Source organism: Pseudorca crassidens, chromosome 8, assembly GCF_039906515.1.
Source record: "Pseudorca crassidens isolate mPseCra1 chromosome 8, mPseCra1.hap1, whole genome shotgun sequence".
NCBI classification, from domain to species: domain Eukaryota; kingdom Metazoa; phylum Chordata; class Mammalia; order Artiodactyla; family Delphinidae; genus Pseudorca; species Pseudorca crassidens.
Window position 1 is genome coordinate 32,072,251 of NC_090303.1, and position 247,867 is coordinate 32,320,117.

At 41.5% G+C, this 247,867-nt stretch overlaps 3 protein-coding genes and 2 non-coding genes across 10 annotated transcripts; 2 read left to right on the plus strand and 3 right to left on the minus strand.

Moving 5' to 3' along the window:
• The first annotated feature begins 4,017 nt into the window (after window positions 1-4,017).
• Window positions 4,018-143,158, plus strand: IGF2BP3 (insulin like growth factor 2 mRNA binding protein 3). The gene is made up of 15 exons (XM_067746152.1): window positions 4,018-4,666; window positions 6,037-6,097; window positions 43,600-43,648; window positions 105,158-105,209; window positions 105,292-105,355; window positions 114,994-115,275; window positions 119,516-119,650; window positions 120,945-121,067; window positions 123,161-123,296; window positions 124,822-124,947; window positions 133,776-133,892; window positions 136,992-137,066; window positions 139,599-139,730; window positions 140,445-140,558; window positions 140,850-143,158. The coding sequence occupies exons 1-15, from the start codon at window positions 4,492-4,494 to the stop codon at window positions 140,946-140,948; spliced, it is 1,740 nt and encodes a 579-aa protein (XP_067602253.1). The 5' UTR covers window positions 4,018-4,491; the 3' UTR covers window positions 140,949-143,158.
• LOC137229619 (U6 spliceosomal RNA) lies at window positions 64,662-64,769 on the minus strand. The gene has a single exon (XR_010945775.1). It is a non-coding gene; the product is annotated as a U6 spliceosomal RNA (small nuclear RNA).
• On the minus strand, window positions 133,188-163,867 carry MALSU1 (mitochondrial assembly of ribosomal large subunit 1). 6 transcript variants are annotated; one of them, XR_010945432.1, is made up of 8 exons: window positions 163,569-163,867; window positions 161,612-161,790; window positions 147,638-147,719; window positions 146,103-146,294; window positions 144,383-144,464; window positions 143,568-143,639; window positions 143,069-143,128; window positions 133,188-137,144 (listed from the first exon to the last, which is right to left on the minus strand). XR_010945432.1 is itself a non-coding variant. In XM_067746153.1 (5 exons), exons 1-4 carry the CDS (start codon window positions 163,822-163,824, stop codon window positions 146,107-146,109), a joined length of 705 nt encoding a protein of 234 aa, XP_067602254.1. In that variant the 5' UTR covers window positions 163,825-163,867; the 3' UTR covers window positions 133,188-143,128; window positions 146,103-146,106. The 6 variants fall into 6 exon arrangements, 1 of the variants encoding a protein (XP_067602254.1); XR_010945433.1 differs by lacking the exon at window positions 144,383-144,464; XR_010945434.1 differs by having other exon boundaries at window positions 133,188-133,430; window positions 143,568-144,464.
• Window positions 163,868-178,665: 14,798 nt separating this feature from the next.
• On the plus strand, window positions 178,666-178,738 carry TRNAE-CUC (transfer RNA glutamic acid (anticodon CUC)). Its single transcript has one exon. It is a non-coding gene; the product is annotated as a tRNA-Glu (tRNA).
• A 7,634-nt stretch (window positions 178,739-186,372) lies between these two features.
• Window positions 186,373-215,059, minus strand: GPNMB (glycoprotein nmb). Its single transcript, XM_067746154.1, has 11 exons — window positions 214,798-215,059; window positions 207,185-207,337; window positions 205,130-205,273; window positions 202,988-203,137; window positions 200,124-200,282; window positions 199,469-199,780; window positions 195,209-195,316; window positions 193,880-193,982; window positions 191,688-191,902; window positions 187,997-188,093; window positions 186,373-187,553 (listed from the first exon to the last, which is right to left on the minus strand). Exons 1-11 carry the CDS (start codon window positions 214,865-214,867, stop codon window positions 187,403-187,405), a joined length of 1,662 nt encoding a protein of 553 aa, XP_067602255.1. The 5' UTR covers window positions 214,868-215,059; the 3' UTR covers window positions 186,373-187,402.
• Window positions 215,060-247,867: the final 32,808 nt, after the last annotated feature.

The following is a 247,867-nucleotide window of genomic DNA, read 5'->3' on the forward strand; positions in this document are numbered from 1 at the left end:
GATGGAAATCCAAGGGCTGCTCCATGGCCAATGAATGGGAACTAGCAAACGGCTCCGGCGGAGGTAGCCGACGGTGATAGGTTCCCTCCGTCCACCAATCGGGTGAGAGAAGCCCTCCCGCCCCCTCCCCAGCCAGGGGCGGCGTCTCTCTCCAAGCTGGTTGCTCAGACTCGGGCTCAGCTAGTCGGCCCCACAGAGCGCGAAGCCCCGCCCCGGAGCCGCGTTCGCGCGCCCAGTGCACCCGTCTCACCGCCCCGCCCCGCCCCGGGCATAGGCGGAGGGTTCAGGGAGCTCTCCTTGCGGTCTTTCTCCGTGGGTACCGAGCATCCCCCAGCTCCAGGGAGCCCCTGGCACACTAGAAACAGGCCGGAAGTGCGGCAGGGTCGCCAGACTCGCTGCCTGGTCCGCCCCGGCCGGCAGGGGAAGGACGAGCTCAGGTGGGGTAGTGCCGCGAGGGGGACGAGAGAGGCTCCCCTGCCCGGGCCCCCACGTCTAACCCTCCACGCGGCTCCGCGCGGAGGGACAGACCCCGAGGCGGAGCCAGCAGGCGCCTGTCCCGCGGCAGGGCTAGGGCGGACGGGTGGTCTAGGGCCTCTGAGGCGAGCAGCGGCCGACGAAGGATCCCGCCCTCTTTCTCCCGGCAGAGCCAGGGGAAAAAGGAAACATCTCCTAGGGCACCATTTTTTATTTTAAACAAAAATAACTGAAGGCATATTCTGAAGAGAGGGCAGAGCCAGGTTACCACTTATCACGCATCTGGTTTTAACAGATCAGAGTCCAGGAGAGCTGTTCGAAGGAGCAAGAGAATGTTAAAAAATACCTCCTATGAGGCCCAGGCGACGCGGCGGGCATTGCGTGCCCACCCGCGTTAAGGACTTCGGCTCTGGGCTGGTCTCAGAGGAAGCCAGGAGTTAGGGGTAGCAACAAGAGGAAGCCAGGAGTTAGGGGTAGCAACAAGAATGCCCCTTCTCCCTCCTCTACCTGATAAGCCGTCGCTTATAACCTGTGGATACAGGAGGGGTAACCGACCTTCTAAGCATGTTTTTTCTCCTTTAATATTACACTGACCTTTAAGAAACATTTTTATTGCCTTCAGGTCAGGAGATCAGGAGGAGGTGCAGCTGTCCAAAGAGTAAACAGGCTACAGTTGGAAAGACTCAACCGCATCAGAGCACATACAATGGGTGGGAGTCCTTCGTGGAGTTAACATTAATTAGGAGCTGCAGTTGCTTCAGGAAGAACTTGGAGTAGCCCATACACACGGTTAATTTCATGTGTGAGACTCATTCAGACTGGAGGTTACATCAACCTTATATTCATTCTTGAAAATCCGCCGAAGATATTTTTACACTTGAAATGCCAGTAAAAAAACCCAATTACCCATGCTCTTTTTACTCAGCCATTGATCATATACTTATCCCTCAAATGCTAGGAAAATTCGAAGTGGAATGGACTGTATTTACCTCCCTTTTTGATGTCTGAGCTTATATAACTCGTGTATGTTTTTAAGGTCCTAGACGGAGTATCCAGTTTGTTATAATAATACACAGATTAAATTCACAAGAGCCCCAGGAACATATTCATCAAAACAGCACACACTTGTTTTAAATTCCAGCTGTTAGATTTGTTTGATAGTGACAGACAGGCACGGACTAGTATTTATGGAAAATAAACATTTTACCCCCTGCTTTAGAAGTATTTTCTTAGGTCTCAGTTTTAATAAGAGCAAGTACAGTCAAGAATCCAGAAGGCAACATTCAATTGATTTTTGAAAGCAAGTTGAACATATAAAATTGTTCTTATGAAAAATTACTAAAACTTAAATGGTCAACAGACTATAAAATTTAGAGAAAAGCAAATATTACTAAATGAATGAAAAGCATATTTCTCCAAATAGCTTTTGATCACATGCAACAGGTAAATGAAAAATAAATTCATAATTTGATATTTACATTTTGAATACCACAGAAGTCATAAAGAATACATATATTTTTTCCCTTTTTTTAGAACGAAGGTTCTCTTTTCAAAAACATGAAAAGGAAAAATAAGTAAGCTCTTTTTAAAAGTTAAATCTAACCAGAAACTTAAAATTTCACCACCAAAACGTTCTTTGAAGACATAGCTCATAACGCAGTTCAAAACATGATCACACAAGAACATGTTTGCCCCCTCCGTATCGTAAAGTAAAAACATTTCACTAAATTAAATGTGAATGAAAATATTGTGAAAGTGAGTTTACGTTTAAAAAGTTGGATTTGCTTGGCAGGAAAAGAAAAACCTGTTAGAAAGAAACAGTTGCATTTAAAATGGATGATCTGACACCTTCCGGTTTCTTAACACAAAATTATGTTCCCTTTAAAAGAAAAAATGTAAATGCTCTTTATACCATGCAATAATTCCCACATATTTAAAAAATAATCCGCCATTCATCTTTCAATTGGAAATCATACACCTTTAAATGCCATATACGGATTGGACCAAAAGAAATGAACTATATCAACTGTCATAATTACTGAAGATGATTCAGTGTAAACAGTATTTTCTCTACTACTCAATGCATTTTTCTAATAATAAGTATTAAGTCATTAAAGATTCTGGCTTATATTTCCATCCTATATATAATTGCAATCACTTTTTAAAAATAAGCATTCTTTTCCATGGAATACCTGTTAAAAATAAACCTCAAGTATCCTGGTGCACATGAAGCCTTTGAGTGGAGTACACAATCATGAAACACTTGGAGATTTCCAGAAGAACCCCAGCACTCATTTCCGTATTCCTCGTCTCCAGTCCTCATTTTGTCGGCCCAGTAAGGCTCCACCGGGCCCAGACCCTCCCCCCCACACCCACCATTGTACTCGTTACACACAGGGGAAATTATGAATGGTTCTCATGGCCAAATGCGGGCAGAAAAGAAGCAGAAAGAGACTCGAGCAATTTTTCGAGTGCAAATACCACCTAGGGGTAACGCAGAGCGGTCTTCCTGTTTTAAGAGTCCCAAGTTCTCCAACTAAAATTCTTTAAATAAAAGTACCAGCCTACCCCACTCCTCCTCCTCCTCTGGAAACTACAGGAAGAAATGGTTTCCGTTTAAATACCGACTTTTCCCACTCTGAATTCTCGGCTCCGGCCTCCGAGGCCCGGGACGCCCCCATCCCCACGCCAGAAACCTCGGCCCCTGCGCTCCCCTCCCCCACCGGTGGCCAAGCCCGCCCCCGGCCTCATTGATCCCCGAGCCTTTTCTGAATCGCGCAACCAATGGCAAACGCGAAGCCCAAAGCCACCGCGAGCGCAGGCGGAGGCGGAGGAGGTGTCGCCCAGACACCCGCCCAGGACGCCGCGGGCTCCCATCCCCCATCCCCCTGGCTCGGGGCCGCCCCACTTCCCCGGTGCCCGCGACTGTAAAGGGTGCACAGGGTGGGGCGCGTCTGCCCGCCTCTCCCGCCCGCACCCACCCACCCAGACACCCCCTTATTGCGTTTCCGTCCCTGCCAGCCCTGGGAAGGTGCTCGCGGCTTTGCCGAGGTTACACTTGTGTCATCAAAGCCACAAGGCGAGTTCGGAATGGGGACTCTTTGGCTTTGTTAATTACCTCTTTTTAAAAATCGAACATTGAAAACTCCGGTAAATAGAGCTGAGGAATTGCCTAGTTAGCACCCCGACTCCTATCTCATTTAAAAAAAAAAAAAAATCAATATTTCTCCCCTCCCCCTCCCCCTCCGGATCCGCCCCGACCAGATAACGCTTTCTAAACTCCGTGGTGACAATCTGCTCCCCCGGCCGCGCTCCCCTCCATGCCTCGGCTGCGGCTCCTTTAGCATTTTCCGCCCCTCTTCCTCCTCGCCTTCTCACGGTCCCTCGCCCAATCTCGTTTCCCCTCCCCCTCTTCCTGCTAGCTCTTTTTTTCCTGCGAAGCCCACTCTAATTGAGGCGCTGGGATTCCTCACGTGAGACGTTGATTTGTAGTTTGAACACGTGGCTCATTCAAAAAGCCGGACACTCGGAGCGGATTTTTTCCGCCTCCTGCGCCTTCCTCCCTCCACCCCTTCTCCCCTCCCCCCTGCCAGTCACCCTTCTGGGTTTTTTATGGGGAGGCGGCGCCTGCCCTCACGTAGTGTGATATTTTCACAGTCCGCTGGCCGATGCCAGAGGGGTTGGGGAGTAAGAGACAAAAAGTAGTTTCCCCCCTCCCTCCTCTCCTCCTTTTTCTCGCTAATCCCGCCTCCTCCTCCGAGTTAGGAAGACTCGTTGATGCGTTTGGGTTGTAGCAAGGCTTTTTCTTTTCTTCTTTTTTTTTAATACCTAGAAAAGGAAAAACAGAAACCCTCGGATCTGATTTTTCGCTCCTCGTTCTTGTCCTTGGTTCTTAGTGTGTCTGTATTTTAACGGCGAGAAGAGAAGGGGAACAAAACCCGCCGGATCCATCCATCGCTGTGGGTGGTTTTAATTTTTCGTTTTTCTCTTAATTTTTTTAAACAACCGCTCTTCACAATGAACAAACTGTATATCGGAAACCTCAGCGAGAACGCCGTCCCCTCGGACCTGGAAAGTATCTTCAAGGACGCCAAGATCCCGGTGTCGGGACCCTTCCTGGTGAAGACAGGCTACGCGTTTGTGGACTGTCCGGACGAGAGCTGGGCCCTCAAGGCCATCGAAGCGCTTTCAGGTGGGCCCCGGCCGGGCTCCGCCGGGACGCCTGCCCAGCTCCGCGCCTCTTGCCCGGGCCTGCCGGGGTCGGGCCGCGGCTGACACGGGGTTGTCCACACAGGGCCCCGGCCTGGGCGGGCGGGGGAGAGGGGACGAGGCCCGGGCGCCTGCACGCGTGGGTCGGGGCCCTTCTCCCAGCCCGGGCGCCTACCCGGCCCCCGCGGCTCCCCTCCCCCGCCGGGCTTTGAGGGCTGAGAGCGAACGCGCTGTCAAGAAAGCCCCGGCGCGGGCTCGGAGGGGAGGCGTGGGGGACTGTGTGGCGCCTGGGAGCGGGGCTGGAAGGGGGGGTGTGCTCGCTCCGCGCCCCGCCCGGGCCCAGGCGCGTGCTCCAGGCTCCGGCCCGCCGGGCCTTGCTTGGGGACCGAGAGCGAACGCCTGTTTCTCGCTCCTTCCTTCCTCTCCCTGCCGGTTATTTGTGGTGTTGGTTCGCTGCCTCCCCTTCCGCCCCAGACCCCGGCCGCGGGAGAACTCAAAGTGGCCTTGACCCGGCTGCCGAACGAGGCCGCGGGTGGTGCCTAGCACGGGCGGCCCCGCGCTTCCCCTCAACCTTGCGGGAGGCGGGCGAGGGCGACCCGGGTTATTTGCTCGACCTTCCCGCGTACAACGAGCTAGAGGGGCAGGTGGGCGCGGGCGACCACGGGTCGCCTCGGAGCGAGTCCCGCTGTGGCGCCGGGCTGCCAGGCTTCGGGCCGCGGCCTCCGGGACTGGTGGGGAGCGCTCGGCGAGGGCGGGGGGCCGTGCGTGGCGGGGAGGCGCGCAGGGGTGGGACGCCCGGGGGAAGGCTGTGTTCAGGTCCCACTCCGAGCCACATGGCTTTCGGGGTGGCGGGTGCTGCGCCGTCCCTCGCGCGCTGTGCAGTCTGTGCTGAGCTGCGCCTCTGGACGTTCGTTCTTGCCGCTCCTGCCTTGCGGTCCTCGAGCCTTTCCCGCCGCTCACTGCCAGTTCCCGGCGGGCCTGGGCTTGAACCCGGGAGAAGGGCCTGGGCGCCCCCTCCTGAAGAAAGCCCACGTAGCCCCTTCCCCCGAGCTTGTCTTCTGGAGTCTCTGGGGAAGCGGACGGGGTTGGGGGGGGCGGGTAGAGTGTTCCCGAAGTAGTGGGTCAGCCAGTTGATCCCCCTTCCCACCCATCTGTAAGTTACACACACGCAGCCTCCAGGGGCTCAGCTTCCCACGCGCGGAGCCGGTTTCTCTCTCGGCTTTGAGCCACGTCCGGGTGTCTTTCGGGGTCTCAGGAGGCCACTCGTGTCGCTGCTTAGGCTGTGCGGGTCCTTCGGGCCCAGAGAGCCGCTAAACCGGGCCAACTGCTCCTCCACCTCTTGTGTGTCCGCAGGTAAAGTGGAACTGCACGGGAAACTCATAGAAGTTGAGCACTCGGTCCCCAAAAGGCAAAGGTGAGCTTACTTATTATGTTCTCATTGATTCTGTTCTCAACCATTGGGAGGAGAGACTCAACACAGCTGAAAACAACTTTTCCTTTTACTGTTATTGGGTTGCTGTATGACTTGGCGTTTCTCGTCTTTTGCCCTAAAGTTTCTGGCAGGTGTGTGTGTGTGTGAGTGTGAACGTGTGTTGGTACTGCTGTGAAGGAATAGACGACTTGTCTGTGGCCCCTGCCAGTGGATTATTGTTACTGGTAATAAAGTCGCTTAAGGAAGCTCTCACAGCTACATGTTCTCCGGCAGAGTAGGTCAAGTTGCTGCAACAGGAAATCAAAGTCTCAAAGGGCAGTTTCTGGGCATCTGTGGGAATTAGGAGGCAATGGGTGACCGCTCCAGCCCGCCGCCCCCCACCTGAAAGTGCAGGATAGGCGGAAGCAGCTGCAGACACGCGCGGGTGTGGCGTGCCTTTCCTTCTCTGTCCCGAGTTGGCGGCGACGAGTCTGAGAGGCCTGGGAGGCCGTCCGCACATCTGAGAGGAGAAGAATTTGCCTTTACCCTGGTAGCTCGCCCGCCGGGATTGGAACACGTGAGTGAACGCCTGGGCTTCTCCTGCCCAGAAGCGCCTTTCAGTCACTGCAAGTAAGACAGCTTTCTGCAAACCCGCCTTTGTCTCCAGGCCTTCCCCCCACTCCCCCCCAACGCCCCCATTTAAAAAATACTTTTGCTTACAGATAAGCACCAAGAGATGGAGAAGGCTGAAGATTTTTGCTACTTAAACAAGGGGGATTGCACTTTTCGGAAAGCATATGTAGTGTGCCAATTTACAGAATGTTTGGAGACTGTGTTTTAATCTCTTAAGTATTTTGGAGAAATGGCTCCCTTCTCCAGAGCAGGCCAGATCCCGGCTCTGTAGCTCTGACTTGAAAGGCTCTGCTTCCTCCCGGTGGTGCTGGTGTTGGCTTATGCGTTGCTGGGCTTTGCAAGGTGGGGTTAGTTTCTTCCTTTCCCCCTCCCATCCCCCACTCCCAACCTGGGCCAAGTAGTAAGCTGGAAGTTAATTTAAACTAGGGCAGCCAGAGTGTCTGGTTAGATATTGGTGAGGGTGTGTACGCTGGAGGGCGGAAAGGGTTTGCTGTGCATTTCCCTGGTGCTTGGCTGGGAGAGATGGCTACCTAACAGGTCATCCTATGCCTATTTTTATTTTTTTAATTTATTTTTAAATTATTTTACTTTATTTTAAAGAGAGTTTCTTTTTTAGTTTCTTTTTAAAATTAATTAATTAATTTTTTGGCTGTGTTGGGTCTTCGCTGCTGCATGCAGGCTTTCGCTGGTTGTGGCGAGCGGGCTTCTCATTGCGGTGGCTTTTCTTGGTGCGGAGCACAGGCTCTAGGTGCACGGGCTTCAGTAGTTGTGGCACGTGGGCTTCGGTAGTTGTGGCTCGCGGGCTCTAGAGCGCAGGCTCAGTAGTTGTGGAGCGCAGGCTTAGTTGCTCCACGGCATGTGGGATCTTCCCGGACCAGGGATCGAACCCGTGTCCCCTGCATTGGCAGGCGGATTCCTAATCACTGTGCCACCAGGGAAGTCCCTATGCCTATATATTTTTTTAATTTATTTATTTTTGGCTGCGTTGGGTCTGTTGCTGCGTGCGGGCTTTCTCTAGTTGCGGCGAGCGGGGGCTACTCTTCGTTGTGGTGCGCGGGCTTCTCCTTGCGGTGGCTTCTTTTGTTGCGGAGCATGAGCTCTAGGCGTGCGGGCTTCAGTAGTTGCAACACGCAGGCTCAGTAGTTGTGGCGCATGGGCTTAGTTGCTCCGCGGCATGTGGTATCTTCCTAGACCAGGGCTCGAACCCGTGTCTGCTGCCTTGGCAGCCGGATTCTTAACCGCTGCACCACCAGGGAAACCCCCTATGCCTATTTTTAGATTGAGCTCTCTTCCAGGTAAAGCACTTTTACAAATTGTGTTTTTGTTTGCCAGCCTGTTTGGATTTTTGTGGATTTCTCTTCATGTACTTAATTTTCATCAGGATAGTTGGAAAGGGATTTGGCGTGGCCAGATTTAGTTCTAGTTGGGAATTTTGGTAGGGGTCAAGTTATTTTATATAGCAGAATGGAGTTCTCTTTTAAAAGCTTCTAAAACAATAGAACGTGTACTGAAAACTATCTAAATTGATCTCAGTTTAATAAACAATTGAAAAATTGCGGGAGAAGTCATAGCTCCTTAAAAAAAGGTTAAAGGCATAGTCTGAATTGTTTACCTACTGGAAAAAAATGTAAGCACATTCTTCAAATTCTAATTGGTTTCATGTTTAGCCACTGTATCTTAATTTTCTTCAGATGTTGAATAAGAAATAGGCAGATGGTTGTGTTGAAGGACAGGCATTTTAACATTTGAGAGTTTCTAAATTTAAACATTAAGTGTCTTGACCTGTGTGTAAATGCAATAACTTTGCTTTACTCTCCTGATTTTCCTTCTCCAGGCTGGTGTGAATTTGTCCCCCATGTGTAGGGAATTAAAAACATTGTCTGGTTAATAGACTGCCTGTTTTATTCTTAAAGGCTTTTGCCCAACCTAAAAACATACTTAGTTTACTTGTTACTTTATGGCAAACAGGAGTTGCTGCTTAGGAAATCACATAAAGTAAAATGTTACCAGTGGCAGAAAGTATTTATCAATGGAAACTTCTTCAGTTTATTAACAATGTAGATTAAATTTTGTAGCTGATTTGCATTAGCATTAAAATGCTGAGGATTTTGAATGTTATTGTCTTACTAGCAAAGTAAATAGGAGTGAGTACATTGGAGACAATTTTTTTTTTTTTAACTGATTTAGAGAGCAATCAAGTAAGTCCTTTGCTTGTACAGAAATGGCTAAAAACAACAATAGAGCTTGCTTTCTCTGCCAGGGGATTTAAAAAAAAAAATTTTAATTTTAATTTCACTTATTTATTTTTGGCTGTGTTGGGTCTTCGTTACTGCATGCGGGCTTCTCTTCATTGCGGTGTGCGGGCTTCTCATTGCGGTGGCTTCTCTTGTTGTGGAGCATGGGCTCTAAGGCATGTGGGCTCAGTAGTTGTGGCTCGCGGGCTCTAGAGCGCAGGCTCAGTAGTTGTGGCACACGGGCTTAGTTGCTCCGCGGCACGTGGGATCTTCCTGGATCAGGGATCGAACCTGTGTCCCCTGCGTTGGCAGGCAGATTCTTATCCATTGCGCTACTGGGGAAGCCCTGCCCAGGGAGATTTGCCGGAAATCTATGTCACAATTTTGTTCTAACTGAACCTTGGAACTGTGTTGTAGTTTTCCTTATCTGGACTGTTCCACTGTCTGAATAGGCTTTGGGAGAGGGCAGAGAAGGCACCTTCGTGATCCACGTGCCCAGCACCTATAGGAGGGTCAAGAGGTGGTACTGGTGACAGTGAATTGAATGCCGCGGACCAGCCCTTGCCAGTGAGCCTGCTGGACTTCTGGGTGGAGTTCTTTGTGCTTAGCAGTCATTGCATTCCATCCCATCATCATGTGGGCACCTGAGGCAGGCATACCCACATATGCAGCAGTGACCTTTATACCTGCTGTGCAAGGCATGTTGGGAGCCCGGTGCAGAAGAATGCTTATGGCAGCACTCTGAGATGGATCAATGGGCTTGCAGCAGCTAAACAGGGGAGCAGGCCCAGGGGGTGATTTGATGCGTGGTAGGATGGCCCAACTCTGACGGGGAGCAAAGCTGGGTGGGACCATTTCAGGAAGGGGCATTGTTGAGTTTGGTTCAGACCAAGCCTAGCTGCTGATTACCCAAGTCACAAGGGAATGTGGAAGGAATGTTGCTTTTCTGCATTCAGATACCCCCCAGTTGGGGAAGATTATAGCAGTGCTTCACAGAGTTTGAGGTCCCGTGCATCCAGAATGAAGAGAAGATTGCACTGAGTACCAGTGATAGTGTTGTACTTTTTGTTCCAGATATAAAAGATACAGCACATGAAGACTTGGCTTCACTCTGGAGGTATAAGCTTTAAAAAAAAAAATTCCCTCCCTCCTTGGGGGTGAGGGTGGGTGTGAAAATTGTTTTGACTTTGGAAGACGGTGGCTGACTTTGGTTGGAAGAGTCACTGGTATCTTGGGGAACCTTGGTGTGCCCCTATATGATTTTGTAAATAGCGCCGATTTCCTTTTTGTTATGTTGTGGGCTTTGGGCATGGGAGAGGTAACAGGAAAGTTGCTGACGCTGGGGAACTGAGCGGATGGTGGTTTAATTCGTTTTCCATTACTTTTTTAAATTATGAGAATTTGTGTATTTTCCAGCTTTTTCTAGCTTAAACTTCCTCATGATTTAGCTCTTGGCCTTGATTAGAATTGTACGTAGCCAAAACATATTTGAATGAAAGAGAAAAAATAGTGGGATATCATAGTTAATATTTTTCCAGGAAGGATCCGTTAAAACAGACTGTGGTGCCTAAGCTCAAATGTCTTTGTTTCTTGCTTCCTTAAAATTAAAAAAAAAAAAAAAAAAGGAAATAAAATGAACAGCTTATTTCCGTATTAGAATCTTATGTTTAGCATATAAATGGGGTAGAGCATGTATAAAAATTACTGTGGTTTTAAATATATCTTACTTTAAATGGCCATTTAAAAGCTAGTGCTGCCTTTTAAAAGCTGTTAAGTATAGAATAGGATGGTGCCATGACTAGCCATGTGCCCATTAGCCAGGGCATAAGACCCTGTTGTCTCAGGACGGTAAAAGCTGTTACTAATGCTAAATATTTTAACAGGTATGCCCTTGGTTTATCAGTGGTGGTACAGGTGAATCTTGTGAATTAGGGAAATTTCTCAAACATGCATAGCCCTGAGATTCTGAATGTTAGGAAACTTTCACGGCTGGTAAAGAATCATAGGCAAGGTTATCTTTGCAGTGCTCGGTTTAAGATCAGTAATGCATGACTGCTTAAGTGGTTGTAGCCAATGAGATTTTTCTTGATTTCACGTTGTTTTCTCAGTACAGTTTGAGAAAGTTTTCTCACTTTTCTTTCTCACTTTATTAGAATTTAAAAAAAATGTTGATAAGTAGCTTCTGTGTGGCTGTCCATGATAACAAGGAAGACGTTATGAAAACGTGACATGTGCCTGGAGCCAGTGGGAACTGAGAATCTTGGCTTCTGTTTCTGGTTTCCTTTTGATTTGTGTGATGACTTACATTCTCTGTTCACGCCAAATGCCATTATAATAAACTAACAGGAGGCATATTTTGTTCTGAGTTTTGCATTCTGCTTGAAATAAATGAGTTACCAGCTAAGGTTTAAAAATATATTTTGGAATTGCAGAGAGCTGGGCTTTTCCCTGTAAGGAACTTGACTTGTATTTCTTTTCTGTAGTATGGTAGTTCAGTTGCTTTTGCACGTGTACCTCTTTTGGGCAGTCAGCAAGAGGGACATGATCTTTGCCGTAATTTGAAATGCTTTTGTGAGCCACACTATTGTAGTTCATGTGTTGTTATAGGTCTGGGATTTTGTATTAAAGTGAAGCTGTTGAGCCACCTTGATATATATTTTGAAGCAACTCCATTTTAATAGTCTTTAGCAGCATTCAGACAGCAACTTTTCTAGCAGTAACTAATTTTGAAAAGTGAATTATCCATTCAGGAACGCTGGTGGTTGGTTTCGTCTGGGAGGAAGGAGAGAGTCTGTGCTATTCTTAGCTGAGTTTCCTTTATCAACTGTTGACTCTGATTCAAGCTTCTAGAGTCATAAGACAGGAGGTGGCAGTGTGGGAGCAGTGACCAAGGGATAGGATTGGCATTTTTATTTTTAAAAATTTTTATTGAGTTATAATTTACATACCATACAATTCACTTGCTTTACTTGTGCAATTCAGTGATTTTTGGTATATTTACAGAGTTGTGTAACAGTCACCACAGGCATAGAAGTTTTTGTTGTTGTTTGTTTGGTTTTTGTTTTTGTTTTTTTTTTTGGCCACATGGCATGTGGGATCTTAGTTCCCCGACCAGGGATTGAACCCGTGACCCCTGCATTGGAAGTGTGAAGTCTTAACCGTTGGACTGCCAGGGAAGTCCCTGGATTGGCATGTTTACTTAAGATCTCTGCCCCATAAATCTGATGTTTACAAATGGGCTTTGACTACAGAGTTTTGCTTGAAAGCTGGTTGCAAACAGTTTTCGGTGTTCTATTAAAATTTATCATGGTCTGAAATTGCTGTTTGGTAAGTATTTGGTAAATAAACACAGCTATAATAAATATCAATACAGTATAGGAATTTTGTTTCCCTGAAGGGGAGTCCATAGTACATAAATTATGTGTTTGAGAGAATTATGCTGAGGCCATTTAACTTGATTAGGAAAAGGTTTGAAATTATGGAATTATTGTTTCCTCAAACCAAACTTTGAAATGAAAAAAAAAAATCCTGTTAAAAATCTAGTGGAACTCTAAGCTGAACGAGGCCTGAGTCCTTAGAATATCGGCCATTATCACTTAGTTGTTTAGGATGTTGATTCCATTGTCATTATGATGTTTCAGTTCTCTATCGCAGCCCTCTGAAAACTGGTGGCTCGGAACAACAGCAACTTACTTTTTCCTGTGGTCATATGGGTCTGTTAGGTGGTTAGTTCTCTTCCACGTGGTATCATTTTGAGTCATTTACTAAGCTGGGCTAAAAGGTCCAAGAAGACTTCACTCACATGTCTGGCCTCTTGGTGCTTATCCAGGTCATCTTTCTCTACTCGGTATCTCATCACTCAGTAGTGGCCCCTGGCTGGCTACCGCAAGTGAAATCAGAAGCTGCGGGGCCTCTTAAAGGCTAGATGCAGAATTGGCACGTTGTTGCTTTTAATCCCATTCTACTGATAAAGGCAGGCCACGAGGCCAGGACAGGTTCAAGGGGGATGTGGAAATAGCTTCCCTCTCTTGATGGTGGAGTGGCATGCATGTACACAGAGGAGGAATTGATGGTGGCCATCTTTGTAGATCTTCCACAAATTGAAGGAGGGGAGTGTTTAGGCTTGAAAATACTTAGAACATAAAATACCTGAAAATAGCATTTAGCGCTAGAAATGGGGAGCCAGTCCCCTTGTAATATGCTGGTAAGAGAGCATGGTGTTAACTTTTGAGGTAACGAGTAGTGGTCAGTCTCTGTTTATTTCTACAGAACAGCTAATAGGGTTTGCTGATGGATTGGATGAGAGGTGTGAGAAGAGGAAAGGATGACAAGGTTTTTTGACCAGAACAACTGGTTGGAAGGTGGTGCCATTGACCCAGATGGAGAGTATTGTGAGACAAACAGGTTCTTGGGTGGAAGTCAGGAGCTTTACTTTTGGCATATTTTGTTTCTAATGCCTATTAGAAATGTAAATGATGACGTCAAGCAGGTAGTTGGATATATTGGACTGGAGCCCAGGAGAAGGTAGGAAGCAGAGGTGAGCATCAGAGGCTTCATTAGCTTGTAGTATTGAAATCATGGAACTGGACAAGATCATCAAGGAACTGAGCCTGGAGCTCTAGGAGGAAGGAAGGACCAGCAGAGGAGAGGGAAGGAGGTCAGTGATTAGCGGAAGTCAAGCACAGCGAACTGTTCCTGGGAGAGAAGTGAAGAAAGCCTGTGGAGAAGGAAAGTAATCAACTGTGTAGAGTATCACTGAGAGTTTGTGCTTTAGATGGATGAAAAAGTGAGTGGGAGCGGTGTTAAGTCTCAGCCTTCTGGCTGTGCTGTAAATAAATGGAGAGCGATTTACAAATCGCTGTATTCCAGGAGCAACCTGGAATACAGCCTTTCATCCAGAATTCATTTATTAGGCTCTTAGTTTTTTTTTTTTTTATGTTCCAGAAACATCTATAAGTATGTTCTATTTATAAGTTGCTAGAGATGGAAGCGGCTCCTAAGGTTAGTAGATCCTCCTCTTGTTCAGTGGACAAGACTTGTTGGTAACAGTTGACCTACCCTCTGGCGTCTGTTTTCACCCTTCTGGTGACTGTGAGCTCACTTTCCTGTGGACAACCCATTCTGCTTTTTATTAGTACATATTTGGTTCCAAAACAGTGCAAAGTCCAGTGCTTCTATGCGCTTGTCTAAATACTTGATTAAAGACAAGCAAAGGCTGAAACTAATGGCCACAATATTTTTGAATATTATGGGCGAGGTTTAAAATACTTTAATCACTTTGTTATTTTACTATACTTGAATAAAGCATTCCGTCCATTTTATTAATAAAATTTAAGTTATAAGAAATATAAGAAACCCTTGAAGTGCCCTAAATTCTCTCATTTTTGCATATTAAAAAATCTGGTCCTTGGTAAAGTAGCCTCCTTCTCAAATTATGAATGCTGTCTTTGGCCACAGGAGTCACCGAAACAAGGTGATAGGTTAGAGCACTTCGTTTTGAGACAGGTGACTTGGTCTGAATAACTTTTAAGACTTTCTTTGTCTATGCAAGTCCTTTAATTAATAGAATGCTACCTTCAGAATGTGTTAAACACCTACTATTTTAAGAGAGAAAACTAATAAAAATGAGATAGCACAATAGGGTTTTTTAAAAATGGTATTAGTTGCTTTACCAAAGGATTTTCCGTAAAGCCCTGGGAGAAGAAGTGACTTGCCCATGGCACTGCAGGTGATTAGTAGAACCCATTTCCAGGTCCTGTGACTCTGCCCTGTCTTCATTTCTCCCATTTAAAGTTGTCAAATCCTCAAAAAGTAGCTTACACAGCAGCCTGATCTTGTTTGCAGTGGCAAGTTGGAGCAGAGATGTCCTGTTTCTTGCTTTCTCTGAAGAAAAAAGAAATCTTGTTTGGCTTCTTTGAAGGGTTGATTTATTGTCTTCCTGCAGGAAAAAGACAGGTACAGGTAGTCTGGAATCCGGGGCTTACTGCAGAATAAAAATATCCGGACATCCTGTTTTAAGACAGAAAATGAGACTACTTTTTCCTTGAAGGTTTTTTTGTTTTGTTTTTTTAAGCAGCTTCATCTTAGTATAAATGAATTGCAGGGAAGTTGGAGGGGGCCTAAGGAGATATGAGAGTAGAACAGAGGGCATGAGGAGGTAGATGCCATGGCTTTATCCTAGGCAGGTGATTGTGATTCACAGCATGTGTTTTAGATGGCAGAGGAGGTAGAGGTGTCCTGTGTGGAGTCCATGGTGCCTGGTTGTCCCGCCTTGTTACCAAGTTTAGTAGGATCCTGCCTTGCGGAAAGAAGTCTCTTAAACTTGGAATACTAAGGATTGGGAGAGAGTAGGAGGGGGAAATCGTACTGAAACATATATATATATATATTTTTTTTTTGCGGTACGTGGGCCTCTCACTGTTGTGGCCTCTCCCGTTGCGGAGCACAGGCTCCAGACGTGCAGGCTCAGCGGCCATGGCCCACGGGCCCAGCCGCTCCGAGGCGTGTGGGATCCTCCCGGACCGGGGCATGAACCCGTGTCCCCTGCATTGGCAGGTGGACTCTCAACCACTGCGCCACCAGGGAAGCCCGTACTGAAACATCTTGATGAGGAGCCCTGATGCTTGCCTCATGTGCTCTTGTTGAACTGAAGGGTGTAGCCAGAAGAATGTTACATCTGGGTTTGAATCCCAGCTCTACTTTCTGAATTCATGATGATAAATGTTTAAGGATGAGGAAATCAAATCTGGGAGGTTAGAATGGAAAGGATGCCTCATAGGATCCTGGGGATGTGTATAAAGCATCAATAGAGCATCACCCAGTAGTCACTCCCATGGCAGCTGTTACATTTTTTCCTCTTGAGATTCAAATGTGAAGGCTGGATGTATATTACATTTGGTGGTGATAACAGAAATATGAAAAATTTTTGTTCTGTTTGGGATGTGGGCTCATAAAAGTAGAAATCTTTGGGTGGTGTCTTTTTGTTTTTATCTTCATTGAGTATGTATTACTTAAAAAAAATTAAGGTATAACCTAGGTATGATAGAGTATATGAATATTAAACATTTTGATGAATTCTTAACAAATGTATACATGTAAATTAATTCGAAACACATGAATTATGAAAATGTGAAGATATTTGTTCTTTAATCCTCCCTATCCCCATGTATTTCACATGTCTTATAGCTGGTAACTTGGTATATTAGTTTTCAGAAATTTTTCTGTGCATGTATCCACACTTTTTAATTTAATAATCAAATCATACTGTTTATTTTTTGTGCTTTTACTAAATAATGTATCCTGAAGAATCTTCAGTGTAGGTGCAAATAGTTCACTCTCCTTAAACCAAGTTGCATTGCAACAATATAAATAGTTGCAACAATTTAAATGTTCTTTTCATAGTGATTTCAGTGGAGCATAAGTATATGTATGTCATAGGACTCTTGGTTGGATATATATATATTTTTAATAAATGTATTTATTTTTGGCTGAGTTGGGTCTTTGTTGCTATGTGCGGGCTTTCTCTAGTTGTGGCGAGCGGGGGCTACTCTTCGTTGCTATGCGCGGGCTTCTCATTGCAGTGGCTTCTCTTGTTGCAGAGCACGGGCTCTAGGCGCATGGGCTTCAGTAGTTGTGGCGCGGGCTTCAGTAGTTGTGGCACGTGGGCTCTAGAGCGCAGGCTCAGTAGTTGAGGTGCACAGGCTTATTTGCTCTGTGGCATGTGGGATCTTCCCGGACCAGGGCTTGAACCCGTGTTGCCTGCATTGGCAGGTGTATTCTTAACCACTGCACCACCAGGGAAGCTTGGTTGGATATTTCTCTAAGGTAAATTCTTAGACTGAAAATTGCTATGTCAAAAGACATGCACATTTAAATTTGGAAGTGCTCTGCCGAAAACGTAAGTTTACTTTTATTTTTATTTTTTGCGGTACGCGGGCCTCTCACTGTTGTGGCCTCTCCCGTTAAGGAGCACAGGCTCCGGACGCACAGGCCCAGCGGCCATGGCTCACGGGCCCAGCCGCTCCGCGGCATGTGGGATCTTCCCGGACTGGGGCGCGAACCCGTGTCCCCTGTATCGGCAGGCGGACTCTCAACCACTGCACCACCAGGGAAGCCCATAAAACGGTCTTTTCAAGCATGGAGGACTGTATCATTCTAGGAACAGCCTTATTCTTTCTACTATGGATGTTCTGCTGACTCTCACAAGTTTAGGTCCCGATTCATTTGTGTCCCTTGCATGTAAAAATTAAGTCAAAAGCTATAAAGATTAAATTCTGAAAACTTAAAGTTCGAATACCTGAAGTTTATGTTCTCTTATACTTACCACCTTGAATTTTGGATCTTACCTCAGAAACTAACAATACTTACTTGCAGTGGGAGCTTTACTAAATAATATTTTGAGGAGAAATTTAAGAATTAGTTTTCAAAGCAAAATAAGCAAAGACAACAAAAAACAACAACAACAAAAAGAATTAGTTTTCAAAACAAAGTTCTACTCAGCTTGCCACTGGAGCTGGGCAGATGATGATTGGCGAGCTTATTTAAGAAAACCTATGATGATGATAGAGTTCTTTCCAGTGATCCCCAAATGTTTACTACTTTTTTAAACTCAGCTGTTCTTACAAAAATGGAGAAGCTCTTGCTTTTCTTTGGAGAGATAAGTGTGGTTGAAAATTTTAATTTCTGTATTTTTGGTGTGCAAATTTACCTATTTCTGCATTGTTTTTGAGTTTCAGAAGTGAATTCATTCCTTATGGCTTATAAAATATTTTTAGTTTAACAAGCATAGATGGAGCACCTGTGCTTGTAGGCAGTTCGATACTAGGTGTCAGGGGCTAGAAAGGTGAATAAGATACTTGTTCTAAAGAAAAGTACATGGAGTATAGTGACTTGTACTTTGTTCTGTGTCCATCCCTGAGTGATACTTTTGTTTTCAGCACTAACAGTGGCTCACAGTGCCAGTGATCCCAGAGGTGGATTAATATCTCTGCAGGTAGAGAAGTGGTAAATACATCATGAGGTATATATGGGATGCCCCAGAAACACAGGAGGCGCATTGGGCTTAGCTGAGTGTTGGTGCAGCCAGCCAGGCATAGGTTCAGAGAGCAAGGCATGTGAAGGCAACTGAGGCTAACTGTGCAGTGGGGATGGGAAAGGCAGAAGAGACAGCAGGAGGCAAGGCATGTAAGTGTGAAATACCCTGGTGTGTGCGGGGGAATGGCAAGCTGTTCGGAATTAGAGAGGCCCGAGTGTGAGGCAGGATTGTGGTGGAGCCTGAGCCCAGAGGGGCAGCAAGGGCACCCCGTGTTCTGCTGGGCTCAGGAGATCTGATTCTTCATGCATTTAACTTTAGGGGTTCACTCAGTTTAGTTAATGTCATTTAGCAGATGGTTATTTGGGATCATCTCATGCAAGACTTGATGCTTGGGTTAATTTGGGGATCTGCTCACCAGCGATTATGTTCAGCTGCTTTTACCTCTTAAGTGCTTCCTGGAAACGGCTGTGCCCCAGAACGTTACATGGGGCATGGAGCTGTTCCCAGGACACCCTCTGACAGGGTGACTAGGGTAAATCGTGAGAGGCCTAGGAACCCTGTAGTAAGGCTGACTGAGCCTGTGCCGCTTTTTTAAGGTCAGTTGTGACAGCCATAGTTTTAGTCAATGGTAATGATCAAACCACCTGGTATTATTTGATTTTATTAAGACATCTCAAATGATATAATGAACCTTTGGAGGAAAATGAGACCCTTCTATGTGCACACACTATTTTTTTTTTTTTTAAGCAAGGCAAGAAAAATTTATTTTTTAATTGTAATTTTTATTTTTTGGCCATGCCCCGTGGCCTGTGGGACTTTTAATTCCCCAGTCAGGGATCGAACTGGGCCCTCTGCACTGAGAGCGTGGAGTCCTAACCACAGGATTGCCAGGGAATTCCCAGGAAAATTTAAACATAAAAAAATGTTCTCTGCCCTGTGGCCTCCCCTCTCCCCGCACTGTGCATTGTGTATCTGCATTAGGCATTGACCAAACCTCCGCATCAGCAGAAATACCTGCTCAGCCATAAAGAGCAACATTCTCCGAGCGTCAACAAGACAACTCCTAGATCTTCCATTTCTTTCTTAGATCTACTAATTTTTTATTGACGTGTACTTAGTCTTCTATTTTTTTGTCAGTTTAGATGATATCTCCCTCCCTCCCTAGACTAAAATGATGAGATCAATGTTCTTGTATTACCTTTTACCTTCTTTACCCATTTCTCTACCAGTTTTTTACTTTTATAATTTTTTTAAAATTGAAGTATAGTTGATTTACAATGTTAATTTCTACTGTACGGCAAAGTGATTCAGTTATACATATACATTATTTTTTATATTCTTTTCCATTATGGTTTATCACAGGATACTGAATATAGTTCCCTGTGCTATACAGTAGGACCTTACAGTTTATCCATTCTATATATAATAGTGTGCATCTGCTAATCCCAACCTCCCACTCCATCCCCCACCCCCACCCCCTTGGCAACCACAAGTCTGTTCTCTGTCTGTGAGTCTGTTTCGTAGGTAGGTTCATTTGTGTCATATTTTAGATCCCACTGTGCACACACTATTAACTGAGCAAAATTAGGGGCAGCAGTACACAAACTGTTGGGAGGGTCAGTGGTATCTTGCTTCGAATCACACAGACGTCAGTTAGAATCCTTGCTCCTCTCTGTGATCCCAGGCAAACTGATGCTACTCTGGATTTCTCCGCTTATCTGTAAATAGGGGCAATAAAACTTATTGCACGAGGTTGTTGGGAATTAAACGGTAATGTTTGTAAAGGACTTCTTGGAGTATCTGACACCTAAGTGGTGGTGTCTCATATTAGTAAACTTGTGTATTTACAAGTGGAGATTGAAAATAAGAGTTGAGTGTATCTACTCCTGCTTAATCCCATAGTTTGCTCTCACATGTACAGATACATAGCAATGTTTCACACTTCTTTGTAGAGTATGAGTTATGCATTGTGAATAAGTTAAGAATTTGTATTAAAAAAAAGTTTGTACTTTATGTCTGGATATGTAGGTCTTAGCATCCCTAAAATGTGTCTAGTTAGGAAATTCTCTTAAGAGAGATCATATTATTTAAAAAAAAAAAGACTAGGAGATAAAGAACTCCTGTTAATCTCAAAAAGGTAGACAACATACTACAAAAATGTACAAAGGATAAGCAGCAGTTCAGAAGGGGTTATCTGAAAGGTCAATCTACTTAGGAAAAGATACCCTATCTCACTAGTCATTAGGCAAATGCCAATTGTAATGGCATTTTTGCCTATCAAGTTGGGAAAAATGAACAAGATTGGTAATACCTGGTGTTGGCAAGAGTGTGTAGGAATGGGCACTCAAACGGCTAGAATGTAAATTGGCAAAGACTTCTTGGCGTGCCATTTGGGAGTATCTGTTAGAACTTAAAATGTGAATACCCTTCAAGTATTATGGAACACAACCTAGTCTTCGTAGTTTTGTGTGGTCTGTAAGCATAGTTTTAATCAACAGTATTGTAAAGGAGTTGAAATCACTAGGCAGGACTTGGTGAAAAGGTCTTTGGGTGGGAGTCCAAAATACATGCAGATAAACTTTTAGGTTTTGTTATATCACTCATTACATTTTAATAGGTATTAGGTAATCTGGAACTTTCACCATTGTCTACTTTCCAAGCAAAGAGGATCCCTAGCCTTAATTTGACTGTCTGGAACATTTTGAATTTACTCATTTTTGAGCTTTAGAGGGTAGATTTTTATAAAAAATAAATTTATTTATTTATTTTTGGCTGCATTGGGTCTTCCTTGCTGCCTGCAGGCTTTCTCTAGTTGCAGCGAGCAGGGGCTACTCTTTCTGTGGCGCACGGGCTTCTCACTGCGGTGGCTTCTCTTGTGGAGCATGGGCTCTAGGCGCACCGGCTTCAGTAGTTGTGGCACGTAGGCTCAGTAGTTGTGCCTCTTGGTCTCTAGAGCGCAGGCTCAGTAGTTGTGGCGCACAGGCTTACTTGCTCCTCGGCATGTTGGATCTTCCCGGACCAGGTCTCGAACCCATGTCCCCTGCACTGACAGGCAGATTCTTAGCCACTGTACCACCAAGGAAGCCCAATTTTTAAATAAAAAAAAAAAATTTATTGGAGTAATTGCTTTACAATGTTGTGTTAGTTTCTGCTGTACAATGAAGTGAATCAGCTATGTGTATACCTATATCCCCTGGCTCTTGGACCTCCCTCCCACTCCCCCCATCCCACCCATCTAGGTCATCACAGAGCACCAAGCTGAACTCCCTGTGCTATACGGCAGGTTCCCACTAGCTATTTGTTTTACACATGGCAGTGTATATATGTCAATCCTAATCTCGCAATTCATCCCACCCTCCCCTTCCCCACCTGTGTCCACATGTCCGTTCTCTACGTCTGTGTCTCAATTCCTGCCCTGCAAATAGGTTCATCTGTACCATTTTTCTAGATTCTACATATATGTGTTAATATTACAGTATTTGTTTTTCTCTTTCTGGCTTATTCACTCTGTATAGCAGACTCTAGGTCCATCCACATCTCTACAAATGACCCAGTTTCGTTCCTTTTTATGGCTAATATTCCATTGTATATATATGTACCGCATCATCTTTATCCATTCATCTATCATTGGACATTTAGGTTGTTTCCATGTCCTGACTATTGTAAACTGTGCTGCAATGAACATTGGGGTACATGTGTCCTTCTGAATTATGGTTTTCTCAGGGTATATGCCCAGTAGTGGGATTGCTGGGTCATGTGGTAGTTCTATTTTTAGTTTTTAAGGAACCTCCATACTGTTCTCCATAGTGGCTGTATCAATTTACATTCCCACCAACAGTGCAAGAGGGTTCCCTTTTCTCCACACCCTCTCCAGCATTTATTGTTTCTGGATTTTTTTTTCTTTTTTTTTTTTTTCTTCTTGTTTCTAGATTTTTTGATGATGGCCATTCTGACAGGTGTGAGGTGATACCTCATTGTAGTTTTGATTTGCGTTTCTCTAATAGTGATGTTGAACAGCTTTTCATGTGCTTCTTGGCCATCTGTATATCTTCTTTGGTGAAATGTCTATTTAGGTCTCTTGCCCAGTTTTTAATTGGGTTGTTTGTTTTTTTGATATTGAGCTCCGTGAGCTGTTTGTATATTTTGGAGATTAATCCTTTGTCAGTTGCTTCGTTTGCAAATATTTTCTCCCCTTCCGAGGGTTGTCTTTTCATGTTGTTTATGGTTTCCTTTGCTGTGCAAAAGCTTTTAAGTTTCATTAGGGCCCATTTGTTTATTTTTGTTTTTATTTTCATTACTCTAGGAGGTGGGTCAAAAAAGAACTTGTTGTGGTTTATGTCAAAGTGTTTTTCCTATGTTTTCCTCTCAGAGTTTTATAGTGTCCCATCTTACATTTAGGTCTTTAATCCATTTGGAGTTTATTTTTGTTTATGGTGTTAGGTGGTGTTCTAATTTCATTCTTTTATATGTAGCTGTCCATTTTTCCCAGCACCACTTATTGAAGAGGGTGTCTTTTCTCCATTGTATGTTCTTGCCTCCTTTGTCATAAATTAGGTGACCATATGTGCGTGGCTTTATCTCTGGGCTTTCTATCCTGTACCATTGATCTATATTTCTTGTTTTGTACCAATACCATACAATTCCATTAAAAAAAAGGCAAGTAAAAAAAAAAAATCTGCAAAGTGCACTAAAGCAAAGCACAGTAAAACAAACAAACAAAAATCCATTGGTCTCTCTTGCATTTTTATCCCGAAGTATTGGGAAACTGTCAAAGTTCAAGGTGGTAGATATTTTTGCTGAAATTCTGATTTTTACTTAAAAGCTTAAATTCAGTCATTGGCAACAAATGCTGTTAGTTTTTCTTGAATTAACTGGTTGATGTTGTTCTCTTTTGAGAAAATGTCCGCCAGACATTCAATCTTAAATAACCACAGTTAGTGTATAGCTCTTTCAAGTAAAAATGGCGCTCTGTGAAATGTGGCTGGTTCACTCTTACACAGTGCTTTTTCTGCAGACAACCATGTTAGGTAGCCCAAGTGCTTCATGTGTACTGCCCTTCTCTTCACATAGATATTAACAGGATGTGTACTCAAGGGTTATTTAAGAAAATTAATAATTTTTACTGTTTCTTTAAGGACATTTAAAAATGAAATGAATTAACTTTTACTGCAAGTGCCGGTGAAGAATACAATGATTATGAGTACCACAGGTTAGTGCCATGGCCTTGATTCATGCTAAGGTGCCAGCCAGTTTACCCACCATTGTTTTCGCACCATCAGGGCAAATGTCGACACGGTGAAAGACCCAAATAACATCTTAGTAGTATTATAGGAATAGTTTTGACTTCTTGTACCTCTTTGAAAATGTCTCAGGGACCGCCCCCCCCCCCCCCAACCAGGAGTCCACATGCTGTATGTTGGGAATTGCTGCTCTACGGTAATGTGATGTTTGAAATTATTTGGATTAGGTATTCCTGTGAATGTGTATTTACATCATAACACAACAGATGGCAAGAGCAACTGAGGATTTTATTCAACTCCATGGCATGTTAGCCTTGAGAGGGAATTTTACACAAGTCAGTTTGTGAAAAGCAGGTGTGGGAAGAGAAAAAAAAATGGGAAAAAAATATAAGAAACTAAACACAAAAGAGAAATCTAGGTGTATAAGAGACAAATAGTTAGGGAGCATTTCAACGTGCATGAGCAAAATGAAGTGAGTTTGGGCGTTTGGGCAGCCACAGTTAGGCTTTAAGTTCCTCAAACCAAAGTGAACCCTACATGATGAGTACAAGTCTTGCCTAAGAAAATGAATGGCCTTCAGTACCTTCAGTATGATAACCTTTGGTTATTCCTAAAATGTTAGAGAAAACTAACTAGAATCTAAGAGCACCATCAAAGTTTCATTTGACAGTTTAGATGTTTTGAGGCTGGAAGCTTGTGCTGATTCATTGTATTTGTAAGGATGACCAAGTAAAGAGTCAAGCCTCTGACACATTTCAGCCAGCTTTCCTTGCCCTATGTAAGTTAGTTAAATTTAGAAAATAACTAGTTTTGTTCCTATCGCAGGAGAAGTAGTTTTCTTCTCTCAGGCAGTGATTTTTTTTTTAAATTTAATTAATTAATTTATTTTTGGCTGCGTTGGGTCTTTGTTGCTGCACGTGGGCTTTCTCCGCGTGTGGGGGATACTCTTTGTTGCGGTGCTCAGGCTTCTCATTGTGGTGGCTTCTCTTGTTGCGGAGCACGGGCTCTAGGCGTGCGGGCTTCAGTAGTTGTGGCGCGCAGGCTCAGTAGTTGTGGCTCACGGGCTCTAGAGCGCAGGCTTTGTAGCTGTGGTGTATGGGCTTAGTTGCTCTGCGGCATGTGGGGTCTTCCCAGACCAGGGCTCGAACCTGTGTCCCCTGCATTGGCAGGTGGATTCTTAACCACTGCACCACCAGGGAAGCCCCTAGGCAATGATTCTTTTCTTTTCAAGAATTAAATACAACAATGACCTTTCAAGGTATTTCACAAGTCTTTTCCATTTCTTATATTTTTATTGGTTTGAGAAAGCTTGGTAGCTTGCCATTAAGTTTTCTTTTTTAAATGGCTTTGTTTTGCTGATCTTGGCAGTTTTTAAATGATCCATTCAACAAATTGTTGAGTGTTTATTACATTCCAGCTACTGCTTTAGGTTCTTGGGAGACAGAAGTGAACAGAAGACAAGAACTTGCTCTTGTGAAGCTTAGGGTCTAGGACTGCGCCTGCCCACTAGGGCAGCCACTGGCCACATGTGGCTATCAAGCAGTCGAAATGTGGCTAGTCCAAACTGAGATGTCTGTGTAAAATACACACTGGATTTTGAAGACTTGGTTCAAAAAGAGAATATAAAATATCTCATGGATATTATAATTTAACTATAGGTAAATTATAATGTAATATAATGTATATTTTCAGTTTGTGGAAAAACAGGTGTGGGAAGAGAAAAATAACAACTGGAAAAAATGTTCCTGTTTAATCTTAGATCTGTTGGTGAGTGGTATGCACACTAAAATCAAATGTATCTTAAACTATTTTTCTTTGAGATACTGTATTGTATACAGAGCACCCACAAGGATCGAGCAAAACTTGTTTTTTCTATGGTAATTTAAAAAGCTGGAAGATTAAAAAAAAAAACCATAGTATACATGGCAAAGTTTAAACCATTAAAATGATTGAAGTGATCTTTTTCTCCTTCCCCAAATGCACCCACTTTGTAGTTTCTTGTGGTTTTGTTGTGTTGGGGAGGAGACTTGTATACATACACAAGAATCTATGATTGCATACTTTTTAGAAAAGTATAGTTTAGTTCTGCCCCTTACCATTTTGAAGTTTTAAAGAACAGTTTTAAAGGTGCTTTGGAAGCTGGGAGGGGGGAAAATCATGATAGTATAGTATGTTCAATACTATTAAAATAGTGGAGTGTTGAGTCAGGAGTAAAGTATATTTACTCATATCTGGGCTGCAGATTCATTAAAGCTTGTTTAAATGTGTTTGTTATGAATAGAATATTAACAGTATGTTACGTTTCATTATTAGTACTTGTTATAGATGATTCTAATTTTCTGAAAACTCCAGCATGTGGTTTACCCCATCATCAGTTACGGAACGAAGAAATGTGTTGTGCAATGTTAAACCAAAAATTAGAAAAGAACAAAAAAGCTACCAAACCTCTGAAAAACCTCAGAGTAGTCCTTTTAAATAGCATGTACATAATGTATTAGATTAACTGGAACTAGTTCAGTGCTCTAAATTTAATTCTGATTTTTTCCCCCCAACTTTTTGTTTGTAAAAATTTCTTTAAAAATCTTTAAAACGTTTAATTTTACTTTTAATATTTTAGTTTTTTCTTTTTTTAAAATGGTGTTCTTAAACTGCTTTTTTGGATTCCCAAACGGCTGTTTATTTTTAAAGTTAGGGTTTTTCCAGAGAAAACTTATTAAAATACTCTGGAAAATACTGAAACTGATTTGCAAGTTAAAAGATAATAGTTCAGGATTTTAAAGAAGGAAATTATTTTTAGTTTTTAAACTGTTAATATAAATATTTTAAAGTGAAGTTACATTAATAAATTTTTCACAAATGAAATAATGGTGTGTTTTAATTCCAAATGGAAGTCTAAGACATTTAGTGAACATCAGTCTGGCTGATTCTGAATTTATAGACTTGTTTAATAGGTCTTAAATAAACTACATAATTAAATGTTACTAAGCATCTCATAATAGAATTACAGCTAGTAATTCATTACTGCATAATATATCTAAGATTAGTGGTCTTGAATTTTAAACAATTTATTAAGTTTATTTTAAAATATTACTGTTTATACTGTATAAATATGTAGATCTGACACGTTTTAGTTTTGTGTATGTTAGCTTTTCATATGGGTATTAGTATTTAACTTTTTCAAAACAAGTTTTAAATTTTATTAATTTAAATTTTAACTTTAATTAATTTTATTAAATTAAAATTTCACTAAACTTCTGAATGGTTTGGTCAGATATAAAATTCTAGTTAGCTAGTTTCATTGTAATTTTTAATTTGGTTTAAATACTGCCACTCTAAATCTCTATATTTATCAAAGGACTAGATGGATATTTTTATAACATCAGAATACCTAAAACAAATATTTAACTTTTGATTAAATTTGAAACACTAAAACCTTTTAGAATCTGGAATTGGTCTCAGCAAAGTCTGAGTTTGTGTATGTATATTTCTTGTTATTCCAATAATGAAGAAAACAAAAAATGCTAAGAATTGAGATATTTGAAAATAAAGTTTTAAATTACTGATTGCGCAAAACTTAAAAATTTCCAAGATGCCTTTAATCCAGAGCCAATTGATAATAAATCTTCTTCAAGAGATTGCATTTTCAAACTTCTGTGGCTCATTTGCAGTTTTGTTTTCTTTCAACTTATGTTGAGTCCTGCCAATGACCAGTGTGCCCAGGTGCCAGAGAGACAGGAAAGCGTTAACTTAAAATTTTGAGAGATTAACATTTTATTTATTTACTTTTAAATTTATTTTATTTATTTATTTTTGGCTGCGTTGGGTCTTCATTGCTCTGTGCGGGCTTTCTCTAGTTGTGGCGAGCGGGGGCTACTCTTCGTTGTGGTGCGCAGGCTTCTCATTGCGGTGGCTTCTCTTGTGGCTCACGTGTTCTAGAGCGCAGGCTCAGTAGTTGTGGTGCACGGGCCTAGTTGCTCCGCGGCATGTGGGTTCTTCCCGGACCAGGTCTTGAATCCGAGTCCCCTGCATCGGCAGGCGGATTCTTAACCACTGCGCCACCAGGGAAGCCCACGATTAACATTTTATAGTAATCTTATTAAATTAAGAAAGCAAATTTATAAGAATGATAGGGCTTCCCTGGTGGCGCAGTGGTTGAGAGTCCGCCTGCCGATGCAGGGGACATGGGTTCGTGCCCCGGGCCGGGAAGATGCCACATGCCGCGGAGCAGCTGGGCCCGTGAGCCATGGCCGCTGAGCCTGCGCTCCGCAACGGGAGAGGCCACAACAGTGAGAGGCCCGCGTACCGCAAAAAAAAAAAAAAAAAAGAATGATATGTACATTAACATTTTTAGCTATTGTCGTAATTGGCAGTAACTTTAAATGCATAGCTGGGCTGAGTTTTTCAGACGGTCTGCTTAGGTAATTTGCAGTTTCTTGGAAGACATGAGAGCTGTTAAGATTCTGAAATTATATATATATCTATATATATAGAGAGATATATTTAATCTACAGAATTTTAAGGTATGTGTGTTGTTACAAGTAAATCAGATCTGGTTCTGGTTGGTTGTTTTGAAGCTATTTGTTTGACCTCATAACTGTTATGACTCTGAATTTATATAGGCTCTTGGAAAGATAGACCAAGCTGCATATATAGTATTTTTCCTGTTGCTTTTTATGCTTGTATGAGAATGAAGATAGAAATCTGTAGCTAGTTTTAAAAATTTACCCACTACATATTTAAAGCTTTCCCAAGTCCCCAAATACCTAAAGTTATAAACATAGGAGTAAATATTTTAATGACGTCCAGCAGATAAATCTATAGGGAAGGTATTTACTATGCCGAATACTTGTAACTTTTTTTTTTTTTTGGTCTCACCGTGGGGGCTTGTGGGATCTTAGTTCCTCCACCAGGGGTTGAACCCAGGCCCTCGGCAGTGAGAGCTCAGAGTCCTAAACACTGGAATGCCAGGGAATTCCCTGTAACTGATACTCTTACGTTTAAGATGTGTTCCGGATTTCATTATCAGTAGAACATGCTAAATGTAGGTGTATGTGTATGATGTAGAACCTCTTAGAAAAAAACGTTAAAACTTTGACCTAGGTCTTTCCCCAGCCCTTCTGAAGCCTGTGGTAAAAACAACAAAAACAAAAAACGTGATACGTGAACAGATGGTGGTGAGAGGTGTGTCAGATTCCGGGTGTGCTGCCCCCTGGTGGACGATCTGTCCCTATCGCCTAGGTTTTTGCACTTGTTTCTACAAGTCGGTCTTTAGGCAATTAATTAAAGTGCTTGGCTGTTTAACATGTTCTTAAGTGTTTTGAAAATGCATAAGTTTTTATTTCAACATTTTTACAAGGTGTTAAAGTCTAAAGTCCAACCCACTAAAATTTAATGTCCTGTACAGATTGTTAATGACAGATTCGGATGGTTTTTCTGATAGTAAAGCTTTCAAAAGGGTTACAACATTTTGGAAGGGGGGCAGAAAGGGCCGTTTTAAACTCTTGGTGTCTGTGTTATAGAAAAAGCCTGAGGGCAGGTAGATGAGTTCCAGATACACTTGAGGGTAATTACTCTGCAAAGGTGAGAGCCTTTTATACCTTTTGGTGCTCAGTGTACTCTCTCCTTTTGGCTTATGTTAAACTTTTTGGCCAATCATATCTATATAATAAATATGACCAGGAGTTTCTTCCTTTGAGAGACTTGTGTCCTCCATGAGCATGGAGATGTTAGTCATAATGTGTTTTTGTGTATAATGATAGTGCAAGGTTATCTGCAAAGTCTAGTATGGTTATATCTTGGAAGAAAAGAGTTGAGTTGCCCTGGATGAGGAATGTCAGAGATATTGGGATTAAACTTATATATCTTTGTTTTCTTGCTACATGACAAACCATTATATATAAAATAAACAACAGGTCCTACTGTATAGCACAGGGAACTATATTCAATATTTTGTAATACCCTATAATAAAAAGAATATGAAAAATAATATGTATAACTGAATCACTTTGCTGTACACCAGAAACTAACAACAGTGTAAATCAACTGTACTTCAATTAAAAAAAAAAAACTCGAGGGCTTCCCTGGTGGCGCAGTGGTTGAGAGTCCACCTGCCGATGCAGGGGACACGGGTTCGTGCCCTGGTCCGGGAAGATCCCACATGCCGCGGAGCGGCTGGGGGCCCGTGAGCCATGGCCGCTGAGCCTGCGTGTCCGGAGCCTGTGCTCCGCAACGGGAGAGCCTATAACAGTGAGAGGCCCGCGTACAGCAAAACAACAACAACAACAAAGCCCGGGGCTTCCCTGGTGGCGCAGTGGTTGAGAGTCCGCCTGCCGATGCGGGGGACACGGGTTCGTGCCCCGGTCCGGGAGGATCCCACGTGCTGCGGAGCGGCTGGGCCCGTGAGCCATGGCCACTGGGCCTGCGCATCTGGAGCCTGTGCTTCGCAACGGGAGAGGCCACAACAGTGAGAGGCCCACGTACCGCAAAAAAAACAAAAAAAAACAAAAAAACCCCAAATCAGAAAAATAAATTCTTCAATTACATAAAACAGAATTTTCATACTGATTCTCTTGCAAGCAATAACAATTGTTATTTTATTTGCTTGATTATACAAAATATTAAAATTAGAAATATAAAAAAATTAGTAATATAAACCATGTGAATTGTATAACTCTACTTCTTGGAAACAAGAAGGCATCTAAACTTCATTGTTCAAACTGTCAGGTGTACTGGGATTGTTGTAGTTGCTAAAGTTGATGAGAAGATTATATAACTTGATAATGACCAACTGCAACTTTCTCACTTAAAAAAGCAAAACAAACAAAAAAACCCAAGAATTTGTCTTGGATAAGGACCATGTCCAGGTATCAGTAATATGAAATAAAACATTAATATAGAGATATCCCTATGTTCAAAATACAGCACTTTTAAAAATTGAGTCCTCTTAAAACACCTCTTCTTGCAGATATAGTTTACTTAGTGATGGGGACTTTTATGTGGAAAATAAGTATTACATATAAAATGTTGTATGATCCTGAAATTACTTTGATAAATGGAAATAAAATTCAATCAGTTTTCCCTTTGGGTAACAAGTATACTACATTTTAGATCAGCTCTGTCCGGTTGAAAGATGTGAACTATGTATATGTAATTTAAACTTTTCTAGTAGCCACAGGTAGACGTAAAAAATAGGTGAAATTAATATTTTATACAACCTAGTCTAGAACTTTACATTTTTTAACATGTGATCAGTATAAAAATTGTTGAGAAATCTTATTATACTCCTATTTTTGTACTGTCTGTAAAATCTGTTACGTATGTTACAGTCATAGAACAATTCAGTTTGGACTGGGCTAGCCACACTTCAAGTGCTCTGTAGCCTCATGTGACCAGTGAATATTCCATTGGATAGAGCAGTTTTAAGATACACAGCTTGTGGGACTTCCCTGGTGGCACAGTGGTTAAGAATCCACCTGCTAATGCAGAGGACACTGATTGGAGCCCTGGTCTGGAGAGATCCCACATGCCGCAGAGCAACTGAGCCTGTGAGCCACAACTACTGAGCCCTCATGCCACAACTACTGAAGCCCATGCGCCTAGAGCCTGTGCTCTGCAACAAAGAGAAGCCACTGCAATGAGAAGCCTGCGGACTGCAATGAAGGGTAGCCCCTGCTCGCCGCAACTAGAGAAAGCCTGCCTGCAGCAACGAAGACCCAATGCAGGCATAAATAAATAAGCTTATTAAAAAAAAAGATACACAGCTTGTAAAATCACTTGTTAAAAAATATGATGGGGCTTCCCTGGTGGCGCAGTGGTTGAGAGTCCGCCTGCAGATGCAGGGGACACAGGTTTGTGCCCCGGTCCGGGAAGATCCCACATGCCGCGGAGCGGCTGGGCCCATGAGCCATGGCTGCTGAGCTTGCGCGTCCGGAGCCTGTGCTCCACAACGGGAGAGGCCACAACAGTGAGAGGCCCGCGTACTGGGGAAAAAAAAAAAAAAAAGAAAAAAATATGATGAGTCTTGCTGGGAAAAAATGTAATGGTATTTATAAAATTAGTTTAACTGTGGGAAAACGGGAATGATTATTTTTCAGTTTGACTCAAACGTATTAGAGGTTTTGTATCTTAGTACTTCATTCCTTTGTGACCACCCTAATTTTCAAGGAATATATATGTATTTGCTATATTGTGTTAATGTTACACTTTTTTAAAAATAAATTTTATTTATTTATTTAGGCTGTGCTGGGTCTTCGTTGCTGCACGCGGGCCTGCTATAGTTGTGGTGAGCGGGGGCCGCTCCTTGTTGCACTGCACGGGCCTCTCATCGCAGTGGCCTCTCTCATTGTGGAGCACGGGCTCTAGGCACGTGGGCTTCAGTAGTTGCAGCATGCAGGCTCAGTAGTTGTGGCTCACGGGCTCAGCTGCTACACGGCATGTGGGATCTTCCCGGACCAGGGATTGAACCCGTGTCCCCTGCATTGGCAGACGGATTCTCAACCACTGCGCCACCAGGGAAGCCCTACACTTTTGAAAGAGTCATGCAGGCACTGGGTCTTTTATTTAAATAGACACTGTCCCTGATGTTCAACTACATGCATTTCTGTGGTTGGTTGAAATACTTGTGGTAACTTTTCTGGTTAAAGACACATTTTCAGATTCTCAGTGTGAAGACTAGAGAAATCTTTTGGTTAGTCAGGAATCAAGGATCAGTTTGTGTCCTATTAATTCAACTATTATTTTTCAAAGTGATCTGTCATCTTGCCTTGCACATATCCTAATGAAGGTCAAGAACTTTATATTCCTCCGTTGAAGGGACATATAGTCTCCTACAAGAAAAAGAGATAGCAGTGTATATTTGCAGGCATTAGTAATAAGAACAGCACGTAGAAGAACATTCAGCCTTTCCTGGACTCTACCAAGTTTCCATCCGTACGCTTAGGGCTGTCAGACTGTTCTACATAGATGCAGATGATAGTGTGCACCTTTGAAAGATAAATACCTCTGTTTTACTTAGTGGGACATGGATATTATTCCCATGAAGATGTGGGAGCTGAGGGATGACAGAAAAATCACCCTAGCTTCTCACTTAGAACTGTTGTGTTAAAAGAGACTTTTGTTTCTTTATTCCTTGTTGAAGCATTGTTGAGTAATTGCCTGTTAGGAACCAGGAAATCTGCTAAGCACGGGAGTATACAATAGTCAATAAGGTAGAAATGACTTGGCCTTCATGGGGCTTGCCCTGTTAAATAGACCTCAGTGGCCACCAAACTTAAGTGTGTGTGAAACCACATTTCCCTGCCCCATCCCCAGAGACTCTGATCTAGGAGGTCTGTATTAGGGCCTGGGTATTTTCATTTTAAGTAAGCCCTCTTGGTGATTCGAATGTAGATGCTCCTTAGACCACCCTTAGAATGACATCTCTTTGTTTTTTAATTTTATTGAAGTATAGTTAATTTACAATGTTGTGTTAATTTTTGCTGTACAGCAAAGTGATTCAGTTATACATAAATATATTCTTCTTCGTATTTTTCATTATGGTTTATCACAGGATACTGAATATAGTTCCCAGTGCTATACAACAGGACCTTGTTGTTTATCCATCCTATATATAATAGTTTGCATCTGCTAATCCCAACCTCCCAACTTTCCCTCCCCCACCCCTTTCCCCCTTAGGAACCACAAGTCTGTTCTCTATATTTGTGAGTCTGTTTTTGATATTTTATTTATTTATTTATTTATGGCTGGGTTGGTTCTTTGTTGCTGTGCGCGGGCTTTTTCTAGTTGCGGTGAGCGGGGGCTACTCTTGGTAGCAGTGCGCGGGCTTCTCATTGCTGTGGCTTCTCTTGTTGCGGAGCGCGGGCTCTAGGTGCGTGAGCTTCAGTAGTTGTGGCACGCAGGCTCAGTAATTGTGGCTCGCGGGCTCTAGAGCTCAGGCTCGGTAGTTGTGGCGCACGGGCTTAGTTGCTCCGCGGCATGTGGGATCTTCCCCGACCAGGGCTCCAGCCCTTGTCGCCTGCATTGGCCAGCGGATTCTTAACCACTGCGCCACTAGGGAAGTTCTGGGAGCGCAGTCTTAACCACCGGACCACCAGGGAAGTCCCCGGCGCGATGAGTTTTGAAAGCTATATATACACCTGTGAAAGTACACCCACTATCAAGAACACTTCTATCCTTGACATAATATATATATGTGTGTGTATATATATATATATATATACACACACATATATATATGTTGCAGGGGTACTTTTTTTTTTCCTTTGAGCTTATCCCTTTTACCCGGACATTTGGGTTCTTCCCAGTTTTACCTGTTTACAAACTTAGAGCTAAGTTGTTGTGGTTTTTTTTTGCGGTACGTGGGCCTCTCACTGTTGTGGCCTCTCCCATTGCGGAGCACAGGCTCCGGACGTGCAGGCTCAGCGGCCATGGCTCATGGGCCCAGCCGCTCCGTGGCATGTGGGATCCTCCCGGACCGGGGCACCAACCCGTGTTCCCTGCATCGGCAGGTGGACTCTCAACCACTGCGCCACCAGGGAAGCCCTACAGCTAAGTTTTTGAGTCGGCTGCAGCTTTATCTAGAGAGACACTGTAAGGAGGAGAATGCTTGAGAGGCTGCACTTCTAGTCTGAGGATTTGATAAGAGACTGCCGAGTCAGTCATGAGGCGGGGTTATGCCAGTTGACACTTATCACCAGCAATCTGAAATGCATCATTTCCCCAGGTATTCATCTACTTGGAGTATTCTGCTTTAAAAAAAAAAATTGAGGTTGACCTTTTAAGGAGCTAATTTTTAACTGTATAAAAGAAGCAAGGATAGATATAATTACAGTATTGACTATTGCAATTAGTACAAGTAATTGTATTGAATTTGGCCAGGTTGAACTTCCTCTTTGGGCATAGTTTGTGTTGGTTGGGCACAGCTAAGAATGAAAACCTGCAGCCAGTTCAGAGTGCCTGCAAGTGACAGGTTGAAGAGGCCAGGCCATACTGCTCTGAGTCCAGAGGCTTGTCTTTTTATTTGAAAATGATCAGTACACATATGGACCATGTGTCCCAGCTCTTCGCGTAAGAGATCAAGGCAAAGAGGAAAATGTTAGAAGTTAAGTTAGACTTGGTTTTCTCTTCCTGTCTTCAGCTGGTATTAGCTGTGTTAGATCATGATCCAAACCTCGGCCTCTTTATATCTGTGAAGTGGGAAAGTGGTGATTCTCTTGATTTGTATAAGTGATAGTAGAAAGAAAGAAAGGAGGGATGGCCTTTTGGGAGAAACAAGATAAACAAAATGAACATTTAGGACTTATAGGTGGTTTGGATGGAAGGTTGCAAGTCTGTACACTTGTATGTCTTGCACTACGACTTAGCATGAAATGACTAGCTCTAAGGGCCTAGGTGCCAGTGTATACAATTTTCATAATATCTTGAGGCAGTTGAATTAGCTGAGTTTCCAGCATAGTTGACTTTCTTGGTATTCATATGTAACCTTGTCCATTTAATGCCAGTATTGAGTTTTAGTATGTGAATTGATTGTACGGTTTAAAGCTGTGGAGCAAAGTGAAAATTTTGCTGGAGATTGGCATATCTTTGACCTTTGGGTTTAACACGCAACCTGTAATTTTTCTGGAGTTTTTTTGATAATGGTTACATTATTGGTTGGATTATAAGTGAAATCAGTAAGATGGAATATAGTTAGGAGGATAGACTGTGGAGCCAGAATGCCAAGAGCTGGATTCTGACCCTGCCACTCATTAGCAGGGTATGTTTGGGCAAGATAAACTTGTGCTTTTGTCTTCGAATCTATAAAATGCTGACTGGGAGGGTTACATGAGATAACAGACATTGTCTTAGGCAGTTTGGGCTGCTGTAATAAAATACCATAGACTGGATGGCTTAACAGATGTTTATTTCTCACAGTTCTGGAGGCTGGGAAGTCCAAGGTCAAGGTGCACGCAGATTTTTTGGGTTCTTGCTGAGGGCCCCGTTCTTGGCTTATATAGACAGATGCCTTCTTGCTGTGAGGTCACATAATCTTTCCTCAGTGTGCAGTGAACAGAGCCCTGGTCTCTCTTCTTAGAAAAACAGTAATCCCATTATGGGGGCTCCATGCTTATGTCCTCACATTAGGCTAAACACTTCCCAGAGTCCCCATCTCCTAACAGCATCACATTGGGGGATAGGGCTGCAACATACGAATTTTTTTTGGGGGGGCATAAACATTCAGTCCATAACAGACGTAAAGCATTTTCTTGTTTATATTCTTATTTATACCTGTCAAGCTTTAATGTGGAAAAAAGATGTAAATATCAAAGACTTTTGGCAAAAACATAGTAACCTAAAATTTGAATTGAAAATAACAGTTGGTCCTCCATATCCATGGGTTCTGCATCTGTGGATTCAACCCACTGTAGATGAAAAATAATTGGGGAAAAAAATCCAGAAAGTTCCATAGAGCAAAACTTGAATTTGCCTTTTGGGGGCAACTGTTTACATCTCATTTATATTGTATTTACACCTATTTACATAGCATCTACATTGCATTAGGTATTATAAGTAATCTAGAGATGATTTAAAGTATATGGAGGCTTCCCTGGTGGTGCAGTGGTTGAGAATCTGCCTGCCAATGCAGGGGACACGGGTTTGAGCCCTGGTCCGGGAAGATCCCACATGCCGCGGAGCAACTAAGCCCGTGCACAACTACTGAGCCTGTGCTCTAGAGCCCGTGAGTCACAACTGCTGAAGCCCGCGTGCCTAGAGCCCATGCTGTGCAACAAGAGAAGCCACTGCAATGAGAAGCCCGCGTGCTGCAACGAAGAGTAGCCCCGCTCATCGCAACTAGAGAAAGCCCACGTGCAGCAACGAAGACCCAACGCAGCCAAAAATAAAATAAATAAATTTAAATAAATAAATAAGTAAAGTATATGGGATACTATCCATTTTATATAAGGCACTTGAGCATCCGTGGATTTTGGTATCTGAGGGGCTTCTGGAACTAATCCCCTGTGAATTTGGAAGGATGACTGTAATCACCGTGGACACATGGTTTATTTCGCTTTCATACAAAATGGGTATTGTCTAGCTCTGGCCTAGGAGTGATGACCAGCCCTATAACAGCACCCAGGTTGTGTCTCGTTGTATTATTTCTGACTAAAAGGAACCGGTGCTCCATGTAGATGAAACTGGTTGCAGATGGGGGCAGGAAGTGTACAAGTTGAACCTGGATTATCATAACAGAAGGCAAAAAAGCTCTCAAAGATTGCTGGAGTCATTTCAAAAGATACAGGATCAGTGTGAAGAGGCCTCCACTGATGCCAAAGATGGGGCAATTTGAGCATTAAAAGGAATTAATGCAGCGGGTTGATACACACAAAGTATTTGTGAATCCATAATGTTACTGAAAAAAATAAGCATTTGGTCATCTTTGGACAGTGCCAGGGGACCAACTCATCATTCTGAAAAGTTTGAAATAATAATGTCTTTGAACTCCTGAAAGAAGACATTGAAATGAGGATTTGCATGAAGCTGGTTTATTTTGGAGATGGTTTCATCTCCAAAATAAACCATTCTCCAAAATGAGGGAATGGGGAGAGTGAAATGGGGGTTTAGGACAAGCCAAGGAAGGGCACTTTATTGAGGTTGCCATAAGGAAATAGGACCTTTGAGGAATGTACAGAATGCTTCCCAGGTGGAAGACTGGGACATTTATCTATTGGCTCGCAACGTTCTCCTCTGTAAATTACAGGTTGTCTTGAGGGTTTCATCTCTCCTCTGTTTCTGGGCTGTTCTTTTTTTTTTTTTTTAATTCTCCCTTTTGACAAAGGGTGTTTATTTTTTAAACATCTTTATTGGAGTATAATTGCTTTACAATAGTGTGTTAGTTTCTGCTTTATAACAAAGTGAATCAGCTATACATATACATATATCCCCATATCTCTCTCTCTTGCACCTCCCTCCCACCCTCCCTATCCCACCCCTCTAGGTGGTCACAGAGCACCGAGCTGATCTCCCTGTGCTATGCAGCTGCTTCCCACTAGCTATCTATTTGACGTTTGGTAGTGTATATATGTCCATGCCACTCTCTCACTTCTTCCCAGCTTACCCTTCCCCCTCCCCGTGTCCTCAAGTCCATTCTCTATGTCTGCATTTTTATTCCTGTTCTGACCCTAGGTTCTTCAGAACCTTTTTTTTTTGTTTTTTAAGATTCTGTATATATGTGTTAGCATATGGTATTTGTTTTTCTCTTTCTGACCTCACTCTGTATGACAGACTCTAGGTCCATCCACCTCACTACAAATAACTCAATTTCGTTTCTTTTTATGGCTCAGTAATATTCCATTATATATACGTGCCACATCTTCTTTATCCATTCATCTGTTGATGGACATTTAGGTTGCTTCCGTGTCCTGGCTATTGTAAATAGAGCTGCAGTGAGCATTGTGGTACATGACTCTTTTTGAATTATGGTTTTCTCAGGGTATATGCCCAGCAGTGTGATTGCTGGGTTGTATGGTAGCTCTATTTTTAGTTTTTTAAGGAACCTCCATACTATTCTCCATAGTGGCTGTATCAATTTACATTCTTCTGGGCTGTTCTTGAACTCTTCTGAGGCTTTGGTGAAAAACCTGAGGTGAAACAGAGATGCCTAAGGGTGTGCTTAGGGGTGGAAGGAGGCGGGACAACTTCACTGTGCTTGGGACTGTCTCCCACAGCTGTGAATGAAATCAGAGGTGAGCAAGGGGATGTGATGAGCAGCACAAAACCATCTGCAGAAGGGAAAGAATCAAATACTTACCCTGCCTTTACTATACTTACTTCGGTTCAGCGTATCCAAATATGTGATAAAGGAAAGTTGTTCTTTATGGAAGAACTCCAGCTAAATTAAAAAATACGGGGCTTCCCTGGGGGCACAGTGGTTAAGAATCCACCTGCCAGTGTAGGGTACACGGATTCAAGCCCTGGTCCGGGAAGATCCCACATGCCGCGGAGCAACTAAGCCCGTGCGCCACAGCTACTGAGCCTGTGCTCTAGAGTCCACGAACCACAAGTACTGAGCCCTTGTGCCACAACTACTGAAGCCTGTGCACCTAGAGCCCGTGCTCCGCAACAAGAGAAGCCACAGCAATGAGAAGCCTGCGCACCGCAACAAAGAATAGCTCCCGTTCACCACAACTAGAGAAAGCCCGCGCAGCAGCAAAGACCCAGCGCAGCTATAAACAAACAACCAAACAAATAAATTCATTAAAAAAATATGGAAGGCATGATACAATGAGGAAATACATTTTCAACCTTTATGAAGCAATGGATTTAGGCAGTGATCATTAGTGATTGCAACATCACAGGTAGACAAGCAGGGATAATGTATCTTTTCATGGAAGTATAAAACCTCCCCTGTGATAGTTTATTGTCTCTCCCTAAACAAACAACAGCAAAAAACAAGTCAAATTTTCAGATCTAATTACCACTTTTATAGGGGTCAGAGTAACATCATAATAAACACCACCATGGGAGTGTAAGTAGCAAAATCCAGGCAGTGCGAAACAGGAGACAAATGACAGGTTTGGGATTTTTTTATTCTCTGCATAAGTTGTAAGGATAGAAAGGGAAACATGCAGCTTATGAGGCTAGAGTCATACTGAAGCATGTGCAGTGTATGGCTCTTTTTTGATACTGATTGAACAAACTTAAAAAAATTTTTTTTAAATGGGGAAATGTAAACTAACTAGATATTCAGCATGAAGTTTTTATCCATTTTTAAGGACATAATAGTATTTTGTCTACTTAAAGAGTCGTTTGAAAGAAGATGCTAATATAAAAGACATGAGAATGACAAAAATTTAGGGTGATGGTTACTTTCTAGGAGGCAGGCATTTGGGTGAGGGAAGAGCATGGTAGCTTCAATTGTCTTCTGATTTGGTGAGGTGGTTTCATATATGTTTTATGCTTTGTAATGTAAAGATATTACACATCATTGTATATCAAATTCAACATAGCAAACAATTATTTAAAATGACACAAAGAGGATGCAATGGGTAAAACACAGAATGAGTAATTGCACAGCATTTATTACCTGGACCTCCAAATAAATAGCAAGAAAACAGAGTGAAGGGGAACTCTTATATCCAAGAGACCTAAGAGATGTTGACTCTACACATGTGGGCATATCGTTGGGATCTTGATATGAACAGACCAACTGTAAAAAGATAGTTATTAAGCAGTTGGAAATAAACAGAGTGTGGGTATTCTCAAGGAATTTTTGTTAATCATTTTTAGAAGCAATAATGGTGATATAGTTAATTTTAAACAAAAAAGGTCCTTTTGTCAGTATTTACAGATGTACTGTAGCGTGACAGGCCATGTAAGTGGGACTTGTTGGTACAGGTGTGAGTATAGATAAACAAGATCAGGTGATCATACTTGGTAACTGATACAGGCATATGGAGGTTGATATGATTTTTTTACTTTGGTGTCAGTTTGAAAACTTCCATAAAATCAATTTAAGTCAGTTCCATTTATTACTAAAACTTTTGAAGATGCCTTTGGGAGTGTATATGAGCTTTATTGGCTTTTTATCCTGTAATTAAACCAGCTTTTAATAAATAATGAGGGACTTCCCTGATGGCACAGTGGTTAAGAATCTGCTTGCCAGTGCTGGGGACACGGGTTCGATCCCTGGTTCGGGAGGATCCTACATGCCTCGGAGCAACTAAGCCGGTGTGCCACGACTACTGAGCCTGTGCTCTAGAGCCCGCAAGCCACGATTACTGAACCTGAGTGCTGCTTCTATCGAAGCCCGTGTGCCACAACTACTGAAGCCCACACACCTAGAGCCCGTGCTCCGTAACAAAAGAAGCCACTGCAATGAGAAGCCCACGCACCGCAATGAAGAGTAGCCCCCGCTCGCCGCAACTAGAGAAAGCCTGCACACAGCAAGGAAGACCCGGTGCAGCCCAAAAAAAAAAAAAAAAAGAGTACTGAATTTTATTGCAACTATTTCAGGCACAGTAAGCATTTTTTAAAGGTTAAATGAGAGCTTAAACTTCACCTCATTTTTCCCTCTCGGGGGAAAACCCTTAAATTCTATATGATTAACTTATAAGTAGATTGTGTGGAAGTTTTCTTTTAAAATAGCACGAGAGATTAAATCGGCATTTTCCTGTTTTTGTTCTCAAACTTCAGTATAGCTATTGTTCTTCTCACTCCCCCATGAGCTGTAATAAAATCATGTTAGTTTTTGGATGGTGGATCCATGAGTCTTGTGTTTTCTTCCCCTTCTATATGTTATAACAAATGTTAATTTAACTATCGTGCTTCTCAGGTACCACACACTGTTCCAGACTCTGAATGCAACAGTGAACAAGACAGCCTAATGAGTCCCTGTTGTTACAGGATGTGATCCTTGTTACTACGTAAGTGTGTTTTAGGAGGAGGTGAAACACCAACTTATTTTGCTGATAGTTAAATTGAACTTTAATGAGTGGGTAATCACACTGGAAAACAGTATCCGTTTTCTTGACTCTTAAGTATTTAAAACCCAAATATAACCAACCTATTTCTAAAAGCTCAGATGGGAGATGGGAGCTAAGAATACAGGCGATAGTGTTTTTTTGTTTTTTTTTTAAATTAATTAATTTATTTTTGGCTGTGTTGGGTCTTTGTTGCTGCGCGCGGGCTTTTTCTAGTTGTGGCAAGCGGGGGCTACTCTTCATTGTCGTGCGCGGGCTTCTCATCGCGGTGGCTTCTCTTGTTGCAGAAGAAGGGCTCTAGGGGCTCGGGCTTCAGAGTTGTGGTGCACGGGCTTAGTTGCTCCGAGGCATGTGAGATCCTCCCGGACCAGGGATCAAACCCGTGTCACCTGCATTGGCAGGCGGATTCTTAACCTCTGCGCCATCAGGGAAGTCCAGGTGATAGTGTTTTAACTGTGTATAGCCAACTTGATTAGTACAGCTGAGTGGGGTCGTTTTTTCTCAAGTACCTTCTGGGTCAGAGGTTTGTGTTTATGTACTAGATGAGAATTCATGCCTTTGCTTGGACTTTTTTAATGCTGGGCCTTTTGGCTCTTGTAGTGATAAGAGTGGACCATGGGGAGAGGAGCTAGAGGTGAAACTGCAGAGTTTAAGATTAGTTACTGGGTAAGTGGGAAAGAACAGTGCTAGATGTCAAAACACTAACTATGAAAATAATCCTGGTATTTGTCTAAAATGAAACACGAGAGAATCAGATAATGGAAAAGGGACAGCCATTTAAGGGAAATAATTATTCTGGAGTAACTTCTAATAAGTAAATGGGTGTCAGATGTACATTTTGAAGAATGTGTGGGGAAAACATGGCTAATGGATTACTTCTAATGTACAAAAAATAGTATCCTATTTAAAGAAGTTCTTGGGAACCCTGTGAAGTAGGTATTTGTTGTTTTAATAATGAATAATTACCTGCTTGGTGACCATAACTCTCTAGGTATACTTCTGTGTGTGCTTTTGGGAAAATTTTTTGGTAATATATATACCCAGAAAAATGAGTCCAGTAGAGATGAATACTTAGTTTCTTAACATTGTGCTGTAATTTATTGTGTCAGATGCTTGACTGACAGATTAGTACTTGCAATGTATAGTAAATAATTCTTACTTCCTTGGTTACCCAGGGTAAGTATTTACACAGTGTGAGTAACTTTTCTGCTACCCAAAGCAATACATGGCAGATTTGAAACCTATGTTTTAGGAATGTTTTTATTAGGGTATAATTTTTAAGGTAAATGTAAAACTTATACAAAAGCAGAGATACAGTACACATCCTGAAGCTTTAACACTTATTAGCACATGAGTTTTTTTTTTTAGCACATGAGTTATTTTTGAAACAAATCCCAGAATAATGTGTAAATTCTAAGACTATGTGGTGTTTAAAAATTTTTTCTTAAATTGGCATTCTGTCACTATCTCTTTGATACATTGCCCTTGGTGATTGTGCTTTGTTTCACTGTCTCATAAAAATAATGTAAAAATGATTTTTCCTTCATCGTCTATTTTATCATTATAAACAGGATGTACCTGAGTTTGTTCATCTATATGTTCTTTAGAGTTCCATAAGGGATAGGCAGTGTCTGTGGCATTTATTTGTTCTTAAGGCTTTGGGGTAATGGGAGAGACAAAGGAGTAGGCTGTGAATGTAGTCCCAGCTGGTGTTTTGCTGTGGTACTTAAAAGTGGATCGTTTGACCCAGAAAAGGAAATTAACTATAGTTCTAGAAGTTAAAAAATTATTTCACTTGAGATGTCATGCCCAATTGTTAGTCTCTCTCTCTTTTTAAAATAGCTAGTTGACTGTAAATTCCTTTCCCTCTAAGAGTGTGACTGGTATGTGGTATTCGTAGTACAATCTCATATAATTCATGTTCCTTCCTTCCTTCCTTCCACCCTCCCTCTCTTCTTCTGCTCCCTCCCTCTGATAGTATTGAGGAGGGGATAGAAGAAGAGGGACGTATATTACAATAGATTTTATTATTATATAAAATACATATTGTGTTTTATATACATAGCATATGTATAGGTATATGTGTAGGCATTTGAACTAAGGTAGGGGATTTTTAATGTTTTTTGTGCCGTGGACTCCTTTGGCAGCCTGAAAAGTATGGACCTCTTAAGGTATTTTTAAGTGCATAAAATAAAACACATGGGATTATAAAGGAAATTATTTTGAAATAAAGTTAGAATAATGTTAAAGCTTGTAGTAGCATGTGTTTCTTAACATAATAAGGAAAAGTTCTAGCAACACAGCTAACTTTCACAGTAGTGATTATACATGATATTTAAAGATCTGCAACAACGTAAGTGATGTGAAAATATCTGATTTATTTTAATGTCAAAAGTACAAGTCATATAATTCTACTGTTGTTTGATGCCAACATCCATAATTGAAGGTGGTGCTAAATTTCAGTTAGGGGATAGTGAAAATAAACATGTGATTTCCGCCATACCCCACCCCTGCTATCCAAGTTCCTTGAATTCTGTCCATGGACCCCTTGGCTGTGATCTCAGATTAAGAACATCTGGACTGACGCTTACTTTGAGGCTAAAGGGTTTGAACTTAGAATATAGTCATCAGATGAAATGTTTTTCAAACAATGTATCTGCCAGTTTTAGTGGCTTTTAGAATAAGCCATAACAATCCAATGATGCTAGATTTCCAAACGGTCTCAGTATGCATATTGTGATAACTTTGTCTCCTTTTTCCTTCTTGGGCTGCCTTTTCTTATTATATATTAGTTTGTAATTAATATAAAGTATTTTAAGTAGTTTCTAAGCATCCATGTTGGCTATTAATATCTTCTGCATTTACTTTTTTTTTTTTTCTTTTAAAAAACATTTTAATTCTTCTGCAGGATTCGGAAACTTCAGATACGAAATATCCCGCCTCATTTACAGTGGGAGGTAAGAATTTCTATATTTAAAACTAAGATTTTAGTATCTAAGCCTATTGGTAGTTTTTCCAAAGGTTTTTCTCCTTCCAACTCATGGATGTGCTAGAACACACATGGTTCTTCTCTTTTATGGTCTGTGTCTTGCATTGGGCTTTGCTTTGTAAGAGTATACTATATCTTTGAAAACAATCTGCTCTTTGAGATATTTAAAGTTGAAGTAAGTTCTGGGGAAACTGCGTAAACTTGCTCATTCAATCACATCCCACAGAATCTTGTTTGAGATCTTTCTGATGAGTTTTGCTAATTGTATTTAAATATGAAGTTCCCTCCTTGGCAATTTTTTAAAGAGCAAATAACTGCTATTTATGCTTTATTTTAAAATGTTACTATGCTTTCTTTTGCTCACATGGTGGCACTGTAGTAATTGTATATAAACACAAACCTTTTAGCACAATTGAATAGCCTGTGTCAGCAATTTCCAAACCATGTTGATGATGTCATGGTGAGAATTTGAGACCCCAGTAGTTGAAAAGATAAAAGGAAATGTCTGTTGACTCTTCCAGATGATGAACCTGAAAATTCTTAAAAGCTACTTTGGAGAAGGTGGTGCAGGGAAAACTGCTCAGCTTTTGTGTATTTTTAACATAAAAATCAAGAGTAACTAGCTTTGTGTGTTTCACATTAGTGTTCTAAAATGACATTTGAAGAGTCACTAAACCAGAACCTTCATCAAAATGCAAAGAATGGTTAAAAGGTTTCTTTGGTGGTGAGTTTAGGAAAGCTGGCCTGAGGTCTCATTCTCCAAGGTTCCAGTTGGTAACAAATCACTTATGCTCAGAAAATTTTACAGCACATTTATTTTCAGAACAATGTTATTGAATTTAGTCTTTGTAGGACTTGGTTCTTTGGTCTATGTTGAATATTTTTCAAGTTATATAATGTATACTTTTGTAGATAGAAACAGTGACATTAGATTAAACTCAATGCATTTTCTTGTTTTAGTTTAACATTTGTTTAGGAAATTCAGTATCTTGGAGGATGAGTCCCTGAATCAAGTGTCATGGTATCAAGATTACTGGTTTAATCCCCTTTTTTATTTATGTGTTTTTTTTAATTGGAGTATAGTTGATTTACAATGTGTTAGTTTCAGGTGTACAGCAAAGTGATTCAATTTTATATACATATATATACACATATATATATATTGGGTTGGCCAAAAAGTTCATTCTGGTTTTTCCATAACCTCTTATGGGAAAACCTGAATGAATTTTTTGGCCAACCCAATATATACATACATTCTTTTTCAGATTCTTTTCCATTATGCGTTATCACAAGATATTGAATATAATTCCCTATGCTCTACAGTAGGTCCTTGTTATTTATTTATAGTAGCGTGTGCATGTTAATTAATCCCTTCATTTTAACATGGGCTGTGTTAAATATGATTTTCTACTTGGGAACTAGATCTAGTGTAATGTAGCTTTCAATGAAAGAGTCAAATGGTGGCAGCCAATTTTAAGTAAGTGAATTGTCAGTGTATAGCATATCAGCTATAGGCAAGTGGTAGTTTCCTTATAATTCATTCATAGTATCTCTTCAAATTTAGATTGCAGTGGCTTCTTGAGCATTGTTGATTCTAGTTTTGGTGGCTTCTCAAGATTTTAGTTCATGGCATTCTTCTTCATTCTGGGTAAAATTTAATCGGTGAGAATAAATCTTTATTTGCCACATCTAACTTTTTTTTTAAAATTTCATTTTACCCTCCCCCATAGTCCTTTGAGGTAAGGTGAAGTTGGTGACATTATCTCCATTTTCAAATGGGCAAATACGGGCCCACAGGGTTCAAAGAATTAAGTAAGAACAGATTCTGAATTTAAAGAGACGTGGAACTAGACTTTGAAACTCTTGACCTTTGACCCCTTTACAGTTTAAAGGATGGTTTGAAATACTGATTGACAAAAACTATTGAGGGCTTGTTAGGAGTAGGATGAACTATTGGGATATTTCCTTTCTTTGAAGGCTTGAATGACCACCATCTGTTACTTCCTTTTTGAGGAGTCACTTTGTGTAACATTTTATTTGTACACACTGAGCCTGCTGGTTGTCTCGTGCCAAAGCCTTATAGAAGGTGATAATTTTGCAGTTATATGTCTGGACTCCCTTTATAATGGAAAAATTAGACTTTGAATCCACGAATTAATCTTAGAATCACTGAAAATGTAATGACCAGACATTACGTGCCTCCTGATTTGACGCAATAGGAAATACATAGCAATATAGATGAAAAATTCTTGTCAAAAAAACAGAGGTTTGACTGGATTCAATTTCAATCTGACTTTGAGTTTATAAGAAGTATAGACAGTAGGGGCACAAATGAAATGATGCCATGAAGAAACACCTAGCCAGTTCCAGAATATGGGACATTCCACAGGACAAATGACATTGTTTAGTAATCAAGTGATGGCATATTAAAAGGGAAGGGGACTGTTACAGAATAAGACCTATGAGAATAACAAAAAAGCAAGCATACACCTGCACTAAGTTATTTGTGAACCATGTAAACAGTCCTTAGGAGCAGCATGGAGTATCTAGAAAAGCCTTAGAGTTTTTTGCAGGAGGCTTTTGGCGTCAGACTTGGGATTACATCCCAGCTCCACTGCTTACTAGATATGTGATCTCTGAACCATTTTTTAAAATTGTCAAAGCCTCATTTTCCTCCTTTCTAACATGGGGATGATAACAGCCACTTGATTGGGTTGCTATGGGCGTTAATAGGATTATGCATGCTCAAACCCTTAAAAAATGCTTGGTACATATAAGTGCACCCTACATTTTAGCTATGGTATGAACAACAAATTCATTTCCTCCCAACTTAAAGGTCTTGTGCTTAACTCAGATGCAGCCTATAGCACACACAAAAAAACAGGTATTATACCAGGGGGAATTAAATGTGGAGAATTACACAGTTGCTAGAGGGCTGAATGAGCAAAGACGGAATCCATAGATAGTGAGGACTATAGCAGCTCCCACCCTGAGGCTGAGTGGGGAGGAAAGGGGTTAAGGGAACAGGGTGAGGTTATCAGATCCTAGAAGCTTGAAGGAAGAGCTCCGAGTAGCTGAGGGTGAGCAAAGGATGCTCCCTGGCTGTGGCTGGTGCCTGGGATGGGGGAAGAAGGGAAGTGATGAAGCTGGTTCTGGGAATGCCCAGAGCCGCTAGAGTCCCAAACCCATGGCTGTTAGGATGATGCTGATAAATGGGAAGGAACACGTGTCACTTCCACTCGTGCTCTCCAGTCCCCCTCTTGTGCATTCTGTCAGCAGAAACCACCAGGGAATGGCTGGCAAAGGTGCGATAATAGGGCAGAGTCCCAGTCCCAGCATCACAGAGTTGGAAGGTGTATTTGGAACTGAGAGCTTAATTTCCAGTCAGAGTCCTATCCCAGAAGTGAAAGTTCCTCCCCTGTTCTGCCAGTGCTCTTCTAAGCCATTTTCTGTGAGGTCATCAAAGAAATGACAGAATCTGGGACCATGGCAGAAACACCATGAGATAACAGTGCTATGAGGCGTTTTATAAGGTCTGTAACTGGATTGTTGATTATCTTTATACCACTGTGATACTTTATTTTATGTTTTTATTTCTTATTTACATTACCTTTTTACCACTAGATCCTGCTGAATGACACACGGGGATTCCTCTCAAGTTCTTGGAATACCACGTCATGCACGCTTTGTGTGTCATGTGGGGCTTAAATGATTTCTAGCCCATTAGTTTTGGTTGATGGTAAAGTGCACTCAAGTGTTCTGGACTGGCTAAATGTTTCACTGCTTAAGTGTTTTGGCAGATAAAGATATGGGGAAACTAACTTTTGGAAGGACCTGCTGCTGGAGAATTAGGTAGGTTTGTTTTTTCCCCCAAATAGGTGGAATGTAGAAGGGAAATAGAAGAAACTGTTTCTACTCCCCCTCCAACCCTCTTGCCTGAGGTACTGGAAGAATAGATCTGTGGTGTGACCAGAACTGGAAGGGCTCCTCTACAAATAGTCCTAATGTTGGACAGATCTGCATCCTCAGATGCCCTAAGGGATGTAAACATGTGTGATAAGGGTTTGAGGGAACACCTTGGGCAAACACCAAAGAGGTGAAGAAGGGATAGAGCCCCAGAACACTTGACTTTAAACACCTTTGAGAAGAATCCTTTTTGTTTTGCCTGACTCAGTGTCTTAAATTGGCCCCATTTCCTGAATTTAAGGGGTATCTTTCTTCATTTAAAAAATAAATTGCCAAGGCCTTAGGAAAGGACTTCTCAGAGAGAGTTTTTCCTAATCTTATCATCTTAATAGTACTCTCCAATCAAAGTTATTAGTACTCATAAAATGTTAAAAGGGAATACCCTCCTGGAAGGGAAATGTAACGCCCATTAATTATGTAAATGAAGGGTCTAGAGTAAAGGGCAAGTTAGGTTCTCATTTGGGGGTCAGGTATTGAAAGTAGAATGATGCTTCCACAGAGGTTAGTGTCTGGCAAAACAGACTGAGCTACTGAGTTAGTGGTTTGCATCATAAGGCCCTGACTGCCCATGCCTGGAGTGACTGTATTTTCTGAGGCAAAGTTTTGAATATATGATCTGACAAATACTTATGGGGAATGCATAATTTAAAATTACAACTTGCTGGAAAATGCAGAATGTCTGTTGGCTTTACCTCAAGGCCTGGATATCAGATTTTTCCTGGACTTAATTGAGGTGAGAAGATGAATATCTTGGGAAGAAACTCTGAAGAGGTTTCCACACTGTAAGATCCATTTTTCTGCCACATGTGTTGTCTGGTGTGATTGAGTAAAGGAAGTGGAAGCTGTCTCCTGGCCTAAACATAGGGGAGTAAAGGGGGGCTCTTCATAACTAAAGCATCCTCAAATTGCATCCAGGCTTCTGACATACCAGGGGGTTGGTCTCTGGTTCTTGACATGGAAAGCAAGTAACCAGTATGCTGAAAATGAAAGCCCCAAACTACAAGTCGAACATTGCAATGTAAAATATTCTTTGCTTTTTTTCCTCAGCAGAGTTATCTTAATGATTTCTCTTTCGAAGTTCTTTTTGGTTGTTCTGTGTAAGCTTGAGGCAATTTTTGGAAGTAAGTAGATCTTGTAGGAAATCTTAAAAGGCTTTTTCTGTTGGGCCATAGGATTGCCCTAACAGAACACTTTCTTTATTGAAACACTTTGGCTTGTTAGTTTGAACCCACCCCCTAGTAACCAGTTTGGAGAAAGTTGACTTCTAGGGCATAAGGAATGTTAGAAAGCCTTGGCTTCTTTCATGATGAAAAGAAGTTTTTTCTCTGAAGTTTGGGGGTGGGGAGCGTGGCATGGGTGGTAAAATAAATGTAGTGGGATGAGGCTGAACTTCCCTGTAAATTACACTCAAGCGAGTTACATCCACTCTCTCGCAGAAGGGCTAAAGCTTTAGAGAGATGCCTGTGTTTCAGACTGTAATGAAAAATACACTGTAATAGGACACCTTGTGAGATGAGGCTGGTACTTTTTTTTTTTAACTTAATTTTATTTATTTATTTTTGGCTGCACTGGGTCTTCGCTGCTGAGTGCAGGCTTTCTCTAGTTGCGGCGAGCAGGGTCTACTCTTTGTTGTCGTGCACGGGCTTCTCGTTTCGGTGGCTTCTCTTGTCGCAGAGCATGGGCTCTAGGCACGCGGGCTCAGTAGTCGTGGCACACGGGCTTAGTTGCCCCACGGTCCGTGGGATCTTCTCAGACCAGGGCTCGAACCCGTGTCCCCTGCATTGGCAGGCGGATTCTTTTTTTTTTTTTTTTTTTTTTTTTTTGCGGTACGCGGACCTCTCACTGCTGTGGCCTCTCCCATTGCGGAGCACAGGCTCCAGACACGCAGGCTCAGTGACCATGGCTCATGGGCCTAGCCGCTCCGCAGCATGTGGGATCTTCTCGGACCAGGGCTCGAACCCGTGTCCCCTGCATCGGCAGGCAGACTCCCAACCACTGCGCCACCAGGGAAGCCCCAGGCAGGCGGATTCTTAACCACTGCATCACCAGGGAAGCCCCTTAAAGGTTGCCTTTTGCAGCAGACATCTTGGAGTCGTAATGTAGTAGCAGAAAAACACTGTTCTGGGTTGGTGATTTTCAAAGTTCTCTCTTTTCTTCGGAGGAGATGGTATGGCAGAAACCTGGTATGTGAATATAGATAAAGTTAGAGTTATTCAAAGGTGGCATAGAACCTTGCCTGCTGGTTCCCTCTTTGGCCCCCAGGGAATCCCTTGGGTGCAGGTGTGATATTGTGGTTTATAATAAAAATATATATTTGCTCTTGGTCCGTTTCTGACCCAGAGCTCCTTAAAACCCTTGGAATTTCGTAAGTGGTGAGATGATGAAGGTGTCTTTCGTTAAGTTAATGATATGACTTTTGGAAACCGCTTAAGGGTAAGAGCTACTGACCAGGTGATTAGAGGGTTAGAACTTTGAGTCACAGTGTGATGTCACCCACCCCTGCCTCCGGGGTCGGGAGAGGGTGCTGGAGGTTGAATTAGTTGCCAATGCGAATGATTAATCAATCATACCTATGTAATGAAGCCTCATAAAAACCCCAAAGGACTGGATTTAGAGAGCTTCCTAGTTGGTGAACATGTGGGGAAAGTGGTAAAGTGTGGAGTGAATGGTGCGCTCGAGAGAGCATGGAAGCTGCACACCCTTCCCTCACACCTTGCCCTAGGCACCTCTTCCGTCCGGCTGTTCCTAAACTATATTCTGGTGATCCAGTAAGTAAAATGTTCCTGTGAGCTCTTTGAGCTTCTCTAGTAAATTAATCAGACCCAGGGAGGGCTTGTTGGAACCTCCTGTCTGTAGTTGTTTGGTCTGAAGTACACGTGACAGCCTGGGCTTGCATTTGGCTTCTGAAGGGTGGAGGGCAGTCTTACGGGACTGAACCCTTAACCAGATTCTATCTCCAGGTAGATAGTGTCACGTAGATAGTGTCAGAAATGAGTTGGATTGTGAGACGTGCATCTAATATCTAAGAGTTGTTTATTGGTGGTGTGGGAACACCACCCCTCCACACTTTGGAATTGGGTCCAGGAATCTGAAAGAAGAGGTTTTGTTGGACTGTTTGAAGATCACCATGGCTTCAGTGAATTTGAGTATGAACAGTTGTTAGAAGTAGTTGATCTCTGTCAAGTAATTTTGAAGGAACTTTTACAACAAGTATGAGACCGTTGACACTGATAGGGGATCTTTCTTCTCCATGGCCTGACTCTGAGCACTGGCCAATAAATAGCTGACTCTTACTGAGCACTAATGTGCCGGGTGCTGAATTAACTTGTTTTAATCTTCACCACAGTCCCATGTCCCCATTTTACAGATGAGGCAGCTGAGGTCAGAGAGGTGAAGTAACTTGCCCAGGGTCATGCAGCTGGAAAGTGGTAGAGTTTCTGCTCTTAATCAGGTTACTCAAACAGAACACTTCCCCTGAAAGGTAAGTTTCTATTTCTTAAAATTATCATCATTTATTTGCTTTCACCATGCCCCTGAAGGCTGGACAGTGAACCCAATAGAAACTGGATCCTCCCTAGGTCTGGAGGAAATATGTGGTTATGAGTGATGAATGGGCTTGGACAGGTTATTTGGGGAAGTTATTGGTAAACTGTTCCATTTAGAGAACGGAGGGTGGTAGAGTTCTTCATGCATCGTTGCTCTGGGACGGGCCAGGCTTTGCTTCATGAGAGATGAGCTGGTGCAAGGGGTTTGGGGAATACCAGTGTTTCCCTGTGACCCCTAGGTGAGTGGTGTACAAGGCACATATTTCTGCTCCTAATCTGCTCTCTCCCTGTGTTTACCATGCCCTTGCACTCAATGCCTGGACTTGTATCCTGTGCTTTATAGTTCTTCTGGGATGGTCATCTCAAAGGTCTCTATGCCCTTTATTTAAACTTTTTATTATGGAAAATATCAGACATAAACAAAAAGAAAGGCTAATATAATGACACTCAGTTTCAACCATTATCAATATATAACCAGTCTCTTTTCTTTTTAATAACTCTAACCTCTTCATCCTTTCCCAGACTACTGTACATAAAGTACATCCTAGACATCACGTCTCTTAATTCAGTAAATACTGAATGCATCCCTAAAAGTTAAATGTCTCCAAATTAGTTTGCTAGGCCTGCTGAACAAAACACCACAAACTGGGTGGCTTAAACAACAAACTTTTAATCTCGTAGTTCTGGAGGCTAGAAGTCTGATAACAAGATGTCAGCACATTTGGCTCCTGCTGAGGGCTGTGAGAGAAAGATTTGTTTGAGGCCTCTCTCTCTTTGGGTAGTTCCTTGGTTTGCGACAGTGTAAATCCACCCTTCATGTGGTGTTGCTGCTGTGTGTGTCTGTGTCCAAATTTCTCTTTTTTATAAGGACACCAGCTCTACTGGATTAGGGACCACCCTAATGACCTTGACTACCTCTGTAAAGACCCTGTCTCCAAATATAGTCGAGCTGTGGTGCTAGGAATTAAGACTCCGTTCTGTGAATTTTGGGGAAGACACAGTTCAACCCATAACAGTCTCTTTAAAAAATAAATGTATTAAATGAATAGTAACTCTCACATATCAAATCTAATCATTCATATTTCCTTGATTATCTTTTTAAAAAAAACTATTTGAGTCAGGATCCAAATAAGATATTTTTCAAGACATTTAATCGATAGGTATGTCTTTTTTTTTGGGGTGCGGGGGAGGGTGTAGTGTATTTGTTGAAGTTGGTTTATTCTGCAGAATGTTCCCCATTCTTACTTTGCTGAACTACATCCATGTGTGGTGACTTACCATGTTCCTCTGACCCTTGTGGGACTTGGATTAGACTCAAGTTCACTTTTGGTTTGTTTGCACAAGACAAAGTAATAGGTGGTGCTGTATTCTTATATCAGGAGGTACATGATGCCTGTCTTTGGGTTATGAAATGCCATTGATTATTGCTTAGATTCATTGTCGTGTGGCTGCAGGATGGTAATACTCTAATTCTACAATTTCTTCATGTATTAGTCAGAATGCGTTTGTAAAGAGGAACTTGTCCTTGCAGGCTATTGAATTACTCTACTGAAGTACAGTTTGTGTAAGAGAGATAGGAAAAATACTTCATTCTTTCCACTTATTTACTACCTTATAAATATTGGGTGCCTTGGCATCCTACAAGGGTAACCAATGAGTTGTTTTTGTTTTTGAATCAATGAGTTTTTGTGTAACTATGAGCTAATGAGTTTAAACACACTTGGGTTTCAGAATTACTGGAAGCATTCTTTTTTAAATTATTTATTTATTTATTTTTGGCTACGTCGGGTCTTCGTTGTTGCATGCGGGCTTTCTCTAGTTGCAGCGAGTGGGGCTGCTCTTTGTTGCAGTGTGTGGGCTTCTCATTGCGGTGGCTTCTCTTGTTGCGGAGCATGGGCTCTAGGCTCGCGGGCTTCAGTAGTTGTGTCACATGGGCTCAGGAGTTGTGGCGCGCCGGCTCTAGAGCACAGGCTCAGTAGTTGTGGCGCACGGGCTTAGTTGCTGTGTGGCATGTGGGATCTTCCCGGATCAGGGCTCGAAACCGTGTCCCCTGCATTGGCAGGCAGATTCTTAACCACGGCACCACCAATGCAGTGCCTGGAATCATTCTTATTGATACTGAAATTCTCCTCTCCTGAGAGGCCTGTCCTTTTGATGCTTCCTCAATAGTGATAGCTTCCCTGATGGTTGGTTTAAGAAATTCCAGGTTTGTCACGTACATTTCCTGTTTCAAGGGGTGGAATCGGCCCTTTCTTCAAAAAGCCTGCTTTCTTGGGAAATGGTATTTAGAGATCACAGTGTGATCGTGCTCCTCCTGGGACCACATGTGTTGGTATTTCCTTGGTTGTTCATTTTCTTTCTTTTTTAAAAATATTAATTAATCAGTTAATTAATTGGCTGCGCCACATCTTAGTTGTGGCGTGCGGGATATTCGTTGCTGTGTACAGGATCTTTTAGTTGTGGCGTGCGGGATATTCGTTGCTGTGTGCGGGATCTTTTAGTTGCGGCATGCGGGATCTAGTTCCCTGACCAGGGATTGAACCTGGGCCCCCTGCACTGGGAGCGCAGAGTCTGGACCACCAGGGAAGTCCCGGTTGTTCATTTTCTTTGCAGCATTTATGCCCTCGGTTCCTTTCCCTGCAGGTTTTAGTCATGGTTACTCTTGTGTATTATTCCCCAACATGTGCTTCTCCATTCTTAAATGTGAACAAATCTGTGCACCCTTTGTTTTTCCTCTCTTAGAAGTTCCATTTGTTCCTACTGTTTTTGTTTTCTACTTGGAAGCAAACATTCACTTGAATACCCATTGAATTTAAGGTGTCTAAAACCGATTTTTTTACCTCTCGAATCATCGCTTTGCTTTCTCTGTGAAATTTAATATGACTTAGGTCATGTGGGCTTAGCCTTGAGGTTATCCTTCACTTTCCTCCCTTTTGCTCTCTGGCCACAGGACACCCGGTGTCCTTAAGGTCCCCCCACCCCCACCCCATGCTGCCTTTGGTGCGCTTTCCTGTACCCATGGCCACCACCCTGTAGAGGAGTCAGTCGTACATCAGCCAATTAAAGCATCTCACCAGCTGTAAATGGGAAAAACAGCCCATAGGCACAACCAGCCTATGGAGGGGTGGCCATAGAGGGCTACTGTTGTGTGTTCTCAAGCTTTAAAATCATCTTTAGGGGTGCCTGAGCACTAATTTTAAGATTCTGTGTTAGTGCCAAGTTGTGAAATTGCTCTTTCAATTTCATAATCTGCAAATGAGTCCTGTAACTCTTCAAATGAAAACAGTTGGTCCTTTCTGTCTGAATTACATTAAACTATCCACAACCACAAACAGATTACTTATGGTTGTAAATAGGAAAGGTCATAAAAAAAGAGGTTTTTGGTTTCAGCCGTATTCACTTGAAGTCATGGGAGATTAAAGAAGAAATAATTGGTAAATCTCTGTTTCTGGCTTTTTTTTTTTTTTTTTTTTTTTGACTTAAACAAGAGAAGCTTATTCTCTCACAGTTCTGGAGTCTGGAAGTCCAAGATCAAGGTGTCAACAGGATTGGATTCTTGCCTTTCTCTGGCTTTCAGGTGACTGCCTTCTCACTGTGTCCTCACATGGCCTATCCTCTGTGTGCACAGAGCCCCGTGTCTCTTTCTCTCTCTCTTTTTTTTTTTAATTGGAGTAAAATTGTTTTACAATGTTGTGTTAGTTTCTGCCGTACAATGAAGTGAATCAGCTGTATGTATACCTATATCCCCTCCCTCTTGGACCTCCCTCCCACCCCATGCCACCCATCTAGATAGTCACAAAGCACCAATCTGTTTCTGTTTAGATTGGCGATTAGGAATATGTGCGATCCCATGAATAAAGACTGAGAGGAAAAGAAGTTAACTACTCGTGGGTGGGAGATAGTGTAGTAGTTATCCAGACTTCAATGCTCCATGGCCAAACAGCCAAAGTGACTTTTAAAAAACTTTAAACATTTTTAAACTTTAAATCTTTTTTCTGCACATGATCCAATAGATCTTTGTTTTAAACTCTCAAGAGCCTTAAAAATACTTACCCTTGTTCTTTTCTGTGCAAAATGGTAACCTAAGTGTGAAGTAAGAGCCTTGTCGGCCTGATTGAGAACATCGAGAGAGAGGACCTTTGTCGTTTTCATTGACAGCATTTCTGATATCAGATACATGGTGTCTTCTCCAATACCACTTCTCTGACCCTCCAACAACAACTAGGTGTCCTACAATTCAATTCAATTCTGATGCTAACTATCGGATTTAGTGTCAGACGCCACAGGTTAAGGGTTCCGTCTCGCAGGACTGCCCTCATTTCAGGTGCCAGGTGCAGTGGGATGCCAAGTCTCCTCACCTTTTTGCCTGGCTGATTATAAATCTGGATGGAGGGTCCCACAAGGCCCCCACTCCCCTTGGTAATTCACTAGAATGGCTCACAGAACTCAGGAAAAGTGCCTTGCTTACTACTACTATAATTTACTATAAAGGGTACAACTCAGGAACAGCCGGGTGGAAGAGGTGCATAGGGTAAGGTATGGGAAAGGGGCGTGGAGCTTCCATGCCCTCTCCGTTTCCCATTCTCCCCACATTGCCGCATGTTCACCAGCCCAGAAGCTCTCCGAACCCAGTCTTTTTAGGTTTCTATGGAGACTTCCGTACATACGTGGGATTGGTTAAATCACTGACCATTAGTGATTAATTCAGTCTCCAGCCCCTCTCTTCTTCCCAGACGTGGAGAAGTGAGGATGTAAGTTCCAAACCTCCAATTGTGCCTTAGTCTTTCTGACGACCAGACCTTCATCCTGAAGCTATCTAGGGGCCTACTGAGAGTTGCCTCGTCAGAATAAAAGACACTCTTGTCACTCCTATCATTCAGGAAACTATGGGATTTAGGAGCTCTGTGTCAGGAACCAGGGACAAAGACCAGATATGTATTTCTTATGCCACAGGAGACTATCTTATCCTCAGTGCCTGGCATCACTTGGCATAAAACTTTTCGAAGAATGAGTGGTAGAATAACAAGTCGAATTGTAATCATACACTTCATTCTAGAAGGGCATTCAGGTAATTTAGGAGAAGGCATTCATAAACCAAGTAGACTACCAAGTAGCACGAGCTGAAAAAGGAGGCCAAGGAAAAAAAACGCCCCCAAACAGAAAACAGACAAACAAAAACTTTGGTGGGATCAAAGATGATTTAGGAATAAGGTTAAAAATCACCCTTGTGTCCTACACAGTGCTTTGGGCTCTCGCTCCCCTTTTTCCACTTCTTTCTCCTACCTCTTGCTGCGGTTACCAGTTTATTATGAAGGATCCAAGTCAGGAATAGCCAAATGGAAGAGATACATAGGGCAAAGTATGGGGGAAACGGCATGGTGCTTCTTGCCCTCCTACATGCTTCCCTTTTCTCTCTCCCTCAACTTTTTTTTTCTTCCTGTTTTTGAAAGCACAGAAGTACATTTAAACAAAACAAAACTCCGAGTCCCACACTGAAGTTTTTACTTCTTGTGACGCCTATTAGAGAGCAGTTGAACTGAATCAGATGTGAGTTTTGTTCTATTAACGCTGTGATGTGTACAATAGTGGATCAAACTCAGTGGATATCAAAATGAGGTGTGAGAGTTAACCTATAATTTAATGGGACATTTGTGTCTCTCTTCCGCCCCCCCCCACAGTGAGGGTTTCTTCTTTAAACAATAGTGAAGGGAATTCCCTGGCGGTCCAGTGGTTAGGATTCGGCACTTTAACTGCGGTGTTCTGGGTTCAATCCCTGGTCAGGGAATTAAGATCCCACAAGCCGCATGGCGTGGCCAAAAAAATAAATAAACAAACGAACAAACAAAAACAATAGTGAAAACTTCAGTTTAAGGAGAAAATGAGTCAACTATTTCAAAATACTGAAAAAATTAAGAATGTTTAATTTACTCATATAAACCATTTAAGAACACACATAAAAGGACAACCCAGAAGGGCAAAAGTCAAAACACTAACAGTGGTGTGATAGGTTTGTAGGTAACTTATTTTTTTACCTTCTTCACAGGAGCTCTATTTTCATCATTGAGACCCCTTTCCTTCTCTTTAAGGGGATTTAACTTAAATACTTTCATTGGAAACTCAGATTGAGTGTATTTTAAGGATGAATGTAGGGCTCATTTGATAACCAAAATAGGGATAAGTTACTGAGTCCAAGAAGAAAATGGAGGGAAATAAGCCTGATTTTAAAGAAGAAGCTTTAAGATTGATGGTCAGGGACTTCCCTGGTGGTGCAGTGGTTAAGAATCCGCCTGCCAATGAAGGGGACAGGGGTTCGATCCCTGGTTGGGGAAGCTCCCACATGCCGTGGAGCAGCTAAGCCCGTGTGCCACAACTACTGAGCCTGAGCTCTAGAGCCTGCGAGCCACAACTACTGAGCCCACACGCCTAGAGCCCACGCTCTGCAACAAGAGAAGCCACCACAGTGTGACGCGTGTGCACCTCAGTGAAGAGTAGCCCTGTCTCGCCGCAACTAGAGAAAGCCGTGTGCAGCAATGAAGACCCAATGCAGTCAAAGATAAAGTTATTAAAAAAAAAAAAGATTGATGGTCAGGAAAGCTTACAATACTCTGTCAGATACAGGTAAACTACTAGATAGGAAATCTCTCTTAACATCCTTCAAAATAATTGAGTATTGAAATCCATTGAAAGTGGCATGCCTTTCAGATAAACTGGGGGCCCCTGATTTGTTCATCCTAGAAGAAGGGAGTCTTCAGGATTCAGACAGGACAGTATGTTATAGAGACTTGGGTTACAGGGTGAGGGAGATGTTAGTCTTGTTGTTTTTCTTTATGACTCTATCATGTTCTTTTTTTTTTTAAACATCTTTATTGGAGTATAATTGCTTTACAATGGTGTCTATCATGTTCTTGATGTCATCCTGCCAACTGGCTTATTATAAAAAAAGTATGGAATTAAATATGCTTGAAAATGGCCTTTTTGGGGGGTAGAAATTTCTTTGAGTTTTAACATGTATATATTTGTGTTCTGCCATCGCAGTCAGGATATAGGATAATCCTATTGCACCAAAAAAAACACCCCCATGGTAACCTTGGGGGTGTTTTATTTGCTGCCCCCACCAACAAATAAAGAGTTGGTGTGTGTCATATGATAAATATGTTTAACTTTATAAGAAACTGACAAACTCATCTCCAAAGTGGCTGTACCATTTTTACATTCCCACCAGTAATTTTTTTTTAACATCTTTATTGGAGTATAATTGCTTTACAATGGTGTGTTAGTTTCTGCTTTACAACAAAGTGAATCAGTTATAAATATATATATGTTCCCATATCTCTTCCCTCTTGCCTCTCCCTCCCTCCCACCCTCCCTATCCCACCCCTCTAGGTGGTCACAAAGCACCGAGCTATCTCCCTGTGCCATGCGGCTGCTTCCCACTAGCTACCTATTTTACATTTGGTAGTGTATCTATCCCACCAGTAATTTTTGAGTGATCCAGATGGTCAGCATCATCACCAGCATTTGGTATTGTTGTTGTTTTTTATTTTAGCTGCTCTAATAGATGTGTAGTGGTATCTCATTTTGGTTTTATTTACATTTATGTAATGGCTAATGATGTTGAGCATTTTTTTTTTTTTTTTTTTTTTTTGCGGCACACAGGCCTCTCACTGTTGTGGCCTCTCCTGTTGCGGAGCACAGGCTCCGGACGTGCAGCCTCAGCGGCCATGGCTCACAGGCCCAGCCGCTCCGCATCATGTAGGATCTTCCCAGACCGGGGCACGGACCCGTGTCCCCTGCATCGGCAGCTGGACTCTCAACCACTGCGCCACCTGTTGAGCATTTTTTCATGTACTAATTATCTTCTGCATATCCTCTTTGAAATGTCTGGTTACCTCTTTTGCTACTTAATTGGGTTGTTTTCTTATTATTGGGTTTTGAGAGTTCTTCATCTGTCATGGATACAAGTCTTTAGCCAACTATGTGATTTGCAGATAATTTCTCCTGATGAGTAATTCTTCCCATTCCCTTATCATTTTCTTTATCAGAACAAAAGTTTTAAACTTTAATGAAGTCCAATTTATTTATTTCGACTATCCCCCCTTTTTGTATAGTACTTTTGGTGTGTTGTCTAAAAACTGTACTTAAATCTAGCCTATGAAAGTTTTCTCCTGTTGTGAAGTTTTACAGCCTTATGTTTTTTTTTTTTTTAGTCTAAATTTATTTATTTTTGGCTGCGTTGGGTCATCGTTGCTGCACGCGGGCTTTCCCTAGGTGCGGCCAGAAGGGGCTACTGTTCATTGCGGTGTGCAGGCTTCTCATTGTGGTAGCTTCTCTTGTTGCAGAGCACGGGCTCTAGGCATGCGGGCTTCAGTAAGTAGTTGTGGCACGTGGGCTCAGTAGTTGTGGCTCGCAGGCTCTAGAGCACAGGCTCAGCAGTTGTGGTGCACCGGCTTAGTTGCTCCATGGCATGTGGGATCTTCCCAGACCAGGGCTCAAACCCATGTCCCCTGCATTGGCAGGAGGATTCTTAACCACTGCACCACCAGGGAAGTCCCTAGCCTTATGTTTTACATTTATACCTATGATGTATTTTGTATTAATTTTTGTATAATGTGTGAGGCTTAGGCAGACACATTTTTTTTGCATATCGATGTCTAGTTAATCCAACACAGTGTGTTGAAAAGACTGTCCTTTCTGCATTGAATTGCCTTTGCGTTTTTGTCACAAATCATTTGGCCATGTTTGTGTGAATATTTCTGGATTCTGTTTTGCTCCGTTGATTTATATGTCTATCCTTTTGTCAATACTATACTTTCTTGGCAGCTGTGGCTTTAAATAGTAAGTCTTAAAATTGGGTAGTGTTATTCTTCTAACCTTATTCTTTTTCAAATTGTTATAGCTATTCTAGTTACTTTGCCTTTCCATATATATTTTAGAACCAGTTTTTGGTTCTCAAAATTCTGCTGGAAGTCAACAAGTCCTACATGTGTTTTGTGAGATTCATACCTATGTATTTAAATTGGGGGGCCTGCTGTTATAAATGATTTTTTATTTTAAACTGTAAAGTACACATAAAATTCACCATACTAACCATTTTAAAGCATATTGTTCAGCAATGTTAAGTATATTTACATTGCTGCTAAACTAATTAGTTCTAAAAGTTTTAAAAAAAATGTTATATTTTGTTGGCTGCTCTGCAAGGCTTGGGACTTTAGTTCCCTGAGCAGGGATTGAACCCGGGCCCTGGAAGTGAAAGCTCTGAGTCCTAACCCCTGGACTGCCAGGGAATTTCCCTAGAAGTTTGTTTTCTTAATAGATTGTGTGAAATTTTCTACTTAGACAATCATGTCATTGCAAGTTGGCATAGTTTCACTTCTTTTCCAATCTATATGCCTTTTGTTTCCTTTTCTTGCCTTGTTACACTGCCCGAGTTCTTTGAATGAGAGTAGACATCCTTGCCTTTTTCTTACCCTTTGTGAGAAAACATCCAGTCTTTGACCTTTAAGTAAAATGTTAGCTGTAGGGTTTTTGTAGATGCCCTTTATGTGGTTGAGGATATTATTTATATTCCTAGTTTGCTGATCGTCTTTATAATGAGTGAATGTTGGTTTGTGTCAAATGCTTTTTCTGCAAAAATTGATATGAGCATACATTTGTTTTAGGCTGTTACTACGATGGATTATATTGTTCTTCAAATATTGAACCAATCTTACATTCCTGTGATAAATTCCACTTGGTTGTGGCGTTTATTCTTTGAACATATTCCTTGATTCAATTTGCTCACTTTTTGGTTGACAGCTTACTGTATTTCTCTTGATGAGGGATATTTGTTTGTAGTTTTATTTTTTTGTGTTGCCTTTGACTTTGTTATCAGGGTAATAAACCCTCAAACTGTCTTGTGAAGTGCTTGCTTATGTGTTCTGGAAGAGGTTGTGCTGAGGTGGTGTTATTTCTTTAAACGTTTGATAGCATTTGCCAGTGAAACCACCTGAGCATAGAGATTTCTTCCTCAGAAGACTTTTTATTTTTTTTAGCTCAAATTCAGTCTTTGAAAATAGTTACAGGGCTTTTTTGGCTATTTTATCTTGCGTAGTTTTGGTGATTTGTAGTTTCTGAAAAATTGGTTCATTTCATCCAAGTTGTTGAATAGAGGTGCATAAAGTTTTGCAGTATTCCCTCATTATGCTTTAATTGACTTGGGGTCTATAGTGTTATCTCCTTTGTTCCTGATATTGGTAGTTTGTGATCTCTTGCCCCCCCCCTGCCCCCCCTCTGTTTCCCTCTCTCTCTCTCATCATCTTTGTCAGTCTGGCCAGAGGTTTAATTTATTTATTTATGTTCCTCCAAAGAAACAGCATTTGGTTTCATTGATCTTTACCTTCTTTCTTTCTTTTCATTGATTTTGCTCTTCAGTATTTCATTTATTCTGCTTGTTTTGGGTTTATTTTGTGCTTCCTTTTGCTAGTTTTTTAAGTTGGAAGCTTGGGTTATTAATTGGAGACCTTTCTTTTTTTTCTAATGTAAACATATGATGCTATGAATTTCCCTTTAAAGCACTTAATCCCATAAATCTTGGTGTATTTTTAAAATTTTTGTTCAGTTCCAAATATTTTCTAATTTCCCTTGAGACTTCCTCTTTGACCTGTGGATTTTTTTTTTTTTTGGACTATGTAGTTTAAATTTCCAAATGATTGGAGATTTTCCAGTTATCTTTTTGTTATTAACTTCTAGTTTAATTCCATTATGGTTCGTAAGCATACCTTATATGTTTATATTTCCTTAAAATCTGTTGATACCTGTTTTATATCTTTGTTTTAGACAGATACAGTATATCTTGGGAAATGTTTCATGTTGGGTAGAGTGTTTCTTTTAAACATTTCTTGGGAAATGTTTCATGTTGGGTAGAGTGTTTCTTTTAAGTTTTTTCTAGTCTCTACCTACTAGATACCAGCAGCTCCCTGCCTGCCCAAGTTGTGATTATCAACAATGTCAACAGACATTGTCAAATATCCTCTTGGGGACAACATAATCCCCAGTTGAGAACCACTTTCCGGTAAGTAATGTGTTATTTTTCTCTGGCTGCTTTCAAGGTTTTTCTTTGTCTTTGATTTTCAACAGTTAGTTTATGATATGTCTGGAGATAGATTTATTTGGGTTTATCTTGTTTGAGGTTGTAAAGGGAAAGAACCCAGTTTTCCCCCTGTGTCGGGAGAAACCCAGTTCTTTCCTGTTATGTGTTTTTTTTTTTCCTGTGTGTCTCCTTTATTACTCAGAACACTTCACTTCTGTCACTCTGGTCACCCAATGTGTGGCGATGTTTCCCTTCAACAAGCAATTCTCTGCAACACCAGCTGGGTGTCCTACAATTTTAACTGAATTTTTAACACTTTCTACCTGGAGATAATGTTAGGTCCCACCGGTTAAGGGCCTGTAGCCTCAGTAGTCCCAGAAGACGACACCCTGCCCTCGCCTTGCATGTGTCAGTCACAAGCCTGGGTTATCATCACCTGTGCTTCTGACCAACTAGCTATAGATAGAAGGTTCCAAAGACCTCGCTCCTTGGGTTTGACTTATTTGCTAGAGTGGCTTACAAAACTGAGGGCAACATTTACTTACATTTACCAGTTTATTAAAGGATATAATAAAAAATACAGATGATTAGCCCAATGAGATATATATAAGGCGAGGTCTGGGAGAGTCCTGAGTGCAGGAACTTCTGTCCCTGTGGAGTTGGGGTACATCACCCTCCCTATGTGGATGTGTTCACTCACCTTTAAGCTCTGTGAACCTCCTACTCTTGGGATTTTATGGAGGCTTCTTCTTGTAGGCATGATCAATTATTAACTCCATTTCCAGCGCCTCTCCCCTCTCTGGAGGACAGGGCACGGGGCTGAAAATTCCAGGCTTCTGATCATGGCTTGATCTTTCTGGTGACCAGCTCCCAACCAGGAGCCATCCAAGAACCTACCTAGAGTTTCCTCAGTAGAACAGGAGATACACCTAGTGCTCTTATCACTTAGGAAATTACAAGAATTTTAGGAGTTCTGTGCCAGGAAGAGGAGGGGTTGAGGCTGGGAGACCAATATATGTATTTTCTCACAGGGGTTCACTGAACTTTTTCAATCTATAGGTTTATATCTTTTGCCAAATTTGGAGAATCTTCAGTAACCATATATATATTTTTTAACATCTTTATTGATGTATAATTGCTTTACAATGTTGTGTTAGTTTCTGCTGTATAACAAAGTGAATCAGCTATATGCATACATATATCCCCATATCCCCTCCCTCTTGCGTCTCCCTCCCATCCTCCCTATCCCACCCCTCTAGGTGGTCACAAAGACGTGAGCTGATCTCCCTGTGCTATGCAGCTGCTTCCCACTAGCTATCTATTTTACATTTGGTAGTATATATAAGTCCATGCCACTCTCTCACTTTGTCCCAGCTTCCCCTTCCCCTTCCCCGTGTCCTCAGGTCCATTCTCTACGTCTGCATCTTTACTCCTGTCCTGCCCCTAGGTTCATGAGAACCATTTTTTTTTTAGATTCCATATATATGTGTTAGCATACGGTATTTGTTTCTCTCTTTCTGACTTACTTCACTCTGTATGACAGACTCTGGGTCCATCCACCTCACTTCAAATAACTCAATTTTGTTTCTTTTTATGGCTGAATAATATTCCATTGTATATATGTGCCACATCTTCTTTATCCATTCATCTGTCGATGGACATTTAGGTTGCTTCCATGTCCTGGCTATTGTAAACAGAGCTGCAATGAACATTGTGGTACATGACTATTTTTGTGAATTATGGTTTTCTCAGGGTATATGCCCAATAGTGGGATTGCTGGATTACATGGTCGTTTTATATTTAGTTTTTTAAGGAACCTCCATACTGTTCTCCATAGTGGCTGTGTCAATTTACATTCCCACCAACAGTGCAAGAGGGTTCCCTTTTCTCCACACCCTCTCCAGCATTTACTGTTTGTAGATTTTTTGATGATGGCCATTCTGACCAGTGTGAGGTGATAGCTCATTGTAGTTTTGATTTGCATTTCTCTAATGATCAGTGATGTTGAGCATCCTTTCATGTGTTTGTTGGCAATCTGTATAACTTCTTTGGAGAAATGTCTATTTAGGTTTTCTGCCCATTTTTGGATTGGGTTGTTTGTTTTTTTGATACTGAGCTGCAGGAGCTGCTTGTATATTTTGGAGATTAATCCTTTGTCAGTTGCTTCGTTTGCAAATATTTTCTCCCATTCTGAGGGTTGTCTTTTCATCTTGTTTATGGTTTCCTTTGCTATGCAAAAGCTTTTAAGTTTCATTAGGTCCCATTTGTTTATTTTTGTTTTTATTTCCATTTCTCTAGGAGGTGGGTCAAAAAGGATCTTGCTGTGATTTATGTCAAAGAGTGTTCTTCCTATGTTTTCCTCTAAGAGTTTTATAGTGTCTGGCCTTACATTTAGGTCTTTAGGAAATATGGAACGCTTCACGGATTTGTGTGTCATCCTTGAGCGGGGGCCATGCTGATCTTGTCTGTATTGTTCCAATTTTTAGTATATGTGCTGCTGAAGTGAGCACTTCAGTAACCATTTATTCAAAGATATGTTCAGCAAGTATTTTTCCTTTTTCCTGTCTTTCTGAGATACCGATAACGTAAATTAGGCTTTTGGTATTTTCCCACAGGGCTTTGAGCCTCTGTGCATTTTTTCTGTCAGTTGTTCAGATTGAATAATTGCTATTGATCTGTCTTCGTGAGCAGTGACAGTTTCCTTTGTTGTTTCCAGTCTGCTATTTTGTTCATCCAGTGAGTTTATTTAGGGTTATTGTGTTTTGGTTCTAAATTTTTATTTCTTTTATACCTACTGTTTCTTGGACATTTTCTTTCTGTTCTTTTCAAGAATGCTCACCCTTTGTGGAACATTTTTATAATAGTTTCTTTAAAGTCTGTCAGATAATTCCAACATCTTTGTCATTCTTGGCATTTGCATTTGTTGATTGCCTCATCCCCTATGAGTTGAGATTTTCCTAGCTCTTTATATAAGTAATTTTGGATTGTACCTTGAACATTTTGAATATAATATTATGAGACTCTGGATCTTGGTTCAAACCCTATGGAGAATGTTGATAATTTCATTTTAGAATACAGTTTGACCCAATTGGCTTCAGGCTGCAAGTTGCAGCCGGCCTTCTGTGAATTATGGTTCCAATTTCACTTCATTTTTGAAGCCTTTGAAGTACTCTTTGGCTCTGTCTCCTGTGTGTAGTAGCACTCAGTGGGTGGCCAGTTTGGGACCTGGGTGATGATCTCTCCCATGGTTCTGCTCTCAAAGTCTTGGGTATGCTGTTTGTTTTCTGATGCAAGCATGTGCATATTGGAGCTAAATCCACGATTTCCTAAACAGCTTCATGCAGTTGCTTTCCTGAGCTCCTCCCTTTGCATGATCTGATTAGTACTTTGATTCTCAAGGACTTCTCTTTCTGGTTTTTCAGCCAGAAAAGATAGGGCCTTGGTTACCCTGCTTGGTTGTACACTTCTCATGCCTGCACTCATGTCTGGGGCTAAGTGGCAGGAAGACAGGGGCAAAAAAGCAATAAGATTCAACCCACCCCCTTGGAACCATAGTTCTTCCCCTTCATCAGAGTTTTAGGTACCCCTTTCCTGCTCTTCAAGCCAGAGCTGCAGGACTTCTCCTCGAGTTCTGTCTGTGCTCAGTAACAATTTCCAAGTGTTTGTTTGTTTGTTTGCGGTATGCGGGCCTCTCACTGTTGTGGCCTCTCCCATTGCAGAGCACAGGCTCCGGATGCGCAGGCGCAGCGGCCATGGCTCACAGGCCCCGGACCGGGGCACGAATCCGTGTCCCCTGCATCGGCAGGCGGACTCTCAACCACTGCGCCACCAGGGAAGCCCCAATTTCCAAGTTTTAAACTGCCCCAAGTCCAGGCTGGGGCATACCAGACGGAAGAAGGGCAGAATAAATCATCTCACGTTTGGTGGTACTTTAAATTCCCCGCTCCACCTGCTATCATCTACTTTTCTTTTTTTTAAAACATAGATTTATTTATTTTTAAGTTTATTTTTGGCTGCGTTGGGTCTTCGTTGCGGTGTGTGGGCTTCCCATTGTGTGGTGGCTTCTCTTGCTGTGGAGCACGGGCTCTAGGCGCGTGGGCTTCAGTAGTTGTGGCTCGCGAGCTCTAGAGTGCAGGCTCAGTAGTTGTGCACAGGCTTAGTTGCTCCACGGCATGTGGGGTCTTTCTGGACCAGGGCTGGAACTCGTGTCCCCTGCATTGGCAGGCAGATTCTTAACCACTGTGCCACCAGGGAAGTCCCTTATATACTTTTCAGAGTCTTCAAATAGTTGCGTCATACATTCTGTCCAGATTTTATCCTCATTCCATGGGAGAAACAGGGTAGACTATCCCCACTCAGTTTATAGTTTTCTTGTTACTTTGAAATTTCAAGAGGCTAAATTATCTCTTGAGAAATAAATGATATTGAATCGTTTATTTCTTAAGAATAGAGTAACTATTAAGTAACTTGCTTTAAGGGTTTTTTTTTTTCTTTCTCATAGGTAACCCTTGGTTGAATTAAGGCTGAGCAGGCACTTAGCTATCATTTACAAAAAGAAGCTTGTATTCAAACTGTCCATGTGATCCAGTACTGGAGATGTGTGTGTAAGGCTAAAAGAGAGATAATTTCACATTTAAATTTATAAAAGCCTTCCCCTTTTGCTCTTTTCCTATTGCTTCCCACCTCTGACATGAATGAACAAAATATTCAGGGTTAACATGGGGGAGGGAGAAGTCCCCAGGCAGGGGGTTTAGAACAGTAAACCAAGTGGGAATGGCAGGGCACTCTTAATCCTGTTTCTAATTTTAGCAGCAGCAGCCAGAGAGGCAGGGTTGCCTCAGTACTCGAGGTATTTTTTTTCCCTTTTGTATTTTTGTATTGCTGAATGGCCTACTTGGTCTTACCCAAAAATACAATCTTACTATTTAGAGTTACTCTCATGTGGGGATGAGAAAGGCTGTAATTTTCTGGGGTCTTCCCTAGATGTGTAGTATACATGCACTGACATCTTCTCAGGATTCCTCAGTTGTTGGTTCTTACACACAAAAGGAGGTGTTCAGTAAGTATTAGTTGAACCGATGAAGTCATATGATGCTTTTCAGAACATGACCATAACCCAAATAGAGATCAGTGTTCATCTTGATAGATTCTTTCTTGGTCTAATGTTGTTTTGTGTTACACTTCTTCCATGTACAAGTATGTGTAAAAAGAGTTAAAATCGTTTAATTAGCTTAGTTGGATTGATGGTGGTGAATTGATATTTCAGTCTTTTTTCTTTTTAACAAGTCCTATATTTGATTTGTCCATTTTCACTCATTTTTAGGCTCACAATTACATTCCTAGCTCTTATTCCCCTCTTTTCTTTACTACTCTGCCTTTAAGTTTTAGATCAGCTTAATAGCATACCCGTGGGGAGTCCTGACCATGGGCAGGACAGGATGCTAAACTCTTCAGAAGGAGTCTCATTTGATTCATCCAGCCAACCCTAGATACCGAAAGGAAATAGTGCTATCCTGACTTTAGGGAGTGGAGGGGAGGTAGCTGAGAACTGGAGAGACTTGCCTAGGTTTTACAGCTAACATTGGATGAGTGGAATTCAGACCTGGCAACCTGACCCTAAAGCCCCCTTTTTAAACTGCAGTAGTTTTGTCATCTCATATGTAAAAATAAGAATGTGACCTCTCACTTCCCCTGCAAGTCTATTTATGACTTGCAACACTAACTTCATCAGTATGTTTTTATTTAGATATACTATAATTTCTTACTATGTTTGACCTATAATGAACACTGAGATATTTACATAAAGAGACTTGCATTTTCAACTCTCAGACCTGCACTCTCTTTTTGGTTGTTTGCTTGCTTGCTTTTATTGCTTATTTTATTTTTTTTGGCCGCACCGTACGGCCTGTGGGATCTTAGTTCCCCGATCAGGGATTGAAACTGGGTCGGCGGCAGTGAAAGCCCGAGTCTTAACCACTGGAACACCAGGGAATTCCCCTGCATCCTCTTTTTAACAAACATTTTCTAATGTCCCAATTACAGTCCTGAAGTGAAATTCACAGAAAATATAATTATATATGTATTTAAATCTTTAAAATTAAAATTTAAAAATCAATATAATGTCCTAGACATACCAGAAAGAAGAAATAAAAGGGAATTCGTTTATACAAAGTAATTTTTCAGTACATAAACACTTGGGCATGACCAGAGCTTGAGGCACAGTGAAATAATCAAGTACTTGTACAGTACTTGTATTATTATAGAATAATCCTCAGCAGACCAGTACTGGTGCTAATAATATACAGGTATGACATGGGTGACTCGACGTTGTGTTGCTCTCAGTTAAGTGGTTTTCTATAGTGGTGATAAGCAGGTCAAAATATAATTGTATATTGATTTACATGGTGGTTGCAGTTTTGGAAGATAGAATATATATTAAAACTGAGCAATAAATACTAAGGGTATATGCTCAGAAAAAATGGGCTTTTTATGTATATATATGTCAAGGACCTTGAAGAGCTGTGCAGGGCTGGGGTGCCTCCGCTGTGTGAGGCTGTCCTGCACAAATCAGGATGTGTGACATATCTGGTCTCTGCCCGTCCAGTGTTCGTGAGGCCCTCTTCCCCCACCCCAAAGGACCCACAGTTTTCTAAAACCACCCCCGAAGTGGTCAGGTTTTCTCCACTGAGAATTACTGCTCTAGGTTATTCCTTCCCCAGCTTCATGGAAGGATGAGTTTTCTGTTTGTTTGTTTTATTGTTTTGTATTTTGGCCACACTGTGTGGTATGTGGGATCTTACGTTCCCCAACCAGGGATCGAGCACAGGTCCCCTACATTGGGAGCGTGGAGTCTTAATCACTGGACTGCCAGAGAAGTCCCAAGGATGAGGTTTTTAAATTTCTAATCAATCACTGACATTTTATAAAATGCAAAATTTGTTAGAAAAATGAAATTCTAAAGTCAGTCAAAAACACAAGTCCTGGTCTTTATTCTTAGATTTAGCAGACATAAAATTCCTGGCAATCTGCCATAAAAATTTCTTCTTTTCTCTCTCTCACTCTTTCTCCCTCCCTCCCTCTCTCTCTCCCCCCCCTTCCTTCCCTCCTTCTTTCTTCCTTCCTTTCTTTTTCTCTCTCTTTCTTTCTCCCTTTCTCTGTCTCTGTCTCTCTTTCACTTTCTCTTTCTTTCTTTCTTTTCTTTCTTTCTTTCTTTCTTTTTTTCTTTCTTTCTTTCTTTCTCTCTTTCTTTCTCTCTTTCTCTCTTTCTCTCTCTCTTTCTCTCTTTCTCTCTTTCTCTCTTTTCCCTCCCTCCCTCCCCACCCCCACCCCCATCTCTGTCTCTGTCTCTCTGTCTCTCTCCCCCCCACTTGTGGGATCTTAGTTCCCTGACCAGGGATTGAACCTGTGCCCTCGGCAGTGAAAGCACCGAGTCCTGAGTCCTAACCACTGGACTGTCAGGGAATTTCCCATAAAAATTTCTAAATGTTTAATCTCTACTTCTGAACCTACCTTGCCACGGAGTGGTCTCTTTATCTCAGTCTTTCTTTCCCTGAAGTCACCCAAAGTGAATGTATGTATCTGAAAAATTCTTCCTCTTGGAAGATTTTTTAAAAAATAAATTTATCTTATTATTTTTTAAAATTTTGGGCTGCTTGGGTCTTCGTTACTGCACATGGGGTTTCTCTAGTTGTGGCGAGCGGGGGCTACTCTTCGCTGCGGTGTGCGGGCTTCTCATTGTGGTGGCTTCTCGTTGCAGAGCACGGGCTCTAGGCATGCAGGCTTCAGTAGTTGTGGCACGTGGGCCTCAGTAGTTGTGGCTCGAGGGCTCTAGGCGCAAGCTCAGTAGTTCTCGCGCACGGGCTTAGTTGCTCCAAGGCATGTGTGATCTTCCCAGACTAGGGATCGAACCTGTGTCCCCTACATTGGCAGGCGGATTCTTTACCACCAGGGAAGTCCATCTTGGAAGATTATAGTTGCATTCTCCCTAGCCAAATGCTCAAATGCTTTATTCCCAACACCTCCTTTGTTGTCCATAAATATTACTTTTTACAAAAACTCTTGTTTAATGATGGAAGTGAACTTAACCGCCTTCACTATCAGGGATGCTTTTTTATTCCATGACAGAAATTTGCGGTGTAGTTTAACAGGCATATCTCAAACTGGTTTTGATTCCTCGTTAGCTTTATATACTTAAAATCCACCGTGTTTTCTCCATGCAGTTCCACAGAGAAGCAGTGACTTTTCCAACCTTAATTTCAGAAGACTTCCTGCAATGTTTTTCATACCGTGAAGAGCCTTAGTGATTGAAAATAATTCTTATAACGAGCCAAGAAGGGTCCTGGATCATAAAATGCCACAAGCAGTTCACATTGGTGACGCTGATGGCAGAACACCCTCAGCAGGGGGCCTGCACCTGCTTCTCCTGAGAATTTGTGGGGAGACTGAAAGTACTCCCTGAGAGATTGGATGCTTTTGGCACAGTGACTGAATCTTAAATGTGACCAGCTTGTTCTTCCTACTTTTGGGTTACTCTGGAACAGCAGAACAGTTGTCTGATTTGTGTAGGGACCGTCCTTCCAGTGTGAGTTAAAAATCTGAGTTTTGATAGCATCCTGAATACCTTCCCTCCTCCAGCTGCCTCTTCACACGCGGTCCTTCTGCTGTGATGCATACAATTGGCTTTGGCCTGTGTTTGTGTAAGTGCCTATGGGGTGGACCCAGGCACAGAGTCACGAGGTGGGTTTTGAAGTTGTTCTCGAGTGAACTGGAAATGCTTGGGCCTTGAGGTGTTTCTTACAATTTTTGGTGCATGTAGCAAGTGCAGTTTGGGGGAAGGACATGATTCTATTGTCTATCTTGCTTTGTAAGGCTGGGTCAGCCTAGTTGGAACAGCCCCCTGTGGTTGTGATAGCTGTGTGGCAGAGGTGGTGGTATGCTTTAGGAAAGCTCTGTTGACAGCACCAGCTCTCAAGATGTGTATCCTGAGGAGCAGGACACAGTCAGCTGAGGCTCTCTGAGACCAAAACCACCTGTTCAGATATAGCTCAGATACATTTTGTTTTTTGACTTCTACAGAGTTGAGATGTGTTCATCATCTTAGATAGATTTACCTATATATGATCAGCCAAAAAAGCAATAGAATAATTTGGGTGGAGAATTTTTGAACATTGTCTTGTTCCATGATCCTCCATCCTAGAGAAATGGGATACAGGAGACATGAATGCTTTTTCAGTTGGTCAGTTCCCATGTGCCTCTCATACACACTGAGAACATGTTTAAAGGTGCATACTTTTTGTCACGTGTTCCATAACCACCAGTCAGTAATCTGATATGGTGTTTAACTAAAGAAATAACAATTTGTTCCAACGTTGGGGGGAAGACTGGTTCATCTGGCCTTAGTGGGTGCTGTGGACTGAATGTTTGTCTCCCCAGAACTTATATGTTGAAGCCCTAATCCCCAGTGTGATGGTATTAGAAGGGGGAGCCTTTGGGAGGTAATTAGGTCATGAGAGTAGAGCCCTATGAATGGGATTAGTGCCCTTATAAGAAGAGACACAAGAGATGCTTTCTCTCTGCCATGTGAGAATATAGCAAGAAGGTGACTGTCTATAAATCAGGAAGAGGGCCCTCACCAAGAACTGAACCAGGCTGGCACCCTGATCTTAGACTTCCAGCCTCTAGAACTGTGAGAAATAAATTTCTGTTGTTTAAGCCATCCAGTCTTTGGTACTTGTTACAGCATCCTGAGATGACAAAGATGTTGGGGAAGGTGTCAACATGTGGTATCTTCCTTAGGAAATTTATTTTATAGCTGAATTTTTTCAGTTTAGCTTTTATTTTATATTGGAGTGTAGTTGATTTACAGCATTGTGTTAGTTTCAGGTGTACAGCTAAGTGATTCAGTTATACATATACATGTGCCCATTCTTTTTCAGATTCTTTTCCCATATAGGTTATTACAGAATATTGAACAGAGTTCCCTGTGCTATACAGTAGGTCCTTGTTGATTATTTTATATATAGTAGTGTGTATATGTTAATCCCAAACTCCTAATTTATCCCTCCCCCGATATTTGTTTTCAAAGTCTGTTTCTGTTTTGTAAATAAGTTCATTTGTATCATTTTATTTTTAGATTCCACATATAAGTGATATGTGTCTTTCTCTGACTTACCTCACTTAGTATTGTAATCTCTAGGTCCATCCATGTTGCTGCAAATAGCAGTATTTCATTCTTTTTTGTGGCTAATATCCCATTGTATATATGTATCACATCTTCTTTATCCATTCCTCTGTCGATGGACATTTAGATTGCTTCCATGTCTTGGCTAATGTAAATAGTGCTGCAATGAAAATTGGGGTGCATGTATCTTTTCGAAGTATGGTTTTCTCCAGATACATTCCAGTAGTGGGATTGCTAGATCATATGGTAGTTCTATTTTTAGTTTTTTAAGGAATGTCCATACTGCTCTCCATAGTGCCTGCACCAATTTACATTCCCACCAACAGTGCATGAGGGTTCCCTTTTCTCCGCACCCTCTCCAGCATTTATTGTTTGTAGACTTTTTGATGATGGCCATTCCGACTGGTGTGAGGTGATACCTCATTGTAGCTTTTTTTTTTTTTTTTTTTTGCGGTACGCGGGCCTCTCACTGCCACGGTCTCTCCCGTTGCGGAGCGCAGGCTCAGCGGCCATGGCTCACCGCGGCATGTGGGATCTTCCCGGACTGGGGCACGAACCCGCGTCCCCTGCATCGGCAGGCGGATTCTCAATCACTGCGCCACCAGGGAAGCCCCTCATTGTACCTTTGATTTGTATTACTCTAATAATTAATCATGTTGAGCATCTTTTCATGTGCTTTTTGGCCATCTGTATGTCTTCTTCCTTAGGAATTTTAAAGTGACTTTTAAAATTCTGTAGTTTGAAAGTTACCAAATGTACACATATAGAGAAAATAGTATAATGAACCCCCATGTACCCAGCTTTAAAGATTATCAGTATTCTTGTTTTATCGATATCCCCTAATTTTGTTGGTTGTCTGGACTATTTTAAAGCAATTCAGGGGGGATTGCTGGCACAGAAGTTTTGTTTTACATGCTCACATAAATGTAGGTATATTCGTTTCCTCTGGCTGCTGTAAGAAGTTACCACAAACTTGGTGGCTTAAGACAAGAGAATTTTACTTCCTTATAGTTCAAGAAGCCAGGAGTCTGAAATCAGTCCCAGAGGTCAAGGTGTTGGCGGGGCTGGTACCCTCTGGAGGTGTGGAGGAGAGTTCATTTACTTGCCTTTTCCAGTTTATAGAGGCTGCCTGTATTTCCTGCCTTGTAGCCTCTCTTCCAGGTTCAAAGTACATCACTCCAATCTCTGCTTGTGTTGTCACATGGCTTGCTCTCTGACTTTGATTCCTCTAGTGCCCCTTTTATAAGGACCCTTGTGATAACATCCGGCCCACTTGGATAATTGGGGATAACCTCCCTAGCTCAAGATCCTTAATTCAGTCACATCTGCAGAGTCTCTTTTGTCACGTGAGATAAAATTCACAGGTTTCAGGGATTAGGAAGTAGACATATTTGGAAGCATTATTCAGACTGCCATAGTAGGACCACACTGCGGTCAGCTCTCACATGTCAAATAAATGGTAGGGCCATGATCTCAAGAGTGGAGACTGTAATCATAGGGAAACACATGAAGATTAAGCTCTTCAAAACCTAGCGAGATTTCTATTCAGAGTACAGCTTGTCATTTTGCACAGCAGATGTGCCATTCCTGTCAGAAAATGAGGAAGAAGGAGGTACGTGTTGGTGAATAACTGGTGCCTTTTCGTACATAACGGAAAAGATAGCTGTGGTCCAACATCAGATTCAAGGTGATACTGGTGCGTGCTCCAGCTCAGACTTGACCTTGTCCAGCCCACAAAACTGTGGACCTAGGGTCATTTTTATCTCTCTTCCCTGAGCTGCAGAGCCTAGCCCCTCCTTGCCTCTGCTTCTCTTGTTATAAGCCTTTATTGAACTTATTTGTGTCCCTACTATGTGCTAGGGCTGGATCTGCTGCATGCATTTTCACTAAAGGTTTCCAGTGCTTTGCTTATTCTCCACATAAATTTGAAGATGTGTTTTCATAGAATATAAGGAAGAGGTGATGGGGCTTCCGTGTCTGAACATCAAGCCCCAGAATGATGGATAGGAAGACAGGGGGCTTTGTGCGAAGGTGACTCAACCATACGGAGGCTTTTTCCCATCTGTGGAAAAGAGGTTAACAGTATGGTCCTTTCAGGTTCACTGTGAGAACCAGCAGATAACACAGGTGCCTTGCCCCATAGTTTATTATGAATTAATAAACTTCTTCAATGGATTTTGCCCTTTGGCTGAAATTTTCATCCTTTGGCTCTGCTATAGTGAAGTTAACTTTACTTTTCCTCAATCCCATCACTCTCTTAGTTTCAGGGCTTTTGCATACATGTTTCCTCTGCCTATAATCCATTTGGTTCTTTCTGTTTTTCTTAATTCCCTAATTCTTAATTCTTAATAACTCAGATGTCATTTCTTCCACAAAGCCTTATATTTTTCTGCCATACCTGGATTAGGTGTGTCCCCTATATTTCTCTTATACTTAGCACTATAGCACCACTCAGCACTTGATATTTTAATTGCCTTCTGACTTGTTTCTGTTCTCCCATCGGACTCTAAAATTTAGGGGCCAGGGGCTGTGTCTTCTCCTGTGTTGTCATCAAAGACACAGAACAGAGCCTGGTATAGACGAATGGTCAGTGTTCACACACATCTCTTGGTTGGAAACGTTTTCAACTCTGTAATAGATTAAAATATTTTTTTCATAGTTAGTTTGCTGGATTTTACGGGGGGTGGGGTGTTGGGAGGGATGGATAGGGTAGGTAGAAGAAAATAGGATATAAGTTTTTTGTCTCAGGTCATTGAGTTTGCTGAAGGAGAAATCAGTCACTGAAGTGTTCTAAAAAAAAAATTGGTGTTGTTTGTGGATTGTGGGGTGGGGGGGGAGCAAATTGAAATCTTCCTCCAAGCTATGTTGGGCTCTTTGCTAGCAGGGAACAAGTTGTGTTTTAGAGAGAAATCTGGTATTTTATCTTGCTTTGGCTGCTTGTTTTATGTTATAAGTAGTTCAAGTGTTTTTGGTTAGTTTTTCTAATAGTGTTTTACCTTAAAATACAGTTTTCTAGTTTTTTTTTAATAACTTTTAAAAAAATTTTATTTATTTTTGGCTGTGTTGGATCTTTGTTGCTGCGTGCGGGCTTTCTCTAGTTGTGGAGAGCGGGGGCTACTCTTCATTGCGGTGCGCGGGCTTCTCATTGCGGTGGCTTCTCTTGTTGTGGAGCACGGGCTCTAGGCACGCGGGCTTCAGTAGTTGTGGCACGTGCGCTTCAGTAGTTGTGGCACGCAGGCTTCAGTAGTTGTGGCATGCGGGCTTCAGTAGTTGTGGCGCACGGGCTCAGTTGCTCCCCGGCATGTGGGATCTTCCCGGACCAGGGCTGGAACCCTTGTCCCCTGCATTGCCAGGCGTATTCTTAACCACTGCGTCACCAGGGAAGCCCCCAGCTTTCTATTTTGGGTAAAATTCAGTTTCTTATTTTTTTCTTTTTCAAAGAAAAACATCAGACCTTGTGTTGAAGAAATGAGTCACAGGGAAGTTGGAAGCATCATTGAGTGATGCTCCCTATGGCTGTTACCGAGTGGGCTGTGTTCCCAGATGCCAGCCTCATTAGGATGGATTAATGCTAAGTCCTACTAAGTTTACACCCATTATTACCTCCACGTTCTCCTTTCTCAGCAAATTTGATGCCCATCAGCTCTGAGCATGTTCTGTGCGCTTCCAGGATTCCAGTATTGTTGAACACTACTTGAAGTCGCCCAGCTGAACAAATATTTCTGATTGTAAATACTCTTCATGACTTCTTTTCCATAAGACATGGAAAGACATTTCCTGCTTAATTAAACGTGGGCAAGTCTTTGATCAGACACAGCTTTATTTCTGTATGCTAGAAATTTTATCCTGACTTGATATTAATTAATGCTTGTTTAATAAGAACCTTTGCTCATATGCTTCCCTCTGCTTCTAGAGACCGAGCTTTATAGTACACGATAGAACCTTACTTTCTGCTGGATGCAGCTTGGTGTTGTCTGTTACTGAGCTTCAGGGTCACCTCTACCTTATAGTGGGTTTTTTTTTGCAGTACGTGGGCCTCTCACTGTTGTGGCCTCTACTGTTGCGGAGCACAGGCTCCGGACGCGCAGGCTCAGCGGCCATGGCTCACGGGCCCAGCCACTCCGCGGCATGTGGGATCTTCCCGGACCCGGGCACGAACCCGTGTCCCCTGCATCGGCAGGCGGACTCTCAACCACTGCGCCACCAGGGAAGCCCAAGAATGTTAAAGTATTGTTGATTTACATGTTAAAAAGTATATCTGGGGAAGCTTCTGAGCATGAGGTGTTTGACTTGAAAGGTATTGCCTGGTGCAAACATGAAGGACCAGTTGGGGTGATCAGTGGTGAGGTGATGGGCACAGACTTTCTGTGGGACAAGGGCTCTTCTGGGGCAGAAGACATGCTGAGATTAGTTGACAGTTAGTAGTCCTTGGTCATAGAAGCTGGGGTGGGTTAACTCTAAGCAATGTGACAAGACTTGCTGAGTGCCCCCTTGAGGAACTGGGTTATTCTCACTATGAACTTCTAAGAAATTGACCATTTGCCGCCTTAAAGCAACGAGTGTTGTCCACTTTAATTTTTTAAATTAAAAATTGTAGGAAAAACTCAACCAAAAAAAAAGAAAATGCCTGTAATGCTAGCTGAGTATTTTTGTTCATCTATATAAAGGGTGAGCTCGTTCAATGCTTGGATTTTTCCTCCAAAACGGTTTTCCAGGTGTAGGAGCACCACTGAATGAATCAGCTTTTCCTTGAGCTGAGCCTTTGTGCTGTCTGGGACTGTGACAGGTTCACTCCAAGTGTTGCCTTCCTTTGAGGCTTAGCCAAGCATTGGGAGTTATTCTCAGGTCAGTGAGGAAGGTCCTGCAGGTCTGCCTTCTTTTTGGCTTTGGCCACATCCGCCATACTGTAGGCAGTATTGGCCAGCATTTACAATCAAGCAGCAACTGTGAATGTAGAGAAGAGCATTGTCTTCCTTTTTTGTATGTCCCCCCGCCCCCAATCATTTCTGGACTTGAATACTGTCTTTCTGTATTTTTGTAGGGCTAGCTAAGTTGGTCAGGGGGTGTAGCAGATGACACCGGTGTTGTGCATTTTAATCCGAATGCACTGTATTTTATGTCGTGAATATCCTAGAATGGTCACTAATGAGATTTATTCTGTTTTGTAGCTTTGTTTACAGATGCTTAGCAATGTACTTGTTCTTGAACTTAAATGCATTTGAGAGTAAGGGTTAGAAGTGGTGGATGATAGACATTCACATGTAAAACCAGTAACATTCTAAGGCAAGTTCTTACTCATCTTTATTTTATTGTTCTGCTTTCTACGTGTTATAATTTAGTCAGCCACAGTATGTCTTCGGCGTGTCTAGAGACAGCTGTTAGTGTTGGCTATTTTTATTTCTACCCACAGAAAAGTTTTTTTGTTTGTAATTTTTTTGTTTTTGTTTTTTTTTGTTTGTAATTTTTGAATGAAATATTTCTCTCTTATCCTGCCTGGTTTTGGTGATGTATTTGATTCTAAGGAAGGCCTCTGTAATACCTTGGTCACTGTAATGCAATTACCAGTTTTGTATTTTGCTGGGGGCTCAGTTCTGAAGGAGTTAGAAGTGGATAGCATGGGCTTCCAGTAATAGGTCTGGGATAGTAATGTCTGAGTGTTTTTAAAAGCCCATCATATTGTCAGAGCTGTCCTTGAAGCCCCTGGAAAGTGAAACTGTTGTGGAGAGGACCATCCTCCATTTGTGGGTGACATATCTTATGTCAGTAGCCACAGAATTGAGATAAGAAAAGGCAGATATAAACCCAAAGTAACAAACAGCTGTGAAGTTTTTAGGCTTCTTTCCAAAAATGAGAGCCTGTGCACTATAAAATTGTGGTTTGGCGTCTGTGTACTGCATACACCGCCCTGAGTAGGGATGGAAGGGGGTAAGGGTGGCTGTGTGCTTTCAGATTCTGTATTCAGCTCTAGCTAGCATCAGAACCTGAACGAGGGATTTCGTTCATGTGCAAAAATGGGATGTCCCGGAGGGGTTGCTTGTTCCCTGAATCTTCCAACTAGCTACTCCTGATAGAGATGTGGTGGTTTGCCCCAATCTCGTGGTGTTTGCTTGCCTCTGGCTCAGTGGCTTCATCCTTCATGTCCTGGCCAGTCAAGGGACAGATCAACTCTTTTTTCACTTGGTATTTTGGTTTGAGCTGCTTTTTTTCAGAAGCTGCTGTTAAAGGAATGACTTAAATACCCGTCCCCCCATTATAAGAAATTCCGATTCATTGGGTAAAACTTGGAAAGTAATGTACAAAATAGTTTTAGTATACCTTTTATATTCCTGTGTAGGAATATACGTACATTGAATTAGCAGATCAGAGTGTGAATTTTTAGGCCATTTGCTGTTAGAAAACTTATGTAGAAGTTTTGTGCTCCATTATACTTCCCCCATGAATAGATGAGACTAATTGTTCACCCATATCCTCTCCAGCATAATTCATGTTAAAATAATTAAAAATCTTAGCCAATTTTACCTGCAAAAACTAGCATTATTGGGCTTCCCTGGTGGCGCAGTGGTTGAGAGCCTGCCTGCCGATGCAGGGGACACGGGTTCGTGCCCCGGTCCGGGAAGATCCCACATGCCGCGGAGCGGCTGGGCCCGTGAGCCATGGCCGCTGAGCCTGCGCGTCCGGAGCCTGTGCTCCGCAACGGGAGAGGCCACAACAGTGAGAGGCCCGCGTACAGGAAAAAAAAAAACAAAAAAACCCCCTAGCATTATTATTTCAACTGGCGTATTTACCTGACTTTGACCAATAGTGAAATTTTTTAAATGCATTTTAATCATTTTTAGCTGTCAGTTCTGTTCATGGCCCCTTTCCTCTGATTATGTCTGATGATACTTTTCACACTTGTTGGGCAAATGGTACTTATAGTATGTCAGGATTAAAGATTTATCATCCAACTTCTTTGTTTCTTTTTTCCATTTCTGTAGGATTACAATTTTTAAAAAGTGGTATCTATCCTATTGTATGTAATTTAATTTCCTGCCTTTGTTTTTCCCTCTTAAACCTTAGACAAAGAACAATAGAAGAAATTCAAAAACAAAGAAAGATAAAAATGTAAATAATGATAGGAACAAAAAAAAAATGAAATAGAAAAATGAAGATATAATAATCAACAAAGACAAACATTTCTTTGAGAAAACTAATAAAGCAGATTCGTCTCTGAAGATTGAGGAAGAAAAAAATGTTAAGGCACAAATAGCTAATTTTAATATGGGTGAAACTCAAAACACAAATGTTGAATAGAAAAGAGAAAGCACGGAATATAAAGTTCAAAAATATATAAAACTTAATATATTATTTTTGTGTAAATACATATGTGATAAAGCTTTAAAGAAGAATAGGGGAATGATAAGCAACAAAGAGTAAGGGAAGAGGGCTTTCCAAAGTGGCTTTGGATCCATGGGTTTGATTTCTTTCTTTTTTTCCTTTTTTTTTTTTTTTCTGTACGCGGTCCTCTCACTGTCGTGGCCTCTCCCATTGCGGAGCGCAGACTCCGGACACGCAGGCTCAGCGGCCATGGCTCACGGGCCCAGCCGCTCCTTGGCATGTGGGATCTTCCCAGACCGGGCCACAAACCCATGTCCCCTGCATTGGCAGGCGGACTCTCAACCACTGTGCCACCAGGGAAGCCCCTGATTTATTTCTTAAAATGGATAATAGATATTCAGGAATTAATTGAACTACTTTCATTTCCTTTAATATGTGAAATATTTTGTAATAAATTAAACATTCTATATGTTAAAAAAAAAAAACCCACCAAAAAAAACAAAGCAAAGGAAACCTTAGGACTTTTTCCTCATGTCAGACATTGGGAGTAAATCTCATTTTCTCAATTTATAACAGTTTAAGCCATATTAGTAAATTTTTTCTAACAGCTTTATTGAGGTATGATTGACATACAATAAATTACACTAATATCTTTAAAGTGTACATAAGTATACTTTTGACATAAGTATATACCTGTGAAACCATCACCACCAAAAAAAATAAATAAAAGTGAGCGTAACTATTACTGCCCAAAAGTTTCTTTATGCCCTTTTGTATTCCCTCCTGCCCTTACCCTCAAGCAACTTCTGCTCTGCTTTCTTTCACGATAAATTAGTTTGCATTTTCTAGAGTTTTATATAAGGAGTCATATAATGTATACTCTTATTTGACTTCTTTCAGTCAGCATAATTTAAATTCTACTCATGTTATGTGAATCAATAGCTCATTTCTTTTTATAACTGAGTAGTATTCCATTGTGTGGGTATACCACAATTTGTTTATCCATCTGCTGATAGACGGTTGGCTCGTTTCCTGTTTTGATTACTATTAATAAAGTCGATATGAGCATTTATGTGCAGGTCTCTGTATGGATGTATGATTTTGTGGGGACTCACTTAGACCTCCAGTGTTCATATGAAGCTTATTTTAAACTAAAGACTTTTGAAATTCAGCACATGCAGAAAGAAGCCTATTCAGAGCTTTCCTTATCTGACTAAAGGCAGAAACTTCTGGTGGTGAGGCTGCCGTAAACACCCTCTCCAGGGGAGTTTAACTGGCCTGAAAAGAGATGAAGACCACTCTTCAACCACTCTTATGAGATAAGCAAACATCATCACAAGCTTTATCTCCCATTTGTATTTCCTATGAAAACTCTTCTCTTCCCTTCTTCTCCCCCAACAAGTTAGGTATATAAATGCCCGTCTTTATTTAGACGGCCACTTCTTCTGTGTACTTTCAACATGCATATATCAATAAACTTTGTGGTTTCTCCTGTTAATCTGTCAGTTGTCGGCTAAATTCACAGGCCTCCAACCACTGAACCTAAGTTGGGAGAGAAAAAACTTTTTCCTCCCAACACTTTGATTTCTCTTGGGGGAATTCTAGGGGTGAAATAACTGGGTCATAAGGTAAGTACATGTTTAACATTTTAAGAAACTGCCAAACTGTTGTCCAAAGTGTTGTATTATTATATGTTGCCACCAGCAGGGTTTGAGAAGTCCAGTCCTAACGTGTGCAGTTCAGTGGTTTTTAGTATATTCACTGAGTTTTGGGACATCACCACTGTGTAATTTTAGAATATATATATATTTTTAACATCTTTATTGGAGTATAATTGCTTTACAATGGTGTGTTAGTTTCTGCTTTATAACAGAGTGAATCAGCTATACATATATCCCCATATCTCCTCCCTCTTTCATCTCCCTCCCACCCTCCCTATCCCACCCCTAGAATATTTTCATTACTCCAAAAAGCAACCAGTTAACACTCCTCACTTTCCCTTCACACTAGCCCCTGACAACCACTAATCTATTTTGTGTCTTTATAGATTTGCTTATTCTAGACATTTCATATAAATAGAATCATACAATAAGCGACTTTTTTGACTAGCTTCTTTCACTTAGTGTGTTTCCAAGGTTCTTCCATGTTGCAGTGTGTATTAGTGCTTCGTTTCTTTTTTCTTCTTTTCTTTAATAAACTGTTTTAGATTAGTTGTAGATTTATAAAAAAAAAAAAATTGAAAAGATAGTACAGAGTTCCCATATACCCCACAGCCAGTCTCCTCCTCTGTTATTAACATCTTTCATTCGTATGGTGCATTTATCACAGAAAATGAACCAACATTGTTGGGTCCTAGTTGATAATGAACCAGCATTGTCGGGTTCTAGTTGATAATAAACTAAAGCTCATACTTTTTAGATTTCCTTCGTTCTTAGCCAACGTCCTTTATCTGTTCCTGGATCCCCTCCAGGATACAGCATTACATTTAGTTATCATGCCTCTTTAGTTCCTCCTTACTTTAAGTTTTAGTTTCTGAGGCTCTTGATTTTGATGACCTTGACAGTTTCGAGAAGTATTGATCATGTATTTTGTAGAATGTCCCTTAGTTGGGACATGTCTGAAGTCTTTCTTGTGATTAGACTGGATTTATGGGTTTGAGGAGGAAGACCAGAGAGATAAGATGCCATTCCTATAACATCATATCGAAAGAGTGCATACCATCAACATGACATCACTGTTGATGTTGACCTTGATGAAATAGTGTATGTTAGATTGCTCCACTGTAAAGCTATGCCCCACCCCAAACTGCTTTTCATACTGCAGTCCTTGGAAAGAAGTCAGTGTGCATAGCCCACACTGGGGGAGCAGGAAATTATGGTCTGCTTCCTTGAGAGTGGAGTCTCTTACATCAATTATTTGGAATTCTTCTCCATGGACATTTATCTGCTCTCCCCCATTCATTTATTCAATCATTTGTACTCATGGATATTTATTTTGTACCTTGGATTATAATCCAATATTTTGCTTTATTGTTCCAGCTTTGGTTGTTGGGAACTTTCAGTTGGCTCCTGTGTCCCTATGGTACCTTCACTCACCATGGTGTGTGTGTGTGGTAGGTTGTTTGTTTGTTTGTTTTGTTTTTAAGCACTTCCTTACTTTTTGGCACTAGAAGATATTCCACAATTCTTGCTACAGTCGTAGAATCAACCATTTCTCTAAGGAGGCTTGGCTCCTTTTATTTGAGAATGGTATTAGAAACCAAGATCTGGGCAGTAGGTATGACCATTGCTACTGGGATGCTTATTGCTTCCATGTTCTTTCAGCTGTCACAGTAAGGAAATACGTGTGTATATGCTAACCTGTGTATATACATGTCTATAAATATATCTATATGTAACTATCTGTGTTGAGCTAAATATTACTGATACTTGATTCCTTTTAATTGCTAAATATTCCATTGTGTTGCTGTATCGCATTTTGTTTATCGATTCATCAATTGATGGACATTTGGATGGTTTCCACTTCTTGAATATACAAATAATGCTGCTATTGAACAAGTTTTTGTGTAAGCATATAGTCTCAGTTCTCTTGATATAGACCTAGTAGAATAATTATTGATGGAGTTGCTGAGTAATATGGCAACACTGTATTTAATATTTTAAGGAACTGCTAAACTGTTTTCCAAAGTCACTGGGCCATTTTACATTGCCCCTAGCAATGAAGGTGGGTTACAATTTCTCCATATCCTTGCCAACAGTTATTTTCTGTCTTTTTATTTTAGCCATCCTAGAGTGTGTGAAGGGGTACATCATTATAGTTTTGATATGCATTTTGCTAATTGAACATTTTTTTCATGTGTGTATTTGCTAATCATAGATCCTTTTTTGTGAAATGCCTTATTTAAATCTTTTTTTGAATTTTTGTATTTTATTTTATACAGCAGGTTCTTATTAGTCATCAATTTTATACACATCAGTGTATACATGTCAATTCCAGTCTCCCAGTTCATCCCACCACCACCCCACCACTCCCCCTGGCTTTCCCCAGCTGGTGTCCGTACGTTTGTTCTCTACATCTGTGTCTCAATTTCTGCCCTGCAAACCAGTTCATCTGTACCATTTTTCTAGGTTCCACATATATGCATTAATATATGATATTTGTTTTTCTCTTTCTGACTTCCTTCACTCTGTATGACAGTCTCTAGATCCATCCACGTCTCTACAAATGACCCAATTTCGTTCCTTTTTATGGCTGAGTAATATTCCATTGTATATATGTACCACATCTTTATCCATTCGTCTGTCGATGGGCAGTTAGGTTGCTTCCACGACCTGGCTATTGTAAATAGTGCTGCAGTGAACATTGGGGTGCATGTGTCTTTTTGAATTATGGTTTTCTCTGGGTACATGCCCAGTAGTGGGATTGCTGGGTCATATGGTAATTCTATTTTTAGTTTTTTAAGGAATCTCCATACTGTTCTCCATAGTGGCGGTATCAATTTACATTCCCACCAACAGTGCAAGAGGGTTCACTTTTCTCCCCACCCTCTCCAACATTTGTTGTTTGTAGATTTTCTGATGCCCATTCTAACTGGTGTGAGGTGATACCTCATTGTAGTTTTGATTTGCATTTCTCTAATAATTAGTGATGTTGAGCAGCTTTTCATGTGCTTCTTGGCCATCTGTATGTCTTCTTTGGAGAAATGTCTATTTAGGTCTTCTGCCCATTTTTGGATTGGGTTGTTTGTATTTTTAATATTGAGCTGCATGAGCTGTTTATATATTTTGGAGATTAATCCTTTCTCCGTTGATTCGTTTGCAAATATTTTCTCCCATTCTGAGGGTTGTCTTTTCGTCTTGTTTATGGTTTCCTTTGCTGTGCAAAAGCTTTTAAGTTTCATTAGGTCCCATTTGTTTATTTTTGTTTTTATTTCCATTACTCTGGGAGGTGGATCAAGAAAGATCTTGCTGCGATTTATGTCAGAGTGTTCTTCCTATGTTTTCCTCTAAGAGTTCTATAGTGTCTGGTCTTACATTTAGGTCTCTAATCCATTTTGAGTTTATTTTTGTGTATGGTGTTAGGGAGTGTTCTAATTTCATTCTTTTACACGTAGCTGTCTAGTTTTCCCAGCACCACTTATTGAAGAGACTGTCTTTTCTGCATTGTATATCCTTGCCTCGTTTGTCATAGATTAGTTGACCATATGTGTGTGGGTTTATCTCTGGGCCTTCTATCTTGTTCCATTGTTATAAATTTCTGTTTTTGTGCCAGTACCATATTGTCTTGATTACTGTAGCTTTGTAGTGTAGTCTGAAATCAGGGAGTCTGATTCCTCCAGCTCCGTTTTTTTCCCTCAAGGCTTCTTTGGCTATTCGGGGTCTTTTGTGTCTCCATACAAATTTTAAGATTTCTTCTTCTAGTTCCGTAAAAAATGCCATTGGTAATTTGATAGTGATTTCATTGAATCTGTAGATTGCTTTGGGTAGTATAGTCATTTTCACAATATTGATTCTTCAGTCCAAGAACATGGAATATCTCTCCGTCGGTTGGTATCATCTTTAATTTCTTTCATCAGTGTCTTATAGTTTTCTGCATACAAGTCTTTTGTCTCCCTAGTTAGGTATATTCCTAGGTATTTTATTCGTTTTGTTGCAATGGTAAATGGGAGTGTTTCCTTAATTTCTCTTTCAGATTTTTCATCATTAGTGTATAGGTACACAAGAGATTTCTGTGCATTAATTTTGTATCCTACAACTTTACCAAATTCATTGATTAGCTCTAGTAGTTTTCTTGTGGCATCTTTAGGATTCTCTATGTATAGTATCATGTCATCTGCAAACAGTGACAGTTTTACTTCTTCTTTTCCAGTTGTATTCCTTTTATGTCTTTTTCTTCTCTGATTGCCAGGCTAGGACTTCCAAAACTATGTTGAATAATAGTGGTGAGAGTGGACATCCTTGTCTCGTTCCTGATCTTAAAGGAAATGCTTTTAGTTTTTCACCATTGAGAATGATATTGGCTGTGGGTTTGTCATATATGGCTTTTATTATGTTGAGGTAGGTTCCCTCTATGCCCACTTTTCTGGAGATTTTTTATCATAAATCGGTGTTGAATTTTGTCAAAAGCTTTTTCTGTATCTGTTGAGATGATCATATCGTTTTTATTCTTCAGTTTGTTAATATGTTGTATTACATTGGTTGATTTGCATATATGGAAGAATGGTTGATTTGCATATATTGAAGAATCCTTGCATCCCTGGGGTAAATCCCACTTGATCTTAGTGTATGATCCTTTTAATGTGTTGTTGGATTCTGTTTGCTAGTATTTTGTTGAGGATTTTTGCATCTATATTCATCAGTGATATTGGTCTGTAATTTTCCTTTTTTGTAGTATCTTTGTCTGGTTTTGGTATCAGGGTGATGGTGGCCTCATAGAATGAGTTTGGGAGTGTTCCTTTGCAATTTTTTGGAAGAGTTTGAGAAGGATGGGTGTTAGGTCTTCTCTAAATGTTTGATAGAATTCACCTGTGAAGCCATGTGGCCCTGGACTTTTGTTTGTTGGAAGATTTTTAATCACAGTTTCAATTTCCTTACTTGTGATTGGTCTGTTCATATTTTCTATTTCTTCCTGGTTCACTATTGGAAGGTTATACCTTTCTAAGAATTTGTCCATTTCTTCCAGGTTGTCCAATTTATTGGCATAGAGTTGCTTGTAGTAGTCTCTCAGGATGGTTTGTATTTCTGTGGTGTCTGTTGTAACTTTTCCTTTTTCATTTCTAATTTTACTGATTTGAGCCCTCTCCCTCTTTTTCTTGATGAGTCTGGCTAATGGTTTATCAATTTTGTTTACCTTCTCAAAGAACCAGCTTTTAGTTTTATTGATCTTTGCTCTTGTTTTCTTTGTTTCTATTTCATTTCTTTCTGCTCTGATCTTTATGATTCCTTTCGTTCTGCTAACTTTGGGTTTTGTTTCTTCTTTCTCTGGTTCCTTTAGGTGTAAGGTTAAGTTGTTTATTTGAGATTTTTCTTGATTTTTTTTTTTTTGGGGGGGGGGTATGTGGGCCTCTCCCGCCACGGAGCACAGGCTCCGGACGCGCAGGCTCAGCGGCCCTGGTTCACGGGCCCAGCCGCTCCGCGGCATGTGGGATCCTCCTGGACTGGGGCATGAACCCGTGTCCCCCACATCGGCAGGCGGACTCTCAACCGCTGCGCCACCAGGGAAGCCCCCTCTTGTTTCTTGAGGTAGGATTGTATTGCTATAAACTTCACTCTTAGAACTGCTTTTGCCACCTCCCATAGGTTTTGGATCATCGTGTTTTCATTGTCATTTGTCTCTAGGTATTTTTTGATTTCCTCTTTGATTTCTTCAGTGATCTCTTGGTTATTTAGTAACGTATTGTTTAGCCTACAATGTGTTTGTGTTTTTAAGGTTTTTTTCCCTGTAATTGATTTCTAATCTCGTAGCGTTGTGGTCAGAAAAGATGCTTGATATGATATCAGTTTTCTTAAATTTACTGAGGCTTGATTTGTGACTCAAGATGTGATCTGTCCTGGAGAATGTTCTGTGCGTGCTTGAGAAGAAAGTGTAGTCTGCTGTTTTTGGGTGGAATGTCCTATAAATATCAACTAAATCTATGTGGTCTGTTGTGTCATTTATAGCTTGTGTTTCCTTATTAATTTTCTGTTTGGATGATCTATCCATTGGTGTAAGTGAGGTGTTAAAGTCCCCCACTGTTATTGTGTTACTGTCGATTTCCTCCTTTATAGCTGTTAGCAGTTGCCTTATGTATTGAGGTGTTCCTATGTTGGGTGCATATATATTTATAATTGTTATATCTTCTTCTTGGATTGATCCCTTGATCATTATGCAATGTCCTTCCTTGTCTCTTGTAACATTCTTTATTTTAAAGTCTATTTTATCTGATATGAGTATTGCTATTCCAGCTTTCTTTTGATTTCCAATATCTTTTTCCATCCCCTCACTTTCAGTCTGCATGTGTCCCTAGGTCTGAAGTGGGTCTCTTGTAGACAGCATATATATGGGTCTTGTTTTTGTACATTCAGCAAGCCTGTGTCTTTTGGTTGGAGCATTTAATCCATTCACGTTTAAGGTAATCATCGATATGTTTGTTCCTATGACCATCTTCTTAATTGTTTTGGGTTTGTTTTTGTAGGTCCTTTTCTTCTCTTGTGTTTCCCACTTAGAGAAGTTTCATTAGCATTTGTTGTAGAGCTGGTTTGGTGGTGCTGAATTCTCTTAGCTTTTGCTTGTCTGTAAAGCTTTTGATTTCTCCATTGAATCTGAATGAGATCCTTCCTGGGTAGAGTAATCTTGGTTGTAGGTTCTTCTGTTTCATCACTTTAAGTATGTCATGCCACTCCTCTCTGGCTTGTAGAGTTTCTGCTGAGAAATCAGCTGTTAACCTTATGGGTGTTCCCTTGTATGTTATTTGTTGTTTTTCCCTTGCTGCTTTCAGTAATTTTTCTTTGTCTTTAATTTTTGCCAATTTGATTACTGTGTGTCTCGGCGAGTTTCTCTTTGGGTTTATCCTGTATGGGACTCTCTGCGCTTCCTGGACTTGGGTGGCTATTTCCTTTCCCACGTTACGAAAGTTTTCGACTATAATCTCTTCAAATATTTTCTCGGGTCCTTTCTGTCTCTCTTCTCCTTCTGGCACCCCTATGATGTGAATGTTGTTGCACTTAATGTTGTCCCAGAGGTCTCTTAGGCTGTCTTCATTTCTTTTCATTCTTTTTTCTTTATTCTGTTCCGCAGCAGTGAATTCCATCATTCTGTCTTCCAGGTCACTTACCTGTTCTTGTACCTCAGTTATTCTGCTATTGATTCCTTCTACTGTGTTTTTCATTTCAGTTATTGTATTGTTCATCTCTGTTTGTTTGTTCTTTAATTCTTCTAGGTCTTTGTTAAACATTTCTTGCATCTTCTCCAACTTTGCCTCCATTCTTTTTCCAGGGTCCTGTATCATCTTCACTATCATTATTCTGAATTCTTTTTCTGGAAGGTTGCCTATCTCCACTTCATTTAGTTGTTTTTCTGCGGTTTTATCTTGTTCCTTCATCTGGTACATAGCCCTCTGCCTTTTCATCTTGTCTGTGTTTCTGTGAGTGTGTTTTTTTTCCCCACAGGCTGCAGGATTGTAGTTCTTCTTGCTTCTGCTGTCTGCCCTCTGGTGGATGAGGCTATTTAAGAGGCTTGTGCAAGTTTCCTGATGGGAGGGACTGGTGGTGGGTAGAGCTGGCTGTTGCTGTGGTGGGCAGAGCTTAGTACAACTTTAATCTACTTGTCTCCTGATGGGTGGGGCTGGGTTCCCTCCTTGTTGGTTGTTTGGCCTGAGGGGACCCAACACTGGAGCTTACCTGGGCTCTTTGGTGGGGCTAATGGCGGACTCTGGGAGGACTCACGCCAAGGAGTACTTCCCAGAACTTCTGCTGCCAGTGTCCTTGTTCTCACGGTGAGACAGAGCCACCCCCTGCCTCTGCAGGAGACCCTCCAACACTAGCAGGTAGGTCTGGTTCAGTCTGTATGGGGTCAATACTTCTTCCCCTGGGTCCCAGTGTGCACACTACTTTGTGTGTGCCCTCCAAGAGTGGAGTCTGTGTTTCCTGCAGTCCTGTCGAAGTCCTGCAATCAAATCCCACTAGGCTTCAAAGTCTGATTCTCTAGGAATTCCTCATCCTGTTGCCAGACCCCCAGGTTGGGAAGCCTGACGTGAGCCTCAGAACCTTCACTCCAGTGGGTGGACTTCTGTGGTATAAGTGTTCTCCAGTCTGTGAGTCACCCACCCAGCAGTTATGGGATTTGATTTTATTGTGATTGCACCCCTCCTACTGTCTCATTGTGGCTTCTCCTTTGTCTTTGGATGTGGGGTATCTTTTTTGGTGAGTTCCAGTGTCTTCCTGTTGATAACTGTTCAACAGTTAGTTGTGATTGTGGTGTTTTCCTAAATCTTTTGAACATTTAAAAATTTGTTTTATCATTGAGTTTTGAGATTTCTGATATATATTCTGATAAAAGTTTTTTATCAGATATTTGCTTTGCTTCCAATCTCTAGTTTGTCTTCTTGTTTTCTAAAGTGTCTTTCAAAGACTGTTGGTAGTAATTCTTATTATTGTATTGATTTGTATGAACTGCATGCTCATTCTTTAGCCTATTAGATCTTTTAACTTCAAACATGTTGCATATTTTTAAAGCTTTCTAAAGTGGATAGTTGAAAGCATATACAAATGTAAAGAGAATAGTATAATAAACTACCCTGTGGACCCATCCCCTAACTTCAACAATTATCAGTTTATGGCCAATCTCAGTTCCTCCCCCCGTCAGGTAATTTGAATAAATCTTAATAATTAATTTTACTGATAATTATTTCAGTGTGTATTTCTAAAAGATAAGGACTTAAGAAAATAAAACCAATATCATCACACAAATTGTTATTATAAAATGTGAAGTGTGTTCACATATTTTAGTTGCCCCACATATTTAAAAAATAATTTGTTTGCATCAAATTAGTTCCATACTTTGCAGTTGGTTGATTTTTCCCCTTAAGCCTCTTTAATCTTTGCATACCCACTCCTTTTTCTTTCCTGTTTGCTTGCAGTTTGTTGAAAAAACTGGATGTTTTGGTCCTGTCTTGTTTACATTAGCTGATTTCATCCTTGTTTTGTACTTTTGTTTCTCAGTCCTCTAAATCCTGTGAATTGGTAATTAGATCTAGAGCAGTGATCTTAATCTTGGCTGCATGTTAGAATCAATCGGGGATTTTTTTTTTTTTTTTTTTTTTTGCGGTACGCGGGCCTCTCACTGTTGTGGCCTCTGCCGTTGCGGAGCACAGGCTCCGGACGCGCAGGCTCAGCGGCCATGGCTCACGGGCCTAGGCGCTCCTCGGCATGCAGGATCCTCCCGGACCGGGGCACGAACCCACGTCCCCTGCATCGGCAGGCGAACTCTCAACCACTGCGCCACCAGGGAAGCCCTCAGTTGGGGATTTTTATAACATGGTAATGTTCAGGCTATATTCCAGACTAACTAAATCAGATCTCCAGGGTATTAGGGCCCAGGCACCAGTATTTTAGGCTTCTCAGGTGATTTTGCTGTGCTCTCAAGGTTGAGAACCACAAAAGGCTTGATCACATTCAGATTCCCTTTTTTCCTCCCTCTCCTCCTCCTTTCTCTTTAAGGAAGAATACTTCATACGTGGTGGTACAGACTTCTGTCAGGAAGCACATGTTTGGTTTCCTCTTTCTGTGATATAGTAGCCATAGATTTGGAGAAATTCATTATTTCATGAAAGGAGGCAAAATGGTGATTTTCTGATTCTATTATTTTATTTATTAATTGAGCCACTTTTATAAAGAGAAACTTCTTCAGATGTACTATGTGGTTCAATTCTTACAAAAATGGCAAGATAAATATTCGATTATAGCTATCAGTATTTATCAGCTGTTAGCTCTCCAGTGGTAAGTGATACTTTTCTTTAAATACTTTGAGTTTATAACACTTTCTGTTTCAGTCCATTTTTTGTTAGCTTTACTCTGGTCAAATTGTTCCATGTTTAGCCAGTGGGAGCTCTTTCAAGTTGGCTCCTGGGTCCTGGAGCCAAACTGGAAAATACACCTGTCATCTTTGGTAATAAAGCAAGGAAGTTGGCATATAAATGACACCATGAACTAAAAGTTTTTCTTATTTTTGTAAAGAAAATACACGCTGCTTATATAAAAAGCCAAACAAAAAGTCAAAATTTCTATTGGCTAGGGGATTTATTTCAGAACTTTCTGAACATCCTTTAGTTTTTGGCTATACATGTGTGGTTTACACAAAAACAGCCTGACATAATCGGTGCTGTTTTGCAAGCTAGTTGTTGGTACCTACTAGGTATGCTGTAGAGAATCATTCATTGCCATTCTTTTTTAATGTCTGTATAATTGTTAAAGACTTATTTATCTTAGGCTGTTTGTATAGATTGTTTCCAGTTTCTTATTCTTATAAATACCTCCCCCCACTGTTCTACAGTTTTGTTGAACTATCGTCCACGTATCAAACAATTTATCTGTTTGAAGTATACAAGTCAATGTTTTTTGGTATATTCAGATATGTACAACTATCACCACACTTAATTTTAGAATATTTTCATCACCCCAAAAGAAATCCTGTATGCTTTAGCTGTCACCCCCTGTCTTCCCATCCCTCTTAGCCCTAAGTAATGTCTAAACTTTCTGTCTCTGTAGATCTGCCTGTTCTGGACAGTTTATAAAATGTAATCGTTGTAGTCTTTGTGTCTGGTTTCTTTTAGTTAGCAAAATGTTTTCAAGGCTCCTTCAGGTTGTAGTACGCATCAATACTTCATTTCTTTTTACTGCTGACTAATATTCCATTGTATGGATGTACCACATTTTGTTTATTCATTCATCTGTTGGTGGATATTTGGGATGATTGTACTTTTTTGGCTATTGTGAGTGTTACTGCTGTGAACATTTATGTACAGTTTTTGATGTGTGAACATATGTTTTCATTTCTCTTGGGTATATACCTGGTAGTGGAATTGGTGAGACCGATGGTAACTCTGTGTAAGGTTTTGAGGAACTGCCAAACATTTTTCCAGAGTGGCTGTACCGTTTTACACTTCTTACCAGTAGCATGTGAGACTTCTGGTTTCGCCACACCTTTTGTCGACACTTGTTATTAACTAACTTCTTGATTATAGCCATACTAGTGGGTGTAAAGTGATATTTCATTGTGGTTTTGGTTTGCATTTCCCTGATGACTAATGATGGATGTCAAGCGTCTTTGCCTGTGCTTTTTGGCCATTTGTGTATCTTCTTTGGAGAAATGTCTATTCAGATCCTGTGCCAATTTTTCAATTGTGTTATTTGTCTCTATTATTGAGTTTTGAGTTCGTTACATATTCTAGATACAAGTTCCTTATCAGATAAATGATTTGCGTGGTAGCCTGCATGTAAACATGTAAATCCATCAGGTCACCTGTCCTAGTTTTTCTTCCAACTTCTATCAGTATTCATTGTATGTATGTAATAATTATTAAAGATTTATTTATCAAAATGATCAGTGCACTTAGAGTGTTTTTGCACATAGCTTTGCTTAAGGAAAATTAGTGAATTTATTACAGGGTTCTGGTATTTTTATCTTTATTTTTGGTTGCATTGGGTCTTGGTTGCTGCACGCAGGCTCCGTCTGGTTGTGGCGAGCGGGGGCTACTCTTTGTTGTGGTGCACGGGTTTCTCATTGCGGTGGCTTCTCTTGTTGTGGAGCACGGGCTGTAGGCACGCGGGCTTCAGTAGTTGTGGCTCACGGGCTCTAGAGCGCAGGCTCAGCAGTTGTGGTGCACAGGCTTAGTTGCTCCGTGGCATGTGGGATCTTCCCGGAGCAGGGCTTGAACCCATGTCCCCTGCCTGCATTGGCAGGTGGATTCTTAACCACTGTGCCACTAGGGAGCTCCCTTGATCCTTATATTTATCTGAGGTATCACTAATGAGTAGGGCCTTTTCATTTCACAGTAGAGGTTATAATAGAACAATTGTATAGAACGTGGTAGGAGGATAATTACTGAGATGACAGATGATGCACTGGTTGTGATATGAGTGAATTTGAATTTAAGCTAAACTTTTGGTCATGATTTAAATTCTGACAGATACAGTGCATGATTTTTTTTTTTAATTTTAGAAAAACTGCTCGAAAAACTAAATTTTTTTTTTGGTCTGTAGAGTATAAAAAAAATGAGAGAACATTTTTCTTAGAGCATAGTTGAAATACTGGGAAACTTAATCTTGGAAAAAATAAATCTGGTGAGATATAGTTTTATTTTACTCAGAAAGTCTTCCCTGTTCTCCGAAATTCAGAGAAGCAGCTCTTCTGTGAATCTGTCCTTGGTGTATTCAGAGATAATGACTTGGGTAGTGTCTATTACATACTGAAGTTTTAATGAATGGTACAAATATTATACCTTTGCCCAAGGATTGTTAAAATTGTTGCGAAGTACTGATACTTTGAATTGGACTTAAAAACTCAGGCATCACTTCAATGAGTATGAAGAACTTTGATATTTTCTCTGCTTATATATTAGCATATACAAGTAGAGAGTATATAATGAATCCCCCTGTGCCTGTCCGCCAGTTTCTACATTTATCAATTTTCTTCCCTTTATGTTACTGTGAAGAGCTTTTGAAGAAGCATTTTCCATTTGAGATGGTGGCCTTCTGAGAAATGGATGGTGTGATGTAATGAGCACTGGCTTTAGAGTTGCGGGGGGGGGTTCTAAATCCTGACTCCACATGTCCTTGCTCTCTGACTGGGCATGTGGCCTCTCCTCGTAGAATCTCAGTTTTTGCATCTTGAAAACAGGGTTATTATCTGCTTTTGACGGTTGTCTGGATGATTAAATGTGCTAATGTTATGTGAAGAATTGAAAGAATATTTGAAGGTTAGTTACTGTGTGTACATAGAGCTGCCAGTGACTTGGGTTCTCTGTTGCCGTGTTGGATTTCCAAAGTCTGTAATTGTGTGCTAAGTCCTCGTCAAGATAGAGCACTATTAGAGTCTAATTCCAACGTGGACACATAATCAGCCTATTATAGTAAAGACAAGACCCAGAGTTAAGTACAAGGTGTTTACTGTTGAGGATGGGGAGTGTATTTGTTTCATGAAGCTGCCGTATTGAATTCCCACAAACTGGGAGGATTAAAACAACAGAAATGTGATCTCTCACAATTCTGGAGGATAGCAGTCTGAAATCAAGGTGCTGGCGAGCCTCTCTCCTAGCGCCTGGTGGTTGCCAGCAATCATGGGTATTCCCTGGCTTGTAGTTGCATCATTCCATTCTCTACCTAGGTGGTCATGTGGTGCTCCCCTTGTGTGTCTGTATGTCCAGTTTTTCCTCTTACTAAAAGGATGCCAGTCATTGCATTAGAGCCCATTCACAGGTACTGGTGGATGTGAATTTTTAAAGGACACTCTTCAACCCGGTACAGGGGGTTGACCAAGACTGGGAGTGATCAGGGATTGCATTCTAGAGGATAACAAGAACCAAAATGCCATTTTAAAGATGGTTATTAAGGAATTAGTTGGGATTAGATGAGAGATGAGGTTGGAGAGCAATACATGATAATTTTTTTTTTAAATAAATTTATTTTATTTATTTATTATTTTTGGCTGTGTTGTGTCTCCGTTGCTGCACGTGGGCTTTCTCCAGTTGCGGCGAGCAGGGGCTACTCTCCGCTGCAGTGTGCGGGCCTCCTACTGGGGTGGCCTCTCCCATTGCGGAGTACGGGCTCCAGGCATGCGGGCCTCTATAGTTGTGGCACGTGGGCTTCAGTAGTTGTGGTGCGCAGGCTTAGCAGTTGTGGCGCGTGGGACCCATGCAGAGGACCCATGTCCTCTGCATTGGCAGGCGGATTCTTAACCACTGTGCCACCAAGGAAGCCCCGTGATAATGTTTGGAACCATATTAAATTGCCTGGATTTTTTTTCCCCTAAGAGACATGGGGAAGTTCAAGGGTTTTAAATTTAAAAATCTCATAGTGTAGTGGCTATGTTTGTTGTATTCGTGGCTGAGTATGAATTTTGAAATAGCTTTTCTGTATTTGAGCAAATCACCAGGTTATGAATCTTCCAACCCATCTTAGAAATTGGTGCTCAAATTTTTAGCATCCCCTGCTACTAGGATGTGGAGAGCTGACCATGGTTTTGCTTCTGAAATACACCCATATAAGATTTCGATTCATTGAGCGATAACAAAGATGCGGAGTTGCCATGAGGACAGCAAGTACGTGGAGGTATGTTTTGAAGCGACCTAGAAGCCGCAGAGCATACAGTTTCCAAACCAAGTATGTGCTGGGAGTGGTGAATTGTAGACAGGACTCTGGGAATCTCTGCAGTAGAAGAAGGAAGCAAGGAGGAGTAGTTTGAAGATCAGAAAATTGAGGATCCCCTCCCCGCCCCCCACCCCGGGACCCCAAGATCTTTTAAAAACCCGAGGTAAACTTGGTTGGTGACTAAATAGAGCCTCTAAGAGGTGAGCTTGCTATTTTATAGACTTGATTTCCTGAAAAGTTTGCAGTTAGCTAAATTGTCTTCCTCTAAGTATAACTTCTTGTTTATTGATGGACCTTTGCTACTTATTAAAACCTTTACAATTACTTGAGCATGTCTACTTCCAGTCCCAATTTATCAGTAATAGGTGCTATTCCAAGTTGGTGCTCAGATCTTTTCTGAACAGCATGAAGCAGGATCATGTTACAGTCTGAGGCATGGGATCTGGATGAAAAGCTTGTGCAGTAGAATTTGGTGCCAAAAGCAATACTCAAGAGCTTAATTAGCAGTTTTTAAATATAGCAAATACATGGCTGGGCTCCAAGTAAAGCCTTGATTTTGAACACACACTACCAGAGACTGAGAGCAATGGGTGTGAGGACACCCTGGTGGATCCCCCTGCCCCACCTGACCAGTGCATTTCAGAATGGAGAAATGTCGAGGACATTTGTATGGGCTGCTTTTGTCACTACTTTGACAACGCTCTGATGACTTGTCCACACCACTGTTCAAAAGCAACTAAACTTATGACATGCATGTCTGTCACAGGAAACACGTAGCAGTGGAGGGAAGGGATTCCACTTGACTTTTGTCCCCAGGCCATTCTCTTCTAGCACCCTGACCTTGTCTTAGCACTACTGGTTCAGGGCTGCTGCGTGGGTTGGTGTGGTTAGAATCTCTCCTTCCTCTGCCCAGCCCCCAAATAATTAATGTGTTTGGCTTTGCCATTTGTTCAATTGAACCAAAAATATGTTCCATTTTAAAGATGGTTATTAAGGAATTAACCAATTTTTGGTTTAATTGTTACTCCAGCAGTGTCCAGTGAGAGCCTTAAGAATAGGAGAGGAGAACACTCATTTATTTTATTTTTTTTTGGCCGTACTGCACAGCGTGCGGGATCTTAGTTCCTCAACCAAGGATCAAACCCGTGCCCCCTGCAGTGGAAGCGTGGAGTCCCAGCCGCTGGACCACCAGGGAATTCCCGACACTCATTTCTTGGCATTACCTTTTTGGAAAACAGTGTAAAGGCCAATATAATCCAATTTAATGATCTCATTTTTTTTTCCCTGATTGCAAAATTACATGGTCATTGTAGAAAATTTAGAAAGTCACAAGGAAAGAAGAAAAAACCTTTCTCCCAACGGTTACACTGTAATGTTAGACTCTCAGTTCAGTCTAGTATGATAGGCGCTTTCCTACAAGGTTGGCTCATGTCTAAGTTTATATCCTGTCATGTCTTAAACATTTTCTTCTTTATTGGAAGTTTGAGCTATAATTGACATACCATAAAATTCACCTCTTTGAAGCATACAATTCAGTGTTTTTTAGTGTATTCACAAGGTTAGGAATCACCACTAATTCTGGAACACTTTTATTATCCCAAAGAGTAAACTCACAGCATTAACTGTCACTGCCCTTCCTCCCTTCCACCCTCTTCCCAGCCGCTGGCAACCATTAATCTTCCTGTCTCTACGGATTCACCTACTGTGGATATTTCATGTAAATGAAATTATACAATACGTGGCCGCTTTCACTTAGCATAATATTCTCAAGGTGCATCTATGTTGTAGTATGTACTTCATTTCTTTTTATGGCTTGATAATATTCCAGTGTATGAGTGTACCACGTATCATTTACCCATTCATCACTTCCAGATATGTTATTATAAGGCCCCATGGAGCCCAGTAGAATAACTGCTGCACATCTGAAGGACTAGTTCTTATGGGCAAATATTTTTATCAGTATTTACTTTGGAACCAACCCCTTTCTTTATTTTTCTTCTCCAGACGCTGTTGTCTTTTATTTTTAAATAAGCTTTAATGGGGGCAGTGGGATGGTCTGCTATCACTTTTGGAGGCCACTACAGTTTGGGATATTTTTCACCTCATTTAGATAAGTCACTTCTTCCCTCCCCCCACACAGGAATTCTGAAAAGTTTTATTTTACTCATCCCCACGAAATAAGAAAAAAAATTTTTTTTTCTTTTTTTTAAACATAAAATGCACCATGTACTGTATTCCTACAGGAGAGGCCTTCCATTTCGAACAGACAAAATGGGAACCTGATTCTCTGCTTACAGTTTTACATTCTTGATGCTTGGAAAATTTTTCCACTGGCTAGTTTCTCGTTTCATATACCCCAAACCTGGTTTCTCCTCCACTTACTACATAGGTCTAAGAGGGGGGCTGTAGGTGCGTTTGTGAACCACGTGATCCACACCCTCTAGCCCTGCACACTTTGGGTCAGATGTCTGGTGAGGTGGCATAGGGTGGTAGGAGTTTTTCTGGAAGCTAGCAATTTAAAGTTAACCATAAGCTGTATGATGGTGAACCTTAGGCTGTCCTGTTAGTCTCAAACTCAGTGTCTGTCCAACCAGCTCCCTCTAACTGGATCCCCCAAGTGCTTGCTTCTGTTCCAGCACACTCCATGAGGGGATATGTGACAGAGGTGCATTCCAGGTGGAAATAGACAGTGGTCTGTTGTGTTTATTTTAATCACCATATATATTCCTTTTGCAAGTTGAAGAAAAATTAACTGTATGATCTATTGCCAGGGTCCTTCCTAGGGCCTAGAGGGCGTTTGTGCAAGCAAGCACTTAGAAGCTTAAGGAAATTACTGGGAAATTGGTCTTCTGATACTTATCTTAATGAGGATGGAGGCAGAGATTGAGGGGAAGAGAAGACATGGGCAACTTTTTATTCCGGCGTGCTCTTTTTGCCTTGGGTTGAAAAAGATAGATAAGTCACTTCTTAATTAGTGCCTTTACCCAGAATTATGTTGGAATCATCCTCAGGCTTTTGAACTCGTGTCTTCCCCCTTTCCTCTAGTAATTTTAGCTGTTGGAAGTGGTAACCCCTGCCACATTTTATTTATCCACTTGGATTGCTTCTACCTTTTGGTGATTGTGAATAATGTTGCTATGAACATAGGTGTACAAATATCTCTGAGTCCCTGCTTGCAGTTCTTCTGGGTAGGTACCAGAAGTGGAATTGTTGGATCATATGGTAATTCTATTTTTTATTATTATTTTTTGAGGAACTGCCATACTGTTGTCCATAGAGGCTGCACTGTTTTACATTCCTCCCAGCAATGTATGAAAGTTCTAATTTTTCTACATCCTTGCCAAGACGTTTTATTTTCATTGTTGTTTTTTTAAATTATAGCCATACTAGTGGGTATGAAGGTGGTATCTTATTGTGATTTTGATTTGCATTTCCTTAATGACTTATGGTTTTAAGCATCTTTTCTTTCTTTTTTAAAAAATTAATTTATTTATTTTCGGCTGCGTTGGGTCTTTGTTGCTGCGCGTGGCCTTTCTCTAGTTGCGGCGAGCAGGGGCTCCCCTTCGTTGCCGCACGCGGGCTTCTCATGGCGGTGGCTTCTCTTGTTACGGAGCACGGGCTCTAGATGCGCGGGCTTCAGTAGTTGTGGCACACGGGCTCAGTAGTTGTGGCGTGCGGGCTCTAGAGTGCAGGCTCAGTAGTTGTGGCGCACAGGCTTAGTTGCTCTGCGGCATGTGGGATCTTCCTGGACCAGGGCTCAAACCCATGTCCCCTGCATTGGCAGGCAGATTCTTAACCACTGTGCCACCAGGGAAGTCCCTAAGCATTTTTTCATGTGACACACATACTTCTAAAAACATGTGGAGAGACCCACCAAACTGACAGTGGTTTCTTTTAGCACTTGGTGGAGTAACTGGTTGGGAAGTTATTACCTAGTCAAAAGGGACCCTAACTTTGCATTATTTAGAGTGGTTTTTTTTTAAGCCACTATTTCTGTTAGTAAGATATAGAGCAAGGTAATGCTGGTTAATATCTTCATCTGATTGAGGAACATAAAAATAAACTTTTGAGCACTTGGAACATGGGTGGGGAAGTTTACTGACCCTGGGAGTTGATAAAGTTCTTTGCCTACGGAAGGATGATTTTGATCTTGCAGCAAAGTAAGGGTTAAATTGCTTTCAGTCTGTACCATTGTATTTTATTCTAATTGTGTGGGGAAATGCGGTAGCTTACTTGACCAAGTGGTTAAGAGTGTGAGTTCCGGAATCTGACAGCTGGGGTTTAAATCATTTCTCCATCACTTAACTATCTATCCAAGTTGAAATACTGTTTAACTTCTCCATGTCATAACTTACCCATCTATAAAATAGGACGTTACTTCACGGGATTTGTGTGGTTTAACTGAGTTAAAACAGATTAAACATTTGGGACAGTGCTGCTACTAGAAAGCACTCAAATGTTATCACTCATAATTTATTACTAAAAAAAGGTCAGTGTTGTTGGAGAGGAGAGAGTGCCGTTAGATGATGGGCAGGTCACAGGAGGCCTTCAGGGCACTCATTAGGGACTTTGCTTTTTGGTTTTTTTTCTCGGCCGCGCCATGTGGCATGTGGGATCCTAGTTCCCCGACCAGGGATCGAACCTGCAGGCATCTTAACCACTGGACCACCAGGGAGGTCGTCTTTAGGGACTTTGGATCCTATCCCAAATACAAAGGGAAGTTCTTAGAGTTTACAGTAGGGTATGAGTTGATTAGCTCAGCTTTTAAAAATCCGTCTAGCCCAATACTATCCAATAGAAAGCTAATTCAGGCTTTCTATTGGATAGTTTAAAATTTTCTAGAAGCCATGTTAAAAAAGCAAGAGAGAAAACAAGTGAAAATTAATTTTGATAATATTTTATTTAATGCAGTATATCTAAGATATTACAATTTTAATGTGTGATCAATATTTTAAAAATTGAGATTTTATATTTTTTGTACTAAGTATTTAAAGTCTGCAGTTTGTTTTACACTTAAGCACATCTCAGTTGTGGATTAGCCACATTTAAAGTGCGTAATAGCCACACGTAGCCAGTGGCTGTGACCCTGGATGATGCTGGTCTGTTATGAGAACAATTAGAAACAAAATGAATATGGGAGACAACTCAGGAGCATGTTGCCGTAGTCCAGAGAGAGATGCTGGAGGCTTGGTCTAGGGTGGTGGCAGAAGAGAAAGAAGCTTGAGGGAGATGCAGGTGCAGTTAACAAGGTTGAATGCAACGTTCCTGGTGTGCATAACTGTAGATGGTGTTGCCTCTTACAGTAAAACGCAGTAGCAGAGGAGAAAGGGATTCAATATTGGGCTTGGGCACAGGTGTCAGGTCTCAAGCATTACCTGAATAGGGTCCCTTCTGGTGTTCATCTTTCTCTGTGACTTTGAGGTCTGTGTGAGTGGATGGTAGCTTGGACTACTCTCTCTCTTGGTCGCTCTGATCACATGATTTTATGGAATCCTAAATTATAGTCTCCTCCCCGTGTTAGAGGATGTAACTTGTGAAAGTTGAGGATAACTAGAAAGTTGTGAGGTCTGGAAGGTTTGTGTGTTAAACTGGAGGCTGAGATTCCCTGGGTGGTTTTTTTATCTTTCTTTTTTTTGGCCGTGCTGTGCGGCTTGTGGGATTTTTGTTCCCCAGCCAGGGATTGAACCCGGGCCCCGGCAGTGAAAGTGTGGAGTCCTAACCACTGGACTGCCAGGGAATTCCCTCCCTCTGGGTTTTATCGGTGATGAAGATGGTGTGCAACATGGCTTGTGAGGTTGTCAGGGATCTGGTGTGTGTATGTTGACCTCCTTGAGTTGAAAGTCCTTTTCAGAGGGAATGGTTTGAATGTTATCCAGTTATAATGGTAACATTGTATAAAAATCTACATTAAGGTAGATATTTCTAAAAACTACCTTGTATTTGAAATTTGTACCATTATTTATTAGAAATGCTATTGGGACGTGCAATATAGAATTGTTCTTTGTTTATTAATGTAGCTGGTCTTCTATAGGTAGATGTAAAAGAACAAAGTTCCCGGGATGATTTTATCCATATCTGGCAACAACTGGTTCCTGTTTCTGTATAATGTGTTGACCTGTATTTGAAGGAAGCTCCCTTCATCTCCGATGGCTTTTCTCATGCTCCTGCTGAAATGAGGAATAGGCAGGATGACTTCTTTCTTGTAACCCCTCCTCGAAGTCTGAGTCTGGTTTTGGTGTTCAGGAGGTCATTGGTCTGTGTGTATGTGTGTGCGTGCGCATGAGTGAAAGGTGTGCTGGGGCAAGAGAGTGTTAAATATCCTGCTTTTAATTCAATTTTACTGGTTTTTAGAATGCTTGTGACTTTCCACGTCTACGTCTTTTTTATATGAATTCGTGATAAATTCCTACTTGTTTATGTTTTTTTTTTTTGTTTTTTTTTTTTGCGGTACGCGGGCCTGTCACTGCTGTGGCCTCTCCCGTTGCGGAGCACAGGCTCCGGACGCGCAGGCTCAGCGGCCATGGCTCACGGGCCCAGCCGCTCCGTGGCATGTGGGATCCTCCCGGACCGGGGCACGAACCCGTGTCCCGTGCATCGGCAGGCGGACTCTGAACCACTGCGCCACCAGGGAAGCCCACTATGGACTTTTAAATGAACCTGGAATTTATTTCCTTTGCTCTTAGGACCAAAACTATTCTGTGGCTTCTTTTTAACCCCTCCCTTACCTTTTATTGTTCCTCAGTGCTTGGCTCACAGGTCACTAAGACATGGTCCCTTCCCTTAAGAAGTTTAGAAGCAAGTGCAGCCCTGTGTGGAGGGGCCACACTGAAGTGGGCGCTTGGACTGTAATGACCAACACTGTCCCATCATCTTCTAAAACACATGTGTCCAATAAGGAGGATTGGAGTCTATGATCATACACCTATAAATTATCTGGAGTATGGAAGCCAGTATAACTTTGAGGAATAAGTTACTTGTGACACACCTGACAAATAATCACATCACTATGGTCAATAATCACTAGTCTAGTGGGAGAATAAAGATCGGTGAAGAGATTATAAAATGACATTGCTTTCATCTCGAGGATTAGGTCAGCTAAGGTGCTGTGGAAATGGGGATGCTGATTTACATACAATAAAATTACCATTTTTAGTGTATAGGACTGTAGTTTCTAATTTCTAGAGATTTTACACATGGGACAGTTGACAACCAATAGCATTTATTATTACTTAGAATGTTGAACTCTTACAAGCAATTTTGTTTTGAACATACTAAACTATGTATAATACATGCAGTGAAAAATTTGATGGACATTTCCTGTTTTTTTTTCAAGTTAAAAATTTACTTGTATTAATTGTGTCTGTGTGTATATATATACTCACATATAAATATATGTCTATTTGTGTGTATACATATATCAATGTATATATAATTCATATATCACTTTGCCAGTGGGCCTTCTGGAGGCATTAGTTTCATTAGCATTATTGTAGGTTTAGTCAACATTGTTTATAAATCATGGGTATTTAACTTTTGTACTGTTTTCTCTGTAGTAGTAAAAGTTAATGTAGTGTAAGGTAAGCTACGTGGAGACTAACGTATTTAGTGAACAAATTGCTTTTAGGAAGAATTAAGAATGATGCTTATTTAAATTAACATCTATTAAATTGGCACTTACCCCCTACTTCCTACACGCCTCCTCCACCACCTCTAGCTGCCTCCGTACCCCTGCCCCTCAAGGTAGCCAAATTTCGTAAAGCTCTACTATTGGAGTGGCTTTCATTTAAAAGCTAAATTTTAAATGGTAGATGTACCTTTCCTGCTGCTTTAATTATTTAAGTTGGAATGAACACCTTGTTAGAATTTTTTAATTTACACAGAAAACATTTATTGGTATTAAAAATTTTTTTTAGTTTTAAAAATATAAGTAGATTGCTGTTTAAATTTTTTTAAAGGCACTACATGTTGCGTACTATCTATTTGCATGGCATTGTGAAAGGTTTCCTATTTTTTGGCCTTTATAAATTAGGTCTCTTATCAACATTACATGCACGGCAGACTTACCTCTAAAACAGGTGAGCACTGTTACAAAGAGTACTGTTCCTAATAAGCTATACTAGTATTTCCCCCTGAGAATGCTTCACTTTATTTATGAGCTATTTGAATGTCATTTTCTGCCTGTATATTTTAGGTGCTGGGGCTAGTACAGTGAACAAAAACTTCCTGTTCATGCCGAGCATGCATTCTAATGGCTGAGACGGACAAATGAAATTTTATGTAGTCAGTTAAGTGTTCTGAATTAAAAGTAAAAAATTACGCTTTATGGTTTAAGCAGTAGCTATAATTTGAGACAAAGATCAGTGTGCTTCTAGACCTCACCCACAGGACATTCCCTGTGTCAAAACTTACCTATGAAAATACTAACCATTCCATTCACAAATAGGTGTTAACCTTATTTAAAATGGAAAAATAAATAAATAAAAAGTTCATCTCCAGACAAACCTTGCTATAGATTTCAATCTGGACTCAGCAGACAAAATAAAAGCCTGAAAGGTACCACTTAAGATAAACATTGCTTTAGAAGAATTTGCTTAAAGTTTAGTAGGAAATTACCATAAAAACTTACTTAGTGAGTTTCTTAATGGTTTACTGTGTCCTGGGGGCCAGAAAACATTCTCAAGGGACTGTCCTTCAAATTTTGCAATTAAATTGATGAGTAAATGGTTCACTGTAAATCAATAGAAGTTCATTTTGTTTTACTTTTCAAGAAAAACCTGTTACAGTTCTTGGAAGCGAATGACAGTTGAATTTGGTTTACATGGATGAGATGTATACCTGCAGTTTATACTGTAATAAAATTCAGTTGCTGTTTTAACAGCCTTTCATTAGAATAACATGCATGTGCAATAATGAAGCTGTGGGAAAGATAGTTCCAACTCTACTTTTTCCAACTCAGTGTAGGCTTAGAAGACTAACAGCACAAACTCACTTCTTTTTATACTTTCTACTGTCCCAAGAATTGATAAACCACTTAGATTAGTCTGTAGTTCAAGACTCCAGGCAGAATATCTTTCTTCATTTTGCTAGCCTGCCTTGAGAGTAGTCTGTTCTGATACATCTGTTCCAGCTGTGAAAGGAAGTTCTTTGAAAAGGAATATCTTAAAGATAAAACTTAACGTGGGCCCTTGTCTTGTGACTTGCTATACAAGGAGGAAGTGTGATGATGTGTTGGTGGTGTGTGTATGGGAATTACATGCTTCTTTGTCCTCCAGCCTCAGGGACCAGCAGCTGTAGCTTTGAATATTTTGCTGAGCCCCTATACTTCTTGGTTAAATCAGCTCGAAGTCAGGGACCTCGGGAGAGGCAGAAGAGAAAAACCCACCATATGCTCCCTATGGGGCCCTTCCCTCACTTCTGTAGGTCCAAACCCCAGTTATTTTTTGGGGGGGCGGGGGCCTCATTGCCATCACAATTACTTTGTGATTTTAAAACCTAATCCTGCCCTTGTTAATAACGTGGGAAATTGAAAGTTTGTAATTTTCTCTCCCCCTCCTGATAGGTGCTGGATAGTTTACTAGTCCAGTATGGAGTGGTGGAAAGCTGTGAGCAAGGTACATGTCTTCTCAATTGCTTTCAAATTTGTAAAAGGAAGAAAGAAGAAAGAAAACTAACCTATTTTTTTTCTTCCTCTAGTGAACACTGACTCGGAAACTGCAGTCGTTAATGTAACCTATTCCAGTAAGGAGCAAGCTAGACAGTAAGCAGTTTGAAACTTTTAATCTCTGTGTAATAACTAGGTTAAATATAGTACTTATATTTTGGGCTGGTGGGTAGCAGACATAAACTTTATTTTGCAACGTTTGACCTTGCAATTCTTTTTAAGTTTGAATGTCTAATAAGAACCTACATTGGTTAAAGTTTTTATTACATTTTCAGTATATCTTTAATGCCAAGAATATAGTGATACAGTATGAAGCTGAATTGCATCCTGTTTGCAAAAAGCTCTGGGCCTGGATATCATTGCTAAATTACATTAAAGACTTTTTTCCTTGTTATTGGTTATGATAACATACATTGTTGCTGTTTTGCCCAAAGCTGGTAAGTTTATCATGGGTTAAACTAACAACAGTGTTAACTGTTAAGTTTGCTTGTTCGCTGATTTTTCTGATTACTGTTCTCATTTAGGAGTGTGCAGAAGTGGGATTAATGTAATTTGGTGGAAAAAAATATATTCTGATGCAATAGGCAGAGTTTCACAGATCAAAAAAAAATCTTACCTAGGAAAAGATAATTCTGTAGGCTCGGGAATAATCGAATGAACTGATTGACCACTAGAGAGAGGAAATGAGGATCCCACAAATACTGCTTTTGACTGATCTGCTCAGAACACAAACATGGAGGGATGGCATGCAGGGTACCCAGCAGTGCTGAGTGTCAGCAGACCGTGGAAATTTTGACCACCGCCAGCTAAAGTGCAGGCAGGAACAGACTGTCTGTGCTCTGTGTGGGAAAAGAAGGACCATGCTGGCTGACCCTGAGCCCTAAAGGAGAAAGGCGAAACCAGCAGCAAGAGTGGGAATAGAGCCAGGTTACCAAAGGCAGTACCCACGCATGGAGGGACTATGAAAAGAAAGATGGGGGTGGGAAAGAGATGGAAATTTGCATAACACGAGTGGAACTTTATTTTTTAAATTGGTAATATTCACATGGTTCAGAATTTTAAAGGTCTAAAGATGTATGTAGTGCAGATCTTCCTCCCGGCGTTGTTCCCCACCTACCTTGTTCCCTTCCGTGTAGATAACCGTATGGAAGAACAGCACGTGTGTGTGTTCTTCCTCCTTTTTACCCAAATGATACCATAACATTTGAGTGTTTTATACACGTAAACGTATCTCTTACAGTTGCATAGAATTTGATTGTATGGATATGGAGTGACTTATTCCCAAATTGGATTTTTAGTTCTCTTGCAGTTATGAACGATGATGTATTGAATCCCTTTTGCAGTCATTTTGCAAGTGTGCGAGTATAGCCATAGGTTAAATTCCTAGAAGTAGATTTGCTGAGTCAAGATGGATGTGCATTTTAAAAATTTTGTTGGATATTGATGAGTTTAAATTCCCGTCAGCACTGTGCGAGAGTCCATTTCTCCGTAATTCTCCCTAACACAGGGCTTTGTCAAACTTTGCCTATCCAGTGGGTGAGAAGTAGTATCTAATTATGTTAATTTCACTTTTTCTTTCTCAGGAGCAAAAGACTTGAGATTCACTTTTAATATTTTAATATGAGACTCAATATATTTTTTTTATTTTTTTAAATTGAAGTATAGTTGATTTACAATGTTGTACCACCTCTGCTGTACAGCAAAGTGACTCAGTTTTACATATATCTACATTCTTTTTTTAATATTCTTTTCCATTATGGTTTGTCCCAGGAGATTGGATATAGTTCCCTGTGCTATACAGTAGGACCTTGTTGTTTATCCATTCTAAATGTAATAGCTTACATCTACCAACCCCAAATTCCCAGTTCATCCCTCTCCCTCCCCCCCATCCCCCCTTGGCAACCACAAGTCTGATCTCCACGTCTGTGGAGGCTCTTAATATATCTTAAAATACTCATTTTTTCCTTCTGTTTGTATCGTTCATTTATTTTAAAAATGTTAACAGTTTATGTGAGGACATTATAGAAGTTGTGGTATATGTTGTAAAACAAACTGATTTCTTACAAACTTTATTCTTCAATCATGATATAAGAGGAATAACAAGAAGCTTTCACATTTTTTACCCGAAGTAGATTGGGGGTAAAAGTGAGCAGTGAGAACACAGGGGCTCCATTCATTTACATGTGTTAGTCTTTACAAAGACTGTAATAAATATTACTTGGTAGAGCCAACGCTCTGCTAGATGGGAGATGAGGGACAGCATGATAAACCCAAGGATATTTGGAGATTGTCAGAGGCCTGTCCCAGTTGTGTTATTTGACAGTTTATGTGAGGCTAGCTGGGTAGAGGGGAGGTGTCTCATTTAGCAGTTACACAGCTTTACGGGAGAGCGCATGTCGGAGACATACCCACATAGCTTTGCAGATGTTTGGAGTGAGCCTTCATGGGGACTGGCTGACATTTAGCACCCACAACCCCCTGTAAAAATTCCGAAGCATTAAGAGTACAGGCATGGGAAGGGTAGACTGCTAGCCAAGGCAGAATGACTGCTGAAGGTACTCTCAGCATGACAGCAAGCTGAACGTGGAGGCATTTTAATTCTAAAAGCACTTCGCAGTGATTGTTAAGAGATCGTCAGGATCCTGTTGATCACGAGGAGGGACGAAAAGACTGTTAGGAGTTTGTAGTTTAGGCAGTTCTATAATCTAAACAAATAAACTGGGCATTTCAGCGAATGAAAAATCATCATGTCCTTCATTCTAGTAGTCAACCCATTAACATTTATCGAGTACCAGTTATTGACCAGAAGTTGCCAGTGAATAAAGGCAAAGTCTCTGTCCTCGAGGACGTGCCTTCCAGGGCTGGAACAGTATTTGGAGAGGGATTACCTGATTTAATTCCTGTCCAAGTTGAGTTTCCTTCTAGGAATACTGGGTTTTCTCCCTCTCAAGAATTCCAAAGATCAAAGAGAATTAGAAAATAAGTGAGTATTCAGAGAAAGTTAATAGATTTAAAGAATGGACAAATCAATTTTGTGTACAATGTTATGAAAACTATTAGTTTTCTAGTAAGTTTTTTAAAAAGATGTGAAGTGCATTATCATCCTTTGAGGAGAACTAATTTTATTTGAGAGGCATTCGATGTAGTGGAGAAAGCATGGACCCTGAGGTCAGGCAGCTCTGACTGTAACCTTGAGCTCTCTGAGCTTCAGTTTTTCAGCTACAAAATGAGGGCTGACAAGAAACGAATATATTCATGCATATATGCTCATATTTATAGACAGTGGTCTTATCACATATAAATTTGATAATTTACAGTAAATAATAATTTACTGTAAATAATAATTCTTGTTCAAACCACTGCTTCTGGGCACCTAAAGAACAGCTAGATTTGGCTGGAGCTGGGGAAGGCTGGTCCATTCAGGCCTTGCTCTGCTGAACCCTGAGAGCCTGTTCTCTGAGCTCCAGCAAGACTGTTGCCTAAACTAACCTGGCATGATTTCTTCTTGCCTTTTCCATTGCAGCCATCCAAAGCTCACTTCTTTAGGTGTTAAGGGCTGAGGTGACATTCTCAGCTGACTTCTTTTTTTCCGTAGCATCTGTTACGTGGGCATCTCTGTAACTGGGATGTGCTTGTGCAGGAGTGAGTTGAGCGTGGAGATTAAGAGGATACATTCCAGAGTCCAATTCCATGGAATGGATTTTCTGTGCCACTTCTCTAGCTGTGACTCTGGTCAAGTTAAACTGTCTTAATTCAACCCTATGTGTAAAATGGGAAGGTGGTAAGAGTTCCTAAGTTAGCAACTATTACACATTTTCCCAACATTTTTCACTGCTGTTGATAACACCCCGTTATTGTACAGGATACTTCATTTCAGATAATGACTGGCCACTGACCCTCAGGAGTTAGGGACCAAGTTCAAAAGCCTCTTTTTAAGCTCTATGAATGACACTTTTAAGAGGCTTCTTCAATAAGGCTATGTCTCTAAGAATTTAACATGGAAATTCCTGCCACCTTGTGGCTAAGAAAAAAATCAAAGGTTAACAGTGCCAATATCACTAGGAATGCATGCATCTGCTTTAACTCAAGCCTCAAATTACTAATTTACTAAAATAATACATGAGTAAAAATAATGCAAACTTAAAAAATAAATTACTAAAACCAGGAGTATGGGGCTTCCCTGGTGGTGCAGTGGTTAAGAATCCACCTGCCAATACAGGGGACACGGGTTCGAGCTCTGGTCGAGGAAGATCCCACATGCTGCAGAGCAACTAAGCCCGTGCACCACAACTACTGAGCCTGTGCTCTAGAGCCTGCGAGCCACAACTACTGAAGCCCGCGCGCCTAGAGCCCATGCTCCACAACGAGGGAGACTACCACAATGAGAAGCCCGCGCACCACAATGAAGAGAATCCCCTGCTTGCCGCAATTAAGACCCAACATAGCCAAAAATAAATAAATTTTTAAAAATAGATTAAAAATATGAATTAAAAAAAAGATCAAAGCACTTTATTAAAAAACAAAAAAACAGGAGACTGTACTTAGTATTTCTTGTTCCTGGAAGCAAGAGGGACTTGGGTCTGTGGAATACCTATTCCTTCCATCTTCCAGGGATGCTCAGGTAACAAAGACAGTATTCATTGGAAGATTTGTAATGGGTGACAAAGAACCCTTCAGAATTTGTAGGTATTTAGTTCTATTTTTTTAGGGTTCTTATTTCTTTTCTTTTTTTGTAGTTGGGGCTGTTTATTATCTGAGGAGCTTTTTCTAAAGATTGATTTGGCATTTTATTTTACTTTTTATTTTTTAAAATTGAAGTGTAGTTGATTTAACAGTGCTGTGTTAAGTTCTGCTCTACAGCAAAGTGACTCAGTTTTATATGTATATTCTTTTTTATATTCTTTTCCATTATGGTTTATCCCAGGACATTGAATATAGTTCCCTGTGCTATACAGTAGGACCTTGTTGTCCAGGGGGTTCCTATTTCTGGTGTGTGTTTTTTTTTTGTTGGGGAGTAGGAATATAGTTTATATATTGAAGCTATTATTGCATATCTTTTCATATCAGTTTGAAGATTTGTATTGGGTACACACAGAAGTGTTTGAAACAACTTGGCTGATGGCTAAAGGGAGGATATTTACCCTTAAGCTTTGAAAATTATGTAAATAGAAGATTTATTCTGGAAAAAGAAACAATAGAGCAGGTAGTGAGACAAAGAAATTTGTTGCCCTTTTTGCCATTCAGAGAAATTTGATGAAATTTGTGTGAAAATCCACTGTGAAACTTGCCATCAAGTTTGTTAGACTTTGTCCATGCATTACAACTTATAAAATGCTGAAAATCATTCTGTAGCGTTGTGCAGGTTGTCTTTGCATTAACTATATTTATACTGTTAGTAATCTCTATCTGGTATTTCATCCCTACCACAGTCTGTGTAGCTAAGTCCTCTATTGGGCATCTGGGTTGTTTGCAGTTGTTTTTTGCCTTTAGAACTAGTTTAGTAATGAAGTCTTTTGTAGGTAAATATATGGGCTTTGTTCATAATTGTTTCCTTAAGATGCATCCCTGCAGTGGTATTATCAGGCTTTTGGTAATTATTGCTGAATTGTATGTCTCAGCCTCTTATTCTTGGTACAAGGAGAAAATGGAATGGTATGACTTCAATAATGGCTAAGCCTCATTTCGTTAGGATCTATGAGACACGCAGCAGTGAGGTCTAGGAATAAGAAAAAGAGATTTTAGACATGGAATTTAGAGTTGAAAGGGACCATAAATCTAGGCTAATGCCAAACAACAAAACGACTTTTCCAGGGTTCCGTGGCTACTTAGTCTTCAAGCTGGGCTAGAATTTGGGTCTCTCTTTCACTGCTCAGCTCTGTATGTGTGTACCATTGGATAAATTTGACCTCTCTGTGTCTCAGTTCTTCTTACTCTCTCCTCCTTGAGATAAACTACTTATACTTTCTCTCAAGGCCCTTTCAGTCCTACACTGTGATCTATTCCAATAAACTTAGCAGTGCAATTAAGAGCTACCAGCTAGCAAAACTACTCACCATCTTCTGAATGACTCTTCAAATTGCATCAGAGCAGATTCAAGTAATGATGAGAAACAGCCTCCTGCGTAATACACATGTGGGATAAACATCCTTGAGTTCTGTTGAGCTGAACGCATATGTTTTGAGTAATTATGATGACAATTGTTGATCACACGTCTTGCATGTACAGTAGGGTTGATGAAAATACTATTAAGGTTTCCCCTGAACTCAGCAGACCACCAAATGGTGTAGCTGAATATTAAGCTTTGTGCATAGAAAGGTTATAGTGGTTGACTTAAAATTCAGAAACTTGGAATCTTCAGTCATGAGAAAGTCATTACTTGCAGTTAAGTTACTCCTGTACCTTCAGCTAGCTGTGTCCAAGTTTGGAGCACCGTGGGCTGAGGGGTTGGGAACCCTGCTTCCTTGGCAGTTAGCAGTGGGATATACACAGTGCGTGCCGTCTGCTCTCTGACAGGAGCAGCCTGAGTTTAGAGCCTTTGGGACCCAGACTGCGCACTGGGTCGTGGAGCCCTGTGCTATCTGACCTCCCAAGTGAGAGAATCTTTTCTTTTCCCCTCCAAGAAATCTTTTTAAAGCAGCACAGTGAAGTTTGGAATTACAGTTCATGCCAATTTGAGAGAGTTGTTTCTTGGGACACACATGACCTTATCTGGATAGCCCCAGAATACATAAAAGGATCTGGTGGCTTACATGTTTATCTCTGTTTATTCCCATGGAGAAGGACGTCTGTCTGCCTGCCTCTCTCACTCAAGAAAGAAGCTAATTACTTTTTTTGGTAACATTACTGACTTAATTCTAGAATCAAACTTTACTTACCCTCTTCTGAAGCTGGCAGTACTCAATTTTATAGTGGGAAAGGAAGTCACTATGGACTGTATTGCCTTTTATCCCTGTAGGTGTAGTTGATTCCTACATTGGGCTTGGCTTTCTTTATGTCTCTGAAAGAACCTTCAATGATCTGTTTCTTCTGGGCTTTTAAAAGGTTTAAAGTTGCTTTGAATGGGGAATTCCTTGGTGGTCCAGTGGTTAGAACTCTGTGCTTTCACTGCTGAGGGCACTGGTTCGATCCCTGGCTGGGGAACGAAGACGCCACAAGCGGCCCAGCGTGGGCAAAAAAAAGGTTACTTTGAATGAATATCTAATTGGTTGAAACTTCTGTAATTGCAACTTCCTGTAATAAATATACATCATTGATATTAATAAAATCTCTCAGCTGTTGTCTTCCTTTAGAAATAGCCAAAATATTTTAGGGCCCTTAATCCACATATTCCTTAAGAAAAAAGGGGAGAGGGAAGAAGCAAGGAAAAATGTGTTAACTTAAGGTTCTTGTATCAGGGTATTGGTAAAACAAGTTTTGCTGTGTGCCTGCTATCACCTGTGAAGCTTATGAAAAGAATGCCATCTTTAGCTACTTTTTAAAAATTGAAGTATAGTTGATTTACAATGTTGTGTTAACTTCTGCTGTGTAGCAAAGTGATTCAGTTATATATACATTAGAAAAGAATGCCCTCTGATACAAAAATCACATGGAAATATCCCAAGATGTATTTGGAAAAAAAGCAAGTCACAAGACTATGTCTATCATGATCTCAGTTACACTTTTAAAGAGGGTACTGAACACGTACACACCTGTGTGAACATATGGAAAGAACTGGTCCATTTGCAGAAGTTATCACAGTTAACAGTTACAGTGGGAAGGGTCTTGGAGGGTTGGTGATGGTGCCAGAAATTTCTTGATACTTTGTTTTCCTGTACGATTGGGATCTTTTCTAATAAGAGTTCATTCGTGTGCAAGGCACCGTAGGACAGTGATGGAACAGGGGATTGGAGTGAGAAAGGGCAGAATTCTGGGTCCTAAGAACATCGGTATGCCTTGTCTGGTTGCTTGGGTCTGCCATGCAGTTTCATGGTTTTGGTACCCTTTTTGGTGCTGGGACTCTCTCCCCTCGCCACCCTTTCCATCCAAGTCAAAAATGGAAAGATCTCCAGTAAGGAAAGCAGTACGTGAACCAGAAATGATCATTCTGAGCATTTCATGCCTGTATTTCTGTCCCTGCCTGGATTGAACTCAGGGCCCACTGGAGCACCATCTGAGCAAAGAATCTGAGTAAACCTAGAGAAAGTGTGAGGCCTCTTTTAAAAAAATTTTGTTGTGCACTGGGAGTGTGTATTATTAGGATTATGTCTGTGTATGCTTTTGAAACCTTGGTGATATCGTCTGTCAACTTTTTATTGAGTTTTTCACTTTTAGAATATGTAGGTAAGCTAGAACACAACAGTTTGGATGACTGTTATAAACAAGGTAAGTAAAAGATGCCAGACATGAGAGATTACATGTCTACTCATATATATTTATATTGAAATTTAAACAGGCAAAATTAATCTATGGTGTGAGAAGCCTAGGGGAGGGGCAGTTACTGGAAGGAGGTACTGGTTGGTGGGGCTTCTGGGACACTGGTGTGTCTTAGTTCTGCATCTCGATATGCATGTTCACCTTGTGAAAATTCATTGAGATGTATGCTTAAGATTGGGTACTTTTCCATAATAAGGTTCAAAAATGAAAACAAAACAAAACAAAAGTAAAGCTCCTCTCAAAGTAGATGAGTGGATGCATGGATGGATGGATGGTTAGATAGGTAAGGTAGAAAACAGCTTCATTTGCTTTTTTTGGCTCACTACCACCCCTGTCTCTCTGCCCCAAATCAAATCATAAACTCCACAAGGGCAGGGACTGCTCACTCCCTTGGGGACTGGCTCATAATAGGTATTGAGAATTTATAGTGATTGATTAACCTGAGTATTAAATCCTACCCATCTCCGTTGAGTAGCTTAGAGAATTTTGTCCTTTGATTCTTTTTTTCTTTTTCTTTTTTTTTTTTTTAATATTTATTTATTTATTTGGCTGCACTGGGTCTTAGTTGCAGCATGTGGGATCTAGTTCCCTGACCAGGAATCAAACCCGGGCCCCCTGCATTGGGAGCGTGAAGTCTTAATCACTGGACCACCAGGGAAGTGTCCCTGTCCTTTGATTCTTAAAATATTTAAAATATTTGTATTTAAGAGGTTGAAGTAAGGGAGGTGTATATTCGTTACATCCTTTCCATTCTGATTTGGAAAAACTGGCCAGGATGACGACTGCCCACTCCTCTCTTGCTGTGCCGGTGCTCATAGGCTATTACTGACCTTATGGGTAATAGCTTCGTCAAGAGTGGGGGTTTTTTTGTTTTTCTTTTTTGTTTGTTTGTTGGGTTTTTGTTTGTTTCTTTGTTTTGTTTTGGGGTTTTTTTGGCCACACCATGCGGCTTGTGGTATCTTAGTTCCCCAACTAGGGATTGAACTCAGCGCTCTCAGCAGTGAGAGCGCTGAGTCCTAACCACTGGACCACCAGGGAATTCCCTAGTCAGGGTTTGACAAAGTGTTTTTACTTTATTGGTAGATGGCAAATATGTTCCCTTTGGAAACTTGTTGGTCTTTCCTATGTGTCCTTCAAAGGAAAAGTGCGGGTCGGCGGGGGAGAAGTGTATGTGTGTTCTGGGTTTCCTGCTTCTTCAGTGGCTTTATTCAGAAGTTTTAGAGCCAGTAATCCTGAGTGGATTAGGTGGGTATTGCTTTGCTGAAAGGTTTGTTTTATAGCTCGGTTCCTCTTCCCACCCCCTGCTCCTTGTCAACTTTCAGAGCTTTAGACAAACTGAATGGATTCCAGCTGGAGAACTTCACACTGAAAGTGGCCTACATCCCTGACGAAATGGCTGCCCAGCAGAACCCCTCGCAGCAGCCCCGAGGTCGCCGTGGGTTTGGGCAGAGGGGCTCATCGCGGCAGGGGTCTCCAGGATCCATGTCCAAGCAGAAACCGTGCGACTTGCCTCTACGTCTGCTGGTTCCCACCCAATTCGTTGGAGCCATTATAGGAAAAGAAGGTGCTACCATTCGGAACATTACGAAACAGACCCAGTCTAAGTGAGTATTCCTGAGTGTGTGGGGGCCTTCATGCTTTCCCCTTTAGATCTTAATAACGAGTGGGTTGTCTTGGTACTTTGTGTCCTTCTGAACATGGTAGTGATCCCTTCTTGTATGGTACTTGGGAACCCGGAAAACCTTTGTGATTTGATACCCTTTTTATTTTTAATAAATAAAATAAATGTATTTATTTATTTATGGCTGCGGTGGGTTGCACGTGGGCTTTCTCTAGTTGCGGCGAGCGGGAGCTACTCTTCGTTGCAGTGCGCGGGCTTCTCATTGCGGTGGCTTCTCTTGGTGTGGAGCGTGGGCTTCAGTAGTTGTGGCTCGAGGGCTCTAGAGCGCAGGCTCAGTAGTTGTGGCACATGGGCTTAGTTGCTCTGCGGCATGTGGGATCTTCCTGGACCAGGGATCGAACCCGTGTCCCCTGCATTGGCAGGCGGATTCTTATCCACTGCGCCACCAGGGAATTCCCGTGACTTGATATCTTAGTGTTCATTTCATATAAACCTGGGGCTAAACCTTAATCTCAAAGGGAACTTCAAATTTTCACACATGAATGGAAAACAAATGATACTTAATCCACTCCTGATGAGGGAGGCCCTGATAAACAAAAGGGCAGCTTCTAGTTTCTCTGCTCCCCCATCTCCACTTTGACCTCCAGTGATAACTGCCTTCAGTGCTTTTGGAAGTCATTTTCTGGGTTCAATACAGAGATAGTTTTCAGTCTTGCTGTACTTCAGTGAAGAATCATTCAGCTATGGTCCATAGTTATCCTGTGTTTAAGCCATGTAGTTAGAATGGTTGTTTCTTTAGGATGTTGTTTGATAGTTTTAATTTGCAGATTTTGAGAAATTAGAAGATTCTCCATCAAACCTTGGCGCTAACTTTTTAGGAGTAGAAAGCAGGAGCTATTTGTTTTTATTTACCACTGTAGCCCCAGTGGTGGGCATGCTGCCTTATATGTAGGTGGGTCTCATATTTGTCAAATGAGTGAAATAACTATATGTGAATTATATTTAATGCCCTTAAAATATATCTAAGGTACCTTCTCAATTTTGAAGCTCCAGTGATTATATATTCATTGTTTTGCTTTAGTAACCATCCTGTTTGCTTTAGTAACCATCCTGTTATGCTGTAGTGAAGATTTTGACCCAAAGAAACTTGATAATGAACTCTGTCCTCACCCTTAGTTCTGTAAATTGCTACCAGGCACACCTCTGGGACAGCTGCTGCCATATTTCCCGAAGAACTCTGCGTGTATTAGGGAGAAGAGGCTGTGTGTACAAATCTCTCTTGTGTCATTCTATAGGAAAGGGTAGGGAAATGGCCCCTGGGCCAGCTCCAGAGATGACTGTGGATCATTTTGCTTTTTAAATTTAGTAAGAAAAATTATCATTTTGTGTGGTTCAAGGAGTTAAGCAGAGTCTTCTTCAGAAACTGCGACTAAACCTTGTGCTGTGTATATCTTGCCTATGTGTTTGTTCCAACAGGCTTAAGAGGCTATCCATGTTCATCACAGGCACCATGCCTGCCTTGAGCTGACTGACTCATTTCTCACGCAGAAACAAACGAACTGTGTCTAGTGGTGGTTGCGTACCCACTCCCCTGTGGAGTGACATCTGGTCCTGCCTTCCCCTGCTTTGAAGCAGGAGTTGCTGGGTGCTGGTTACGTTTGTGCAGACTCAGTGGCTTTGACTTCATAATGTAGAGTGTGGGGAAGACAACTGAACCATAGCCTCATCACTTTTCATCTTAAATTTGCCTGGTTTTAATATTAAAATTGAAGGGCTTCTTGCTTCCCTTGATTCCCCGTTACCTGCAGAAACTAATTATTCAGTGGTTTGCCTTCCTTGTCACATGGCAGATTAAAGTTGTTCCTTTTAAAGCTACTCATTTCCTTGTAGGAGGAAAGAGCTTCTGTGATTTAAATTGCACTGTTTGTTTTATTTAAGCAGGAAGATGGAGGATGGAGCGGGAAGGGAAGCAATTTTTGTTGTATCCGATGATTCACTTGCAGCTCTGCCAGCGGATTTAATTAACTCTTGCCATTGAAACTAGTCATTATCAGATCTTCTATTTCTGGAATGGCCTCGCAGGGCTACCCTAATCTGTAAAGCAACATCACGTTCTCTCAGACGATCAGAGTTTAGTAATCCTTAACACAGTGAGCAGATGGAAATAAACCGGGAGGAGGGAGACTAACATGTTACCTACTAGAAGAGAGACAATACTTACAGTGATTGGGGATTGAAACCCGTGACTGGAAAGATGGTTCCTGAGATCAGAACTGTTATCTAAGATACTTTTCTTATTGGTTATTTCTAGATATCCCTTATTTGTTTCACTTCTACATTGCCCTAATTTTTAGTTACAGGTTTTAATTCTGAGATAAATCTTCAGTTTTCAATCAGACATTTAAGAAAATGAAATCCAGGCCTTGATTTTATTGGCAGGATGAAGTGGTCCTTCTCATGACCACGAGTTATGCAGCTCTTCATCTAGTGTTTGAGTGGCCAGGGGAACTCACCAGTACTTAATTTTTCCTGAACACATTTTTTTTTTTGATAGTTGATTTTCTTTCTTGTACTTTTTAAACAGAAGACTTATTTTTGTATTTAATTCAAAACGTACAAGTATGTACGTTAAAAAAAAACAAAAACAAAGAGCTAATCTTCATCTAACCCCCAAGGTGACCATTGTTAAGTTGGGGATATGTCTTTACAGGACTCGTTCCTTGTACCTATTAACATGTGTAGCTTTAAATGAGAAATCATGCCATGGTATGTATTGCATTTTTTTTCACATAAGATCAAGGACCTCTAACTATGTTGGCACCTGTAATTTAACCACATGGTTTCGAACAGCTGTATAGTATGGATGTAATGTTATTTAACTGTTTCTTCCTGAGAGGTATTTCAAAGATAATTCCAACTTTCTTTCTGTTACAAATAGTGCTACAGTGAACGTTCCTGCACTAGTGATTTTCAAGCAGTAGTGGTCCCACCCTGCAGACGTTCGGCAATGTCTGGAGACATTTTTGGTTGTCACATGTGGATGAGAGGGGGGTGCCACTGGCATCTAGTGGGCAGAGGCCAGGGATGCTGCTGGACATCCTACAAGGCACGAGACGGCCTCCACAGCAAAGCACTAGTCTGATCCGAAAGGTCAATACTGCAAAGGGTGAAAAACACCCGTCTTGGCCCATGTATGAGACTACATCTGTAGGAGGCGTTACGAGAAGTAGGATTCTTAGGTCAAAAGATCATAAGCAGGGCTTCCCTGGTGGCGCAGTGGTTGAGAGTCCGCCTGCCGATGCAGGGGACACGGGTTCGTGCCCCGGTCCGGGAAGATCCCACATGCCGCGGAGCGGCTGGGCCCGTGAGCCATGGCCGCTGAGCCTGCGCGTCCGGAGCCTGTGCTCCGCAACGGTAGAGGCCACAACAGTGAGAGGCCCGCGTACCGCCAAAAAATAAAAAAATCGTAAGCAGCTCAGCTCTGATAGGTCCTGGCGGTTTGCTCTGTACTCTGCACCGAACCAGAAGGGTGGCCATGCCCAGATGCGCATCCTCTTGCCAGCACTTGATTTCATCCATTAACATGCTCGCAGGCCTAGAAGAAAATGACACCTTGTTTTAATGACCAGTGATGTGGAACATCATTTTGTGTTTATTGGCCATTTGTTTTTCTTTGAAGTGAATGCCGTCTCTTTGGCTTCCATTCCCATCACTGTTTGTTACGCACTTTCCTCTCTCAAGGAGGCAAAATGTAGAAAGAACCCTGCCAGAGGAAACAGAGGAGCGAAATTCCCACATGTGACGGGTCGTGGACATACAGTATCGCATCAGGAGTTCCACCTGGCTTGTGGAATTCCAGCTCCAGTCCTCTTGGCTTGTGTTCCTGTCCCCCTTGGTTTTAGAGCAGAAGAAAGCCTTTTGTTTGAAGCCAGGCTCTCGGACGTGAGATGTTTGACCTGTGGCACCTAAAAGGAAAATTAAGCACATGCAGCTTGGGCAGAATGAAAAGATGCCCCTGCATGAGCAAAGATAGGGGAGTACTCCTGGAGTTAAAATTGGTCTCATCCATGGTGATAGCTTATCAAGACTTGATGCTTTTGAGGGGAGTGAGTCATCCACTCTTTGCCCGGAAGTGCTGTGACTTCAAAGTTGGTAATTACAGACTCTATTGTGAATACATGCTTACAGCTCTTGTTTTCCTCTCCCTTTGTGCCCACCGGAAGAATTGACGTCCACCGTAAAGAGAATGCAGGTGCCGCTGAGAAGTCAATTACTATTCTCTCTACCCCTGAGGGCACTTCTGCGGCTTGTAAGTCTATTCTGGAGATTATGCATAAAGAAGCTCAAGATATAAAATTGTGAGTAAAGAGGATTACCCCGTGAAGAGGTTGATATTTACACTGTCTTATTTTGGAATTCTGTGACACAGTTCTTGGGAATTGCCAACAAAGAAAGAGAAATAACTGTCCCAGAGAGCAACAGAGGGTTGGCACTATTGATTTGGTAATAAAGCATAAGTCTTTTAAATACTTTGTTTTCATTCATGTTTGGATATGTTGTGAGTGGTGTAATGGGAAAAGTCTAGCTGTAAAAGAAGGCAATTGGGTGTCATAGGAAGCTCACCTAAGGTCCAAGAAGTATCCCTGGGATTTACCCAAAGCAGGGACCCCAAATCCTCACTCCTTTACTTGGAGCTCGTTGGAGCTCTGTCCATGTCTGCCCAGCCTACCCTGCAGCAGCAGGGAGTATGGAGGTGGGGAAATCCCTAATCATGTGCTGCGGTAAACTGGAGATTGATTGGGGCGTTTCAGGTTGAAACTCTAAGTATCTTTTGCACAGGAACCTTGAGCAGAGGTTGGGTTCTCTGCTGCTTGTAGCATCCAGCACAGTGGTGTGCTCAAAGTAGGATCCAGAGTAAGATGCTAGACTTAGCTTGGGGACCTAATGACTAGCATTTAATTTGTAGGGACCTTTGAAATATATTACATATATTTTAATTATAAGGTATTATATGTTGCTGTATTATAAGATTAAAATTCTTTTTTAGTACAGAGAAAAGTAAAGAAAAAGCCCACCATTCAGATAACCCCAATGACATTTTAAAACAATGCTACATATATGACTTGGAAATTCAGAAAGGTACACAGTGAAAAGTGAAAGCCGTCCCTTCCTGCTCTTATACTGTTTCCCCAAGGTGTAACCACTGTTGAGTTTCTTCTGTTTCCCTCTATAAATTGTGCATGTTACCTCCAGGACTGTGTTTTAAAATTATTCTGAAATCACACTGGTTTGCATTTGTACATGGTGTTCTGGTACTCAGGGTTTCAGAATATGGGTTTGAGTAAGGTGTTTTCAAAGAGCTAACAGAATCCATTTTGGGAAGACATTCCCTGAGATGAATAAAAGAAAACTTTTAAACATTAACTCCTATCCAAATACTTGCCAGTGTTCTTTCACCCCCTCTATTCATGCATTGCTAGAATGTAGGCTAATGGTCAGCACGCTTTAAACTATACCTAGCAGAATTCTTCCTATTTGGTAGGTAGGAAGTAAATGTTTAATGAACGAATATTGTCTTTTTACCCTACGGTAGGTTTACTTACCCTGATTTGATGGCCCTTTTTTTTGCTTTGTTTTTTTCTTTCTTTACAGCACAGAAGAGATTCCCTTGAAGATTTTAGCCCATAATAACTTTGTAGGACGTCTTATTGGTAAGGAAGGAAGAAACCTTAAAAAAATTGAGCAAGACACAGACACTAAAATCACAATATCTCCGTAAGTGCTGGCTTGCTTTCTTTTGAATCAGAAAACTTTCACACACCGTTTCTAAGCTGTAGGTTATATATTAAGCATTTTACAACTCTTGGAGCTGGCCTGTACCACCATACTTATACTTCATTTCTCAAACTGAGTCTACTGCCTGCTATCTGTTTCTAACTCATAGTGAAAGTATTATCTGTTCCCACTAAAAAGGCAGGATGCACTAAATACTTCACATTCATATTTCCTAGCTGAAGTCTTGGTCAGGTTTTCTGGCATATACTCCCAAAATTGGAATATATAACCCAGTGTATTATGCACTGCTGTGTAACAAATTATCCCAACACTGGACCGCTGACGACAAGGGTAAGCATTGACTGCTCACCTAGTTTCTGTGGGTCAGGAATTCAGGAACAGCTTGACTGGGCGGTGCTGTTTGGGGATCTCTTGATGTTGCTGAGAAGTTGATGGCAGCTCTCGGAGTGAGGCCTCAGCTCCTCACCTCCTGGGCCTCTCCACAGGGCTGTTTGCGTGTCTTAAAGACACGGCAGCTCTCTTCCCTCAGTGAATGATCTAGGAAAGAGCAAGACGGAAGCGGCAGTGTCTTTTATAGCATAGCCTCAGAAGTCACATTTTTACCATTTTTCTATTGCTGTTGACATGTTGGCTCTAGTTAGTGTGGGAGGAGACTGCCCATCCCTGGGGAATGGGGATTTGGGGGCTGGCCCCCATGCCTGGGGCCATGAATGCCCTGAAATTGTATGGAAAGGCCTTTGTCTTCTGAGGGTGACTTTCCTTCAGAGTACCCCCCAAAAAGTCGAAGAATAGTAGAGAAAGACTGGGGCAATATGTTCACGTAGTAAGGAGTTTTCAAAGAAAGGGATGGAAAGGAAGTGGGAGAGTTGTGCTTTGTGGGAAAGAAAGGAAAAACCGCAAAGTGGTTAAAAATATCAAATGATCCTACCCTGTCTTGAATTTTATGCTCAGAAAGGGGAGGGTTTTAATAGAAAATAATCTTAAAATCTATTCTGGAAGCAACTATTTTAAAAATTGTAACAGAAAATGCTTGGCAGTGGAGAGGTGGGTTGAGCCTGGAGATGAGACCTACACTTGTTTGTCTAAGACAAATCATCTTCATTGTGTAGATGTCTATATTTTTAGCGAGTTTAGGAAGAAGTTAAGGAAAAATATCCTATTCATCTGGCTCAAGTCTAGCTTGAGACATTTTGCTAGTAGTGAAAATGAGAATTTGAACCCTAGGAATATGAAGGGGAGCTGTCTCAATATTCTATATCCTTTCCATCTGTGTATTTAGTCTTATTTCCATGGTAAGTATCTCCCACTGGTTCCCTTCAAGGCTGTTGAGTGGCTCAGGCTTAGGTGGTCTCAGTTGTCACCTGAATGGATTTTGAAACTTCAACAGAAGCTGAGTGAAGCAGGGAGTTTCTGAATATTGCTGTTGCATTCTAACTTTTTAGTTGTCTAAATGGTCATCGAGGGACTATTTTTAAAATATAGTCAAAATGGATTGATTTGTATTATTTCCTGAAGCCTACGTCAATCTAAATTCTAAAATTACCGTCAAAAATAAGTTTAAATTCTGGCTTGCCCTTTTGGAATATTTTCGTGCTTATTCCTTGGCGACCTAGAAAATGCAATTGCATGAGAATGCCAGTTAACGCCTCGAATTGGTCAGTGCAGACTAGGAACATACTCATTAAAGGTTATGTTCATTTGGTTCTTGGTTTCCACTAAAACTGTAGATTCCTCCGACCATCTTCTTTACATTTCACTGTTAAATTGTGAAAATAGTTCACCTTAAGTGGTCAAGAAGTGCACTCTATTTAAAACATGGACTTAATCAAACTGTGTACACTCAGCGATGTTTATTGAGAAGGTGGGAGGGGCAGTATTTTCTCTCATGCAGTTTTACAATTCTTGCAGTCATGTCTTTTGGGGCTTACTCATCTTTCATCATGGCTAACCACCCACTTTTACATATTGCCAGCCTCCACAGTTGGGTTTTAATTGCCATCTGTGGGTGGACTATTACTGTCTTCCTCCTATAATTTCCAGTCTTTTTCTTTCCCCTCTGTTTCAATCTGCAGGTTGCAGGAACTGACGCTGTACAATCCAGAGCGCACCATTACGGTCAAAGGCAGTGTGGAAACATGTGCCAAAGCTGAGGAAGAGATCATGAAGAAAATCAGGGAGTCTTATGAAAATGATATTGCTTCCATGAATGTTAGTTTTAATATGAAGGAAATGTCTTTATTTTGATGAACAATCAAAAGATGTTTTCAATTGCATTAACATTGATTCCTTTAAGGGTGTCTTTGTTAGATGTGGTTTCTAATTGATTTTTAGCACCACGGTGAGTGCCCTGGGATAGTTGGCAAGATGCAGACTTTGACATCAGGCTTGGCTCTCTCTGTGATTTTAGCCAACTTTGAGCCTTAGCTTCCTTACCTGTGAGGTAAGGCTAATACCTCCCTTAAAAAGGTTAATCTCTCCCATACAGTGTGAGTTGGAGGGAGATGATAGTATTATAGGAATGTGGGCTTTAGAGGTCTGTGAACTGGGTTTGAATCCCAGCTCAACCATTTATTAGCTGTACCTCTATTCTCTTGGACAACTTATTTGGTCTCTCTGAGCACCAGTTTCCTCATCAGTAAGATGGGGCTACTGCCTACATGGCATGCTTATTAGGATTATAATAGATACCGTGCATATAAAAGCTACCGTTATGAATACAAATTTAAAATTTGGTTGCTCATAAACCTTGGAGATAACAGAATTTCAAATGACAAAACAATCTGTGTAGTGCAAGTGCATTGCTGACATTCCTCAATGGATGGAATGGTGCAGAAAATGCAGCGTTTCCAAAGTCTATCTTGAATTTTCAAGTAAATGATTAAAAAACAGTTCCTCGGTTGGGCCTGTCATCTGAAACATTACTCCTAAAAGAAGGGAAAATGTGAAAATGATATTACCTTTGTGAGAAGAGCTTGGAATGCTAATCATTTTACCCCCACATGACTGCTGCCTGCCTACCTTCCTTCACATTATAACTGCTCATCCAAATGTTTCAGAGTCGCCTGGGGGTAAATGCAGCCCCATAGACCTTTAAAAAAGATTCTTGAGTGTGCTCAAGTCTGAACTCTGTAGTCCTCACCTTATTTCCTTAACCCTTATCAAATTAAGCCAAAACAAAATCCCATTTCTGGCTCCTGGATCCATTCCAAAGATAGGTTTAATTGTAGAAGACATGGGGATTGGACCTGATTTCCAAAGGGCTTGATTTTGTTTTGGGTCTTTAGACTCATGACTGCCAAATTTTTTCCATGGCGTAAAGATCTCTTAATATCTGCTATCTGGTTTGCTCTTCAATGAACAAATCTTGTTTGCTTGTTTCTTCAATTAATGCAAGATTTTCAGTCTCTATTTACTGTGTGCCCAGAGTGTACAGATTACATATATGTCTGAGCGCTGTGAGCTGTTCGTAAAGGCAAGAAAGCTGTGTTCCCTGCTTTGAGGAACCTAGCATGGCTTCAGGTCAAAGAGGAGGCAGACGGCACATGGATTTTAAAATATCAAGAATTATAAACAGACATAACCTACATACTCAAGTATAATCACATGGAACATCTGCTTTGTTCTAAAATTTGAGTCATAAAACGAGGTCACAGTCTGGATATTATCACATATAAATGCTCACTTACACTTGATCTTGTAATTGTAAAATGAAGGGACCTTTTTACCATTGCAGCTTCAAGCACATTTAATTCCTGGATTAAATCTGAATGCCTTGGGTCTGTTCCCACCCACTTCAGGGATGCCACCTCCCACCTCAGGGCCCCCTTCAGCTATGACTCCTCCTTACCCACAGTTTGAGGTAAGACAATGTGCCTTGGCTTTCCTTATGGTTGAGGGGGATGAAGTCAAAGGGACACAGTCAGACTCTGTTGCCCTCGAGTAGTGTGACATTAAATGCTAATTGGGAAAAATCTTAATGCAAAACCTGGTCCCCGTGTGATCTCTCGTAAGTTAGGAGCCAGCACAGGCTTTTCAATTCTTGTCACTAGAACCTTCTTATCTTTGCAGAGTAGACCCGTGAGTTATTTCTTTTGAAGTTCTTGAGTGGTAGGGTTGTTAATGTATGTTTTCAAATATCAAAGGAAAAGTTTGAGACTTTGAGGAGGGGGAAAGAGGTTAGTTATTTTTAAATGTTGAAGGAAGGGATTTTTAAAAGGCTTCCTTCATCTTGAACTTCACCTGAAAGTTTACTGCTTTGAAAGGTCAGTAGAGACTAGACACGCTTTCCACTTTGAACGTTTGTACTTATTACACAGCTCAGGTAGTCGTGCCCACAAATCTATTGTGCATGTGTGTGTTTGTGTGCAAACATTAAACAGCTTTTATTTGTTTTGTATACAGGTGGATTATTAAGAAATAATCCTTATTTTTATATTTGCTTTTTAAGAGTAGCATTTTTCCTGAGGTCAGAAATAGGAGACCAGTGATAGTATGAAAATAAAGGCAGCCTAGCAGACACCGTATACAATAATTTTTTTTGAAAGAAGTGCACAATTCAGGTGCATCAACAGTAATAACTGGAGGTAGACAATCATGTGAAATAAAATTAACATTCTAGGATCTTCCTTCTTGAATTTGTTTTTACGTCTCTCCCTTCCTGTTTGGCTCTCGTATCACATAAAGTTGTGAGCGGTACCTGCTACACCAAATTTAGGGAAATGTCCAGGGAGAAAAGGTGGGGGACTCTGTTCTCTCAGTGCCTAGAAGACATGTAGAGTAAAATGCAACTGGAGTTCTACAGAGAACACAGATCGCTGAGATGGTTCGTGTTTTACCCCCATGAGAATGAGAATTTCCTTTGCCTGTTCTTGAAGCCACCAGGCTGTCAGGTGTGCTTAGCTTTTGCCATGGTCTTGCAGTGTGTGTGTTTCTGCCTTTGCTGTGGGCGACGTTTGCATCTTCCCCTGCCCCTCATCTGCCACTTCAAACCTCTTTGGGTAAAAACCATGTAACAAAGCCCATTAATCTAAAGATAGACATCAGAATTTCATATCAAGTGTGAATAGATAGATGATGTGTTTTATAAAGCTTTGCACCGGCAGCTACAGGTGATGTGAAGTGGCTGAGGTGTTTGTACCTTGGTGCTAAAGGGGAGGGGTGTAAAGAGACAAGAGCCAGCTCTGTTTGTGTTAGTCTCCTCTTCTTTGCTCTGGGTTTCTTTTCTTATGCACGCAGTGAAGAAACCGAGATAAACAAATTATCTCTAAGGACTCTTCTTTCAGGTCAAACATTACTAGTTTTTACAGAGTTCGATTTTGTTTCTTACAAATTGAAGGTTTGCAGCAACCTGCATTGAGCAGATCTATTGGTGCCATTTCCCCAATAGCATTATTTTTAATTAGGTATGTACATTTTTTAGATGTAATGCTACTGCACACTTAATAGACGACAGTTATATACAGTATAAACATTATTTATGTGCACTGGGAAACAAAAAAATTTGTGCGACTCACTTTATTGTGATACTCGCTTTAATGCAGTGGTCTGGAACTGAACCTGCAATGTCTCTGAGGTATGCCTGTATTTAAAAACTGGGTTAGAGAATTAAAGGTTGGCAGGTGTTTGCTCTCAGCACTCTGATACTCCTCCATTGCATTTACAGCTGCTGATGAGAAGCTTACTGTTCTGCAGAAGCTCTCACAGAGAAGTCAGGTTACTCACTAAGATAGTCTCTTTATCCTTGATTCCTGTAGGTTAGCAGCAAATCTCTGCTTTTACTTTAAATATATATTGCCTGGCAAGGAGTCATGTATTGCTTCCTCTTTTAGAGTTTCATTTTTTTCTCTACACGTGTTTTCTCACCTCTGCTTTGTAACATGAAAGTAGAATTGATGCATCCTGTCTTTGGATAAATCCCTTGTTGCTGTTCTAGTCCAGAATTTTGCCCATGCCTCCTCCTAAAACATACTCTTCTTCCCTGAACCTGCCAGGTTGATTTTTCCCATAGAGCCAAAGAGTTGGTTCTTCCAACAGACAAAAGTCTCTACTTCCTGCCTGGCAGCTGGCTTACGCAGTACTTCATTGGCCAACTTCAAGTTTATAAATGACAGGAAATGCTCCTTTCAGAAATGCTCAAACAGTAGGGAAGAGGCGTTTGGCAGCTAGCGAGCAGAGTAAGAGCTGGAATTGGCATCGCACACAACAACATCCATAGCTGGATGGTCTTGGCGGCTTGCGTCGGGGTTGGGAGACGTTAGTTCAGGCGCCGTCGTCTCCATAATTCTGATAGCGTCTTCGGAGTCTCCCCAAGTCTCTAGAACAATAGTGTAATCTGAAAATTGCTAACGTGGCTGCTTATGGAAGAGGCAAGAAAGGTGAACACTTCTTCTTAGGTCTTACCTAGTTTGAAGTGCTCTTTAAGAAACAAAATATAATTTGAAAGGGATTTTTAGATCAAATGACTCTCATGGACTCTTGTAGTCCTACTGTTTAGGATTTCTTACTGTGGGTGCAGCTCTTTTGTTAGTAAACAACTTCAAAGTAAATAACTCGTTGCATATATTTATTATCTCTGAGAGGTCTTGGTTACTTAGTTATAGGGAGAAACTTCCTTTGCTTTTTTATTTATTTATTTTTTTAACTTAAATATTCTGTTCAGGTCATGAAGTTGAGTAAACCCAACTTCAGTTCCACACCAAAATCCATTAAAACAAAACAAAAAAAACCCCAGGAGTATGTATTTTACAAGCCAGAGGGAGACACTGGCATTCTTCCAGATTCCTGGAGGCTGGTCTTGTTGGCTGGCATGCATGTCGCCATGCCTTTGTGATGTCTTAGGTTCTGTTCCCCACAATGTAAATACACTTAACCTTACTGTTTGCTCATTCTTGTATTTCCTCATGATAGATGATTAGGAATTACTCATTGGCAGACTTCACCAGTTATGCAAACTTTCAGTTGAGCAGCTTTGTTCTTCTGTTATTTCAAGCTATAGCGTAGGGTCTGCCAAGAAGTCCAAAGGAAGTTTTGCCAATAGGCATCTGGCAGAAATCCACTGGGAAACAGCTTGTGACCTGAATGTCTTTCACCTCTGAAAGTTTAGGAAGACGCGTTCAGGATAATGCAGCTGAACATTAACTTACATGCAAAGAATGTGTAACGCTATAGGGTAATGCTGATGCGTTTTTTTTTAAGCTCATCTCAGTCTTAGATTCACAGGTGAAAGAGACTTATCATAACCCATTGTTCTGGCTTCTTAGTTTTACATGTAAAAATTATGTTTATCTGGGTGTTCTAATCCTGAAAACATGGCTTACTACACAGAATCCCATATAAGAATGGGCCAGTTTAATGACTGTCCAGTAGACAGGATGTTTATGCGAGGTGCCTTATATTCCCAGAGGAAAGTTTCCTTGATGACAAGAAATTTATGGTCAGGGATGTGCTTGGTGGATATGGAACTGGAACAAAGGGATTTGGGTGGCGTTCAGAAACGTCTTCATCAGGCTTCAGACACCTGATGAGTCACCTTTTCATTAAGGTGCTATTACCAACAGTACACACCACGCTGTCAGTCCAGGACACGGCCTCCTGGCAGGCTTCATTTACTTCCCTCTAACCTCCCAGTGTGGAACTTCTTTCTGTCTGCATACTGATGCTTTCTTTATGTCTTTGCCCCTTCTTTCTATTATAGTTTGGTCCTTTTAGCCCTTCTCTACTGTCTACCATTCCTTTTCCAAATCTTCACTCAACTTTTAAATTCACTCTTAATCTCCGTAATGGATTTGTTACCTCCTACCCCACCTCCCCAAAATCAGTAAAACAAAAACATCTATAGCCTCTCATCCATGACTGTATCAGAAAGATGATTTTGCTTTTGTTCAACTTTTGAGACTACAACACACTTTCTGCCCGTGAGCTTTTCTCGTAGCCATGGTCCTCGGTATCTTCTAGGCGGAGACATGCTCAGGCTACATTTGTGAGGCTCTGGGACTTTTGCTCTGGGGATGATGCCTGTTACATTCGGCGTCTGAGGACATTCAGAAGTTGCTGTCTGGGGTCAGTCCTAGGAAAAGTAGTTTTTACTAAACAAATAGTTTTTCTCAAGATGTGGTAAATCATGTAACTAATTTTTTAAATTAGCTGCTAGGAAGCTTAGAGCCAAATTTGTATGATAATAGCATTTCTGGTTTTATCTTTTCTGTTGAGGTCCCTATGCTCTTATTTCTTCACCTCCTTTGTCTTATCTTTCTATTGTGTATTTTGTAAGCAGCATAAAGTATTTCTGGAACATGGCCCAGAAAGCAAATAATTACATAGTCATGGCAAAATACAATGGGGCAGACCTGGGTGAGTTACACATTAGATTTAGTCTGATCCTTAGGTCTTTATTACTGCCAGCCCCCGACTCCTCCCACCCCCCTAAAAAAAAAGTTTATTATTCGGAAGAACATTACATGGATGTTCTCAGTGAGATAAAAGTTAGATCCTATCTTTACTTTAAAAAATTGGTTCAGATTAACATACCAGTTTTAATATAAGGACCAGAATGACAAAATAAATTGATACTAACATTGAGCACAGTTTATGGGCAATGTCAGCATTAATTCATTCCTGTCCAGTTATTAAAATAAGAGAGGCCTTAAAGTGTCCCTCTGGAATAAATGGTATGTGGTAATTGCCTAACACCCTAGCAGGCTGTGAGGTACAGTGCTTTCAAAAGAGAGGCATTGGGCTTCCCTGGTGGCGCAGTGGTTGAGAGTCCACTTGCCAATGCAGGGGACGCGGGTTCGTACCCCGGTCCGGGAAGATCCCACATGCCGCGGAGCTGCTGGGCCCGTGAGCCATGGCCGCTGAGCCTGCGCATCCGGAGCCTGTGCTCCGCAACGGGAGAGGCCACAACAGTGAGAGGCCCGCGTACTGTAAAAAAAAAAAAAAGAGAGAGGCATTGTTCTTATGACTAAAAATTATTTCATTCTTCAGTATTTCCATTTGGTTCTTCGCTGATGAATAGCAGTAGAAGTTGACTTGGCCAAGCTGTGCCGGATAGGCCTCTTTCACAAATATCCACAGTCAAGAGTTCAGTGGGAAGGCAAAACCTCTTCTGCTATGTGTGTTCCAGGAATGGTTATAGAGCCCCAAGGGAATCTTCATTAGACTGACAGCTGTATTAAGGCCTGCAGTGTGTTACAACATCCTAGGAAACATACCAAAGATATACCAAGTTGTAAAGAGTATAGTATGCACATCTATTTGTACAGATGCTGAAGAAACAAAATGTACAATGGTTTTTGTCAAGAATATTTTCTGGAGTTGAATTTTAGATTAACTTGTATAGGAAATGAGGTACATGGTGGGGTGTGGTTACAGATAAAGGAAGAGACTTAGAAGAGCAGAGTTCAGATGATTTTTATGTGTGGGAAATGAGACATGGGGTCTAGAATCACACACTGCTTAATATTTGTAAGTGTGAAAGGCATGTTTCGAACCAAAATGACTTCCCCCTTTCTTTTACACATTTATTCACCCTAAGATAAATTAATTAGCATGAGAATTTGGAAATATCAATTTTAAATGTTCATGCTCTGATCTAGCATTTTTATTACCTAAAACCTTAGAATTATTTGTACAAGGGCACACGATTTACATTTAAAGATTTGATTGCAGCGTTAGACAAATTGGTGAAAAATTGGAAACCAAACTTTCTAAAGGTCTTTAAAACAGCATCCTCAGATATAGCAAAATAACTGTCAGGGAAAGATGAAGGAATTGGAGATTTTTTTTGGACTTTTCTGTGATGTGGTTATTTTATTCTCATAGTGGAAACAAACATTGAAACCCTTAAGTTTCAGTTAAAAGTGTCTTACACATGCTTAAGATGGATGTATTGCAGGTGAGACAACAAACTTGTTGATTTCTTTTCCTTGTTCTAGTAGAGCATCTTGTCCTTCTCTTTTTTGGTGATTCAATTTTTTTTTTTTTTTTTTTTTGCGGTACGCGGGCCTCTCACTGTTGTGGCCTCTCCCGTTGCGGAGCACAGGCTCCGGACGCGCAGGCTCAGCGGCCATGGCTCACGGGCCCAGCTGCTCCGCGGCATGTGGGATCTTCCCAGACCGGGGCACGAACCCGTGTCCCCTGCATCGGCAGGCGGACTCTCAGCCACTGCGCCACCAGGGAAGCCCCTTGGTGATTCAATTAAACGCATCTTTTTTGGTAAATTTTTAAATTGAGGTATAATTGATGTACATTTTCAGGTGATCCAATATTTGTATAGACTGCAAAATGATCACCACAGTAAGTATAGTTAGTTAACATCCATCACTGCACAGTTACAAAAATTTTCTTAAGTGTGATAAGAACTTTTAAGATCTACTCTTAGCAACTTTAAAATGTGCGATACAGTATTAACTGTAGTCACCATGCTGTACATTACATCCCCAGGGCTTATTTTATAACTGGAAGTTCGTACCTTTTGCCCTTCTTTACGTCATTTTTTTTTAACATCTTTATTGGAGTATAATTGCTTTACAATGGTGTATTAGTTTCTGCTGTATAACAAAGTGAATCAGCTATAATTATACATATGTCCCCATATCTCCTCCCTCTTGCGTCTCCCTCCCACCCTCCCTATCCCACCCCTCTAGGTGGATACAAAGCACCGAGCTGATCTCCCTCTGCTATGCGGCCGCTTCCCACCAGCTGTCTATATTTTACATTTAGTACTTTACATCATTCTTAATCTTTAGTTTTCCTTATTCAAAATAAAGAAAAATGTTCATGGACTGTCTCTCATGCCCCTTTCAGCATGTTGATGATCAAAGGCTTAAGCTTTTACCACCTACACATTACTAATTTTTTTGACTCATGGAAGTCAAACCAACACAGATGGAGAAGAGTGATACAACCAGGGAAGGGAGCACTTCCCTGAGAGCTCTACTGGACATTTTTCTTAACAGTCATTCCTGCAGGTCTATGTATATTGCAAAGTACACCCATACCTGTTGGAATTGGGGTATATACTCACTTTTTGTGAACATGGCTTAGGAGATAGAGAAGCCCAGGTTTGAATCTTGGCTCCAACACCAGTCATTATATGACCTTGTGCAAGTAATCTCTCTGGCTCGGTTTTCTCATCTTTAAAATGGGAATGCTCTTAGTTTCTATCAGTTGGATCAGTTGTGAGGTGTAAATGCACAGAAGCTCACACAGGGGAGACTCACAAACTCTCACCACAAAGGACTGCTGTGTGCACCTGCCCCCGATCATAGTTATCTTCCTCCTAAGCCTGAGTTTTTACCTCAGCATGCTTTTTACCCATCTTCCACTAATAAAAAACACAAATGTTCCATGAATGTCTTAACTGGAATTCCATTGTTCTGTGTGGACTGAGTGGGAACCTTTCTGTATGATAATTCGATAATATTTATTAGTTTTAAATGTTCAGGCCCTTTGACTCAGTAGTGCTAAGAATTTATGCAGTAGAGGTACTTGTACGAGGGCACACAATTTTTTTGTACAAAGATTTGATTGCACCATTACAAATGCGTTAGTTGACAATTGAAAACTATACACATACATAACAGGGATGAGATCGATCCGCTGTTGTGTCTCCCTCTGAAGGAATACAGTTCATAGAATGAGGTAGGGATGTAGGAATGACACAGGAAGATATCCAACGTGTATTAAAGTAAAACAAATGAGAACATGTTATTTGCAGTAGGCTCCCATTTATTAATGTTTTATTTCATAGACTTTCCTCCATGAAACATGTCTGCCTATCCTTTTCTAGTTTCCTGTTTTCCTTTTCACTGGGTTTTTGTCATTCTTCCTGTTTGGCTTGAAAACAAAAAATCAAATCTATTAGGGCTTGGCACTTTATTTAAGTAACTAGTTGATTGCAGGGTTAACAGTTATTTGGTCAATGTAAGTTTTTCTGATTGATTTTGGTAATTCTAGACAAGTCGTGGACATGTTCAGATTTATTGACATGGTTCTATCTTAGTTTTGTCTTGTGTGATATCCTTTCCTTTTTCTCATTCCATGTTTATAATTGGTAAATTGGCAAAAGGTTTTCCTTTTATTTAAAGAACCAGACCAGCCTTCTGTTATTACTAGTATTTTTATTTATTTAAAAAAAAAAACAAACAACTTTGCTTCAGAGGAAGGAAACTAAAGACAGAAAAAATTCCTACCAAATAGTGTGAGTAAATGACGTCATGTGGAACAGCCTTCTGTTGAGGGTGTGTGGAGGGACAAAGAAGTGGAACGGCTGCCGCTGAGCATCAGGGCCCCTCTGGAGGTCTGTAGTGCTCAGGGCTCCGTGCTCTCTGCCTCCACGCTGAGCTTACAGGGAGAAGAGGGAGCTGTTACTGCCACTAGGAATTTGTGTGGTAACAGCGGTGGTGTCATTTGGTGGACCAATATTAAGTGGCACAAAATCTGTTTTAAATCTGTAAATTTGAGGAAAAACTGTACAGAGAAAACTGATGTTTTAAATGCTAACACTTTCAGGATGAATGTGAGATCTTCTCGACCTGTTAGGTAAACTCATATCAACTTACTGTGGTGGTTTTTCCTAAAACTATCCTAATATTTCTAACAGTATGAGAATGCCCCTCTCCCTATGCCAGCGATACAGCCTGATTTGTATCCAGTAAGCATGTATGTCCTGTCTTTCTTTTCCAACAGCAGTCAGAAACAGAGACTGTCCATCTGTTCATCCCAGCCCTGTCTGTCGGCGCCATCATCGGCAAGCAGGGGCAACACATCAAACAGCTTTCTCGCTTTGCAGGAGCTTCTATTAAGGTACTGTTCTGCCAGCTGTGGCTCTCCTGGTGCTTTAAGGACAGCGAGTTACAGAAATGTGAGTCTTCCTGCCACTCTGTAATTTGAATTGAATGTGGCAGTCTATATTGGGGTTACATAAGTGTGTGACAGAGAACTCCAAACAACACTAGCTTAAACAAGGTAAGTTAAATTCTCTCTCCAGAAAAAGTAGTCTGCAGGTACGCAATTTGGCGTTAGAATGGTGGTTCTGCCCCACCGCATTCCTGGATATATATTCCTTCTAGCTCATCTTCCCTGGGCGTGGCTTTGGTCCCTCACACTCCGAAATGACACTGTTCAGTGCCCAAACAATCAAGGCTGTGGTCCTTTTAAGGAATATACAAATTGACAAAGGCTTGATAAAAGTCATAGCTTTCTTCAGGAAAACATCAGTCTATTGGGGGGTTTATTTTGGTTACATTTTATAAATATATATATATAAATAATTTTATTTTTGGCTGCATTGGGTATTCGTTGCTGCGCACAGGCTTTCTCTAGTTGCAGCAAGCGGGGGCTATTCTTCGTTGCGGTACGCGGGCTTCTCATTGCAGTGGCTTCTTTTGTTGCGGAGCACAGGCTCCAGGCGCGCGGGCTTCAGTAGTTGCGGCACACAGGCTCAGTAGCGCAGGCTCAGTAGTTGTGGTGCACGTGCTTAGTTGCTCTGCGGCATGTGGGAATCTTCCCAGAACAGGGCTTGAACCTGTGTCCCCTGCATTGGCAGGCGGATTCTTAACCACTGTGCCATCAGGGAAGTCCAATTTTATAAATATTTAATGAAATTTTTAATTTGAATATAGTACCAAAAAAACCACACTGCACTCAAATGTTTATAGTATCTTTATTTATAACTGGGAAATGGGGAAGCAGCAAATGTTCATCAGTGGCAAATGCATAAACTGTGGCCCGTCTATATAATAATACTTAGCAGTAAAAAGGAGGGAACTATTGATACATAAAACAACTTGAGTGAATCACATGTATTATGCTAAGAGAAAGAAGACTCAAAAGGCCACATACTGTATGATTCCACTTATATGAAAATTCTGGAAAAGAGAACTATGGAAATTGAGAAAAAAAAATCAGTGGTTGCTAGGAGTTGGAGGTGAAGGGGTTGAAAACAAAGGCAGCATGAGGAAATTTTGAGTGACAGAAGCTGTTTTTATGTTGATTGTGGTGGTATTTACAACTATGTATTTGGTACCAAAGGAGTGAGCGTTACTGTATGTAAACTACACAGTTAATAAAAAAGCAAAACACACAGGAAAGCCCTCATATTCTCTCTTGTAGCAAAAGATAACAAAATAACGTGAGCAGAAAATGCAGCCAAAATAAATAAATGGGTAAAGGAAAAGACATGATAAAAGACCAAGGGGTGAACTAACTTTACTATCCTGTTAGTTTCCTGATTACTGAGTTAATCTGTAAAACATGCTCACACATGCAAAAAGAACCTAGCAGCTTTGTTTTGGAAAAACTGCGACGAACATTTCATGAACAAGAAGAACTGGGTATTTAGACGTTTGGCTCTTTTTCTTTCTGGCTTTAATGGAGGTTTTATGATGAGGTTAAAATATTTTTGTTTCCAAAAAGTCTGAAACATGCATAATCTGAAAGATTCATCAGCACTCCTAACACTTCGCTACATTTCCATAATGTAAATTTCCATATATGTACTTACTTTAATAGGCATATATTTGGTATTACCAAACCATAATCATTTGTGTTAACTTACTGGACATTAAGATTGTTCCTAATTTAACCTGCACAGGGATAGACAAAGTTCTTTTGGTCAAATTGTCATATATAACCTTATCCTTTAACGTAAGTCTACAGAAGTGGGTTTGGTGAGTCACAGGGCATGTGCTTTTTTCAGGCTTTTGAGAAATTGTAGCAATTTGTACTCCTAACCTCAGTGTACAAGTGTCCTCAGCCCCAGCCTTCTATCACCAGTGTTGACAAAGATCCTTTTTAAAAAAAGGAAACCTTAGTCAGAAAGATGAAGAATGATACCTTCTTTTTGGGGTTTCCTGTGAATAATCCTAAGAGTGTGGTCTAAAAGGAAGTAATTATTGGCTTGTTTTACAGACTCACAATTAGTGCCCAGCAATAAAGTAGCAATAGTATTAATTTGGGTCTAAGTAACAGAAATGTTAGCTTTATTTTGAGGGAGGAAGCATGAGTCTATTAAAAGTAAAAAGCATTGTTTTGATTATGAAGGTGTGGAGGAGGGCCTACTAGACTATAAGTAATTGATAGTGATCATACTGAGTGGTAGTTGGGATGGCTTTTATTGTATTTTTTGCTTCCTGTTCTCATTATTTACTATAGGGAATTGCTTCTTGCACAGCCAATACCTAGCAAATTTTTTTCTTTTAAAACACTTCCTACCAGCCAACTCCCCAAATCCTTTCTTACTAAGGGAATGCTGGTTTCCTCCCCCTTCAACAGTCTCTGCAACAATTCCCTAGCCTAGGCTTTTTGTGTCATTTCACACGCTCTGCCAAAATAGAAGAGTCTGAGTTTACTTTTCTTCTGCCAAATTAATGTTAGTTTATTCCATATGTTAGTCCAGCGAGTGTACTTTGGGGGAATGTACTGATAGGCTTAGACTGGGAACCTAGCAGTTTCTTGCACATACAGGAGGCCCAGGGTGTTGTGATGCGCGTGGGCCAAGAACCACCCTTTGAGCACCCACTGGTGTAGTGACAAGGAATGTGATGGTGGAGCCAGACCCAGCTCTCCCTCCAGCTTCACTGGACTGTGTGATCATGGGCCAGGTGACTCACCTTCTCCAGCCTTTGGCCTCTCCATGAGGCAGTACCTCGTCAGGAAATAGTGAGGGTTAGGTAGAGGCTGCATCTGGACTTTTACATTAGGGCCAGGCACAGTGTAAGTACACAGTATACGGCAGGAGCCATAACTAATGAATCCACATTAATCACTGCTTCATGTAACTACCTTCCAGAAGGCTTTCATTCTGCATTTCAGGAAGTCATGTGCAAATGACAGGCTGGTTGGTGTACCATTTCTATTGGTGGCACCTGAAAGTGTCATAACCCGTTACTGGGTCTGTTACAGATCGCTCCAGCTGAAGCACCAGATGCTAAAGTGAGGATGGTGATTATCACTGGGCCACCGGAGGCTCAGTTCAAGGTATGTGCTCTGGAGTGTGTGCACAGGTAACAAATGAATGGATGTCTTCTTTTCGGGAAATCCATAACCTGGCTTCTCCTGTAAAAAAAAATCTAATACTCAGTATAAAGAATCTCTCAATGGAAATTTCTAAGACTAAGAACAGAGTAGAAACATACTGCAAATTACACTTTAAAAATAAACCAAAGCCTTTGGTTAATTTTGAGAGTTCTGTAATGGTTGTTGGTTTTGACTATCTCCCAGAGAATTTGCTCAATGCCCTGTTAGCATGTGTGAAGGTGAGACCTTAAGACTGAAATTTACAAGTCTGATTCATATGCCTTGCTGTTCTCAAGTTTTTCCTCTTGTCCCAGAGAGGCCTCAACCTTGAATTAAAATGTCCCCGTTTGCTCTTACCCTTGGGTTAACCGTTAGCCCTTGTCCACAGTCGGTCAACAAGCCACTCTAATCTTTTGAATTTTAGAGATAGAAATGGCAGGAACTCTTACAGCATTTGTCCTGGTGTGAACCATTGGTCATACTGGGGTTTGGGGCCTTTGGGGCTGGAATGCCTCCCACCATGTCCTGAGAGGTGGTGTAGCAGGGTGATGAAGAGCAGAGACCTGGTAGCCAGGTTGCTGGTTCAAAGCCCAGCTTTACCATTTACCAGTGGTGTGACCTTGGGCAAGTTACTTAGCCTTTCTCTGCCTAGTTCCTCATCTATAAAATCGGGGTTAAAAACACCCACAAAGTTTAAATAAGGTTTAAACAATATATGAATTGCTTAGAATAGTGCCTGACACAGGAAGTACAACATAAATGTGCTGGTGGTGGTGCTGAGCAGACTTGGGATGATTCAGACTAAGACCCTGCCAGATCCTCAAATTCACAAACGTATACCTTTGAGTATGATTTCTCTCATAAACTCAGTAGGGTGTCTTGTTTGTCATAGGTAAAAGCAGCTACTCAATTCAGTGCAATTTATCCAAAACTCCTGTCTTGTTTCTACCACTTAGCAGCTGTGTTAACAGGATAACTCTTTAACCTTACTTCTCTTAGCTCTAAAATGTGGCTAAGTTAACAAGTGCCCACTTCTTCCCTCCTTTTAAACCATCACCTTCTTTGACCTCTACTTTTCACTAAAAATCGGAAGCTTTTTTCACTTCATTTACAGGAAGAACAGGAAACAAAAGGAGGTGCTTTGAGATGTGGGGTACAGTTGGCTAGCCTCAAACTTGGGTCAAGAAATTTACTTCCTCATACCAGCCTTGTGGTCCAGGCAGTTCAGATCAAAACTCAGAGATGCTGAAAATTGCTTCCTATCCCAGACTTACAGAGACAGCCACTTTTAGTTTGAAATACTAAAAGATAAATACAAACATCAATTATGGTCTTATTATTCTATAAATGGAATTAACTATCTTGCAGTTTTCATAATGCTTGTATGCTGGGGAATTCAGAGTTTGTTTCCCTGTATCCTCCTATGCCTGTATTGTTCAGTTGTCTTAAATGGGACATTTAAGAAAAGCTATAATGCTTAAATGTCATTTATGTGATCAGTGATAATAACAAATAAATTATTTTATTTTAGACATCTAAGTAATAGTAAACCTCCTAACCCATATTTTTTCTTACGAATTCAAGAGCTTGTTTCGGAGGACAATGTATATCCGTTGTGTCCTTTGACTGTGTTGATAGCTACATCTGTGGCCTGAGACTGAGGAAGAATGGAAGACAGGGTACTAAGATGGATTTTTTTTTTTTTTTTTTCCTGTAACCCCCTAAAATGAGCTTATCATTTCTGCACCAGTGAAAACGTGTTCGGTACTTTTGTTTTTGTTCTCTGCTGTGGCAGCTTGTCAGATGAAACCAACTCTGACTTCTTTTTCCTTTGGTGTATACCAGAGCAAATTAATGGTTGTACATAATAGGAGAGGTTTATTATGTATAACTTCTAGTTGTATGCAGCAGGTGACAGGATGTGTTTGACTATAACTGTCAGATGTGTATGTTAACTTGATTTTGTAGCCTTAGTCGAAGTAGAAACCATCTGGCTAAGATGAAGAAATGTTTAACTAGAAAATTCCTTGCTGGCCCATTTAGACAGCGGCTTGGCTTCTTGTGAGCCTCGCATAGGTGGCTCTGTAGTTCCTCTGCAGTCCCTTTTACTCAAGAAAAACGCAGTTACTATCTTACTGCCAACAGGAGAGGTTTTACCTTTCAAGACTGGAGAGCAAATGGTCATTTGCAAAAATTTTAGTTCGGCTGACTGCTAACTTATTGCCTTTAACCGTTTTTGTCAGAAGAATATGGTTTAATCTTATTTTATCAATCATTCAATTGCCTCATCTGTGATGTATAGTTATTATTGTTGTCAACCTTTTCTAGGACTTCCTTACTTTTCCACCTCTTGTGCAACGTTCCACAATCTATCAAATGCAGATGTATCACTGCAAAGGTCTGTTCCAGTGGATCCGGGCCATCTTTAAAGTTAATGGACCTTTTTGCATTTCCTACATGAATGACACTGATGAGATATGTTCTCATCTGTAGGCTCAGGGAAGAATTTATGGAAAAATTAAAGAAGAAAACTTTGTTAGTCCTAAAGAAGAGGTGAAACTTGAAGCTCACATCAGAGTGCCATCCTTTGCTGCTGGCAGAGTTATTGGAAAAGGAGGCAAAACGGCAAGTACTTCAGCAAAACCTGTGCAGTGGTATGAAAGGGAAAGCGTTGAAAGGTACTTAGGAGTTCCAAGTCCCTAAATTTTGGCTAACTTATAAAAAGCAGGACCGTCTGGGCCAAGGTTTGGAGAAGACTGCCTTTTGTTCCTCCTGGGTGTTGGTGTCAGCTACCAGTGAAAGCAGTGCCTCTCTTTCAGACCACTTTGTATGGGAGAACTGTCTCATATTTATAAGGGGCATTTTGCATTTTCTGTTGTTACACATCAGCTTTTTACTTTTATTGTGCAAATACTTAATGACATGAAAAGAAACTTTAAAAAATTTCATCTACATTTATAACTTATACCTCTGTAACTGAAAAAAGCAAATGGTTTCCAGTTTCTAACACATAAAACTTCCAAGTCATTTTCAAAGCTATTTACAATTCTGAAGTGATTGAAAGTGTATTTTGGAATCAGATTTTCAGGGGTTGAATCTGGTTTTGTCATTAACTTATGCAACTGTGGGCGAGTCAGTTTCTTTCACTAAGGCTTAGTTTTAATTACCTTGAAATGGGGACAATACTAGTAAACGGATAGAATTATTAGTATTATTAGATGAGATTATAAATATAAAGCCAAAGCTCAGTATTTTGGTTACATAGTAAGGAAATGGTAATTTAAAAAAAAAAAAAAAAGAACAACTCCACTTAACATGATTTGTATTTATCTCCTTCAGGTGAATGAGCTCCAGAATTTGTCAAGCGCAGAAGTTGTTGTCCCTCGTGACCAGACGCCTGATGAGAATGACCAAGTGGTGGTCAAAATAACTGGTCACTTCTATGCTTGCCAGGCAAGTGGGCTCTAGTGTGATAAGTGAGCTCTTCTGCTTCTTCCTTCTTCCTGAGTGATCCTCCTCCCATGCGTGTCCCCATGTCATACAAATATTTCAGGCTGCTTGGTGCTTAACACTTTTAATCCCCCTTTAAGCAGGTGATTTCAGAGACTCTGCTAGGAGAAACTAATAAGTATGTATCTTTAATCTTCAAATAAGTTTCAATTTGAAGTTGTTGAAATGGAAGAGTAAATTAACTTTTGGTCATACTTGATCAGGTAGAAATTTCAAAGCTCTCTCCTACTGCAGGTTGCCCAGAGAAAAATTCAGGAAATTCTGACTCAGGTAAAGCAGCACCAACAGCAGAAAGCTCTGCAAAGTGGACCACCTCAGTCAAGACGGAAGTGAAGGCTCAGGAGACAGCCCACCACAGAGGCAGATGCCAAACCAAAGACAGATTGCTTAACCAACAGACGGGCGCTGAACCCCTATCCAGAATCACATGCACAAGTTTTTACCTAGCCGGTTGTTTCTGAGGACCAGGCAACTTTCGAACTCCTGTCTCTGTGAGAATGTATACTTTATGCTCTCTGAAATGTATGACACCCAGCTTTAAAAAAAGAAAAAAATTAGGGGGTGAGGGAGGGAAAGAGAGGAGCTCTGCACTTCCCTTTTGTTGTATTCTCAGTATAACAAATATTCTAATTTTTCTTAATATTCATTCCCCCATAATGCCAGAAATTGGCTTAATGGTGCATTTACTAAATTCATCAAGTAAATAAAAATAGATTGCTCCTATGTCCAATTGTTAAAATTGGATCAGAAGAGGATTATTACAAGAACTTAAATGTTAAGCTGTTAGCATAGAAAAACTGTTCTCAGTTTTATCTAACACTAACACAAATAACCTAAGGGAAGTGCTGAATGGTGTTGGCAGGGGTATTAAATGTGCATTTTTACTCAACTACCTCAGGTATTCAGTAATGCAATGAAAGCAAAATTGTTTTGTTTTTTTCTGAAAATTTTATATACTTTATAAAGATAAGTCCAACTGTTTTTTAAAAAATAAAATTAGCTAACAGGCAAATAACTGAGAAAAAAATTTTACTTCTGGCTGGTGACAGTAAAGCTGGAAAATTAATTTCAGGTTTTTTGAGGCTTTTTTGACAGTTATTAGTTGGAAAATCCAGTAAACGTTCAGTGATACGGAGCAGTGCCTATATTTGGAGAGCAGCAAATACCATTTATTTTTTTGTTTATGGTAGGGAAGTTTTTGATGGTACTAACAGAGCAAAGTGGCTGCAGGAGGTTTTGGAACGGCTAGTTTTAATAAATGGCTTCAGGAGACTTCAGGGTTTTTTTGTTTGGCTATGTGATTGAATGCATAAATGCTTTGTGCTTTTGACTATCACTACCTAAAGCAAGTGTATCTATGGAGACATGCAGCTCCTGTGAACTTTAAATTGATTGGCAAGAAGAAAGCTTCAGCTTGCCTTACAGGATGCTTAGTTTGCCAATATATTTCAGACCAGTTGGTCTATGCTTGGAGCAGACCCCAAAAGAATTGCTTTGTGAAGACCAATGGGGCAGTCAGACGGTGTGACAGTGTTTAAAGGCAATAAAAAGGCTACATCTCCCCGTGCCAGGCACTGTCATGAGCCTCACACTAAGCTATTTTGAAGATTTTAAGCAATGATAAATCAAGAAGAATGAAAGGCCACCTAGAATATTACATAAATTGCAGCAGGATTTCTGTATTCTCTGCAACCAGTTATTTGAAAATAAGTCAAAAGGTAGAAAAATACAAGAACAACTTTTGGAATATAATTTGAATGACTGTGATACAATAATACATTTGACCTTTGATACTGAACGCATTCGCCCATTTCCTACCTTGATGGCAAAGCCTGGTATGTACAGTTATGTGGGTGTGGGTGGTCTCCAAGGCCACACTGCTCTCAGAATTGTGTTTCTTTTGTTCATTAAATGATCACAGTCGTTATATTATACTGATCTGAAGGGCATATATAATAACCCTTAAATCATTTTGCTTCATTTGTATTTCAAGATGAATTTCTACAGACTAGGTAAGTTTTTCTGAAGATCACTGTATCCTTTAAACATTTTGAAAATGACTTGAAATGTTTTCCTAAATGTTTTCAGAAAATCAGTTTATTTTGTAGTTTTAGCCAAAAAGTGCCCTTTTTGTCACTGAATTCATCTAGCATTCATCATTTTCTTCCATACAATGAATTGCTTTAAAAAAAAAAGTAATGGACTGGCTTTCTGGTTGGATTTTGGGTAAAATGTGCTTAAGGCCAGAGCTCTTCCTCAGTATTTGATTTTTCCAACTTTTTTTTTTAAATACAGATAGGTGCTACATTTATATCTGCCTGTTTAAATTCTGTCATGTTTCACTTCTAGCCTTCTAGTGTGGCAAATCATGTTTTACTTTCAATTAAGCATTGGTAATGGAGTATCTGGTAATACTAGGAAATAATTCTGTTGTAATTGAGTTTTGTACTCACCACATATGGATCATTCCTCATCTGTAACGTGCCCCAAATGCAGCTTCATTTTCCAGATACCTTGATGCAGAATAAAGTGTTTCATTATCAGGTGCAGCCTGCTGTGTAGTATGTATTTTTGGCTTTTCAAATTAATGTGAATGTCCTGAATTTGGTCAAAGTGTAAACTTAGACTTTTAGTAAGGCTATGTCAATCTCAAGGTAGGCACCACTATCTACCAATGTCCTGACTGTGAACCTAGATAATACTGTTGCATATGAACTGAGAACTAAAGGTTTTACGTTACAGGACCAGTGGGGTGGTTATGTTTTCTGCTATATATTTTTTTAAATTTTTGGCTATACTGTTCTACAGAATAAGATTTAAACTTAAACTCGGAAAACACTTTGCTAGGCCTGGGAATGAGCATTCCTAGCACTGTGGAATGAAATGCCCCCCCAAACCATGGTCAACTTTATGACCATGAAGGGGCCCTGCTGACTGGAAATTGGCACTCGCCATTGGCACTTGCTGTCTGCCTCTACAAAGATTAAATCACGAGCCGCTGCAGCTGCTGACCTTCAACACCCCCTGAAAAGGAGTTCAGAGTGGAGAACAGGAATGAGGCGCTCTGGGAAAAACTGGCAGAACAGGCCTTCCGATAGATAGTTAGATATTTTCAGGAGAAGATTTTATGGGCCAGATTCTTGCTCTTCTCATACCTAGAGAAACACTAACATCATTAATGGTGACATCTGCTTTGGCTATTAAGGGGAATATTACAATTAAGAGTCAAAATGGAGTAGCTATGGTTTAAGACATCCAAGAAATAACTAGATGACACTGTGGGTGTGATTTCAGGCAAATCCTTGTATTGCTAAGAACTTGAGTTTTCTGAGCTGTGTCAGACTTGGATGCCACCAGCCGTTCTCAAAATAATGTCTGCTGGCAGCTGATAACTGCAACCTTACTTTTTAAAGGTCTCCTCTTGTAACTTACTTCTTTTTTTTTTTTTTCCGGTACGCGGGCCTCTCACTGTTGTGGCCTCTCCCGTTGCGGAGCACAGGCTCCGGACGCGCAGGCCCAGCGGCCATGGCTCACGGCCCCAGCCGCTCCGCGGCATGTGGGATCTTCCCAGACCAGGGCACGAACCCATGTCCTCTGCCTCGGCAGGCGGACTCTCAACCACTGCGCCACCAGGGAAGCCCGTAACTTACATTTTTAGACAACGGAATTGCTTTAGATCATACATTTAACAAAAAGAAGAGACATGTTTGATGACCAATAGCACCTGTTACCTATGTGTTAATACCACATTAAAAGTTAAAACCTACCTCAATAAAACTAGACAACTGGCTACTTGGCTACAAGTCTCCCCAAAGCACCAGGCCCAGACTGTGTTTCAGGCTTATTCTCCTGAAAAGAAATGACGTTTATTTTCCCTATAAAAATCCCATTGTCACTCCTCCAGCTACTTCTGATTGGGTCTGTTACACCAAAATGGCAGACCAAGGGATTAAGATTTTAATCATACAAGACTCAGATCCAGGAATCAGGAATCAGAAATATTTCCAGTCCAGTGTCTATTCTCCAAATTGAGACAGGACTACGCCCTATTGTAGCAGGAAGTGGCCAGCACTGTTGCCCAGTTAGTTCCCTGAACTGGAACTGGGCAGGACTCTGGGGGGCTCCAGAGTACAAATCCTTTCTGTGTCCCCCGTTTCTTGTTTGTAGGATATAGGCTTCACTCAGCCTCCTTGACCTTCCTCCTTGACCTTCCCTGAGTTCCAAAGGGCAGATTCAAACAGTTGCTGATCAGGAAAGGGAGGGGATGCAAAAACAGGGGAGGAGCTGTCAACTAGTGGTACAGCCTTGGGGCAGGGTCCTGGTTCCACCTCAAGGAGTATGCATAACAATATCTTTGAGTTCTGCAGGAACTGAGGCCCCCACCCAGGTGAGGATGGTAACTTCAGGCTGAGTGCCAAGATTCCTGGAGCATTGTCCTGTTACGTCACTACCAATCGATCAGAAGAAAGTCACACACCCTGCAGCCCTCACCCCAAATTTTGCCTGCCTTTTCTGGGCCTGGTGATGACCATCCTGTTAGGCCTCCTGTTTGGCCCTTGTCTGTTTCAACTGCTTACAAGGTTCATCCCCCACAGGGTCCAACAGTTTCAACTAAACTGCTGTTACTACAAGGATGAATGCCAGTTTTGGGCACAGAATACCTCGATTTAGATTAGGTAGAGAGAGACTTCTACTCTACTAGGCAGGACTATGCCAACTCTCAGCAGGAAGTAGTTACAGAAGAAAGAGACCTCCACTCCAATTCCCAAAACTTATCTTGAGTATGAAGTCTCTCAGGGAGGAGTTATTAGGGGAAACACTGAAACTGCCTGCCCTGGCCAGGCAACATAGTAACCACTTGCATGAGTTATCTTAAACAGGAGGTCCTCGTAAGGAATGCAGAACTAACAAGATACTACCAACTGGAAGAATTCAGGAAAGGTCAAAAGGAGAGAGGAGACTTCAGTCTATATGTCCTGCCAACCTCTCAGAATCCTTCTCACTGGAATCCACCTTGGCTGAGCAATGCGTGTGCCACCAGGAAGGACCCCGAGGCAGAATGATTGGCCAGAGACAACCCAGAAACTTAACCCCATTCCCATAAAACACGAGACTGTGAGCCATGTGGTGGAGCAGTCCTCCTGGGTTCCTTTACCCTCCTGCTCTCCACCTGGGTGCCCCTTCCCAAAAAAGTAGCTTGCTTTGTCAGCAAAAAATAAAAATAAACTCTGAGCAGAGAGCTCAAGTAAAACACAGGGGCCAATGCAACTTCCAGGAAATCCTGCTGAGATCTCAGGAACAAAGACAATATATTAATTTTAGTTTGAATGTACTGATTCACAGTGTGAGAATTAGCTCACTTACCTACAATTCCCATGTGTCAGTTAGGATTAGTGTCCACAGATAAGACTTGTTTTGACAACAACCAGCTAGGCAGGGTTTATAAGTGACTCAATCCAAATCTGAAATGACGAAAGCAGTTCATACCATTTTATTCACATTTAAACTCCACAGGAGCCAGAGATGAAGTGTCATCTTCTATTCCAAGAATGAAGTCTTCAGGTAAGGTCTCAGGTGCTATCTGAGCTAACTGGTCATCATAAGAACGAAGGGTCCATAATTTCTCTAATTCATACGTTTCTCTGGTTTCTGGAAGCATCAAATGAATCACCATGCTGCCTATCAAGGACAGATAAGACTTACAATGAAGAAGCAGTTCATTTGCTTCTACCCTTGTGATCTCACAAACCTCTGACAGTTAGAACAGTGGTTCTCAAAGTGTGAACCCCAGATTAGCATTACCTGAGAACTTGTTAGAAATGCAAATTGTGGACACCATCCAGCAAAAATACCACAGAAGTGACGCTGTGCTTTTCTCAGTGCATCATACAGGAGGTTTATGATATCAATATGTAACATTACTCGTGATGGGGTTTGCTTGGGAGACAGTCCTCCAAGGACTGTCTGCGCAGCCTGTGAGCAAAACACTGACAGGCTTTTGTTCTGGACTATATTTTTAAGTATGTTGGCAAATATTCTCAGAACTGCTGTCTCCCTCTGGATCAAAGCACAAGTATGCTTACAGCAGTGGTTTTCAATAAGGGACATTTTTGATTTTCACAGTTGGGGGGGTGGAGAAGAGAAGAACATCCTACAATGCACAGGATATTCCTCAGCACCTGAACTACCTGGCCAAAAATGTTAATAGTGGCAAGGCTGAGAAACCCTGACATATAGCCTTGGCCGAAAAAGTGTTTTCCACCAGAGCAAACGCAGGCCTGCTTCCTGCCCATTATAAAAGATGTAGATACCCTCATCTCAGGGCTCTTCTCTTAGAACTTCACAGGTGTCATCTGGTCCTGTGTTGCTCAGGGACCCTGGTGCAAATGGTGCTTGATGCTGGCTACTGCTGTTGCTGAGTAACAGACTGTGCTTCATCAAACCTTGACTAACTTGTTAGCTTACACGTAAGATAAAATCTCAGACCCTTCACAGTTCTTCAGTTACTGTTTTTCCCTTTGTATTAACTATCTTTTGGGGAAATACTTTGAAACTATGTATGTATTAATACCCAAATTTGTTAAATCTTTTCAAAATTCTAGTCCTCTGCTCTTGTCCTTTCCTGTGCCTAGAATGCCCTTCACCTTATCTGAGTTATTTAAGGCCGAGGTTATGTGTACCCCAAGGTGCCTTCCACCACCACTAGGGGATCTCTCCCATGTTATCCATCCTGTTCTCCATCAGCTTTCTGACCTGTATGGCAACTTACATACATACCATGTGACATGAGGATTTCACATGTGAATAAGACCAACTAAGTTATAAGAAAACCTATTTTAGACACACTTCAAAAATTGTATGTGGAGATAATAAGAACCTGCTGTATAAAAAAATAAAATTCTCAAGTTAAAAAGAAAAATGTATGTGGAGAAACACAGATCTCAATCCTTTTACAACTGAAAACAGTTCAAGATTAGTGCAATATCAAATATTTATCTGTAGAATGTGCCAAAATAACTTACCAAAGTCCACACAGAGCCAGTCATCTGTGTCCTTCCCTTCGATCTTAACATGAGGCTCACTTTTATGTTTCAGGTATTTGTACTGAAAAAAACCAGATCACATATTAAAGGGGAAGAGGATAGGGGAAATCTCTGTTCTTATTGAGCGTCTGGGGGTATTTTTCTTGGTCTTAACTTGGCAACTAACTTATTCATTCCTCACAGCTACACCATGCCCCTTAATATAAACATACGGAAACTTTTTTCCCCCTTAAATCCTACCCACCTCCTATACCTGTCTCCTGAATCCTCCTGCCCAAACCCTTCTGACAGGGCCAACTCACTCATTTACCAAGGTGCCTCAGAGGCAGGCCTAAACTCTCTCAATATCCACTTCTCACATATATCATCCCTTCTGTCCATCCCAGCTTCCTTTCCCTCTCAGGGGAGACAGATGCTGCCTTCCTGTTTTAAGGCTAGTCTTCTCAGTTTTAATGATTCCATCTCATCTACTTTCATGACAATGTTAATGGGATTTTATCATCCCATAATCTCTTTTCCCAGCAGATTCCATGAATGGTCTAAAACAACAAATACACTAATGTTAGAAAAAAATACTATTACAAGACAAGGACATTATATAATGATAAAAGGGTCAACCAACCAAGATGACATAACAATTAGAAACATGCACCAAAAATCAGAGCTAACCCAGTAATATAGCAGACTCAATACCCTATTTGCATTAATGGATGGAGGATCAATAAGGAAATAGAGAACTTGAACAGCACTACAGACCAATTGAACCTAATGGACATTAACAGAACATTCTACCCAACAACAGCAGAATACACACTTTTCTCAAGTGCACGTGGAACATTCTCCAGGATAGATCATATGTTAGGCAACAAAACAAGTCTTAATAAATTCAAAGATAAAACTCATATAAAGTATTTCTGATCACAATGAAATGAACTAGAAATCAACAGAAGCAAAACTAGAAAATCCACAAATATGTGGAAATCAACTGTTTTATTACCTTAAACTGATCAAAGAAGAAATCACAAGGGAAATTAGAAAATATCTTGAGACAAATGAAGTTATAGAATGCAGTGAGAGCAGCAATAAGAAGGAAATTTATAGCTGTATGTGCTTACATGAAAAAAATAGTTCCCAAATCAACAACATGAATTTATATCTTAAAGAACTAGGAAATGCACCATCAAAAAATCGACAAATAATAAACGCTAGAGAGGGTGTGGAGAAAAGGGAACCCTCTTGCACTGTTGGTGGGAATGTAAATTGATACAACCACTATGGAGAACAATATGGAGGTTCCTTAAAACACTAAAAATAGAATTACCATATGACCCAGCAATCCCACTCCTGGGCATATATCCAGAGAAAACCATAAGTGAAAAAGACAGATGTATCCCAATGTTCACTGCAGCACTATTTACAAAAGCCAAGACATGGAAGCAACTGAAATGTCCATAGTTGGAGGACTGGATAAAGATGTGGTACATATATACAATGGAATATTACTCGGCCATAAAAAAGAATGAAATAATGCCATTTGCAGCAACATGGACCTAGAGATTATCATACTGAGTGAAGTAAATCAGACAGATATCATATGATATCACTTATATGTGGAATCTAAAAAAATGGTACAAATGACCTTATTTACAAAACAAATAGAGTCACAGATATAGAAAACAAACTTATGGTTATCTGGGGGGAGGGGGGATAAATTGGGAGATTGGGATAGACATATACTGTAGATACTATATATAAAATATATAACTAATAAGAACCGACTGTAAGAACTAATAAGAGTATTGAGGGAACTCTACTCAATACTCTGTAATGACCTATATGAGAAAAGAATCTAAAAAAGACTGGATATATGTATAACTGATTCGCTTTGCTGTACAGCAGAAACTAACAACACTGTAACTCAACTATACTCCAATAAAAGTTAATTTAAATAAATAAATGCTGGAGAGGATGTGGAGAAAAGGGAACCCTCCTACAGTGTTGGTGGGAATGCAAATTGGTACAGCCACTATGGAGAACAGTATGGAGGTTCCTCAAAAGACTAAATATAGAACTACCATGAGAGACTTCCCTGGCAGTCCAGTGGTTAACACTGCAGGGGTGTGGCTTCAATCCCTGGGTGGGGAACTAAGATCCTGCACACCATGCGGCATGGTCAAAAAACCTACCTTAAGAGATAGAGATATATAAAGATATAGATAGATATACAGATATAGATGTATACAGAACTACCATATGATCCAGCAAGCCCACTCCTGGGCATATATCCAGAGAAAACCATAACTCAAAAAGACACATGCATCCCAATGTTCACTGCAGTGCTATTTACAATAGCCAAGACATGGAAGCAACCTAAATGTCCATTGACAGAGGAGCGGATAAAGAAGATGTGGTACCTATATACAATGGAATATTACTCAGCCATAAAAAAGAAAGAAAGAATGCCATTTGCAGGCACATGGATGGACCTAGAGATTATCATACTAAGTGAAGTCAGACAAAGACAAGTATCATGATATCGCTTATATGTGGAATCTAAAAAAAAATGGTACAAATGAACTTATTTACAAAGCAGAAATAGAGTCACAGATTTAGAAGACAAACTTATGGTTACTGGGGGGAAAAGCGGGGGGTGGGGGTGGGCGGGGGTGGACAAATTGGGAGATTGGGATTGATACATACACACTACTATATATGAAATAGATAACTAATAAGGACCTACTGTATATAGCACAGGGAGCTCTACACAATACTCTGTAATGATCTATATGGGAAAGGAATCTAAAAAAGAGTGGATGTATGTATAACTGATTCACTTTGCTGTATACCTGAAACTAACACAACATTGTAAATCAACTATAGTCCAATAAATATTATAAAATAAAAAGAACTAGGAAATGAACAAATTAAACTTAAAGCTGGCAGAAGGAAGAAGTCAATGACCAAATTAAAACAAAATAGACAAAAATCAATGAAACCAAGATTTCATTTTTCAAAAAGATCAACAAAATTGATCAATAAACCCCCAGATAACTAAAATCAGAAATGAGTGAGGAGACATTAGAGACACAACAAACTGGAAAACCTAGAATGGACAAATTCCTAGAAACACACAACCTATCAAGACTGCATCATGAAGAAACAGAAAGTATGAATAGCCCTATTCAATAATAGCAACAGGATTGAGTCATTAATCAAAAACCTCCCAACACAACTGTATCTCAAACGAAAGGGTGGGGTATAGAGAAAAGAACACACAGAGAAGAAGGAAGGAAAAAAACCTCCCAACAAAGAAAAGCCCTGGACCACACAGCTTCTTCACTGGTGAATTCTACCAAATACTTAAACATAAGCTCACATCAAATTTTGCTAAAACTCTTCCAAAAAACTGAAGAGGCGGGAACACTTCCTAACTTATTCTATGGGAGTAGCATTAACCTGATACCAAGACCAGACAAAGACCCTATAAGAAAACACTACAGGCCAATATCCTTGATGAATACTGATGGAAAACTCCTGAATGAAATACTAGCAAACCTAATTCAATACTGCATTCAAAAAATTATATATCAACACCACATGGGATTTATTTCTGGAACGTAAGGATGATTCCACATGAAAAAACCAATGTAGGGACTTCCCTAGTGGCACAGTGGTTAGGAATCCACCTGCCAATGTAGGGGACATGGGTTCGAGCCCTTGTCTGGCAAGATCCCACATGCCATGGAGCAACTAACCCCGTGCGCCCCAACTACGAGAGCCTATGCTCTAGAGCCCATGAGCCACAACTACTGAGCCCACGTGCCACAACTACTGAAGCCCACGTGCCTAGAGCCTGTGTTCTGCAACGAGAAGCCACCGCAATGAGAAGCCTGCACACTGCAACAAAGAGTAGCCCCCACTTGCCACTACCAGAAACAGCCCACGCACAGCAACAAAGACCCAACACAGCCAAAAATAGATTGATTAATTTAAAAAATCAATGTAATAAACCACATTAACAAAATGAAAGACGAAAACCACAGGATCATTTCAAATTTATGCAGAAAAAGCATTTGACAAAGTTCAATACCCTTTCATGATAAAAACTCAACAGAGATAAGCAAAAAAAACCCAAACCTACCTTAAGGTAATAAAGGCCATACATGAAGAGGCCATGGAGATTAGCTATCATGATACTTGATGGCAAAAAACTGAAAGTTTTTCCTCTCAGATCAGGAACAACACAAGAATGCCCACTTTTGCCACCTTCTACTCAACACAGTACTGGAAGTTCTAGCCATGACAATTAGAGCAAGGGAAAACAAAAGAAAAAAGTAACAAAATTGGATAGGAAGAAATAAAATTGTCTCAATTTGCAGATGACATGCTCTTTATACATAGAAAACCCTAGGGCTTCCCTGGTGGCGCAGTGGTTAAGAATCTGCCTGCCAACGCAAGGGACACGGGTTCGAGCCCTGGCCCAGGAAGATCCCACGTGCCACAGAGCAACTAAGCCCGTGCACCACAACTACTGAGCCTGTGCTCTAGAGCCTGTGAGCCACAACTACTGAGCCTGCATGCCACAGCTACTGAAGCCCGTACGCCTAGAGCCTGTGCTCCACAACGAGAAGCCACTGCAATGAGAAGCCCACACACCACAACGAAGAGTAGCCCCTGCTCACTGCAACCAGAGGAAGGCTGTGTGCAGCAATGAAGACCCAACTCAGCCATCAATAAATAAATTAATTTTTTTAAAAAAGAAAATATTTCTATTTACAATAGAATCAAAAAGGATAAAATACTTAGAAATAAACATAACCATGGAAGCAAGACTCGTACACTGAAATACAATAATCTGTATCCATGAATTGGAACACAATATCATTAATACTTTATCTACAGATTCAATACAATCAATCTCTATCAGTGACTTTTCTTTGTAGAAATAGAAAAATCCATCCTAAAATTTATATGTAATCTAAAGAGACCCCAAATAGCCAAAAACAATCCTGAAAGGGAAGAGCACAGTTGAAGATCTCAAGTTTCCTGATTTAAAAACTTACTACAAAGCTACAGGAATCAAAACAGTGATTAAGATAAACTTATAGACCACTGGAACAAAACAAAGAGCCCATATGGTCAAATGATTTTTCAACAAGGGTGCCAAGTCCATTCAATAGGGAAAGGCAGTCCTTTCAACAAATGGTGCTGGGAAAACTAGATTATCTACATGCAAGAGAATGAAGCTGGAGTCTTTACCTGACACCATCTACAAAAACTAACTGAATACCAAAGACCCAAACACGAAATCTAAAACTATAAAACTCTTAGAAGAAAACACAGTGGATAAGATTGGTTCAAGATGGCAAAGAAGAAGGACGTGCGCTCACTCCCTCTTGCAAGAGCACCAGAATCACAACTAACTGCTGAACAATCATCAACAGTAAGACACTGGAACTCACCAAATAAGATACCCCACAACCAAAGACAAAGGAGAAGCCACAATGAGATGGTGGGAGGGGCACAATCACAATAAAATAAATCCTATAACTGCTGGCTGGTGACTCACAAACTGGTGAACACTTATACCACAGAAGTACACCCACTGGAGTGAAGGTTCTGAGCCCCACGCCAGGCTTCCCAACCTGGGGGTCCGGCAACAAGAGGAGGAATTCCTAGAGAACCAGACTTTGAAGGCTAGTGGGATTTGATTGCAGGACTCCAACACGACTGGGGGAAACAGAGTCCACTCTTGGAGGGCACACACAAAGTAGTGTGCGCATCGGGACCCAGGGAAAGAAGCAGTGACCCCATAGGACACTGAATCAGACCTACCTGCTAGTGTTGGAGGGTCCCCTGCAGAGGCAGGGGGTGGCTGTGGCTCACCGTGAGGACAAGGTCACTGGCAGCAGAAGTTCTGGGAAGTATTCCTTGGTGTGAGCCCTCCCAGAGTCTGCTATTAGCCCCACCAAAGAGCCAGGTGGGCTCCAGTGTTGGGTCACCTCAGGCCAAACAGCCAACAGGGAGGGAAATCAGCCCCACCCATCAGTAGACAAGCGGATTAAAGTTTTACTGAGCTCTGCCCACCAGAGCAACAGCCAGCTCTACCCACCACCAGTCCCTCCCATCAGGAAACTTGCACAAGCCTCTTAGATAGCCTCATCCACCAGAGGGCAGACAGCAGAAGCAAGAAGAACCACAATCCTGCAGCCTGTGGAACAAAAACCACATCCACAGAGAGACAAGATGAAAAGGCAGAGGGCTATGTACCAGATGAAGGAACAAGATAAACCCCCAGAAAAACAACTAAATGAAGTGGAGAGAGGCAACCTTCCAGAAAAGGAATTCAGAATAATGACAGTGAAGATGATCCAGGACCTCGGAAAAAGAATGGAGGCAAAGATCGAGAAGGTGCAAGAAATGTTTAACAAAGACCTAGAAGAATTAAAGAACAAACAAACAGAGATAAAAAATACAATAACTGAAATGAAAAATACACTAGAAGGAACCAATAGCAGAATAACTGAGGGAGAAGACAGATAAGTGACCTGGAAGACAGAATGGTGAAATTCACTGCCATGGAACAGAATAAAGAAAAAAGAATGAAAAGAAATGAAGACAGCCTAAGAGACCTCTGGGACAACATTAAATGCAACAACATTCGCATCACTGGGGTCCCAGAAGGAGGAGACAGAAAGGACCCGAGAAAATATTTGAAGAGATTATAGTCGAAAACTTCCCTAACGTGGGAAAGGAAATAGCCACCCAAGTCCAGGAAGCACAGAGAGTCCCAGGAAGCAGAAACACACTGAGACACACAGTAATCAAACTGACAAAAATTAAAGACAAAGAAAAATTATTGAAAGCAACAAGGGAAAAATGACAAATAACATACAAGGGAACTCCCATAAGGTTAACAGCTGATTTCTCAGCAGAAACTCTACAAGCCAGAAGGGAGTGCCATGATATATTTCAAGTGATGAAAGGGAAGACCCTACAACCAAGATTACTCTACCCAGCAAGGATCTCATTCAGATTTGATGGAGAAATCAAAAGCTTTACAGAGAAGCAAAAGAGAATTCAGCACCACCAAACCAACTCTACAACAAATGCTAAAGGACCTTCTCTAAGTGGGAAACACAAGAGAAGAAAAGGACCTACAAAAACAAACCCATAACAATTAAGAAAATGGTCATAGGAGCATACATATCGATAATTACCTTAAACATGAATGGATTAAATGCTCCAACCAAAAGACACAGGCTTGCTGAATGGATACAAAAACAAGACCCATATATATGCTGTCTACAAGAGACCCACTTCAGACCTAGGGACACATACAGAGTGAAAAGTGAGGGGATGGTAAAAGATATCCCATGCAAATGGGAATCAAAAGAAACCTGGAATAGCAATACTCATATCAGATAAAATAAACTTTAAAATAAAGAATGTTGGGGAGGGGGAAGGGTAAGCTGTGACAAAGCGAAAGAGAGGCATGGACATATAAACACTACCAAACGTAAGGTAGATAGCTAGTGGGAAGCAGCCGCATAGCTCAGGGAGATCAGCTTGGTGCTTTGTGATCGCCTGGAGGGGTGGGATAGGGAGGGTGGGAGGGAGGGAGACTCAAGAGGGATGAGATATGGGAACATATGTATATATATAACTGATTCATTTTGTTGTAAAGCAGAAACTAACACACCATTGTAAAGCAATTATACTCCAATAAAGATGTTAAAAAAAATTTTCAACCATATGCTGCCTACAAAAGATTCACTTCAGCTTTACAGACACACATAGACTGAAAGTGAAGTGATGGAAAAATACATTCCATGTAAATAAAAATAGAAAGAGAGGAGGGGTAGCTACACTTACATCTGACAAAATAGACTTTAAGCTAAAACTAACAAGAGGCAAATAAGATCACTATACAGTTATAAAGGGGTAAAAAATAAAATAAAATAAAATAATGTTATAAGAGACAAGGAAGGACACTACATAATGATCAAGGGATCAATACAAGAAGAAGATATAACAATTATAAATATATATGCACCCAACATAGGAGCACCTCAATACATAAAGCAACTGCTAACAGCTATAAAAGAAGAAATCAACAGTAACACAAAAATAGTGCAGGACTTTAACACCTCACTTAAACCAGTGGACACATCATCCAAACAGAAAATTAATAAGGAAACACAAGCTTTAAATGACACAATAGACCAGACAGATTTAACTGATATTTTTGGACATTCTATCCAAAAACAGCAGATTACACTTTCTTCTCAAGTGCAAACGGACAATTCTCCAGGATAGATCACATCTTGGGTCACAATTCAAGCCCCAGTAAATTTAAGAAAATTGAAATCATATCAAGCATCTTTTCTGACCACAACGCTATGAGATTAGAAATCAATTACTGGGAAAAAAACGTAAAAAACAAACACATGGAGGCTAAACAATACGTTACTAAGAGATCACTGAAGAAATCAAAGAGGAAATGAAAAAATACCCAGAGACAAATTACAACGAAAACATGAAGATCCAAAGACTATGGGATGCAGCAAAAGCAGTTCTAAGAGGGAAGTTTATAGCAATACAAGCCTACCTCAAGAAACAAGAAAAATCTCAAACTAAACTTACACCTAAAGGAACTAGAGAAAGAAGAACAAACAAAACCCAAAGTTAGCAGAAGGAAAGAAATCGTAAAGTTCAGAGCAGAAATAAATGAAACAGAAACAAAGAAAACAATAGCAAAGATCAATAAAACTAAAAGCTGGTTCTTTGAGAAGGTAAACAAAATTGATAAACCACTAGCCAAAAAAACGGAGAAAAAGAGAGAGAGGACTCATATCAATAAACTTAGAAATGAAAAAGAAGTTGCAACAGACACCACAGACATACAAACCATCCTGAGAAACTACTACAAGCAACTCTATGCCAATAAATTGGACAACCTGGAAGAAATTGACAAATTCTTAGAAAGGTATAACCTTCCAAGAGTGAACTAGGAAGAAATAGAAAATAAGAAAAAACCAATCACAAGTAATGAAATTGAAACTGTGATTAAAAATCTTCCAACAAACAAAAGTCCAGGGCCACATGGCTTCACAGGTGAATTCTATCAAACATTTAGAGAAGACCTAACACCCATCCATCTCAAACTCTTCCAAAAAATTGCAGAGGAAGGAACACTCCCGAACTCATTCTATGAGGCCACCATCACCCTGATACCAAAACCAGACAAAGATACTACAAAAAAGGAAAATTACAGACCAATATCACTGATGAATATAGACGCAAAAATCCTCAACAAAATACTAGCAAACAGAATCCAACAACACATTAAAAGGACCATACACCATGATCAAGTGGGATTTATCCCAGGGATGCAAGGATTCTTCAATATACACAAATCAATGTGGTATAGCATATTAACAAATTGAAGAATAAAAACCATATGATCATCACAATAGATGCAGAAAAAGCTTTTGACAAAATTCATCACCCATTTATGATAAAAACTCTCCAGAAAGTGGGCATAGAGGGAACCTACCTCAACATAATAAAGGCCATATATGACAAACCCACAGCAAACATCATTCTCAATGGTGAAAAACTGAAAGCATTTCCTCTAAGATCAGGAACAAGACAAGGATGTCCACTCTCACCACTATTATTCAACATAGTTTTGGAAGTCCTAGCCATGGCAATCAGAGAAGAAAAAGACATAAAAGGAATACAACTTGGAAAAGAAGAAGTAAAACTGTCACTGTTTGCAGAAGACATGAGAATTCTGTTTGCAGAATACATAGAGAATCCTAAAGATGCCACCAGAAAACTACTAGAGCTAATCAATGAATCTGGTAAAGTTGCAGAATACAAAATTAATGCACAGAAATCTCTTGCATTCCTACACACTAATGATGAAAAACCTGAAAGAGAAATTAAGGAAACACTCCCATTTACCATTGCAACAAAAAGAATAAAATCCCTCAGAATAAACCTAACTAGGGAGACAAAACACCTGTATGCAGAAAACTATAAGACACTGATGAAAGAAATTAAGATGATACAAACAGATGGAGAGATATACCATGTTCTTGGATTGGAAGAATCAATATTGTGAAAATCACTATACTACCCAAAGCAATCTACAGATTCAATGCAATCCCTATCAAATTACCAATGGCATTTTTTACAGAACTAGAACAAGAAATCTTAAAATCTGTATGGAGACACAAAAGACTCCGAATAGCCAAAGCAATCAGTCTTGAGGGAAAAAAATGGAGCTGAAGGAATCAGACTCCCTTCAGACTATACTACAAAGCTACAGTAATCAAGACCATACGGTACTGGCACAAAAACAAAAATATAGATCAATGGAACAGGATAGAAAGCCCAGAGATAAACTCATGCACCTGTGGTCAACTAATCTATGACAAAGGAGGCAAGGATATACAATGGAGAAAAGGCAGTCTCTTCAATAAGTGGTGCTGGGAAGACTGGACAGCTACATGTAAAAGAATGAAATTAGAACACTCCCTAACACCATACACAAAAATAAACTCAAAATGGATTAGAGACCTAAATGTAAGAGTGGACACTATAAAACTCTTAGAGGAAAACATAGGAAGAACGCTCTCTGACATAAATCACAGCAAGATCTCTTTTGATCCACCTCCTAAAGTAATGGAAATAAAAACAAAAATAAACAAATAGGACTTAATGAAACTTAAAAGCTTTTGCAAAGCAAAGGAAATTACAAGCAAGACGAAAAGACAACCCTCAGAATGGGAAAAAATATTTGCAAATGAATCAACGGAGAAAGGATTAATCTCCAAAATATATAAACAACTCATGCAGCTCAATATTAAAAATACAAACAACCCAATTCAAAAATGGGCAGAAGACCTAAATAGACATTTCTCCAAAGAAGACATACAGATGGCCAAGAAGCACATGAAAAGATGTTAAACATCACTAATTTTTAGAGAAATGCAAATCAAAACTACAATGAGGTATCACCTCACTTTGGTTATAATGGGCATTATCAGAAAATCTACAAAAAACAAATGCTGGAGAGGGTGTGGAGAAAAGGGAACCCACTTGCAGTGTTAGTGGGAATGTAAATTGATACAGCCATTATGGAGAACAGTATGGAGGTTCCTTAAAAACTAAAAATAGAATTACCATATGACCCAGCAATCCCACTACCGGGCATATTCCCAGAGAAAACCATAATTCAAAAAGACACATACACCCCAATGTTCATTACAGCACTACTGACAATAGCCAGGACATGGAAGCAATCTAATTGCTCATCGACAGACGAATGCATAAAGAAGATGTGGTACATATATACAATGGAATATTACTCAGCCATACAGAGGAACAAAATTGGGTCATTTGTAGAGACATGGATGGATCTAGAGACTGTCATACAGAGTGAAGTAAGTCAGAAAGAGAAAAACAAATATTGCATATTAACACATATATGTGGAATCTAGAAAAATGGTACAGATGAACTGGTTTGCCGGGCAGAAATAGAGACACAGATGTAGAGAACAAACGTATGGACACCAAGGGGGGAATGTGGAGGGGGCAGGTGGTGGTGTGATGAATTGGGAGATTGGGTTTTACATATATACACTAATATGTATAAAATGGATAACTAATAAGAACCTGCTGTATAAAAAAATAAAATTCTAAAATTCAAAAAAAATAAAAACATAAAGTAATCCAAAAAAAAAGAAAAACGAAACACAGTAGAAAAGCTTCATGACATTGGATTTCACAATGATTTCTTGGATATGAGACCAAAGGCAGCAGGAGAAAAATTTAAAACTTTGGTGCATTAAAGGACACAATGAACAGAGTAAGAAGGCAACCTACAGAATGGGAGAAAATATTTGCAAATCACATAGATGATACGGGATTTATATCCAGAATATACAGAGAACTCCTACAACTTCACAATAAAAAAAAAAACTCGATTAAAACATGGGCAAAGGACCTGAATAGGCATTTCTCCGAATATACACAAATGGCTAATAACCATGAGAAAAGATGTTCAACATCACTAATTTAGGGAAATGCAAATCAAAAGCACAACAAGGTACCACTTCACTCTCATTAGGATTACTATCAATATTATCAACAAACCAGAAAATAACAACTGGTAAGGACGTAGAAAAATTGGAACCCTTGTGCACTGCTGGTGGGAATGTAAAGTGGTGCAACTACTGTGTAAAAGTGTGATGGTTCCTCAAAAAATTAAACACAGAATTACCATGATCTGGCAATTCCACTTATGAAATTAAAAGCAGGGATCTGAACAGGTATTTCTACACTCGTGTTTATAGCAGCATTATTCACAATAGCCAAAAGGTGGAAGCAGCCCAAATGCCCACCAATGGGTGAATAAGATAAAATGTGGTATATACATACACTGAAATAATCAGTCTTAAAAGAAGGAAATTCTGACACATGCTACAACACAGATGAACCTTGAAAAATATTATGCTAAGTGAAATAAGCCAGTCACAAAAGGAAAATTAGAGTATGATTCCACTCAAGGAGGTACTTATTAGTGTAGTCAAATTCACAGAGACAGAAAGCAGTATGGGGGACACCAGAGGCTGGGGGAAGGAAGAATGGGAAGTTATTGTTTAATGTGTACAGAGTTTTTTGCAAGATGAAAAAAGAAAAACGTTCTGGAGATGGATAGTGGTAATGGTTGCACAACAATGTGAATGTAATTAACATCACTTAACTGTACACCTAAAAATGGCTAAAATGTTCAGTTTTGTAACGGATATTTTACCATAAACAAGAACAAAACTTTCTTGACCTTGCATTTTTCTCCCTCATCTAAAATTTTTGCAAAAGGAATTTCTATTCCCCTCCCTTGCTCTTCCACAGAAACTTTTTCTGAAAAATCTCTCATTCTTTTTATATCTCCAAGTCCAATGGTCACTTCTAAGTCATACTTACTCTGTCTTACTATTACATCTGACAGAGACCCTAGGATCCTGCCTTTTAACTTCTCCATGCCCCCCTAGTTCTCTTACTCTCCAACTACCCCCTCTTTGTTTGTTCTGCCTTTGTTCTGCCATGTTGCACCAGGGTTTTGTTCTCAGCCCCTTATTTTACCACCCTTCTCTAGGCAATCCCAGCTATTCTTTTGGTCTTAACTGTTCCCTCTCTGACCAATTTTCAACAGGGTGAAAGAAGTATGTTCCCCTCTAGAGTGGTATCAGAATCAGCTTCCAAGTACGCTTTCTTCCTCATTCTGATTCCTATTCAGTCTAGTTGGAAAATGAACTTCCTTCTCTTTCCTCAACTAGACCTGTGAATTTGGAGGGTAAGAACTAAATCTTTTCATTTTTGTCTTCCCAATACCCAGCACCGTGCCTGGGAACACTGGACATGCTCAAACATTTGAATTAAACTCTAGGCCAGCACTATCCAATAGAAGTTTCTGCAACTATGGAAATGTTTTATATTTGTGTCCAGTATGGTAGCCATTAGCCACATGTGGCCACCAAGCACCTGAAATGTGGCTAGTACAACTGAAGAACTGAATTTTTAGTTTTATTTTATAATTACATAGCCACATGGGGCTAGTGGGTGTCACACTGGACAGTTTTGCTCTAGAAATCCCTCTGGGTTATACTGTCTTCCAGCCTGCCTCAGGTAATTTTTTTTTTTTTTGTATTATTTTTCTTGTCACAAGAGACAAGAATGTAAAATATCTTGACCCACTAAGGCTAGATATTGGTCCCCATAACGTTCACTATCAAAGAACATAAAACACTCATGCAAATTCTAAAAATCTGGGCTTCTTATATAATCTTAGGGTTTAGTTTTTAAATGCTGCTCTTCCGCCTGATGCATTGACACTATTCCATTAAGTTAAAGGTTCCAAAGAAAAAGAAAGCATCCTACCATTTTCACAATGTAGTAGGCCATGGCATGTAAGTGTCGAGTAGAAGTTCCACTACCAATTACAAAGTAATCTGTATATTTCATTTCTGGAGGAACCTTGATGACACAAATGTCTCTGGCATTTTCTTGCCTCAGAAGTGAAACCAGCATATCGATGTCAAACTTGGGACCAGTATGATCTGAAATGCACAAAGATCTGCTTTTGTCAGGTGGCCAAGTAAAGACAGACACGATATGCACCCAGAGATGCGGGCAGCTGACAGCGAAACCATCCCTCCATGAAGGTGTTTAGGCCTCCTGGAAGTTGAAGCTGGGCACTGTTTTCATACAGCACTGCTCAACTTATGGGAAGGGTGCGCAGGTCACAGACAGCCACCACACACATCCTTTCCTATTAGCACATGCAAGTAGAACCAGACATCAGCAACGACGGCTTTCTGTTCTAGTACCTGAGGAAATGAGTAACACAGCTCAAGCAGAGAACTGCTATTCAAAGAGAGGAGGGCTTCCCTGGTGGCATAGTGGTTGAGAGTCCGCCTGCCGATGCAGGGGACACCGGTTCGTGCCCCGGTCTGGGAAGATCCCGCATGCCGCGGAGAGGCTGGGCCCGTGGGCCATGGCCACTGAGCCTGCGCACCGGGAGTCTGTGCTCCGCAACGGGAGAGACCACAACAGTGAGAGGGCCGCGTACCGCAAAAAAAAAAAAAATCAAAGAGAGGAAAACGGGAATTCCCTGGTGGCTCAGTGGTTAAGAATCCACCTGCCAATGCAGGGGACACGGGTTCGAGCCCTGGTCCGGGAAGATCCCACATGCTTTGGAGCAACTAAGCCTGTGCACCACAACTGCTGAGCCTGCGCGCCACGGCTGCTGGGCCTGCGTGGCACAGCTACTGAGGGCCGCGTGCCTAGAGCCCGTGCTCTGCAACAGGGGAGGCCACCGCAGTGAGAATGCCGCGCACCACAGCGAAGAGCAGCCCCCGCTCGCTGCAACTAGAGAAAGCCCATGCAGAGCAACAAAGACCCAACACAGCCAAAAAACATAAAATAAAATAATAATAATGGTTAATATAATAATTTTTAAAAGGGGAGGAAAACTGGAGCACAATTTGGGGAGGTGGTAATATTTTGGGGCACATTAAATTGAATTCCAGCCACAAAGGGTCACAGAACTAGAACTGTGAACTGGAAGGGCTCTTGGGTAGTATCTGTCCACAACCTTCATTTGAGAGAGAAACTGACAACTAGCTGAGTAAGTGTGTGGCCCCAAATCTACCAATCGGAGGGTTAAAATTTTAACAGCAATTCTCATTTTGAACTCTCGAGGTTTTCTTACAATGCCAGTTGGGTTATGTAACAACTGTTATCTGTGAAAACCGTTTTTTGTTTTTCCTCTAGAGATTTAGATATTCAGCTCTTCACCGTGGTGTATAAGAGCCTGTGGACTTAACAGCTCTCTTCAGTTCTAAAGCTGACTCCCAGGGCCCTAGTGGCTAACCTCTCCCTCTCATACTACATCCTTTCACAGGTGTGATCTGTTTACCACCTCTCAAGTTTCTAAAAGCTTACAGTACTTAGAGGCTCTTAACTTGGCCCCATCTCCTATTAGCGCTTCTTACGCACCCCTGAGCCCCCAGACCCTGGCTCTTCCTCAGAATCCTGAAGCCCCAACATTCTCGACAAGTCCATTTCTCGGAACCCTAGACAAAGTGTGAAGGGGGATGAGGACGGTGAGGTGGTGATGCCAGGGGTCCGACGTGGCCGTTCGGACAGACGCCTGGGGTTTGGGAGACTTCAGTCCGTCTCTTGACCTCACTGTGAAATGCAAAGTTGGTGCCGACAACCTTTGCAGTCCCTTCCAGTTCTGCTCTGTAGGAGTTTTGTGACCCCATGAGAAATGCAAAAAGAGAGGAACTCAGCCTCTTTAGCTGGGACCCGGCTCCCTCCTCCTCGCCCGTACCTCCGGTGCCTGACTCCGGGCGCCCCTCGCCGGCTGTTCCCTCCGCCCGCTCCTCCAGGCCCGGCCCGCCGTGCAGGCCGCGCGCTCGGTCGGGGGCCGGGCAGACCTTGCCGAGCGTCGGTCCCACCGGAAGCCGCCCCACGGACAGCAGCCGAAGCCTGAGTCCCGCGGCCGCCGCGGGCCACGCTCCCGGGGAGAAGGCCCGGCGCCACAGGAGCACCCCGAGCCGCAGCGCCACGCAGCCCCGCGACCCCATCGCCGTCGCCACGCGTCGACTCACGAGGCGGGGCTTAATGGGGCTCGAGCGGGCCTGCGGCTTACCATAGGCCAGGTCAACGCGGCAGGGCTTGGAAAATTGACGTCAGGAGCGTGGGCGTGGCCAGGGCCAGAAGGTGGGGCCGTGGGCGGAGTGGGAGGAGGAGGGTAAGCCGACAGTGACCCGGAAGAATTTAGGGATTCGGGATTAGGTTTTGTAGGCGTCAAAGGACTAGGATTTCACTACACACCTTGCGTTCCCCTGCACCATACTGACGCGTTGTGTCTTCCTTGAATTGTTCTTATTTTTCCTTGATGTCTCCGTTCACTGGAATGTAAACAGCATGAAGGCAGAATTTTTTGTTTTTATCTGTTCTCTCCACAGCACCTAAAGCTGAAAGTACGGAAGTTGCTTCTGTTGATTAGACTGGAATTAGGACATAGCCCATTACCAAAGAAGTTGTCAAGATTCCCTTGCAAATTTGAAATCCCATGAGGAACATCTGTTATCCTGGGCGGGGGTTGGGTGGGAGGCAGAGATTAAGGACCATTTGGAAAACGTTCTTAGTAGGTCAGCCCTTCAGGGACACTCCCCGAATGGAGTTATTTTATGCTAATGGACTGCGCTGTGGCGCTCACCTCGGTGAGAATAAGGAATGCTGAGTTGCAGTTACAGTATTGAATCCTAGGATGTGAGAGCTGAAAGAGACCCAGGGAGGAAAAATGACTTGCCTGTGGCCAAGCTGGAACCAGCAGCTGTTTCTGTACTCCAGCCTGGTAACTTCTGAAAGGAAGAGGCTAGTAGAAGGGGGCAAATATCTCGGATGCCTGGAACAGTGCCAAGCACATAGTAGGTACTCCAAATGCTTGACACATTACTTAATTTCTTTTAAGGAAATAACTCCAAGCATTAATTTTTAAAATTAAAAACTACAGAAACTAATATGAGCACCTGTGTGTACCACCCAGAATATTCACAATTGCTTCAAGTTATTTTTGAAAATAAGAATAAAGTGGTACAGATAAAGTTAAGTCTCATCCTCTTCACTTCCATTTCCCCATAGGCATGGATTTGGTGCTTCTTCCAGCATTTGCCATCAGTTCTGCATTTCCACTATTTTTTCTGAACACCCCAAACCTGCTTTACCACCTGTATTTGCCATCTCATTTAATGGGTCATCATCCCCCCCCAAATCTCCTAAATTCTGGACTGCATTCACTGCAGGATCTTCCTGCAACAACTATTCCATTCTCAAATCCTGCTTATGCTACACCTCCAAAATACTTTTTGAATCCAACTTCTCATCTTCATTCCCACTGTTCCTTCCTTAGTCTGAGCCCTCAACATCTTTTGGCGAATTACTGGGACAGCCTCCTACCTGGCTCCAATCTGTCTCTACTCTTTCCATCCTCCATGCTGCCCGCTAAAATTATTTTAGCCTCATCTGCTTTTTGCTGTTTTCCAAACACAAACCTTTCCATGCTGAGCTTTGCACATACTATTCCATTCCATTTTTTTAGAGTGCCCTTCTTCCACCTTTGCACATGACAAACTCAGAAACCCCTTCAGAAGCCCTTCATCCCTTTGTTCATAAATGTCTTTAACATTTACCATGTTCGACTGGATGATAACCCGTTGGAAAAGACTTAGATTTATTTCCAGCTCTTCTGTTCACTCGCAGTGTAAGACTGAAGTGACTCAACCTCCCTGAGCCTTTTATTTATCGCCTCCTCTCAGCTCCTTCTCTAGCTCCTACAGAACTGCTGATGTGACCCCACAATATTTGGACTTTCAAATACAAATATATGATACTGCTGACATTTACTCTAATCATCATCTCTCCTGTCTGGAAGCTCCCAGTGGGCAGGGACTATTCACCTTTCCCCTCCCTGCCTTAGCCCAGCACCTGGCACTGGAATGTTTCTTGGCCTTGGTGAGGGTCCTTGGGGAGGTCGTGAATCACAAGTCTACTCAGAATGACCCATTGTATGCAAACTGCACATCAATGTGAGAAGAAAGTACACCCTTCATTGTGAAGATGAGTACAAGTAGGGCTGGTAGCTTTCAGGTCCCTACCAATTGCTGTAGGCTGTGGGAGAAATGATAGCCTGGGTGCCCAGAGGCCCAGCTCCGGATTGAGCAATGGTTCTGAGATCTGAGGAAACAATGCTGCAAGAGGTGGGAATGTGAGCCTGCACTTTGGTCCAACAAACAGGCTCATTGCAGAAATGGTGGAGGAGGTTCTTCCCACATAGGAGCCTCCTACTTTGAGAGGCCCCTGGTGGGGCTCTGGAATGCCCTCAAACCACAGGCTCCATGCTTCCTGGGACACCAAGAATTCATCGCATTGTAGACCTCAATGCCCACTCCAGGTTGGACTCCCTGTCCTTACAGCACAGAGGGCATGACTGCCAAGCCAACAGAAAATACATGAGCAGGCAGGCAATGCAGACTCCATGCTCCACTGGGAGCTTGGGGTGAAGAGAGACAGACAGTGCCTACCCCTAGAGTTATAAAACAATGAGTCCCTGTTGCTGAACTTTGAGGATTTTCCCTCTTCCAATTAGGAGATCTACAAAGAGGAGGACAAAATAATTTTTAAATAGAAATACACAAACTTAGCATATCTAGAATTAATTAGATGTATATAAGAGGTAATTTTAATCCTAGCCCTTCCCTCTGCAAGGTCTCCTGAGGGCAAAAACAGTACAAAGAGAATGGCAATCTGAGAAAAAGGATGAAACTTAAACGAGGCAGGGATATTCACCAACGGCTGCAACTGCCCAGCTGTGGAAGGAGCTGCCCTGTGAGGTTGGGAAGGGTAGCTGAGCTGGAGAGAAGTGGTCCCCACCTATTTAACGATAATGAATAACTAAAAACTGTGGCTTTTTGAATATTAGTCATTGAACACACGCATGACAAAAAGGTGTTGTGAATGAAACAACGTTTTTAAATAAAATTATATTGAATTGCAGTACATTCTTTGCAACCAAAAGGTCCAGAGACTAGGAAACACAGATACATAGTAAACCCACGCATGGGGTAAGCAAAGGTTGGACTTGATAAACTTCCTAGTCCCCAAACTACATGAATTCAATCATTCATTAAACAATGATGTGCCAGTTGCAGTGTTACGAGCCCCAGAGTCAAGTGTGGGTACACCAGGAAAGCTTGCTCAGCCTTTCTCTAGTTTAGCCTGCTCTGTTCTTCCTCTCTGTTCTCTTTGAAGCACGTCCCTGAGGTACCTCTGCTGTCATCTCCCAAACCAGCACCCCTGCCCTCTCCGCAGTTCCTGGGTCTAGCTGAAGAGGACATTTCTCTGATTGCAACTTCCCACCTTCCTACCTTCCCATGAAGCTCCAGGAAACAAGTTCGGGAACCTCTTGGCTTTGCTGCTAACAGGACAAACAGGAGGCTCCTCAATTAACACACGAAGGATGTTATTAAGATCCACTAACTTAAAAGTCCTTGTGTGGACTTCCCTCGTGGTGCAGTGGTTAAGAATCCACCTGCCAATGCAGGGGACATGGGTTCGAGCCCTGGTCCAGGAAGATCCCACGTGCTGCAGAGCAACTAAGCCTGTGCACCACAACTACTGAGCCCGCACATCTAGAGCCCGTGCTCTGCTACAAGAGAAGCCACTGCAATGAGAAGCCCACGTACCGCGACTAGAGAAAAGCCCGGGTGTGGCCACAAAGGCCCAATGCAGCCATAAATAAATAATAAATAAATTTTAAAAAACCAAGGACTGAAAACAAAGTCCACACTCAACAGCAGATGGCTCTGTTTTCAAGCGAGGGTATTTTGCATCTCTGAGAACCTCTCTAATGGGTAACAGCCTTTTCCCCAGAGTCTTCTTTTTTTTTTATTATTTATTTATTTGGCTGCGCAGGGTCTTAATTGCGGCCTGCGGGATCTTTAGTTGCGGCATACGAACTCTTAGTTGTGGCCTACAGAATCTAGTTCCCTGACCAGGGATCTACTGGGAACGCGGAGCCTTACCCACTAGGCCCCCAGGGAAGTTCCTCCCGTGAGTCCTTACCAGGTTGGAAGAAAGACCTGTAAAAACTGCTTTTGTTAATTAACTCTAAGGACTTGGTGCTGACAAGCCTAGTCTCCAGAATCAGAGATTATGAGAAACTGCTGTTTTGGAATCATTTCAGTGAGAAAGGAACATCCCACTCATGCCTGAAGAACCGGAGGCATGTGGGTCATTCCACACTGAGAGCGGGTTTTGGTATCTCACCTTCTCTAGGAGCAGCACTTCAGATAAAGGGCTTTCAGAGACAATGCTCCACATTTATCTCAGCTTTGCATGTCTACTGAGCAAGGCCATGAGTCTGCTTCTCAGCCCTGCTGGTAATCAGACGGTGAAGTTCCTAAAGGAACCCGAAGCAGTATTAACACCCAGACTACACAACCCTCTTGAATGAGTGATCAGTGACATCCCCAGCCCCCTGAACCTCCTCCGTGGTATTAAATAATGACTCAGAGGCTCTGTGGCCCTCCTGACCCCCGAAACCAAATCAGAGCCCCGCCACTCCATCCGGCCGACAAGTCCTTGAGTTGTTTTCTTTCAGCCCAAACCTCCTTTTGGATGAGCCTCTGATTTTTTCTGATCAGGTGTGTTGACGACCCAGTAAAGAATCGGCTCAGCTTTTCCTTTTTCTGATCCCAGTCTTATGAGTTTCCTCCCTTTTGTTTATTGCAAGACTTGAGCAGATAAGTGTAACCCCTGACGGCTAACCTCCCAAGGGGTGGTTCAGAGCAAACAAGCTCTGCCTCCTCTGATTGGATCCCCAACGTGGGTTGCTTTCAGTCTGGCTCCAAGTCACCACGGCAGAAGGGTGCCTGGAGGAGCTGAGGGGACACCTCACAGAGTGGTCAGGTTTGAGCCCGAGACCTCACCTTTACAATAGCGCACCTTTGGGCCACACCTGAGGACAGCAAGTGACAATACACATTCATTCCCACTGTTGCAGCAGATCAATCCTCCTATCTCCTTGGTGGCTTCACAAATTCATGCCACAGAAGATTCTGAGAAGTGTAACCTTGAGTTTAGAAGCACTCCAGGCTGATCCATTCAGGCGTCTTAAAATGTAGAGGGGCCTTCTCAGCTCCCTGGGAGTCCAGACATTGTGTGAGTGGTTTCTGGGGATCCTGCATTTCCTTCTGGCTCTCTTGGTCGTTATTTGCTACTGATGCAGCTGCTGCTGTCAGGATCAAGGAGACAACATCAAATGCATAGTCTTTTAGGGACCAATAACATTTCTAGCATTTGCAAGGCTTTACTATATTCATTTATTTATACTAAACATACTTTTCAGCTACTATATTCCAGGCACTGTTCTAGGTGCTGCAGACAGGATCCTTGGCCTCACGGGGTTTCCTTTCTGGTTGGCGAGACAAATAAACAACAACAATAACAACAAAAGCCAGGCAGTTACCATCTGGTGGGATAAGTGCTATGATGGGCATAAATACAGGCTGCCATGGGAGCATTTAGTAGAACGACCTAACCCAGACTGGGTGGGTGAGGTCAGGGAAAGCTCCCTGTCTTGAAAGCAAACAAACAAACAAAAGCCTAAGATTGAAAATCTGTTGAAGCTAGATTAAGTCTTTATAGTGGTTTCTCTCTCCTTTTGTATGCACTTGAAACTTGCTACTTAAAAAAGTAAAAACAACACAACAGTAACAAACTCTGCTCACTGTTTCTGACTATAAGTATTATGATTCTCATTTCTAGAAGCTTTTGGGAAGAAGTCCGTTTAGCCAATGTTGATGGTTTCTTATTCCCTTAACACACTTTCAATTTCCTCTTCTATAGCATTAAGTGTATGACACATAATAAATTTATGTTTTGTATCTGATCATTCCAATATCTTCAGTGGTTGCCAGCCCGACTCTTTTATCGTTTTTCCTGACTCATTCACGAAGGATTGTTTGCACATGTGTTTAGCGAGTTACTGTTTTGTTTTGCTTTGGTTTTTAAAATTTTATTTATTTATTTTTGGCTGCGTTGGGTCTTCGTTGCTGTGCGCGGGCTTTCTCTAGTTGCGGCGAGAGAGGGCTGCTTTTCTTCGCAGTGCGCAAGCTTCTCATGGCGGTGGCTTCTCTAGTTGCGGAGCACCGGCTCTAGGCGCGCGGGCTTCAGTGGTTGTGGCACACGGGCTCAGCAGTTGTGGTTCACGGGCTCTAGAACGCAGGCTCAGTAGTTATGGCGCATGGGCTTAGCTGCTCCACAGCATGTGGGATCTTCCCAGACCAGGGCTCAAACCCGTGTCCCCTGCCTTGGCAGGAGGATTCTTAACCACTGCGCCACGAGGGAAGTCCCTGCTCTTTCCTTTTTTAATTATGATCCCATGTTTCTTGAGGTTTTATCTGTGGAAATTCTCTAAAGCTTAGAGTTCCTAAAGAGAAAGTTTGTAGTGCTTCTGCCAGGTATATGGAGCCATTACTCACTCACCCAGGGCCACTTTAAATGAAATGTTTAACTATGAGTTGTTTTCAGTGTGAATACCAATTCTAAAACCACATGAGTACAGGCTTGTGGTTAGGAACTCTCAGGGGGAATTGTTCATTTCATTCCTCACCTCCGCACCCACCATCAGAGTTGCCAACCAGCTCAACCAAACATCCCCACTCTCTACCTCAATGGGGTAGATTTTCTCTATTTCACCCATCAAGGATATCTTTCCAGAATTCTGGCTTTATGCAAGAATGTGGGGGAGGAGAGTGTCCTCCCATCCTGCCCCTTCTTCATTTGTTTATCTTTAACCCAAAGAGCAAGTGTTTAAACCCAAGCTCTAGCTCCCTAGGGGTGTGGGCGTACCCCCGGAAAGAACTCTGACTTCACTGCTTGATTTCTACTGTTTTCTCTAGATCTGCGTTTTTTGAGATAGGTTCTGGTCATGAAAGCATCTCCTTAGTTTCCTGCCAGCTCAATCATACATTAAAAACATGTTTTTATATCTTATTCAATATTTTCAGCTGAGTTGTAGTGGGAGGAATTTCTTTGGGCATCTGGTCCATCTTATTGCTGGGAAGAGAATCGACAATTGAGATTTTATCTTTTTTAGTCCCCCGAAGAGTCACTTTCGGCAGACACTAAAGATTCCCCATCACATGGGAAATAGCAGGTAACCCCTCTCGATTTGGCCTATCTCGATTTCAGCCGCGCTGTGCTGAGGAAAGGCCTTCTGAAGAAGGAACCTGGGCCCTGCACCCTCAGACAGTCCCGACTCCTGTAAAAGTCCCCTTGTTGTAGGACCAGTCAAAGGTCTTGGAATCACTTGAAGAGCCATAGTGCACTGAGTTGTTGTTATTGTTCTAACTCTATAAATTGTGATTTTTTTCCAGAAAGAAAAACTTTCAAATTGCCAAATGTAAATCCCCATTTCCAAGGATAAAGTTGCCCTGATTGCTTGCGAAAAGCAAGAACTTAAGGAGTACAGATGTTTTTATGGCTCTAGGTTAATTCATTATTCTTCTTCCCAATACTTTACCAACGCTTAGAAAAAAACCTTTTTCTTTTGGAAAATCAAGTGTATATGGTGTCTGAAGGTTAAAAAAATATATATATCAAGTTTACATGCATAGTAAAACAGGAATGCAGTGGATGAACTTGACATTGAGGAAATTAGACCATTTTCTGCACTTAGAGAATCATCCAAAGTCCAGAACCAAAACCCAATGTCTAATAGTCAGGGTATACTTCTTATCTTTTTCTTTAAACTTAAGGAGGTACCAGGCAAACAGGATGATTCTTAAATAATCAAGAAGAATCTTACACCCTGAGAAAACCATAATTCAAAAAGATACATGCACCACAATGTTCACCTCAGCACTATTTACAATAGCCAGGACATGGAAGCAACCTAAGTGTCCATCAACAGATGAATGGGTAAAGAAGATGTGGCACATATATACAATGGAATATTACTCAGCCATAAAAAGAAATGAAATTGAGTTATTTGCAGTGAGGTGGATGGACCTAGAGACTGTCATACAGAGTGAAGTAAGTCAGAAAGAGAAAAACAAATACCGTATGCTAACACATATATATGGAATCTAAAAAAATGGTACTGATGAACCTAGTGGTAGGGCAGGAATAAAGATGCAGACATTGAGAACAGACTTGAGGACACGGGGAGGGGGAAGGGTAAGCTGGGACGTAGTGAGAGAGTAGCACTGACATACATACACTACCAAATGTAAAATAGATAGCTAGTGGGAAGCTGCTACGTACCACAGGGAGGTCAGCTGGGTGCTTTGTGACCACCTAGAGGGGTGGGTTAGGGAAGGAGGGGATATGGGGATATAGGTATGCATATATCTGATTCACTTTGTTGTACAACAGAAACTAACACAGCATTGTGAAGCAATTATACTCCAATAAAGATGTATAAAAAAATTAAAAAATAAAATGTTGAAAATACAAAATTAAAAACAAAAGAATCTTAATCTACCTCATGTCAGGATGTAGGAGCTTTAAAAAAAAATCAGAGGGTTTACTTTGCCCTTCGTTTTCTACAAAATATGATTCCTAAGAAGACGGCTTCCCCTGTGGGGGGCTTCCTGACTTAAGCCACAGTGGGGATCTTTGCTTCCTTCTTTTTGCTCCCATTTGCTCTCTTTAGGGCTCTGAAATAACATGGTTATGATCAAATTAAGACCCAAACACTTCTCTCGGGGATACATTGCAAAAATGTTAGAGTAGCTACAGCTGGGACAAGACGTCCTCATGTTGGGCAAATCAGAGTGGCCTGGATTGACCGTAAGACAGTAAATTTAAGGCAACAATCCTAAACTGAAAGGATCCCAGTTGAGAAGCATTCAAAGCCTGTGTTCTCTTTCACAGACCACCCCCTGCCTCCACTTTTCTTTCTCCCTGAAATGTCCAGGCTCTAGGCTGCACAGGCAATGACCATGGGAAAAACACTCAACAACACGGTGCTTTCAGCTGCCTCAAACACCCACGCTTTTCACGCTGAAAAACCACACAAAGACTCTTCCCTTGATCAAGACAAAATGACTTGAACTCTGCTTTGCTTTTGTTTTCACACTGGGTCTGCTCTCCTCTGCCAGATGACCACATCAAAAGTGGTTCCTCTGGGGAAAGCATAGGCAGACCACTCTTTGACAAAAATCGAAACTCTTTTTCGATCCATCTCCTAGAGTAATGAAAATAAAAACAAAAAAAAAACAAATTAGACTTAATAAACTTAAAAGCTTCTGCAAAGCAAAGGAAACCATAAACAGAACGAAAAGACAACCTACAGAATGTGAGAAAATACTTGCAAACAATGTGACTAGCAAGGATTAATCTCCAAAATACACAAACAGCTCATACAGCTCAATATCAAAAAAAACAAACAACCCAATCAAAAAATGGGAATAAGATCTAAACAGACATTTCTCCAAAGAAAACATACAGATGGCCAAAAAGCACATGAAAAGATGCTCAACATCCCTAATTATTAGAGAAATGCAAATCAAAACTACAATGAGATATCACCTTACACCAGTCACAATGGCCAACATCAAAAAGTCTACAAACAATAAATGCTGGAGAGCGTGTGGAGAAAAGGGAACCCTCATGCACTGTTGGTAGGAATGTAAATTAGTACAATCCCTATGGAGAACAGTATGGAGATTCCTCATACAACTAAAAATGGGACTACCATATGATTCAGCAATCCCACTCCTGGGCATATATCCAGAGAAAACCATGATTCGAAAGGATACATGCACCCCAATGTTCATTGCAGTGCTATTTACAATAGCCAGAATATGGAAGCAACCTAGCTGAATTTAACTGAATCACTTTGCTGTACACCTGAAACTAACACAACATTGTAAACCAACATAGTCCAATATAAAATAAAACTTAAGGGCTTCCCTGGTGGCGCAGTGGTTGAGAGTCCGCCTGCCGGTGCAGGGGACACGGGCTCGTGCCCCGGTCCGGGAAGATCCCACATGCCGCGGAGCGGCTGGGCCCGTGAGCCATGGCCGCTGAGCCTGCGCGTCCGGAGCCTGTGCTCCGCAGCGCGAGAGGCCACAAAAGTAAGAGGCCCGCGTACCGCAAAAAAAAATAATAATTAAAAAAAAAAAATAAAACTTAAAAAAAAAAGAAGAAGAGGGAATTCCCTGGCGGTCCAGTGGTTAGGACTCCACACTTCCACTGCAGGGGGCACAGGTTTGATCCCTGTTTGGGGAACTAATATCCTGAATGTCGCCTGGCGAAGCCAAAAAAAAATGAAAAAAAGAAAAAGACACATGCATCCCAGTGTTCACAGCAGCACAATTTACAATAGCCAAGACATGGAAGCAACATAAATGTTCATTGACGAGAAATGGATAAAGAAGATGTGGTACATATATACAATGGAATATTATTCAGCCATTAAAAAGAATGAAATAATACCATTTGCAGCAACATGGATGGACCTAGAAATTATCATACTAATTGAAGTAAGCCAGAGAAAGACAAATATCATATGATATCACTTATATGTGGAATCTAAAAAAATGATACAAATGAACTTATTTATAAAACAGAAACAGACTCACAAACTTAGGAAATGAACTTATGGTTACCAAAGGGGAAGAGGGGGAGAGGGATAAATTAGGAGTTTGGGATTAACATATACACACTACTATATATAAAATAGATGATCAACAAGGACCTACTGTATAGCACAGGGTACTCTACTCAATATTCTGTAATAACCTATATTAGAAAAGAATTTGAAAAAGAATAGATACATGTAGATGTATAACTGAATCACTTTGCTGTACACCTGAAACTAACACAACATTGTAAATCAACTATACTTCAATATAAAATAAAAATTAAATTAAAAAACACAGAAACCTAAACCAAACCAAAACAAGAGTGGTTCTTCTGGGAGTGACAGAGTTGAAATGTGGGGTTCTATTTTTTTTTATAAATTTATTTATTTTTATTTATTTTATTTTTGGCTGCATTGGGTCTTTATTGCTGCGAGCAGGTTTTCTCATTGCTGCATGCAGGTTTTCTCTAGCTGTGGCAAGCAGGGGCTACTCTTCATTGTGGTGTGAGGGCTTCTCATTGCAGTGGCTTCTCTTGTTGCAGAGCACGGGCTCTAGGCACAGGGGCTTCAGTAGTTGCAGCATGCGGGCTCAGTAGTGGCTTTCAGGCCCAGTAGTTGTGGCGCACAGGCTTAGTTGCTCCGTGGCATGTGGGATCTTCCCGGACCAGGGCTCAAACCCATGTCCCCTGCACTGGCAGGTGGATTCTTAACTACTGCACCACCAGGGAAGCCAAAAATGTGGGGTTCTTGAGCCATGTTTCTCTGAGGTCTCCTACCTATATGATGACAGGATGGCTCATGGTGAAGCTTCCATGGGTGTGGGTGGTAGGAGTTTTAACTAGGATAATTAGTCTATGTGTGGCCATAAGTCTCCAGCCATGCCATTGACACAGTGGCTGATCTTCTGCCTCTCATTCTGTGCTGAAAAAAATAAAATCTTAGCTAAAGACCTGGAGTTTGTGGGATTTAAATAGTTGACAACCAGCAAGTTGCCTCAGAGCAGCCACCTAATGATTATTGATTTCCGTTAAATTGTTTCGAAGGGCTTTCTGTGTCAGGAAGGGATTGATGAAGCCCTCCAGGAACGGTTCAGAGTCTAAGACCCAGTTCTGGGGACTTATCATGTAGTGGAAGAAAAAGATACAAATGTGTGAGATAGGCAAATAACAAGAAAGGAGTTAACTAATAGTATATACTACAACAGCGTGATGCCTTGTAGCTGTTTTAAGATATGACTCCAAATTCTTTGAAACTTTTCCCATTGAGAGGTTGGGTTTATGTCCCCTCCTCTTAAGTCTGGATGGGCTTGTGAGTGTTCCAACCAATAAAACACGGCTGAAGCGACACTATGTGACACATGAAGCTAGGTTAGAAAAGGCTATGCCGCTTCTGCCTGGCTCTCTTGAATGAACCCTCTTGGGACATTCCCTCACAGAATGCAAATGCCACATCATGAGAAGTCCAGGATACATGGAGAGGCCACATGTATGTGTTCCTGTCCATAGCTCCAGCTGAACTCAGCCTTCCAGTCATCCCAGTTGGGGTCCCAGACCTGTGAGTGGGGAAGCCTCCGGATGACCCCAGCCCCTTGGTGGAGTCTTCCCACCAAGGCTCCAGACATCATGGAGGAGAAAAAGGCCAACCTTGTAGTGCTCTGTCCAAATCCCTACGCTACAGGCTCTATCAACACAATAAAGCAGTTATTTGACACCACTAAAATGGGGCTGTTTGTTATTCAGCCACAGTAACTGGCCCCCCGGCCTCAACTCCAAACAAACCATTCCAATTGTGTTAAAGAAGTTCAGCAGAGAGCCCAGCATAAACAGTGTACTCAAGGGACATTTTGTTGAGAACATGTTGAAAACAGAGGAGAAAGCGCTTTATGCTGGGTGGGAGAGGAGAAGGGTGGAGAGGACAGTGGGACCCCAGGGCTGGCTGGTTTGATTCTAGGTGGAGTGAATAAACCAAATGGCCAGCAGGCAGGATTCTGGCAGGAAGTAATAGAACGTCAGGGTGGAAAGGAAGGTTGGGGCCAGACTGCAGCTTACCTGTACCCCTTTTTCAATCTGGACAAACACAGTGAGGGACCATCATATGGGGGTCACCATCCCAAACACAGGCCCCAAGCATGAGTTGTAACACCACCTACCACTCTGCTCTGTGCATATCTCAGTGCAAGTCAGTGATTTTAGGGTTAAACTTGAATCCTCATCTGAACAAAGGCACTTTATTATTTACAGATGACAGGCCTCCCAACTTGCCACCATAGACGATCTTGGAAGCCACATCAGAGTTTGGTTTTCCCTGTAGGTGATGGGGTGGTCACTGAAGACTCCTTAATACCAGCTTGAGAATTCCAAGCTTATCTTTTAAAAGATGGCTTTGGAAGCAAAGAGCAGTACAAATATGGAGAGGGAGAGAGAGAGAGAGTTGGGAAAATTTGGAGGCCATTAATAGTAATCCAGGTCTGAAGTGACAATAGCCTGATGGAAGTATGATGGAGAGGAAAAGAGAGAGATTTTGTTTTTAAAAAACTCTCAAAAGTGCTTTTTTTTTTTTTTGCGGTATGTGGGCCTCTCACTGCTGTGGCCTCTCCCGTTGCGGAGCACAGGCTCCGGACGCGCAGGCTCAGCGGCCATGGCTTATAGGCCCAGCCACTCCGCGGCATGTGGGATCTTCCCGGACCGGGGCACGAACCCTTCCTTGCCCGCTGCGTCGGCAGGCGGACCCCCAACCACTGCGCCACCAGGGAAGCCCAAAAGTGCTTATTTTTTAAAGGGCCTCATAAGAGGGTTCATCATTTCAGGACATTTTTAAGGGCATCCTCAGGGGATAAATTGTTTGGCCGAGCCCATTTCCATTGCTCTCTTCCATAACCTCATGGGGTTGCTTAGGGGAGAGTCAGGCTAGGACTGGAATCAAAACGTCACTGGCTGTACGCTAGCCAGTGGTATTCCTGGGGCTCAGGCCCAATTGGTGAGTAGCTAAAATAGCGGTAGAGTATAAAATGAGGGAAGGCAGCAGCGGGAAGCTTGGAAACCCACCTCCTGTACTGAAGCAGCCTTCTGTTCTCCAAGCAAAGCTTCCTGCCATGGCCTTGTGAGGAGTCAGTGTCTGTGGAGCTTCTATGGCCACCTCTTGTCAGGGGCTTCTGGGGTGACAGAGGTCAAGTCCCCTCATTTTATAGGTGAGGGGAAGTAAATTTGAGGGGGTTAGCCACCAACAGTCACTATGAATCTAATCAGAAACAACATCTTTAAACTGGAAGGTGCTCCAAAATATACAAACAGCTCATACAGCTCAATATCAAAAAAACAAACAACCCAATCAAAAAATGGGTGGAAGATCTAGACATTCTCCAAAGAAGACATACAGATGGCCAAAAGCACATGAAAAGATGCTCAACATCACTAATTATTAGAGGAATGAAAATCAAAAGTACAGCGAGGTATCACTTCACACTTGTCAGAATGGCCAACATCAAAAACTCTATAAACAGGGCTTCCCTGCTGGCACAGTGGTTAAGAATCCGCCTGCCAATGCAGGGGACATGGGTTCAATCCCTGGTCTGGGACGATCCTACATGCCTCGGAGCAACTAAGCCTGTGCGCCACAACTACTGAGCCTGCACTCTAGAGCTGGCAAGCCACAACTACTGAAGCCCGCGTGCCTAGAGCCCGTGCTCCGCAACAAGAGACGCCACCGCAATGAGAAACCCACGCACCTCAATGAAGAGTAGCCCCTGCTCACTGCAACTAGAGAAAGCCCGCGTGCAGCAACGAAGACCCAATACAGCCAAAAATAAATAAATAAATTTATTAAAAAAAACTCTACAAACAATAAATGCTGAAGAGGGTGTGAAGAAAAGGGAACCCTCCTACACTGTTGGTGGGAATGTAAACTGGTACAGCCACTGTGGAGAACAGTATGGAGTTTCCTTAAAAAACTAAGTATAGAACTACCATGTGATCCAGCAATCCCATTCCTCAGCATATATCTGGAGAAAACCATAATTTGAAAAGATACATGCACCCCAATGTTCACTGCAGCCCTATTTACAATAGCCAAGACATGGAAGCAACCTAAATGTTCATTGACAGAGGAGTGGATAAAGAAGATGTGGTGCAGGAGTTCCTGGTGGTTCAGTGGTTAGGGCTCGGCACTTTCACTGCCATGGCCCAGGTTCGATCCCTGGTTTGGGAACTCTCACAGTCCAAGCCACATGGGCAAAAAACCCCAAAACCCAAAAAAACAATGATTTGGGAATTCCCTGGTGGTCCAGTGGTTAAGACTCTGTGTTCTCACTGCAGAGGGCCCAGGTTCAATCCCTGGTTGGGGAACTAAGATCCTACCAGCTGCAAGGTGCAAATAAATTAAAGAAAGAAAGAAAATGTGGTACATATATACAATGGAATATTACTCAACGATAAAAAAGAACGGAATAATGTCATTTGCAGCAACATGGATGGACCTAGAGATTACCATACTAAGTGAAGTAAGTCAGACAGAGAAAGACAACTATCATATGATATCACTTATATGTGGAATCTAAAAAAATGATACAAATGAACTTATCTGCAAAACAGAAAGAGAGTCACAAATGTAGAAAACAAACTTATGGTTACTGGGGGGAAGGGGAGGGAGGGATAAACTGGGAGATGGGGATTAGCATATACACACTACTATACGTAAAATAGATAAAAACAAGGGCCTACTGTATAGCACAGGGAACTCTATTCAATATTCTCTAATGGCCTATATGGGAAAAGAATCTAAAAAACAATGGACTTATGTATAACTGATTCACTTTGCTGTATACCTGAAACTAACACAACATTGTAAATCAAATATATCCAATAAAAAATTTTTAAAAAAATTTGGAGGGTGGGCTTTGCAGGAAAAGGCGAAGAGGTCAGGGCTTTGGGTTTCAAAGCTCTAGACAGTTTTGAATGAAAGAGCTTAGGTCATCCCTGGTGGCGCAGTGGTTGAGAGTCCGCCTGCCGATGCAGGGGATGCGAGTTCGTGCCCCGGTCCGGGAAGATCCCACATGCCGCGGAGCGGCTGGGCCCGTGAGCCATGGCCGCTGCGCAACAGTGAGAGGCCCGCGTACCGCAAAAAAAAAAAAAAAAAAAAAAAGAAGGAGCTTACATTTCATTTCTATTGTTGTTCAGACCACACATGAGGAATGAAAAGATTATTAAGAACTCGTTCTTTTATTTTTGGCCGTGCTGCGCAGCTTGTAGAATCTTAGTTTCCCGCCAGGGATTGAACCGGAGCCCTTGGAAGTGAAGGTTCAGGGTCTTAACCACTGGACCGCCAGGGAATTCCCAAAAACTTGTTCTTTTGAAAAGTTATAAAATTTTTCAAACACATAGTATAGTGGAGAGAAAAACAAATGAACTACCAGATTGAGCAAATCTTCATTTTGCTCTATTTATTTCAGCTTTTTTTTCCCTTTAGAAATAAAATGTTACAGATTCAGCTAAAGCCCCTTCACAATTCTCACTAATCCCATGCTTTTCCATCCATCGTTAGAGATAAATCACTACCCTGAATTTGATGTGTACTATTCCCATGCATGTTTCTATAAGTTCATATGTAAGCGTAAACAATTTACAGTATTGTTTTAAATGTTTTACAATTTTACCTAAATATTATCATACTGTGCCAATGGCTTATGTTTCACATATCTTTGTTCTCTTCTTTTGCACTTCCCCAGTCACTAGTGTGGTTGAACATCTTTTCATCTGTGTATTGGCATTTGGATTTCCGGTAGATTGTCCGTTCACAAGACTTTGTCAATTTTTTCTACTGAGTTGTCCTTATTTTAAAATTCTTTTTAGAAGTTATTTTACTCCACTTAAAAAATAAGTAATATTTCATAGAAAAGAATGAAATAATGCCATTTGTGCCAACATGGATGGACCTAGGGATTATCACACTAAGTAAGTCAGACAGAGAAAGACATATCACATGATATCATTTATATGTGGAACCAAAAAAATGATACAAATGAACTTATTTACAAAACAGAAACACACTCACAGACCTAGAAAGCAAACTTATGGTTGCCAAAGGGTAAAGCTGGGGGGAGAGATAAATTAGGAATTTGGGATTAAATTATACACACTACTATATATAAAATAGATCATCAACAAGGACCTACTGTATAGCACAGGGTACTCTACTCAATATTCTCTAAGAACTTATACGGGAAAATAATCTGAAAAAGAATAGAACATTGTAAATCGACTATACTCCAATACAAAATAAAAAATAAAATAAAAAAAAATAAAAAAAATTTAAAGTAATATTTGAAAACTCCTAAAGAATACATTAGCGGACGGAGACGCAAGAGGGAAGAGATATGGGAACATATGTAGATGTATAACTGATTCACTTTGTTATAAAGCAGAAACTAACACACCATTGTAAAGCAATTATACCCCAATAAAGGTGTTAAAAAAAAAAAGAATACATTAGCATGTAGATAGAACATAAAGAATAATAATAAAACAAACCTATCAGTCAATTTAAGCAATAAAACATGGCTGGGACTATGGAAGCCGCCTGGCTGCTGCTCCCCCCGACCCTTGTTCTTCCTCCGCAGAGGCAGCTGCTGTGCTGAGCTTCACATAACAATTCTTTTGCCTTCTTTTCCATAGGCTTATTACATTTTTTTATACATTCCCATATTGTTTAGTTTTCCATGCTTTTGAAAACTTTACGTAAATGGTATCATATTGCATGTATTCTTTTGCAATTTTCTTTTTTTCTGTCAATATTACATTGGCAAGTCTTTCCTCTGGGTGTTTATAGCTGTAGGTTCATTCATTTTCACTGATAATTAGTATTCCATTGTACGTTACAACTGATTTAGCCATTCTACCGTGGAGGGACGTTCACATTGCTCTGAATGTTCTTGTCCGTGTCGCCTGAACACGTGTGCAAGGGTTTCTCTGGGGCATTCTACACCAAGGAGTGAGACTGCTGGATCATAGGTGTGTGCATCTTCAACTTCACCAGATAATGCCAGATTGTCCCCCAAAAGAACTGTTCCAGTTTAGACTCCCAACAGCAAAGTATAAGTGTTCCGGTGTTCTCACTTCCACCAACACTTGATTTTGTCAGATTTTTTTTCACTGACAATCTGGTAGGTATAAAACAATGTCTAGTTGTGTGATGATTTGCATTTCCCTCACAATTCTTTACATAACCTAATCTTTGATCAGTTACATGTATTGCAAACATCTTCTTCCAGTCTGTACCTTTCCATTTTCAATCAACTTTATTGAGGTATATTTCTACGAAATAAACCTAACCATTTTAAGCCTACAATTTGATATCTGACAAATGGATACAGTTCTCTAACCACTACAGTCATGCCATAAAATGTTTCCCTTGCCCCCCAAATTCCCTTGTGCCCCCAGTCCCTCTCCTCTCCCTACCTCTAGTGTCAGGCAAGCACAGATCTGCTCTCAGTCACCAGTTTTGCTTTTTTTCAGAATATCATATAAACATACTCATTCAGTATATCTGGCTTATTTCATTCAGCAAAATGCTTTTGAAATTCATCCATGTCCTTCCATCTATCGGCAGTTTATTCCTTTTTATTGTCAAGTAGTATTTCATTTCATGAACACACCACATTTATTTATCCATTCACCAGTTGATGAAATTAAGGCTGTTTCTAGTTTGTGGCTCTTACGAATAACATCATCGTGAACATTTACATAGAAGTCATTGTGTGAACATGTCTTAATTTCTCTTGGGTAAATACCGAAGAGTAGAAGGGCCATGTGATATATGTATATTTGTTTTTATGAGAAACTGCCAGATTGTTTCCCAAACTGCTGCATTGTTTCCCATCTTGCACTTTCACTAGCAGAGTATGAGAATTCTGTGGGTCATTAGACAAGAAGTCTGTGGCATCTTTTTCATACAGAACTTTAAAATTGTGACGTAATTTGATATATCAATCATTTTCTTTATGGTTGGTGCTTTTGGGGATTTATGAAATCTTTCATCACTTGGTTCTTCATGTTGTGATTCTATTTGTAATTTCTCCTGCGAGGATTATTAGATTTTTTTTCTTCAAAAAGGTATTTTCTGACATTTCTCCATAGCAGTTTGTAGGCAATGTACACTTAACTCACTATGTCCGATAATACAGCATTTGTTGTCATTACAGAATAATGTGACATGAGATTGCAGGTAAGAGCTCAATGTGCTCAGGTAAGAGCACATTTCATGGAACTGAAATTCTCTGAAGAATTCTTGTTTTCTCCATTCAGTTCGGAATGGAGTTCAACAAAGTGTCAAAACACAGATTAGCAAACTTTTTCAATCAAGGACTAAATAGTACATATTTTAGGCTGTGTAGACCGTACTGTCCCTGTCCCGACGACTCATCGCTGTTGTTGGAGTGCAAAAGCATTGCCGACAATACATAAACGGATGAGCGTGGCTATGCTCCAATAAAACTTCATTTACAGAGGCCGAACTTCGAACTTCATAGAACTTTTATGTGGCACAAAATCATATTCTTTTTCCCCCAAAACATTAAAAGATATAAAAACCAAATTTAGCTTGCGAGCCATGGAAAAACGGGCAGAGAGGCAGATCTGGCCCATAAACAGTAGTGTGCCAGCTCCTACTGCTTTAGAACACATCCTCCCGACATCACTGTAAGGCAACTGGCTAATATCCCTCTCCCACTTTGCGCAGTGGAGCACGAGAACCCAAGGAGACGTCAGCATTCATCCCGGTTAGTTTCCCTTTCCTCCTCCTTCCCTCGTTTTACAGAGGAGGAGGTTTTGGTGCAGGGAGAGAAAATGCCCAACTTCAGGCTGCGTGGCTCGTGAGTGACAGTGCCAGGCTGGAGTTCGGGGGTCTTGATTTAAGGCCTACCTCCCTCCCTCCACTCAATTCCAAAAAGCAAAATTTAAAATTCCACCCATAGCCGCAAAATCCTCCTGCCACTTCTCATAAGTAATTCATCTTTTCTTTTTTTCACTCTAAAGGAATTTATTCTAACAAACACCTTAAAACTAAGGATTCAGTAAGCTCAAATCTTGATATTTAATTTGTATTATTAAAACCTGTGCAACGCAATTAACAGTGACAACTGCATTGTAAATTTGAGAGAAATTTTCACTGGGGAGGTGACATGATGATATGTGTGGGAAAATTACACAGAGAATTAAAATTGGTTAAATAAGGCACCTAAATTCCAAAAAGTCTATGAAGATCCCCAAAGCGAATTTTATTCCAGAATTTCGATGGCACAAAGAACGACAGTTCTATGGTAAGTAGCAGAGAAATCACCTCTGCAGATTAGACTGAGGCCAATGGGGTGGCCAGGATGGGGGACTCCAGGCCAGAGGTTAGGACTCTCACTGCAGTAAACCTCTGGAACCCAAACTCCAAGAAAGCAGAGTCTTTGTCTCTTGTTCATGGCTGTGTCGCCTCCAGACCAGAGCCTGGGACACACTGGTGCTCAGTAAATGATGGTCGAAGGATCAAAATCAGCCTGTAAGAGGCGATTCCTGGGAACTGGCCTCTGAATTTTTAGAGCACCTATTCCAGCAGCTTTGGGGCCACTCTGAAAAAACCTTAAAGGATTTCCCACCCACCAGGGGCCCCATCAAAAGGTGGTCACCTTCACCGCCTGGATAACTATCTTCTCATCTGCCCTTGACTTGTCTCTTAGGCTTGGAGTTATTAGACATTCCGGATATAATGAATACGTACAAAGTATTGCCTCTGAACTGTTAAACAACTGAAAATTCATCGAAGGCAACCAATGTTTATAAATGAGTCAGAAGTGTTTAAAATGTAGACATTTATAAAGGGTCCAAGGAATAAGAAATTCCCAGAATAATTTACTACCTGCACATTTCAATTTTGTTTGGAAGTTCTAATTCTCAGCAAACATTAATCAAGTCATCCCACTATCTTTTAGGTTACTTTCCCCGTTTTACGGATAGCAATTCAGCAGAAGTTAAATGACTTGTTGCCAAGGTCACAAGGAGAATATAAATCTAAATGATTCATGATTTCAGCCCTCTCTCCTGCCATTTGTTAGATTGAAACCGAGGGAGGTTTCAGGAGGATTTCAACTCACTTCCCTGGTGACTGATTGTATGTTTGCTGCTCTCTGCTACCCCCTGTTGATATGAGAAGGCAAGAGTAGATCTCGAGACCAGTATTTCTCAGAGTTAGGTCTGGGAGCAGCCGTATCAACATCACATGGGAACTGGTGAGACACAGAAATTATGGGGCCTCAACCCATAATTTTGGGTTGGGCTCAGAAGCCTGTGATTAACAAACCTACAAAAGATTCTGCTGCAACTTGATATTACTTTCCTGCCTTTTTTTTTTTTTTTTTTTTTACTTTTCTGCTTTTGGTGTGAAGGTCCTGGCCTCCCAATCATCATAAAAATGGCAAGCCCCTTCACACTGCTTCTCACATGTAGTATATATACCATTATGCCCTATTCAAAGTGCTTTCACATCCATTCATTCTTTCAGAGGGGCTTGCAGTAGCCCTATGAAATAAGTTAGGGAGGGACTGCAAATCCATTTTACAGATGAGGAGACTTGAGGCTCAAGAAAGTTCAAATAACTTGCCCAGGGTTACTCAGCTTTAAGTGGCAGGGCTGGATTCAAATCTAAGTCTTCTCTCTCTACATCCACGTCCAGAGATTCTTCAGTTACTCCACAATAGGGCTGCTGACATTTGGGGTCAGGTAAGATGGGGTGCTTTGCTGTGGGGGCCATCCTGGGTATTGTAGGATGTTTAGCAGCATTCCTGGCCTCTACTCACTAGATGCCAGTAGCACCCCATCCTAGTTGTGACAATCAAAAATGTCTCCTAGGGGCTTCCCTGGTGGCGCAGTGGTTGAGAGTCCGCCTGCCGATGCAGGAGACACGGGTTCGTGCCCCGGTCCGGGAAGAACCCACATGTCGCGGAGCGGCTAAGCCCGTGAGCCATGGCCGCTGAGCCTGCGCGTCCGGAGCCTGTGCTTCGCAGCGGGAGAGGCCACAACAGTGAGAGGCCCGCGTACCGCATTAAAAAAAAAAAGTCTCCTAATATTGCCAGGGCCCCCCGAGGAGCAAAGTAACCTGTGGTTGAGAACCACTGACCTTCAGCCAACTCATAAATGCAGATAAATTCCACATTTCTTGTTCTGCAAATTTTGTACTCTTTGGGATGATTCCAGAATAAAGAGCTTATTTTGGGCCTCGGCCATCTATGAAGTGAATGAACTAGACTAACTCCTTAAGAAAATTAACACTAATTCTGTTATATCATTTGGTATCCAATGTGTATTCAGATTTCCCTCAGGTGTCTCAAGAATATCTTTCATAGCTGTTCTTTAATAATAGGATGCAACCTAGATTCCTCAGTGGCTCTTGGTTGCTGTGTCTCTCTAGTCTCTTTTGGTCTAGAATATGGGTCCACAAACTATGGCCTGCGGGCCAGATCTGGCCCACCACCTGCTTTTGTCAATATGCTTGTGCTGGAACACAGCCATGTGCTGTCATTTATGTATATGATGGCTTTTGTGCTACAATATTGGAGTTGAGTAGTTGCAACAGACACCGTATGGCCCATGGAGCCTAAAATACTAACTACCTGATGCTTTACAGAAAAAGATTGCCAATCTGTGACCTAGAACCATCCTCTAACCTTTATTTTTAATATAATCCTGACTGTTCAAAGAGTCCAGAACCGCCTGTAGAAAATCTCTTCTTTTAGACTGGCCTGATTATATACATACATATATATACATATACATATGTATGTGTGTGTGTGTATATATATATATAATTTACTGCAATTTCACATACTGTATACATATACTTAAAAATACAAAATACTTAAGAAACGATCAGTGCTCCATGGCGCAGAGTTAAACAAATTTTTATGTGTTAAAACTCTAAATGAAATTGAATGGCAAACAACAAATTAGAAAAATAATTCCAAGAGCTTTATTTTAGTTTTTTTATTTTCATACTTTATTTTCCAGGAAGGAGAAGAAAAATGTCATGACTGACATAGAGTAGCTTCAGTTACAAATGAAAGTAACATCTTTGGTGATTAAGTTTCTGTATCATTTGAATAGAGAAACCAGTAGGAAAACCAGGGGCCTCCTTTTTTGGAAAATCATAATATACAATTTCAACTATAATTTTCAACTGTGGCACCGGAGTGCACAGAAATTCAGATATATCCACAAGAATGTCAACACTCTGAGTACAGGGCCATGTACTTAGCAACATGCCTGGTATACAGAAAGTGCTACATAAATGTCCATGGGAAAAATGAATGAATGAGTACCGTTCCTTTACACATTTGGGCTCGGCAGGTGGTCACAAACATATTCACAATCATTTATTAGATTAGTATTTTTTTTTAGTATAACAAGCATGCAGAGCCCACTAAAGGCTTACCTGTTAGTGTTCTGTTGGGAGCTCATGCATGTTCATTGACATAGGATTCAGGTAGCTTGGAACATGACCTTCAGAACAGGAATACACTGGTTTTATGCATATGGTCATATGGAAAGCTAGAACACGTCCAGCCTCTCCTTCCAGTTAACCTAGGTCAGACTCTAACGAAAGTACCTTCTTCTGCTACTCTGGATACAGTGTATCTATCCTACTAATCACCTAAGACATTATAAGTGAAACAAACCATCACTAAAGAAAATGCTGCTAACTGGTTTTATCAGTTAATATAACATGGGTGAGGCTGTGTGTAGTTTAATTGCTAACTGGTTTTATCAGTTAATATAACATGGGTGAGGCTGTGCGTAGTTTAATTCCCCTCCACCTCTCTAAAATGTCATTTAAGCTATAATAAAAATTGGACCTCCCTAAACCACAATATATATTTTACGATAATATTTGTAAAAAGTTAATCGTCATCCACTCTAGCACAGCTGACATAAATGGCGCTGAAGAGTGAGCTGTTGGTCAGAAGTAAGGCAGAAGATTTAAAGAATTCCCGGTTGGTTCTTGAGCAGTGGATCTTCTTCCTGGTTTCCGGGGAAGAGCATCTTTGCACTATTGAGGAAAACATTCAGACCTTTGCCTCTGACCATGATCCCAGTGCTGTTTTCTATTGGTTTGTATTCCTTGTGTTTTCTGAAAGCAATGTGTTGGACAGATTAAAAAAAGATCTCCAGCTGGAAAAGGTTGCTTTCTACAGTCTTTTACATGCCAAGTGCAGAATGGTTAATTCTATTTAATTTATGGCTTTTAAGACATTGATGTCTTATGAAAATATATTTATTTTCTCTTCTTCATGCAAGAAATGTGTCTGCTTACTATAACTTGCGATTATATGTTAAACATTAAGCTGACACAATTTGGTAAAGTTACTGACATTTGGTAGCATTTTTAGGGATTAAAAAAAAACAGCAAAATTAATAGGCTAGTTTGGTATTCGTCATTCAGTGGAAGATTTTCCTCCCACATACAAAATGTTTAAAAGCAAAAAAGGGAAAACAGCCCACTTGTGCAGAAATATGCTATTTATTTTTGACAATATACTCTAGTGATTTAAAGTGTTAGAACCAGCAACTTACTTGTACACCAAAAGGGCGATCACAGTGACAAATATGGCCATGCAGACAACGAAGAAGACCAGGGTACCATTTGCCATTCTTAAAAGGGAGTCTGGGTCTTAAAACAAAAGCAAGACCGTATTAGTGACAACTTCCACCTCGAGGACATGCTGCTTGTAATGCAATTAAATCAATGAGGAAGAGAGCTAACAGAAGATATATGGCTCTCTCTGCGCTTTCAGTAATCTTTCCCATTACATAATACATAGTCTTTGGGGGCAGCTTATCTTCCATTTAGAGAATGAGTTAGTGTGTCTGGAACACTGTGTTACGGGCTCAGGAGACAGATGTCACGTCCCGGAGATACCTGATGGGGTCTGAGCTGACCCAGCTGCACACACGTGGTGAAGGTCTTCATGATCCTCCTGCACACTCCTCTGGCCTCATCTTCCACTGCCTTCTTTCCAGCTGTGCTAAAAATCCATCCTCCCCGTGCTCTTTCAAATCTCCACACCCTCTGCCGGGAACATCCTTCTCCCAACTCATCTCCAGCGTCTGCCCCTTTGGGACACCTTCCAGACATGCATGCGGGCACCAGGTCATGCCTTCCTTTGTCACTTCTCTCCTTGTCTCTCTTCCTCTGCCTCCATCACACTGTCTTGCAATTACTTTTTTTAAAAAAATTTATTTATTTTTGGCTGCGTTGGGTCTTCATTGCTGCACGTGGGCTTTCTATAGTTGAGGTGAGCAGGGGCTACTCTTCGTTGCAGCGCGAGGGCTCATTGCGGTGGCTTCTCTTGCTGCAGAGCATGGGCTCTAAGTGCATGGGCTCTAGTAGTTGTGGCTCTCGGGCTCTAGAGCTTGGGCTCAGTAGTTGTGGCACACGGGCTTAGTTGCTCCGTGGCGTGTGGGATCTTCCCAGACCAGGGCTCGAACCCGTGTCCCCTTCATCGGCAGGCGGATTCTTAACCACTGCGTCACCAGGGAAGCCCGCAATTACTTCTTTACACAAATTTCTCTCCTGCTAGACTGTAAGAGCCATAAGCCAGGGAGTATGTCTTCTCTGTACTCCCAGAACCCAGCAAATCAACTAGTCTTGTCTCTGCCACCAAAGTATAACTGGAGTCGGTCTATTTTCTCTCCATCTTCTCTGCCGCCATCACAGTCCCGGCCACCAGCCCTCTTCCCTGAGAGGACGTCTTCATTGTCTACTCGCTTCCACTGCTACTTTCCAATAAACCTTGCTTCACTCAGCAGTCTGAACGATCATCTAAAAGCATTGATCAGATCATGCTTCAACCCTGCCAGTGGTTCCCCTTACGCACAGAATAAAACCCAAACCCTACCTGTGGTGCATAAGGATCTAGATGGGCTGCTTTTTTTTTTTTTTTTTTGCGGTTCGCGGGCCTCTCATTGTTGTGGCCTCTCCCGTTGCGGAGCACAGGCTCCGGACGTGCAGACTCAGCAGCCATGGCTCACGGGCCCAGCCGCTCCGTGGCATGTGGGATCTTCCCGGACCGGGGTACGAACCCGTGTCCCCTGCATCGGCAAGCGGACTCTCAACCACTGCGCCACCAGGGAAGCCCGGCTGCTCATTCTTGAAATGCAGGTCTCAGAGGTGGAGGAGGAGGCCCTTCTCATTCAGAGAAGGTGCTTCACCAAGCGGGTGCCACTGCGTTGGCAGGACTTTCCCAACATCCCAATCTAGAGAGCCAACCTCTGCCTCCTCTCCCCCATGCTTGTCACTCTCCACGCATGTTTCCACGCATTGTTTCATTGTTTTCACAATATCATCTTATTTGTTTACTGCCTCTTTCTGCTCACGAAAGCTGGGACCTTCCTCACCTCGTTCCCACTCTATCTAGAACTGGCTACCTGGTGCCTGGAGCTGTGATGGACATGGAGTGGACGCCCAGTGAATATTTGTTGAAAGCATTGCAGGTGCTTCATGAATGTTCCTTGAATCAATGATTAAAAGTCATTTCAGCTAACAGGCAATGCGTTTGCCTTTGAACAGTGATGGACTTTTGAAACCCAAGTCATCAAGTTACAATTCCCATTGGATTAAAAGCTCTCTTTCTGAGCTTCCTTTTTTGGATTTTAAAAATGGCTCAGGTCACACCTAAAGTTATCACTCACTACAAGAAGGATTAAAGGGAAGCAAATATCCAAGCGTCTAATCCAGGTAAGAGAACCGTGGTTGGCCAGAACTGAGAAAGCTTCACAGAATAGGTTGGGACTCTAAAAGGCAACTCTAAAAGTAACTGCAGCAGCACAAGAGAAACAACCCCAGTAGCTCCTGGACGTGATGGTTTAGAAGATCCACACTCACTCGAATACAGAGGCTCCGGCTGCCTCTTTTCGCCCGGCTCCCCACTTCTGCACCCCAGACCCCATGCACCCTCCCTGGGAGGAAGCAGCGTACCTTTGCATTCTTTTCTTTTTTTTTTTTTTAACGTACACCTTGGATCTCACCAACAATAAACCCTCATGCAAATAATTATATGCACGATTACTTATGCTTTTCTTTCAATGAGGTTAAAGCTGCCTTTTATATAGTTAATGAGTAAATATATGTTTAAGTACATTTCACCTTATAAGATAGACTCCACGACCGAAAGAGTTATTTATGAGTTAGTTGTTAGGTTGTACCCGACAGTACTCAAACTAAGGAGCAAAACACGTGCTGTAACGTGTGCACAATTTAATCTGTGCCTTCCGTCCCACCATGTAGCACTTCCTCTAAGAGGTAAAGCAGTATCTTACAACATAGTCAGTTATAAGTGAAATTCAGTTAGGGTCACCAGGTAGAGTCCTTATGGGCTGGGGAAGATTAGCAGCCACCAGTAGATGGGAATTTCTCAATGAAATTCCTTCAACCACTTGGCTAACATTTTACCTCTCCGAGCATTAAGGGGACAAGGAGTAGTTTTTCTGGTGAACATTTAAGGACTAGGTAAATTGGTTTGTTTCCGTCTCAGTGTAATGCTTGGTAGAATTTGGGAAGGGAGAGAAAGGGCACATGGCAAGTTAGAAGGGAACCAGGAGTCCACCTGGTTTCTCATTTCTCTTCATGGCTTCATATCTTTGCCCAGGTGGATTCCAATGACAACATGATACCAGCCTCCCCTTTGTTGTAGCTTAATTGGAGAACACTTTTTTTTTTTTGCGGTACATGGGCCTCTCACTGTTGTGGCCTCTCCCGTTGCGGAGCACAGGCTCCGGACGTGCAGGCTCAGCGGCCATGGCTCACGGGCCCAGCCGCTCTGTGGCATGTGGGATCTTCCCGGACTGGGGCACGAACCCGTGTCTCCTGCATCGGCAGGCGGACTCTCAACCACTGTGCCACCAGGGAAGCCCCATTGTTATTTTTTGATGTTGTGCTTTGCACTTTCCTCTTGAATTACAAATCTATCTGAGCATGCAGTGACCACATCCCATTATTACCGGTCCATGATCACAGCTGATTTTCTTCGTCAAGAAGCTTTTCTCTGGCCATTACTTCATTGGGTTTCTCTCTCTCATCCCTTCCCTAAGTAGATTTGCTGTTGGCTTTTAATGCCATTTCTCAAATCTACGTTAACAACAGTTCAATGAATTTTACATGGAAATAAAACTAAATATTGAGAGTGAAGCCTTGAGTAGCTTTGGTATTGGACACACACTTTATCTCCAACATGAAATGTTCATACAACCATAAAACAAAACTTACCTCTTCCAGGGATAGAGACGAGGGTGCTCGTGAGGGCCAGGCTTGCATCATCACCCAGAGTCAGGTTCATACAGTATGTCCCAGACCCACCAAAGGCTCTTCTTACTGTCAGCAAGCACATATCGCCCAGGTCCATGTTCACAGGGTCGCAGACTGTGTTCTGAGTGACCTGGCAGGTGGGGTCGGAGATGACGGTACAGACCTCTGTGGGGATGCTGAGGGCACGAATGACGCAGAGAGAGAGAGAGGAATATGACATCAGTGTAGAAAGAAAATCACTACATTTCTATAAAATGGAATCCTACTTATTCTTACTCAAACCATATGACATGAAATTGTCACATATAATTTACTCTTTAAAAATTTTTTTTAAAAATTATTTATTTATTTTTGGCTGCGTTGGGTCTTCGTTGCTGTGCACGGGCTTTCTCTCATTGTGGCGAGCGGGGGCTACTCTTCGTTGCGGTGGCAGGCTTCTCACTGCGGTGAGCTTCTCTTGCTGCGGAACACGGGCTCTAGGCGCGCGGGCTCAGTCGTTGTGGTTCACGGGCTCTAGAGCGCAGGCTCAGGAGTTGTGGCGCACGGGCTTAGTTGCTCCGCAGCATGTGGGATCTTAATTTACTCTTAAACAAGCCTGGGTGTGAGCCATTGTTTCCTTTGTATCCTCAGGAAGATGAGCCCCTGGTGCTGGAGGAGGAAGAAATGATGTCCCCCAAGTCAAGGGGCTGCTGGGAACTTCCCTCTCCTTTTTGGCTCTCTAGATGCCCAAAGATGCAGACGGCTTAGGTGTTAGGCAAAGGTAGTATTAAATGCCAGTCGGCCCTGCGTGGGCTCCTGCAGAGATATGACGACAGCAGGAGCAGCAACCAGAGCTGTTTATGCAGCACCTACTGTGTGCAAGGCACTGAGTTTCTGATAAGTGATATAGTCTTGTCTATTCCTCTCAACGACCTGATGAGGAAAGTAATACTTTCTTAATGCAGCAGGTGACGAACTAGCTCTCGGAGGGGAGATCGCTGGCCCCAGCTTAAAAAAGCAGTTAGAGGTGGAGCTGGGACTTGAATAAAAGAGGTTTGACAGCTGTCCCTGTAACCACTCGGCTACCACGTGTTACTGTCTTAGCCACTGTCTCACTTCTGAGTAGACTTCCTGGATGGCGAGACCAGGCTCTGAAGCTGGGCCTGATGCGGGCGTGGGAAATTAGACGAGTTCATGTTCCCTTCTCACCTGGCCCCTGGCCTCTTGAAGCAGCTGCGCCTCCTCAGTCAGGGTTTTCTCTTTTTCTGTCATCCTCATCCCATTCTCTCCCCAATCCAGAGAGCTATGGAGCTATCCTCCCTTTTTGGGGGGTGCACCCCGTGGCTTGCAGGATCTTAGTTCCCTGACCAGGGATTGAACCCGTGCCCCCTGCAATGGAAGAGCAGAGTCCTAACCACTGGACCACCAGGGAATTCCCTGGAGCTATCCTTTTTGATCAAATAAGGCCTCATTTTTATACCAGCCCATTCTCTTGATTAATTTATATATCACATACACATACATTTTAATTACTTGATTTACTTATATGTAAATTAGTAAGTCATTCACATATTTGATGGCTTAATTGATATAGTATTTATATATTAATTAGTTTATATTCAGTCTATTATCTATAGTTATAACCAAACATTAGGAAGTCAAATTATATAACGCATTAGAAAGAGCTTTGTAAGTTTTAAAGCAAGACAGGATGATCGATCAGGCATTGCTACTACTTAGCACAAGGACACAGCGCTTCCACATGGCCTCCCCTGACTCTGGAGGAGCCTCAGGGAGCTTAAGAGGCTCTGAGCCAGACCTCAACCCAGGAACCTTGCTCTGCCAGGTACCCGCCACCTAGGGAGGTATTGTTATCACTGGTGTAAATGAGGAGACTCACGACTGTGTGAGGATTTGACGTGAAAACAGAAGTAAAATGTTAAGGACACAGTAAGTGTTCAATCAGTAATTCTTCTTCAACAGTTAAAGGTGGTGAGCATTGCTCAGCTCTAGCAAAGCAAGTGCATGCTTGAGAGCACGTGGGAGGGTCCTTCCTCATCCTGGCTTGCTGAGGAACTAGAATCCAAATCAACTTTAGAGGGGAGAGGGGTATGAAGACCTTTGTTCAGCCTGGGGTCCTCACTTGGCCCCTTTCTTGGAGATAATGTACTCACCTCCCTTGGCAGTTCACGACGAAATCCACCAGGGGGTTGTCAGGCTGTGGCACGGGCATCAGGACGTCTGTCACCCGGATGATGTTAACCTCTAGGATTCCCTCTAGTGGAACAATGCCCCGCAGAAAAACACATCAAAATACAACACAAACCAAACCAAACCACTTCTTAACCAATCAGAAGGCCAAACAAAACGGACTCAGCTTCTCACCACCCCAGACCCGGGAATCTGCCCCGGAGCTTTGGGTACATGTCCAGGCAGCATTTTCAAAGTCAAACTGAACAGCTCTTCAGCCCAACCTTGATCTTTAGTTCTGGAGCCTGTGTGTCAGGAGGCGGCACCCACTGGAGGAGGTGTTTCCGGGAAAGATGACCCTGAAGGGGGGCAGGCCCAGGCTCAGGCCTCAGCTGCTGTCTCTCCTGCCCAAGTGGCTCAGCCCCAGTAGGCACAGCTTGGCGTTTATTTTTTTATTTATTTTGATTATTTATTTTTTTTTGCGGTACATGGGCCTCTCACCGCTGTGGCCTCTCCCGTTGCGGAGCACAGGCTCCGGACGCACAGGCTCAGCGGCCATGGCTCACGGGCCCAGCCGCTCCGCGGCACGTGGGATCCTCCCGGACCGGGGCACGAACCCGCGTCCCCTGCATCGGCAGGCGGACTCCCAACCACTGCGCCACCAGGGAAGCCCTGTTTGTTTTCAGTGTGGACCATTTTTAAAGTCTTCATTGAATTTGTTACAATATTGCTCGTTTTATGTTTTGGCTTTTTGGCCGCGAGACATGTGGGATCTTAGCTCCCTGACCAGGGATTGAACCCGCACCCCCTGCATCAGAAGGTGGAGTTGTAGCCCCTGGACCACCATGTGGGTTTTAGCCCCAGCCGTCTCCTCTGTTGGGCACCTGTGAGCAGCGCCCCAAGCACACAGCCCGGTGTGGTGGCCCTGTTCAACCCTCTTTCTTACACACAGGAGGTGTGACTTTGTGAAATCACCCAGGGGAGGAAAGTGGGAGCTGTGAGAATTTGCAACTGGCCTTCCTTCAGGCCACATTCATTCAGGTTTCTGAGCTGCACAGGGTCGGAGGTCCAGGCCCCCTGGCAGGCTCATTGCTCTGTGGGCCTCACAGAGGGCTCATTTCCACCAGGATGGCTAAGGAAGGCCGGGAAGGCAGGTGGAAATCTAGCAACTAGTGGAGTCTTTGCTTGTGCACATGTGGTACCACCTTGGACAGAGAGTGGGTGCCCTTGCTCTCCATCCTCACCCCTCCAGAGGCAGGTAAGGGAGTGGGTGACCCAAGGTGGATTCTAACATCTTTCCTCCGTGGTCTTACCTACAATTGTGATGGTGGCTTTAAAGTAGCCGTATCTGTTAATATGGCAGTTTTCATCAGGAATTTCCCTCGGCTCCAGGGCACTGTCACCAGCAGGTACTGGAGAGTCTGAATAACAAGATTTTAGGGTACTTGTTGAGAACGTAAAAGATGTACATGATATTACCAAAGATCTAAACATTTGTCTACTTGCTCTTTAGAAAAACATCAAGAGTTCTATACTATTAAATTGCTGCAGAAATTTGAACTAAATGGGTAACAATTCATATAGATGTGAGAGCTATACAGCATTATAAAATTGTTAAATTATGTAAGTAAACACAATCCCGTATCTTGTTCAAGCACAGATATCATATGAAAGGTGGAAGCCATATTAAAATGTGTAGTGCAACAATCATGATGAAATAAAGCAGGCCACAGCAGATAAAATTATATTGTAATTTTGGAGGAAGGTATTCTGGGCTCAAATTCTAGGCCCCTTGTTTTTAGCTGTTTGAGACCATGGGCATGTCATTTAACCTCTCTTTCCTCAATTTGCTCATCTGTAAAATAGGGACAATACTTACTGACCTACCAGAGTTGAACTATAAAACTTAAATAAAATAAAAAACTGAAATCAAATTTTATAAATAAAATACATAAAACTTGCTTCTCATGTCTGCCATGTAGGCAGTATTTAATAAATATCTGTTTCCTTATCCCAATATGTACTTCTATACATCTATGTAGGTACAGATGTGCTATAACATATATATGTAATAAGATATGTAATTTTAAATGTTAAGGTGGATAATTTTAAATGATAAGAAGGAAACAACATGGAAAAAGGCAATTCTTTCCCTGTTTGAGTGTCTCATAGATCCTAAGTTTACATTCTAGAAGGCATAAGTCACTATGATGAGCAGAGGTGTGGGGAAGGAAAGGAGTGAATACAAGATGCTGTTGAAAAATAACCCTTTGACTGTGATTAGAGCAAAGAATTTAATGCTCTATTAGTTACAATTTAAAAAGCTCTAATTAAGGTGTTGGTGTTCCATTAACAAGATAAAAAGACTGGAAAGAAAATATAATACTGAAAATACAACATTACTGTGTCAAATTTCCAAAGGCATGAAAATGGACCCAGTTTGGGGGGAATCAAAGCTTCATAAGAGCTGCATCTCTGACACAGGGATATGTAAGTATGAAGCCAATTGGGAGACTTCTCCAGGGCTCCTCAGAGCCTCTAGTGGGTGAATGAATGTGCCTGTGATGCTCCTTTGCTCAGAGGGACCTTCGCAGAGCAGTTCTCAGAGCATCTCTGGAAAGTAGCGCTTCATGGCACACACTTTGGGAAATGTTGTTTGGGTAAAACCCAGAAAGGTTCTGATGCCATGCCGGATTCAGATGCAGTGGTTTATCAGCAGGCTTGGCTACGGCAGGCTTGGCTGTGTCGCCTGAGTTTCACGGTGGTCCTGTGGAAGTTACAGGGTAATCATTCTTCCTATTCTGAGATTTAACTGATGGGCTCCGAAGCAAAAGATATGTTTGTGAAGGGTATTAAAGATGGCTGGCTCTTCCCTAGAAATCTCCTTTTGAAGGTCTTGACAGGTGAAATTTAGCTGTCAAGTTAGAGCACGGAATCATGACCCTGCCATCTTTTAAAGTAAAACTTCTCATAAAAGATGACTAATAAATGTCCATGATTCTATCTTTGGTAGAATGCTTATAAAAATGCATGTGGAGTTTTGCAGAGGTATGTACAATGTCAAATCTATATCTATACATATAAAGTCAAGGTATGATTAAAGGGCTAATGGAGAAAAACTAACACCTTAAAAGACAGATGGGGAAGAAGGTAAGCGTCCTACTTAATTCACTATTTATGTCCCTGTTACTCAGAGAATGGTGTGAGATCCTTTGATTCTTTGGGAAAGTTCTACATGATATGATATATATATGATATATACATATTATATATAATAGTACACTGATTGGCATCAGTCTTACAAAGGTTTTTCTTTTTAGATTTGTGCATCAGTCTTACAAAGGTTTTTCTTTTTAGATTTGTACACAGAAATGATCAATGGCACGGTTACCTAAGGGAGGAGAATTGCGTGGCTTAAAACTAGAGCATACCTGTCTGCCCTATAATGTAATTATCTTCCTGAATCACCACTTCAGCTCTGCTTCTGTCTCACTCCTTTGGTTGTATTTGGTTTCTATTTAATAGCTGTACTCATTTTGAAGCCACTTACTATAGCAGAGACAACATAATTTTTGGTCAAATAATAATCCAGTGCTCAATAATCCAAGCCTGTTAATATGCTCTGCATAGCTGAAAATGTTCTCTCTTCCAGAGGACAAGTACCCCAACCCCTTTCTCAAGTCATGGGCGGACTCCTATCATCACCTTGGGTCCCATTACGTATTCCCATCCCTCCATTCCCTAAGTCTCACAGCTGCTCTAAGGCATTTTGGGGTTGATTACGGTTGATCTAACACCTTTAGATAAAGCCAGGCAGTTTCCTTTCACTACGAAATTTAACAAATTCAACAAATTGCTACCTTATATCTTATGGTCTAACCTATAGAAAATAATAACAAATTTAAAATACTCTTTCATTGACTTAAAATATATTTTTTGCATGTTATGATACAAATATGTTCTAAGAAAAATAAGCTAGCTTTATAAAAATGCAATTCAAGATAGACTAACATTAAATAACCTAACCTTAAGACTTTTACCATTCAGGAATTTCTAGACAGATGTAACAAGCACCTGTAATTTATTTTGAATTTTACACCTGGTCTGCTTATTTGTAAGGAAGACCGATGCTTGTAGATAAATAAATTGACTCTCCTATAGAAATACCAGAATGAAGCTATATGTTTCGAGTTGTTCAATGCAGTTATATTTACAACTGGAATTAGGTTTAACTGAATCATCCACCAGTAAGAGAATGGTTAAATACATAAGCCACTGAATCAAGTGAGTCAGACTTAAATGTACTGATAACGGGAAGATGTCTATGATGTTTGTTAAATGAAAAAAGGCAAACTGTAGAATACATATTTCATGAACCCATCTACCTAAAAATCAAAACCACAAATCCTATATGTATTTATAGAATATGTGTAAATATACAGAAAAAGATCCGGAAAGAAACACTACCAACCCTTAACAGGGTTTAACTCTCGAGAGGAGAGCATGAAGAGGAGCTTTCACTTTTATTTGAAATTTCTGTATTTGAAGTTTTATTAAGGGACATGCATTAATTTTATAATTTAAAACATTCCAAGAAAGAATTAATCAAAATCGGTAATAACTTATAATGTCTTGCTTTAGATATGCTTGACTTAGCAAGATATTTTTATTAATAACACACTTATTGATAACAGTTTATTATTTATATCTAACAGGTTTGGGTAGAAAAACCAATTGCAACAAGTCTGGACATCATCGTCGAGTGTTCTGTCCCGACTTGGTGATGGTGCCCTCTAGTGTCCAGTGAGAGGATGTCAGTCTATTACCATCCCCGGGATGCCGGCATGGTAAGATGTACTCATGGCTTAGTGGGGAAGGATGGTAATGGTGTGGGGTAGGGTGTAGAATCAGACGGAAGCTAATGCTTCACAAAGTAAACTCTGAAGAACTTCTTGAATGACCTCATATACTATTATTAGAAGGTGGGATTTAAGTAATTATGCCTTATATCTAGAATAATTTTAGTGTCTGGAATCTTTCCAGCCTGCCAGCCAAGAAATATTCTCAAGGTGCATTCTTTTTCGAGCCTATCTGTAAGCTACATTTAAGGGTGGCTGAGTTTTCATGGGACATGGGGTGGATGTGGGCACGGTGGGGAGGAGAATGGAAGTGGGAAGGAAATGTGGGAGGGGGAGGAAGGACAGTGGGATGGCCTGAATGTTTACAAGGGGTCAATGTTTCTTAACCAAAAAAAAAAGGGAGGCAAACAGAAATGTGACAGCCTAGAAGGGGGAAAGCATCCGTACGCATAACAAGGGCCAGTGAGAATTAGGAAGGTCAAGGAGCTGTATCCGAGTCACCAAGTGACTTTAAACACGTTCTCCTTTCTTCCAAACTCTAACAACTAAAAACGGTGATAAAGTAGCTAAACGAAATCAACAGGTAGAAAATGGAATCATTGCAGAGTTTTTACACAGTCTCTTTAACTAAGGATCTAATTATACAACCCACATGAATTTTTTTTCTGGCTGTTAAGGAACCCTGACAACAAAAAAGACCTGGAAAACACTTACCCAAAGAAGCGGTGGTTTTTGGAGGTCTGGGTGAAGGTGAAGGACAAGGTCCAGGCACTGTAGCTTGCACAGTGAGGTTGAGACTGAAGGTTCCATTGAGAACATAGGTGTGGTTCAAAGTGTGATTGTTGGAAACAAACAGACCAGTATTATCCCCAAAGTTCCACTTGTAGTAAATGGCAGACTCATTGAGGAAGTGGCTGGGATCGTGAATCAGGACATCGAACGTAATGGGGAGGTCCTTGAGGAAGGTTTCATCAGATGAATTTCGATTGTTCTTCTGGGACATAGTCACAAATACAGGAATCTGATCTAAAAGATATATCCCCCCCCACCAAAAAAAAAAAAAGAAAGAAAGTCACCACTGCTTGACTTTAAGTGGATGACTTTAATGTTTTTAAACTAAAAACGTTAGAAATTAAAATTAGGGATAATTCAGCATCATTTTCCCTTTTCTTATACAAGTGTGCTAGAGTTTCCCCAGGTTGTTCTGGAAAACATAGATGGAATATGTTATTAAATATATAAGGTTGAGAAGGAGTCCAGATGACATCTAACCTAACCCAGAATACTTGGCTCGAACTCTTTCTAACCCACTGACATCATCAGAACTAAGTGTCTCACGCTCAGTTAATTTAGAGTTCAGTCCACTCACCTGTTACCACATACACATCTTTCACTTTTGCTATGGGAACGTACGCCCGTCGGTATCTTCTATAGACTGTTACTTCCATGATTTGAGGGCCAAGAGTCACATTGGCTGTGTTTATAGAAACTCTCACTGAACACTGTCCCAGTTTCTGGAAATACTGACCTTTGAGAGGATGGAAATGTTTAGTTATTGGCTACATTATATGATCATTACAGAAAGTTGATGTTTCTTAAAGCATAACAACTGCCATTTAGAGATAGTTCTGGGAAAGGGAAAACAGGATGGGGATGCAGTCCTGGCTCCTTCAGAAAAGAAGGCGGTGCTCATTTTCATATAAAACCTTATAAAACAATCTCACAAACATAAATGTAGTTGTATACAGTTGATTAAAATGAAAAGAGCTGTTTAGTGGGATGCCATTAGTCCTTAGTTTACAAATAAATAATTTGTATAAGGAAGTGATCTGGCACTTGAAATACATATGTTTCCCCCAGAAAATACATTTGATGTAGGTGTCCAAGGGAGTTAAAAATATATCCAAAAATCTACCTTATTTTTGTAACAATATTAGTAGTTCAGCTATATTGTTAAGTAACTTTTTTCTTTTAGGGAACTAGAATCCTCCACCTTCTAGTAGTGTTTGTTTATAAAAATGCAGTAAGTGATGAAAAACAAACAGGGCATTGTGGGTATAAAAAGGAACGGAGTAGTTCCATTAACATTTCTAGGGCCCTTGAATCCTTCTTTTTCTTTCTCCAACTCTAACCTAAATCTAACTGCCACTGGCTAGCTAGTGAAAGTAATTCCTCTCCTTCAGGACTCAAGGATTTTTCTAATCCTTTTGAGGCACCTGGCACAGATGTGTCATTGAAACAACAAGTATTGTAAGATGGATGCTTGTGAGATGGAGATGTTTAAAGACCATGTTCATCACATGGTCAAAGGTGTCAGGAAAGGGACGACTTCCCTGGTGGTCCAGTGGTTAAGATTCTGTGCTTCCACGGCAGGGGCCACGGGTTCGATCCCTGGTCGGGGAACTAAGATCCCACACGCCGCGAGTTGCAGCCCAAAAAATAGAAAATAAAGTGTCAGGAAAGGCTTGCGATCCCCCTTTACCTTGAAATGAAGAGCCAGTTCTGTTAGAGGTTACAGGGGGAAGAGGTGTCTCTTGGAATTAGTGATACGTGAGGAAATGTTAGTTCTGGCACCGACCACAGAGGCAGCGCTTGGCTGAGGAAAAATATTAGTTAACTCTGAGATCTCAGCAGAAGATGGAAATTCAAAACCATCTTGTTAGGAAAACAGCGGTTTCTGGGCTGGAAACTGATGTTAAATAAAGACATCTTAACTGGTTAAGTTAATAGTTGTTAACTAGGCTAAACAGAATCTGGAGTGTTAGTGAGCCTAAGTGACTCCATGCAAACTGTCAGGTCAAAGAAATCATCACACTTGGGGAATTATGACACTTGGGGGCCATGAAGGGACTGAAAAAAGTCGGCTTTAAATCAGCTGATTTAAATAGACGAGCATAGTACTTGTTATATATTTTGTACTCTGTTCAATTGGACCATGTATTATTAATATGTTATTTTGATTTATAAGTAAGTTAACTGAAGAAAGAGAAGCTGTCTGTAATTCATGAAGACAGACCAAACATTTAGAGATTTGGAGTCTGCATGGCTGGTAGCAGATTTGCAATACTCAGAGCCAGGTGGCACCTGGTAAGATTTTTAACTAAGAATTTAGCAGCTTTGCTGATAACCTAAATTTAGTCCTCCTTAAAAAAAAAAAATCACTTCACTAATAGTAAAGCAAAGTGGATACCATTTGTGGTTAAAAAAAAAAAAGAGGGTAGGCTACATCAAAGAAGAAGAGTAGTTAGATTATTATACTTTTACTCAATAGAATATTATGCAGTCATTAAAATAATGTATATAAAAAAGTTTAGAGAACTCTCACGCGGTCCAGTGGTTAGGACTCGGTGCTTTCACTGCCGGGGTCTGGGTTTGATACCTGGTCAAGGAACTAAGACCCCACAAGCCATGCAAGAATTTTAGTCAATGCTCATGATATTGATCAAAATGTATATATTTTATGATCTTAATCAAGAAATACTAAGAAAAAAGAAAGAAAGAAATACTGGTAGAGAAAACACCATCACGTTAACAATGATAATCTCTGGTGTGAATTATGGTGACTGATTTTTCATTTGTGTTTTTCTGCATTTTCCAAATTTCCTACAAAGAACATAAGTTAAATTCTGAAAATTCTTTTAAAAACATAAAAAAATTAAATAATAAATCAGCAAATGCCCATCCGTGTGCGATGCAAATAAATAAATATTATTTTTCATATTACTGGTTTTTTTTTTTTGTTTTTTTTTTCCCCAGTACGCGGGCCTCTCACTGCTGTGGCCTCTCCCGTTGGGGAGCACAGGCTCCGGACGCGCAGGCTCAGTGGCCATGGCTCACGGGCCCAGCCGCTCCGCGGCATGTGGGATCTTCCCGGACCGGGGCACGAACCCGTGTCCCCTGCATCGGCAGGCGGACTCTCAACCACTGCGCCACCAGGGAAGCCCCATATTACTGTTTTAGACGGAAAAAAATTGAGTAGTTTTGTCTTAAAATAAGAAAGCTGAACCTGTCTTTTTTCTCGTTTTAATTATTTGATGTCCTGGAGATATGGCAAGGCTAACCAAGATTTAATTTTTATCCCTCACCCTCCACTCCAGCTAAGGAAAGTTAAAAGAGTAACTGTTGTTAAACTCCCAGGGTTGTAATTCTCAATTATAGAATACGGAAAGAGAAAAAATTTTAAATTTGAAGGAAAGGTAAAGAAGAAGCTAAGGGGGTTTGTAAAAGTCCAACCAAGTGTGTGGAACACAAAGACGAAATTCCATTTTCGGGGGTGAGGGAAAGGCTTCCCGTGATGGCCTTGTCTGGTGCCATTTCCCCAGTCACCATCCTCTGTCCATGCTGTCCAGTTGTAAACATATGGGTCAGGAGATGGACCAGTATCTAAAGAGAGAAAGGAACACGCCATGATTGACTCAGAATACTCAATGCTCTTCATTGAATTAAACACATTTTCATATTTTTTCATAACTCATTTAAATATGGTTGGAGAACTAAAACCCTAATATTCAGAATTCATCTAATGGTACCTTTACGACCTGTGCATTTTTCTGCCTACATGTTATATTTCAATGAGTTTTATATAAAGCAATTTTTCAGGAAATTTAGAGCTATCACTTAATATGTTTATCTTCATATTGGGTCTCCAAATCACAAGCATATTCAAACCAAACTGAGGGATGCTGTATCTTTTTACTTTGATACACTCTCTCTATCTGTAGCTTTTTTTCCCTGATTCATTTGACATCATGACTCTCCTCTCCTAAAGACTTCAGCACACATCTCCAAAGAATAAGGACATTCTCTTACATAACCACGTCATCGCCACGCCTACCACAGTCAAGGGTCACATCATACATTTGGCTATTTTGTTTCTTCAAATGATTCAGAAAAAAAAAAAGAAATATGCCTAGAAATGTAGATAGATGATAGATACATAGATAGGTAGATAGATAGATGGAAACAGGAAAAAAATGTTACATTTGTTGAATCTCGAAGTACCTGCTTTCTACTTTTCTGTATGTTTGGGAAAACATCAATTTTCCATTTTAAACAAGTCATGATCAATATCTTTTCATCTAGAACAATCCCCCCACCCTCTTGTTTTTTTTATGTCACTGACATTTATGAAGAGCCTTTTTATTTATCAATCTACTACAGCCATTATTTTTTTATTCTTAAATTGTTCCAAATATGGCCAGTAGGAGCCCCTCTAGCTGCCTTCCGTGTCCCTGTGACATGTCCCCATTACTCCATTGTTTTCTGGGACAACAAGATGTCCCTGGTTCATGTGGTACTTTCCCTGTCCTACACCTGGAATTAGCCATTTCTTCAAAAATTCTAGTTTCTTCTAGTGGTGATATATACTTTATATAACTTTTCATAAGTCACAAGGACTCTTTCATATAAAAGTGCTCAGAGGGTTAGATTGCCATTTGAAACATTCATAAGAATTAACTTTTTTAGAAGGAAAGAAAAAATGCTACAGACGATTGTAAACAACACTTTTTAATTATCAAACTCTTTCTACACAGAATTCATTGTTTGCTTCATAGGAAGATGAAGAATTAATAAGAAATAAACACATCAACTGTTTCACAGAAGTTCTAAGTAATAAAATGAGATCATAACTGCACTTATCAGCCTTGTTACTGACTGAGGAATCTCAGTAATTACCTGAGCTTTTAAGGCTGTACACTTCTAACAAGATAATCCCCCTTGATGTATTTGTAATCATTTGTGCTCTTTAACATGGGCAAAGAGCTTATCTGCTTTAACTAAGAGCAAAGCAACACCAAAATAGACACATCTTAGCATTTGTGCTAGGCACACAGTTTAAGGAATTCTTGTGAGCAGAAGCCTATCTGATTAACAAAGATCTGACAAACTGACTATTCTTTGAGTAGCCAGAAGAAGTCCAAGTAATAAAACCCAAATCTGAGAATCAACAAGGTATTCTCTGTCCAATCAACTGGGCACTAAGAAAAGGCCAAGCCTCGGGACTTCCCTGGCGGTCCAGTGGTTAAGACTCCAAGCTCCCAGTGCAGGGGGGCATGGGTTCGATGCCTGGTCAGGGAACTAAGATCCCACATGCAGCAAAGGGCAGCCAAAAAAAAAAAAGGCCAAGCCTCCCAACGTAGATTTGAGGAGAGTTCCAAGTAGTGGAGAGACACCCATTGGCCGAAATGGATTTGACTGATGTTGATGGAGGGACATATTCACATTCCCTGTCATCCAACTTGAGGAGGGGGTGACAAGGGACAACTGCAGCATCTTGCATTTATAGAAGTACCTGTGAGCATTAAGGTTTATGAGGAGGGTCTCCAGTAGTTAGGAGAACTAGCATGTTCCTGTAATGTGACTAACATTCCTTACCGTTTCTGAAGTTCTTCTCATAGACTATGTTGCCACTGGCACCTTCCTGTTGGCATCTAGGGAATACCAGGTTCACTGCGAATGTTATAGTTGAGCCCACCAGTGCCGGCGCATCACTGGTAAGGAGTGCCTGCACGCGGCCTCCTAGGACATAGAAAAGTGGAGCTCAATCAAACACCTCTGTTCCCTTTCACTGATAAACAAAAAAAAGTAAAGTTAAATCTACAAGTAAGAACCAGAGGATCCTTATGCCTCTTTACAAACTATTTGCAGAATTCTTCACTTTTGCTGTCAGAGTACAACATTCCAGAAGACAAACTTAAAAAGTCAGACCAATTGAAGAACTCTCTAACCACAGAAAGAACATTTCCTTAAAATAATTAAAAATCTATTTAATTGGATTGAGGAGACAGGTATTAAAGGTTTGCAATTTTCAATTTCAAGACCAATGACTGAAGGATTCATTGGCTTTTGATATGAACAGAAAGATATTAACTTTCTGAGAAACCACACTTTTGAGATGGTCAAAGTGCCCTGGAGTCTCAGAACTTCTGAAGATGACCATTCCCACATCAGTTACTTAAGTTTGAGGCCAAACCTGCTTGCTCTTCGAAATCTTCCAAGAGGCACCAGTTGCAAATTTCTAAGGCGATTTTACTGTGCGTGTGGTGGGGGAGAGGAGTTTAGAAAGTGATAGTGTTGAGATAAAGGAAAGATTGCCAAATCCAGGTGCCTCCCACTTGGTAGCTAGAGTGCTGTCATTCATGGACGCACCATGAGCCCTGTGATCTGCAATCTACAAGACTAACTGAAATAAGAAATTACAGCTGTTTGGTGGATGCAACCGAATCAAACTTACAAGCTTTTGCACAGCCAAGGGAACCATAAACAAAATTAGAAGACAGCCTGCGGAATGGGAGAAAATATTTGCAAACGATGTGACTGACAAGGGATTAATTTCCAGAATATACAAACAGCTCATACAACTCAACAACAAAAATCAAACAACCCAATCGGAAAATGGGCAGAAGACCTAACTAGACATGTCTCCAAAGAAGACATACATATGGCCAATAGGAACATGAAAAGATGCTCAATATTGCTAATTATTAGAGAAATGTAAATCAAAACTACAGTGAGGTATCAACTCACACCAGTCAGAATGGCCATCAACAAAAGTCCAGAAATAATAAATGCTGGAGAGGGTGTGGAGGAAAGGGAACCCTCTTACACTGTTAGTGGGAATGTAAATTGGTACAGTTACTATGGAAAACAGTATGGAAGTTCTTCAAAAAACTAAAAATAGAATTACCACATGACCCAGCAATCCCACTCCTGGGACTATAGCCAGACAAAATTATAATTCAACAAGATACATGATCCCCTATGTTCACAGCAGCACTGTTCACAGTAGCCAACACATGGAACAACCTACATGTCCATCAACAGATGCATGGATAAAGAAGATGTGGTACAGATATACAATAGACTACTACTCAGCCATAAAAAAGAATGAAATAATGCCATTTGCAGCAACATGGATGGACCTAGAGTTTATCATACTAAGTGAAGTCAGAAAGAGAAAGACAAATACCATACGATAGCACTTATGTGTGGAATTTAAAATATGACACGAACCTATCTACGAAACAGAAAGAGACTCACAGACATAGAGAACGGACTTGTTATTGCCAAGGGGGAGGAGAGGTTGGGGAGGGATGGACTGGGAGTTTGGGGTCGGCAGATGCAAACTGTTACATATAGAATGGATAAACAACAAGGTCCTACTGTATAGCGCAGGGAGCTATAGAACTATATTCAATATCCTGAGATAAACCATAATGGAAAAGAATATTAAAAAAAAGAATGTGTGTCTTCATTTATATATGAACATATAAATAAATATATATCGGAATCACTTGGCTGTAAGCAGAAATTAACACAACATTGTAAATTAACTATACTTCAGTTAGAAAAAATTGAATCACTATGTTGTACACTTGAAATTAAAAAAAAAAGAAATTACAGTTGTTTTGGTTGAGTCTTTTGATTTACCTTTCCAAGAGTTTTTCCACCTTGAGTCTCCCCTCTTCCACACTGGATAGAGTTTTTCATTCCAGTCATTTTCATCTGATGACCAGCCATTTAATTGCCTGTGCTCCCGCATATAACCAGAAGGTCTTTCATTGCTCAGCACATCATGAACGCCTATAAAAATATTGGAAAAAAAAAATTATTTTGTCTACCTCATCTCTCATTTAGTATTATCTAACAATGGTTAAAGCAACTTTTCACTTCATAAGATTGGAAAGCACATACATAATATTTCCAATATGTGAAGCAGATAGAAGGTGCTTTTTAAAAAAATGTGTACTGGAAATACCTTGAATACAAGTACTCAGACCCTAGACCCTATCTCTTTACGTACTTTAAGTGGATCAAGGAAAAGTTTTGAATGTCAGCATTTCTTAGACATCATTTGGTTTCTCAAAACATGTCTTCTGAATATTTGGATTTGATACACTATCATTAGGAAAGACAGTGATGCCAATGATCTTCAGAACAGTTTTTCATCTTTTTCCATTCTGAATGGTTTACTTGGCTCAAGGAGTGCCAGGCTGAGGAATGCCTCCAAGGTTCCAGGAGACATGTATCAGTCCTGGAGGGCCCACTGCTGAACAAATGTTTTTATGGCCCAGCACATGGTCTGTCTTGGTGAACGTTCCATATACAGTTGAGTAGTATTGTGTTTTTTTAATGTCACTTATGTCAAGCTGGTTGGTATTGTCTTTGGCAACTTCTCTGTTCCTGTTGATTTTCTGTGTGCTTGTTATTTCGTTACTGAAAGAGGAACGTTGAAATCTTCAACTGTAATTATGGATGTGCCAATTTGCCAATTTTGTCTTTCAGTTGGCATTATCTGCTTTATGTATTTTGAAGCTCTATTTTAAATTGTTAAGTCTTCTTGATGAATTGACCCTTTTAACATTAGGAATTGACTTTTTTTTCTTTGCTAATATTCCTTGTTCTGAAGAATACTTTGATATTAGTGCTTAGTGTTTAACTGGTACATCTTTTTCCATCCTTTTACTTTGTTTTACATATTTAAAATTTTTTTAATTAATTAATTTATATTTATTTTTGGCTGTCTTGGGTCTTCATTGCTGCACGCGGGATTTCTCTAGTTGTGGCGAGTGGGGGCTACTCTTCATTGTGGTGCTCAGGCTTCTCATTGTGGTGGCTTCTCTTGCTGCGAAGCACAGGCCCTAGGCGCGTGGGCTTCAGTAGTTGTGGCACACGGGCTCAGTAGTTGTGGCTCACGGGCTCAGTAGTTGTGGCTCACGAGCTTTAGAGCACAGGCTCAGCAGTTGTGGTGCACCGGCTTAGTTGCTCTGTGGCATGTGGAATCTTCCCAGACCAGGGATCAAACCTGTGTACCCTCCATTGGCAGGAGGGTTCTTAACCACTGTGCCACCAGGAAACTCCCCATCCTTTTACTTTTAACCTATAAATATTTTTATATTTGAAGTGGGTTTCTTGTAGACAGCATATTGTTTTTTTTTAAAAAAAATAGTCTAATAATTTTTACCCTTTATTTGGAGTGTTTAGGTAATTTACATTTAATGTAATTATCAATATTGTGGGATTTGTCTACTATATGTTTTCTATTTATCCATTCTGTTCTTTATTCCTTTTTTCTTCTTTTCTTATACTTACTGGGATTATTTTTGGATTCCATTTTATCTGCATTATTGACTTATTAGCTATACCTCTTTGTTTTGAGTGGTTGCTCCAGGGTTTATAGTATTCCAATTCTTTTAAATTTCTTTCCAATCTTGATGTCTGTCTTTTTGCCTTTCCTGATAAGTCTGGTGGTCACATTGTCTGTCCTTTCTTTGAGGACTGTAGCAGACAGTTCCTGCCTGCACCTGTCCTCTTTCTCTTGTTTCAGAGTTTTTACCATAATGATTCAAAATTCTAGAGGATCACTTTCCTAGCTTTCCTTACAGTTTGGGCAGGAACTGATGATTAGATCCTGGCTGACGGGAGCTGAGTGTAAGTCTGATGGAGGCTCTGGGAAACATTTTTCTCTATTATTAAAAAAAAAAAAAGTGGGAAAAAACTCCATTTTTTCCTCCTGAGAATTGATTTTGGAGACAGTAGTATAATGATGTGATGCCTGGACTGTGACAGCCATATTTAACCATGAGGGAAAAAATCTGAGGAAGCAGGCCAGCACACCAAAGGTGTCAGAATAGATGGATGAAAAGAAAGAGTCCTTGACAATATTGTTGAGCTCTTCCTCCAGCCTTGTCTACCTTTGGGTGGATTGAGACAATAAACGTCTTACTCAACCTATTTGAGTATCTGTTACTCACAGGCAAAAGCTCCATTGTCTATAACCCTTGCCAGCTCCTAATCATACACTGCTATAAACTGTTGTCTCATCTAGTCATATGGTCTTGTGTCTTGGTCTGGCTATGGACTCAGAGCCAGGAACGCTGCCTTTTCTCTTACATCCTGAAAGAGGCCTCCTATGAGGGGCGGTATTTAGAAGGTACTCAGAGAAGCCATACTGAATGGATGCCACTAGCCTCTGCCTTCTATTCCTCTTTGTTGGTAGGAGGAAGGGGAAGCATGTAATTGCCTTCTTATAATGGAGGCAGATGGAGTGGGAAAGAACATTGAGCTGGAAGTTATAGAACCCACTACGAAACAGGCTGTGGGATTTCAGGCCATGTTTCTTCTCTGGACCTTCACATCAGGCAAAAAACCACATGTCCTGTGATACTGTGAGATAGTATCTGTTTCCAAAAAGGAACAAAGTGAGGGCAGGAAATTTATGTTTATCAATAAATGTTTATTATAACTGGAAATTCAGTTGAATGTTGAGTCATGGAATGGTAGAATGTTCTATATAGAAAGAACTAAGAGTAGTTCGTTCAAATCCTTTCATTTACAGACGAAGAAATTCAGGCCTAGGGCTTCCCTGGTGGCGCAGTGGTTGAGAGTCCACCTGCCGATGCAGGGGACACGGGTTCGTGCCCCGGTCCGGGAAGATCCCACATGCCGCGGAGCGGCTGGGCCCGTGAGCCATGGCCGCCGAGCCTGCGCGTCCGGAGCCTGTGCTCCGCAACGGGAGAGGCCACAATAGCGAGAGGCCCGCGTACCGCAAAAAAAAAAAAAAAAAAAAAAGAAAGAAATTCAGGCCTAGAGAAGTGATACGATTCACTCAGAGTCATCTGTAATCAAGTAGAAATGAAGATTGGCATCTTTGAGTCCCAGGATCAGTTTTTTCTACTCTTCCGAAGTCTTCCTCTTCCTCAGATCCTGAGTGAATGTCAGTGTTTCCAGAAACATAATCCAAACACAGATTTCTCCACTGATTTTAAATGTCAAAAGTCTGGGCTTCCCTGGTGGCACAGTGGTTAAGAATCCACCTGCCAATGCAGGGGACACGGGTTCGAGCCCTGGCCCGGGAAGATACCACATGCTGCGGAGCAACTAAGCCCGTGCACCACAACTACTGAGCCTGTGCTCTAGAGCCCATGCGCTGCATCCACTGAAGCCCCCGTGCTCTAGAGCCCATGCTCCGCAACAAGAGAAGCCACCACAATGAGAAGCCCGGGCACCGCAATGAAGAGTAGTCCCTGCTCGCCGCAACTAGAGAAAGCCCGTGTGCAGCAACGAACACCCAACACAGCCAATAAATAAATAAATAAATAAAAATAAATTGAAAAAAAAAATGTCAAAAATCAAGGAAAAATGCAAACTTAAAAGGCAAGTGACAAGGAATAGACACATAGGCCCATAGAACAGACTATAAAACCCAGAAATAGACTCACAGATATGCCCTACGGATTTTTGCAAATATAATCCAATGGAGAAAAGATAGCCTTTCAACACATGGCACTGTAAAAAAGTAAAAAACATAGGAAAAATCTTCAGGTTCTAGGTAGGCAAGAATTCTTAGACTTAACACCAAAATTTATAATTTTTTATTTTTTATTTTTTTAAATAAAAAATTATAATTTTTATAAAATTATAAATTATTTTGTAATTTTTAATTTTTTTTATTTTTTTATAATTCTTAGACTTAACACCATAATTTATAACAGGAGAAACTGATAAACTGGGCCTCATTAAAATTAAAAAATTTTGCTCTGTGAAATACCATGTGAAGAGGGTAAAAAGGCACATTACAGGGAGAAAAATATTTGCAAACTACATTTCCAAAACAGGAATAATATCTAGAACATATAAAGGATTTTCAAAACTCAGTGTTAAAAAATCAAATAATCCAGGTAAAAGACCTGACCAGACATTTCACAGATGTGGATGTACAGAAGACAAAGTAACACATGAAAAGATGTTCAATATCATTAGCCAGTGAGTAAATGCACATTAAAACCACAATGAGATATCACTGCATACCTATCAGAAAGACTAAAATGAAAAATACTGACATCAGGGGCTTCCCTGGTGGCTCAGTGGTTAGGAATCTGCCTGCCAATGCAGGGACCATGGGTTCAAGCCCTGGTCCAGGAAGATCCCACATGCCACAGAGCAACTAAGCCCATGAGCCACAACTACTGAGCCCCCGCACCACAACTGCTGAAGCTTGTGTGCCTAGAGCCTGTGCTCTGCAGCAAGAGAAGCCACCGCAATGAGAAGCCTGACCACCACAACGAAGAGTAGCCCCTGCTCGCCCTGACTAGAGAAAGCCCACACGCATCAACGAAGACCCAATGCAGCCAAAAGTAGAATAAATAAATTTATTAAAAACAAATGACATCAGATGTAGGTGAAGATGTAGAGAAACTGAATCACTCATACACTGCTGGTGGAAATGGTACCGCCATTCTGGAAAACGGTCTGGCAGTTTCTTGTAAAACTAAACATGCAATTACTATGCAACCAAGCAGTCGTACTCATGGGCATTTGTCCCAGAAAAATGGAAACTTATGTTCACATAAAAACCTATACATTAATGTTCAGAGCAGCTTTACTCATAATAGCCTAAGCTGCAACAACCCAGAAATCTTTCAGTGGGCGAATGGCTAAACTGTGGTACATCCATGTAGTCCGGCATACCCCTCAGTGATAAAGAACTGGCTACTGATACACACAACAACCTCAATAAATTATGTTGAGTAAAAAAGAGCCAGTTCCCCTAAATTACATACTGTATGATTCCATTTCTCTAACGTTCTTGAAGTTACAAAATTATAAAACTAGAGAATGGATTAGTGGTTGCCAGGGGCTGGGGGTTGGGTGGCGTGGGAAAGGGAAGTGGGTTTAGATCTTTGTGGTGATGTGACTGTTCTGTATTTTGACCGTGTCAAGGTCAATATCTTGGTTGCCACATTGTACTACAACTTTGCAAAATGTTACCATTGGGAGAAACCCCCTAAAGAGTACATAGCGGGGACCTCTTTGTATTATTTCTTGAAAGTGCATGGGAATCTATAATAACCTCAAAATAAAAAGTAGAATTAAAAAATAAAATAAAAAACCCCAACAGTAAGACTTTAAAAAAGAAAGTGGGGAGGGGAATAGATGTGAAGGTAAATGGGGTCACACCCAGCACCCCTGTGGCTGTTCCCTCTACCCTTCGGACGCCCTGCTCTACTAGCAGAGACATGGCGGCTGGGCCACTTGTGAGCTACTCTGTCAATAGCCTCTCCTTCCTCTTTTTACCACGGCTGTGACTGGAAAATGGCAAGGAATCCCTTGGTGTCTTATATACTGCTAAATTCTACCCATCCTTATTTTTTGCGGCCAGGATATTTCTTCTTAAGGCAAGGTGAAGCCAGGCACAGCAGGTTTTGTTACGTGGTAATAGGTTGGGCCTCCTCTCAAACTGCCGGCCAGCCTCAGGCTGATCTGCCTTGCTGAGCAGAGCAAGGGGGTGCTGGTGGACCGGAGGCTAGAATTAGGTGCAGGGGCCAGTCACTCGTGGTCCAGCCCCACGGCTGGCAGGAAGGACAGCGGCTGCCACGAAAGCCTTCCTCGTCCTCGTATCCGCCGTGCGGCCCTTCCCCCTTGCCTGGGACAGGGGAACAGCGCCAGCTTGCCCGGCCTCCCGGGGCTGTTGCAAGGCCCCGTGCGGCCCAGACGAGTGACAAATCCCTGGTCGCCGCTCTCCGGCCCGGCCCCGCGCCGGCACAGCCCCTGCATCTGGGCTCCTGGGTCAAAGTCGCTGCTCCTCTTCCTGCCCCGTCACCGGCCTCAGCGCTGGCGGCACAACTGGCCTCCCGACACTCTCCTCCCCTACCCCCCAGCCCAGGTCCCCATCCCGGAACCCCAGCACCGCGGGCTCCCGGCGCGCCCAGCGCCCCCCACCCCCCATTCCACGAGCCTGCAGCGCCCCCTCTCTTTCTCCTCCACCCAGCCGCCGCCGGGCATCGCACTCTGCAAAGACCTCTTCGCTGTAGGGCTTTTCTCTCCCGCTGGGAGGAGTGAGAGGAACGCGTGCACGTGTGTCCAGGATCCTCCACTCTCAGATCTGGGCCCAGCAGGTGAAAAGCCGGACCTGGGCTCGTTTGCTCACCCGTTAAAGAGTGGGAGGACCATGTGCTCCACAAAGGGGGCTGTGAGGACTAGCCGACTGATTTAAGGCGGCCAGCTCAGTGAGCACACATGGTGGGTCCCTTCTCAGCGCCTACCTTCCCCCCCTCCCTCCCGTGGGGTCGTCTGGCAAAATCAGGACTTTTCCTCCAGGGAACGTTGTCACTCTACTGGAGTGAGGTGGAGTGGACCTTCTGGGAGATGTCTAATTCACTTCCTTCTCCCACTCCACTGGAGGATAGGGGCTGCCATGGCCGCCCATCCCCTGGACTGGACAAGTGGGCCACCGGTGAGCTCAGTGGCTCGCAGCTCTGGCTTCCGTTCCAAACACAAGAGGAGATTTTTAAACAAGGATGCTCCAACCCCACCTCCAAAGATTCTCATCTCATTGATCTGGGCATCAGCATTGTTAAAAAGTCCCCAGCCTCTACTCTAACTAGAAAAGAGACCCAGGGCTTTAGCGCTTTTCTCAGTATCCTCACTACAGTGGCAGCAAACTCCTGCAGGTCTGTGAAAACCTATCAGCAGGATTTTTTTTTGTCAAGCGGCTTGTGGGATCTTAGTTCCCTGACCAGGGATCAAAGCTGGGCCCTCGGCAGTGAAAGCGTGGAGTCCAAACCACCAGGGAATTCCCTCAGCAGGATTGGCGATAGCTTCTGGGTTGGGATTATTAGAAAGTCTGATTCCAGATTTTGGGCCCCATTTCATCTGAGGCTCTTTCCTGTTGGATGGCAACGAAACAAAATTTAGTGGGTAGCGTTGCTGTGGTCTCAAGCCAGAGACTGTGCCCTTCATCACCGCCCCCCCCCCCCCCCGCAATGTCTCTAACAGAGTGGGTGGCAATTTTGATAGAAAAAAGCTCCACAGCAGAGGGGCTGCACGTCTTTCACTTCAAGAGCCTGGAGCAAAGAATGGGGACTGAACGCATTCTGCCGTACTTTCAACATCCCCAACGGTTTTCAGAAGAAGAAACAAGTGAGCGTGAAATCTTCCTAAAGTCCAACTTTGGGCTCAGGCAGAGTTACTTCAGACAAACCCATCACTTCAGACAATAGCCAGAGAATGGGTTAAAAATACAGAAATGGACAGTTACTCACGTTTGGCAGCATCAAGTGGCAGTCTTGCAGCCAGCAGCAGAAATCCCAGGAAACAGTAGAGACATTCCATGCTGAATTCTCACGGATCCCGGCAATCAAGGTTTAACTTGTAACTCCTCTGGCTCCATCCGCTAAGAGCAACAGTGTTCTTCTGGTTTTTGCTGTGCTCCACTCCTTATTTTCATTAAATATGGGCCTCGGGGCAGATCATGTGATGGTATTAAGCTGCATGGCTTGATCTGGTCTCTGGAGTTCAACCACTCATGTGCTTCTGACTCACTTGCTCTTAGTATCTATTTATTCACTTTTCAGATGCACACCATTGCAGTGTTGCTATTCCATATTTCTAGTTAAAGGGACTTACTTTCCTATGGGTCCTATTTTGATAGCCTTCCCCAAATAAAATTTCAATCTCCAACCTCACCGATTTTTTTAATTTTTAAAATGTTTTGTTATCTTATATTTTGAATTAGATTCTGTTCATTCATTCTGTTCGTTTTTTTTAACTTTTGAATTTTATTTTATTTTTTATACAGCAGGTTCTTATTAGTCATCAATTTTTTAAAAAATTTATTTATTTTTGACTGTGTTGGGTCTTCGTTTCTGTGCGAGGGCTTTCTCTAGTTGTGGCAAGCGGGAGCTGCTCTTCATCGCGGTGCGCGGGCCTCTCACTATCGCGGCCTCTCTTGTTGCGGAGCACAGGCTCCAGACGCGCAGGCTCAGTAGTTGTGGCTCACAGGCCTAGTTGCTCTGCGGCATGTGGGATCTTCCAAGACCAGGGCTCGAACCCGTGTCCCCTGCGTTAGCAGGCAGATTCTCAACCACTGTACCACCAGGGAAGTCCAGTCATCAATTTTATACACATCAGTGTATACATGTCAATCCCAATCGTCCGATTCATCACACCACCTTCCCCACTTGCCGCTGCTTTCCCCCCTTGGTGTCCATACGTTTGTTCTCTACATCTGTGTCTCAATTTCTGCCCTGCAAACCGGTTCATCTGTACCATTTTTCTCCAACCTCACTGATTATTAACTTGCTGTGACTCGTTTGGTGATTCACTCACCCAGCTCATGTTGAAATGTCACAATTATGCTTCTTTTGCCATAATTTAGACGACCACCTCTTCCCAGCACTAGCTAGTGCTTGTACATCCCCTTCCCCCAAGAGGAAACTAAGACGGGGAGCGATCTCTTCCATCACTTGAAATGGTGGATGACATACATGGATAAAAACATACGCTGTGCCGAAAGGGGACTGAAGTAGCTGCACCACCTCCAGTAGTTGAGAAATTTACTCAAAAGTGCATTTAGGATATCTGTGCAATTCCATATAACTTTTGGAACCACCTGCATCATTTTTGAGCTCAAAGCATTTACTTGTGTTGTATCACTCAGGACCAACTGCATTCAACATACAGCATATTTACTTCATGTTACAGAAAGCAAGCATTAAATGTAAAAACAAGCTCGCCTAGAACATACATCTTATCAAATCGTTTCTGGTTACAGAATGTGCAGAAAATGTGGCAACATGACTTTACTGCATGTGATCGTTCTCTAAGTCACACCCACATAACTGTTTTCAGTACACATAGAAGCCCTGGTCAGGGGTGAGGGGAAAATTTGTGGTAGTGATTTATGTTTCAGTGTGCTAATGATGAATAGAAATAAATAGTCTGTGAAACTCCCTACCCTAAGGCCACACACAGCTCTTTAGAGCTGCTTTTACAGCCATTGAAGCAAATATGAAGCGAGCAACAGGGAAGGGAACAAATGCAAAACTGAAACAAAACTGTTTTCAAATACAGATGAGTAAGTGAATAATGGAAGTAGCTGTTGGTTTTATGTAATGTATATTACATAAATTACATATAATCTATATAGTTCTGTTTTCTTTTTACAACAAACATGAATAACTTTTATAATTAAGAAAAGCTCTTCAGTGTAGGGGAAACTCACTATTGATTTTTGAAAAGTATGATTTCCCTTTGTTGCTTACGATTAGTTCTGGCCTCTATTTTTGGCCAGATTAGCTCTTTCTGTCTCTAAGAAAACTGGAAGTGTCAGACTCTTAGGTAAGGAGATCTTATTTAGGGTGACAGACACAATGATCAAGTCTTCTCTCCTTCCCTCTCCCGTCAACAGGCGATAGCAATGAACTAAGGCAACAGGCAAAAGGTAGGCAGCTGGATGGAGGCCAAGGCACCAGAAATTCTTAATTTCAAAGCACCACAAATTGGCTAATCAGTGCCTTGATAATCAACAGCTGACAACATATAAAGTCCTTTGTAGGTTTCAAGATACTGGGCTATTTTGGATAAGAAATATCTTCAAGCTGTTTTTCTTTCCTTGCAAAATAAAATTATACTGTGAAAAAGGTTTGAAATAGTTCCTTCAAAGAAGGGAAGCCTCGCAATTACCTGGTATTATCCACATGATTATCCTGGTGGAAATGCTGTTGAGCAAATAGTCAACTTCTGAGAACGTCCTAAATGGCCTCTCAGCGGCCTGGGTTCTGGCACCCCTCGTGCAGCCACAGTCCCAACCTGAGGAGTAGCCCCTGAGCTGGGAGAAAGGTAGCAGCCACCTCAAGGAAGGCTCGTGGAGGGGCAGGTGGCAGCCACGCCCAGGTGTCACGGCAGGCGGTGGGGGAGTTCCCTTTAGTTTTAGGAATTTTTTAGTTCAAACTGCTGTTTTTAAGCAAGATAATAAAAATGAAGGCCCTTTCCTCTCCAACTCTTGTAAATAGCTGTTGGATGAGTTCCCTATCGCCACCGTTAGCAGAATTTGCAGAGACCTGGAGGCTTGAAACGACACAAATCTAATACCTTGCTTTCTGGTATGGGTCTCAGCAGGCTAAAATCAAAGCGGTAGCAGGGAAGCTCCAATGAAGCATCTGTTTCTTTTACCTTTTCTAGCTTCTAGAGGTCTCCCTGCATTTCCCGGCTCGGGCCTGCTTCCATCTTCAAAGCCAGTCGCGCCGGGCACGTCTTTCTCACACCCAATCACTCTGATACTGATTCTCCTTTCTCCCTCTCTCACTTATAAAACCTTGTGATTACATTGGGCTCACCTGGATAATCCAGGTTAATTTCCTTGTCTTAAAGTCCGTTGATTAGCAACGTTAATACCATCTGCAGCCTTTAATTCCCTCTTGCCACAGGACAGCTTCACAGGTTCCCGGATTAGGATGTGGATATCTTTGGGGGCGCCATTATTCCGCCTATCACAGTTATACAGCAGGTGACTTAGCAAAAAATTCTGTGTATAAGAACAGTGTGTGATAAGAACAGTGATGGGAAGTAACTCTCAGAGGTTACATGACTTGCTGAAACAAAGCTTTTGATATTTGGCAGAGCAGAAGGCAAGAATAAACTGAAGATAAAGGAATCAGTTCAGAGAGAGAGAAAGCCCATGTGACTGTTTTGTCCTAATGTGGGCTTTTTAACGTGTTATAATCAGAGTCACAGTTTTCAGATTTAAGCATTAACAAATGACGCAGAGACTTCTGTTTTGTGTCCCGTTCCTCGGCCTCTCCTGTCTGGGTGCTTCCCACATGAATAAGTAATTAAACCCCCTGGTTTCTAGGTTTGCTAAGCTTTGAAATTACTCTTCCGTGAAAATACTTTCCCTCGCTTTTCAGGGAAAGAGGAGAAAAGGTCAGTGCATCGTTTTCTGGTCACCTCTGCTATCACAAAGTGGTAACAGCTGTTGTATTTTTAGCCTGATTTTCTACCTGCAGGAATCAGACCACTAGACTCCGGTAAAGGAGTTTTCTTCTTGGGGTGCTGGCTGCAAACCTTTTTTGACGAGACTATTCTTAAGGAGTTGCCCATTTGAGCTTAGAAAGAGCAGTAGGTGTAGAAAAGTGTGGGTTATCATACTAAGTCCTAGTTTTGTTATTAAAGTATTTTCTCTGAATTATTAGTGTAGAAGGAGAATAAGACATGAGAGTTTAATGAGTGGATGTGGAAGCAACGATGCCTTTCTTTTCTACTTTTGGTGCCCGTAGATCAGTGGGACACAAGAGAGAACTAGAATGGGATCTAAGCAGACAGAGAGAAGGGAGGGGCAAAAATAGAAATCTGAATGGAAACCTGGCTTCCAGATTTTTGATAATTATGGATTATCCAGACATGTCTCAGATCACAGGAGCCAGTGCATTGAGCTCATTCATGGGAGATCAATTGTAAGCCCAAGAAAGAAGTTAGAGCAAAAATCAAAAGGGATTTTAACTGTAGAAGAAAGGTCAGGAAACTGAAGCTGGAATAGCCTCTTGGATCTTTGTTCTCATGTCTAAATTCAGCTTTTTCTCAATGAAATTTTTTAACACCTCAGATAGAATTTAATTCACCAGTGGAGGTCTGCCTTTCTATACTAGCCTCTGCCTTTCTATACTAGCCATCATCAACCAAGGCATGAATGACAATCTCTGACCTCAGAGGAGCATAGGATCTCATGGGGAGAATAAGACTCATAGACCAGGTAATAGTATGAAACACCTTTTGAAATTCTTATTCTGGAAACTTTCAAACATACACAATATAGAGAGAATGACATAATCAACTTCCATGTACGCATCACTTGCTCCAAGGATCATCAATATATGGCCAGTCTCGTCTTATTCATCCCCCTCCCCACACCGTTATCTGCTGGATTATTTAAATACCAATCCTACACATCACTGGTGTGTGGCGTTTAAATTAAGTAATGTAGATAGAGCTAAAGGAGTTCAGAGAAGATGGAGGATGTAGAGAAATCTTTATGGAGAAAGTATGACTTAGTTCTTGAGTGATGAGTTAAGCTGGATAAGCACAGAGGAGGCACGGGGAGAGTGCATTCAGGTAGGAGGGCGTAATGTGAATAGAAGAAGGACCATTTTTTACAAAAAGGAATGAAGCGCAGATGCGTGCTACGATGTGGATGCACCCGGAAAACAATATGCTAAGTGAAAGAAACCAGACGAAAACGGTCACATGTTGTATGATTCTCTTATATGAAATATCCAGAATAGGCAAATGCATAGAAAGAAAACAGATGGGTGATTGCCAGGGGCTCTAGGGAGGGGAGAATGGGGAATAACTGCTTAATGAGCGTGGGTTTCATTTTGGCATGGTGAAAAAGTTTGGGACCTAAATAGAGGTGGTGGTTGGAAAACATGGTGAATGTATTAGATGCCACTGAATTGTTCACTTTAAAATGGTTCATATGAGTGGCATGGACATATATACACTACCAAATGTAAAATAGATAGCTAGTGGGAAGCAGCCGCATAGCACAGGGAGATCAGATCGGTGCTTTGTGACCACCTAGAGGGGTGGGATAGGGCGGGTGGGAGGGAGACGCAAGAGGGAGGGGATATGGGGATATATGTATATGTATAGCTGATTCATTCTGTTATAAAGCAGAAACTAACACACCATTGTAAAACAATTATACTCCAATAAAAATGTTAAATAAATAAAGTATAAAATATTTACTATAAAAAATGGTTCATGTTATGTTATGTGAATTTCACCCTGATTACAAAAACAAAAACAAAAAAAGAACAGTAATGATTAACTCCATGACACCCTTTGTTAGGTGTTGCAGGCACGATGCTAGAAACCGAGGATAAAAGGGCACCAAGCATTATGGCGCTGGCAGTCCAGTTGGAGTTAGCAGCCAGGTGAAGAAGCTTGTGCAGGGGCTACGGTAGAAATATGTCAGGGTGCACACTGAGGGCACGATGAAAGGGGCTGCTCAGTCCCAGCTGGGTAGCACTGTCCAGTACAAATATAATGTGAGCCACGTGTGTAACTTTAAATTTCCTGGCAGCCACATTTTAAAAAACTAAAGAGAAACAGTTGAAATTCTTTTCAGACTATGTTCCATTTAACTCGATATCTCTAAAACATCATTTCAGCATGTAATCAATGTGTAAAATTATTGATGAGATATTTTATTTTATTTTATTTTATTTTGCGGTACGCAGGCCTCTCACTGTTGTGGCCTCTCCCGTTGCGGAGCACAGGATCCGGACGCGCAGGCTCAGCGGCCATGGCTCACGGGCCCAGCTGCTCCGCGGCATGTGGGATCTTCCCAGACCGGGGCATGAACCCGTGTCCGCTGCATCGACAGGCGGACTCCCAACCACTGCACCACCAGGGAAGCCCAGATATTGTATATTTTTTTCATGCAAAGTCTTTGAAGTCCAGTGTGTATTTTAGACCAGCACATTGCAAGTGCTCACTGGCCACATGTGCCAGTGGCTGGTGTGTCACACAGAGCAGCTCCACAGGGACAGGAAGAGCTTCCCCACGGGTTGAGCAGTGGCCTGGAGTTTGTGTTGCTCCAGGCAACCAAGTCAGGGGTTGGGGGCCACAGCTGGAGGGGAGCTATGAGGGTGACATGCTCACCCTACAGCCAGGGCAGAGGGTCAAGCCTGATTTCTACGGAGAGCGTAATAGGGACAATGTTTTAATGCACATCTGGTATTGTTTTCTCTGACCTATTTCCCAGGAGTGGAGATAAAGAAGAGGAAACACAGAGGTCGAGTTCCCATTACACATAATTGATTTAATGCCCACTCCCTACACCCAACTGTCTGTCTCCAGCATTCTTTTCTTATTTTTTTTTTCCAGAGGAAAATTTATTTATTTATTGGCTGTCTTGGGTCTTCGTTGCGGTGCGCATGCTTCTCATTGCGGTGGCTTCTCTTGTTGCGAAGCACGGGCTCTAGGCACGCGGGCTCAGTAGTTGTGGCTCATGGGCTCTAGAGCGCAGGCTCAGTAGTTGTGGCGCACGGGCTTAATTGCTCCGCGGCATGTGGGATCTTCCCAGACCAGGGCTCGAACCCGTGTCCCCTGCATTGGCAGGCGGATTCTTAACCACTGCGCCACCAAGGAAGCCCTCTTTAGTCTTCTTGAATCTGGAACATTCCCTCAGCCTACTTTATCTTTCAAGACATTAATATTTTTGAAGAGTGTTTTACAGAATGCCCCTCATTTTAGGGTTCTCTCATGCTTCCTCATGCTTACATTCAGGTTCTGCATTTTGAGTACTGCATAAGTAATACTACTTCCCTTTTATTGCATCACATGTTCTAATAACTTTTGAACACTTTTCTAGTCACTAAATTGAAGAGAGTATTACTTAAAAGTAAGTACATACAAACACTTAGCACAGGGCAAGGCATAGAGTAGGCTCTGGACAATTCTTATGGATTGAGGTTTGGAGGCCTTATGCCAATAAGAGAGGGCTATTGCAATTCTCACATGAAATTTATAAAACAAATAGAAGTTTCCTTCACATAAAAAGCAGGAAGCTTCTGATTTAAGTATATATGGGAAAATTCTGAAAATGTTTAGAATGTGATTTCATTGAAGACATACATAACTACAGTGAAACAAACCTCAGCTCACACACATAATAACACAATCTCATTACAGCAGATCAGTTTTTATAAAGAGGCTACATTCCATCTTGTTCTCTTTATCTTCAGCATTTTCTTAATTTGGTGGGTTTGGACAAAAACTTTCTTGCACATTTATGTATCTTTCTTTTGTGAATCATGTGAATTCTAAAGCTTATGTAGTTTTAGAGCTAAATGGTATCTATTCACTAATCCTTTACATGAAATGACTGAAAATGAAACAGGGTTTTTCTCAATACCTTGAACTAAATACGGAAATGCAAAAGAACTCCAGTTCAGTGAAGAGTGTGCCCAGCTGCACACTCTGTTCCAGAGCCGAGACCTGTGAGTGGAGTCGGGTTTAGGGCCCAGCATCACAGCCCTCACCCCCTGCTTCTCCCAGGGATCCAGGAGAAGGGGATACAGTTGGAAGCTGACACCAATTCTCATGGATCCCTTTCTTTTCACCCGTTCACCACAGAATGCAAATTCTATTACAATTTTTGAGTATGTGTGTGTGTGTGTGTGTGTGTGTGTGTGTGTGTATTGGGGGTGCCGATAATATTGACAACAGGTCATAAAAAGTGTAATGTTTGACTGAAGCAGAGAGAGCAACTCCATAGCCACATTTGAATTTCTGGGAGAAGTTTGGGTAGACTGTGGTTCATGGCAGGAGTCAATGCTTTAAAGTTTAAATTTTTAAATATGTTTTGTTGTTCTTTTGACCACTTCCTTACCTTCTTCTGGCATTAGGAAACATTGATCTACAAAGTTAAGGCTATGCACTGAAGTGGTCAAGGAAGTTGCCTTTGTGAAACAAAGTGTTTTACTCGCTACATATGAATTTGTAGTTTCTACCCCTGCACCTATTTCCCCCAAGTTTTTGTGGGGCAGGACTGTGTGGATTATGTTCATGCCTGGGTCTTAAAGGCAGGTGGGACTGTCAGAATAGGACAAGAGTGTGGGGGCAGATCCCACAAAGTCATAGACTGAAAAAAATTTGGGAAACACTGATATTGAGGAAGAAGAGCGGCCAAATCTTCTAAAAGTATATAAAACCCACCACATCATAACACTCTCTTTACAGAGCTGGCATTTCGAGATTTCTAGGTTTAAAAATTATATTAGGGCTTCCCTGGTGGCGCAGTGGTTGAGAGTCCGCCTGCCGATGCAGGGGACACGGGTTTGTGCCCCCGTCTGGGAAGATCCCACGTGCCGCGGAGCGGCTGGGCCCATGAGCCATGGCCGCTGAGCCTGCGTGTCCGGAGCCTGTGCTCCGCAACGGGAGAGGCCACAATAGTGAGAGGCCCGCGTACCTCAAAAAAAAAAAAAAAAAAAAGTTATATTATTTTTCTTGCTATTACTTGTCCTTGTTTGATTTTGTCTTCATTTGCTCATCTGCTGAACTGAGTGTGCAGAGGTTCATAAACAGAATGTGAAACACATAAGTCGGGAGAATCAAAGTGGCCACCTGTCGGGGCAGGCTGCCAGAGCCGGCGGCTCTGAATCACAGGGGCCCGGATCACATGCTGGGCATTGGCTTCACATCTCTCTGGAACCTGTGTGTTCACATCCTGGCCTTTCTTTCCTACACGCAGCAGCATGCTTTGGTTGGAAGCCATTACTATCGTCCTGTTTGATTGCTTGTTTAACCATTGTGAAAGATCACTCGCGTGATCCTGATGGACCAGCCATTATGCATATAAGAGTTTTGACTATAAGAGGGCAGGCTGTGGGATGCTATTCAATTTATGACCTCCCACCATGTGACTCTGTGCAGCTGAGGGGCCTGACTGTGGACCGTTAAATTTCATTAGAAAAGACCATGCAGAACTTGTAAAAGCTACTCAGTCAATTTTGGTGCTTCTACAGTTTGAAAACCATCTGAAACTATTTGAAAAGTTTATTCTCTTTTAAAATGAGTTATCAATCATAGGGAAGGTTGGAATCAAGCTATTGCTTGGTTCCACTCAGAAAAAAATAGCTCAAATTTTTGGGTTGCCTTTCCAAGTTCAAAAATCAGCCTCATCATTAGTTAATCCTTAGGCAGACGCTATTCTTTGCCTACTCCAAAGCCATGCCCTATTCCTTGTTCTCTGATGCCGTTTGAGTTTTGGGTGGAGATCTCTAGCTCTCAAGGAAGGGGGATCCAGCCCCTGGCCTAAGTGAGCACATGATCCACTTCTGGCTAATACCAAGGGGGGAAGTCTGCTGGGACGGGGGTGTCTCAGGGAATATTTTCTTCTCCTATAAGAGAAGGGTATACCAGGTCATTTCTTTGCCCTTGTTGCTGCCAGTTTTCTGTCTTTGAACATGGTCACTTGAAGAAACTCTCTGAGGAGCTATCTCTATTCTCTTGCAACCCTGAGGGGACAGGGGAAGAGACCTTGAGCTGTTGAATCAGTGCCAGCCCTATCTCTGGATTCCTTGTCACGTTAGAATTAAAAACCCTATCGGTAGGATATTCTGTTACTTGAAGCCAAAAGTAGTCCTATGTGTTATAAATAGCACTGGTTACCTGCAAGGCCCTGTGCTAAGACATCAGGGAAATAAAAGACCTATTGGATACGACTCCCATCCTCAAGGGGCATGCAATCCAGGTGGCAGACCTTTTCCAGTCAAGGGCCAGAGAGTCAATACTTCAGGCTTTGGGAGTTGTACAGTCTCTGTCACAACTACTCAGCCCTGCAGCTGCGGTGAGAAAGCAGGTGTAGACAAGATGGAAATAAGTGATTTTGGCTGGGTTCCAACAGAACTTTATTTATGGACACTGACATTTCATAGGTTGTTCAAGTGTCACAAAATATTCTTCTTCTGTTTTTTCCTCAACCATCTGAAAATGTAAAAACCTTTTTTAGCACACTGTACCAAACTGTGAGGTAGGCTAGACTTGGCTCATGGGCCATAGATTACTGACCCCTGAGCTGGACGAAGGAAAACCCTAGAAAAAAGACTATCTCTTTGATTTATAGGAAGGACGAATTGAAAGTTTTGTTGTTCCACTTTTGTTTTTGAACAAAAGATAACCTCTCGGCAATTGAGAAGGGCTGACCAAGAGGTGAGGGAGGACTGGAAAACCAAGGTGAATGGAAGAAATGTTCAAGGACTTTCATGCTTTTGAGGTTTAGTTTAAGAAGTTCTCTACTCCGCCAGGTCACTTAGATAGTCACCCACACCTACTTCTATTAATCCCATTGTTTCAGCTTTCAGATATTGGTCTTTAATCGATCTAGAGTTCACTTCGTACGTAGTGGTAGGTGGGGATCCAATTTTATTTTCATCCATGTAGTAGCAAGGTTTCCCAAGACCATCTTCCGAGAACCTCTCTTTTCCCCGGTTTGTTGTAGAGGATGTTTGGGAGCAACTTGGGTGTCTGTCACCTGGGGACCAGGAGAGTCAGATGTAAGGATGGGTGCTCTGGGGTACTAGGCAGCAGGGAGAAGAGAAGCCTAGAAGTCCTCACAGCCGCGTGGACCTTAAGACTGTAGGGGGAACATCACACACAACACATGTGTAACTTAAAGACACGTGCATTCACCACTGCCACACCGCCTTTTCACAGAGCCCGAAACAGAGAGTCACCTTAAACATAGAATGCTGGGGTGGGGGAAGATGGGAGTGAGGAAAGTGAACAAGAGAATAAGTAAAATATAAAACAAGGGAACAGACTTATGTGGAGACTAATGAGAATGTGCTTCAAACAGAGGGATAAAGTTAACTCAACTTTCCATCTAGGTTAACATTTTTTTTTTAAGTTTTTTAAGTTAATGAGGATCTTGAAAAACCAGATCTGTTTCATGTTGTGACCTGGGGTTTCCTGATCATTTCTGCCTTCTGAGTGAAAGCCTGGTGATTTATCCTGCCACAGAAATGAAACTTCCCCCAAGGGGGAGTGGCAGATCACTTGATGAATGAAAAAATGCCAGAGGTTTTGTCAAGTGTGGGCTAGTGTGAGAAAAGAAGGTAGCAGTGCTGCAAGAAGAACATTCTGGCAGGGCTGTGAGGCTAGAGCAGAGAGAGTTAGTGGTCATCCACACAGGATAACAACAATGGCAATGACAATGATTGTTTTCCATATGTTGGACAATAATTTTTTTTTTTTGCGGTACGCAGGCCTCTCACTGTTGTGGCCTCTTCCGCTGCGGAGCACAGGCTCCGGACGCGCAGGCCCGGCGGCCATGGCTCACGGGCCCAGCTGCTCCGCAGCACGTGGGATCTTCCCGGACTGGGGCATGAACCCGCGTCCCCTGCATTGGCAGGCGGACTCTCAACCACTGCGCCACCAGGGAAGCCCATGTTGGACAATAATTTAAGTGTTTTACATCCTCACAACAACCCACCAAGGTGAGGAGAGGAGACAATAGGTACTCTAATTGTTCTGATTTTTCAGATGAGGGGACTAAGGCACTGAGAGGTGAAGCAATTTGCCCAAGGTCACACAGTAAGTACTAGAACTGAGATGTGAACCCCTGCAGTCTGGTTCTGGAATCTGCCACTGAACCCTCTTGCTGGGCTGAGGGTTTCACTAGGTGTTATCAGTACCTGATGAAGCTATATCACTGGTACCACTTAACTTATGCTCGTGGTATTAGTGGTTTAACTATAAAAGATTTAACCTTTTAAAAATATGGGGGCATTCAGTATTACAGGGGACAATATATAGATTTTTTTGCCTTAAAATCTTCTTTCAGGAATATTTGTTCTGTGGTTTTATTTCTCAATAAATTCATATACCACCAATTATTTTTAAGTAAAAAATATTGAGGGTCATATTCTTTGCTGGTGCCACAATATACTGTGAAGTGTTCTTCCTGGGTTTGGATATTGGGAATGACACAGGTGAGAAGGGGCCGCTTTGATGGAGGTACAACTATGACAAATTAACAGGTTAACTGGACCTCCTAGTCTCTAATTATATTATTCATAACTGGATCAATGGAAAGGATCCTGGCATGTCTTCATTAGTCTCAAAAACAAATGGTTGCATTTTACACTACCAAACAGATAAAAATACTGTCAGTGAGCAGAATAAATGAAGAGGAAAGAAAGCGATTAGAATAATGTCAGTGAGCTGTAGAAAAGGGAAAGTTAAAGATTTTTGTATTCAGTGCTGTCCAGTGTTAAACTGATCTTTCAGGCCAGTGTTTTGGAGTGTGTTCAAACCACGAAAAAAGAGCAACATTCTTCATTAGCTGGAGATAATAAGAGGCATTTTCAGTGGGATTTAATGCTGGGTAGAGACTGCACCAAGCATGGAAATAACTGAGTCTGAACTCATTGAACTGATTTGTGCTGTTTACTGATGTTCAAAAATAAAAAGACCCCATTGATTCAAGTTTTCTGCCCCCAAATCCTTTCATCAAGTGTGCAAGGAATTGGCATGACACTCAAGGCCACAAAGAGCGACACCATGGAAAAGAGACTCGTAAAGGAAGTGGACTTTTCTGGCAGGAACACGCCACGGCCTGTGAAAGGGAACACTGAATGTCTGTAGGGCCAGGCCAGGGGCCACAGCTGTCAGATGGGGCCTGAGCGGACACATGGCTTCTGCCGAAGGAATCGGGTTTCTGAGAAAGAATTAAGGCTCGGCCGAGGTGCCGGAGGAGAGCTCAGAATGGTGAAAAAGACAGCTGGGGTTGGCACCAGGAGAGCACTCCAGGCCCCCTGAAAGGCAGCAAATAAGGGCCATTGTTCAAGGGCATTCCAGCCCCCAGGGGCTCAACCAGACCTGCTGAGAGGAGGTGGCTGTCCCCCTGTGGGGGCTCACACTGGACTCCAGGATGCACAGAGCTGGAGTTTGCAGGCTTAATCCAACTTTTAAGAGGAGAAGATTATAAAAGTATGCTTTAATAGGGACATCTTTTAGAAATACAGTCCACCCAAAGGGGATGCCCTCGTGAGACAAATGAAAGCGACAATTAGGAAGCATCAACATAAAGGAGGAAGAGGAGAAACGGGCTTTAAGACAGAATTCTCTCTCTCTCCACACCCATCTATATGTATGTATATTTACATTTTAATATGAAAAATTTCAGACATATCTAAGGGCAGAATAGCACAATGATTCCATGTATATCTATCACCTGGATCTAGTCATTACTAACATTTTACCGTGTTTTCTTCATATATTTTGATCTATTTATTTCTTTACCATTATTTTAAAATAAATCCCAGACACTTCCTGCATATTTCTGTATGTATCACTAATAAAAAATCACCTTTTTTTTTTAAAGTTGGAATTGCTTTCACTGGGGTGAGCACCGCTGACCCGCCGTGGTCAGGTAAGTGTTCTACCCCAGAAGGCAGCTGAAGCCTGGCGCCTCCACCCACCACCTCCCTGGGTCAGCGGAACATGCAAAGCCCAGTCAGAGGGTAGAGGCAGGGGTGGAAGCCACCAGGACCTGGGGCTGGATGAACAGGAGCGGGTGGCATCGGGCTGGGCCGCCTTGGTCAGCACATACTGTCCAGGCAGCGTCACTGGGCCCAGCACAGGGGTTGAGGCTCTCTGGGAGAGGCAGGCAGGCAGCACCCCAGGGTAAAAAGAACATGTTTTGTAACTCCAAATTGTAACAGTTCTAACTTAGTAATTCCTTAATATCACTTCATATTTAGGCGACTGTATTGGTTATCTGTTGCTATGTAACAAAAAATTTAGTGGCTTAAAATAGCACAAATTCATTATTTCCCAGAATCCATGATATGGAGGACCACTTGCATTATTAATTAAACAATAATTATTAATTAAGACAATAGTAATTATTACTAGAGCAAACACACTTTTGTGACAGGTATTGTTTTAAACACTTTACAAAACTTAACTCATTTAAGTCTTCATAGCAACCTTACTTAGGCAAATGCTATTACTATTCCCATTTTATAGGTGATAAAATTTGAGGCACAGAGATGTTAAGTAACTTTTCCAATGTCACACAGCTAATAAATGATATAGGTATGATATGAACACCAGCAGACTGGGTTCAAGACCCAGACCCAACCCAAGACCCAGAATCTGTGCTTGTACCACTATATTATGCTGCAGCATTTTATTCCCCTGCCTACTATACACCTCTACTATTCTATCTAAAAGATACCTTAAAGTTACCGTGTTCAAAACTGAACTCCTGATTTTGTCCCCCAAACCAACTCCTTCTACAGCGTGATGGGTATTGTGGATTTGCTTGCTCTACATCTACCCCAAGTTCCTTCTAAAGTACCTTCCAGGGCTTCCCTGGTGGCACAGTGGTTAAGAATCTGCCTGCCAATGCAGGGGACATGGGTTCAATCCCTGCTCCGGGAAGATCCCACATGCTAGGGAGCGACTAAGCCTGCACGCCACAACTACTGAGCCTGCGCTCTAGAGCTCACGTGCCACAACTACTGAGCCCTTGCTCCGCAACAAGAGAAGCCACTGCAGTGAGAAGCCCGCACACAGCAACGAAGACCCAACGCAGCCAAAATAAATAAATACAAATAAAATAAAGTGCCTTCCAATACTGCAGAGGCTGGAAAGCTAAAAACTACATTGCCCAGACTTTCTTGAAGCTAGAGTTCCAGATGTCAGTTAGGTTTTGACAATCAGTTGCAAGACCTGAATTTGGAACTGATTTTATGAGGAGAGGCAGAGCACATGTATCTCTTTACTAATGAGGAGGAAGTGGTAGAGCTCTGAGGCCTGCAGAAGTCAGGGTGGCTTCCTAGCTTAGCAGAGGCAGCTTGCTGACTCTGGCTTGGTCGTGAGACTGAGAGTTTTTCCTAGAAGCTCAGGGTAGAGCCTCTATTGTTACATCATTTTATACTCTGAAATGTCTTTTTCTGCTTCAACTAGAGTGGAAATTTCTGCTAGAGTGTATTCTGTTCTCTGCAGCTGAACCTTGACCGATGATGTAGTCTGCCTTCCCTCAGCAGCAATTCTGTTCTTCCTGGATACGTATGTGTGTCAAAGTTATTTAACTGTACACGTTAAATATGAGCAATAATTTATTATTATTTATTATGCCTCAGTACAGCTATTAAATTAAAGATGAAAATGAAAACATGGTCCATTTGAATTAATTTTTATGTATGATGTGAGGTATGGCTCAAAGTTCATCTTTTGCATGTGAATATCCAATTGTTCCAGCACCGTTTGCTGAAAGACTACCCTTTCTCCGCTGAATTGCCTTCAGATATTCGTCAGAAATCAGTTGTCCACCTCTGCTTAAGGACCTGGTATTAACCAGCTCTGGGAAGCCACCATGGTGCATCCTAGGGACATTATTGAGGATGCTATTGAAGGCATCACATGTACACTAGAAACTCCTCTGATCTCAGCACAGGGAATGGTTAGCCTTGTCCTGAGCAGCTGTTTGTTTGTGTTCTCTTTTTAGGAAAAAAGTCAGGGTCACTATGGGCTCATCACTCATTGTTGCCTTCACGCTGTGAGGAAGCCTGGAGGCCCCTGTGCCACCACCGCTAGAAAGCACAGAGCCCGTACTGCAAGCATGTTGGTGACAGTCCTCATTCTTGGCTCCATTTTATCTTTCCTGCTCTCACTTGCCCTTTTTTTTGGCGATACGCGGGCCTCTCACCGTTGTGGCCTCTCCCGTTGTGGAGCACAGGCTCCGGACGCACAGGCCCAGCGGCCATGGCTCACGGGCCCAGCCGCTCCGTGGCATATGGGATCTTCCCGGACCGGGGCACGAACCCGTGTCCCCTGCATCGGAAGGCGGACTCTCAACCGCTGCGCCAACAGGGAAGCCCTCTCACTTTCCTTTTGCCCTAGTTTCCTCATCTACTTGTTTAAAGTTTTATCTTACTGTGAATATTTTTGTAAGTCATCTCATATCCTTTCTAGAATAAAGTTATACCTGAATAAATAAATAACAATTGTTAAAATAAATTAAGTCCTACAAGATCAAGCACCTTCTTCCCATAAAATTCTTATAACATAAGATTTTTCCAGGACCTACTCACTTGAGCAGTATCATTCACAGGGGCATTCTGGCACAACAGTGAGTGGGGGCAGTCCCTTGGAGTCATGGGATTTGCTCTGCAAGGGCCCGAGCCTGGTGTTGAAACGCCTCCAGGCCAGCAAGTCCTGTGACTCTGAGTCAGCTGCCCAGGGCTCCTGGAGAGAAGATCATTACCTCCCTCTTCGTCTTTCTCAAAAGTAAAACAAATGCCAAAGAACTCACTAGCCACTGAGCAGATAAATGACCGGCATCTTCTCTGATGCCCAAATTCAGCACAATTAGTTCAGCAGGTGGGTTCTGCTTTGCTGCACCAGCTACGCAGGAAACAGGGAGCACAGAAAGCCAGCCACTAAGTTAACTCACCTTGCCTGTGGCAGACTATTTGAAATATTGCAGGAAAAAGGATGGATGAGGGTCAGGTATCACATTATTGAACTCTGATGAAGCACCATAATGTTTCAGGCAGCATGAGAGAGAGAGCAGGGTCTTCTCAACCTCAGTCACCCTTGTACCACCTTCCTGATTTTTGTCATATCTGTGTACTTTTTATTGTAGTTTTTACTTAATATTTATCTTTGGATCTACTAGTGATACTTTAATCTCATCCTAAGCAATAGTACTCATGAATTCAGGAGTTTGATACGCTAGCTATGTTTTTTCTATCTGTAGAAAAATAATCTACTGTAGCTATAGAAAAGTAATCTATTGTAAAATAAATATTGGAAACCGGTTGAAATTTAAAAATGTGTTCACATACCTCCAAAAGTCATCTCAGGTACCTCCAGAGGTAGACGTGCCACACTCTGGGACAAACCAGAGGAAAACAATCCTGGATCTCATAGGACTGCAGAAAAGTGTTGGCTCCAGTGGGACTTGGGGGATCAGAGAATCTGTTCTTTAAAAGAGTCATATGTGGGACTTCCCTGGTGGTCCCGTGGTTAGGAATCCCCTTTCCAATGCAGAGGACGTGGGTTTGATCCCTGGTATGGGAACGAGATCCCACATGCCTCGGGGCAACTAAGCCCATGTTCCTCAACTACAGAGCCCACGTGCACTGGAGCCCACGCCACAACTAGAGAGAAGCCCACGCGCTGCAACAAAGAGCCCGCGTGCCACAAGTAAGACCCGACACAGCCAAAATAAATAAATAAATTTTTAAAAAGGAAGGAAATTAAAAAAAAGAGTCATATGTACATATGTGCATTATTATAGACTGAGACATTGAATACCATAAATGTAATTCACCACCCCCCAAATTAATCAAATCAGCAAACATTCGTATATTGATCCACCTTCTTTTTTGTTTGGCCACACTGCGTAGCATTTAGGACTTAGTTCCCTGACCAGGGATCAAACCTGTGCCCCCTACATTAGAAGTGTGGAGTCTTAACCACTGGACCGCCACGGCAGTCCCTTGATTTACCTTCTTAATTAGGTAATGGAAATAGGCCAGCTGGGGTTTCTTCTGCTTCAAGCCTTAGTTATTTTCTTCTTTTCTTTTTTTTTTTTTTTAATTTAGTTTCGGCTGCGTTGGGTCTTCGTTGCTGCACATGGGCTTTCTCTAGTTGCAATGAGCAGGGTTACTCTTCGTTGCGGTACGCAGCCTTCTCATTGTGCTGGCTTCTCTTGTTTCAGAGCACGGGATCTAGGCATGCGGGCATCAGTAGTTGTGGTACGAGGGCTCAGTAGTTGTGGCTCGTGGGCTCTAGAGCGCAGGCTCAGGAGTTGTGGTGTACGGGCTTAGTTGCTCCGCAGCACGTGGTATCTTCCCAATCCAGGGCTCGAACCCATGTCCCCTGCATTGGCAGGCGGATTCTTAACCACTGCACCACCACGGAAGCCCGCTTAGTTATTTTCTTACTAGAAATTTTGTTTCAGTTGAATAACTTTCCTTTTGAGCTCCTCTCTTCTAAATCTTGTGAGTAAATGGGAATTAGGGAGCTATGTAGTGATAAAGTACTACTTTCACAGGATAAAGAATCACTCATGTATGCAGATCTAGAAAAAATTGAGGCTTTGGAAAACCAAAATAATCACAAGGCAGGGACTATAACTTGTACACCATTCCTGATTCTGTTTTGAAGCTTCTGATAAAACGGAGTCTTTAAAACAAATGTGTTAACTAATGTCAATAGTGCAGCGTTTGTAACACCCTTTAGAAACAATGCTGGCAGTTGTAAGTTCTCTCTATATTTTATGAGTAGTACTTAAAAAAAAATTATTTATTTGGTTGTGCCGGGTCTTTAGTTGTGGCATGTGAACTCTTAGTTGCGCCATATGGGATCTAGTTCCCTGACCGGGGATTGAACCCGGGCCCCCTGCATTGGGAGCATGGAGTCTTAGCCACTGGACCACAAGCGAAGTCCCTATGAGTAGTACTGATACTTGTTCATTCAGTTTACTAAGTGCCAGTAAAAGAAAGTTTCGTTTACAAAATATCAGCAAATGTGACCCGAGGGAAGACCGTATTCCAAAGGGGGCTGGGATTTTCCCTGGGAACCCGTGTGGAGTTGCAAATGCTGAGGGAGAGGGGCAGGGATCCCATCAGAAAGGGCTAGGAGAGAGAATATTTTCAGTCTGTGTTTTCACTCTCTGCTGGGCATGGGGGGAGAAGGAGGACAAAGAGGACTTTTGTTGTAAGGACGGGAGAATGGGGTTGGTGGTGTTTGGTCACGGCACTGAGCATGTACAGGCACAAGAGAAAAAAATGCAAAAACAATTTTCCGCAAGTCAAGGAAGAGAAAGCTTATTTATCAACAATAAAAGGACAGGAAGGGGCTTCCTTGGTAGCGCAGTGGTTGAGGGTCCACCTGCCAATGCAGGGGCACGGGTTCGTGCCCCGATCTGGGAAGATCCCACATGCCGCGAAGCGGCTGGGCCCATGAGCCATGGCCACTGGGCCTGCGCGTCCGGAGCCTGTGCTCCGCAACGGGAGATGCTACAACAGTGAGAGGCCCGCGTATCACAAAAGAAAAAAAAAAAAAAAGGACATGAAGTGTAATCAAGTATTAACTGCAGACAGATCTGGATAGTGTTAGAGCTGAGTTCTAGGACTTCTAAACTGAAGCTAGCCCAGAGAGGTTTGTAAAGACATTATTTTTTAAAAATCAGGCATCAGAAGCAGAAAGAACACATGACATTCTGAGAGATGCTGCATTTAGTTAACCAGAAGTGCTGATTTATAGCTTCAGAGTGATGGGTTGGCAGGATAAGGGCATTGTGGGACAGGCAAGGCCAGTACCACAAAGCAGGGGATCAAGACAAGGGCTAAGACATCAGGCATTGGTCTGGGGGTGCTGTCACTTCCTTGAGGATGGAGGTTGGAGGGATGTGGTAGAGGCTCTCTCTGCAGCTTGGGTCATAGCAGCTCTTAGACAATGGCAAAAGAAGGCAAATGGGAAATTTCAAGGTTTTTAACAATTCCTGCGAACTCTTATGGTGGAAACAGAGGCTACAGGGCAGAACAGATTAGGAGAAAGTTGCCTCCCACTGCACCCCCAGGTCACCCAGAGAAATTAGAAGGCAAATGAGACTTCCATAGAAATTTGAAGCTTTTTTTTCTTCTAATTTTAGGTTAAACTTCATAGAGCTCCTTTCTTGACAGCTGGACTACATTTAGTGAACTGAAGACAGTGAAGACAAAGTCTAGACATTGCAGCCTCCAGTGTCCCCTCCCCCCTTCTCTTCCACATAGTGGTCACAGGAACATACAATGTGACATGTTGGTGGTGTGATGGAAAGATCCTCAAAAACACAAAAAGCACAATTCAGCAGTCATGAGCTCTATGAGTTTGGTGAAGAAAGAACTGTGTGAGTATGAGTGTGTATGTAGGTGGGCAAGGTCTAAGAAAGTGCATCCTGGCATTATTTATGTTAGTAAATTGCTAGAAAAACCCAAATGTCCATTAGCAAAGGAGAGGTTAAATAAATAATGATACATTCATGCAATGGAATACTATGCAGCCATTAAAAAGGAGACCTTTGTATCAGAGTTTGGTCAGGACATCCGAAGAGCCTCTGTGTATTCCATGACTGATCTAGGATGGGCACATAGCCCTGAGCAGAGCCAGAGAGGCTGTGGGAATTTTGCTTGGAATCTTTTTTTCTTCACTGACTTTCAGAGAAGATGTAGAGTCTGGAGCTGTGGCAGGAATGTTGTCAGATGAAAAGGGAGCCTGAAAAGAAGCCTAACTGGTAGTGAGACCTTACCAGGGACAGTTTCAGGCGAATGGCGGGTGGGAGACAAATGGGTTGAAGAGTGAGAGGAGACTGGGCAGAGGAGGGGAGCCATCGAGTGAAGCTAACATTTAAAGACACATGGCTGTTACAGGGAGTAGAGAGCTGGAGTGGTGGCGAGAAGATGAGATGGAGAGCATTTTGCATTTGTTTCTCCACCCCCCAAGCAGGGAGGAGATGCTACAGCATGTGTGACATTTATGGGAGACTCAGTGAAGGGGGAGTGGATAACTGGTGGTGTCAGATAGCATGTGTGAAGGGCTGGACTTGGAGTGCAGAAGAGAATGACCAATGTCTTCTTGGATGGCTTTGAATTCTCTGTGAAGTATGAGGAGGGGTCATTCTTTCAGAGAGAAGATAGATTAGGCGACAGTGGAGAACGGCTTAGTTGGGAACAGTGTAATCGAGTATTAACTGCAATCAGGTATTAACCTTTCGGTACTGCCCGAGCCCCCTGGAGGAACTGTGTGGATTTCTGGGCAGTGTCACCGAGATCGTAGATCGTGACTCACAGCGCAGCTGTCTGTAGCACCACTCTGCCCTGCAGGTGTGTTGGTCACAGGAGACAGCCTCCCTGGGTTTCAGGTTGGCCAGGCAAGTACCTGGAGGAAGGGGGTGCAGAAGAGTTGCAGTTACGTATCTTTAAGAGTGATTGACTGATGGGCCATGGGCTCTAAGCTAGATAAGGAAGCATGTGAGGTCAGGAGGTGCCTCAGTCACTTGGGGATAGTTCTCTCTCCCTTAGAGTTTCATTTTCCTCTTCTTTTAGCAGCTTGTTAGAAGCTGCTTGGCCAGTTAGAAGGCTAGGGTTGTTTCTTAAAGCCATCCCTGTCCAATTCTGCCCCCACCAGTGAGCTGCCTAAGGTGGTACTTTCTGCCAAGAAATTTTTTTTTTCCTTTCTGTTTTGATGAGATTCCGCTGTTTGGTCAAGCACAAAAACTGGTCGGCAGGGCAGATGGCATCTTCAGAGCAGTTGGGAATCCTGTCTCTCTGGGTCTCTGGATTGTTCTTTTTGTTTTTTGAAGGTAAAAGAAAAGTTTTATTTTTCTTACTGTTAATTGATCTAACAAATATCAGTCTGCTCAAAATAATAATAGCAACAATGTATCTGATTATGTATGCCTATGGATGTATTATATATATATACGGATCTCTGGTTTTGATGAAAAAAAGCACATAAGACCTGAGGCAATGTCCATACAGGACTGGTCCAGGGGCTCACTGGAAGGGACTTACAGCAACGCTGCTGATCAGTCTCCCAGTCTTCATGGCTATTATTGCTGTATATTTTCAATGACAAAAAATCCATCATCTATTATCCTTTGAAATGCGAATAGGTTATGTCTTCTGTCTTCAGCACCTACATGGTGGGGAGGAAAGCGGAGAGGGATAAATCAATAAGACTTTTCAAAGAACAATTTAACAAACTCTATTAAAATGAAAAATTTTCAACTCAGCACTTTTGCTTCTTACAAAACACTACCACAATGCAAAGATATATGTTCTAGAATGTCCTAGTGAAGGACTGTGGGCCCATAAATAGGGGCCTGGTTAAGTAAATTAAGCAATGGACACACAGTGGAATACTATATGGACTTTGAAAACAGTGAGGTCAGCCGCTCTCGCCTTTTGAGATGGCCCGCCCCCTGTATGTGGAGCATGTTTCTGCTGGGGCCACTCGCCTTTTGGGACAGACCGCATTCTGTCCGTGGAATGTGTATCTCTGCTTTCAGTTTATTATGGCTCACTCTTGAATTCTTTCCTGTGTGAAGGAAAGAATTGGTGGCCCAACCCAGGGACTCACCTGGGACATGACCAACCTCTTGTGCCCAAGTTTCCTGCAATAACTTTACAAAGGAAGAGGAAGAAGGTGGTCTTTTCTCCCTCCCCACTTTTCCTTTGATTATAAAAATGTAGCCCACTTAGTTCTCGGGGCAGAGCTCTCTTGCTTGCCTGCTTCTATCCTTCATAAGCATCCTATATTAATAGATCTACTTATCTAAAAAAACAAAAAACAGTGAGGTAAATCTATATGTACTGACATGGAAGGTTCTTCAAGACGTTCTGTTCAGTGACAAGATGCAAAATAGTATGATAGCATCGATAATGATAATACCTATCAGAATGTGTATAAGGAATAAAAATGGAAGAAATGCACACAAAAATGTTAAAGACAATGTTATTGGGAACGTGGAGTATAATTTTCACTTTATGTATTTCTATGTGGTCTGAATTCTCTATAGTGAACAAGCATAATTTTAGTGAATAATGGAATTATTGAACATAATTTCTCTCCTACGGATGTTACACTCATTACTGATCACACAATCTCTCGGTGGTGAATATTACCTATTCTACAGATAAGAGGATTAGAAAAGTTAACCTGCCCAAGCTCACATTTAGATCATCTAAAGAGATAATCTTTTCAAACTCTATATCATAAAGTGAATATAGTCTTCCCAGGCTCCGCTTATCTCGCTTTAGAAGCTCACTTCTGGCCCTTTGAGCTATTTCTCCTTCCCATTATGATTTCACTTCCCTCTCAAAACTATTAAAATTCATTTCCTCTGGGAAGTTACCACAGGCTCATGGCTCCTCGTGACTCCATTAACCTTACTCTGTAGCATTTTGATATACTCACTGCAGTGCTTTTGTATATATGTTACCGTTTGAATTTGATTCTATTCTCCTTCATCTTCATCTTTGATGATGAGCTCCTTGATAGACTTCACACTTTGTTTAGAACTTCCCATAATCCTTCAGAGCCTGTTTCCAAACCTCAATAGGTCTTAGGACTGAATCCTTAGTGTAACATTTGCATTTGGTGGGTCCTTAATATTGATGATCAACAATTCCTATAAATCAGGCAAACTTTTTCTTACACAGAACTGTATGTTTTCTCTACTGAATTATGTAAATGTCCCTCAGTTGAATAGCTTCTAAATTAATAGATAATTCCAGTAAAGTCATGTCCTCTTTTGAATTTTTTTTCTTGGTATAGGGGAGATGTGAATCACATAGAGTCAATAGAAGGTTTCCAAATGGAAAAGCTTGACAACCATTGTGATAAAAAAATATCAGTGGCAGAGAATTCCTCTATTTCTCCACTTCAATGCTGACAGGACTAAATGCTGTTTACATTATAAATGACCAAGGAAATAAGACTAGACTTCCAGTTGGTTGATAACATATGGTTGAGAAAAGAGCCTCAAGGTTATCATATTGATTCTAGATTATCTTCCTTGTCTGGTGTAAGTAGAGAGACAAACACATATTCTTACCCAAATAAGTGAATCAAATGTAGTTTCCATTTTGCTCCACAAATATTTGAATGTGTACCTTTAACATTTCATTAGCAGCAAAAATAACATGGTCTACATCCACAGTCAGTTGTTCTTTAGAGTAGTTTTACTCCTTGTACTTCAGTACTTGAATGAATGGAATCTTCAGAGTGGAATATTTAATTCAAGACTTGGAAACAATTTGACAAACTAGTTGATTCATAGTGATCACTTCAGAAATCTAAAAGCTACTCGATAATACAAAATTGAGGGTGGGAAAGAAGGCATTCCTTTTTTTGTTTTTCTAAATTAAACCTTTAAAAATTTGTAAACTTAATTCAAGTACATGGAGAAGTACAGAAAAAATATAATGAATAATTATGTACTCATCACCCACTCTATAAAATTTTACTATTGTCATATTAAGTTTAAATTTTTAAAAAGTCACAGATATAAAGCCCCCTGTATATGCCTCCTAAATCTCATTCTTTTTTTTCCCCACCCTGAACAAGCTCTATTCTGAATTTGGTGCTTATTATTCTCATGCTGTTATTCCTTTACTATGTTTATAAATTCATAAGCAATATATAATATTGTTTTGTACTTTGTACTTTCAGTGGTATATTATACAAATCATTCTGCACCTGTGCTTTCTTGGCTGTTTATACATGTAACTCAAGTTGTTGTACAGATGTATCCTATTATACCAAAGTGTATCTGTTATCATGGGCATGGACTTCTGGTTTTTTCCAATGTTTTGCTACTACAAGCAATTCTATTTAAAGTTTTATACATGTCTCCTTTTCCCACATGCAGTAGTTTCTCATATATTCATGTGCATATAATCATCTGGTGAGTCTTGTTAAAATGCAGACTCTGATTTGGTAGGTTTGGGATGGGGCCTGAGATTCTGCATAGTTTCCAGATGGTGTTGATGTTGCTGGTCCTAGGACCACGCTTTGAGGAGCAAGGGCCTTGCAGAGGAGTAAAACTTCTAGGTTGTAGAGGATGATCATCTTCAAAGTTACTAGATATTGCCAAATGGCTCTCTGGAGTGCTTGCACCAATCCACACTCCTATCAGCAGCTCACCAGAGTCTCCACAATGTTACATCTTCATTAACATTGTTATTGTAAGACTTTGATTTTTGCCCATTTGATGGGCATGAAGTGGTATTTTGTTATATTAATTTACCTTTGATGAGTATTATTGAAGTCAGACCCCATTGAGTTTCTTCTTCTGCAATAATTTTTTTTTTTTTTGCGGTACGTGGGCCTCTCACTATTGTGGCCTCTCCTGTTGTGGAGCACAGGCTCTGGACGCGCAGGCTCAGCGGCCATGGCTCACGGGCCCAGCCGCTCCGCAACATGTGGGATCTTCCCGGACCGGGGCATGAACCCGTGTCCCCTGCATCAGCAGGCGGACTCTCAACCACTGCGCCACCAGGGAAGCCCTGCAATAATTTTTAACATAAACTAATGTTTTGGGTAAAGAAGATATCTTAATTCATCTGTTTCATACTTTAAAGCATCCTTGTGCAGCCATGGCCAACATTAAGTCTTGAGACTTTCAGGCTAGAAGAAGGAGGAGCTGCTGAAACAGATGGATGACGTGAAAGTGGCGCTGTCCCAGCTGCATGTCTCCAAAGTGACAGGCAGTGCAGCTTCCAAACTCTATAAGATTCGAGTTGTTTGCAAATCTATTGCCTGTGTTCTCACTGCCATTAACCAGACTCAGAAAGAGAACCTCAGGAAATTCTACAAGGGCAAGAAGTACAAACCCCTGGAACTGCAGCCCAGGAAAATATGTACTATGCACTGCCAGCTCAACAAGCGTGAGGAGAACCTGAAGACCAAGCAGCAGCAATGGAAGTAATGGTTGTGACCACCATCGAAGTACACGGTCGAGACCTGAGCATTGTGGTGTCAATAGAAAACAAACTGGCTAGGAAGAAAAAAAGGAAATACTGAAGGGAGTCCTTCAAGTTAAAGCAGAAGGATGATAAAGAGCAACAAAAACCATACAAAAATATAAAACTCCTTGGTAAAGGTAAACATATAGATAAATTTAGAATTATGTAGTATTGTAATGTAAGTGCATAAATCACTTTTAAATCTGGTACAGATTCAAGAAAACAAAAGCAAGCATAAAAAGTAATTATAAATTTATGTTAATAAATATGCAATGTTACAAGAGATAATTTATGTCTCAATAACATAAAGTGGGTGAGGCAGAACTGTAAAGGAGCAGAGTTTTTATATGTGATTAAAGTTGTTTTCAGTTTAAAACATATTATTATAACTTTAAAATATTTTATGTAATTACAGTGATAACCACAGAGAAATTATAGAATATACACAAAGGGAAATGAGAAGGGAATCAAAATATGTCACTACCAAAAAAATCAGCAAAACGCAAAATAAGGCAGCAGGATGGAGAGAGGGACAAAAAGTTTATAAGATACAGAAAACAAAATGGCAATATAAGTCCTTTCCTGCCTATAATTAATTTATATGTAAATCGATTAAATGTACCAATTAAAAGACACATTGGTTGAATGGATAAAAAACAAGAACCAACTAATATGCCGTCTACAGAGACATGCTATAGGTCTAAAGACACACATAGGCTAAAAGCGAAAGGATGGAAAAAATATTCCATGCAAACAGGAACCTAAAGAGAGCAGAGGTGGCCATACTTAGATAAAATAGACTTTAATACCAAAACTATCATATGAGACAAAGAAGGACATTGCATGATGATAACAGGGTCAATTCACCAGGAAGATATAACAGTTATAATATACATGCACCTAACATTAGAACTCCCTAATATATGAAGCAAACATTGACAGAACTGAAGGGAGAAAAAGACAGCAACACAATAATAGTAGGATACTTCAATATTCCACTTTCAGTTATGGATAGAACAGCCAAACAGAAGATCAATAAGAAAACAGAGGACTTAACACTATAGAATAATTGAACGAAACATATACAGAACACCTCACCCAACAATAGCAGAATACACATTCTTCTCAAGTGCACATGGACATTCTCCAAGGTAGTCCATATGTTAGGTCACAAAACAAGTCTTAGCAAATTTAAGAAGTCTGAAATCATACAAAGTATCTCTGACCACAATGGAATGAAATTAGAAATCCACAGCAGAAGGAAAAAACACAAGTATGTGGAAATTAAACAACATACTCTTAAACAACAAATGGATCAAAGAATAAATCACAAGTGAATTTAGAAAACACTTAGAGACAAATGAAAAATACAACATACCAAAACTTATGGGATGCAGCAAAAGCAGTGATAACAGGGAACTTTATAGAGATAAACACTTGCATTAAAAAGAAGAAAGATCTCAAATCAATAATCTAATTTTATACCTTGAAGAAATAGGAAAAGAACAAACTAAACATAAATTTAGCAGAAGGAAAGAAACAATAAAGATTAAAGGAGAGGTAAATGAAATAAAGAATAGAAAAACAATAGAAAAAATCAATAAATCCAAGAGTTGGTATTATCAATAAAACCAATAAAACCAACTGAATGTTTGTGTCCCCTCACCTAAATTCATATGTTGAAGCCCTGACCACCAAAGTGATGGTATTTGGAGGTGGGGCCTTTGAGAGATAATTAGGTTTAAATTAGGTCATGAGGGTGGGAGCCTCTTGATGGGACTAGTGCCCTCGTAAGAAGAGGGAGAGAGAAATCTATTTCTTCATGCACATGCATGACAAAAGGCCACCTTAGTACCCACGAAGAAGGCAGCTATCTGCAAGCTAGGAAAAGGGTTCTCACCGGAACCTGACTATGCTGGCACCCTGACATGGACTTTCAGGCTCCAACACTGTGAGAAATAAAGATCTGTTTTTTAAGCTATCCATTCTATGATGTTTTATTTTGGCAGCCCAAGCAGGCTAAGACATGGTCTTTTAAAAAGATCATGAAAATCGACAAACCCTTATCTAGATTAGCTAAGAAAAAGAGCTAGAAGATTCAAATAACTAAAATTAGAATTGAAAGAGTAGATAGTGGGCTTCCCTGATGGCGCAGTGGTTGGGAGTCCGCCTGCTGATGCAGGGGACGCGCGTTCATGCCCCGGTCCAGGAAGATCCCACATGCCGCGGAGCGGCTGTGCCCGTGAGCCATGGCCGCTGAGCCTGTGCGTCCAGAGTCTGTGCTCCGCAACGGGAGAGGCCACAACAGTGAGAGGCCCGCGTACCGCAAAAAAAAAAAAAAAAAAAAAACACTCAACAAACTGGGAAAAGAAGGAAACTACCTCAACATGATAAAAGCCATATATGAAAAGGCCACAACTAACATCATATTCAACCACGAAAGACTGAGTTTTTCCTTTAAGGTCAGAAACAAGGCGAAGTGGAGCGACTAAGCCCGTGCGCCACAATTACTGAGCCTGTGCTCTACAGCCTGCGAGCCACAACTACTGAGCTGACGTGCCACAACTACTGAAGCCTGCATGCCTAGAGCCTGTGCTCCGCAACAAGAGAAGCCACTACAATGAGAAGCCTGCGCACTGCAATGAAGAGTAGCCCCCGCTCACTGCAACTAGAGAAAGCCCATGCGCAGCAATGAAGACACAACGCAGCCAAAAATTAAAATTAAGTAAATGAATTTTAAGAAAAGCAATTAGGATTAAAAGTGTCCATTAAAAAAAAAAAGAAACAAGGTAAAGATGCCCCCTCTCTCCACTTGTATTCAACTTAGTACCGAGTGTCCTAGCCAGAGCAATTAGAAAAGAAAAAGAAATAAAAGGCACCCAATTCCAAAAGGAAGAAGTAAAATGATCTCTGTTCACAGATTCCATGATCGTATATGTAGAAAACCCTAAAGACTTCATGCACACACACAAAAGAACCCTGTTACAATTAATAAGTAATTTCAGCAAAGTAGCAGGACACAAAATCAACATACAAAAATCAGGTGTATTTCTATACACTAATAATGGCTAATGTGAAAAGAAAATTAAGAAAACAATCACATTTACTACGGCATCAAAATGGATAAAATACATAGGGATAAGCTTAACCAAGGAGGTGAAAGACTTGTACACTGAAAACTATAAAACATTGCTAAAAGAAATCAAAGAAGACACAAATAAATGGAGACATCCTGTGCTTATGGTTTGGGAGACTTAATATTGGTAAAATGTGCATATTACATAAAGCGATGTTAAGATTCAATGCAATTCATATAAAAAACCCAATGTCATTTTTTTGCAGAAGTAGAAAAAAAATCCTAAAACTCATACGAAATTTCAAGGTACCCTGAATAGCCAAAATAATCTTGAAAAAGATCAAAGTTGGAGGCCTCACATTTCCTTATTCCAAAACCAGCTACAGTGCAACACCAACTGAGACAGTCTGGTACTGGCATAAAGGCAGATATACAGACCCATGAAACAGAGACTAGAGCCTATAAATAAACCCTTGCCTATATAGCCAAATAATTTTTGGCAAAGATGTCAAAACTACAAAATAGGGAAAGATAGTCTTTTCAACAAACGGTACTAGGAAATCTGTATATTTACATGCAAAAGAATGAAGTTGGACACTTACCTTATACCATGGACCAAAATTAAAATAGGTTAAAGACCTAAATGTATAAAACCACTAGTGGAAAACATAGGAGAAAAGCTTCAGGACATTGGATTTGGCAACGATTTCTTGAATGTGATACCAAAAACACAGACAATAGAAGCAAAAATAGACAAATGGGACTATATCAAACTTCAAAACTTATGTGTGTCAAAGGAAACAATCCACAGAGTGAAAAGGCAATCTGTGGAATGGGTGAAAATATTTGCAAATCATATATATGATAAAGGGTTAACATTCAGAATACATAGGGAATTTCTAAAACTCAACAAGAAAACAAATAACCCTATTAAAAATGGGCAAAGGAGTTCAATAGATAAATAGTGCTCCAAAGAAGATATACAAATGGCCAACAAGCATATGAAAAGATACTCAACAGCACTAATTATAAGAGAAATGCAAATCAAAATCACGAGATATCACCTCACACCTATTAGGAAGGCCACTGTCAAAACAAGAAACTAAGTGTTGGGGTGGATGTGGAGAAACTGAAACGCTGCTGCCGGGAATGTAAAATGGTGTAACTCCTATGAAGGGCAGTGTAAATGTTTCTCAAAAAACTAAACACAGAGCTGCATATGATCCAGCAAACCCATTTCTGGGTGTATATCCAAAAGAATTCAAAGCAGGATCTTTAAGAGATGTTCATTAAAACATTATTTACAGTAGCCAAGAGGTAGAAGCAACCCAAATTCCATTAACAGCTGAATGGATAATCGAAATGTGGTTCATACAATACATACAATGGAATATTATGCAAACTTAAAAAAAGAAGAAGATTCGATCACAGTCTACAAGGATGAGCCTCAAGGACGTTATGCTAAGTGAAATAAGCCAGCATAAAAGGACAATTACTGTATGAGTCTACTCATATGAGGTATCTAAAGTAGTCACATCATAGAAACAGAAAGTAGAAATGTGATTGCCAAGTCCTGGAGAAAGGAGGGAGGGAGAATGAATGTTTAGTGGGTAAACAGTTTCAGGTTAGCAAGATGAAATAGTTCCAGAGATCTGTTGTACAACAATGTGAACGTAGCTTAATGCCGCTGAACTTAAAAATGTTTAAGATGGTAAATTTAATGTTTTTTTTAACCACAATAAAAAAAACCAAACAAATCTGAGCTATTATTAATTTTAGGCTTTTTCCTCCCATGAATATATACTTTCCCCCAAAACTGGACCACATTGTACATGCTGTTTTATAACAGGTTTTGCCCATTGACTACAGAGTGAAAACTTTCCAAGTTTATTCCCTATTCTTCTAGGTCATTCAGAAAGGCTGTTTAGTATTCCAATATGTGAACCTACCACATTAACCAATTTCCTGTTGTTGGACACTGGATTGAATTATTTTACTCTTATGAACAATACTATGTAGCTAAATCATGTTATGCCTTTTAAATAGTTTTAATATCAGCTTCTCTCTCTCCTTCTAGTCAGCTCTCAGCTGTTACACTTCTCCCCTTCTAATCTGTGATCAGATAATCAACCTAGTTAAATCAGTTTACTTGTAATAAAACCTTATATACGATTCTGTCCCTTGCTCTGAGTCCGAGGTAAAAGGGACAGCTGTTGTAGAAGCTGTGAAGGGAGGCTGTTTATGCTTATTTTGGGTCTACTTTCAGCTCGACCAGCTCTGCTAGAATCGGTTCTTGCCTCACTGAATAAATCCAGACTGTGAAAAAAAAAAAAAAAAAATCCAGATGGTGGCACTTGCTCTCGTGCCTTGCGGTTGCCTTTTCCCTTCCACTCTCTTACGGTCTTGAAACTCAATCTACCTTTATGCCTGGCCACCATCTCAGTGTTACCTGTTTCTGATTTTCTGAAGCCCTGCTGCCCCTTAGGGCCTGTCTAGGAGTTCCTGGCCTCCTTGGACTCCTGATACCATTATGCATGCATACTGCTGACTTCTACTTTGTGGACTTCTTTGCTTCAGTTTCTCACACTTTTAAGGAACTCATAGCACCTATTTGTACTTTTTGACAAGTGCACTATCTGACAACTTTGGATCTCATTTGTGTGTGTGTGTGTGTGTGTGTGTGTGAGAGAGCACAGAAAATAGACTTCCAACAATTACAACTCCCAAATTGCATATTACTAAGTAGCCTAAATGTAGTTGGATAGGCTAGTTTCCCAAACTTGCCTGAAGGATCTCATGGGTCACTTGGTAAAAAAAAAACACATTCCCAAGCCTAGCCCAATGGATATATTATTTAATCAGTACCCCAGGTGATCCTTACAGTCAGGCAGATTTAGAAACACTGGGCCCTTAATCTGCATCCTCAGAGCTTCCAGGACATTGGGAAGTTCAATTGGGACCCAAGGGAGCCTGGTAAGCCTGTAACCAACCTAATGGTAGCACAGGGTTCATTCCATCAGGGTAGGACAACTCTAGGAGTCAACTGTGTTGAAAAAAACATTGGAAAGTCTTTAGAGCTTACGACCAAAGCAGGAACTTAGGGTCTATTTATCACTTCTATACCAAGGATGGTTTCAAACATACACCCCCTTGAGTAGGTTTTATTCTAAATGCTGGGGTTCCACAACTGTTAGTTTGAGTCATACAGTTCTTCAAAAAGTGTAACAGAGAAACTGGATCCCATGGGGATTAAACCCTTTGCATATATGCTAAAATCACGTGGAGTGCATATCTTTTAATAGTTTTTACTTTCACTTAAAAAAATGACTTCAATGCCAGATCTGTGTCAGGAAACTGTTCTCACAGTGCTAGCTGTGTAATTTTTGAGGCTTGAGAAAGGAACACAGAACTCTGACACATATGCTTCAACTCATGACAGGTCTCTGGGTATTTGGATCAACCATATGTAAGATATACAAGATGTTACTCCCTCAATCTGAGGACACAGGGAGATCCAAACATGTCTGAGAATTCTAATAGAAACTCTAGAAACAGCTGGTGAATCCTCACCGCTCTACATAAACTATTTGGGGGAAGCAGGGAGAAGATTACTGAAAATTTTAATTTCCTTGTTGGAAATTTCCAAATTTATTATAATAAACATATTTTATAAAAAAGTGTTTTAAGAAATATACCACAAAGGAATAAGAGCATACCATAATAATGTAAATGGAGGCGGAAGAAAGCAGCCTAGATTTGTACAAAAACTTTTTTCCAGTTATAAGTCCCTTCTCTGTTACTTAAAAAAAATTCTAGAGAAGATGCATCTTGAATAAAGAGTTATTCATTAGTTTAAAAAAAATGCTTTTCGGGCTTCCCTGGTGGCACAGTGGTTAAGAATCTGCCTGCCAATGCAAGGGACACAGGTTCGAGCCCTGGTCTAGGAGGATCCCGCATGCCGCGGAGCAACTCAGCCCGTGTGCCACAACTACTGAGCCTGAGCTCTAGAGCCCACAAGCCACAACTACTGAGCCCCCATGCCACAACTACTGAAGCCTGCACGCCTAGATCCCGTGCTCTGCAACAAGAGAAGCCACGGCAATGAGAAGCCCGTGTACCGCAACGAAGACCCAACACAGCCAAAAACAAATAAATAAATAAGTAAATAAATTTATATTAAAAAAAATGCTTTTCAAAAATGCAGCTAGAAATGATCAT

Excerpts from the sequence above, each read along its gene's own strand:
- MALSU1 (XM_067746153.1), bottom strand. The coding sequence starts at position 163,824 with ATGGGGTCGCGGGGCTGCGTGGCGCTGCGGCTCGGGGTGCTCCTGTGG. Across the intron at positions 161,791-163,568 it reads CCCGGAGTCAGGCACCGGAG|ATCATACTGGTCCCAAGTTT; the intron begins GTACGGGCGAGG and ends TGTGCATTTCAG. Across the intron at positions 146,295-147,637 it reads CTGGCTCTGTGTGGACTTTG|GCAGCATGGTGATTCATTTG; the intron begins GTAAGTTATTTT and ends TGTCCTTGATAG.
- IGF2BP3 (XM_067746152.1), top strand. The coding sequence starts at position 4,492 with ATGAACAAACTGTATATCGGAAACCTCAGCGAGAACGCCGTCCCCTCG. Across the intron at positions 105,210-105,291 it reads GGTGGAAAGCTGTGAGCAAG|TGAACACTGACTCGGAAACT; the intron begins GTACATGTCTTC and ends TTCTTCCTCTAG. Across the intron at positions 133,893-136,991 it reads TTGCAGGAGCTTCTATTAAG|ATCGCTCCAGCTGAAGCACC; the intron begins GTACTGTTCTGC and ends GGTCTGTTACAG.
- GPNMB (XM_067746154.1), bottom strand. The coding sequence starts at position 214,867 with ATGGAATGTCTCTACTGTTTCCTGGGATTTCTGCTGCTGGCTGCAAGA. Across the intron at positions 205,274-207,184 it reads GTGGAAAAACTCTTGGAAAG|GAGGCCGCGTGCAGGCACTC; the intron begins GTAAATCAAAAG and ends TCTATGTCCTAG. Across the intron at positions 200,283-202,987 it reads CTTTGTGTTCCACACACTTG|GTCAGTATTTCCAGAAACTG; the intron begins GTTGGACTTTTA and ends ATCCTCTCAAAG.